The 288358-nt window shown below is 41.5% G+C and overlaps 13 protein-coding genes across 26 annotated transcripts; 4 read left to right on the forward strand and 9 right to left on the reverse strand.

The window, feature by feature from the left end:
* Positions 1 to 34379: 34379 nt before the first annotated feature.
* Positions 34380 to 38046, reverse strand: nsun3 (NOP2/Sun RNA methyltransferase 3). The gene is made up of 6 exons (XM_028981574.1): positions 37821 to 38046; positions 37372 to 37454; positions 36928 to 37268; positions 36686 to 36840; positions 35297 to 35421; positions 34380 to 34653 (listed from the first exon to the last, which is right to left on the reverse strand). The coding sequence occupies exons 1-6, from the start codon at positions 37914 to 37916 to the stop codon at positions 34386 to 34388; spliced, it is 1068 nt and encodes a 355-aa protein (XP_028837407.1). The 5' UTR covers positions 37917 to 38046; the 3' UTR covers positions 34380 to 34385.
* Positions 38047 to 38813: 767 nt separating this feature from the next.
* On the reverse strand, positions 38814 to 44172 carry arl13b (ADP-ribosylation factor-like 13b). Of its 7 annotated transcripts, XM_028981571.1 has the most exons (11): positions 43179 to 43452; positions 42936 to 43063; positions 42691 to 42761; positions 42071 to 42320; positions 41864 to 41969; positions 41444 to 41646; positions 41122 to 41236; positions 40866 to 41031; positions 40645 to 40764; positions 40245 to 40313; positions 38814 to 39686 (listed from the first exon to the last, which is right to left on the reverse strand). In XM_028981571.1, the coding sequence occupies exons 3-11, from the start codon at positions 42743 to 42745 to the stop codon at positions 39610 to 39612; spliced, it is 1161 nt and encodes a 386-aa protein (XP_028837404.1). In that variant the 5' UTR covers positions 42746 to 42761; positions 42936 to 43063; positions 43179 to 43452; the 3' UTR covers positions 38814 to 39609. The 7 variants fall into 7 exon arrangements, with proteins under 7 accessions (XP_028837404.1, XP_028837400.1, XP_028837399.1 ...); XM_028981567.1 differs by lacking the exons at positions 42936 to 43063; positions 43179 to 43452 and adding an exon at positions 43569 to 44172; XM_028981566.1 differs by lacking the exon at positions 42936 to 43063 and having other exon boundaries at positions 43203 to 43456.
* A 616-nt stretch (positions 44173 to 44788) lies between these two features.
* On the reverse strand, positions 44789 to 52976 carry znf654 (zinc finger protein 654). 3 transcript variants are annotated; one of them, XM_028982066.1, is made up of 9 exons: positions 52892 to 52976; positions 51850 to 51995; positions 51611 to 51692; positions 51382 to 51517; positions 50869 to 51071; positions 50624 to 50760; positions 49630 to 49771; positions 46000 to 49519; positions 44789 to 45913 (listed from the first exon to the last, which is right to left on the reverse strand). In XM_028982066.1, the coding sequence occupies exons 5-9, from the start codon at positions 51010 to 51012 to the stop codon at positions 45903 to 45905; spliced, it is 3954 nt and encodes a 1317-aa protein (XP_028837899.1). In that variant the 5' UTR covers positions 51013 to 51071; positions 51382 to 51517; positions 51611 to 51692; positions 51850 to 51995; positions 52892 to 52976; the 3' UTR covers positions 44789 to 45902. The 3 variants fall into 3 exon arrangements, with proteins under 3 accessions (XP_028837899.1, XP_028837898.1, XP_028837897.1); XM_028982065.1 differs by having other exon boundaries at positions 50869 to 51068; positions 52801 to 52951; XM_028982064.1 differs by having other exon boundaries at positions 52801 to 52951.
* A 651-nt stretch (positions 52977 to 53627) lies between these two features.
* Positions 53628 to 54444, forward strand: cldng (claudin g). Its single transcript, XM_028979376.1, has one exon. The coding sequence runs from the start codon at positions 53812 to 53814 to the stop codon at positions 54442 to 54444; it is 633 nt and encodes a 210-aa protein (XP_028835209.1). The 5' UTR covers positions 53628 to 53811.
* Positions 54445 to 55557: 1113 nt separating this feature from the next.
* On the reverse strand, positions 55558 to 62851 carry htr1fb (5-hydroxytryptamine (serotonin) receptor 1Fb). Its single transcript, XM_028980566.1, has 2 exons — positions 62750 to 62851; positions 55558 to 57067 (listed from the first exon to the last, which is right to left on the reverse strand). Exons 1-2 carry the CDS (start codon positions 62835 to 62837, stop codon positions 55938 to 55940), a joined length of 1218 nt encoding a protein of 405 aa, XP_028836399.1. The 5' UTR covers positions 62838 to 62851; the 3' UTR covers positions 55558 to 55937.
* Positions 62852 to 64539: 1688 nt separating this feature from the next.
* chmp2bb (charged multivesicular body protein 2Bb) lies at positions 64540 to 67424 on the reverse strand. Its single transcript, XM_028980870.1, has 6 exons — positions 67247 to 67424; positions 66953 to 67044; positions 66576 to 66770; positions 66376 to 66478; positions 65917 to 66023; positions 64540 to 65513 (listed from the first exon to the last, which is right to left on the reverse strand). Exons 1-6 carry the CDS (start codon positions 67278 to 67280, stop codon positions 65400 to 65402), a joined length of 645 nt encoding a protein of 214 aa, XP_028836703.1. The 5' UTR covers positions 67281 to 67424; the 3' UTR covers positions 64540 to 65399.
* Positions 67425 to 67802: 378 nt separating this feature from the next.
* Positions 67803 to 73628, forward strand: creb1a (cAMP responsive element binding protein 1a). Of its 2 annotated transcripts, none has more exons than XM_028979582.1 (8): positions 67803 to 67945; positions 69840 to 69938; positions 70197 to 70343; positions 71024 to 71124; positions 71212 to 71351; positions 71452 to 71634; positions 71780 to 71933; positions 72047 to 73628. In XM_028979582.1, the coding sequence occupies exons 2-8, from the start codon at positions 69849 to 69851 to the stop codon at positions 72189 to 72191; spliced, it is 960 nt and encodes a 319-aa protein (XP_028835415.1). In that variant the 5' UTR covers positions 67803 to 67945; positions 69840 to 69848; the 3' UTR covers positions 72192 to 73628. The 2 variants fall into 2 exon arrangements, with proteins under 2 accessions (XP_028835415.1, XP_028835414.1); XM_028979581.1 differs by having other exon boundaries at positions 67826 to 67945; positions 69797 to 69938; positions 72047 to 72191.
* A 9784-nt stretch (positions 73629 to 83412) lies between these two features.
* Positions 83413 to 106926, reverse strand: dhrsx (dehydrogenase/reductase (SDR family) X-linked). Of its 2 annotated transcripts, XM_028980489.1 has the most exons (8): positions 106267 to 106926; positions 106122 to 106131; positions 97484 to 97591; positions 96699 to 96767; positions 90728 to 90829; positions 87750 to 87957; positions 86052 to 86259; positions 83413 to 84959 (listed from the first exon to the last, which is right to left on the reverse strand). In XM_028980489.1, the coding sequence occupies exons 3-8, from the start codon at positions 97536 to 97538 to the stop codon at positions 84786 to 84788; spliced, it is 816 nt and encodes a 271-aa protein (XP_028836322.1). In that variant the 5' UTR covers positions 97539 to 97591; positions 106122 to 106131; positions 106267 to 106926; the 3' UTR covers positions 83413 to 84785. The 2 variants fall into 2 exon arrangements, with proteins under 2 accessions (XP_028836322.1, XP_028836321.1); XM_028980488.1 differs by lacking the exons at positions 106122 to 106131; positions 106267 to 106926 and adding an exon at positions 103169 to 103396.
* On the reverse strand, positions 98418 to 103304 carry LOC114790424 (zinc finger BED domain-containing protein 1-like). Of its 2 annotated transcripts, none has more exons than XM_028980486.1 (2): positions 103169 to 103304; positions 98418 to 101458 (listed from the first exon to the last, which is right to left on the reverse strand). In XM_028980486.1, exon 2 carries the CDS (start codon positions 101386 to 101388, stop codon positions 99331 to 99333), a length of 2058 nt encoding a protein of 685 aa, XP_028836319.1. In that variant the 5' UTR covers positions 101389 to 101458; positions 103169 to 103304; the 3' UTR covers positions 98418 to 99330. The 2 variants fall into 2 exon arrangements, with proteins under 2 accessions (XP_028836319.1, XP_028836320.1); XM_028980487.1 differs by having other exon boundaries at positions 98418 to 101440; positions 103169 to 103300.
* A 2151-nt stretch (positions 106927 to 109077) lies between the features above and the next one.
* cd99 (CD99 molecule) lies at positions 109078 to 118680 on the forward strand. 2 transcript variants are annotated; one of them, XM_028981899.1, is made up of 13 exons: positions 109084 to 109308; positions 110647 to 110688; positions 110823 to 110873; positions 111184 to 111225; positions 112476 to 112499; positions 112611 to 112643; positions 112758 to 112808; positions 113334 to 113408; positions 115178 to 115210; positions 115334 to 115360; positions 117468 to 117578; positions 117670 to 117723; positions 117960 to 118680. In XM_028981899.1, exons 1-13 carry the CDS (start codon positions 109251 to 109253, stop codon positions 117986 to 117988), a joined length of 630 nt encoding a protein of 209 aa, XP_028837732.1. In that variant the 5' UTR covers positions 109084 to 109250; the 3' UTR covers positions 117989 to 118680. The 2 variants fall into 2 exon arrangements, with proteins under 2 accessions (XP_028837733.1, XP_028837732.1); XM_028981900.1 differs by lacking the exons at positions 117468 to 117578; positions 117670 to 117723; positions 117960 to 118680 and adding an exon at positions 116077 to 117041 and having other exon boundaries at positions 109078 to 109308.
* Positions 118681 to 119271: 591 nt separating this feature from the next.
* gyg2 (glycogenin 2) lies at positions 119272 to 123834 on the forward strand. Its single transcript, XM_028980567.1, has 8 exons — positions 119272 to 119754; positions 120148 to 120322; positions 120599 to 120761; positions 121195 to 121321; positions 121496 to 121685; positions 122199 to 122336; positions 122768 to 122878; positions 123159 to 123834. Exons 1-8 carry the CDS (start codon positions 119660 to 119662, stop codon positions 123282 to 123284), a joined length of 1125 nt encoding a protein of 374 aa, XP_028836400.1. The 5' UTR covers positions 119272 to 119659; the 3' UTR covers positions 123285 to 123834.
* A 2149-nt stretch (positions 123835 to 125983) lies between these two features.
* mxra5a (matrix-remodelling associated 5a) lies at positions 125984 to 135077 on the reverse strand. The gene is made up of 7 exons (XM_028981944.1): positions 134924 to 135077; positions 134594 to 134801; positions 134366 to 134495; positions 133854 to 134244; positions 129804 to 133745; positions 128754 to 129675; positions 125984 to 128238 (listed from the first exon to the last, which is right to left on the reverse strand). Exons 2-7 carry the CDS (start codon positions 134776 to 134778, stop codon positions 126330 to 126332), a joined length of 7479 nt encoding a protein of 2492 aa, XP_028837777.1. The 5' UTR covers positions 134779 to 134801; positions 134924 to 135077; the 3' UTR covers positions 125984 to 126329.
* Positions 135078 to 149049: 13972 nt separating this feature from the next.
* prkx (protein kinase X-linked) lies at positions 149050 to 172419 on the reverse strand. Of its 2 annotated transcripts, XM_028979512.1 has the most exons (8): positions 171749 to 172419; positions 161365 to 161533; positions 160589 to 160852; positions 158206 to 158325; positions 155155 to 155250; positions 153675 to 153732; positions 150704 to 150781; positions 149050 to 150586 (listed from the first exon to the last, which is right to left on the reverse strand). In XM_028979512.1, the coding sequence occupies exons 1-8, from the start codon at positions 171921 to 171923 to the stop codon at positions 150461 to 150463; spliced, it is 1086 nt and encodes a 361-aa protein (XP_028835345.1). In that variant the 5' UTR covers positions 171924 to 172419; the 3' UTR covers positions 149050 to 150460. The 2 variants fall into 2 exon arrangements, with proteins under 2 accessions (XP_028835345.1, XP_028835346.1); XM_028979513.1 differs by lacking the exons at positions 149050 to 150586; positions 150704 to 150781; positions 153675 to 153732 and adding an exon at positions 153851 to 154341.
* Between the last annotated feature and the right edge of the window lie 115939 nt (positions 172420 to 288358).

A 288358-nucleotide genomic window follows, 5' to 3' on the forward strand; every position in this document is an offset into this window, starting at 1 on the left:
CATTTTGCTAGAGAATGTCACATTATTATATAGGCAATTCTTGTTTTTTTCCATAAGGCATCCAGCTATAACCCTGATCCCTGTAAAAGGTACAGAATGACATACATAAAAAAAACATGTGTTTTTTATTTTGATTTACTTGTAGAAATTATTTATGACATTTTGAGGTCAAATGAAATCCATCCCAAATTATCAAAATATTTTAAAGTATTCATAGAAATCTGTTACAGTACAGACATGGCTGTATAAAAATGCACCTTTAAAAGAAAATCAAAGACCAGCCCCGTTTGATCCGAGGATCTGGCAACTTAACAGGCAAGTCGATGATGAGATAAAAACTGCAGGAGTACAACGACATATTGATCCAATCTGTGCTGCTCTCTCCCTCTCTCTCTCTCTCTCTCTCTCTCTCTCTCTATGCGTGTTTCAATAGGTTCCCCTCCGCCTCATAAATACGGTGTTGTTCTAACATAACTTTGCCCATTGATGACTCCCCCACCCCATAATTTCCTGTCTCCATACATCCCTCCTGCTCTCCCACTGAGCAGGGTCGTGGAAAGGACGCTTCAGTAACATTGCTGTCTGAACTCCGTCACGCCTCTTATCCTGCCCTGCTCAGCATTATCCTGTTGCAGATAGTGTGGAGCTGCCCCCAGGACTGCCAACTCACTCCACACAGAACACACACACACACACACACACCCGTCTCCCACACTGGGTTCAGAAATCTTCTCTGCAGCAAATAGATTCTGCTTGTTGTACTTTCACACCACTCGCATGAATAAAAAAATGTTACATAACAGCTCATGAAAAGTTAAACACCCTTTGTCACCAGCAGTGAGCTTTGATGCTTCGTTTCATAATAATTTCAAATGACCCCTAAAAGCCGATCTGATGGAACGATGATGTGATAAAATACTACTACAAAGAGGACATATAATTAGCTGTATTGTTTAGGTGTAAATTGCTAATACAGACATATATTTATGCTAAAAACTGTATTTATGTCAAACAACAAGGACTACATTTTCTTTCACATGAAGACATTTGATTATATTACAGAATTTCCTAGAAGTCTGTCTCAAATCAGCATCACAGAAAATCAGTTTTTCTGGTCTAGGCTGATGTAGATGTTTTTATACAAGTTTTAATGTCATCTGCATAACAATATAATTTGTGCCATGGTGCTTAGTTCTGCTGCCAACAAGGGGTCCTGGCCTAGATGTTCTCTGATGGAGCTTCCAGGTTTGCTTACTCAGCTCCAAGATTAACTTTCAAAGCGAAATTGGTTTTGGTTTGTGAATGTGTTCACCATGTGAAGAACTGGGGTCCTGTCTGGAGGTTGTTGGGATTTACTTCACTGTCATTGCAACCCTGATATGTTGTCAGGATCCGGTCCGAAATGGGGGTTACTCCGGTCCGGATCAGGATCATGATCCGGACCGGAGTTTAATTGTTGTCCTGTGTAATGTTCCCTAATCGTTTTCACCTGTGTTAATTGTATAAAGCTGCCCTGTTTGTTTCTGTTCGCTGTCAGGTCTTTGACGTTATGTTCCGTGGTCACCAGTGTTTACGTCTCGGATGTCTCCCCTGTCTCCCCTGTCCTGTGATTCACCATTAAACCCCGGTTTCGTGATGTCAGGTGAAAGCGTCCTTCATTCCACGTCTTCTCGTCACTCCTCGTCATCCTCTCCGTTCACCCGCCGCGTCATGCCCGCATGGACGTGACATATGTATATTTGGATCATCCTCTAACATAAGCCCCCCACTCAGAGATCTGTGCTCAATTGCAGTTGTTAAATATGGTTCACTGTAAAAGCATCTCTTATCAGCCTTTATTATGTTCAGCTACATTATGGTAATGCTTTAACCCTAACCCTCGAGATAGTAAAAGGTTGTAATTAATAACACTTAATATGAAATAAATAACAACTAACCAAGAAAACTATATTACAGTACTGTGTGACTGTGAAATGCACGAATGTTTTAATATATCCTGCAAGGCTATACAAACCCAGAGTATAAAAAGGTTGAGAGACATGAATGCAGAGCAGGTTGTAAATAGAGTAAAAAAAGAAAGATCTAGACCAAAACCTCATCTTAAAACAGGGAATAGACAGGCAGTGCTGTGCAGTTAGATTTTTTTTTGTGCACCAAATGCCTAAGCAGTGCATTTCACATTGATCTGGGTGTGTACCCCACGACAGGAAATGACCTGGAAAAATCACGCAGTGTATGCCCAGCTTAAGAGGGAAGAGAAAAATGAACTGTCTTTAAAATCTTAGCAACTGGTGAGATAATCAACTACTAAAATATATTTCTATTTGTACACTTGTGGCCAAACATTTTGAGAAAGCCACAAATACTGGTTTTCACAAAGTTTGCTGCTTCTTGTTTTTAGATCTTTTTGCCAAATGTTTCTGTGGTGTACTGAAGTATAATTACAAGCATTTTAGAAGTTTCAAAGGATTTATTGAGAATTACATCAAGTTTATGCAAAGAGTCAATATTTGCACTGTTGACCCATTTTTTCAAGACCGCAATTCGCCCTGGCAAATTGTCAATCAACTTCTGGGCCAAATCCTGACTGATGGCATCCCATTTTTCTTGGAGAGAAGTGGCTTCTCTATTGCCCTTTGTGACATTAGGCCATCCTCCAAAAGTCTTTGGCTCACTTTGCATGCAGATACACTCACACCTGCCTGGTGCCATTCCTGAGCAAGCTCTGCACTGCTCAGGAATCTTTCGGAGACGGTCCTGGCACTGAATCTTGAGGTGAAGTCTCAGTAGCAACAATATCCTTGTCTGTGAATCCCTTTATGAAAGTGAAAAGTGAAGTGAAGAGTGAAGTGATTGTGACACTTTGCCGCCCAGCACACGGTGACACAACAAAATTAGTCCTCTGCATATAACCCATCACCCTTGGTGAGCAGTGGGCAGCCATGACAGGCACCCAGGACGCATCGTGTGGGGACGATTACAGGAACGCTTCTTTACCCACTAGGCCACCACTGCCCTGCATCCAGTCTGCTATTCTAACTTAATCAATATGACCGAAAGATCTCCAGTCTTGTGCTCCTCAACACTCTCACTTGTCCTCTCACTTGTGCGAGGATCTCAGCAGGTCCTTTTGTGGCAATGCTGAAATGCATGTTGGAAATGGGGTTTTTGGGATTAAGTTCATTTTCGTGGCAAAGAGGGAATTTGTAATTCATCTGATCACTCTTCATAAGATTCTGGATTCTATGCAAATTGCCATAATGAAAACGGAAGCAGCAAACTTTTTTAAAACCAGTATTTGTGTCATCCTCAAAAATTTTTGCCACGACTGTACAGTCAGTGGGGGACTAGTCCATTGTTCTTCTCACAGTTTCAGTCTCATAGAGAAGTGTATCTTTTCTCGATCCCACAAGCACCGCTGTCTGTTGCATAGAACCGGAGAACATAGACACAAAGTAATTCTTATTCACTTTCCACCCCACCAGCTCACAAAGGGAAAGCCAATTCTGTGAGATGTATCCTTTTTTCAACTGTGCCCAGTTTTGCTCATATTGGAAAACGTGAGAAGTGTCATTGTTCAGTTTGAATATATTTCATATGGGCCATCCAATTAAGGGAATTTTTTTTGTTTTTAGTTTAAAATCTGATGAGGAATACACAGTACAGGCAAACAAAAATTTGGACACACCTTCTCAATCAATGTGTTTTCTTTATTTTCATGACCATTTACATTGTTAGATTCTCACTGAAGGCATCAAAACTATGAATGAACACATGTGGAGTTATGTACTTAACAAAAAAAGGTGAAATAACTGAAAACAAAATAGCCACCCTTTGCTCTGATTACTGCTTTGCACACTTTTGGCATTCTCTTGATGAGCTTCAAGAGGTCGTCACCTAAAATGGTTTTCCAACAGTCTTGAAGAAGTTCCCAGAGGTGTTTAGTCACTAGTGATTAATATATATATATGCAATCCTGTTACATGACAAAAACAGTTATACAGAGCACCCCACCTCACCCATTTCCCACCTCCGTTGCCACCATGTGCCCCCTTCACATTTCTGTCTGCCCCCTCATACATGCCAGTCTAGAACTGTCTAGAGTGCTGACAAGGTTTGAAAAGGTGGAGGCACTGAATGTGACATCAAATCATACTTCTGGTTCCTTTCACCACCCGTTTTAATTTGTCATGGGGAAAAACTCAAGCAAAACTTCCAAACTGATTCCAATTAAAACACTCCTTCAGACTGACCTTTTTAAAATGACGCAGTAATTATATGTGTTGTGCTCTCACGGTTTATTTTCTTGCTCATTAAGATGGAGAAAAACAGCACAAAATGGAAGGTTTCAAATGAAAGTGAAAAAATATTGTGTATAAATAGACATATAAAATACTGCAGACAGCCTGGGCTTCGTAAGAGGGAGAGTGGAAGAGAGAGTGAAAAAAATGAAATGAAAAGAGTGAAATTGAAATGATATGCCTACTGAAAGCACTGTCCCTCATTCCAGGATTCAGCATACTGTAAATATGCCGAGTTGGATTAGATGATAGTTTTCATCCGAAGCCTAATTAACACTGGGTTGGAATTGATAACCCAGTGGGCTTGAAAAGTGTTCAAAAGCATTTTGACAAGAGTCATAATTATTTAAATAGGTCAATTTGGAAATATTCTGTCTCAGCTTCTGGCACACATTTACCTTTTGATTTGCCACTTTACAAATTGAACTTATTTTAGAATGGCAGTAATTAAAATAAATTGCATGTTGCAGTATATCTATGCACAGTACCCAGATACGATGCCATGGACTAGTTTTAAATATATTTGTAAGAGTTTGGGCTAATGTTACGGTACGTGGTATCTGTAAGTGTTACCTTGTAGCCTGTACAAGCCCTAATTGGTATGTTGGTATGTTCATGCTTTCTGCTCATTTCTTTTCCTCTCCATTTCTTCCGTCCAGCTCCATCATATTCACCAGATTGGCATGGGAACCCTTCATTTGAGGTACTGGCCTTTGCTCCTCTGCCTTATCTTTGGTGAATATTGAACGTCCCCAAATTCACACTGACATTCATAGCACCCTGGAGGACCTGGAGGATAAAACAGGAAAATTGAAGCAGAATTCAAAGCAAAACATCTCTTTGAAAACAGTGACATCCTGTCACAATCCATCAGGCAATGTTGCAGGGGTGAAGACTGCAAAACATCTGAACACCCGCTAACCTCTTCATTAACAAAGTGTAATAAAGTCTATAAAGCCCCGGCCTGACCTTTCATTTAAACAAGGAAGGGGGAAGGTTGAGCTTAATATTGCTAGACTGAAGCTTGGCCAGACAGCAAGAAGAAGAAGAAGAAGGAGCAAGGACACGTCAAGTTCATCCAGCGTGTGAGAAATCTCTGACTGCACTTAATTAGACGCATGAACACTAATTATTTATTTATTTACTTACTTTCTTCAAAGTCTCTTTTGTGAGAAATATCCCAGGGTTTTGGCGTGTTTTGATCTCAATGTCTCACGCTCTCATAACCTTGTGCTTAATTAAGACACAATTAATGAGGCAGGGAAGCACTGAGGCTTCACCTGCATCAGCCACTGCTTTTTTAATGGCTGCTTTTCATCGATCGAGATTTGGGAGTTAAAACCCATCAGTTTATCATTGCAAAGCTCACTGTAATTGAGGCAAAAATGCCTCTCTATTCACTGTTTTACCAGACTTGACCACAGTAATGTTGAGTTGCTTTTTCTTTACACAACGAAACAAAGGATTACATCACCATTTGGGCTAAGCGATAAGTACTGCTGCTTCAAAGCCAAGAAGCCTGGGTTCAAACTCATGTCTGGATGCACCCTGCGTGGACATTCTTGTGTGTGTATTCTCAACATAGCAATGTTCATAGATTACAACTTTGTTGTTTGTGTTTAGAATTCATGCTATAGCCATTTTTATGCACATCTGTAGTATTAGTTAACATAACTTTGGTACTGAATATCACTGAGAAACTGTCTATAGAGGTTAAAACCTCTCTGCAAGTACTAAGCCTTGAGTGTTTTATTATCAAAGAAGAAGTGGAACAGTAGATCACCAACACTGCTTTTCGGTATTCTGAGAGTGCGAGAGAGGATTTCCAGAGAGCCATTCTGAGTCTTGAGTGCTGGAGAGTGATAATCCAGGGGTGTTAAAAGCTTACAATCAATGGAGAGCTCAAAAATTCAATGTTTCTTATCATAAGTTCTACATTATGACGCACAAATCAATGTCACATGGCAAGAGTGGAGGTCCGATTTGTAACCACAGATCCATAAAGGCAGAACACATTGTATTTGCTCAGATATGCTACTCAGTGTGTTTATGTGAACTCTGTATGCCTACTGCCTGTCTCTAAAGCAACTCTTTTAAAGGCATTTTATTTTCACTTAGTAATAAAGAGCCTCCCATCATTACCAGACTACCATGGAAGCCACATTTGGCTTTCCGTAAGCTGGGCAGTTGGTGAAGTGCCATCCAGAAACGCGTGCCACGCCGCAAAATAGCATCCTGGCCAGTTGGAATGCATTAGACTAACCTTATTTCACTTCAGATCTTATTTAAGGACCTCATAAAATTTAAACGGCCTCTCGTTTCCTCACTCTCTCGGCCATTATGGGGTGCAGGATTTACTATTCCTCAGCTCCTCGCACATCCTCTCCCTGCCCCTCTTACACTTTTCCTCTCACCTATTCCCTCATTCCACTCCTCACACATGGCTGGCCATTATTTAACTTTGAATGCGCAATTTGTTTTGTACTCAGCTGTCAGTTAGTAAAAATTGATCTCAATTTGCTGTAGAGTTGCACAATGCCCCTGTTCACTTTGGCACGGCTTAAACAGCGTAACCCGTTCAGAGTGCTAATAGAGAGGATCACCAAACCAGCGACTGCACAGGTCACCCAAGGTGCATTCTACTTGTCTGCTGAGTCCACATTCTACAGACATTACGTTACAGTGGATCATCATCTCAGATAGCTGCTCTCTCTTTGGTGGATTGCTTCTGCAGAGTTGTCTATGCATTGCTGTCATTGTGATAGACATTTATCGCAGGAAAGGAAAGTTGGGATCAGCCCAACCATGTGTCTTTCAGATATTCGTAGAGTAAACATAGGCATCATTGTTGATCATTGATTGTGACGATCAGCTTCCCCTGGACGCCACAGGGGGTGCAGGCGCACCGGAGAAGCAAGTCCTAATCGCAGCTAGCTGATGCTGATTCCAACTGCATGACTGGGACATGGGTATAACCAGGTAGCACCGGAGATTGGCTGTGACTGACACACACCTTAGAGGACTTGACTCAGCACGAGTCCCGACAGTTCAGTTTCCCATTATTTTATGTGTGCCGAATAATGTCATGGGGTGGTAGCCTAGTGGGTGACACACTCGCCTATGAACCAGAAGATCCAGGTTCAAATCCCACTTACTACCATTGTGTCCCTGAGCAAGACACTAAATTGCTTCAGGGGGGGACTGTCCCTGTAACTACTGAGTGTAAGTCGCTCTGGATAAGGCTGTCTGATAAATGCTGTAAATGTAAATAATGTGTACTAAACACACACACACACCTCGGTCATGACATAGATGTATAAACATGTATACATGCACAAAGGGGCTTTATTCAAAAATTACTTCAAAAATTCTTCAAAAATTACTTAACATTGTTTTAGAAAAAAAATCAGGGTTATGCTACTGTGTATTGCAGTAGTGTAGAATAAAATGTTGCTGCAGGGGTCTGTGCTGCTTGGTTTCTGCCCCCTGGGTGCTCTTTGCACAGACTTTGCATGTTCACCATGTGTCCATGAGGGATTCTTCCAGATGGATTGATTTGCAGGTAAAATGCATGTCAAAGAAGGCTCCACGTTTATGAATTATTATATTTGGATAATTTACAGAACAGGACAATGTTTCTCTGTTTTTAATTTAAAAACATTTCTTTGACACAAACTTATCAGATACCAAAATAAAATGAATACTTTATTGTATTTGGGAATTTTGTGCTGATAGATTCCACAAGCAGCAGCTTCAAATGCCACAGACAAACAAATACCCAAGCAATTATAATGATGTTCATAATGAACATTTATGGAAAAGAATGTTGTCAGGGGGTAAAGCAGTGACACAATATTTTAAAAAGATGCAGGAGGAAGTTAAACAAATTCGAATGAAAAGAGCTTTTGGCAGAGTTTAATGTCAAAGCGCACACCGATTCTGTACACAAATAATTCTCGGCTGGTTCGCCCAGCTCAAATCGAGTTAGGTTTGATTTTTTTCCCATGCAGAGTGTAATAAATGTCCTAATGATGAAAAGAGACGTGAGTATTATATTACATCAGTGCCAAAGTTCATCGGGAATGGATCCAATATTTTTGCGTTCATCTCACGATATTTGATTAGAGCGATGCTTTCTGTGCCTCCTTGTTTTTTTATAAAGACACTTTTTGGAGTATTGCAATTGAATTGAAATTGGATTGAAACTTTTAATCTTTCTTGGCGTGTTCTCTCTGCAGCCCCCTTGTGTGTCCCTGTTTCGTGATGTCTGCTCTGTGTGTGTGTGTGTGTGTGTGTGTGTGTGTTTGGGATTGTTTTGTCTGCCTGTACTGTGTATGTCTGGTTTGTTTGCTGCTGTTTTGATCGCTCGGTGCACTCTGCTGGGGAGGACAAGTGAAAGGATGGGGGTGTAAAGAGGTGATTGCGTGCATGTGTCTGTGTGTGCAGAAGGGAGAAAGTGCACAGTCCACTGTGTATGTGTGCAAAGGGCTGTGTTTGCATGCACACATGGGTGTGCGTGCTGACGGGGCACATGCATGGATTTGTTTGTTTGTGTGTGTGTGTGTGTGTGTGTCTGTCTGTCTGTAGGAGCAAACAGGAGGGAAGTTAAGGCCACTAGCGTGCCAAGTGCTCCCTCCAGGCCTTCTGCCTACTGCTGGCAACCTGACGTTCACTCCCCACTTAGTGCACAGAGCGTGAAGAGAGGGAGGGAGTGAGAGGGAAGGAGGGCGAAAGAGAGCGGAAGACAGGGAAAGATGTCTGTTTTTCCTCCATTTTCCAGTTGTGCAAAATATTCCTCCTCCTGTCCAGTCGCTTTGTGTGCATCATCCCCTCTGTTTACATTTCTCTGCAGTGCTCTCTGTCTCCCTCATCTCTCTACCTGATGGTCATATTTCCTCTCAAAACACTAGTAGTATCATCACAGCGAGGGGTCTTCTCACCTCTTGCCTGTAAGTACAGATCAGCCATGCACAGCTGTGAGGGTCTTCAGATCGGCATTCATCTCCAGCTCATTTTCCCCAAGGTTAACAGTGGTGTCCACACTCATTTACAGAAGCTCATCACCAGGGGTGGTGTGTTAAAGACCAAGGACTCGTAGGTTTATCTCTGATCTGACCTGTACAGGGTGGGAAAAAAATCCACAGGCTGCTCTCTTCAATTAGATTACATGGATCGGGTTATGGCACCTTGCTGTACATCATCGAGAGTGAAACCCAGCAATTTCACACCTGATCGTTTCCTCTATTAAAATGTATTTGTTGCGGTTTCTTGGCTATGATGAATTGATTACCCTGTCTTGTTCGTGAGCGAGAAAAATAAACTTACATCAGATGAAATGCTGTCACATTTTTCTGTTTTACCACTTTTTTACAGTAAGCCTATTTTTACTTTAATAAGACACATAGACCTTCATACTGAACCCCGGAACATATAAATTGCATGAAAAATAAATATTTGCCTTCATGCTATGTTTGCAGGGTTACTGTTTCATTGTGTTGGTCTCAACAAGTTGTTCTCTGTCTTGCACTCGTGCTATTGCTGTGAGCAGCACATTTCAGGGATATCATACATAATTTAGAGGCACCAGCTGCTATCAATATGCAGGAGACTCTCAGAACTTCCAGGAGAGGTGGGATGTCTGCATAACCACAGCTAGTAATCAAGCTTCTTACATTTAGTGTCCCTGCTGAAAACGTCAGCAGTAGCCAGTTGAAGTGCGACTGCAGATGTCTGTTCATGTTCAGCATGTGAGGTAGGGTAATGGATCTGCATGAGATTTTGTAGATTTGTCACAAAATCGCAATTTTTCACAATTCCCAATTTTTCAGATTTTACAGATCATTTAGTCCCGATTATTAGACTCTTCTTTCTCATTTTTCTTAAAATGAAAGTTTCAGCTTTGCAACAATACTACCCATCATGCTCCAGTCAGACAGCTAGAAGAATTAGTAAAATTGGCACACATTGTACAGTTGGAAACATTTAAAACTATGAATTTTTGTTTAAAAATCCACCATTCTAAAAATGATGCAAAAAAAAAAACACTGTCAGATTGAAAAACCTTAATCCGTGGATTATGCAACAATTGATGCAGGACTAGTAATGTTTTGATAATGAATAAAAAAAAACCTCAGTATCTGTGCAGACCAATTTCCTACCAGCTTGCACAAATCATGGCCAATCAGTCTTTGTCATGATCCGTTCCAGAGGGGCACCTCTGGGTCTGGGATTCGGACCGGAGTTTCATGCTTGTCATGTGCTGCTAAGTTTTGTGATCGTGTTCATCTGTGTCTGATTGTATTAAGCTGCCCTGTTCGTGTCTGTTGACATCTCCCCAGTCCTGTTCACCATGTAATAAACCCCTGTTTCGTGACGTCGTGTGTATGCGGCCTTCTTCCTCGCCATGTCCAGCCATCGTTCCAGATCTACTGCCTCTCCATGTCACAGTCTTCATCTCATTGGTCTTCCTAGGCATTGCCCTTCCAGATGCTCCAGACTACACTTGTTGAAATGTAAAAGAAGCCACCAACCAGGAAGCTGAACATCAAAGCATCAACTAAATTACAGACGTTTTGCAGGAATGTGGTTTAGCAAGAAGAGGCTGGTGTGTAACATGCTCAAATTGAGGTGGCAAGCATCGGCACGCAAGAAGGCACTCACACACAACACAAAGGAGAAGCTGAACTGTCTGTGCTTGTCATAAAAAAATCAATTGCCCAAGAAAATTGCACATCTTATACTTGTGTGTAATGTTGTACTTGGGTGGAACTGAGGTGGAAGCTGAAAAAGTCTCCCTTCCATGTCTTCATCCTCCCCTGAGATGTGGGTGTTATACATATCTGTCACTGTATGCTAGGCTCTTTAATAGATTTGTGCTCTCCTGCCCTGCGCTTGACGGGAGAAGAAATAATCCCTATGAGTGGCTAGAGTAATTAATTGTAACAGAGCTGTCTTGGAGTGAGATTAGGTTAAACTCTTTAGCCAAAGGCTAATTACAATTTTTCCAGCTCCTATGCATTCTCTTCGGACGTAATCACTCTGGTCTACACAATACAGAGTCAAACCCTGGTGACCCTCACCAGGCTGGAATAAAAATGCTGGACGAAGTATAAAGGAGCACTGGCCAGAAAACACTGCTTAAGGCTCCTTTTATTTCATTACATTTTATTTATTAGATTTAAGGAGTTGGGTTTTTCCATTCAAGGATACTCAGACGTACCCCAGAGTATATCAAAGAGCCTTGCTGAATATCGAATTTTATTTAGTTTAAGGTAACAGCACACCTTGCACACCCCTGAAGATTTCAACTTCTGCAAAACACAGCTGTTGTACATATAATGCTGCCAGAACTCTATAAACACAATCACTATATACTATAGGATAAATAACATATTGTTTTTGACATTATATTGAGCATATTGTTTTTGACATTATGAAAATAAATGTATGTATCTGTGCTTCTTCACCAATCCACCATAAACGATTGAAAAATTGCAAAATACCATCCAAAAAGCATAATGTTCAGCAGCCAGGGCAGAAATGCTGTTTCATAGCGTGACTGGGCTCTCCAGCTACCTCTTTGGTGCCATCAATAATGTATGGGAGCAATTTGACTAGTTCTGTAAAACATTTCTTACTATTGCATTATTCATTAAAAAGGGTCAGTGCATAATGAATGTGGCTCAACATACAAACCACACTGATGCAGTATTCATACAGGAGCTGCTCTGTGATTAACTTCATTTTACTCCCCATGCTCATTCTGATAACTGATTTAACCAAAAGCAGTTATTCGGGCCAGCTGAGTGGCTTCTGACCATCATGGCATGTCAGCAACAGATTCTGCATGTCAGACCTCGAACTTGCACCATAAGCCCTGGATTCATATTTCCATGCTTAGATGTTTTACATGTTTCTACCTCTAAATTATATGCTCTGTTATTGCATTGGGAAAGAAATGCGTTCTTCCATCTGCTCTGTGAATGTTCAGCTCTTAGCCTTCCTAAGGCGCTCAGGTTTGTTGACAGGGTCTGCAATGTCAGAACAATATTAACTATGGTGACTCTGGAAAAGTGAGACCAATCACCTGATGTAAGTGCTCAGAGTTGATTTTGAAGCAACAAACAGCCAAGGCTATTTTCTCTTCCTCTTTTCCTGGCCTACACCTAAAGGAGCAAAGAATTACATGTCTGAAGTCGGTAATGAAGAAATCTGTGAACAGCTGCCCTCAAGAAACAGTAGACGAACTTTTTCTTGAGCCACCTTTGTTTCGAAATAAGTTTTAAACCTTGTGGAACTGAACAGGACCTTCCTCACACCCAGCCTCAAGAGAAGCTCGGTTTAGCATGGACCTTTTGTAAAATAGGTGGCATTTTTGTAACAAAAGCATAATGCGATTGTACTGCCTTGAGCCAACGACCTCTGTTACTCTTCAAGAGCAATCTACTTGATCTTCACCTGTCAAGCTTCAAACAAGTACACTGCAGGCTACACTCTCACGCTTCACCTAGATGGCAGAAAGAGCCATCAACAGCTATCTGATCTTCAGACCCGCGGCCACTCTAAAGATACAACCAAGACCCAATTTCAAAGCAACCTGACCACATAAAGTTAGAGTTCCTTATCGCTCTGCAGCATGTCCTATATTGTTCCCTTAAAATTAGGGCCTAGAGAATGTACAAATTCGGAACAATTAAGGGAAAACTACTGTTTTTGTCAGTTCATTTTTTGTTGAATTCCAATCCCAGCACAATTTATTTAAAATAAGCAGCTACTGGTTAGATAATCCACACACACAAAAAAAAAAGGATTTGTGATTCAGTAATCCTCCCAAGTTTGATTCTTACATTAAGCATTATTATTAAATAATGGTTTAAGCATGTTTAGTTTACTGTGACAATTTGTTTGACATTAGCTTCATTTTGAATCTGTGTAATTAAGAAATTAGTGAAAAGGTGGACTAATTTTCTCCCTAGTGCTATATATTTTCTAGCATTTCTGTTTCATGGTTCTTTTTGGTTGTTTTTCACTATAACCCAGTGTTAGCTGTATATGCTGCATGGAGAGTGACTACAGCTATTATTATAAGTTATTATTATTCAAAATTAAATAAGAGCATTGGGAATAACTTCAAGGTTCACGGTCAGTGGCTTTCTTAATTTAAACCATGTTACTCCATATTAGGCTTAGCAATTACAATTACAGCCCTGGTTATTTGAAAGAGTATGGTGCATGAAATATGAAACGAAGAAGGCAAATTTATTCCAATTATTCATGATCTGGCAGTATGCACCCATGGCATTTCACAGCATAAAACACAATGCCTTTTTTTCCAAAGCACTTTAAATATCCTGTACCTGATGGAATATTTCATCCTAAAGGTTAATGGACCTTTAAGAATATAGCATCCCATGCATAAGATCTTCACCCCAGCATGCATAATAATCTGTAAACATTAATGGTCATCCTTAAACTTCACTTTTATTGAGGTCCTTTAAATGTTAATTTCATCTGAAGAAACATGCTGTATTTTAATATGCACAGACAGAGACAAACATGGCATGAACTTCAGCCAAATAAAGTCTGCAATTTAAAACTCTCTAAACTACAGCATAAACGCAACAATATATTTCATCCAAGGGCTTGGTAGGCCAAATTGAGGTATGATAGTGGGGTTGCATTCATGGTATGTCCTTCACCTTTTCTCCACTTGCATAATTGTGCAATGCACCTTAGCTTGCAAGTGCTGATTTGTGCAAGTGGCAGACAGGAGAACCCACAGTGTCACCATTTTTGACTCACACACTCAGCCGTAATGAACTACTGTTTCCCTTCTCCGTGGCTCCTCTCGATTCTGTCTAGAAAGAATTGTTATTTTCCTGGTTCAAAAGAGGCACAAGTTGCTCACGTAGACAATTACCATCATCAAAACACCCAGGCGTGGTGAGCTACCTCGACCCTGGAGTCACAGACACAGAAGTGTTTGATGTCTGGGATTATACTCCAGAGGTAGTGACAGTCTGTATTGTTGTTGTCTCATTAACTAACACCTCCCATGGACACGATGCACCGATGAAAACACACACGAGAACACACAGGGAAAATGACAGCCAAGCTAACGAACTCTGACAACATTTGCGATGGTTGTTTGCTCTGCTGTCAAACCACCAACCTGTAATGAATTGTGGGTGAGCAAGATGCAGGCTACATAGTAATGAAGGGACCCTCTTCATCATGAAAACGCATGTCATTTGATTTAGCTGCAGATTTATTCATATTAGAGAGTAATAATAACTATGGGGATAATTGAGTCATTTGCAGTTTCTAGATATGAAGAAATGAATTCCATTACCCATCAATTTATCTATATATCTATACATACATATACATTTAAGTAGATTGATAGATAGATAGATAGATAGATAGATAGATAGATAGATAGATAGATAGATAGATAGATAGATAGCTATTAATCAATATATTTTTTATCAATCAATCAATATGTGTGTGTGTGTGTGTGTGTGTGTGTGTGTGTGTGGCTGCAGGAGGAGCAGCAGCAGGCTTGTTTATATCACCCATAAGCCCCCTCAGTGACATCAGGTCACACTCCAGACCTTATGGAGAGAAGTCAGCTGGACAGAGCGAGGGGCTAACGACTCTGGTTGCCTACTCCGCCTGTCTCCTGCGGCAGCACAGAGCTGACACCAACTTCTGAGGACGCGCAGAACGTGTGGGGAATCGACTGTGACATGAAATAGCAAAGACTCCTCCCACCAGCGGTGGCATCTGGGAGAGCACCGCGTTTCAGGCGACTGGTGGAATGGTGAAGTAGGTCTCCTGCAAAAATTGCCACCGCGTTTGCTGAAAACATCCGGCGGTGGCAAGTGCGTTAGGGGTGGCGGGATCTATAAATAACAGTAATTACGAGCGACACACTCGGCAGCAGGTGACCTCGAGAGTCGCCGGGCGCGCTCGGTGATGCGCACGTGAGCGATGTGGGTGATTGAGTGGAAGGCGGCGGAGATGAGGAGAGGGGGTGGGAGACGCGGGATGGATGAGGGCAGGCTAATGTGTGTTATGGCTGCCGAGCTCTAAGTGCAGTTCTGCGCTGCTCAGGAACATCAAAACACAATTGAGCAACAGAGGCCTGAAAGCAGGATGGCGGATGTGAGAAAGTGAGACAGTGAGAGAGGGGGATGGATGAAAGACACAGGACCCTGAGAGCTTTTTACTCTTTACTAACTCGCGGGATGGACATGGCCACCGAAGCCACTTTAGAGAAATAAATGATCCTCTGCCTTTGAAGATCATATCAAATCTTCTGTGGTCCTCGTCTTCATTTTTCTTTTGCATGCATGATTAATAAATACATGTGCATTTACATAAAATAATGGAGATTGCATCATTAGCCGGACTGACCCTCAGGTGAAATTAAGAAATTGTTGAGTGGCAGTGTGGCGTGCCGATTGAAGATCAAGGTGAACTTTAGGGCTCTCCCTGTGTTGTGCGATTTTCCTTCCTACATTCCTCCTCTTTTTTTTACTCTGTGTGTTCATTCTGGATGCACATGATAGAGCGATCAATTCGTCTTTCCACCCCATATTTTTTCCCATGTCCCCCCACTGTTACAGCGGCAGATGCCTGTCATGATGCACAGCCGTTTGCTGTCACGGCACTTGATGGCACTTGATAGATTGTAGTACTTTGCAGGTAATTAGCAAATATTCCACTGAATCAATCTAAGTTGTTATGCTAATAAACTAAAGACTTTCACGTTCACAAACTAAAGAAAAATATAGAAAAACGGAATAAAGCCATGTGGGGTACGCTATCCACCTTCAATGTATATAGAATACAAGAAGCTGCTTTTTCTAATGTGGGCATATGGCCTGTAAAACTGGTTCCATGATGTCAGTGTGTGTCAGATAAACCAAGGACCACTCTCCAAGGGTCAGAGGGACACATTTGATTCATCTGAAGGTGTCATGGATAGGCCTGGTCTGTCAGGAGCTTCTGGCCTAATAATCCTGTGAGATTGTTGGCATGCTAGACTAGATCACTCTCCACTATCACAGAGTATTCATGCATCCAAACAAACCCTCTGCAAGTCTTGTATGATCTTGGTCAATTATTAATTAAGCATTTATCTTTTCTCAAATCTCTTGTTTTCTATCCTTGCGGGAACACTACTACAAAATAGAAGCCACAAACGCATGGTGTCTTGTTAAAATCCAGCGTATTCTGGTAGCAGGCAAGTTCTTATAAGGTCCATGGCAGGTTCAAATGTTATATTTATGAAATTTATCAGGCACCTTTTTCCAGTGTGACTTACAATCAGAAGTTACAGAGACCGTCCCCCAGGAGCAACCTGTGACTTTGTGGTCTTCTGGTGGTTCTGGTGTGTAACACATTAGTCTACTACCACCCCATGATTCAGTAAATGTTACTCAGCCAATACCGTGCTGTAAACCTCTTTTTTTTTTGTCAGTGTCAGTGGGGCAGTGGTGGCCTATTGGGTAAGGAAGCGGGCCTGTAATCGGAAGGTTGCCAGTTTGAACCACCAAGGCGCCACTGAGGTGCCACTGAGCAAAATGCCACACTGCTCCCCGGGCACCCACTGCTTACCAAGGGTGATTGGTTAAAAGCAGAGGACACATTTGGTTTTGCTCTGCTGCAGTGTTTCACAATGACAATCACTTGGCATCTATTAGAACTGCAAAGATAGAAACTTGACTGAAAATCGTGTGGCAGTTCAGTTTAAAAGCCTAATAAGGCCATGTAACAAGTCCTTTAGGTTTATGTAACAAGCGCTTTAGGTTTATGTAACAAGCCCTTTAGGTTCTGGGAAAAGCGGTTCAGAAGGCAGAGCTCACTGACTGAATTAAGGCCCGTTTTTGTGAGTACACCTCCTGTAGCTGTACAGATTAGCGAGTGAGCCTTCATTCTCAGGGGAGGGAAAGGGATGATAGTTCCACTCCCTTTGCAGTCTTCTGCAGGTGCTTGCTGCAAGCTCTAATGTACTCCTGATGTCATCAGCATTTATCCTATGAAAGCGCACAAACCAGTGGGCTTTTCTCTTCATTGGAATTGTGCTGCTGGCTCTGCACTCGGTGTCTGAGCAGCTTTATGTGAGGAAGGTGTTCAGTTTTGTCAACACTCCTAATCCTGTTTTGCTGATCTGCCCACAGCACCCGTCCCAGGGCTCATAGTGTACATTAAGGTTAATGACAGCCACAATCAATGCAATAACTAATAATGTGTAAAACGATGCTAACTAGTGCTGTCAGTCGATAAAAACAAATTGCAAGGAATTAATCATGATTAATCAAAATTAATTCTTGAGAGTAAATCCTGCCATAAGGCATCTAAAGTATAACAGAAACAAGAGTGGGATTTTTTTCTGGCTACAAGATGAGATGTCTTGCGTGTCATAGGTCAGACCCCACACAGAAGATATACAAAAAGCAGCTGAGTTAATTGCATTATTTTATATTAATGCATAAAATCGTTTCAAAATCAATCCCAGCAGTTAACAAGATAATAATTTCTGCGATTGCTGTTTGCAGCAGTGGTTATCATTTTAAGTCATAAAAGAGATTCACTGAAGAGTTTTTGAAGATTTTTTTTGTACTGACAGCTGCAGCATGGTGGATGACTAACACAAATGTGGCAATTAGATCCTCTCTCATTCCTATCTTTCCATATAAGACCCTCGTTTTATAACAGCATCTTCACAAAAACAGTAAGAGTGCCAGAATTTTTAATATTACAGCTCAGAGCTTTATAAGGATATCAAGTGCAGTTGGTGCTGCCGCTCTTAAGCTGAGAGGAACAGCCAGGAGGGACTACTGTCTCTGCACTCTGAGACGGCAAGCGGAGATCAAAGGGAAGGAGAGAAAGTTGGAGAGGGCTGAGGAGAAGGAAGAGAGATAGAATTGGGGAGAACGGGAGGGGGGAGAAGTTGCTCTGCCTCTTGCCTCAGAGCTGAAGCATCTTTGATCCTCCATGGCTGTGCCCTCGATTTGAACCCATGCTCTTCTCCCATGAAGACACAGCCAATATGGCATGGCTTTGACTAATAAATAACTCATTTTGCTTAATGATTGGTGTTTGATCAGGAACGCATCACCATGCAGAGCATCTTCTAGATCACGGTGTTAAAAATTTTAACCCACTTTAATCTTCTTGGAATATATAGTCTGTTATGAAGAACGTTATAGATGTCCCAGTTTTACAAACACTGATTCAAGAGGCCAGTTTCTAAAGCATTTAAACAGGCACTGAAGAGCAAAAATTACAGATATGCAACCTGATTTTTATCCCCAAATCAATATGGATGTCGGAGCTACTGATTTGAAACAGTAGAGAATTCCCTCCCATTGAATTACCACAGCAGACCCCACAATTTGTCATCGCAAGGCATCAAACCACTCAAAACTGGCTTGGGAACGCCATTGCCGTACATTCCTTTTAACTTGGATGTAAGAAGAAATTTGAAAGAGACAGCATCAACCTATAGAGAGAATTATAAATCGTTCTTATTCAGAAAGCAACAGAGGCTGCTTCACCCTGTCCTTCCTCTCCTCATCTTTTCTTTTTCTCTTTTTTTCCCTCCCCTGTGGGTTTTTCATTGAATATTTATGGTCTCTTCTCTCTCTATACGTGTCACTTAAACTTTAACAAGATTTGAAGCCACAGAGTTTGACACCACAGAATGTTGTAATCCTGAAATAAAATGTGTCAGCCTGTCCGTCCCTTTCCTCAGTCATCTGACACTGGGTTGAGTGAAAACATCCGTGTTGCTGGCGCCGACCGCGTTCAGACACCATTCATTGTTATGGCTGCTTCTCATCAGTCAAGTTGAACAAATGAGATAGATGCCAGACAATAATGCATGGTGTCCTGTGTTTGTTGCAAGAATTTTATGGAACAAGGGCTTTGATTATTGGCACATCCCTCCTAACACATCTAACGTATTCCCCATAACACATCTGATTTATTCATTTGAAACCTGACACTGTATTATGTGAAATTACAGACGGACCTCTGCATGACTGCATTTTTTGTGTCTAGGGCCCCATGCCGGAATATTTTCATTACACTTTCACCTTAATCTGGCTAAGATCATGCTTAATAGGCTAATAATGAATGTGTCTGTTTGCAGGGTATGCTGGAATGAAAACTTTGTGGCTGAAGGAAAACAGGGCTGAGAATGCAATGATGTATTCATGTTCATATTAAGCAATGGCAAAAGCGTACAACTATTTGATTGTGGCAAAGCTCTTTATATTCATACATGATGTGTAATACAAACAGTTTAATTTTGCATGTATGTGGGAATCATTCAATACAAAATGTTGCTGATTTCCTGAATACATATTTTATATTAAAAGGCACATGAATTTGTGCATGTCTGTCAGAAATCAAATCTAGACCTATGAGGAAATGGTCAAGAGTTTTTGGGGTCCTATGAATGGTTCTCCTTTTGTGAAAGTGAAGTGATTGTCATTGTGAAACACTGCAGCTGCAGTGACACCATGGCAGTTCAGGATTCGAACCAGCAATCTTCCAATTATGGGTCAATTTTCTTACCTGCTATGCCATCTGCATTTTTGTCCTCTGTAAGGGCTGCAAGGGAGAGGATTCTGAGACCACAAGTAGTTTTTTCAGATGAAGCTAAATATGCCACAGTCATGTTATTAATTGTAAAATGTTATGTTCATTATTGTCACTGTAGAAACATTATTAACAAAATCCCTTTTAATTACATTTATAAACATACTGCACCCCCAACAAGTATCAATCTGGTAATCCAAGGAAAACGACAACTGATGAGGAATAATGTTAAGAGCAAGAAAACAGGGGTATACTTAAGTGAAAGTACTCACAATTATTTAAACATAGAAAAGTAGTAATATCCAGTCAACTTAACCAGTGTTAGTTATGTTAATTTAATGTTTCATAATCTTGCAATTGGAGTACAACCTCTGAGAAAGTTTTAAGTCAAACTCACACTGCTTACAACCTACCACCATCACTATTAGGTCATTAAGAAACACTGGAGGCTAATTAACCTCAGAATGGACTCAAAACGTTGTGGTACTATGTGGTACTCCGAAGGCAGGTTGAGAAAAACTGATATAAAAGCACCGCTTCCTGAATAAATAGAGCACATTGTGCCCAGGGCTCCAGCATTATCAGACTTAGCACTGGTTCCCCTAATTGGTTACTGCTGAGAGTTAGAAATGTAATTAGAATGATTACAGAGCACATAAGGTTTTCTTCTGAAGAATCGGTGACGAGTCTTGAAATTCATTGACAATAAGTAAAGATTGTTGAGGGTTGTGAAGCATCATGAAAGGCTCTGGTTCTTGAAACCCAACTCTTTTTGCCTGCTGACCAGCACATCTTTCATCAATCTCATTTCATATCCCACAATTCTCTCATTCATCAATCGTAGAATTGTCTGTTTGGCCACTGTCAGTATTTCCTGTGTTTCACTCACTCATCGTCCATAACATATAGTCCATATCAGTGTTGCAGTTTTTAGAGCCCATTCTGGTGTGTAGGGTGCGGGGTGGTGACTTACTTACCGTACCTTTGGCTAATTTAGAGTCGCCAATCCACTTAGTGTGCATGTCAGTGGGCAACAGGACTGAAAACTGAGATTCTGGAGCAAACCCCACAGTCTGAGAACAGACTACTGTAGTTGCACTTTTTGAATGAATGTGACTGTTTTTTACTGGATAGTGGGAACGTGAGAGCTTGGAAGAAAAACAAAAGAAAGGCAACATTTGTTATGGTGACAATGCAAACAAATGCTGCACTCTTGCTATGTAGTTGTAGATGCGAGATCTTCTAATCACGTGCTAATTTGATGTTTTTTCATTACCAAAGTGTTTAAACCAAAGTGATTTTGTGGTACTTTGATATTCACTAGATTGTGTTGATGTAAAAAGTAGGTGGTAGCAGAAGCAAGGTAGGAAAGAAAGAACAGAAATCGGACATTTGTACTCAAATTACTAAAAGGGAAACCACAAAAAGCAACCTTAGTAATACATATGGTCAAAAGGTGTCCTATTCTCAAATGAAAAAATAATCTGAAACAGTGTAATCCTCTTTCTTTGTCTCTTTTTGTCTTACTGTACCTCTGTAATAAACGTCCTGCCTGAATGAAAATCATTTTTTCTCCTGCCAGGTGCTCAATAGACAAAGAAATCTAATGAAACCTGGACATTTTTAAACAGCGACAGACTGTCTCACAAGAACAAAAGGCCCCAAAATGAATTCAGCCTTTAAAAACGTCAAAACAGTGAAGTAACAACTGATAAGGAAGAGATGATGAATGAACTGAACTGAATGGAATGGAGCAGAAATTGGGTGCAGACGTTCAACAAAGCATGTCCATGTATCAAAACTATTAAGAAAAAAAAATGAACAAAATGTATGCACAGTTGGTGAAGAAGAGAAAGAAGGTGTCAGGAATTAAAGGAATGCTTTTGAGAAGAATGGATGGATGCCTGAAAAGGGAGTGTCGAGCAGGACAACTTACTTCCAGGAAACTTTGGGCTTTGTGAAAAACACAGGCACAGAATCCAACTTGGCGATGAAGGGTGGACATCAGAGATTGCATTAATCTTGTAAATCTGACTCCATTAATTATTAGCAATATATTTAAACGCATCTGATATTATCTGGACATACAGAGGCATCGCACAGTCCACAACCTGAAGAGATAAAGTTGTGGTATTCAATAACACATGAAAAGTCATGGACCTTGAATCTCTGATCTTACAGCTTTGTCATTCATGTTTACGCATCTTCATGACAAAACATATTCCTTGATGACAAATTCAAATTAAAATTTTATTTGTCACGTACGCAGTCACACACTGTATAATATGCAGTGAAATGCTTGTGTGACTGCTATTGACCTCAATATTGCAAATATTGCAAGTATTCAAGTGTTGCAAATATGCAAATATTACAAATGTATGTTTTGGAGTCCAGAAGTTGTTGAACGTGCTGGAGTGTATTAGTGTTCTGTCCTATGTAGTGTTGTGGTTGTTGAGAGCTCGTATAGTGGGAACAAGCTCCTCCCCATTCTCTCTGTGTTGGCCTTCTGGGAGTGGAAGCGCTTCCCTGATCGCAGCAGAGAGAACAGTCCATTGTTGGGTTGGCTGAGGTCCTTCACTATCTTCCTGGCCCTGCTCCAGCTTGCTGTAGATTGATTGAAGGTCAGGGAGTTTTGTACAGATGATGCGTTCAGCTGATTGAACACCCTCTGTAGGGCTCGCCTGTCCCGCATGGTGCAACAATGGCCAGTCCTACAACAATGCTTTGTGTGCAATTTGCATCAAAAGAAAGTCACTGTTGATGATAAAAGGATGGCATTGCGAGACAAAAAGATGGTCAGTTTCAGGACAGTGTGTCTTTCGAAAGGCCTGATTTTTGATGTTACTGAGTGGAAAGACCAGTAGACAGTTTCTTTGTTGAATAGCTGGACATCTTGTAAAGTGTAGAGAATGAAGAGAAAATCGAATTTCAGGAAGAAATGGTGGTGAAGGTCAGTTGGATATGCCTGAGAGTCAAGTATATAATGCTCCAGGTCCAGTAGAACAAGAACCAAGGACCGGGATTGAGCTCTCACTTTTGTTAGAGCTTAGGTTAAAGACAGCATAGGTTTCATTGGGTGACCACTTCTAAAGACAAAATTATAAGACCAAGAACATTATTCTGCAGTAGAGAGACCTGCTTGAAACCTGCCCTATCAGACTTGGATTAGAATTGAGGGGACAAGACAGGACACTCACACTCCACTCTCATTGTATTTAAAAAAGTGCGATGCCCAGGGGCCACTGGACTCACACAGCTTAATCAGCATCAGATGAGACTGATCAGGACCTTCAGGTTTATTTAGTGTTTTATTAAAATCCCTTTCCTTACCATGTCATGCTCCTTGCCCTTCCAACCCCGAACTGTGACAAAAGGTGACCCAAAGGCAGGATGTCAGTGGAAACCTGGATTTTTTGTCATTGAACAATGCTCATTTTCAGGCTCTAGATTCACTCCTGTTCATATGCAATAATGAACCAAAATGCAGTCATGATTTAATTGGCTCTGTGTCTTCTATTTGCATCACAGTCTGGGTTTTTTCTTTTTGGCTACGAAGAAATTAAGCTTCAGCCATCACTTCCTTCCAAGAAATGAACAGACAAAACAAGGTCACTTGCATTTTCTTCAGGGTGTAAATAGTTTTTTAGGTGATGCATATAAATGAAATTGAAATTATTAATTTATAATTCTGCCTTTGGCATTCTTTCTTTCATCCATTCCTGTTGTTCACAGAGAAATGCCAGGCTTGCTAATAATAATTTAGATTTGAGTTAAATGAATTTAGATTATTGAGCAAAGCACCATCCCCACACACTGCTCCCCAGACACCTTTCATGGTTGACCACTGCTCAATAAGGATGATGGTTAAAAGTAGAGGTGTCACAGTGTGCTGTGCTTTACAATGACAATCACTTCACTTTCAATGAAAGAGTTAATCCCTAGGAAATGCTCAGCTCTACTGGGACCATTAGTGAGGAGGTTAGATATGGTTTGGATCATCTTTTATTTTTCCAAAAAGAAACCTAGGATTCTGCTATAACATGTTCCATATCCATAAGATCTTGTTGAACATTATTAAGACCCAGATTAGATTAAAGGTCTGTAGGAAAAGAATGTAGAAGTAAAATTACATATAATCTCTGAACAGTAGTTTTTTGTTAGATTGCTTAGGCCTCAGTTATAGCGAACAAATCCACCTTCACCACTAAGCAGCATGGTTTCAGCACACTGGACAGTGCCACGCGACCATATGGCCTTCTGCAGCAAGTCATGGTGGGCAGTGTAATGAAGCGCAGCAGGACTTTTCTGAGGGAGACAGCTGGAACCAGTAACTCACAGACCACACCACAGCAGACCAGGGTGGAGAAAAAGAGACAGCACTGTCTAAACAAGCCCCAGCTGCCTGCAGGTGCCTCTCCAGGTCCCTCCACCAGCACATGAGAATGCTGGAGCTTTTTTTCACTCAGCGTTGTTACACATACTGGTTTCATTGGTGCACCACAGTCATCAAATGCATTCACGCACATACCGTAAACTATTAAATAATCTTTTTACAAGAAAAAAAAAGGATTTTTATTTTCTGTTAATTTTACAGATTGTGAACCTGTAATCTAGTTGTCAGGTGAGCATGCAAACATGGCACACAAGAGCTATAAATCTGACACTGTCCCTATATGTGGTCTCTGAAGGCTAATATGAATTGAATGAATAGGAAAAAAAACGCACAGTATATGCTACATGCTGACCATGTGATGGGCATTCATTGCTGCTCTAGAAATTTATGACATATGCTGGAAACTCATGACTTTGACAGTGAAAAATATTTTCAAGACAATGGTTTTTAGACAAGAAGAGAAGAAATGAACAGAAAAAAAGATTTCTCTAAAGTGAAAAAAAAACTTAAAGGTCTGAAACCCAATAGCCCTCTACTGGGAGCACAATCACAAATGTCCTGAAAAATAACAGATTGAAAGAAAAGAAAAATATGGGTTCAGAGATGGACAACCCATGACTGCAGTCACAGGGAGATGGATTCATTTTTAAGAGCTAAATTGAATGGGGGAAGATGGACACTGCAGTGAGAAAGAGAAAGAGAAAAAGAAGGGGTTTTGATTGCCTGGGAGGAGACGCTGTTGCCTCTCTCCCTCTTTCCCTCTCTTGCTCCCACTTCAGGTGAAGATCAAGAGCCAACTGTGTTCCAAGCAGGAGTAAAACTTTGGTGAAGATTAGAAAGACAGCACTTTGCCTATCTCCCGGCGGCCTTTATCTCAGTCATTTAACCTACAGTGACCCACAGCAGAGGCGCAGAGGTTCTTCCTGATTCCCTGGCTTACCGCCGTTCATCCCGGTCTAAGCCACCAGAAGAGGGGGCCTGCAGAGGCCTGGAGCCAAGGTCTCTGATACAGAACAGGAATGCGTACACATGTTCCATACACATCTAAGCATGTTAGTGAATACCAAGGTCCTTCTGGAAACAGCGTTTGGCTTTGTGAAGTCTTTTATGAAAGCTTAAACATAGTCTGCACGCTTAGCTGATCTCCTCTGAAATCTTGTATTTACCTCATCAGAGGAGAGCCTGGGTTTTAGTGACACAAGGTCCATGTTGTGCCCTTCAGAGCAGAGACTGTTCAGTCTGGTGAACGGAGTGACAAGAACAAATACAGACAGGACACTATTGTCAGGTGGCCTTAAAAGCGCGGCACCACCCATCAATCTCACCATCCACAAGAATTTTTTTTTTAAATGCCAATGAATATCAAAAGGAGTTCTGGGTGATTCTCTAAATATAGGTGGCACCTGTTGTTGGTATAATATTTCAGTTAAATGCATTCTGACAGCGGTGTTGCCTTCAGCCAAGTTTCTGTGTTTGACCTTAGCGCTTTCCTTACATCATTGCGGCCCTGCATTTGTCTCATGGCAAGTGTGGGCAACTCCTTTGGCTGGAGATACTTAATTAATCAGCATTTTCTAGATATCATTCTGCCGGGCCAAGGTCGTTCTGATGACGCATGTGAAATGATTCAACAAACCTATTACTTCCCCCGAGCGCAGGACGGGAGGACACTCTGGGATTTATGGACTGGAATGGAAGAGACAACCTCAGAGCTCCTTGTCTATAAAATAATAATAACAAAGGCAGAGGCACACATTCCCAAAAATACACCGCAGCTTTGGTTCTTTAACCTGACCTCTACGCTCGGGCACTGAGAGGGGATGTTCCATAGGTGTTTTATTTATCAAGAGGTTGTGGAGGAATCCGAACACTTGAAGTTGCAGGTTTTGCAATAGGCTTTTTTTATTTGATATGTAATATGCGTAAATATATATTTACTTACCTCTGGGGAAAGAAGTGCAAAAACACAACTTAATCTTACGTTAACCCATGTGTTCATTGAGTTTGGTTGTTTAAATGCTGTTTAATTTTATTATTTCATTACATTTCATTTATTTAAATATTTTTCATACAATTGATCTTTCTTCTGTATATAATTTAACACCGTAAAAGTACTATTCTAAAGAACTATTTTATTCTACAGCTGCTCTAAGTCCTCTCAATATGGATGTAATTTCCCCCCATCTTTTTATCTTGATGTTACAGCTTATTACAGGTACATTTTCTTCTGCAGAGGCATGGTCTACAATGTGAAATTGTTAACTTGTTATCTTGAGGAAAAAAGGGGGTGATCTCATTACATTTACATTTGCATATGCATTTATGGCAGACTGACTTACAATCAGTAGTTTCAGTCACAGTCCCCCTGGAGCAACTCAGGGTTAAGTGTCTTGCTCAGGAACACTGTAGTAAGTGGGGTTTGAATCTGTGACTTTGTGGTCTTCTGGTTCATGGGCGACTGTCTTACCCAGTAGGCTATACTACCACCATTTTATTCAAAATTAAAATTTGATGTCCTTTACAGACTTTTTAAGGGTGGATTGGGATTCACAAAAACACACTCCATAAATTAGTTTGGTGTGGAGCCATCTTGGACAAAATGTGAGGTAACACCTTTAAAGACATGTACCCCACTGGAAAATGAATGAAACATGAGAACACCTGTCTACACATAGGGACACACACACATACACCACCCAGGGGCGACTGAATCAGAATCGTGATCAGCTGTCGAGTGGACGCTGCACTATGAAACGCTTTATTTACCTGCCATTGTCTCGAGGGCGCCGTCACAACTAATCCCATTTCGAGCCCCTGCTTCTAATTTGGCCAGACAGTGAATACAGATGAGCCTTCTGTCTCTCCTCACACACAAACAGCTCCAAGACGCACAATCATGGCACAATCATCCATGACTTACAAGAGAGACCTGTGAGTAGGGGCACGCTCAGCAGAAGCTGCGCAGCCAACAACTGCTGCAGAGAAGCAACTCCGAGGCAAACAGTGGGCATTAAGTCATTAAATGGAAAAGAAAATTGCGGCGCAGTTTGGGGAAACCGCGGGACGCCTGCGGATGAGCACACAAACAGGCACCGAATTACCATCAGGGTGCAAAGAGAGGCTTCAGCCCTCGGGGGGAAGAGGGGCGGGCGGTGGGTTACACTGATGATCCGATAAGCAAGCAAACACTCCGCTGTAGATTCACCGCCCGGGCTTGCTCCCTTCCCATCAGCCCCTGCGGAGGCGAAACGCGGGGAGCTGTAAACGCCGGCTGCGCAGCTGGCGAGGTGGGGGGACGTGAGGGTGCAGCGGTAGGGACATCCTTGCCAACCTGAGCTCAAAGCTGTTCTCCCATGGGGGCCACAAGCTGGCAAGACGTAGCACAGCATGCTGGCTGCTTCAAACGTCTGCATACTGTTGTGTCTGCGTGCTGGTTTTCTTTTTTCGTTCTTCCGGCTTGATCAGCCACTTGGTGATGATAATTGCAGGATGCTAAGTGATTGTGAAGCGCCTGGTTTCTCCAGTCTGCACAGGTTGTGTGGCCTGTGATGGGCTATTCTTGGCAGGGTGGTGCTAATAGCATGTGGAGTGGGTCAGAGTTAAACGAGGCATTTTTATAGCGGGGTGTTTTTTTTTTCTGCCAGTCTTCATGGGGGTTAGAAATGGTTCAGTTGCTGAGGTGAAGTATTCACGAGAAAAACACTGTGAAGTCAAACTTGCATACATTCCCTCTGACTCTTTAGAACTGAAATAACAACAGACAACAGAACTCACGTTTTGGGCATCAACATTGGGGCAGTGGTGGCCTAGCGGTTAAGGAAGCGGCCCCATAATCGGAAGGTTGCCGGTTCGAATCGCAAACCACCAAGGTGCCACTGAGCAAAGCACCATCCCCACACACTGCTCCCCATGCGCCTGTCATGGCTGCCAACTGCTCACAAAGGGTGATGGTTAAAAGCAGAGGACACATTTTGTTGCATCAACTGTTTGCTGTGTCACTTTCACTTTCAACATGCAATGTACACAAAGGCCCTGAACTTGGATCAACATTACAAATGTTATCTTACCTGTTCAGTGCTTCGCAGGATCAGTTGATTTTCACCACATGTACATCTCAGAACAGATCAGAAGAAAAATCATCCACAACATCAACATTAAAGAACCCACTCTGCTAATTATCTTTCCGTGCAGTTTTTGCCTTGCATCAGATAAAGTGTGAAAACTGTGGAGTTAAACCATGTTCCTTTGAAAAATGATAAATAAAAAGTGAAGAAGCACTCATTAAATGGAAATTAATTTGAGGTGATTGGCACCCATATCCTTGCTAACTTTCTGCCCCACACAGAAAGGGCATAGCAACAGTAAAATGCCTTTTTTATGGCAGCAGGGCTTCGGAGACAGTGGTATTACACAGACTCCACCGTCTCCTGGGTGTGGTTTAATGTCCACCCCAGGGTCTTAAGCCCCATGCTGCTTCTGTTCGGCATTTTGAATCAGTGTGTCTAAGGTCAGCTGCTGTAAGTCCATGCGTCTGACAGTCCAACCAGCAGTCTTTGTTGTGGTTGCTTCTCAGTGGGCTAGATAACTTGGGTCAAATGTATGTAATATTAGTGTAGTTCATGTAAATTTTTCAGCAGGATGATCTTTGACTTAAGTTGCCCACCCTCTGAGATATACTGATTCATTATAAAACAATGAGATGATAGTGATGGCTATGTGTTTTGGGTGAAAATGTCCCCATGGCCTGTTGTATTTAAAATAGTCTCTCTGTGATGAGGACAGCAGTCATGGCTCTTCCAGTCCCTGGCTTCTGCAAACATGCTACCATGCACCTTGTTTGATTTTATCACCATATACTTTGGTTTCTTTTTTTATTGCAATCATACCTATTATTACGGCAGTTGAGGCTTTATGTTATTATGTTATATTATATTATGTTAGCAGTTTATGTTATTCACTCAGTAAAAGCCTCCTTTATTTGACTTTAGTGCCCTGTTCCCACCCCGAAAAGCATCAACGCGACTCCATCCATGTCAGCCAAAGCTGTGTTATCGCAGCCTGACTAGCGGAAAATGATTATGTTGTGTGAGTGTGATTAATGGCCGTTGAGTACCTGGGGTTTGTTTACATATTCAAATTCAATTTTAGCCACTGTAATATATTATGTCAGTTGGAAATGTGACAATTAAAAAGCCAGCACTGTGACAAATGGAAACCAAAATCTGCAAAGGCAAATCTCTCACTCCCTCTCTCTTAAACACACACACACGAAAAACATCTCAGCTCTCGTTGCTGAGTCTCAATGTGCCGTGGCATCAATTTAGTTTAATGGTGGGCTGGTCGGCGGGCTAATACAGTCTGCTTTATTAACAATCACATTTAATGACCCACATAAAGCAGGGGCATTATGGCAGCCGGGGCCACAATGCAATGCCCTCCATCTTCATAACATCTGAACGGCGTGTCTAAGTGATGGCCATTAAACTCCTTAGCTGGACTGTGACTGACCTCCTCAGTGTCTCGGGGAGAAAGAACAGGAGTCATACCAGAACCAGGACTTCCCTTTGCCCCATCCCCCATGGGAGCGAGAGTATTGGAGGCTTAATTTAAAGTGAAATGCTAATTAGCGCAATTTGCAGGGTTTCTCACAGATCTGAAGGTCCAGTTTTGGTTCACCACTGTAAGGGATTGACTCATTTTCGCTTTTTGATCACTGCATTGCAGTTGTCACTCTTTCAGCCGGCTGCACTGTTTGGCCTGTGTGGACGTTGTCTTGGACGGGCGCTGTGCATTAATTTTTGCTCTAATGTGTCTCTCATTTCATATCTCCCCACCTGATTATGCAAAGCAGGCCTATATTCTGCCTTTGAAGTTGGGCAGATGCTGCGCAGCCGCGCACCCACAGGACATCTGACTCTTTAAAAAAATAAGCAGGGTTCGATCAGAGGTCAGCAACATGGCAGCCTCCCCCACTGTGTTGCCCCCCCCCCCAATTTTGTTTTTGAGACAAATGAAATGGCTACTTTGCCTGATGATATTGTTGTGATAGTTCCAAACGTGACGTTCCAAAGACCCCACTTGAACGTGAGTATGAAATAACAGCACTTAGCCGGTAGTCAGGGTCCGTAAATACGATGAGCTGACGAATAGCATGTTGGAGACACGCATTCCAAAGCGTCATTGTCACAGCATAGCCAGTAATCCCCCAGCAGTTTTACTTTTGTTTCAGCATTTTTGGTGAGATGGCGTCTATCAGAACTGTTTTGCTGAAATTCTTATTACTGCCTTCTTTAGCACATGGCTAAATAGTAAATAAATCATATAAATAAAACACACTGTGAAAAAAACACTGGAAATTAGTTACTGGCTTCTTTTTAAAGATTTATTTCATGTCCCAACTGATGGGTTTTTAATTCCCTGTGGCTGGGCACAGCTCAGACTGACATTTACAGAGGTAAATCTGAATTTTACATTATATTTCTATTATAATTACCATATACATTTCACCTTGAGCATTATGTCAGGTATGGATAATTAACACCCCCTTTTATGACAGATCACCCTAACAAAGTCAGAAATGTAAAGCGAATGTTTTCTATTTTAATTCAGGATAACAGTGAACAGGCCATAATGGAAACTGATTCTTTAGCTTTAGACAGGCACCATTTTCCTCCCTCACTTTCAGCCTTGAGAGGTGTGATTGAATCAGCCTGGGACTGCATGCAGACGCTATAGGAAAAACGCATTTAAACTGTGTAACGATCTGGGTGCTGAGAGTGCATTGTCAAAGCTCTAAACAGCTCTCAGCAGCAGGAAAACAGACGGTAGACCAGCTCACATGGATCACAGTTTTACTATATGTGGTGCGAATTAGGGGTATGATCAAGCATGGTGGGATATAAGAAAGAACTTTGCTGTAAAAGAAGCAAATACATAAAAAATGTATCCGTAGTCTTCACAACAAATGCAGGTGCAGCAGGATTACTCTAAAAAGCACAACTGTCCTAACAGCTAAAGGGAGAAGATGCATCACTGCACTATGGGTCACTGACAGGACAAAGATATAAAAAGTGCATTGCTTTGTGACAAGCTATTGTCACAAATTATTGGTATCAAAATGACTTTAACGGCAAGAAGTGCAACTGGCAGTAGTCTATCCTGAATAGTGACATTCACTTCGTAAATAAATGTGTCTTTTGGTGGATAAACATAACTTTTTGTGTTCATTAAATTAATTTGACTGATGTAAGATTAATGAGATTTTTTTAGATAGTTCTCGTTCTACATTCTTTCAAATATAGAGTTTTACAGGTGCTGAAAAATTCCTGGACCCATTGTTTTAATAATGATGGACACTCTAGGGCATGTTTAACAGTAATTTCAGTTATTGAATTAATGTAACCCATTACACCTATTCAATCAAGCCAAGTACTTTGGTTAAAATTTACATTTGTTAAGCATAACTTTACTTGCATATGCACATATGTTTTCAGTAATGGACATCGAGATTAGAGTTTTGCATTGTACACATAAATAAATATTATAATTATGATTAAAGTTTTTAGATTGGGGCGTGATGCCATCAAAAAATCCAGTTGATGAATTACAGATAATACTAACTCCTGTCTCTGCAATCGCCACCACCGTACATCTGATCCTCACCCACCTAGAAAACAAAGACACATTCGCATACATGCTGTTCATAGACGTCAATACAGCATTCAACACAACATTCAGCATTCATTGGTGGCCCCTGGTCGAGAAGCTGAGCCATAATGAGCCATACACATAACGTGGTGGGACCAGCAATAACGACGAGTCAGCATGCAGAGAGGAGGTGCAACGACTGACAGACTGGTGTAAGGTCAACAATCTGTTCATGAACGTGGACAAAACGAAGGAGATGATTGTTGAAGACAATGGAGGGACCACTCTCCACTGAATATCGACGGTTCTTGTGTGGAGATCGTCATGAACACAAAGTTCCTTGGTGTTCATCTAGAGGAGCACCTCTCCTGGAATCTCAATAACCAGCCAAGAAAACCCAGAACTGCACCGCATTGGACCACAAGACCCTACATATAGTCTCTTCACCGTCTATCTTCCCTCCATAATGGACATTTACAACACACGCTGCATCAGGAAAGCCACCAGCATTGTGACGGACTCTACACATCCTTCACATGCACTCTTCACCCTTGTACCATCCGGAAAAAAGGTACCAAAGCATACCAAAGGTACCTTAATCGTTCAAATGTTGTACATGTACAAATGTTACACCAGGTTCTGAACGTTATTTCGTTTCACGATGTACTGTCTAGCACGTATGTAGCTAAAATGACAATAAAGCTCAACTTCAACTTCAAATGTTGCTACCCCCATTTAAACTTAAACTGGACTGGACTCAAGCTATAACTCCAAAATGTTTCTTTATAGCTCATTCTATAAATGGACATTTCTGTAAAACTACAAGCAACCCACCTCAGTTCTGTGGGCTGTAATATTTTCTCACTCAATCTAAAACCTAGTAGACACGAGGTCTAAGTACCCAGTAGGATTCATTAACATTTTTGAATCTTGAAACTTTGAAACTTGAAAGATCTGATCACATCACAGATCAATCACACTCAAGTGTTTAATTGGCTTGTGTTGTTTACAGGTATTGTTTAACATGTCATTTTAAGTGCAACATAATTACTGTAATAATTTAATTCCCTTTGGTTCTGAAAGCCTTTCAAGTACCAGGGTACATTATGAATAATTTCATTGATAGATTACCCTTTTCCATTATTCTGTAATTTATCTGGTAAAACTTCACATTCTATGTGATTTTTGAAAGTGTCCTATTTATGGTTTTCTATGCTTGGGCTTATGTAAGATACAAGTGGAGAATCTTAAGAGAATTAGTTGAAAGTATTATAGAAAAATCTATCAAAATAAATAATAATCATATGTTTTGTGAATTGTTTGTTTAGCAAAAAAAGCCAATTAGTGCTAATTAGTAGATAATCATCCACAGAGCTATTCAGGAGAAGCGATCAGTAAAGTGCTGACACCTCTCTTCAAGATGCCATCCAGTGCTCAAACCCCTCTCCAATTCTCTCTCTCTCTCTCTCTCTCTCTCTCTCTGACACACACACACACATACTCATCAACCCAACCTTTTATGGCGACACTGGGCTATAACACTTCAGAAGGGTGCACATACTCAACTCTCTCACATCTCTCAGTGTAGAGAGTTTCGAAAATTCCCTTATTCATAAATCACACACACCCACATTTGCAGGCGTATGTTCACAATCAGGACTGATTAGTCAAATTCAACCTGATTAATAAATCAATACTTACAACAATATAGATGCAATGTGCATATACTGCACTTGTTTTTTCTGATTATCTGTGAGCGTTCCCTTATGCTGTTCAATTTTTTTTATGAATATATATTTTTGTTATGCATAATGGTCTTAGGTGACCTGGGCACCAATGCCCTGGGATGGGCTCTGGCAGCCATGACCCTTGTTACAATTGAGTGAGAGTGAGTGAATGCTTACTGTTATCTAATCCCAGTTAACATTTATCTAAAGCATAACCACACCGTCTGGCTCTTTAAATGCTTGAATTTGTGTCTTTAAATTATACAGATACTATGGCGATATGAATTACTTTGAATAATACTTTTGTTTTGACATTTGAGCTCAAAATTGCTCATACTGTAGACGTCTCGTTCTGTTGCTCCCAAGTGAGGGAACACACAGCAGATCATAAACACAAGTAACTGAATTTAAACCTTTCCAAGTCTGATAAATTCTCTGTATTTCATTCTTCTTGTAATTTATATCCTGCATTAAGGAACCATATAAATGGCATCCAAAATCAATCTCTGCAAATAGCAGAAAATCAAAGGTTTGATGTTCCTACAGAGGTCTCTTAAGAGGATTTTGAACCTCCCTCGCCACTCACACACAATCACAAACAAATGTACTGTATTACAAACGGGTTTTTAAAAGTAGTTTATTTAAAACATTATTTAATAAAGCAATATAGTAACTGAACCAACAGCGACTGCACAAGTGATTTCAATGGGTTCTCTTGAGTTGGGCCACGAACATAGGTCCCCACGTTCGCCCATGGTCTGGGACCACCAGTAGCCCAGTGCTGGTGATGGGGGAGGCAAATGTAAAGTGTTCTGAGAGCGGCATGGCAATATCCTCTTCCAGGCTCCGAGGTTCCACTCCTGGGCAGGAATTTAAGATTGCCTCCACCACAGCATGGTTTTCAGCATGGGACAGAGTACAGGTGGAATAGACCACTGTCCCTCCCGGGCGAACTGCAGTCAGGGCCGAACTGTCAAAAAAAAAAAAAAAAAGAAAGAGTAATATATCCAGGGACTGATTTTTGCCTCAGTTGCATGTAGTTAATGTTTTCTAACGTTTTATGTAAAACATACATAAAACATACTTGCTAGCACGCTTGCTTGTTAGATATGCATACATGCTTGTTAACTTTCTGTATACTGGAGAGAAACTACCATCCCAATCCTTATTGTTAATGTGGAATCATTTGAGCTTTAGATGGGTTTTAAAGGGGGGGTGCCCAAGGTAGTGACTGACAGTTCTCATGCACCCTACTTGCTCATTTAAGGTGATAGAAAGCAGCTCTTGTCAATACATCATCACACGCACGTGTAGTGCAAGGTCTTTGCTCATAATACACCTTGTTCACAGGCAATCAGCAGACATCACAAACACAATCTCACATTCCCTACCACACCAAATGTAAGATTACGCTCAGCCAAACGTACAGCACCGCAGAGGGCAGGCTGACTGCCCAATGAACTCGTCAACTTGAGCTGACAGGCGAACCCTGAGAATTTTACACCCATACATCTCTCTTCGGTAGCCATGGATCACGGAGGCGTTTGATAAATTATTGATAACGATCAAACTTGTCCAAGGAAGACTTGTCTGTGTGAGCGTCACTCACATACCTGAGCAGCTCCATCTGCAGCTGGGGCAGTCGCCCCTCCCTTTCCTTCAGCCATACCGCCCCCTGCTGGGTATTAGGGGCGTACAGCCAGCTCCGGTCATTGGAACAGGGGGCGTCCACCAGCACCTGAGGGAGGAGGTAAAAAGGAGAACGGAGCGAATTAACACTAAACCAAACTATGTCTCACAAATCCCACCTTAGACAGAAATCAGACAGTGATTACTCAAAGGGAGTAGAAGTACCTAGATTATCACACACAGAGATTCTCTCCCACTGAGCCTCTCCTGAGGCACAGAGTGAAAGTTTTATTTCTGGCCATGCAATCAGAAAGACAATGTTAAAGATGATCACGAAAAAAAAAAAAAAACAGAACAAGAGTGTCTGCGGACGGTTAATCCCATCAATTAATATTCAAAATCCATCTAATCGCAAATTAACAAGCCCCAATTTCCATAATCATATGATTAAATGAATGTGGTTATGAAAATCTTGTGCAGGGCGGAGGCAGATGAGTTTTTAATCTCAGAGTAAATGGCCATGATGCTGAAGGACTGCCTATTCGGCAGAACCAGGGAGCTGTGGGAGTCAGCACAGTTTAGGGACAAAGGGGTCATCTATCACTGAACGCTGAAAGCCTTCACAGATAAAGTTAAAAGACTGACACCTGGTGGACAACATCTCACATGACAAGGAAACGGACAAGTTTCCAGTTTTTTTAGGTTTATGGTTATTTTCAAAAAACCTATATCCTGTCATCATGCACAACAGGGGTCTCTATTATGTATGGACCAAAATGAAAAGTTTGGGCAAAAACAAAGAACCCTGGAAATGCTTGGTCAAAAGTTGAGACCAAAACTCTATGCTATTGTTCGCACCATTATGGCTGGGACTGTATGTACTTATCTCAATATTGTAAATGCATTGCAATTGCGCTCATTAATATTCATACTTCAAAACTATGAAATATTTATTGAGCAATGAATTCCAACAGAAACATTCAAACAATGCACAATTTAAAATAAAATTCCAAGTAAAATACTTGGCCCCATCTTGAATAGCCCACGGGTCTTTAACAGACTGCTGGATCTAAATATGCTGAAAGACTGTAAATCTAAATATCTACCCTTTACTTATAGAAAACATCCAGCAAGGCGGCGATCCAACAGCTTCTGCGCACAACGCGGCCAACGTAGAATTCTGTGGCATTTTGTGCGTTAACCCTAGTCTCTAGTCTGGGAGCTTCATCCCATCTTTCCAAGCCTTTCTATTGATGGGATAATTAATTAAATAGAATAAGACAAAAATCCATGGTCAGTAAACTATGCAGCAAATTAACATTAAGTCAGTGTAATCACTGCCTCGCGATTAAGAAGTGCAAGGCCGCCCTTACCTTGTCATACTGTCCCTTTTGAGAGTGACCAATGACTCTCCCATCCAGATTGGTCACCTTCAGTCGGTCAGCCTGAGTAGGGGGGACAAACGACTCCAGGGTTTTTTGCAGCCAAATAAACCGGCGATTATCCAGCTCATTACAATGCAGCAGACCTAAACGCAAATAAAGCAACTGAATAATTGCTGGAACACTGTGAGTCCCGACAGCATTTTACAGCAAAATAAATCCAGTGCACACACCAGGACTGGCACTCTGCAGGACGGCCACAGCCTTCCCTCCCGGAGCTGAACACAGATCCAGAACCTTATCTCCATCTCTCACACCCAGGGCCAACACAGGGAGCAAAGAGGCTGCATTCATGAGAAAATAATCCTTCAGGCAACCTGCATTGTGAGCCTGAGTGGAGAGACGCACAGGGCCTTCATGGACAAGACACTGCAGAGAGCCTGTGCCGACGGCAGAGCAGGGCAGAAGGCTGGAGTATCCCAGCTCCAGGAGAGTCTGCCGAAGGTCGGGCAGATCCGCGAAACGGTTTAGCATCACCCCATACTGCCAGCAGCCTGGGTTCATCAGCACAGACCTGTCACAAGGGAGGGAGTCTCCGTCTAAGCAATACACCAATACGAAGATCTTCTGAGGGATTCAGCTCATGAATATTATTCATGAGGCTGCACTGGACTCACCTTGCGTTGGACCACAAGCTGCCAAGCTCCTTTCCATACTGAGCGTCGAAATGGTCCAATACGGCTTGACAAACCTGCCTCTTCTTTATATATAGATTTAAAAAAACATTAGCAAGATCGTATATTATCAGTCATGTCGGCACCATCTTAATGAAAGAGCACTGCCTTATGAAAACCAACTATACATTACAACCAATCACAGAATCCATGAGCTAAAGCCAGGAACAGGGCCGTGGACAGTTTCAGTAAATATGTAATATTTCCCAGCTTTAAAAAGCAGCATGCAATACAAATCATACTGTGAGTGAGTCAGGACTTCATCCCGATATTGTCCTCAATTTTGAATACCCCACATGCACGGTCTTGGGGTACAGTTCTGGGTACGACAGCAGTGTTAAATCTGATCATAAATGTGCGCCAGATCGGCCTCGGACTGCCACTAAACTTACTTTCCTCGGCAGAACAAGCTGAGGGAGCGCAGCTCCGCGGCAGAACCCGCTCCCACGGCCTCCCCAGAGCAGCGGGCACCGGGCCGCGCACACCATCACAAACCCCCGGTCGCCCGGGAGACACGGTCCGTCTCCAACATCTGTCCGTGCACCGCAGCGAGCGCGCAACGACAGTTCCTAGCTGCCGTGGGAGCAGTAGCGGGACGTGAACCCAACTGATGACCAATTACACTGTGAAAGTGGGGTGAGCGTCATTATGACACCTCTGCATTAAACCCAGCACCATTAGCGAGCAGGGGGCAGACGTAGAAGGCGTGGGGACCCCGCGGACCTTGGCGGTTCGGGGTTTGAACCCGCAACCATTCGATTATGAATCCGCTTGCTTACCCGCTAGGCGACCACTGGCCCGCACCCTAAATCCCACAAGAACGCAACAGGAAAATCTTGCAAAGACCTTTACTGCCACGATTCCCCAAAAGATAAACTATCACATAGATATCGAGAATTTTTTACATTTTCAAGCTGAAATTAATACTACCTCCGCAGTTACGTCAAAATATCTTTAATGTGACAGGTGTTTTAAAAAAAAAAAAAAAAAATCTACAAGAAATGAGCCTATACGGACAGTAGCATGACAGTAGCAATGTACCAATTGCTTAGTTAAAAAAGATAATAATTAGGTACAAATGTGACGTTACAATAATCATTTTAAAAAAAAAAGTCTTATTAAACATAGTGTACTGAAAACGTGGTTCAAGACCTAAATCCTTATGAATTACATTGATTTGAGGCACATCATCTTCTGTCACCACCATCAAACTATCTGAAGTTTAAAATAATATTGATATTATAAAGCCATATGCAGGAAGATTTAACTGTCCGTTTTAACTATAAATTTCTTGACAAAGTTGGCTTAAAACTCTTTTATAATAATAAAAGGCCCCTCCTGACATGTAATGTGAAGGCAGCAGAAATTTCAGACACAGAGCATAATTAAAACATACATGCACATCTTATTCAAAATAGAATCAGATCAGAATAATAAAAAAAAATTAATGTGATAAACATAGGAAGACGTGGAAAGGTATGTACCACATGAACATTCTTTTAGCCCCCAAATAAACATGTACAATTTTTTTAAAATATGAAAAGCATTCTCAGTAAGCTTTGCATGTTTTGCCACATTTGCTATATTCTAATTGAGCAACATCATATAGATAAATTGATCATTAAAAAAACATTATGGAGTGTAGCAGGTGGCTGTAGAGAAAATGTGCAAATAAAACCAAGTTTATTTGCAGATTTGCATAATCACAGTTTTATGTTGAGTGTTGTAGTAGTGTGATAAGTAACCTGTCCTGTCACTGGTGTTTAATACTGTCTGGAGAATAGTTCAATCCAAGGGAAGAGCAACGTCATAAAGGAAGGAGCACTTCCCCCCCCACACACACACACAATTCACAGAAAAATATACGTTTTATAAGCTTTTCATTCCCAAAGTACTGTGAGTACAGTATATTACATATATCGAGCCGCATCTGAACATCTCCCACGGGAAAATTTGAGCCCTGTGACAGGTCCTCCTTCAGTCATTGGCTATTTGGTTTCCAGGAAAATACATCTCTGCATTGCTGATTGGCTGCAAGTTACGGTGTCCATGCAGTCTGGTGTGATGGGAACTTCTTTTCTGTGCCCCTCTAGACAGCTCGCACTTGGGAAAAAGAAAAGGGGGAAAAATAAAAATGTAAAATTCATGGAAATGAAAGAGTGAAATGGTGAGAGGGTTCAGTTAGGAAATGACATCATGTGTGTCGCTGTTAGGCCTCTGTCTGATTGCTACAGGAGGGAGGGGCTTCCCATAAAAATCTGCCAATAGGAGAGAGAGGAGGAAGAGAAGGTGAAACACATTTATAACATCAGCTGTTGAATTACTGTTGAATCTAAAAATGTATTGATGAAAACACATTTATGAACATACTTAAACGAATTAACAGCTTCAGTTACCCACCCCAGACATACACTTACACTGTTAGATAACAGGAAGCACAAAGTCATGCATGTATTACAGGAATCACGTGAGCAATATTAATGAAAAAAACTGCACATGCGACTCCAGCTAGATTAGAAAAAGGAAATGGGATTTCATGCCGTTAGTGACTTTTCACAAGTGTTGCAGGCCATTGGGTATTCAAGGAGACAGATGGGAAAATTTGTTTTTGTGGAGAACCCAGACATTCCAAGACAAATGCTGTAGGTGCAAACACAATTAAGACAAGACATAAAAAACACACACACACACACACACACACACAATGAGTTGGCTGATAAAGCAAAAAAAGGGGAAAAACAACGGATAAAGCCGAAGACACGACCATGTTAGTGGTGAACATGCTGACACATGGCAGATTAAGTGATCCTGTTTACCAGAATGTCTTGTATCGCTGAGTGGTTCAAGTTTGGGAAGTCTAGAAACTTTGGGAGTAGCCCATCCAACTACAAACAAAAAAGTAAAAAAAAAAAAAAAAAAAAAAGTGACATGAAGGATTAAAAAAAACTAAATAATAAAATACAGATTTCAGTGATAAATAGTTTGATGTTCGATAGAGAATTTTGATAAAGGACATGTTTATTTAGTTTTGAGATTATCCGGGGCTCTGTTCTGATATGTCACTTATGCTATTTTCTATTAGTTGCTATTTTAGCTCCTCAGATGGTTTAAAAGGAGAACAAGAGGGATTCTTTTCAAAGCACACAACATGCATCAAGCATTCTGTACCAATTCAACCTTTTTTATTAAATACAAATGGTATTTTATTGAATTTACCTGGAGGTGGAGGAGGCGTGGGGCTCTCTGCTGGGACCTCCTCAGTTTTAAGGGGGTCTATCCTGTGTTTTCGTTTCAACCTCAGTTTTATGACTTTCTTTTTTGTCTGGTCCACTTGACCTAAGGAGAAACATCTTTTTAAAACTGTTGGCTACACAACAAGTAAGCCAATTTCATTCAGTTGGAAATATTGCAATAACGGTTCGGAGCAGAATACTTACCTGACTCTATGCTTTCCGGAGTCTGTCTCTGACTCTCCTGCTCTTCCTCTTCATCTTCCTCATCTACAGCTTCTTCTTGTTGAGATGGCTGGGCTCTTCTCTCCTCATTACTAACCACATGACAGTCTTCCCTTTTCTTCACCTCCTTTTTAAGTTTATCCTCATTCTGCAGACACAAGGTGAATCAACAACACAGAATAACATTCAGCATGTCCACAAAAGAGTGTAAAGAGCATAATTATTCTGCTTCGCTCACCTCAGTAATAACCGTAGAAATTGGTTGGAATGGGTTGGACATATTGATATTTTCGGCATCCTCCTCTTGTATTGGCCTTCCTTCTCGCTCTGCCTCCTCTCGCTCCAGCCTGTCTCTGTTGGGAAGAAAGGAATGCATGGAAATGAAACAATTCATTTGAATGGACAACTTCACTCAAAATAAGAAAAATTAAAACAAAAGAAAAAGTACATTTTAAAATTGCAATTGCTTTGATATTGAAGATGAAGCTTTAAAAATATATATAATAATATATAAAGCATTGACTCTAAAAAGTCAAATTTTCTGCTGCTGGTTTCCTGACCTTTCCTCCCGGATACGTCGAACCCTTTCTGCCCTTTCCTTCTTGTCCTGTTCCTCCTGAGCTCTCTGTTCTGCCGTGTCCTTCTGAACCCGTTCAGTTATCGCCTCATAGTCCTTGGCGATACTGTTAAGGAGCCAGTTCAATCCATTCTTGATTGACTTGTCGACCTTTTTTCCGTACCCAATAACAGCCGAGCAAGGTTCCTGAAAAGACACAAAAAGGCATGTCCAACCCACAATTTATTTTAATTTACTGACTGCTGACACAAACATAAAGTTTACTAGGCAAGATACACGAACATGGCTAATTTCAATTTCAAACGAAAAAACCATGCTTTTACATTACACATGAACATCTTAAAAAGCTGAATTTACCAATTAAAAAAAGTCATGTTTAGTATACAGATTAATATAAACTCACAATCTGACATAGACACTTGTTCTCGTTGACAAGCTTCTCCAACGAAAGGCTCTCAATGATGTCGGCCTCAGCCAGTGCTCCATCCTGATCCTGCTTATTGGCCAAGCTGGGGGCAGGACAAAACAGGCAAGAGAATGTCTACCGCTCACCGAACACAACGCAGCAAGAAGTGTGTGGCTCATTGGTGTACATCGGTGTACATCTTACACAAGAACGGGCTTCCCGGCAATCCGTGGATGCCGTAAGACCTCGGCCATCGTGTCTCTTGTCTCCTGGATGCGCTGGACATCACTGGAGTCCACCACAAACACAACACCATAGGACTCGGAGTAGTAGTTCTTCCAGATGCCACGGATCCTTTTTCCTCCTCCCAGGTCAAATATGGTGACCTCAAACTTGCCCTGTTTCAGGTCCACCTTGGAAAAGCCCACTGTGGGGGCCACGTCCACTGGGCTTTCTGAGAGCCACGAAGATACCCACATCAGACATATATAATTACAGGTATTTTTCCACTTCAGACCATATTCTGGATATAGGAGTGATATGAAGATATGAAAGAATAATAGGACCTTGCACAGTTTTTGTAAATACCGTTACAATATAAAGTTGTCAGTGTACAGCTTGTATAACTGAGATACTATTATTCTTATATGTGCTACTGTTTTTTTGCTGGTCATATCTTGAACTGTCCACATCCTGCCGTGACAATGTAAATTTCCCATTTGTGGGACGAATAAAGGATCATCTTAGTGTACATTTAGTGTTCCCTCAAAAAAAAAGTACACACACAGCCATTAATGGGGAGTCGATCCCAAAGACACACTTACCTCCTTGAATGCCTCTGACTGTAGCGGTCTTCCCAGCGTTGTCCAACCCAACCATAACAAGTGTCACTTTTCTGCATTCGCAAAAAGAAAATCAAAAATAAGAGACAAGATTTCCCCCCACCCCATTTTCCATAATTGATGCAGACAGTGAGACGCCATAACAACACCGTGGCCTAAGACCCATGACCCTAAAATCCACACATCTAGAGAATGCTAAGAAGGGCTTAGATGGCAGACTAGCACACAGGGATATGAAGAGATTTGGTGAGTCAGCAGGAGTCCGAGCTGGTGGTGTTAGGGCGCCTGCCTGGACGCGCCACACATGACTGTTTAGGTTAGGTGGTCCTGTGATAACCTGAAACGGCAGCCATGCCTAAAGCAGACAGACAGCAGATAAACAAATAAAAACTCGGAAAAGAAAAAAAAAAAAAAAAATGCACGAGAACTCCACCCTCTAAAGAAATTGCCCTGGGTACCCTCTCACTCACTCAACACACGGCCTGGATACTTAACTACGGCATTTCCGCCGCAAGGACATCAAGCGCACTATCCAGGTGACGGTCCTCTGCAGCCAGGACGCCTTCATGAAGAGAGACGCTGCGGCCGGACCGCCAGCGCACAGACACCTCAGCCCTGGTGCCACGGGCTGGGATTAGCGAGGGATTTCCACTCACCTCCAGCAAATCAGTGACCCGGGACCGAGAGGGTGCCAGCCAATGGCACCCCGGGGTGGCAGTTCAGACTTTACTCAATGCTGCCACCGAGAGTTAGACTAATGGGACATCTTCATGATATTAAATATATATATATATAGAGAGAAATTATATTGATATTAAATGACAGAACTTTTGCCAAAGTTACGGAAGCCACACGCTCACCTGGCGGGCTCACGCCAGCGTTTCAGCCAGCTGCAGCAGTTCGCCATCAGACTGAACATCGCAGTCCCGTCTCAAAGCCGCTCATCAAGTCGGTCCAATGAGGCCACTCTCGCCGCGTCGCCCATACGTCTGGTGTGGAGGTTCGAGCGGACCGAATCCCGTGAAGAACCCGCCGCGACGTCGCGCCCAGCTGTCTTCGCCCCTTCTTCAAGGTCTTGTCCACTTGTGGCGCGGCTGGCGGTGCATTTTCCGTCCGCGGTTCCGCGTCAAACCAGAACCGCCGCTCCGGCGCACCTTACTCTGCCCGTGTAGCTGGTTTATGGCGCGGGCTTCGGTTCCACTTTAGGTCGCTTGTTCTTGCGAGTGCGCCGCGCGGCTAAAGGGCTAACGCTACTAGTAGACGCCGCTAAAGTCTCGACATAATAAAACGAGAACAGACGGACGGCGGCCGAGAACGAGGCACGTCGGGAGCGCTCCGTGGCTCCGTCCAGACGGGCCGCTTTCCGTTCTCTACGCGCCTCTGCGAACCGGCTCGCCGCAACTCGGCTCCCATCTACAGATAGCGGGGTCGCTAAATCCCTGTTTGTTTACGCTGCTATGGCTGCGTATGAGGAGCTCTTTTCGGCGGGGAAACAGCGACACCCCACGGGCTCCTGCGGAATAAGCGATGGTCAAGAAGATGGGGTTTACTTTACTTTGCAGACGCTTTTATCCAAAGCGACTTACAAGGAGAAGACAGCAGCAATTCTCATTCGGTTTCCATATAGTGTGAGTTACAAAGCAAAGAGCCCTGATAAGGCCTAATTTGTTCTCTGCATTTAACCCATCACCCTGAGTGAGCAGTGGGCAGCCATGACAGGCGGTGTTTTGCTCAGTGGATCGGGATTCGAACCAGGAACCTTCTGATTACAGGGCCGCTTCCTTAACTGCTAGGCCACCAGTGCCCCAAATTCTCATTTGGTTTCCATTGATTGTGAGTTACAAAGCTAAGGCCTAACTTGTCAAGAATAGAACATTCTAGGGAATTGTTAGGTGCTAGAGGAGTGTGCATGTGTGTGCGTTAAGACTCGTTTAAAATACTTTTTAAACAAGTGAGTTTTCAAAAGCATGTTTAAATAGCACACACATTCATTTCAAATCACTATTTTTTTATTCAGAACAAAAAGAAAATCTTATATATAAACCCCACCCAATTATATGCAATTCAAACTCTTCAAACATTTATATTTACAATGTTGTTTTTTTTTTTTTTTAATTGAATAAATAAATTTATCGCTGTTGCTTGACAAACAGCTAAATGAGTTGTCATTTTTTTCCTTTATTTACAGACATTACTTGAAAAGGTATTAACTGACAAATGTTTTATAAAAATTATTCACAAACCATTCAATGTAACCGAACCCGAGCTTCAGCACGTCAAAACCAAAATGTACTGCAGATAATAGCTCCTCATACATCTCCATGGTTGCCAGACAAGGACTTTCCTCAGCGCACACATATAATACAAGAACGATGTTGGGAACCAGTAATTTAAAAAAGTTAAATATATAAATGTATATTCATAGAATAACTTTTTATCCTAGACTTTTATGAAGAGTAGATCATTTTGTAGAGCATGGCCCTAACAACACTAAAGACAAAGGATTTAAAAAAAAAAAAAAAAAAAACATTTAAAAAAAATTCCACTGAGGGCACATTTACACTGAAAACTTATGCACACATTGTACTGCAACTGACCATCTTGAATAAATGAAACAAAAAGCAAATGACTTAAATGAGCGCTCAGGCCATATGCGGAAGCACTCTGCCCTATACAGAAAGGACATAATAAACTTTGGCACTGTGGACAGGTCCAAATACACTTCCATTAGGGCGTACATTAATCACATGCTGGCAAATGTCACCAGTCAGAAAAAAAACTGGAGGTCATGAGAGCATGCCAGGGATGTTTCAGAATGGTGCACATATGTACAGTGATGGCATTTTAATAAATAACTGTCCATCAAGACAATTTGATAAAAGGCATTATTAAGAATGATTAAGGGACATACCTGACAATGTGAGTGATTCACACACTGAAGAATATATTAGTGTCTTAAGACAAATAGAATTTTTAACAAAATAGAAAAATACAAATCAGTGTTGAGCAGGGGGTAACAAAAAAAAAATCAATAATATGCAACTATGTTTTTTTGTTTTTTATTTCTAGGTTTACTCCAAACCCAATGTTTTTGTCTTCTTTCTTTAGCGAAGATCACGTTATCCCCAAATGGAGTGCAAATGTCTTGAAGGCTCCTCACCGCAGTTTTATCTCCTTCCTCTCAGACAAAATGCCTAAAAGCCACCTGGTCAAGGAGAATTTTTTTTTTTTATCAAAAGAAGCACAGGAGCAAATGTCAAGCCAAGAAATGAAACATCCACCTTCACCTACCTTCGTCATCTGAATCAAACCCAAAAAAAGATGTGCACTTCTTCAGCGTGAGATGTGCCTGCAGCTCCTCATCACTGGCAAATGTGATGAAACACTTAGGGCAGTGGCGCCTCTGAGAAGCACCAGAACTTTCTGAGGTCTGCGCAGCAGAAGGGAAGTGACTGTTACTGTTACTGTTACTGTTATGGCTCTTCCTTCGTTTTGGCATACTGATGAACCTTTCGTCAAGGTACGCGCAAGGGGAAGGTCGCACAAATGGCTTCGAGCCCTTAGCCCCCTGGGATGGGTCATCCTGTTCCTTAACCAATTTAGTGGGCGTTCCGTCCTTACTTCCACTGTGTCCATTAACAACGTTCTTCTGTACTTTGCTACTAGCTTCGGAGCCAGTCACCATCCCCAAACTACTTTTTTCTTTTGCCCCAGTGTGATTGGAAGAGTCTTCATCAGCACAATTTGCTGTAATTGGTTCGGGAAGCCTTGCAACCAGAGCAGGCTGTTGTAAATGCTCTGGGGGTGTCTGTAAGGCTCCTGTTTTTTTCTTCACCTCTCCATTAGTTGCCAGGATGGCCATACCATTGCAACTGTAATGTCGCCGCTCGTGCCTCTGCAGGTCCATCATCTGTCCAAATGTCTGAGAGCACCCAGTGAAGCAACAGTGCAATACGAGATTTGGGTGAACCTTCATGTGGTCGCGAAGCTGTACCAGAGTCCGGAACCTTTCAGTACAACGATGATGGGGACAGTGGTGCCGGAGAAGGTCTTTGTGCCGGTCCATATGATCCAAGTAATGCCGAAAGCTATTGAACTTTCTTAAGCAAAATGCACATTTGCCCTCTCCATAGCGGAAAGCAAGTTTAAAGCATTTCAAATCATTTGGGTGCTCTTGAAGCAGGTGGTCGAGAATCGAAACGCCTCTTGAAAATAAGGGTCTCTCGCATCCCTCAAATGGACAGGGCACAGTTTCTCCTCCTACAGAGCTCCTCTTCTCTTCTAGTGATGTCTGTACTACAGTCTTCACCTTTTCTAGTGCCTTCAGTGAGTCCGTATTTCCTGCAGCTTGTGACTCTTCATCCTTTTCGGGGGTATCTTTGGGATCTAAAGGCATCTGGTCCACAATGCCCTCCTTCTCGAAAACGTGTTCTTTGTGCTCAGATTTCTCCTGCAACTCTGATTTCACTTCACTTGAAGGCCCATGTTCCGCCGGTGGTGTAATTTTTTGCTTTTTCTTTAGTTGACCATTCACCTTTTGTACATGCCTCCTAATTGCCTGTAACAAAGGTTCTACTTTTGGTTTCTTGGACTCTTTTGCCGGCTTCTTAGTATTGCTGTCTCTAACTTGTGGAGTCATTTCTTTTCGTTCCAGTCCTGAACTGGAACTAGGAATTTGTACTTCATCCACTGGTTTGTTTTTCTTCAGTTGCTGTATGTGCACATTAAAATGTTTAACAGCAGCGGCTAAATTCGTTGGTGGCTTGTCACAAAACATGCACTTGTCGGAGCGGAAATGAGCCAATGCATGCCGCCTAACATTGCCACCTTTAAACACCTTGTCACACAACCTGCAGCGGTGTGTAAAGATAGTCACTTCCTGAGATGTTTTTGGAGACATTATCTCAGGAGGTTCAAGAGAGTTCTTGGGTACCTCCTCTAGAACATGGGATGTTTCCTCTGGTTTATGAATGGTTTCTGGTGTCTGAGCAGGTACCTGAACTGCATCTTCAACTGGTACATCATCTGTAATTTGAGATGGGGCCTGAACTTCAGTCGCAAGTGGCTCCTGAACTAAGGCCTGTACTTCTTCAGTAGCTGGAGCAATGGATTCATCTTGCAGTGAAACTTGATTTGAACTAAGACAACCTTCAGCCTCCTTTACATTGACTTCTGTGTTTTCAGCGCTCACATTGGTTTCATCAGGTAGAGCATCAATATGTGGAGAAGCTTCAGAATCCTCAGCAACACCAATGTTATCATCATTAACATCAAGATCATCTTTTTCGTTTTGATCAGAGTTCTCAAGCATAGGCCTAATCTCCAAAGTTTCAATGCCTTCAAACTTTGATTCCTCATTCTGATCACATGCGCCAACCTCTGGTTTGCAGACTTCCATTAATGATTCTTCTGTGATTAAGGTAGATGTAGTCACTTCCAGGTCCATCTCCACCACACTGGTGATTTCAGACTTTTCAACTGGTTTGTCTGTTGTCTCTGACGACCTGTCATTTTCAGCATCCTTTTCAAGGACAGTATTGTCTGCTGATTCACAATCTTTCACAATTTCCAACACTTCACAGCTCTTACAATAATTATGAAACTGTCTGATGATGGAAAGCACATCTTGATCATGAATGAATCCCTGTACATCACTCTCCATCCACATGTGAAAATCACTGTCTGACACTTGTGGTAGGAGTGAGGGTTTGGATGGTTTCTGAATGAGCATCAGGTTGGAATCAGAACTGTCCTCTGAAGCAGGCGGCGAGTTTTCATCAGTGATATAAATCACCTCATTGTCGGGATGAGATATTTCCAACATTGCATCAGGTACCTGTGAGACCACCGGTTTCCCATCAGAAACGTGATCCACCGGAGCATTCAGACTATCTGTATTTTTGAGCAAGACATTATTCTTTGCTGCTCTATCGGCAGAGACTCGTTCGTATGTCTTCATCTCTGAGGGACGTTGCTGGGGCTTCCTTTCTGGTTTCGAGTCATGCCGTGGGGCACTGTTTTCTGCCTGGGACTCCTCCAACAACATCCAGCGTGGTTTCCTGCCCCTGCGTTTCATGGTCGACTTGTCAATCTTCCGAGTGAGCATCCTCTGATGCCGGTTAGTAAGCCGCCTGGCAATATTCTCCTGAGCTATGTCCAGTTGTCTGAATGAGCGACGAACAGGGTGGCCAACTGGTGCCTTGATCAATTTTGACCCTGGTTTCCGTCCTCTCCTTTTTACAGGAGGCTGAGCAGAGGACGAGTCCTCATTCTTGTCTTGATTAATCACAGTTGATGCCACCTTGACCTCAGTGTCACAGATCACAGTGACCTCATTTATGAGGTCATCAGGCAGGTCAAAGTGGCATTTGCAAGGATCTTTCACACAGTAGTTGGGCACCCACTTCTCATCCATTATTTCTGTGAGGGCAGAGTTCTCTAGTTGGCCACTCATCAGCTGGAGGCAGTTGGTCCTTAGGTTAATCATGTTCCAGAACTCGGGGTCAAAGTAGAGATCCTTCTTAAGAATCTGAAGAACATCAAAGCGGATGCTATTGCCAACAGGGCTTGCTTCAACGTGATACTCCTGGTCAGGATGGTTATACAGCAAATATACAGTCTTGTAGGACTCAACTGTGCGTTCTAAAAAGAAAACCAAGAGGGCACATGCTCGACATATTTCGAGGTCTTTAGGAAGCAGATAGGCAATGAACTTGTATATGAGAGACTTGTTGGCTGGGTCATTTTGGTGGTCAGTTTGCAGTGCTCTGATACACAGCTCCACACAAAACTTTAGACCATTCTCTCCCAACTGTGAATAATAAAAGAAGATATACGTCAAGAGTGTACAACACTGAAAGATTAATTAAGTATACATACACATTAAAGTTCTACACAGAAATTATACAGAACTAGTCTTACCTCTGATAAAATCACCTTCATGAAAGGAAATATTGACTTCACATTAGTTGCTGTGATGATCAACTGATGGCATTCTTCTAGGAAGTCCTGCTTTGATGGCTTTAATCTCAGGTGAAGTTTGCTCCATATGAAGACCAAATCCCTGTGAATGACATACACATAGCTTGGATGATCTCTGTGGCAAATCATTTTACGTAAACAACATAACTCATTTTCATAAGAATTACATATTTATTTTTTTAAAAACTATATACTGCGGCATAATTCTATAAATATGGAGTTTATGGCTATTAACTATTGCAGATTAAATTAGTTTTAGGTGGAGTTCACTAAATGTAAAAAATTGTACAAAAAAAAACAAAAAAAAAAAACAAGTCCCTTACAAAGCCTTATTTCCCAGATGTGACTGGCTGAAGTGATCTGTATTTTGCTTTCTAACCATTATTAAAATAGGCTATTTTTACCATTACAGGTTTCTTACACATTTTCACAAAAGAATTTCCATGACTTCTCAATTATATCTTGATCTTGAGCAATGATCACAATAAAAATTCTCCATGATAAGCTTTAGGCATTTTTCACCACAGACCAATTAATTGTGGCGGTGGAGGCCGGCCAACCTAACTATACCAGCATGCATTGAGAGCTACGAGTGTTAGACTAAGAGGGAAAGGAAATGAGTGGGTCAGGTGTATTTTCATGTTGTTGAATCTACAAGGTGAAGATGTAAACATCTACACCTTACAGGAACTATGTACTTCCTTATACATTCATTTGTCAATCCCATTTCAATGACTTTTCCATAACCTTATATGTTAAGTTTAGAATATGACATTTTTCAAGACCTGTAATTTATTCTTTTCCATTAAATTCCATGACTTTTCCAGGATTTTTATGACCATAAGGACCCTACCATTAACAATTACATTGTATCTACATTCAGATATATCTAGGCTTTCTTGATCCATAGCTTCCTGGATGTAGTCAAACTTACCACATGTAGTACATGTCTCCATTAGCCAGCTGCTGGGAGACAAAACCTCGACTGAGCGCCAGAAGCATCTCATCCTTTTCGTCATTTTCCAAGTTACAAATAAGCTCCACAGCTTCCTTCCCGTCAATTTCTGCAATCTAAGAGTCAATTTTAGAAAATTAGCCTGGTGTAAAAGAAAAGCAGCAACCACCAGCAGCATGCATCATGAAACCAACTGAAAAGCATAATTGAAATAAGTTCCTTACCTCTTCAAAGAGTTGATTATAGTGAGAGGCTTTCCAGAGGCAGGTCAGATAGGCCTGCTGGAAGAAGGTATGTCTGCCAATAGATGGGTGCTGACTGCAACCTTTTGAGAGTGCCATCGCCTCTGGTATCCTCTCATATGCCATAAGATAACGCACCCGCAGCTCGAAGAACTGAGCTACTTCGGAGCTCAGGTATCGGTCTACTGTACACGGAAAGTAGCAATAAGCAGCAAGTTGTAATTTTGCCATTCACATCCAGAGATAAAGATTTTCTTTGTTCTAAGTAAGCATACAGTGTGACGTGACTGAGCCCTGTCATCTAACGTCAGCGTTGTTAACACTTTTTCTCTCATACCTAGGTATGTAAAGAACCCACTTTGTTAATGAGATTTTCTTTTCAGTTTGAAAGATATTTTTGGACCTTTGTCAAAATAACATTGATACACCAACACTAGTACAGATGGAAGACTTTGTAAACAAAATGTATCAGACTCTATCACAACTTGGCCTTACCCTCTTCTCCTGGTTGCTCTGATTCTTTAAGAATGCCTTGAAGCACAGGATTAGCCCAGGGTCCACCTTCTTTGATGATCTGTCTAACCTGAAGCAGGTACACATTCTGGTATCTAACCAGATAAGAGTGGCAGTCCTAAAAAGAAGGACGAAGAAAGGGATGTACAAAATAAATAAATAAAAATCAAACTAAACAAGATCACCGGTGGGACACAGTTATATCGCTTACCTGAATACAATCAAGAATGTCTTTTAGGGGATTTTCTGGGAATTCATCCTTTCCAAAAAACAGCAAGAGTTCATACACACTCCTAGAGAGGAATGACAAACATGAAACTTAAACAAAACGAAAAAAAATAAAAGCCAGTGCCAAATAAACCGTAAAATCAACATGCAAATAGGTACAATGTCATTGACAGAAACCTGACATGAGCATATTCTAAAAAAGCAGGTAACAGTGGTACATACAGCGCAAGGCTACTCAAGGTGTACTGGACATGCTCGCAGTCGGATGGGAAGTACGCCGCTCCGTGGGCAAACGAACAGAGGGCTCTGCGAAGCACCTGTAGCTGGGGCAGAGGAAGCTGCCACTTGGACGTATGCGCTTCCACTAGCTGAAAAGGAGGAGAAGGTTTCGTTAGGACCCAGTCAGCCCTTTGACAGAAGAAGAAAAAAAACGAACAGGTACTGCTGACGATTGCAGACGGGTGAAAACACCGCAGAGGCGTAGCTGAGGAGTAGAATCAGACGTTATATATGAGGGAGGGAGAAGTGTACCGTACGTAGAGTTACTGAAAGCGTATGGAAATGAAATATTGGACACACCGGCGGAGCAATAATTGGTAGAACCTTTGCTGAAAGTCATAATTCACATAAGCTGCTAAATTGGGTAGCCCCACGCGGACAAGAATTAAAATAGTACGGCCAGGATAAGCTCTAACGTGACTAAGTAACCGATTGGATGTCACACCGTAACTTTAATTGCAATTAGAGTCACACACAAACAGAAAAAAAGTCACGACTGCGGACCACGACACTGTGAGGTGTTAAGAAGGCCAACGGGAGTTTAGCGCGCCCACGAGACGAAAACAATTCCTCGCACCACGAAGCTAGGAAACTACCCGTCTAGCCCGACACGCATTAGCACGAAAGCTAAAGTGCTCCACAGCAAGGCCGTCTGTTTTGGAATGCGTAGCGCTGAACTAAGCAGTTGCCGTTCGGCTCGGGTCGATCTCGGGAAAAATCGGGGTCGGAGCGGCTCGTCGGAAAACGAGCGACGTGTCCGCAGCTGCGTGTGCTGAGGCCAGGAGAAACAGTTTGTGATCGCCGTCTACGGGGGGGAGGGGAGCTAGCTAACTTAGCTCTTTTGGACAGAACGCATCGCGGAAAGCGGCGCGTAACAAGCCGCGGGCGCCTCACCTCGCAAAACTTCGCACAGTAAGACTTGCTCTGGTGCGCGGGCACGTCGCCGGCGCTGCTAATGAACAAATTCTGGATTTCCTCTTCAAACCTGTTTAACTCCAATTCGCTCTCTTCTTCCGCCATACTGCTTGTCCAGGCTAGCGCGTACAACGGCAGCCCCAGCCTCACCGCGAAGCGTCCCTCCTCTTTGCCTTGACGTGATTGGCGGAGCAGGGGACGGTCGGGGTTGACTGACAAGTCAAGTCGGCTCGCAATTGGCCACTCTTGCCGTTTGGTCACGCCCCCACATCCATGCGCCTATTTTCAGGTCTTCTAATTGGTGTAAATACAGCGTTGTAGCTGCCGAAAAATGATGCCCCCCTAAACAAACTTCAACTAACGACCAAGCCGGCGAACTTAGTAAAAACACGCGATGTCCCGACGTAACAGTTCTTCTTTTTTTAACATGGACATTTATTGTAAGCATGATTAAACGGATCATTTGTAACATTAATAACAGTACTGGTTCGTGCATCCAGGTACAGCATGTGCCTCCTCATCAAGCTTCGTCCTTAATTGCCCCGCCAGCTGAATCCCTAATTGCTTCAGGTGCGAGGGCGACCCGTCACCCGTCAATGTAAATGTAAATGTAAATGTCACCCCTTCATTTCCGGGGGTGCTGGTTAAATACCAGGCGCGACGCCCAGCCCGACGGCTGCGGTCTTGTCTCCCTGTTGTGCAACGCCAGTCGTCTGCAGACGGTACGTCCCTGTGTGTTTGTGCAGAAGACCTGAACGTTGCGCTTCTGTCGAGCTCTGGTCCTGTCGAGCTCTGGTCCTGTCGAGCTCTGGTCCTGTCGAGCTCTGGTCCTGTCGAGCTCTGGTCCTGTCGAGCTCTGGTCCTGTCGAGCTCTGGTCCACGTGATTGCTGGAGTACACTGTGTTAATTTCTGAATCCACGTATTATTGCTTGTAATTTGTGTTTTGCGGCCATCTCCTTACTGTTTCACTCTGTCTCTGTGTGCAGGTCATGACTATGGGGTTGCAGATCCTGGGTATGGTTTTGGGTGTCCTGGGAGGGATTGGTGCAATTCTGTCCTGCGCCTTGCCCCAGTGGACAGTCACTGCCTTCATCGGGAACAACATTGTAACGGCACAGGTTTCCTGGGAAGGCCTGTGGATGAGCTGTGTGGTGCAGAGCACAGGACAGATGCAATGCAAGGTGTACGACTCCATGCTGGCGCTGCCCCAGGAGCTCCAGGCGTCACGTGCGATCCTCGTCATCGCCATCCTTGTTACGGTGGTGGCCGTGCTTGCTGGGTTTGCTGGGGGGAAGTGCACCAACTGCTTGGCAAACGGTTCGGGAAAGTCCCGCGTTGTGCTAGTCGGAGGTGCGTTATTTATCGTTGCAGGTCTCTTGTGCCTGGTGCCCCCGAGCTGGATTGCCAACAGGGTTATTTCAGACTTCTACAACCCTCTGGTGTCCCAGTCCCAAAAGAAGGAGCTTGGTGCTGCTTTGTTCATCAGCTGGGCCTCTGCTGTGCTCCTGTTGCTTGGTGGTGGCCTCATCTGTGGTTCCGTTCCAAAAAGCAGCCCCAATAGTAACGTGGGACAATACAAGTTTTCGTCTGAGTCCTCAAAAGTTCGCACTTCGTATGCATGATTTTGGACTTTTTCTCATTTGACTTATTTTAATAAATTGCTTTTTATGTGTATATAATAAATGTGATATTTTTAAAGAAATCTTTGTATTGCTTTAATCCAACAGATGGTGCTGTTGTAGCAGTCTTTGCTTTCACTACATCTTCAATGGCATGTAGCTAGTCAAAGCACTTCCTGCCCTCTGGTTAAACCAGGTTCTCTTGCAGGCATGAACCTTGTACTCCTGATTTAACCAAGTAACGGTCCTGCATTCAGTCACTGAAACCTTTTTTTTTTTTTTTTTTTTTTTAAAAAGTGCATCTGTTACCCTGCTTAAACTGATACTATAGCACGTTACGGTTATTTTATTCAATGTGAGCTGAAGACTATATTTTTTTGTATCTGGTAAATGTTTGTTACAATCTAACTCTCTTTGATTGCAATGAGGTAGCATTAACTAAAACTTTTGAATGGGGGGAAAAAAGGGGAGAATCATTTTGTTTCCTAATGGTGTAAAGAACAAGAGTTGCCACAACTGTATGATTAGGGTAAACCTAATCATACAGGGGTGGAAAAGAAACTTATTGTAGAAAATTAGTCATTTCTGTTTGCTTCATTACTTTTGGAAAACACAACACATAATCTTCATAATTTTAGAATTTTATAGTAATAGCTGTTGCAATACATGTTGACACATCAAGGATTCTGGCTGTGAAAAATATCATGAAAGTGAAAAGTATACAGTAAAAAGGTGGACAATTACTTGGGCACACAGTAAAAGAAGGGCATTGCACAAAATAATCAGTTTCACATATTTCTGTATGACTAGAGGCAGGATGTGCCTATAAAACATACTAAATACTTTGATTTCAGATCTTGTGGAAGTCTCATGGTAAAACCTAATTGTGTAGGACACAAATATTGCAAACATTCATACAATCTCAGTTTTACTCAAAGAAGAGCAAAATATTTAATTTAATCACATTATCTGACTAAATTTCAAGGAAACATGAGTATGCAAATATTCAGGATCGAAATGTCATTGTATAATACTTATAACCACTTATATCAAGTGTAAGTAGAATGCTGTTCTTTATTTGCAGAAGTTGAACTTGAGATCACTAAGAATGAGGAGGTAGGAGTTCTGTTTTGTAAAAGAAAATATCTTGGTGAATATATACATTTTGATGGCACATTTCAGTTCTAATGAGGAGTGTTCTGTTTCAATGCTAGACTTTTCATCTCTGTAATGCTTTATTATTACTTCCAGATGTCACACTGTGTTCCTGGAAGAACAGCATTTATCAGCTGCTTTTCAGAGCCTTTTACCTCTCCAGCATTGGATGGCAGAAGAATCTGTTCATTCAGTTTATGGTGATTGTAGAAGCTGCAATTCCACTGAATTCAAGTGTCCAAGTGGCACATTACTGACAGATTTCAGTGAACCTGTAATTTCCTTTGTCGTAGTTATAGGTTCAATTTAAATATGTGTTTGCTTCCAGCAACACTATTGCATCAAGTATTTGCCTTGTGATGACTGCAGTGAAATGGCAAAAGTTTTAGGAAGGCTTTTTTGAAGTCTTCATTGAAGATGGTGTAAATTAGTGGGTTGATGAGAGAGTTCAGGTAACCTAACCAAGTTAGCCCATCAGCCAAACCGACAGAGGTGCTGCAAGTGGGGCAGGCATTAACAATCACCTCCTTTAAGAAGAAAGGCAGCCAGCAGATCACAAAAGCACCCAAGATGAGTCCTAGTGTCAATGCTGCCCTCCTCTCCCGAGTTGCATAGGTCCGGCGGCCCTTTTGGGACCTCGTGTTCTGGTTGGCAATCTGGACACGGTCACACTCGAGGGATAAGTCAGAGAAAGACTTCTCAGTAGGGCTTAGGGTGCAAGGACTGAGTGGGCCGTCCTTGTCTGAGCCCTCACCATGGAGCATGATGCTGCTCACCGTGTCTCCCATCACCCGGCTGCTCCCCCGCCGGTTACGCAGGGTCTGAGCAGCCTTGTAGATCTTGTAGTATAGCACGAGTATGAGGGTGAGGGGGATGTAGAAAGCTCCTAAAGTGGAGTAGACTGTGAAAGCAACATGATCATGCTCAATCCAGCAATCCATGACCCCTTCCTCCGTCGGTTCTGGCTGCCGTCTCCAAATCAGCAGTGGCAGTGACACCAGGACGGAGAGCACCCAGACAGCGGTGATGGTTACAGCTGCACGCCGAGCTGTCCGTTTCTGGGAATACTCCACAGCATTCGTGATGGCGCAGTAACGGTCCAAAGCAATGGCTGCAAGGTGCATGATGGAACATGTGCAACAGATGACATCTATGCCCAACCACATGTGGCAAAGGACCGGCCCCAGGAGCCAAACTTCCTCTATAATGTAAACAATACTGATGGGCATTACCAGAACAGCCACCAGGAGGTCTGTCACGGCCAAGGAGCAGATGAGGTAGTTGGCTGGCTGGTGGAGCTTACGGGTAATCAAGATGGCAGTGATGACCAGGGAGTTGATGGCAGTGGTAGAGACTGCCAGGACGGAAAGAATCAAGGACAGCATGATTTTGCTTGGGCTGCCCCTGCCTGCCAGTAACTTTGGAACATCTTCAGCAGAGCGGTTAAGCAGATCCATAATTTGTCTCTGTCCTTTGAAGGAGAAAAGATAACAGAGATCAATGCACGTTTCAGCTTTTCATTGCAGAATGTCAGTTGACTGATTACCCTACGAGAAACATTTTAATATCCTATCATGGATCACTGCACTATCAAAGGCTAAACTTCAGTGATACCCCAGTGACTGTAACCTAATTTTGTCATTTTAAGCCAACTTCATCACACTTTTTCAGCGTGACTCATACTAAACACTTGTTTGGTGAGAAACGTGCGTCAATCCTGGATATTTCTTGAAACTCATTGTGACTCACATACCATGTGTGCTCCCAACTCTAATCCCCCTGTGCTGTTAGATAATGGTACACAGTAAAACCAATTTAAGTGTTCAGATCAATATTTCATCTATTTTCTTTTCATAATAAGTATCCATGCCCTTCCAGCAACAGCCTTTTAGGTGATTCTAGAAAACGTAACCATTTCATGTCAACATCTGTGTATCAAGTAAGTCTCTTTTTCTTCTAAAAGCAAACATCAAGAAAAAGGATGTCAACAATCTTAAAAAATGATTTGGTATCTGATTGCATACACACTTTTCAGTATAGGTTCAGGTCCAGGGTGGTAGAAGCTAAGTGGGTAGCACACTCACCACTGAATACAATGTTGCAGGTTAAAACCCCACTTAGTACACTTGCGCATTTATCAGATGCCCAGAGTGACTTACATGTTTGCTTTTGAAATGTCCATCATAGAAATTCTTCATTGGTTTCACCTGGGACCGATCTGTAAATACTTTGGTAATTGTAAGTGAATTAGCTATTCTAACATCTAGTGGAAAGTCATTCCACCACCTAGGACAGAAAAGATGCTAGATGAATGAATTTCCTAGTACCTTGAGAGAGCAGTGATGGAGATTAGGTGAGATTGAGTTGCAGAATAGGAGCGATGAGAGATCTGAGGTAGGAGGGTGCTGACCCCTCCTTGGCATTGTAGGCAAGCATCAGGTAATTTATTTGCACATTTTGCTAATAAGTAACAAGTGTATGAAAGAAGCTGAGTCTGTAATGGTACATGCTTGAATTGCTTTGGAATTGAACGAATATATTGAACTTTCAAATCCATTTATTGTCATAAGCAGCACAACATTTTTCCTGCATGGCACATATGCCCAGACACAAGGTTAATTTGTTTTAATTAGATTCATTTCATCACAGATACAAAGTATTTTAAATGTATCACATCTAATTTAAATATATCATATATATGGCATTATGTTTATAATAGAAGCAGTCACATTGAAACTGGAACCAGGATGTATTATGTCATGTTGATAAGTGACAGAGTTTCTGTAGCTTCCTGTCAATCTTGCATACACCACAGGAGTTGAATGAATCACTCACACCATGAGAAATGTACCTTCAAACCAACAGGAAGAAAGCCTGCTAACACTGACATTCTTATCTCAAAGTAGCATTACAGTCAGCATGCACCTTCCCATTGTGAAGTCAGTGAAGTCTAAACCTTTAGGACAATAAAAAAAATTTAAAAAAAAACACTGGGACACATATTCCAAATGTATATTAAAGTGACTTCTCATTAGCTCCAAAATGCATTGCATTGTTGATCAGTCCCTTAGATTCTTAGGTATATGCTTACTTCGAAAGAGCTCTCATTGTTCAGTTGAAAATACTAAGAAAAGGGCATGCAATTAATCATAGATGTGTTTGGATCTTCAGATCTTTAGAGGGTCCTAGGTCCAAAACCTTGAGAAAACCCACAATGACAAATTTGTCTTCACTAGAACTCCATAATTAGATTAAAAATATGAAAATGTATTCTCTGAAAAATAGTCTCTCCAGGGTTTGGTCAGATGGTCTAAAGGTGGCGTTTTAATGAACATGGACATTTATTCAAAAGGCTACCATGAGCCAACCAACTTTCACATTCCTTCCAACATATCCTAGTACCCAAAATATGCATTTTTATAATTTATTAGGTCAGATAATGGATGAGATTCTGTGCCAGAAATTTGCTCTCATTAAATGATCAACATCAAAGGGATGGTTAAAAAAGGAACAAAAAAAGAACAGAAATTTATGCATTTATCTGTGGAGGGTCATTATCAGTGTCCAGCAGCCAGTGAATAGCCTTTGCACAATACTTGGCCTTAGTATATGTCTAGAATAAATAGTAAGTACAGTTGCCTTAATATACTGAAGCTGTTCAATATCTGACCAAAGCGGAGACTTCATTGTAAGGATGGGAAATGAAAGTGACTTTTTATAGTGCACGAGCGCCACAAACAGAATGAGGGTAAGATTTATCTGAAATTAAATCAAACATTGGCAAATTAAATTGGTGTTCTTTGAATGATCTTTTTTCAGATGAAACAGACTGGTGCTAATATCCACTCATCTGAAGAGAGTCGTGAAAGGAGAAATAAAAAAAATTGCCACCCAGTTCTGTGCAGGTGCTTTAATAAATAAACCCATTCAGTTTTTGCTCAGTTGACACAACATTGAAATCCTTTGGGCAATAATACTATGACATCATGCATGGCAAAATCCACATTGTACAGTAGATAATTCATTACTTAGTCAAATAAATATACGGACTAATTTAGGTATATATTCTTTTATTATTGGGGAATAAATTAAATGCTGAATATTTCCACCTGGCTATGCTGTGTGGATCTATTTGATGATCATCAGGAGATCACATTTTGTTAGCCAGTCAATGACAATTTTATATTTTTCACTAACCACTATTTCAATCAGATGTGCAAATTATGCGATTTACATTTACATTTATGGCATTATCAGACGCCCTTATCCAGAACAACTTATAATCAGTAGTTACAGGGACAGTCCACCTGGAGCAAAGTGGAGTTTGTAAGTGGGGATAGTAACTGGGTCTTCTGGTTCATAGATGGGAATGTTACCTACTAGGCTACTACCATAAATGTTTTTTTAATGACCAGAAATGACCATGTCACCAATATTTTAGGTAAATACATTCCTTAAGGTGATACTGACATGAAATTCTCACCAAATGTCCATAAATGTATGTTATGTGAATGGAAAAAAATAATGTTCTTTTCCCACAGACAGAATAGGCTGAATTTCATTTGTGGCAATCAGGTATGCTGCAGAGAAAGCAACTGGTAATTAGGGTGGGAAATTGGGTTCGCTGCTGGAGGAGTGCATTAAGAATGGTGTTAAAACCCTAGATTAAGAAGCAATAGCTGTCAACACAAAGATGCATCAGTTTGTCCTTGGCCACAGTCAATCTTAAACATATTTGTCTCAACAAAATCATCTGAGCGACATTCAGCTTTGGTGTTGCAGTGTTAAATTGTTGGAAGTTCATGGCCAATGCAGTGCCTTTCAAATGAATTATCTCTGGCTGTTTATTGGCTGTTGCCAATAAAATCTTTGCTCTTCTAATTTTTCATTACTATAAGGTGTAAAGACAAAAGTTTCAACATGTATTATATCATCAGCCAATTTAAACTCTGGATCACATGGTACTACAGTCGCACCTTCATTTCCACTCTCTGCCCACATGATGCAGGCACAGTTGAGCTAATTAATGTCATATTTTTTACACATTAATTTTACATTTTACATTTACATTTACAGCATTTTTCAGACGCCCTTATCCAGAGCGACTTACAATCAGTAGTTACAGGGACAGTCTCCCTGGAGCAATTTAGGGTTAAGTGTCTTGCTCAGGGACACAATGGTAGTAAGTGGGATTCGAACCCGGGTCTTCTGGTTCATAGGCGAGTGTGTTACCCACTAGGCTACTACCACCCTTGCAGTGATTAGCATATTTTGACAGTCCTGTATCATAAATTTTTGGTCCTCTTGCTGCTTCAACTGTCTGTCTTTTTCTGTTTTTGTCTTTTTATTTAATATAAATTGTCACAGAATCTGTGAATTCAGCACATATTGTCATAAAAAAAACTGTACTTTTTTGGCACAAGAAGGCAGTCAGAAAAAAGTAACACTCACATTTAAGGTATTCCAGGTATTCCACCTAAACAAAGCAACCTAGAGGAACCTTCTATGATTATTTAACATGCATACAGCTTCCACCGCATAAATTAAATTAAAATACAGTGTTACAAATCAAGGTTTGGTATGTTCTGGCGTGGAAGCTGGATGAAGAGGCATCAGTGCCAGCATAATATATAAAAATCACTCATGAGCCATCACGATAAATAAAGTAGTCCTCACTGACTGTGCTGGCCTATAGGACCTCATTCACTATTTCTATTAATAAAATAACATAGTCCCTGTCTCACCCTATACACCTTATGCAGACGGTATAAGCAAACAGGGTTGATGCAGGATGCAGGTGTTTTGGGCAGACAATGAGGGACCTCACCAACACACTCCAAAAGACCCACCTCACGTCTATCAGTCAGAGCCCATGGGCACAGCGAGACTAGGATGCTAACACTAGTAAGTGTGGAGGTGCTCCTCAGGCTGGCTCTGTCAGGCACTCAGTCCAGTCCATTTGTCTGGATCAGAAAGGGACAACAGATGGAGCGTCACACATACACTTCATCCTTTGCAGACTGGAGAGACGAGGACGGCCATCACGACTGTTTGCCTGAATAACCACCAAACAAAAGCCCGCCATCACATCCAATTTTTCAGAAATTTGTCCTTGTCACAATCAATTATAATATTTGAATGTTGGAGATCTGAAATGTAATTTTCTGATCTTTGATAAAGCACAGAACGTACACAGCACATGTAATATGAGTAAAACAGATTCAAGCCAAGTCCCAAATTTGAGCTCATGAATACAGTTTAAGCATTCATATATAAATAAAGATAAAATTGTACATGTTGCTTGAAATGTGTCTCCAAGAAAGAGAGCATCTTAATGTTTTTTTTGCCCCATCTATATCAAGCTTATTCAAGCAAACAACTGGATTTATGATCAAATCATATCTTTTCCTGTCATTTTCATGAAATGTGTTTTTTTTCCATGATTCAGACGTGGTTTTAGTTTGAATTGTCAACTGACTCATCCTCTCTAGATGATCCAGCAATGTATGCGACTACACCAACCCACCCTCGCAAAGGAAATCTGAAGTCATACAGAATGTCAAGAACATCCTTTGTACCACAGGACTATCAACAAACCTGCATTTTCCAGTGACCTTGCTGAGTAAATCCTTTATGCCTCGTTAGAAAAGGGATGTTTTCAGCGCCGGTTATGTTACGAAGGCTTGCCAGACATGACAAGAGGAGAGGCAAGAGCAGCTTATCTTTTGCCAGCACCGGATCTGACAGGGAGACGTGGTCAGCATGCAAGCTGATAACTCCTGTAAATGTTAAGTGCGTTTTCACATCCCCACACCTGTTGTCACCTGACTAGGAAAAAAAAGCACTCCAAATATGACAACTTGATATCAACTTAAAATCAAAGAAGGTCTCTTGCTTTCCAAAACCATGAATATGGTTTATTATAATTTGTATGTATGTGTATATTATATGTATGTATGTGTATGCATGTATGTGTGTGTGTGTATACACACACACACACAAGCCTAATGATTTTATCATAATGCAATTATGTACAATTATGTTTCATTATCAAACAGATGCGCTCGTGCGGTAAAACTATTGATAATAATAGCAAGTACTCCAGTACTTCACTGCCCACTTGTAGTAGCGGTGGCGGAGGTCACCCACTCACCGCACTCCGGGGTTGACGGCCCTTCCTCTTCTTCTTTCGTCTGTTTCGTGCCTTGTCGCGGAGGCTCGGTGGAGATGATGGTGTTCATTGAGGGTCTGATGCTCGCCCACTCTCTCGAAGTGAGAACAGGCAAGGTGGCGCGCACGGCGACGGGCACGCGGAGAGCGGTGTTGCCAAGTTCGCTTATTATCAGCGCATTCGGCCTCGTTCGCCTGCGGGTTGCGGCATTTCAATTTCTGGGATGAGGCTGGTTAATTACGCAATTACCTTTTTAATCATTCAACGATTCTATCTTCCTTTCTATTTTTTATCCAAAATAAAAAGAATAATCCATTGGATTCATAAACCTCTTTCACTGAATATGGGATAATTAAATAACTTTTAATACACAGCCTTCCGGATGTTTGTTTTCTTATAACCATTGAATGATGGATGAGATTTGGAAGTCATGGCAGAGATCTGCATTTCACCCTCTAATTACATCTGAGCAGAAAAGGCTACACCCAAAAAATGTCCTGATTGTTCTAGTGCTTTCTTACTATACTACTGTGTAAATTATAGGTGTAGTAAGAAAAAGAAAAATTGTACCAGAAGTCATTACCACATTACCAGAAGTCAAACGACATTACCAGAAGTAATGTAGTTTGAAAATACTTCTTACTTTGTTTGCACAGTCAAAAAGCGCATAAAAGTCAGCACAGCTTCTTCTTCAGACCAGTAATTCTTGGGCTTTTATTAGCCCAGCTCAATCATATGAGTCACAGCAGGTGAATCTTTCAACAGTGCCATGCTTATGTAACCATGAGGACTGTCAGACATTTCACACTATCCCTATAGCGGAGACGGTCCTCATCCTCTGCATGCCAAAGAAGTGCGCAGCAACACAACCCAATCGGTGATAAATTCAGGGAGGACGGGAATGCTGTGTGTATTCCGGGCATGCTGTCACGATCCGCAGCAATCTCTGTACACAAGTGAAGGGTAACATGGCAAAAAGCGGGATATAAACAGTGGCTGCAATCCAGATGCCAGAGCATTGGTCAGTATGATGGCTTTCAGGACACTTGAGATTTGTGATAAGGCCGCGATAAAGAAGAAGGGCGGGTTTGGAATTCTGGGCACTGACAGAATAAAATGTCACTCCTAGATAGGATTTTCTATTGTTCCATATGTAACAGCACATAATGAATCATATATATATTTTCATCCAATCAATAACGGAGGCAAGACAACTGTAGGTAAATTTAATAAAATGGCCACGACACAACACAGTCATTATTAGTCACGCAAGTGGGATTTACCAATGCCGATCTTATTTCAGATATTTTATTGCTGAGTAAATCTACCTGAGATAGATTCAGCATGGCCAGAGAGTGAATGACTGTGAGCCAAGAGGTCAGATGACCCTAAAACATCATTGTGTCCCTGGATGTACAAATACAGATTGTAGGGTACAGTGGTTGGCCTAGCGGGTAAAAGGTTAAATGCAGAGGGCACATTTTGTGGTGTCACCATGTGTCACTTCACTTTCTTCAAACATTTCAGTATATTAAGGCATGTGACTTCTCCACCATCATAGGGCCTGTTTTGACTGGCTGGTGTATTTTAAATTTCGAATTAACTCATACATAATTGTAGACCCAAAAGTCTAACTTACGCACTGATTGTAGACAGTTGTTGGGATGTTTCATGTTGTTAGTCGCCTGAACAGTAAAACACTGCAACCTAGTGTCGAAAGGCAGGAAGTAATTATCAGCATTATATTACACATAACCGTGACCAGTAAGTGGTTTGATCTGAAAATGCATTTTATTTATGGGGGGGAAAAAAAATAAACAAAATCATCTGTAACTCTGAACAAACAGAGCCCCCGTTTCTGTATACAGAGACAACAAAAGTAGCAGCTATTTACCCCAAATTATTTACACCCCTGTTAACGTATCATATTTTAAAAGCAATGAGCTAAAGTACACCACTCAACTTTAATGGTAAGGTTAGGGGCGCTTGTTTCATAAATTTACAGATCTGTTATATTTTCTTTAATAGTTTAAAAAATAAATAAAGACGCATTTTGTGGTGCCTGTGAATTTGATTGTTCTTATCTCCCAGAGGACAAGTAGAACGGCATTCAAGGCAGAGCCTTGTGAAAAGGTTTTTGCTGTAGTGCCAGATGAAAAGGGAGTTCAGGAACAGGGTTGATCGATAAATACAAAGAGGCTTGCTATGCCCAATGATGCAATGCACCATTTTTCGGTCATAGAGGTAGAATGGCACTAGAGACAGTGCGACATATGAGATTAGCACAAATCTAGTGTGCAACAGTCAGTAACCGATATGCAGTGCACTCACTTTATTAACGGAGTTACAGTCGTTCATACAATCTGACGCATTCCCAATATATGATGTATAACTACCCTGAGCCAGAGAAAATCTAAACTGTTACTCCAGAAATAAGCCTATCTTAGACAAAATATCTTACAAAATATTTAACAATAATAAAATGCAACTGCCTTCTGTGGCACTTTTTCCCCCCCAGATTAGGCAAGTTTGGAGTGTAAATGTTTGTGTTTATATGATAAGTACATGCATCTGGGCTTTGGCGGTCACGGTGAATGCAAGAAATGTAGTGTGAATGTGGGTGGGTGTGATGTCAGTCCACTCCCAGCGCTTTGAGCTGCCGCTCAATTTCTTCATCTGAGATTCCACTTGCTTTGGAGGTGGAGGCCGTGGGGTTGTGCCGGCTGGCCGATGGGGCATTAGCCATCTATATGTGATATACTCAGTGTTAAAAATAGAGCCTTATAGATCACTACAGTTATTTCAAGTTGATGAAAAGAAACTATCATTGAACAAAAACAAGGAAATAAAGAACACTTCTCAGAAGTGGCAAAATGATGCTTATTGAAAAGCCCAAGGGGATCAAATGGAAATAAAACTTTTTGGAAACGTCTAGTTAAACTATAACTTATATATATAATTTTAAATGTTCAGAGAAATCCTAAATTATACAATGGGAAAGGGATGCAATAAAAGGGATGCAATAAAAAGAAATTGATCCTTAACTTTGTTTTTATATAACTCACATTTATCAACTAATCAATCAATAATTTATTATGCTACATGCAGACACCTACTTTTGTGTGTATCTGTGGTTAGTTCTCACTCACCTTTCCTGAGATCTCAATGCCAATCTCATCCAACACCTGATTCACAATGTCCTGAGATTCTTCCTCATCACCAGAGTCCTCAAAAAGGTCATCAAGGGTGTCATTCACTGAAAGGTAATCAGGGAACATATGAGCTTAAAGTATCCATTTCATTTCTAAAACGTTTTTAATGATTAAAAAAAAAAAAAAAAGAATGTGAATAAGCATTTAGAAATTATGTTTTGTGTTGCAGAGATAAATTGTTAATGATGTCGTGATCATGGTCACCAGCTAGCAGCAGTCCATTTTGTTTCATAACACCAGCATGTCTATGAAGAAGCAATAAGGTGGAATATTTTGCCACATGGAGAATTGTTAGTTAGCATTGTTAGTTAACATAATTTCAAATCCATCTAAATTATTGAGTTTAAATTACTAATGCACACATGCTCAATAATAATAAATGTTATAAGATCTTACTCATCTCCTCCGTCATTTCCATCTTGGTAGTTTCTTTCTGGAAGTTCTGCATTGTCTGCATGGTCTTCTGGGGATCCATCTTCTTATTGACCGCCTGCATTGTCTAAAATTGAATTACACAGCAAGAATGCATTCAGGGGTCTAAAGTGCCTGCAATACGAACAAGCACATTAAAGCCCCATGAAATTTTAATGTCTTACTTTGGTAGTTTTAGCCATGGCCCCAGCCATCTTCATCTGGGAGTTCATGAGCTTTGTTTGTGTTGACATGGATGTGACCTTTGAACTGACCGCGTAGGTGCGATTCTTCTGTTTTCTTAGCTGCACTAGCTGCTTAGCTAGAATCGTACAGGCCTCCTTGTTGCCAGTTTTCGCCATTTTCTTGATTTCCAACTCCTACACCGTGTGAAATTGCATGTTGAAATTAATTTCTTAAAAGTCTGACGAGAGAGAGAGGAGACTACAGAACACGCCCTGATACCTCATCAAGTCTCTGGTTCTCTACTTATGTCCTACACAATGCCACAAAGTGTAAACTACACTGAGCCAGCCATCCAGGGGGATGTGGAGGAGCTCACCAGCTGTTTCTCCTGCTTCTCCAGAGCTGTTCGGTCTCTGGTGATCTGCCTCTGCGTTCCTCTGAGCTCTTTGGTTTGCTCTTTGATGACATCTGAAAGCAACAACGCCAGAAGGCTTAAGGAACGTGTAAACATCCACTGTACCTGCCCTGGCGAAATTTTGAAATCTGCGAGACACTTTCCTAAACGAGGCCACGGGTACAGGCTGAAACTGGAAAGTCTAGTTTGCGGTGCGAGGTGAAACGGCAGGGCCATCACCCGGCAGTCAAGTTATCAAGGCAAAGGACAACTCACCATCTACGGTCTTCTTCTTGAATAACGACGCCATTGTAACGTTTAACCTAGAGCGATAATGCTACTGCTATGTACAAAAAGCAATGTGCGGACTACAAATGGTGGAGCGAACTTCAGCGCTCGTGTTTCATTTCTGTACTTCCTGGTCGGTTTGCGAACAGGAAGAAATGCTCCGTTTTCGTCTGCGTGGGGCCGCTTCCTCATTGGTCTGAAACGGAGTCGCAGTTCCGCCTGGCCAATCAGAATGGGTGAAAGGGGGCGGCGCTTCGGCTTCCTGACATTTACCGAGATATAGAGTTTTTTTGAGTGATGAATGTACAAGTCACACGTACAATTCAGATGTGGCAACTTATCAGTCTGTTAAACCCCGATTGAACATTAACATTTTATTTCTCCGACAGCAGCCAATTGCGTCTAGACAAGAGGCTTTCATGCGCTTGCGCGTGGAGACCCAGCCTTCGTGTATTTCCGCCACAGTTCGTAGGCACCTCGAGGCCGTTCGTGGCCCGTTCGTCCATTTCCGTGAGCGAATCGGATCGCCTCGCCCGTGAATTAGGGCTGATTTTCGTCCCCTTCGTTCTCCGTGTTGTTGTCCTCGGTGACGCGACGGAGGTGTAGCCTGACGCGGTCTCTTACGTGTCGGACTGAATAAAAGTGGAGCTCCGAGGGCCCGGGAGTGACGAGCGGAGTCTGTGTCGGGTAAGAAGAGGCGCGTTGGTGGGGGAGAGCGATAACGCGCACTCCGTATCGGTTCATATACCGCAGCGTTGGGGCTGTTTCTAACAAAGAGATCATGGCGGCGGTGGGCATGTTTCTGCTCAAGCCAGGCAGCAACCTAGCCCACTGGCTTTTAGACTATGACTCAGAAGCTGTAGTTTTTGCCGGACACCGATCAGATGTGTACGATGATTAATTAGACACATCTGGCGTCTTCATGCATAGCCGTGCTACGAGCCGCGGATCCTTTTTTTTTCCTGGGCGAGCCCAGCATGTTGTCCTGCTTGTAATATGGTGCTGTTGGCCAGCATCTTGAAATTGTACAGAAGCGTGAGAACATGCAGCCGAGCTGTTAGCTAGCGGGGTTAGCTTCCCCGCTGCTTGCATAGCACAGCCCGTTTCTATACAGATCGCAAGCAGATTTTTTGCTAAAGGACAAAATATAACCCGACAAGGTCTGGAGGAGTATCCGGAACCTCGGAGCGATTTTTTTTTTTATTTTGCAGCGAAAGCAGAGACTCAATTGTACAAGACTGAAAATGTGAATTCGGGACCGGAGGGAAATCAGAACAGCACGTCTACATTTTTCTTGGTTTTACAGCCTCTTTTAAACAAGATCTACTCTTTAATGTATTTTCCACTTTTTTTTTTTTTTTTTTTTTTTTTTTTTTTTTTTGCAAATTCAAGTAAAATGCCACAGTTCAACAGAGAAAAAAATCATTTACACATGCAGCGCAATAGGTCATGACTGCGTTGATTATTCGCAATGATCTGTTTTATTATTTTTTGTGGATAAACCAATATATTAAAGTCAATGTGTCCATATTCTCTGTTGACATTTTTGTTTGAATGCTTCCATTGATCAGTCGACGTGAACATCAGTTATAATTTCACTACTTAAAAAAACACCAAATATTAATGTAAGCTTCACCAGTTCTTTTTTTGTACAAATCTCCTGTATTTCATTGCATTTTCTTCAACACACTCTGCCTTGACACACTCTACAAACTGCAGATGTAAAAACCGACTGTTGTGTAAGAAACGAATCCGGAAGTAAAAAGGCGGTAAATTGCTGGCGGCCTGGGCTGCGTCCCCGTGCGCGTTCCCGTGCGCGCGTGACCGCTCTGCCCTGACCCTCACCCCCAGAGCGCCTTCTTGACCCCTGACCCGCTCCCGTTTCCAAACGCGCCTGATTTCATTGTTTTTCACACCAGAAGCAAATAACTGGTTTAATTTTTTGTGTTTGAAATTAAAACTGGTACATATATAGTGTTTGCGTGTGATATATATATATATACATACATACATACACCTTTAGTGACATATTGTGCAGTATAGCCCAGAAATCGACTGCATATGCACAAATAAATGCCAGTCACTCTGGTTATCACTTTATTTTGATTGCCTTACTTTTTATTCATATTAACAATTCTCATTAATTTTACAAATACTTATACAGTTGAGCTTATTGACTCTTGGTTTGCAAAGTATAAATTATTATGTGTTTGTGTTGCATAGAGTTGGAAATGCTTTGCCTATTCCATTTCCTTGGAATGTATATATTGCAAAATTACCATTATATTCTTAAGTAATGTGATAAACCTTTCTTCTTTTGTATCGCTGACCCCACTGTTACCTGGACAATGAATCAACTCCATTATATACATGTGCACAGTGCCTTTTTGCTGTGCATGTTCTTTTCAGCCTAGGTGCCAAGTAGCAAACTGTAATAAAAGGACAAATATAAATGTTTAAAATAGATAGGATCACTGTAAAGTAATAATTTTCTGCTTCAAAAAGTTCCAGAGGTTTCCATGTTCTCACATCCAGAAGTTTTCTTTCTCACTCTTGCAACCCCAACCCCACCCCTCTCCAGGCTATCTAAATGACTATGGAGACTGGAGCAGAGGTCCAGCCGGGTGGGGACACTGCTGTCTCTGAGACAGACTCTCAGCAGATTGCTACCTTGGCCCAGGTAAATGGATTGCTGATCTCTGCCTCAGGGCTGTCAGAATAAACGTCCCCATCATCCAGGCTGAGCCAAGAGCATCACATTGATGTGAATACAAATGTTATAAGGCAGGCTCATTATTCAAGTGAAATATAATTTACTCGTCCAGTAAGCAGTTCTATATTTGCATTAATCCTACAGCATATCCAGTGTTGAACAATATCTTCTGCCTGCAATGGTCTGGAATTGTCTGGATCCCTAACACTTTCTTTTGGCTTTTAGGTTTCCATGGCAGCAGGTCAGGGCAGCGCTAGCGGCCCTACGGTCACTCTGGTCCAACTGCCCAATGGACAGACAGTGCAGGTGCATGGGGTGATTCAGGCTGCGCAGCCCTCAGTCATCCAGTCTCCCCAGGTGCAGACAGTCCAGGTGAGCTTGTCTCGGACAATGTCCAATTTTCTGTGGTGTGTTTATTATCGCAGTTGCGATGTCAGATCGTGATTGATATTAAAACCAGTGTATTTATTACTGCAGGGGGCTTATTACTTTTTACAGGGTTTTATACAAACACCACACCTCAGTTCTCACTAGGGGTGTTGAAATCAAAGCTTCTACACGGGTAAACGAGACCTTTATGCTTGTCTTTGTGTGAATGTAGAAAATTTATGGGACTGATAATTGTAATCGAATCAGACCAGGGATGCCACACCCACCCCATACAACAGAATTTATATCCAGCATTTCCTTTTCAAAACTTACTAAAATTACTATTATTTAAACTTGGGATAATTAACATTTGCAGTGACGTAAAGAGAACTGTTAATTTAATGGTTTGTGGTTAATTTCTGTGTGACTTTGATATGCAAACAAATGCCATTTGAGTAATTGCAATATGACTTTTCCAAAATCATGCATCCATAATATTTATTTACATACAGATTTGTGCTATTTGTGCTAAGTCCATGCTGAAAAAAAGAGGAACAATTTTCCACCAATCATTTGTCATAATTTAGCTTTTGTTGTTGTTATTAAAGGCCTGTGTTTTAAACTCACTGAATGTGTAGAAGAGATCTGCCATATATGTATGTTCGCATTTTATTTCTTGACAGATCTCCACTATAGCTGAGAGCGAGGACTCACAGGAATCAGTGGACAGTGTTACGGACTCCCAGAAGCGGAGGGAGATATTGTCACGGCGCCCTTCCTACAGGTAACATGCTGTCTGATCGCATCAGGTCTGTTTCCAGGTAAGTCCAATCGTAATGAACCGCTCTTTTTCTTCTTCTTTTACATGTAGGAAAATTCTGAATGACTTGTCTTCGGACGTACCGGCGGTTCCACGGATAGAGGAGGAGAAGTCAGAGGAGGACTCCGCCCCTGCCATCACCACAGTCACTGTCCCAACACCCATTTATCAGACCAGCAGTGGCCAATACAGTATGTCTACACTTAATCTTTTTTTTTTTGTATTTTGTATTTTGCTTCGGAGTGATGTGTTTATTTATCTTTGACCGTGTACATCACTTTCTTGTATCAGTCGCCATCACTCAGGGTGGAGCCATTCAGCTGGCCAATAATGGGACGGATGGGATGCAAGGGCTGCAGACACTTACCATGACTAATGCAGCTGGAGCGCAGCCGGGCACCACCATCCTGCAATATGCCCAGACCAGTGACGGCCAGCAGATACTGGTGCCCAGCAACCAGGTGGTTGTACAAGGTGAGAGGGTATTTACAGTGCTCTGTGGTACCGTGCCTCATTCTTGGTCAGAATTATAAAAGCTACACCTATTAACGTTGACAGATGTCAGTATAGTTATCTTGATACTCATCGTTTTCATTTTCTCTTTACCTTTCTTCCTCAGCGGCTTCAGGTGATGTTCAGGCCTATCAGATTCGCACAGCCAACACCGGCGCCATTGCCCCCAGCGTTGTCATGGCCTCGTCCCCAGGTCTACCCAGCCAGGGGGGTACAGAGGAAGCCACACGCAAGAGAGAAGTCCGCTTGATGAAGAACAGGTAAGAGAGAGCGTCTCTTTCTTAGTCTGTTCTTGTTCTTGTAGATGTTCAGAATGTTGGCTTTGTGTGTGAATGTGGCTTCTCACTGCCTGGTATTTCACAACTCACCACAGGGAGGCAGCAAGGGAATGTCGCAGGAAGAAGAAAGAGTACGTCAAGTGTCTGGAGAACCGGGTGGCTGTGCTGGAGAACCAGAACAAGACCCTTATTGAGGAACTGAAAGCACTTAAAGACCTGTACTGCCATAAGTCCGAATAGTCTGGGGAGCTCGAGGAGGTTCAGCTTAGAGCATCCAGAGACAGAGACTCTACTGCAGAGATGTGTCTGGCCACTAACTCCTCTTTTTCTAATTCTCTCACTTTCTTTTATTTCTGTTTCTTGTTTTCCTTTTTATTTCCAGATTTTAAAAAACAGCACCACGGGAATTCAATAGGAAATAGAAGAGAGCAAGAGAGATCGAACCCAGATATTTTTTCCCCCATGTTAAAGGTGAAAGAAAACTTCTGGGTATCTAATTAACAGGCGAGCAAGTTCTCTCCTGTGCAGTAGAGTTTTTTTATTGGAGAAGGAGGAAACCAGGCATGGACTTACTAAGGAGGTGGAACCTTTCTGGACTGATGTGCACACAGCGTTTTAAATAAACTCACAGCGTTGTGTGATTTTCAAAGGTAATGCAACTAGAGAAAGATAATCAAATGCATTTCATTGTATCAGGGGCGGTGACAGACTTTTTTTTTTTCCCTTTACAAGTTATGATCAATAGATGAAACCAATACTTTGATTTGACATATTGATCTACATTTATTGAACGTAACCTGGGTTATGTCTTTAAAAAGGCATTTTAAAAGGCATCTGTCTAGTTCCTTTCTTAAGCACTGATGTAAGGAGACAGTATGGGCCGATGGCCAGATGTGTGTGTTTCTGGGACCCGTTTAGCTGTTTTTCAGTGCTCAACAAAGTCATGAGACGGAAATAATATTCTGGTGAAGAAATTTCCATACCCCTTCTTTTACTGTTACTAACATCTTTTTGGTCTGTTTAACAGCTACGCACATGTATTCCTCTGTTTTGAGTTGTTTGTTATGATGTATGCTTTTTGGCTTGTATTGTATGCTTTTTGAGGGGATTAAAATGCAACGTGGCTTTTGTTACCAATATAACCATAAAATGTGACTAAGAGGGGAATGGAAAATTAGTTGCCATTGTGAATATGAGCCGATTTTTGGGCAGGGGTTCACCTCTTGGCAGGGAATTCATTTTTTCCCCCATCACAGACAGATTAACATTTTTACTGTCACAGTACAGAAACAGATTTGTGGGGTGATATAAAGGCAAATTGGCAGTTAACTTTCACACAACTTTTTAAGAATGTTCTACATCAGATTTGAAGACGTGGTTTCAGACTCGTTCTCCCCTGACGTGTCTGTAATTGCCCTGCTGGGTTAATATATCTTGTCATTTCTAATTGGATAATAGAACTCCATGCTGTATTACCTTTTTGTCCTTTGCCATTACATGTAGCCATATGTTATGTTGTATATGCATCTTATTTTTAAAAAGAAATGTTTGCATTTTTCCATTTCTTTGGAGTATATGTTGTATTTTTAAACATTTATCTGTATGTGAAACAGAACCACAGAATCTGTACTGGAGCATTTTATTCAGCAATTACATTTTGGCAGCTGTTGATACCCATGGCATCCTCTTAAGTGCATTTGTTTGCGCAGTCAGATTATTGGGGACGTGTCTAAAGCTTTATTTAGCTAAATGTAATACAAGGTAAACATAGCCATAATGAAGTGATAATAATGTGCTTTTTGAGGTTTTGCACAATCATGTCAGGTTTTAACATGAAAGTCTTTTTGTCAAATTTGTGCGTTTGTCATAAACGTTGCGTGGGGGCCTCAGCCCTTTTTAACAGTTAGTGGTTCTATGAAATTGTTTCTGTGAAAATGCTTCTTGCTGCAGAGCTGGTATTTGGTAACAGATCATCTCACAGTTGAGATCACCTGCCTTTGCAATCCCAGCCACATGATTGGTTGAGCCAGCCTTTTGTAGGCATGAGCTACCAGGAACAAAAAGACAATCATTTTGTATCATTATCAGCCAAGGTTTACATATGAATACTTATGTATCATTATGAGAGTATTCAATACTCTCATAATGATTTATGAAGTTCATTTGAAATCATGTAAATGCTCGTTGCTCCCAATGCAAAAGTGTGCCATGTTGTTTGTTCCTGTTATAAGCTTGGTTTCCTTAAATAGTTAAATCGGTATTTTGATTTAATATACAATCCATTTAATGGAAACATTGCCACATAGCCCAGCGATACAAGGATTAATCACTACCATTAATAATGATGGAATGTACTGTGACTGCAATTCTTTGTGTTACTATTGTCCAAGTCCCAGTGAAATATTAACAACAACAAAAAAGTGAAGTGATTGTCATTGTGAAACAGTGCAGCGCATCACACGCTGACACAACAAAATGTGTCCTCTGCTTTTAACCATCACCCTTGGTGGGCAGCCATGAAAGTCGCCCAGGGATCAGTCTGTGGGGTTGGAGCTCTGCTCATTGGCACCTTGGCGTTTCGGGATTCAAATGATGATGTTAACTGAAAGTGTGTGTGTGTGTTTTTTTTTTTTGTTGTTTTTTTTTTTTAAACTAAGAATGACTTTCACACTGCATTTACTCACCTGGTGTTTTTTTTCTCTAAAAACCTGTCAAAGAATGATGAACAATTGAAGCTACTAGATGCCATTTACAGCATTGTGTAGTTGCGTGGGAGTGTGAGAACTTCATATTGCTGTTCAGATCAGATTAAAGTTGAAAGAAAAAAAAATCCATCAATGCATAATACAGCATGAAATGCATTATAGCCCTCTCAATTTTAATGCAAAATTGGATCAGTGTACTTTTCAATCACTGTCCTGTTTAAGTGCAACTATTGACAGGAGGGATAATGACTGATGCTAGTTACTTCATTTGAGAATTTGCTATAGACCCACAGGGAGTATTAACTTTATTAAGTTGCAAATTAAATGCAGAAAATGCACACAAGTTTAAAACGATAACATTTCTACTGGTGATACCTGAAAGTTTCCTTTAACAAAGGGATGTCCTGTATGTTGTTGACAATAAGAGTGCTGTCAAGGCTGCTGAATCTACTGGGCTGGACCACTGAAATCAAAGAAATATGTAAAAGTAAGTATCCAAATAGGGAGGAGGCCTATTTATTGTGTAAAATTATACTGTCATCTTGGAGACCTGCTATGGTGATTTCTTGTTCAGGCTGTACCACAAACATTTTAATAATTCATTGTATTTTTGTATTGTTTCATTTAATTTTCTTGTTCCTGTTCACTTTTTTTAACCTTTTGCCCCAGAGCGTAGAGGATGGAAGAACCTTGTGGCCCATTCACCATTGAATTCATTCAGAATCCAATAGAAGAGACTTATTTTGACAGAATGAAAGATTTAAAAATTTCACCAAAACAGCTTCTGTTACAGGGCTGTGGAAATGAGGACAATGTGCTTGAATTTAGGACTTCATTCCTTTGGGCTTCTTTGTCAGACAATTTGACTTCTTTCAGTAGCAGCAGCCGAGGGACAATGCACACCGGGTATTATTCACACAGGACAGCCAGTCCTCACAGAAACAGCTGAAAACATATTTATTTGATCAATTTGTTTCATTACAGGATATTGGATGACTGCAGAAGAAGAAAATACATTTTCAGTCACCTGTTTATGAGGTAGATATCCTGGCTGTTGCATAGCCTGGGTTACCTTTATGCCTTTGAGCTCTGCTGTGTCCGAACAGAAACATGGCCACAGCCGACAGCTGCAGATGATATGTGTAGATGCATCCCTCTGATGGCTACAAATCTCATTTTCACCTTGCAGAGGCACGGCTTCTAAAATCTGTCCATTTTCTCTCAATAAGGCAGCACAATGCAGGGATATAGGTCATTTCTGAGGATCATCTCACGAATCATGCCGACTATAACAAAAGGACACAAAAGAGGCTGCTGCCTGTTACCATATGGTGATTGGACATTTACAAATGCAAATCTCATTGTCACACACAACTGACCCATTAAAATTTTAATAGAATTATAATTGCATACATAGCTGAAAAGGTTATTTGGACTTAATTGGACTTACACCCATCATCTATAACATTGAGACCACATGGTGGAATGCCAGTCAGCATCATTGGGTCATGGGTTCCCTGGTTTGCATGATATCCACAGATAATAAAAAAAATACAAGGTTAATTCCACTTGTGAGTGTGTGTGTGTGTGTGTGTGTGTGTGTGTGTTAGACTCTTTCAAAATACCTTTTAAACAAGTGAGTTTTCAAATGTTTCTTAAAGGTGGTAGTAGTCTTGGCTTGTCGAATGGAGCAGGGCAAGTCGTTCCACCAGCCAAGGACAACAAAGGAGAATAGATTTGATTGGGATCGGAAGAGGGAATTTTTAGTCTAATTTCGTTTACAGATCTGAGAGGGTGTGCAGGAGTGTAGCTAGCTAGTAATGTATTGATATAAGAGGGTGCATGTCCATTTACAGCCCTGTAGGCGAACATCAAGGATTTGAACTCAATGTGAGCAGCTACCGGGAGCCAGTGGAGAGAGGTGAGAAGAAGCATGACATGGGTGTGTTTCGGCTGGTTGAAAATGTGGCGGGCTGAGTGGCCATGTATCTAGCTCAGGTGAAATTGACACCGAACAACAATAGCAAAACTAATACATTTACATTTACAGCATTTATCAGACACCCTTATCCAGGGCGACTTACAATCAGTAGTTACAATCAGACAGTCTCCCTGGAGCAACTTCGGGTTAAGTGTCTTGCTCAGGGACACAATGGTAGGGATTTGAACCTGGGTCTTCTGGTTCGTAGGCGAGTGTGTTACCCACTATGCTGCCACCGCCTCCTCCAGTGATCCTAGTCACAAAACAACAAAACACAAGCACTCTTACTATCTAAACAAGCTAATCCAAGACAGAGTCAAAGTTAATTCACTCACCTCTACAGAGAACCACACGAGAATGATTACCGCTGTTTCTCAGACACCTGTCTGTCAGAACCAGGATCAACATTTTCAACTGTTGGAAGTATAGTAGGTCTTCTTTTGGATTGAAGGCCAGCCTATGGAACAAAAGCCAGCTTTCACTCCCCAGATGCTACCTTGGCAACCCATGACACAGCTGTTCAATGGTTTTCTTTCTTTGGACCACTTTTAATTCTTGACCAACTCAGCCCAGGAACATCATGTTACCTTCTTTTAACACATCAACTTCAACAAGTTTCACTTTCTGCCTAATATATCCAATTCACTGCCAGTTGCCTTTGTTACATTTGACATTTGTTATTTTATGGAGTATTTTATCAGTCTATGAGTCTAATATTTGTCTGCAGTTTCAGCTTCAGTAAAACATCCTCTTTTCAATCCGAGCACATTTTTATTGACAGCTACACAGGGTACAGGGTAAATATTTCAACCTTTTGACCATTTGACAAAAATTATGGTTTTTCAATCACATATGGCCTATTACACTGTTGGACACAATTTTAGAAGAGCATACAGTAATAATGTGAAAAAACAAGTCATAGGCAGTGAGTCAGGAAGAGCCATACAGGAGAGAACTAGAAAGTCGTATTTCTGTTCTATACCCAGAAAGCTGTGCAGCTGACCAATTAAGATGATTCAGTGCAGTAATAAGGAATCTTCTTTTAATTCCTATTTTAAATACATGGAATGGGCACGTGAACAACAATAATGAAAAGCAGAGTTGAGAAGCTTAACTCTTTTCTTTGCAGACCTCAGAATGGAATGTGAAATTACAGTCACAGAACAAGCGAATGAAAGGGTTTCTTTCACATCAGAGATGTGACACGACTCTTCAGAAGCTAAGAAAAGAAAGAGAGACAGGGAAATGATCTGATAAAGAGGAGGGAGGGATGGAGGGAAAAGATTAAAGAGGAGGGTTTGAATGATAAAACCAGATATAATGGAATGAATTAAACCAAAGAAAATAAAGTGAATAAACAAAATCCTCAGCCTCCTTGCACTCAGTGCTGCGCACACACACACACACACACACACACACACACACACACACACACACAGCAGATAAGTGCACATTATGACATACATTCCTTACAGGATACCACTGAAGAAAATAAAATTCAGCCAACCATTAAAAAAAACTACATGGTCAGCTCTCCCATGAGGAGGAAATGACACTTCCTCCAGAAAATATCAAGACAAGCTACATTTGAGCGGGTGGGGTCGCCATCCAGAAGATCCAGATCCAAAGGTTACATGCAATTTGTTGTAACTGGGGCATGAGTGAAATAGTTAACAGTGAGCTGGACAACGCTGGAGACCTGGCTTTCAGTGTTCTATACAACTATTTTCCCTGCACATATATTTAGAAGTGACAAGATAAGTGCATTTTAATATGTACTGAACATCCACGTGATTTCAGGAAATTAAACTTGTACAGAAGAACAGTGTTGTGAATGCTTATCCGAATAGCTGATTTCAGTAGAACAAAAGGCCTTTGCGTTGGTGCTCTGTCCCCATGAATCACCCAGTTTCCTTTGGGCTCCGTTTTGACACAACAGATCCATGGCGAATGCAAGTTCACAGTTCATGGATAACATAACTGCAGGCATCACTGCGTCTGGGCAACACATGCAGTGCGATTCTCTCTTTATTGCGCTTTACCTTTGTGCCAATAACACCAGAGCGATTCAGGCAGCATGTACTGTACATGCTAAAATATGACAGGCTCACATTTTATTAAACAAATACAATAATAAAAAGTATATAGGATGTATAGGGCTTTATATTGATTCTTCCTGGTACGAATCTAATTTCTTTACACATATCAAGTCTCTGCTGCTCAGCAGGTCAGGGAAGTGATCACCATCATTTCACGCTTAAAAGGTAAAACAACAGCACCGGCACAAAGAAAATTGAGAAAAACATCTCCAGAATTTCACACTGCCTCAGCGTCGTAATCAAAGCAGCCTGTCTCATCAGTTTCGCCTCATCTCTCGGGTAGGTGCCATTATATAAGCGGTGAGAGCAAAATACTGCATATGTGTTATGAAAAGAAAATGCTTTTTTTCTGTGTGTGTATGTATGTGTATGTGTGTGTGTTTGTTTCTATTATTATCATCAAGGAAATAGGAAATGTCAATTTAAAATGACCAAAAGCAATTTCCAACCAAATTACAGAGTGCTAACATAAATCCAATTAGATCCTTTTAGAGCGTGTTCAGCTGGTGCTCTCAGGGCAAGAAGGGGTAAAAAAAAATCTGTTTTGTAGCAGACTGTTCTGCAGACAGATATCATAGCATGTGGCTTCCTTTCACAGCAAAATATATATTTCAGGGGCTCAGTGATCACCGAGTGCCATCAAAGAACAGAAACAGCTTTACTCAACTTACATTTACAGCATTTATCAGACGCCCTCATCCAGAGCGACTTACAATCAGTATTACAGGGATAGTCTCCCTGGAGCAACTTAGGGTTAAGTGTCTTGCTCAGGGACACAATGGTAGTAAGTGGGATTCGAACCCGGGTCTTCTGGTTCATAGGCGAGTGTGTTACCCACTAGGCTACTACCACCCTCTGACTTTTTCAAGGTCAAACCAACAATTCACATGTGCAGACCTTCAAATCCTAGTTTGATGTCATATTTTTCACATGAAGTGAAACTCGCTTAAAGAGATCTCTACAGTATTTAAGTTTTAGTTTTAGTTAGTATAGTTTAGTGTGTGTGTGTGTGTGTGTGTGTGTGTATATATATATATATATTTCTTTTATGATATGATATGGGGGGGTCTGTATTTCAATATACTGTTGTACTGACAATAAACCAAATCTTAAATCTTGAATCTTGCTTTTGTGTGTGTGTGTGGAACCGGGTGCCCCACATCTCAACCCCACCCCCATCCAATCACTAGTCCTGTGGCATGGGGACTTGTTTGGTCTCTTGTGTCCTTGCATGGGTGTTTATTTGGTGGAGCGCTCTGTTGAGAGCGTCTGTAGCCTCCTCAGCTGGGACAGGAGGGATGAGTCATCAGCGCTGGGCTGCAGGGACAATCCTGTTTACTGCAGGCCTTCTGTCCGACTCTCAGCCATGACGCAGGCAATAAAATCACTTGGAACAGATCAAAACTGCAGAATGCTGATATAAATTCACAACCTTATTACATTATCGTTATGTACATTCATCAGGTTTAAACATGCTGGGTTGTGTTGGGTGAAGAGGATGGAACACGTTACCAACACCACCCCAGGTTATTGTGCCAAATAGGGTAAATGTTTGGGGTATGTGATGAGCACACATTGACTACAGGGATTTATATTTTTGGTAATTATAGAACTTTCCCACAATTTCATCAGAATGCGCTTTAGTTCACTGTGATGACAAAATCTTTGATCCAGTGTCCAAGTGTCCTCTGTAGGGCCTTTTAAAAAACATGAGCTTCTTTTGAAAAGTCAAACAGTGAAAAATGCAGCGTAATTTCATCTTGCCAAGTGCATGACACTTCATAATTTTAGTCTTTGGGGTATGGACTAACAGTGTCCAACAAACAGATATGACATCTGCAGGCACCAGCTGCTGCCCTTGCCTGAGTGACCGCAGTGGGCCACAGACAAACATGCATACAACTAAACTCTTTTGCTTCAAGCTTGCAAAACAAAGATAACGGAGAATATATTGGACAGGCTAGGCTCATAATGGACATTTACCAAACATGCTGCATCCAGAAAGTGCATCCACCAGCATTGTGAAGAACTCTTCACCCTTTTACCATCCAAGAAAAAGGACAGAGGGGTTCGTGCCTTCACTGCCAGGCTGTGCAATCATTCCAGCTTCAACAGCTTCATTTAGAATTTATTATCTATTATTGCAGTGTTCCATTTGCACTTTTTAGCACTCTCTGTCTGTCTTTGTTGTCTACATGTCTTATGAGATGTTACTCTTGTTACTATTGCATTGCTTGTCTTGCACTGCCTGTGTCCCATGTTTTTGCTCTTTATGTAGCCCAGTTTGTCTGTGTTGCACAAGTGCACAGTATGTAACTTTATTGAATTGTTTAAATGTTACATGTATCACCAGGTCTCGGAGAAACCCTGTTGCTTTTCACTATGTACTGTCAAACATGTATGTAGCTGAAATGACAATAAAGCTCACTTGTTCTTGATTGTGCCTGGGAGCAATTACATGTCATCATTTTAAAGTGTCTACTCCATCTAATTTGTGCATTTAAACAGACTGAACTCAGAGCAAAGCACCATTTAATTAAATCAACCAATTTGCTTCAGGCTTGTTAAGTAGCACTAACCAGGCATGAGCCTGTTTTGAGTTTTTATCTGTACTTTAACATGCCTGTGAGACATTGCCATTTCACTAGAACACTACAGACAACTGTCAAATTTACTACATATCATGCAAGCTCATTTGAATAAATTAGAACATTAGGAAAACTTCAATAAAGTTTTAAACAGCTTGAAGCTCGATTTGCCTTTATAAAATTTCCTATGGCTAGAATTACGGTCAAATGTCAATAACACCCATGATTTGCATATAGTACAAGGAACACTGAAATCTATGCAATGTGCACCAAATTACTGTATGACAGTGGGCTGTAGAAGGGGACTGAGGACATCACTGCTCTTCTTCTGCTGTTCTGTGTTGAGTGCCTGACAGGCAGCATGCAGAGATTGGATGTGTGGAACTCCAGTCACTGAGGGAGGCCTGACAGGCAGCATCTATTAGGCCCTGCAAGCTGCATTTGGAATGTTCCTTATCAGTGGACAACAGCAGGACCACTCACAAGATGGCAGGCATGCGGAGATAAGTGCTAAAAAGCAAGGCCCCGCCCCCCTCTTCAACGCACCCACTTAAAAAAAATCACAAGCTCTGCAGAGGCGCTCCCCATTTAACATGTGATTAGGATCACCCTTCAGACGGCAAGGGCACAGATACAGGACGTCTTGAGAAATTCTCTCTTTAAAAAGGAATCAGAGAAGATGAGCATGGTGGCAGAAGGTGCGGTGTGGGTAGTTTGGTAAAATAAAACTCATGACACTCACATCACATAAGAGAGTGTAAATGTTCATTTGGCATTGGACTCCCCAGGCTGATGGCACAGCTGGTGCATGGCATCGCATGCCAACTGCTTAGACAAGATTTGGATTCCATAAGTGACATCCTCCAAAGTGTTGCGAGGGTATGGGTGAGACCGGAAGAATGGCAGTTCCTCAGAGGGATTTCCTTTCCACACGTCAAACCCCCTCTCAAGACTTTATTATGCTATAAACTTTATCTTGCCCAGGAGATTTCTCAAATAGCATGCATTAATGAAACGATAGTTAATTGTGAGTACTAATATGTCCAAGAAAAGACAAAACTATATTGTGAAGATGTTACTTGTGCTCATAATTTCAACCTTTCAGTTCCAAGCACCGTGTACTGTAAATTACTATAACTTTGAGAAGGTGGACATTTCTGTACTGACAATGTATTTTGATTGATCATAGGTAGCCAGTCCTTTCCAAACAAAACAGTGATTCACGCTTTTATTACATGACTTCTGTAATTCATTGCTTTTTGGGATAAGCCAGACATCTCTAGCTCGCCTACAATTAGTACAAAATGCAACTGCACAATTTCTCACTGGTACAAACAGGCGAGATCACATAACCCCGATCTTAGCCTCACTACACTGGCTCCCTGTCTGTTTTAGAGTCCGGTTTAAATTTCTTTTATTTGCTGTTAAATCACTGAATGGCTCGGCTCCAGCCTATCTGCCAGAACTACTCCACCCCGTTCTCTCAGGTCCTCAGACCAGATACTATGGTCTGTTCCTCGGTCACATTACAAGCACAGAGGCGACAGGGATTTTGCAGTGGCCACCCATGTCTATTAAACAGGATCCGTGTTTAATCACTGTGTTTAAATCTCATTTAAAAACTCACTTTTACACCCTGGCTTTTAACCCAGTGTGACGTGGTTCTTGTAAGGTGTTCTTATATCGTGTTTTATGTGGCTTCTTATGCAGTCCTTTAACTCTTTTAATATGTTGTCTTAAATATACTGTTTTATTCAAACACTTGTTTAATTCAAATTGTTGCATGTTTAATTTCATTGTGTTTTTCTTTTGTTCTTATTTTTTAATGAACTTTTTGTCCATGTCTGTTTTGTTCCTGGTAATTTAACTGATTTTTTATTTTAATGTACAGCACTTTTGTCAGCTCTTACGTGCTTTATAAATAAATATGGTCTGTATGGTATAGGTAATATTGTAATGATTTCAAACACTGGATCTCTGAGTATCATGAGATCATCATCATCAGTAAATATTGTCAAATGATCACTTGTTAAATAAACAAAGCAGATATGAATGTTTAGCTGTAAAAACGTAGGCAGGACACCGCTGCAAAGACTCTGATCAGTGGCTTTATTTCATTTCAGTGCAAACCAATGTGGCTGCACAGAACTGCAGTCTTACTGTGACTCAGATCTCTCCAGGATCACCCAGCAGAAATCATTTGGCAGCCCCTCCATTCTGGGGCTGAGCCAAAAAAGAAGAAGTGCATTTTCACAGTGATCAATCACAATCGGGTTTGTGTATATGTGCGCACATGGACCCAGAACACAGTGCAGATTCATTCATACATTCACTCATTCCTTTGTTGTCTCTCATACAAAGACACATGCTACTCAACAGAACAGCATGGGCTAATATTGGCACAGGGACAAACTGAATTACATTAGGCAGGGGCATGTGTCTGCTTCACTTGGGTGCAGAGACAGAGGACACAGACTCACAAAACCTGCACAAGGAAATAAGGACACCAAGACACAAAAAAAAAAAAAGACCACTTTCAGCAGGAAGAGGAAAAAAAAGTGAGCGTTTCAAGGAGGTGGCCTCCTCCCCACACGTGTGGAAACATGAGGACTATTTTCGGTGATTTGTGGCGGGTGCAATAAACACAGGTCATGGAATGTAAGCAAACAGAACACACAGCAGTTAGATTGGTCAGTACAATGCACACTGAGGAACACCACATGGAACATTAACACAACATCAACTAAAGGTCAGGCACCCCCCCCCCCCCCCTTCAAAAATGAAGCAAAATGCCTCTTATGCTAGAACAATTGACACATTTTGAAGATATTGGGAGGCTGGGGTACAGTATAGGGTTTAAAGATTTCTTTCAGTACATCACCCACCTTTAGCCCTTGGCCAAAAATGTTTTAATGTGTCGAGTTCATACTATGTATCAGGCAGGACAGGTGGGGATTCCAAATGCAGGGGGAAAGTGACAGAAGAGAGAAATCAGAAGTCAGTAGATGATCCGGTGGAGGAGAGAATACAGTTCTGTGGCTGATTTTGTGGAAGAGAAAGCTACTGATCTGTGTCCTGCGAGCTCCTTGAAGCTGCCCGGTCACAGGCCAAATGGCCAGCGGGGACAGAAAAAGACAAGGAGGCGTGGAGAGAGGCTGGTGCTTCAGATGGTTACTCAAGGGAAGCCGTCCTAGTGGGCTTGTTTGTTTTATTCAGAACGCCAATGAGTGGAAAAAGAGAACGCCACTACCCTAGCCCCAACTTATTTGGGTGGTGACAGGGAGAGCATCTAAAACAAAACTGTTGGTGTCCATGCCTTCAAGGGAGGGGAAGAGTACCATCCAGCACTCTTGGATTTTCATGGTGCAACTTGCTGCTGGATCAGGCTGGTGCAGAGGCAGATTGGAGTTGATTGGACACTCTGGGTATACTGTAGTAGAACTGGTCACCTTTACAGTGCACTAGAGGCCGACAAGTGCACAGCTCTTCTTCCAGAGTTCGGCCTGGAGCTCGGTGTCGTAAGAGCTCTCGGAGGATGCGGTTTTGCAACCGTTGAACAGGTAGCAGCCACCTACTTCCTCCATCTCAGACGCAGTGGCAGCATAGATGGCAGTGGAGGCTCCCTGTGCAGGCGTCTGAGGAAAAACAAAAAACTAAATTAGATTTCAGAAGCATCAGTAAGGCTTATTTTATGCTATAATTGACTGGTTTGCCTGCCGTTGGGGGAAGACAATGCAAATTCATTACACATTCAGAACATTTTGACATGTAAATTTCCCACTTGTGGGGCAAATTAAGGATCGTCTTATCTTGTAAAAATCTGAAACAACAGTAGTTCCCTTCCAAAAATCTGAAAAACCCTTTGGGAGCCACACCGAGGCCTTTATTTCTCCCTAGAGAGACTGTTATTGTATAAAAGCTCGACAATTTAATAAAGTGAATGAGATCCAACCAAACCAGAGGGCAGAGAGACTCAACAAGGCAGTCTGCAGACTAGACAGCATAGACTGATATGCAGGTAGCTATTACAAGAGGGGCGAGGTACTTGCTAGGATTTCATTACAGAGGGCATTCATAAAAAGGATTATATTACTGACACAAAGTATCTCTTTTAATCTGTTTAAAGAAATTGCAACAACTTAACATTGACTATTTATTCTGAATCGTTTGATCAAATGGATCATGGCTGCAATAACTGGCTGATAAAGCTCTCTGATGCTCCAAATCTTGCAGAGCACTCACCAGCTCTGGCAACTAAAAAGGATATTACAGCAATGATAAGTATCAGGGGGAGCGAATGTCAACATTTATCATCTGAACAGGATACTGCGAAGTGAGGAAATTACATTCTGATTTAGGGGATAATCTTCATTAGTGTGACTCTTAGTGTCGACACATGACAAAGGTCCACATCTATGGGTTTTCTGTGTTGGGACAAGAAAAGTCACATGAAAACTATTTATAATTGAGTTGAGAATGACAGTCCTGTTTCTAAGACTAAATATTTTTGAACCATTTAAATGTATTTAACACAGTGATGAAAGTGATTAAAAGCATTGGCCATGCATAAACAGTGAACCACCAGTGTGCTGATTTTGAGCTTGTTGAGTCAAGAATTCACTCATGAAAGCACAATCATCTCTTGATGATTTCCCAATGAGAAGACAATGACCACGGCCAATAGAAACAATATGCAGAGTATACTGACACCCATGGAAAACACGTACCCTGAAAAGCAGTTTAGCCACTGGAGCCTTGGCCAGTTGGGCCGGGCCACACAAGTTTTCATAGAGATTGGTGTCCACCATGCCAGGGTCCACAGCATTGCTAGTCACATGGTAGCCCCCAACTGTGAGCATGTCCTGCAGGTGGTATGTGAAGAGGACCAGTGCCAACTTGCTTTGAGAGTACGACCCATGGGCAGAGTAGCAAGATCTGAAAGACACACAGGCAATAAGAATTAGGATGAGGTGGGTGGTGTAAGAGTGCTAACTATCATGTACCATCATGATTATACATATTGGCCCTACTGGCCAGAAAATAATACAGACCTCCCTAATTCAAAAAAGAACATAAACACTTGTTACAAAAAGCAGAGACATTTGGGGCAGAGGTGGCCTAGCGGTTGAGGAAGCAGCCCCATAATCAGAAGGTTGCCGGTTTGAATCCCAAATCGCCACTGAGAAAAGCACCGTCCCCACACACTGCTCCCTGGGCACCTGTCATGGCTACCCACTGCTCACCAAGGCTGATGGTTAAAAGCAGAGGACAATCTGCTTTGACAATCACTTCACTTTCACTTTTTCCCAGTAAATGAATGTAAAACACAACCACATATTAGCCAATTTTCATTAAAAAGCCACCATTCCATAACATTTATTCAATTAGCAGACACTTTTCTCCAAAGCTAACTTCAAAAGTTAAAGCTCTTCTTCATAAGAGCAAAATATTTGCATAATCTTTTATACCCTAAGGTCACAGCTCTCTGTTTGCTACACAGCTCCACATGTCTCAAGTCAATATCCAATTACCAAACCACAAAGCAATTATCAGGCATAACCTTATGAGGAAATGGTCAGAGAATTCAGGGCTCAGGGGCGACACGCAGTAATGCTATTTGTTCAACCTATTCCTATTTTCTCAGTACGCCATGCCTTGAAGGACAAGTTACAGAACCCGGAATACCATGGAATCAAAGTGATTCCTGTGGCCGGCAGCATTCTTTCATTTCTTTCTTTTTTCTCTCCATCTTCATTATCTTCCCCACTTGTCTGTGTTTACCGTGGCAGTCATATCCAAATCCACTCATCTCTCAAGAGGTGCCAAAGCCGTCAGTCAATCAATAGATATCCTTTGCAATTCCCAAAGCCCAGGTGGTAGCCACAGCTGTCAAGTCCTTGAGGAGAAAGTGGCACAATCATTTTCTGCTGGAGAAGCAGGTAAAGTGCAAAGCTCAGTGGCAGACTACATGAATCCATCACCGGATGCAGGTGCATGTTTGGCCCAAAATGGTCCTTTATGCATATTAACTATAGTAAACAATGTTCTAAAAAGTTTAAGTGGGGTTAATTTTCCTCATTTCATTATACTTGTGCTCCCAGTACACAGTGTAGGTCCATTGTTCCCTTGGTTCTCCCCAGTTCATAGGGAATCTTTGAATAATTAGGCACTGAATAAATCAAACGGAACTGGAATGAATTGTTTCAATGAACCTAGCGTGTGATGGTGATTAGCATAATCCATAAAACAACAAATACTAAGAGGCAATTAGTTTAATTCAGAAATCAATAAAACAACTTGTCTGACTGGTGAAGAGGTTCTTGTTGAAGCAGCCTCTCAGCATTTAGCGCACAGTGAATCAGTAGGGGTCCTAACCACTGGCATTCCATTAAAAGCCTGAGAACCAGTAGCTCTGAGACCCTTGCCTCCCGTTAAGGTCGTCCATGATCATCCTCCCGCCGTAGTGAGTGGCCGAGGACATGTTGACAATCCGGGAACAGGTGCCGTGTTTCCCTGACCTCTTCAGGGCGTCCAGCAGTAAGTTGGTCAAAAGGAAGTGACCTAGGTAGTTCAGACCGAAGTGGACCTCAAAACCTTCCTCTGTTTGTCCCTGTGGTAGAAGCATGACACCAGCTACACAGACACAGACACAAACACACAAAAAAAGAATTTTAAAGCTAGCTATTCATGTTCCATTCATTTCAGTCAATGCTGTTGGAACAAAGTCCAGCTTTATGCAGTGACGTGATAAAATAAGACATGCAAACACCACTTTGTGCGGAATACTGCCACGCTTGTACAGAAAGCATGTTTTCAACATGGCATATTTGGGTGCTAAAGCGGTGCTTTATGTGTTCGGATTTCATGGTAGGAATCATGTGTTTGTCGTGACAAAATACATTAGCATGTATTCAGATGAAAAACATTGATATGCTTCTTTAACATATTAAAACCTAATGGCATTTAAAAATGTAGAAAAAGAGGGAAAATGTGACAACGAGTCTTCATCTCACTACACTGGCAGCAAGAAGCAGTGCAATCACCAGCACCGCCGTTCTGGTCTCCTTCAAGATGCTAGTGCAGACATACAGAGCAATCACCGCGGTGCACCTCTTACCTGCCACCCCATCCACTCAGAACCATCTTCAAAAGAACTACCTTGGACAAACGTCCTAAAACTAGTTCTTAATTTGATTTTGAGAAAAAAGAAAAAAAATCCGCTAAACAGTTATCCAGGTTTCAACACTCATCTTTCACCAATGTAAAAATGTAAAAATGTAAATGTAAAAATGTATATATTCAAAATCACATGGTGACGTCTAAAGACCTGAGGTCCTTTGTTGGGGGCAGGATGCAGAGGGATAACCAAGAAACAGCTCTCGTAATTCTGCTTCTTCCTACCATCAGAATATAAATGAAGCTCTCAGCAAGATGACCGCCTGCACACCATGCATGAAGCATGTGGGGACGTTTCTCTTGAATCGATTCAGTGGTGGGCCTGACACACATATACACAAAAGCATGTTTTGCTCAGCGTGTAGCAAGAGATAAGATTCTTTGTGATGTGGACGAGCTTGTCTGGCCTAATTTTGCCCACCGACGGGAAGAAGCATTGTAGCCTGCATTGCACAGTCATACCGTTTTCAAATACTGCAATGTTATTTGCACAGTGTTTTCTATACAGTATTAAGTTTGCTCATTATGCAAAGAAAATGTTATGTTACAAATTGATGTAATTATGCCATACCTCCCATTTTGTGTCAGTCACATATACATTAATATGTTAAAGGCATTAATTCCTCAAATTTGTTGTATGCTACATCTTTAAAATATTATGAATGGCTGTTATGCATTTAACTAATTTTTAAGTGAGATTGAAAAGTGGACAGTTTGGTTGCTATATTTCTTTTTCAAGATGACTATGTAGTTTAGAAACTGTGTCTTGATAAACTGACATGAACTGCTGTGTAGATCTTCAACATTGAATGTGAGCAGTCAAGCAAGTGTCTGTTATAACATTTTGAGAAAGCATGCTGATGTTTAATGTGCTCACGACAGTACTTGCTATAGATTTACCCTGGGTGTTCGCAGTTGGGTATCCAACCCGTTTTCTTGTCACTGATCACTCTTAGCCACTGATATGCATGCCAACAAGTTCGAAAATACTATATTTCATTCAGAAATAATAATTAGAAAAAATGTGCTTGAATAACATATGACTAAAATAAATATATGTTCATGTGATTCAGCATCTCAGTAACTCAAAATTCTCATGCTAGAATTGAGTCCTCAGTGCCACATATCCCCTCCTGTCTTCTAAATGTAATGAGTGTATCAAGTGAGCAGAGGGATTTGAATGTTTAATAGCCCTAATGCCCCAAATCCTTGCTGGAATTCATCAGAGCTATTGTCTGAAAGAGCAAATTATTCTCACTCAGGAATAACCTTACGCTCCTGTGGAATATGTTTAACTTGAATATTACCAACATGTCCCCATATCAGGATTACCTTTTCCATCAATGTATTAAATGAAGTGAAATATAATTAATTCTGGAAAAAGATTGTTCCCATGTAATTAAAACAAACAATCTAATGGTGATAAACGGAGGCCTTTCAAATCTATGCCAAAGACAGCATAGATAAGCCTTTGTGAGCCTTCATAGAGAAGGATTTTGGTATGTCTGTAAGTCAGCCAGTCCTAGCAACACATTTAGGGAATACTTGGGGGGTCAATTGATGACCCTTCTACATCATTAGACTCCCAATGGAGTGGAACAAATGTCTTTGTCCTTCACCGTCCATCAGTGAAAAACGTGATGTGTTTATGGCGTAGAGGCGCCCCCGGAGCAGTGGATTATAAATTCATGTGGTAGAGAGACGGGATCGAGAGGGAACAGACCCACTGAGAATCCTGCAGAGATCAGACCTGCCACCCCCCACAATCAAAACCCAGCATACGTCAAATGGCAGACCCTCCCTGGCTTTGACCTTTATATCCATGGCTTTAGGTCTGGGAGAGATCTGATACGGTGATCTGTAATTTTTATTTTGCTGTTAATCTTAATTATAGTTATAAAATAATTACAAAATACAATGGCTGTGAATCAATTAATTATGTTTGATTTAGCAGAGATTAAAGATTGTTTGAGTGCAGCATCTCCATTGATCAAAAAATGCCTCATCTGAATCGACCCTAAATCTTTAAGTAGGGATTGTTTCTTGCTAGGATGGATTTTGCATCCGTGTCTTAGGTCAGACACCACACAGGAAGTAAAAAAAAAAAATGTATGCAATTTGTGTTATCTCGTTAAACTAATCAGATCGATTAACACATTAATGCAGACAACCCTAGAAAATGTCTGTGTACAGTATAGAACTGGCTTACCACATAGAGACAACTTACCATTGTTGACCAGGACGTGAAGGGGCAGACCTGTGCTCTTGAATCTCTGCACAAACTGACGGACAGACTTCAGCGATGCTAAATTGAGGTACAGGAACTCCACTGTGGAGAAAGCGAACACCTTTTACCCCCACATGTTCAGCACACAAATGAGTAGAGAGCCTCATGTCCTGTGTTCACGCTGACATCAGAATGCCTCATTTTCTAAAGTGAGCCATCAGCCTTGCCCCCGTGACATTGTTTGCATTACTTTTGGTCTATAATCCAAAAACCCACTCTGCGCTGGTTATCAACATCAAAGCACACAGCCAATTAATCTCATTTTAAAACTTGGCTCAGACACAAATTAATTCATCTTTCAAAGTGCTGCTTCGATCACAGGAACATATTTGCAAATGCAATGCTGTTTCTCAACTTGATAAAATCCCTTATTAAAATAAATCATTTTGGAAAGATAATATTAGTCATTTCCCAAACTGGTTTTTAATTGCTGACTATGTGTGAGGCAACGAAAGCTAAAATGGAGCTCACCCTAAAACGAGCCAATTTCCCAGGATATGAAGACAGCCATGTAGAAAAAAATGCATTTTCATGTCTGATGCAGGCTGTTCTCTAATTGGTGACATTCTTCATTCAGATTGGCAAGTTAATTAGCCTTTTAGTTGGGCTAATTGCCAGTCATTGAGAATTCATCTTCATGGGGGTCAGGAATCCTGCTCTGTACCCTCTACTGAGCCAGTTGTGTTGGTTGTACATGTACGACTCCTCACTGCAGGTCACTCCTGGCTCTAATCGGCGCCATTGTTTATTCGGCTTGGCAGGAGTGACCTTCATGCTAATGGATATTTGAGGAGGAAGCGTGCAGAGGCACAGGTCCGGATGAGTTTGACCCCGATGAACTGGCAACACGGGGCAGCTCAGACCGTCAGAGTTTGGAGCAAGGGTCAAGTGCCTCGCATGATTGAACATGCCGACAGCCCTCATGCAATTTTTAAGCCTCATGAGACGATGAGAACCGCCTGCAACTCCTCAGTCTTTCTGCCTTTCTGACAGTTCAAATGTAGTTTTTTTTCCACCTTCTTTCCTATAAAATCTTTTATCTTTTTTTCTCCTCCCAGTCAAGAGCGGAATGCCATAAATCTACTTCAGCTTTTCCTCTGAATTGGGAATGAGATGCAACATTTAAGCCTCTCATGTCATACTCTCATCGTAGTTCTGGCCACTTCAAAAATTCATGTTGTGCAAATCCTAATTGCTCATTTTCTTTAACCGTATAAAAGTGCAAAGAGGCCATCTCGTATGTCTGCTCACTAGATATTTAACCATGACTCGCTGTTCTTCGTGTAGCTCTGTCAATTCAAACACAATAAATCAAGAGTAGGTGTGAATTATTTTAACCAAGGATCTATTATTCTGGCTTCTGGATTTACAGTAACTGGCTTTGTTAGACCTTGTGTTTTATTCTGTGTTAGTAAGTGTATATCTGTTATTGGGTGGTAGTAGCCTAGTGGATAACACACTCGCCTATGAACCAGAAGACCCAGGTTCAAACCCCACTTCCTACCATTGTGTCCCTGAGCAAGACACTTAACCCTAAGTTGCTCTGTCCCTGTAGCTTCTGATTGTAAGTCACTCTGGATAAGGACGTCTGATAAATGCTATAAATGTTATTCTGTGCTGTGCTTCTGTGCTTTAGATGGGGCAGTGGTGGCCTGGTGGCCTAGTGGGTTAAAGAAGTGACCCCATAATCAGAAGGTTGTTGGTTCGAATCCCAGTCACTGAGGTGCTACAGAGCAAAGCACCGTCCCCACACACTGCTCCTCTGTCATGGCTGCCCACTTCTCACTAAGGGTGATGGGTTAAATGCAGAGGACACATTTAGTTGTGTGCACTGTGTGCGGTGTTGTGCATTTTATAGTTAAAGCTCAGTCTAGTTAGAGCTCAATGCCTAAACAAAACGATACCAACAAAGTATTCTGGTATACAACAGAGTTAATCGTACATTCTGAATATGTCTTTTGTAGTAAAGTAAATCTGCAAATAAATAAATATTTCCTTTGAGATTAGGTAATATGTCCTCCTTGGGTAATTTGTCAATGTGATATGCAGCTGAATGGGGGTGCAATAAATGGTTATATATGGGTGCAATGAGGCAACCTACAAACCTGGAAGGGAACAGATGGGTAAACGGGGTGGGGGAAAGGTCCATATTGATGCTATCATCGCGCTTTCATTACATAGTGGCACAGATAAATGGCGACTATGTCTAAATGACAGATAAACAATATTACCCTATCAGTTCTGTTTGGCCCTGCTGGGTCACTGGGCAGTCGCCCAAAATTGGAGGTGAGCCTGAAAATTAAAAGCGTGCAGAGAGCCATGCTCTCGTTCAGCGTTGGTCTGACAGGACGGGTGCCCTTCCTCTCTGAGGCAAACTACTCAGGCACATAATTCAACAAATTACATCTCTATAATTACGCTAATTTCCCAATAAATTGTACCAGTTATGCCACGTTTAAGGAGAGCAGCCATATTTTGAGCACAACTACATGTCACAAGAGGTGTGTGAAGAACGCATGGAACTGTGCTTTATGTTATTCAATTCCTACACTGAAGGGTTCGCTGGAGTGCCACGTTAGCATTTTCATGCAGATGATTTGCACTTTCAGCTTTGAGTGTAGGGGCAATGGCATGGAGTGTATTGGCAGTAGGGGTGTGTGTGTGTGTTTGTGTGTCGAATGAGAATAGGCAGCACACACTCTAAGGATGGATGTGACCCCCCTCTACCACAGCTCTGCCCCGCTGTTTTGTACATTTGAAGTTTTTCATCTGCAGCGAAGACGTTGAAAGGCAATGGAGGAGATTAGGTAACACTCAACCATTCGTTCCCCACGGCATATATCTCCAGTGGGAACATTTCTGCTCCCATTTTTATTCAACTCCACAGCGCTCAGCCCACCCCCCAACACACACACACCCCATTAAAGCATTGACATATCCATGGAAACATTATCAAATCAATGCCTATTAGCAGTAAAACTAAATAGATTTATCCATAAAACAGAGGTTGAGGTTTTCTTCCTATCTGTGCACCTCACTGAGTATTACTTTAACAGTCTTTTTTACTTTAACAAAGTCTTCTAAAGACTTTGCATCCAATCTCTCATATTCAAACTCTACCTATAAGTCAGATGGGTCTTAAAAATGCAATGAGTAAAAATTGTTGTAAGGGACAGGATAGTGATGCATTGTGGCAGTATACATAAACATTTTTATCAAGATCAAAAAAGGAGGACATCAGCCACCAATGGAGCGCGATTAACTTGCCATCTATGCTGATAATGAGAGAAGATGGTGCACGGTGCCACAGCAGTTCAATCTATTTTATTTTTAGGATCCCCCCCAAACAGTTTTTTTTTTATTTGAGGTTCTAGGTTTTACAGGTTCTAGGTCACATTAAAGGTCTTATTTTTGACATCACAAAACATCATTAACATAATTATAAATGTACAATTAAATATAAAATATATATGCAAATGGACATTATTTGCCATATGTCATCTAGAATGTCATCTAGAATTATGTCATCTAGAAATTTCTCAATGAGAAATTTTTCATACCAAATCGTTTTTTTTTTTTTTTTCATTTCAGTCCTTTGAACTGTTTTTTTTTTTTTTTTTTTTAATCCCTGTCCAAAAGCAAACTGAGGGCATCTGGCCACCAATAAAGAGTCAGAGTTCAGTGTGGTCGCCAGCTAGGCTGATAATTAGGGAAGACTGACCACAGTGCCAAGATGGCTGCTGGAGGGCATACAGCATCAGTGGGCAGAGCAGCAGATGCCCAGCCATTTGAGTCATGAACAGAGATATCACCGTCACGGTGCCCAGAATAGTGGCATGCCCTTGAATAATATCTCTTTAGCAAATGGCCACTGTAGGGCTGTCAGGCCGCTGACAGAGGAGAGGCAGCCAGCAAGAAGCCATGCTCCACAGTGAGCGACAGATTGATGCTTCCCAAAACCAGAGGAAAGAGGCAGATGGGCAGTAACTCGGCGGGAAGGCGGCTCGGATGTGATTTATAGCTCTCTCTTCCTGTCTGGTAGAAATAGCTGGAAATCAACTGGAAAGGAATGGAGGCCGGTCTGACACTCTGTCCTAACAAGGTCATTTCTAGGGTAGGATCCCGGTCCAAAATGATCTACAGGCTGTTCCTCAGCATATGTTCTGGTGAAAATTAGCTCATCTATTTAGATTTTAAACCTCCATTTCTGTGGAGGAACACGGGATGAACCCAGAATGAATGAAGGCATATGGCAAAAAGAATATTTCAACATATTTTCAAGGCACGTTTGAATGTCTGTATGATCTCCTCTCACGTAGGGGGCCAGATGCCATGAGCAGACAGCCCTGCGGATGAAGCCTCTTTTTCCAGGCCACATACTTCATCAGCCTAAACACACCCCTGCTGAAGCTTTGCAGAGCCCGAAGGCGAAACTGCAAGGCTCTGCGCCGTCCTGAAGCATTCAGCCGGCAATTAAGCAAACCCTTTCTGACAAACACCAAAGGATGTTTACGGTTGCCAAAAGGTAGGCTCAAAATAATAACCATAAAAAAAAACCCGACCGCTATCACAGACATGTCATATCAGTCCCACGGGGTGCAGTATGTTGTGACACATTTAACATTGCGACCAAGGGGAAAATCGCAGCGGGCGGAACGAATGAGCAGGTGGGGCACGCCAGAAATCAAGAGCTGAGACAGTCCCGGGGACGCAGGAGAAGACAGAGACAGAGACGGCCGGCAGAGAGACGTGTCAGGCCAGGTCCCGTCAACAGGCTCGGTGACGGCGCGTAAAGTCGCGCGTCACCCTCACACCTCGGACGTTCCCCTCATTGTGTCACGAATTTTTGCCGAACGCGAGGTGGCGTGTCCCACCAGAACCCTGCCCCGATTCAGTCACTCACCCCTCTGCTCCTCACTCCTCCCATTCACATAATGCACTCGATTGCCACTGATGCATCTTAATACAAACAGAAGTAGCGCATCTGCCTGTGACAGTAAATTTGTTTGTTCCTTGTAACAAATGCATATAAATATAAATGTGTATTTCAAATCTGTTGTAAATAGGTGAAGACCAGTAAAACCTCTTCTTACTGAAATGTCCTGTCCTTGGGAGGATATTTGGTCAGTAGCCTGCCTGATGAGTAAAATAAAATGCACATTAATGACATCGAGCCTGGCTTCAGCTTTCAAGGTACATTAACATCCAGACAACTGCTGACAAACTCTCACTCTGTGAGTCTTTTAGTCCTACAAGAGGACAGAGAGTGAACCAGGACGGCCAGGGGGGACCAAGGTAACAGTGAGGTACTGGAGAGAGGGTCTCCTGAACAGAACCCTGGCAAGCTGAATTCCCCTTGCTGTCTCGTTGAAACGGTGCCATTCCACATAATGAAGCCAGCGCTGGGCTCTCTTTTACCTCGAGCACCTTAAGCAGCTGCAACGCAGGTCTCCCAACTCATGAGGGAGGAGAACAAAAGGAAAGAACGGCTAGAAACATCCTCTACATAATGCATATGCATGACAATAAGCCTGCATGGCAGGCGGACAGCTTTCGCTGCTGACTTCTCTCATCTCTGCCTGAACGCTGAGGAGATGTGGCAACTCGGTCTTAACAGGAGGCGAGGAAAGATGCTTTCACTTGACAAAGGAACAAAAATGTCTGGAATATGTTGACAGTGCTCATTCAAAATTGACTAGAATATATGAATGCACGCACCATACATCAGTGTAATACAGAGGAGGGCGTTGTTTACTGGCTGGTCATTGCTGGGATTGGTTCTGGGCACCCGCAACTGGTGAAGTAGGTGTAGAAAATGAACAGGCGGACGCAACAAAGATGCTTTTTCACATTATATGCTGAAAGGATCAGCAGAAACCACATACATGCTGGACAGAGTGGCCTTATTTACCTCTCCCCTCCCCCGCCTCCTCTTGAATCTTCTTCACAGCATCAAGGCCCTCCTCCTCAACATTTCCAGCTGTAGGGTGGAAGCAGAGATGGTGGGTTGACACTCTGAATCCATCGGAAGGACGGTTAGCATCATGCCGACGTCACGGTCATCATTACTCTCGTCACCTGCTGCTTGTGAGATACATGGGGGTTGACGCATTTCAGCTCAGATTTCACTGCCTTCGGATCATGCCGGAATGATTATAACAGAAGTAAAGGCGCTAATGAATTAATAAACACTTATTCTGTATTTCTAAGGTCCATGTGAAAAATAAGTAATGACTATTGTCCACCCTTGTGGTGTCTGCAGGGTCTCGCTCCAGGTTGTGTGCATTAAAAAAGTGACAAAAGTCGGCACCGCAGCCACATTAATTTTCTTAGCGACTACAAAAATGCTCTCGCTGACTTGCCTCACCAGGAAGAAGACGGAAAAAAAAAAAAACTAATCTGCTCAGGCAGGAGATTCCTCGTCTACTTTCATCAGAGACAACCGTAGGAAAGCAGGAAAGAGCGCCACTTCCCTCTTCCATTTACTTCAAGGTCACGTTGTTGTGCTGCAGATCAAACCCTGGAAACGTGGCGGAATGTGATCTGAAAGGTGCTCATTAACAATTAAGAGCTAAACGAGGAGACGCTACGAGTGTTAATCAGTTCAGAGTGGGAGAGATTTAGCAGCCCCACGTGGCACAAGCTGCACGTCTGAGAGAATTGAAGTTGTGGTGGTATTGGGGTGTGATGTCGTACCGATTACCACATGCATGCCAAGGCTTGCCAGGTGTCTCGAGATCTCATATCCCATTCCTCTGGCACCTCCCGTCACTATGGCAACCCTTCCATTTTGATTTGGCAAAACTGTGTAAAGGTAAAAAAAAAAAAAAAAAGGAAACAAAAACAGGACCTGGATGTTCAGATAATAATAATAATAATTGCCATTTCTTACATTCATATCTCTGGGGAATTTAATATAATTTTTCTAGTGCTTTTCCCCTAAAAGATGGCACTTCAATTATGCAAATGTGTCCATCAAAAGGACTTTGTTATTTGCCGGGGCGCTTTAATTTCAGGGGAGGCTCAGCGTAAGCTCTGACCGGGACACACTCCTCATCTCCACCGGCCTCAGAGGTTCCACCGAGCGTCGCCACTGCATCGCATCCACGCAGCTCCTCCTTAAGAGCTCCACTGCATGATAAGATGACCTTGGGAGATATGAATAAACAGCAGCCCAGCGCCACGCTCCTCCGAGTGCACAGACGAGCGGAGCGATTTTCTCAGAAGTGCCTTTCAACGGTTATTTACCCAGCTCCTGTTTTTCTCCCCCTTAGCGCTTAACATAAATAAATCCGTATGTGTTATGATTCCATAACACGTGTACATTTGATATTTTTTACTGTATAAAGGAGGACATTGTTTCCAGAGCAAAATCCTCTGGACAAGGCTGCACTCACAGACACACAAAAAGGAACAGGAACAGAATGGACTTGTTGTGCTTGACATCATAGTCAAGTGAGGAGTGAGTATGACTACTGGGGTGGGCGAAATGGCCCAAAGACGGTAAGATTTCCGCACCAACAAAAATGATCGCAACATGTATTATGCTGTGAAATGTATCTGAAGAGGCAGCAGAAAATGACATACATTCATAGAACACGCTTAGAATATTCATACAGACACTGGAAAATTACATTAACACTTATCAATTTATTTAATCACGATGCACATAGCATGAATGACATTGTGTTTGTCTGCATCTTGATGTAATTTTATACTGCCCAGGCTTTTCCTGACCAGCACACGTATACTTAGGCCTTCCCTTATCGCACCATAAAATGAACAATACATACATTGATATGTAATTACTGATTTAAGTATGACGTATGTTTTACATTGTATTTCACTAATGAATTAAATATTATTTTTGTTACTTCACAATAAAACCCTTAACAGGTAAAATCTGTTTGTGTACAATGTTCAACTGACATGCAAGAACACATAATTCATACAATCTGTACTAGGAACCGCCGATTTAGGAAGGTAGAGTGGAAACGTGTATGGTCACATACAAATATCGGACTAGGACTCAGCGGATTACAGATTCTTAAAAGGATTAAGATTAGGATTGTTGAGGTATTGCGCGTGCTGGTGATTATTGTCTGCCTTTTTGCAAAGCCTCTGCATTTTCTGTCGTATTGTCCAAACCAGGGTTAGTCACAGTTTCTTTGTGCCCTGTTTGCATAATAAAGCGCCTTCTGTTCTTGTTAATAATGTATAAAATAACTCTACACATACATACTACAAACAGCCCGACTGAAGGAAGCGATGAAAAAGTAGTCATAATGTCTGGTGCAAATAATTTCAACAGATTAGAATACTCATTAGAAAAAAAATTCCTTCCTTACAATGATTCATTATAATTATAATACATGAAAGAAAATTTGGCGAATCATCTATACAGTCAAAATTTGCACAATATGATGATTGGCAGGCTATATGAATATGTGATGAGATCCTTTCAAAAGGTAGTTACATACATTCCAACGTAGAACACTCCATGACCAAACGATCACATTTGATTAGGGTCAGTTCCGTTCATTTTACGAAGTAGGAACAGGTTGCATCATCAGTACATCAACAGCTTGCTGTCCTGCTTCCTGAACAATTCCCCACTCTCCCTCATCATCCTCCAAAGGCTCTGCTTCATAGTAGCTCCTCAAATTCTCGTAAAGGAACACTTGCTGGTCAACATGTGCAGGAGCGAGCCGGTTTCTCTTTCCGCACAAAACGTTCCCAGAGGAAGTAAAAAGTCTGTGGCACGGGACACTGGTCGCTGGGACACACCAATATTTCTGAAGCACTTTGGGTAGGGTTGGGAAGAGGGCTATTCGATCAGACCACCAGCGAAGAGGATCCTCATTAAGGCCCAAGACCTTCTGTGACTTGAAGTTACTGAGCTCCTCCACAACCTGAGCGTGGAGCTCCTCCTGGTTTTCATCGGCGCCTGACTGGCAGAAGATCACTGCCAGTGGATTACCAGCATTACTGGTTGATGGAGGTGGAGAGATTAGGGCTTGCTTTTTACTAGGTGGCTCTTCCACAAACTGTGAGGACTCATCCGAAACACAGCATTCCTCCTTCCGCTTCTCGAGAACCAGTTTGGCCTCCTCCAACACTTTGGCTTCAACCTGTGTGCGCTCAAAAGGCGACAGAAAAGGAAGCTTCTTATAGCGAGGGTCCAGGAACATGGCCACTTTCAGAAACATGTCTATTTCCGCTGTCTGTTGGTAAGATGCCGTCAAAGCTTGTGCGATTGTCTCCTTAGCCATACTGATCTCCTTAATGTCTCCGTCTTTGGGCTTGAGTGTTGTACTCAAAAGCATGTGAAGAACTGGCTTTACCATGCTGATTGTTGGATATCTGCAGGCCGTGATCATATCTGCAACCTGCTTGAAAGACTGCAAGAGCTCAGTGAAGCCCTCAACTACATTCCACTCAGAAGCATTTAACAGCAGGTGGTGATTGTTGCTATCTTCCAGAAGGACTGAGGTGATGACAGCCTGGTGCTCCCTTAGACTGTGGAGCATGGCTAGCGTCCTGGTCCAGGAGCGGATCTTGTCGCTGATCAGCATGCTCTGAGACTGGCACTGTTGCTTCTGTCGTTCACGTAGCATGTACATGGCCACCAGGGACTGCTGGAAATATTCCACAAGTCTACGGCATCTCCCGAGAAAGCATTCAATTTTTGGCAAACGAAACGCTTGGTCCATTCCGTGATTAACAGTGTGTCCAAAACAAGGCATCTGGACGGACAGGTCCAGCAAAGTACAGGCTTTAATGACATCAACAGACGTGCCGTTGGTGGTAGCGCCATTAATTTTTTGAGTTATGCCCCATTCAACAAAAACTTCGTACAGTGCCCTGGTTATACCTTCTGCCGTATTGTCCTCTGGCACTTCGAAAGTCTTCAGACACCGGCTCACCATGGACAAGGCGGATCCAAACGGCATGCTTAAAAAGTGAATAGAGAGCGTGAGGTAGGTCCTGTTCTGTGTCCTGCTCTGCCATAGGTCTGTTGAGATGCCACAGCAGGCGATTTCGGAGAGCTCTCCAGACACAGCCTCTCGCACCTGATAGTACCGCTGGGGAAGAGACTTGGTCACAAGCTCTCTCCGGCTTGGTGGGGAGTATCTGGGGTCCGCGGTCTTCATGAGTGCCTTGAAAGTGGCTTCCTCTACCACGGACAAGGGATGCATGCCTTCACAGATAAAATTGAGGACCGCACTGGTCAGTTCATAATGCTTCCTACTTTCAAAACCAGTGCACTGCTTTGGATCTATGGAGGTGTGGTGTGAGGCATCAGGCTTTATCTTGGAGTAAGCCGTGGCATAGGCCTCCCTCATCTGCTCCGTGTTGCTCTTCACAAACTCACAGAACTCATTCGGGTGGTTTTTCTCAAGGTGGTAAGACAAGTTGGAGGTGTTGCCAGAATACGCAATCTGGGCCATGCATATGCGACAATATATTCTCTTCCAGTGCAAAATGCATCCGTCTGCATCCGTGTCAAATCCGAAATACCTCCACACCTTGCTTTTGGCTCTTGGATGGGCAACCAGGTGAAGGTCGGGTGAAGCTGCTTCTGCACCCTTACCCTCCATGGCCTCTAATCACCCAACAGATCCTTTCAATGAACTTCACTCATTAGAGTACCTGCCAAATAGGGAAGACCTGCCAGTGAAATAAAGGTGCAAAGAACTGTCAGGAACTGGCCTAAGAGCCAACATCCAAATATGATTCACATACCGTCAGAAATCCGGCTATTAAGACTTGTCTAGACCAGTTAAAGTATTGCACACCGCCAGTCTAGTGATCATACTAGATTCGGACATAATCTGACCCTAGCACTCCATTATGTGTGGAAAAAATGCTTGCTCTCAACATTTCTGGGACTTTAATGATAATGATAACTAGACAATATTTTAAAACAATAGTCAACATTTTTAGCTCACTGCAAATCTGTGATTCTGCTGAAGATAAAATACCAGTTCACGTGCTGAAGACACCAGTTCACGTGGTCACCAGCTGGCAACGGAATTCCACTATGGTCTGCAGAATGACGAGTGAGGATGATCCAGCTCTGGCAATTCAATCTAGCCAGGCTGTTTTATCCCCTGGTGCCGTTTGCCGACTCACTAAACTAGGTAAAACTAGTTTACTATTGTGGTGGGTTGACCGTGAACACCTACGGACTTGAATTACACGTGTGTTGTAGTCCGTCCTGTTAGGTGACGTGTCAGTGAATGCCTGCACTATAAACGCATGAATAGTGCACATTGTAAAGACAATGATTAAAATATAATCAAGACCACACGCCTACTGTAATAACATGCACACAAACTTAATGTCTCTGCACTATTATAAAGCAAATCAGTGGTAGCGCAGTGCAAAAATACATACAAAAAAAGCACACACACAAAAATATATGATGATAATACAGAAAGTCTTAGATGGGTTAGAGTGATTGATTGAATGCAATAAATAAATCCTATTACATTTTATTACATTCTAACTAGTTTTTCTCAGATAAAATATTCCTGAATACATTACTTCTTTCCATTAAGAATGTTTCAGCATGTTACATAAAAAATGAGAGAAGCGAGTGTAGCTAATCAGAGCGAATCAGAAAACAGAGGAAACCTTGTAAAGAGATTTTAATCGATTAAGGATGTGGGACTTTCTCCTCTGTAGGGATGTAAACGGCATACGAACTGTGATCACACACCAAAATTTAATATAAACATTTATAACGTTACATACTTATAAATATATCAAAAGTTGGCCTTACACGAGTATATAACCACCATCAACCATGGTTTAAATAAGGAGGACAGAGGAACCAGCCTGCAGTTAATTCATGATTAATATAATATGCCTATTAATATAATATGCAAATTACTATAAAGCGATCGCAATTAATTGACTGCAGTGCAGAAGTGTAACTCTATACATAGCAGACATTTTTTTTACTATTTTAATCGCACTCCCCTATCATGATTTAGGAACATCGATATATATGTCGGAATAGCGAATTCGGCAATGTTCAACATTAATCAGTGATACAACCTAGGAACAGCACAGAATTTTAACGAATTAAACAATTTTTTTCATATATCTCTGTCAGTGTCTCTGACTTTCAACCCTACAGATTACGTTAGTACACACGCGCGGGCGATATTATACCTTATACATGGTTATTACATATAATAAGTATTATTTAGCACACAACCACCAACACGCGAGTCTTGCAGGATAAGTTCCGCGCTTTTGTCTATGTGACAGTTTCTCGGACGTGTATCCGCCGACGCGTTCCTTCCTGCCACGTTAGTCTCTCGGCGGGCCAAACACCGACATGGCGGGAGTAAGGAGCGTTCCTCTAACCTGACAGGGCGAAGGACCGGTGGAACAGCTGATACAGAAGGACTTTCATCCCCACTAGATACATTCGGAGGAACGGCAGGAGGTGGCGGTTGACGTACGACCAGAGTCCCATGTCCCCCCCGCTCTCCGGCGCGTCCGCTGCGCTGACGGTGTCACGCCGCTTTCCTTCCGTACTGGTACAGGCGCGGCGTGACGACAGTTCCGCCTGCCGGAGCGCGCCACGCTCAACCCCTTCCGCCGCACGCCGTTTCCTTTCTACCGAACACGGCCTTTATCCGCAAAGTTTCCAAAGGTCATTCATGTCTGGATGATTACTAGTTCGTCACACTTCTGTGATTAAGGCGCTTAGGCCGTGCAAAGAATTTTGCATTTGGTTCAGCCATGAGGGCCATTGTGTCACCAGACCATGAAGTTCTGCAGAAAAACCCCCGAATCTCTGAAAACCTTTTCACATCTGTACAATTACACTTAAAAGTTGGGGCAGTGGTGGCCTAGCGGTTAAAGAGGTTGCCGGTTCGAATCCCGAACCCACACGCTGCTCCCGGGGCGCCTGTCATGGCTGCCCACTGCTCGCCAAGGGTGGTGGTTAAAAGCAGAGGACACGTTTCCTTGTGGCACTGTGTGCTGTGATGCAGTGTTTCACAATGAAAATCACCTCATTTTACTTCATGGACATTTAATCCTTTCATTAAGATCATCATACTGTGTCATGAACATTGACAGTTCCAAATTCTCTGCAGTGTCTCCTCCAACTGCCCTGTAACTGTTTAAGTTGGATAGATGTTCAAAGCCTTCCTCTCTGGATTGAGAACATTTAGCTTCTTTTGGTAATTTTGTGAACCGAACTTCTGAAATTTATTTTTCAGCCGCTGCCCCTCTGGCATCCACCATTTAGTTGGTAAGACAGACCTTTAATTAAACCCATCAACAGTAGGTATCTTGATATAGATCTGAAGACAATGTCTTCAGTGAAAGTAATGGGACTGTTCATCCTGCAAAGAGGAGAGACACTTCGCATGAATTCCCCCCCAAGAGACAAGAGGTGAGAAGGGGACATAAAAGCTGTTGACGAATGGTCTGGCGTAATTAGCAAGATGTTACAGTCACCTCCTCCTCATAATGATGAGCTACTCAGAAGAATGGACAGGGACGGTCGGGTTCTCAGAAGGAGACTCTGTGTTACATTAATTGAAATTAAAAATGTGATGCGGAGAAGAAAATGGAGGTAAAGGAGGTGAAAGGCACGGAGGAGGACATGAAGTGGGAGAGAAAAACACGTCGATATCAAGCTGCACGATGGATTCATATGGATTTTGTCCACAGTACAAGGTGACCTCGCACGTTCTGCTGTGACCCGTTGCCTCGTATCCCTTGTGTGCCGGTGTTGACCCGGGTGAGCTAACTATGTACCTCCGTGCATCAGAAAATCCACTTCGCGAAAAAATAATATTTCTATGATTGTGAGATGCATGGATATTTTCAGAAAGAAAATCCCCCCCACGCAACCTGCACTTCCACGGCTGAACTGTGGGAGTTCGATTCAATCAGGACGAACCACTTTCTGTAGAATTAAAAAAACCCACCAACTCTGGAGGTGCTAAAGATTTTCTAGTCAGTGTACCTCCGTGTCCCCACCAGCCACGTGCACCAACAGGCTGTTCATGGAACCGCTCTGGGGGGGACACTAGATTTTTATTCCCACCAACAGCAGGGGAACTGTACAGGCACCCCGGGGGGACAAACTGCATCTCGGCTCTGGTGGAATTGAAGTGCCTTAGAGAGTGAGAGAACAGGTGTGTGTGTGTGTGTGTGTGTTTAAGGAGCATTATTAAAACCGACTCATCTCTGAGGGCATTCTCAGTAGAAATAAAATGTACAACATAAATCTATTTCAACGGATAAAGTTCAGCATACGTCACTGGCATCAGCAGCAAAGTATTCATCATCCGTACTGTCTGCACACGCGTGTGAAATGTGTGTAACCATGACACACACACACACACACACACACACACACAGAGAGACAGACATGCAGTAGAAGTCAGATTGAGCGAGGACAGAGCCCGGAACTGTCGCCGTGTCTCAGACCGCCGTCCCGGGTCCCACAGCGGCCGGCAGGTCTTTCCTCACCAGCACGCTGAAGCGTCCTGAAAGGTCACAGAGGTCAAGCTGCACCAAAGACAGCCAGTCCCTCGTGCAATTCGATTTCAGGGCTAACTCGAGGGAGGAACCTTGGACAACAGTCCACTTTCCTCTTCGATCATTACTTTAGAGCTGCATATCTGGGTCACCCGCTAATCCTTCAAGCAGTGGGCCAATTCATAGTACTGAGGTGAACACGTCCACGCCTTCTTCAAAAGAGCAGGAGTAAAAACAGCTCGTCCTTTCTCTGTCCTTGAGCGCTCGGATCTGGCCTCGTCGGTGTCAGTTTGGGGGAAGGGTGCGCGGAGTTGGGGTCTGAAACGCGGCCGCTCGCCATGCTCTCCACGTTGCGCGGCGTGCGTCACGGCGCGAAACGTCCCCGAATTTTATAGCAGGAGACGCCGATCGTGCTCGGCAACAAATGGCTTTTTTTTAGCGCTTATAAACGCTCTTCTGCGCGTCACATTGTCGTGCAGGTATGACGGTCTAAATGTTCACGTCTCCTACACTGTTGATGCTTTTTTTTTTTTTTTTTTTTAGGATATCAATTTACAAGAAATTCAGCGCCATCGTGTTGATTTTTTGGGGGGTTAAAGCCCATGTTATTTTATGAACAGGTAAAAATCCAGATGTTCAGAGACCTTCTGAATGACAGCCTTCCATCAGTTCGCACAGAAACGCAGCAGCGCCGGAGCGCAACACGTTCGCGGTAAAAAAAAAAAAAATCACGAAAAGATCTTTGTATTTTTTTTGCACTTGAACGTCACCACGCACAATCGGTTGCCCACGGACGCCACGGGGACGGACTTACCGGGGTCACCCTGGCGTTCCCGTGATGACCGGTGCGGGGAATCCGTTTTATTCCAGATTGGAGGGAATGGGGGAAAAAACACGTCCCTGATCAAATGCCGTGATCACAGTCCACGTCTCGACATATATACCACAGTATTACATACAGGATCAGTAAAATCGCGAAAATGAACAACGCCACTAGGATCGCTTTGGTCACTGGAGATATTAGGGACTGCATGTCACCAGGCAGCGGTTAGGACCGGGAGCCGCTTCCCGAACGCCCCTGGAGTGCGGTGGTGGTGGTGGACAGCTTCAGCTTCAGCTCCTGCGTCTGCCACAAGCCGACCATGTCCGTGGGATCTGCACTGACGCGTGCCAACTTGTGGATCTGGCGAGGCGCGGACGTGGGCTTCTCCAAAATTCCACAGAGCGATGCGCGTCCATCTGGAGGAGAGACAGTAGAGAGAGAGAAAAAAACGCGCCGTGCACCAATTGGAAAGACGGGACCGGGGGGAGATCCACGTGGGAAGTTGGTGCTGGAAACACGGCGACCCCCCGATCTCACACGACGCGCTCCAGGTCGACTTGGAAAGTGGTTCGGATCGAAAGTCTCGCCTGAACATGGGTTTCCGAACCCGGTTTACTGATCTGAAAGCGGGTGGTTTTTATTTGGAAGATCTGGAAGTACGGGAGTCTGGAATGAGGCGGACCAGACCGGGATCCGGAAGCTCATTTTGGCATCTTTTCTGGTTCTTTTTTCAGTATGAACGGTGCACGGCTGGGAGCGACCGGCTTTCTCGGTTTTGCCGAAGGAACACGGATAACACATCTGGACTCCTAATGCGCTGCCGGCGTGCGGGAGCAGAATCTGGTGCGCGGAGGGCGCCTCCCTGTGGCAGGAGATGGATCTGCACGCGTCCTGTGCAGAAACGACACGCTCGTACGAATATATATAAATATAATAACGCCGTATTAAAAGAAAAAAATCAGAACAACAAAATTGTTGTAGCCGGACCGGTTGGATCAGTGTTGGGTTTTTGTTTTTTTTTCTACCACGCTTAAAATGACAGCCCTTCTGACTGGAACTTATTAAAATACCCCTTCTACTAAATACTTTGTAGGAGTGCACAGATAGGGATATTGAGGTTCAATGGATGGTGAAGGTGACAGGACTGTGGCTATATGGCGTGTCCCGGTGCCGCTGTGGTTGGAACCTGCGCCCTGGGCCCAGTGTGCAGAGATTTTTATTCCGCAACTGTGGAAAGAGCGTGTGGCTGTATAACGTGAGCCAGCAACAAGACGCCAGGAGGGCGTGGTAAAATGATGGGGAAATAGCACTGGAAACACGAACACAGGAAATGGACACTAGTGGTCTATTGGGAACGCTGGGGCTCCACCCAACTGTGGCCTTCTTGCTCATGCTTCAAACTCGGTCACAATGTCTAAAGTGAATTCCAGGTTAACAACACAATCTCTGTGATAAAATTACTCTCCCTTCCCATGTACCATAACTGCATGAGATTTCAACAGCAATGCATTTGGAAACATAAAGGCGCACCATAATCTAAGCCTAGAAACTCAAGGTATGAAAAAAAACAAGCATTGTTAGGTAGGCTTTCATGGATTAACCAGTTTGACACACAAAAAAACACACAAAACACCCCAAACAGAGCATGGCAGAAGAAATGACAACCAACAGCGGGACTTTTCCACCTAGGAAGCATGGACTCTCCTGTGTGGAAACATTTAAAGCCTTGCGCTGCGTGCCATGACGCATGGTCACGATCAGTACAATCAGTGCCCAGAAACCTACAGCATGACATTATCGTCTAACTGGAGTTTAGAAAATATTTTTTTGCGTTTTGAGTGCAACTTGCTGTTTTTTGTTAAGTGGCACTTTTTCTAAAACAAAACGTGGCGTAAAATACACATTTTTACATTAAAACATTGTAAAAGGATTGTGCAGTGTTCAGCAGTAGTGGCAATATTCTCTCACCTTATTGTCCAAGGCTGAGCTCAGAAGCGTAGACAGGTTTAACATTATTTACTTGTTTTTTTTTTTATTGTCACTGCATTTAAGTTAAGGATTTTGGCAGCAGCAAATGAGCTGTGCTCCCTGTGTACAGAGATTTATTTTATTTAATTTACACATTTAATTTTTCTATCTGCCTGAAAAGCTGCAATAAATAGCTTCTAAACCTTATATGGTGTGGTTTACATATGTTAATACAGTTGTATTAACATATGTTAATGTCAAATAATTGTGAAATCGAGATATTTCTATGACAATAATCATATCACTAAAATGTCTAATCGTCTGATTCCTGCTCCTCACAGCCTGCTTGCATTCCAAATTTAGGCTGAAAATGATGGTTCTAACAAATCATTAAGTGAATGGGATTTCAGGAACATGTTGCAGAAATGTAAAATCAGGAGCAGAAGACATACCCTTTATGATGTAGACACAGATGACAGACTGTTATTCAGCCATTGTTTCAAATGGTCTGTAACCAAGGACCGAGGAGTTTTTAGACCAGTTTACACCACAGACATTGAAGCATACATTTCATTTGTCCATTTTACACCGGTGAGTTGGCCTTGTTTATTTCCCTAACCATTTTAAACTAAGTAAATTCCTGGACAGTCCTACAAAAACATGGACGGCTGGCAAACCTCGTTGCATGTGTCTGATGTGTCATATTACACTGCAAATACTGATGTACAAAGTGGTAACTAACAAGGTTTACGTATGCTCCTTGGCATGGTTTTGTAAATCTAGCACATAAATGTTAGCGGACTACAGAGAACTACTAATAATATACACATAGCATACTGAGAATCCTGGACCCTCATTTTTTCCACGCTACTTGTCATCTTCCTCCTCATTGGTCTGTTCAGAGGCCGGTGTGGACGCAACGTTTGTGATTGGTCCGCGCCCCCGTCAGTCGGCTCTGCGGGGCGGGACTTGGTGGAGTCGCTGCGACACACCCATGACTTTCCGTCCCCCTTCGGCGAACATCAGAAGTCCGCGGTGCTGCTTTTCTTTTACTGCTGTTTTGTCTGACAGCAGTTGCTTTTGTTGAAGATATCCGTGCCAACTCGAGCTTTTTTTTAAACGCATTAATATTTTTGCCCTCAAACAGCAGTAATGCGGTCGTATTTTTGGCTTGTCTTTCTGGCGTGTGTTGTTTCAACGAGAGCGCAAGGTATGTCGTACTAACACCAAAACTAGTTCTATTACTAGTTCTTGCCGTTACAAACGACACTAGACGAGCTCGTTACAGAGTTGCTCCGGTTTGGTCTCAGCAGCAGAGAGTTACTCGCCACGAGTCACTTTTTTCCCCGGAGCGTTTTTCGAGTCGTGTTTTCCTCCACAGCGTCGCCGGCCAGTTTAATTCCCCGCGGTACCGCGTTCCGGTGCGGGCCGCCTCTGTTGTCCACCCCCAGCGGGCCTGTTCAGGTGGAGGAAAATAGCTCCCGTTGTTCACAAGTGAGTTCACTTGTTCACAAGTGAGCGAGGACACGTAACGCGGCTCCCTGTTGGCCTTTGTGCGTTAGACTGGCACTCAGCGCACATACTTGACGTCGAACTGTGCCATGTCTGTCTGGCGACTCTGTTTATCTGCATTATTTAGATAGATAATTTGACAGCCTAACAAGAGGCAGAAAGTGAGAAAAGAAGGCGATTGTGTGTGTGACACACACAGACACGCAGGCTTATTCATGTCTGTTTTTGCCATCGGCGTGCATTTGTACTGCCTTGCATTGTATTGCGTGAGTCACCAGGACATCCCATTCAGGAACTCTCTACAGCAGAATCTCACCTTAATTCAGTTTCTGTACTTTTCACTTCCTTTTATTCCCCTATCGCTTCCTACGAAAGTTCTCGTCTGCTAAACTTAGTCTTGTTCCTTTTCACTTTGAGTTGTATCGGATGAATGAGAGCTGCGGTTGAACGGGGGCTGTATCGAATCTAGCCTACAACGCTCAAAGCGCCATCTTTGCGGCCTGCAGACACGCCATGGCATGTTAACAGTGGAGAGGGAGAGCAACTAATGGCACTTGAAAGACCAATGAAAGCTCATTAGGAAGAAATTGATCACACAACTCTCTTCATAGAATCTTTAAGGGAACTATTCATTTAATTCATAAAAGAACAGTCTGTACTTCCCCACAACGTTTGCCTTCAGTTAAGATGTTGCTGCATTTTGTATCGATTCATTGCAGATTAGTATCCATTTTACACAGACCATTTTCAACAGCTCGTGAATTCGATTCTTTAGGATTAATTTACACAGGGTTACTGAAGGACACAGCATTTGACTCCATAATTTCTAGGTAGTATCATCATTATTACCGCACTCTTGAATACATACAAGTGGGGAAAAATTGGTCCAGAATCATTTTTAAACCTACAGATAAATCTGCTTCCGTTGGTTATTTTTAAAAATAATGCACATTAAAGTGTCCCATATTTTTGTGTGCAGTCTTTTGTTTACAGACATATATAGGGAAATTATTATTGCAATTTCCTCCTTGCACAGGCTTTGATCTTGGCGATGCTTTAGAAGACCTGGATGACCCCAGTAAGTTCGTCTTGTTCTTTTCACTCTTGTTTGTCCCTGCATTTTGAAATTATATGTTTGACATATAATACGCATTATATCAATGGTTTTAGATTTTGAGGACATTGTAAAATGCTCTCCATGTTCTTATCTAGAACCAAAAGCAACTACAAAGGCCCCAGAGGTACCAAAGAAATCTGGCACAGGTAAAATTTTCTTGGTATTTACATGACACCCTTATCCAGAAGGCTAATAATTACATTTTTGTTAGTAATAATAATAACAATAATAATAATAATAATAATGTTTGGTAGTATAATAATAATAATGGTTCTCTCATAACAATACCTGACATGAAGCAGGCTGGGAGTTGTTTGATGTCATTTTGTCATATACCTGCAAAGCCTGCCCTTTGATGCATTAGACCTTAATGCAAAATGACTAAATGCACAGTTTTGCTGCATGTCACTATAAGGCTATGGAGCCTATACATTATACTTAAATTGTATGTTTTAGGTGACTTTGACATCCTAGATGCCCTTGGTGATGACGGCAAAGGTAAGTTGCGTGTTTGGATCCACATTAATATCTCCTGTTATGTACAAATCATGCAATTGCACAGAGTGACCACATTATTTTTCCCGAAATGAAGTGTCTTCGGGTGTGTATGTAATGCATGCTGACACAGTTAAGACGTTCAGTGGTTCTTCCAAATAGAAACCCCTCTGGGGAGTGTTATGAGAGCTCATATCATGATGATGTGCAGATATGAAGAATTACATAAGGGTCTAATAGGGCTGCAACTAACGATTATTTTAACAATCGATTAATCTGTCAGATGGTGTTGATGTGGCAGGGATGCAGAGGTAAGAAGCGAAGTGATAGTCATTGTGAAACGCTGCAGCACACAGTGACAGAACAAAATGTGTCCTCTGCTTTTAACCCATCACCATAGTGAGCAGTGTGCAGCCATGAAAGGCACCCAGGGAGCATGGCCAACATGGGATATCTTTCATTGTTAGCCTTCCACAACAGTAATGGGTTTTCTTCCTTGGCAAGGCTCCTTTCTCCAAAGTATGTCAGGACTTTGTTCCTCACTTGGCTGTGGACATCAGTGAGAGTGATATAAATAATTCAAGAATGTCACAGCTTTAACTGGACCATTAACATGCAAATTAATCCACTTTCAAACATCATGCGCTGCCAAATAATTTTGAGACATATACGAAATACGAACTACAGGCACCTCACCTCACCTCCCCAGTCCTCTCCAGCTCGCCATACTGTTTTGTCCTGGGAGGAGAAATTTCCAGACAGACCACGCGTGACGCCTGGACAGGACAGGCGCTGCGGACCATGCGTCACGCACGGTTTGTTTAAGCGCATACCAAAAATGCAGACGTAACGCTTGGTTGTGTTGAGCACGTGCACAGACCAGCCGTTTACTTAACGCAACGCCGTTCAATGCGGCGCGGTAAAATGCAAGCAAATTATGGCGCATATGGCTTTGTATCTTTCAGCAGCCTAGTCTAATGTGTCATTTCACCAAGTACACATTAGGAATATGTTCGCTGTACCGGTTTGGAATAGAAGTACACAAGTTGTGGTTAGCCTTTTAGGTGGCAGTTATGGGCAAAATTTCAAGAGGGACACATTCAGTACGCTGTTGAATCCATTCTGTGACCACTGCTGTCTGTTTTAAAGAATTGGGTTCTGCAGCAAATACAGAATAAAGTGGCCAATGGCTTCAGCACTCTGTAATTAGTGATCTCTGTTTCTGATGTTGCTCTTCTTTGATCCCACTCCAGCTCCTCCAAAAAAACCATCTGGAGGTAAGACACATCTGAAAAATTGCTAAATGTAATCATTTTAATATATATTGCTACGTTATCATTGGAAAAAGGGTGTACAACATATATAAACGTTGATTTTTGTCATTTTAGGTGGACTGGATCTTGAGGATGCTCTTCTCCCAGGTAAATTATGATGTATGGAGAGATTTTAGTTGGCTTGTACACTGAATCATGTCAGTAGCAGTCATGACATACCTGTTGCTCTTGGCATGAATATATATTTCATACTTCTGTTAGGTCCTGAGCCCAAAAAACCTGTGATACCTCCTAAGGTAGACGGTGGAAAAGGTGAGTTTTTGAATTTGCTTATGTAAATTGTAGAAGAAGGACATACTGATAGACATTCCTCCTATTTGGGCTTAAACTTTGCAGACAACCAGTTGTAGTTGATTAGCATAGCATATTCTCTTTTCACTGACTTGATGCGGCATGGAAATACACAGCATTTCTGTTAATTTCACATTTGAATACTTTTAATAACTTAACATAGAAATATGGTGTAATGACTGTACAGCCAATGTAGCATGGAATGACCATGCTACAGCAGGGTGAAAGCCAGAACTAGTTTTTGAAGGGAACAGATTGTACTGTGTATATTAGTAAAGGTTTGCCTGCTCCCATGCAGTTTAGTGTTTGGCCATGTTATATATGCACTATACTCACTACAGTCTAGTCATCCACAGCACATATATTACAAGCATGCAAGTTTAAACTTTATTCATACAGCATCACGCCATGTATCTGTGGTCGCTTTGTGTTAACCACAGACTTAAGCCAACAGTGCAGTGTCATTTTGCTTGCATTACTTTACAGGTGGCAACTTTGATGACAGTGACTTGGATGACGTTGTTAATGGTGACAGCGGCTACAAACCTGAGGGAGGAAAAGGTGAGGGTTTGACCTGATTGTGTGCGTTTTCTCATTATCACATACATGTAATTTTTGGAGATAACTGATTAATTTAGACCTTCACTATCGGAGAGCTGTGAAAGCAAACCTTTTTCTGACATTATTGACTCTAATTCCCACAATCCTTATGTACTGTTTAAAACTGTAAATTCTGTTCTTAATGCTCCACATTCAGCCGACATGGGAAATTCAACTGAATTGTGTGAGAACTTCTTGTCGAGCACCAGAGCCCTCATGTGTCCACCTACCTATGACCCCACCATCTGTGTCACATGCTCAGCTGTCTTCGACCTGTTTGAGCCTGTCAGCTTATCATATCTGGAAGAAATTATTGGTCATATGAAGCCTTCTGGTTCTCCTAGGGACCCTATCCCTCCCCATCTTTTTACTTTTGCACCTTATGTGCTAAACATTATTAATGGCAGTATAACCAATGGGATTATGCCTGTGAGTTTTAAGCATGCTGTGGTTACACCACTCATTAAGAATCCCTTTCTTGACTCTTCTGTAGTTTCAAAATTTAAGCCAATCTCTAAGATCAAAAGTGTGGGAGAAAATAGTTAACAACCAGTTGAAATAATATTTGGATGAACAATATTCTTGAAGTGTTTCAGTCTGGGTTTAAAAGCTGTCATGGCACTGAATCGGCATCATAAGATTCTCCTGTCTTGTTTGAACAACTGGGTGGGCATTCAGGGTGGTGTCCTAGAATGGTTTAGGTCCTACCTAAATGAGAAAAGTTTTTGTGTCCTTATTGGCCCCACTGAGTCTTCTCCAGCGCCTCTCACATGTGGAGTGCCTCAAGGTTTGATTCTTGGACTTCTTCTCTTTTCTTTGTACAAGAAATGCTTATTCTGCAAATTCGTTACTGGAGAAATTAAAGCATGGATGTCACTGAATTTTTTACATTTTAATGAAAGAAAGACTGAGGTCATGTTGTTTGGAGCAAGTGAGAGAGTTAAAATTACTTAGGTTCTTTAAGTCAACACTTGACAAATGCAGCGAATAATTTGGGTGTTAAACTAGACAGCGAATTGACATTTGATGCACAGATCAGCTCAGTGGTCAAAGCCAGCTTTTTTCAATTGAGACAATTGTTGAAGGTCAAACCACTTCTCTCTCGGCATCACTTTGAGATTTTAATCCATGCTTTTATTACAAATCATCTGGACTACTGCAATGCACTTAATGTTGGGCTTAACTAGAGGTCACTTGATCAACTTGCTGCTGCGCGGCTTTTAACTGGTACAACTGCTCTCAGGTCAGCGGAACATTCATTGTCTCTAAGACAAGGAGGACATTTAGGGGTGACCGAGCTTTTTCAGTCGCTGTTCCAAGACTTTGGAACGCAATGCCCTTGAACAAAAACTAAATTTGATTGCAAAGTCAAACTTAAAAGTGCGTGCTCTGCTATTGCTGCTGGCGGGGTGGGTAAATAGTCCCTTTCCATGACATTCGGAATGATGCACTGTGCTGGATGGATGTTGAACTGAAGTAACCTTTCAGCAGAGCCAGTTGGAATGAGGCAGATATGCCACACCCTTTAAAATATCTACAGTGCATTGCATTTTCATAACGGCCATGCTCGATCATGAAGCATAAATCCAATGCAAAGAATTGAAAATTTTAGACCGAGCAATGATCTGATGACCCTGACTGGTGGTAGTTAAGGCCTGAGTCACTGAGTTCCTTGCTGTATGTGGAAAGCGGAAGTGCTGCAAATTTTTCTGGTTTTGTTTTGGCCCTAGGAAAAGCTGGTGGCACCGCCTACGATCACGCTGGTATGTGTGCTGCCACTGTTCAGTTAAAAGATAATGGATGGAAAATATAAAGATTGCAGTTATTGTTATTATAATGTCATACAGCGCTGTATTCCTCATTGTTGTCTTTTCTTTACCCTCCAGGTGGGTCTAGTGAAGGTACATCTCAAGGTAAAAAAAAATGCTGTTTTTATTATCCCTTTGTGCTTTTTAGTATGAATGAAATTCATACTTACGAAAACTTTGCATACATTTGAATGTCGATAGACCTACTTGTGCACATTCTACAGATGCACCTTAAAGCAGTGCTGGGAGAATTTACTTTGTGCCCGGGGAAAGTAACGCCTTCTTGTCATTTAAAGCATTTCCATGCAGGCATCTACAGAAACCTGACCTGGCATGCCATTGTTCAGCGTTAGTTTCCTGCCCTTTTGATATCTGACCTTGTTTTTTTGTGCCCCCCCCCCGCTCCAACAAGATGCTGTTTGATGTAGGCCCAGCTTGTGCAGGCATTTCATGAGGAGGGGCATTTTGTTGTCTTGTGACCCGGTACACGAGTTTAGCCATGGAAACTGAAGCTCTCATGAGTCATCCGTTGGGCCGAAGAACTAGGCGTGCCTGTGAACGACTCCAGCGGTTTACACAGCCGGTCCTAGTTTGCTGTGCTGGCGCAAAAGCGCCTGGCCTTGGTGCATGTCCTTGTGGTCGGAGCATTTCACATTTTGCATTTGTTTCTTAGAGAGCGCCATCTGAACTGTGCAGAGTGGGCACGGCCATTTTGGGTTTCTTTTGTCCGGTTTTATATATTTCACAACATAAAAAAAGACAAGACCCTTGGTAATGTTTGCAGTGTTCTAAATCTCTGCTTCGGTTGCCTGTCGTTGCAGATTTAGCGCTCCCATGGACGCAGATCCTAAAGATGCTAGGTGATAACGTGCCAGAGGGTCTTCACGTTTGGATTGACAACTTTAAGAGTGTATTTGAGCCATTGTTAGAGAGGCTGCTGGAAGTTCTGGACGTAGCTCAGGGAGCTCGTGAGGAATGAAGGAAGATAAAAACTTCTGTTTCCTGTGTGCATCTGTTTTTGGGATTCTTGGGTGCTTTGGTGGCAGTGATTTTTTCAGACGGTTACGTTTTGTTGCTTTTTTGAACATTTACAGTAGAAATCCTAATCCTCTCAGAGTATCATGTCTCTTTGTCATGGGATTTCCCCTCTTTTCTATTCTGAGCTTTCTCCCTGTCTCTGTTGCTAGAATGGCACCAAGACTCAATTTTTTTTTTAAAGTAAATCAGTCACTTTTCTGACATTTTTCAATGCATTTTTTTATTGCATCACTTTCTGTGGATTGCTATTGTTTAACGGAACACACTCCATCTGCAAAGCATGCAGTACAGGTTTGCTATGCAGTGCCTTGTGGCCACTGGAAGTAAAATGCAGTATGCTTTCTAATATTGACTGTTAATATTTTGTCGAGGTAGGCGTATCTCTGCAGCTTGAACTTCCACTCTGTTGCAAAAGTGGCAGCACCAGACATTCGGGAGAGCTCTAGTCACCACACAGTCCTAGCATTGTCTTAATTAAGTACCATTGTTGTTCTTTTGTTGTGTTGTTTCCAGAGTGACAACTTCAGTTTTTTATATTGAATGATTCATGGTTTTAAAAATGTTTTTTTTAATCTTGGTGCTGATGTTCTGTCTCACTACTTATTGTTTAATACGGGTCAAAGACTTTCTCATGTGTGTCTATTGTGGTATTGAGTGTTGGTTCCCATTTGAAGTGTGTGATGGTGGATAAGGTTATTTTTGTGTATACACTGCATTTTATCAGTGTCAAATAAAATCTGGACAGGAACATTTGGCTCAAGTTTGTTTTAATGCCATGGGAATATTGTGTGTGCTCCTTCGGAATGTGAACTGGTCCTGCAGAATTTACTGAGCACGCGAGGGAGGGGTCAGGTCGGCAGGAGTAGCTCGCAGCATTCCCCTGCACTCAGTCATCGACACATGGGTGGGTGTGAATCAGTAAATCAATGCCAAGACCCGGGTACACACTTTCTTTTCAGGTGAGAGTTGTTCACTGAATCTGAGTTTGCTTTGCTTCTAGTGAAATGCAGGCAGCGTTAAACATCCTTAACCTGTTTACACATCACGTTTAACTTTTGCCAGCCATGTTATGGGAGTTATATCTACATTTGGCAGTATTGAAAAATGAACAGAGCAGAAGAGATGTACTTTGCTGCCATCTAGTGACGTTTGCTTGTTTTTTTGTTCACCGCAGGATCTGGTCCAATAGCTGGCATTGTGAGCGCAGTGGGCGTTGCACTTATTGGTGCAGCATCAAGCTACTTTGCTTACCAGAAAAAGAGACTGTGTTTCAAGTTTCAGGGGGGTGAGTGCTGCTTTAATGTCACTCACATGACTGTCATCAGGAAAGTCACTTCTGTTCTTTACATCATTTGTGGGTTTACCTTGGTTCTTAGGTGCTGATCCAGAGAGTGGAAAGGGCCAGCCTGGCACCCGGTCCGACCAACAAGGTGAGATAGTTATTCAAATTATGCGCATATAACTGAACTGGTAGTAGTAACTTTTTATTTGAAGTTAACATGCTCCATGGCTAAAACTCTAATCAACAAGATAGATATTTTAGATATTAATAATGATGGTTACAGAACCATAAAATGAAATGTTTCCTACAAGGCAATAAACATATTTATTTTTACGCAGGTATTTTTTGGTTCTGATGGTAGTAATATTTATTTGTTCTCTACAGTTCTCAGCAACCTTCTCAGGAATGCATAATGCATAATGGTGAGGAGATTCTGGGACATGAAACTGACTGGGGATAAATTATAAAATGCTATAAATGTGTGTGTGTGTGTGTGTTTTTAACTACTTTTGTGTTATGTTGTATGCCTTATAAATCAAGTTGAGTCTGTATGATTTTAGTTAACATTTTCAGTTTACAAATATTGAAATGCACAAGACTTATCTTTCTGTTACATTCATTTTTGGAAAGACAATCTATATTGATATACAATAGGTATTGTATTTTTTGTTGAAAACAGAAAGCTTTCATTTAGTATAACTAGCTTTCTGATGTTGATGATATATATTGTAAATAAAACTGACAGGGACAGTCAGGGTAACGTGGCATGTTAAATTCCACAATGTGGTGCATCGGTAAATTGCAATGCTTTATAGGGTTATAATGCCTTCATATTTCTCATTATCAACATTTTTCCGGCCCATCTTATGATGAAAGATGAATTCTTCAGGCATATATACATACATACATTACAATAAGCCAATTTGTGGACTGTAAGCTGAGCTGTAAATGTGGATCGTGTTGATGAATGAAATGTTTTTTTTTTTTTTTTATGTAATCTTAACTCATAAACAAGCAACTACATTATACACTGCGGATTTTTTATTGTCTGGAGGAAAGAGACATCATTTCCCACTGTTCTTTTCAAATAAATGTGTAGACAATTCTGACGTCTCCTCATTTTAATTCCATGTCAGCCATGTTTATGAGTTATACTCTTGCTTTTAAAGAGAAATTGACCACTGAGGAGGGTTTCCAAGCTTTTACTATCGTTTGTGTGTTTGTGTGTGGTTGAATGACCTGTGACACATGGCCACTATCTCAAATACCCAGCGGTTGCTTTACTTTGGCCCCATTGTACGGGAGATATGTGAACCTGTCAGAGGTTGAAAAGAGGCAGCGCATGCGCAGCACAGCACAGCACAGCACAGCACAGCACAGCACAGCAGGGCTTTCATTAATGACGGCAAAAGTACCGTGAACGCTTCTGACCGAAGAATCCCGTCTTATCCAGAGGTCAGGCAGCAGATTCTGCACAGGATCATGCTCCTAAAAATGGCAGGTGAGCAACAGTGTCTACTGTGATAATGGTGACCACAATCAATATTGTCCGTTCTGTCCTTGAGACTGAGTAGTTTGCACCCCGTCTTTTAACTGCATTTAATTAGATGCAGATGGGAAGAGAAGTACTTAATTAAACGTAACATTTCAGATGATCGTTGCCTCAGCTTTTGGATCAGATATGTAGATAATTAGAGAGATAGAAAGTGAAGGAAATTTCCAGAATAATATCTGATTATAATACAGTTGGTAAAAAAGACAAGTAACATACAATGAAATGGTTTTCTGAAAAGAAAGATGCCATGAAAAAGAAAGGAAGGACTTTCCAGTCCTTTCATTTGGCAGACATTTAAGGTCAAATTTGTCAACTGTGACGCAAGCAGTCCGCATTTGACAAATGTAAACCAACCTCTAGGATTTGTTACTATTATTAGCGCGTCTGTGATCTGTAGTGCTCCTGGCGTTACTTCTGCTGCGTTCAGCGTATAGGAACTGTCTCTTCTACCAGCCAAATCCTCCCACTTTCATTTCTCTCAGCAGCTGACCAAGCCTTTGTCACGCTGGCCACCACAGAGGACTACTGCATGGGGGCTCTCGTTATGGGGAAGAGCTTACGGCGCCACGGGACCACCAGAAAAATAGTGGTACTTATTTCCTCAAGTGTGTCTCCTGAGGCACGGTAAGAAGTCTCTATCAAAACCAAGGGGGATGAAGTTGCTTTAGCAGTTCTAGGTCAAGGGTGGTGGTTGCCTGTTGGTCATCAACCCCAGATGTAAACCGAAGCCCACCTTTACACAATCTCTGTTCCCCTGAGCAAATACACGTGCTGTACAGGAAAATGCAAACTCATTGGAACTTAAAGGCGTGTAGAGCAACTGAATTCCCTTCATAAAGTTCCAGGGTCATGACTGGCAAGTCAGAATCTTATTTAGCCATTCAAACACAGGAAGGACATTAGACTGTAATGAACCTCACCTTCTGCTGTGGTGGAAATTGAATTTTTCAGACCTCAGGCTCTGCGAGTAAGACACTGTTGGACCAGGCTGGTGAAATATTTCTTTCCTCTTCGCAGGCATTCCCTGGAGAGGGTGTTTGATGAAGTTGTGCAGGTAGACGTGATGGACAGCATGGATCGAACGCACTTGTCCTGGCTGGGCCGACCTGAGCTGGGCGTCACTTTGACAAAATTGCAGTGCTGGATGCTCATTAAGTATAAGAAGTGTGTGTTTCTGGATGCAGATACGCTTGTAAGTGCATAGAGTTAAAAAAGAAAGTTCAAATATTATACATTTAGTATATTTAATGATAATTGTTTATATTACCACTTCCTTTGTACATGAGATATAAAGTTATTTATTCCCCGGCAAAAGCCCAAATGCTACATTTTTGAAAAAGTTAGACCCTTGCTTGGCCTAATATAAAATGCAGTGTGTACGTAATAAGGTGCATGTGCGTGTATGGACATTGTGTTGCACACATTTGAATCCAAAGCTAAAGGAATTGGCCACTTGTTCGATTTGCAGGTCTTGCAAAATGTGGATGACCTGTTTGAGCGTGAGGAGCTCTCTGCAGCTCCAGATGCCGGCTGGCCAGACTGTTTCAACTCAGGGGTGTTCGTGTTCCGACCGTCCCTGCACACGCACAGCAGGCTGCTGGCCCACGCAGCACACTATGGCTGCTTTGATGGTATGATTCTGGGAAAAATTCCTTCTGCCAGGATCTTACAATGATCATTTTTTTCCAGATGCAAAACATCAAATTAAATTCTTAACCAGTTGGAACATAGCACCATGCATAACGGCCCTTTATTTTCCCGTCATTAAATGGTGAAAACGCAGCAACTGCATGGAAAAAAGGAAGCTGTCGGTGGGTTCTAGGAGTCTAGGAGGGGACATCAGAAGGAAATCTGATAGGTGTCACCTTGTCTCATCCTCCAGCGTCTTGACTCCTTCACCTCAGATCCTTCCCCTTTTCATTTCCTCCTTATTGTGTGGCTTGTGGTATTTCCTGGAAATTGTCTCTTTATTTATTCAGAGGCAGAGACAGGGAGACAAAATTGATGGCGTACAAATACGAGGGCCTTCGGTTGTGACTGACCCTGCTTGGATTTTTTTGGCAGGTGGTGACCAGGGACTTTTAAACTCTTTCTTTAAAGACTGGGCTGTAAAAGACATCAGTAAACACCTTCCCTTTGTTTACAACCTCAGTTCTAGTGCCATCTATACATATCTACCTGCGTTCCAGACGTGAGTACAGAGCAAGCATGGCTTTCATGGCAGCTTTGACAATCAGTTGTGACAATCAGAGATTTGAACTGAAAGATGTGTGTTTGCAGAGTTAATTTGTGCAGTTTAATCCAACTAACCGAATGTCAGACGCTCTGTTTGATTGTAACATAACACATATTTCTCTGCACTCAGATTTGGCCACCAAGCAAAGATTGTCCACTTTCTGGGTGCGGTCAAGCCCTGGCATCTTCGCTACGACCAGAGTAATAAGGACTCATATCTGGATCAGTTTTTGAACATGTGGTGGGCAGAGTACCGTTCTCAGATGCCACCGATTTCAGGAGAAGTGGACGGAAATCAGGACTCAGGGGACATGCTGCATGTAAGTATGAAGCCTAGCAGACATCTGAATGCCCAGATGAGATGGGTGAGGTCTTGGCTGGAGTGTATAAGCTGCAGATATTGGTGTATAAAAAGTTTATATCCATTTCCACATCCCCAATGCCATCAGACTTCTTATGAGGAGTATGACCAACGGACATCACCTAACTCATATTCTCATTCTTTCACATTATGCTATTTTGCACTTCATTCTGTGGTCCAGCTCACCCCAAACCATCTCGATTGGGTTCAGGTCCTATGACTGTGGAGGTCAGGTCTCCACTTTTTGTTAAGTACATAACCCCACATGTGTTCATTCATAGTTTTGATGGCTTCAGTGAGAATCTACCAATGTAAATGGTCATGAAAATAAAGAAAACACATTGAATGAAAAGGTGTGTCCAAACACAGAATAAACTTAATTGTATACTCTGATTGGAGTATACAATCAAGTTTACACATATATGTACACTTATCCACTCTGTTGATTCATTTCACAAATATTAACTCTCAGCCATCACCAGTACCAGCCAGTCCCACACCTCTTCAAATACAAGCCAGAGGAACAGAGGTCCTGCCACCAGAGGTCCGGACTCCCCGGCCACTACATCCACCTCCACCTCCACCACCAATAGATTTAACCATTCATGTGGTGAGTGCTGCAGCATCCAATAACCCGGTGAAACCACGGCTTGGTTTTAATTTACTTATTGTGTTTCATATGTGTTGGTTCAAATGGCGGCTATGTTTCCAGTTACTACAGTTGGAGAATGATGACTGTGCTGAATTAAATTTTCCTAAACTACTGCAGATTTGAACATCTCTGAATAAGGATTCAGATGTTTGGCTCATTTAAAAAAACTCTTATTAGTATGCATACACAAACCAGGATTCAGTGACACCGTTGTTCAAGAAAATGTGGTGGCCAAGAGTTTATACATCAAGTACAGGACAGCAATTTGCCTCTACTGAATACATTTGAATTTTAATTTTTCGCCTTTGCAGTGCAGCAATTGATTTGTGTTGCAGAACTCTGCAGCACCTTTTTGTTTTAGTTCTCATTGTTTTTTGTGGCTATTCCAGCCTACACAACCTGAGGCCACATTTGCTGTAGGGGAAGTGAAGGACTGCTGGACTCCTGCATCCGAGCTGGAGGATGGCAGCATGAGCTCCGCGGGAGCTTGTGCCGACCCTGTATGCCTAAAACAGCACTGCACACGAACCTTCTTTAACTTGCAGTTTTAAAACGTTAAAAAAATAGAAATACATCAAAATCTTTGTAATTCAGACAGTGTTTTAAATTAATTTTCTGATTCCAATTTTTTGTAATAGTCTGTTCAATTAGTCAGAAAACATGACAATGCTGCCCTCTGCTGGCTATGGTACTTTAGTCAAATTTGTGATTTTTTTATTTTATTTGAGAAGTATAATAAAACAACATTTTATTTATATGTTTGTTTTCACTTTATCACAGATAAACACTGAGACAGCAGAAGAGAGTCTGCACCATCGGAGGATGTGGGAAAAAGGACACGTAGATTACATGGGGAAAGACTCTTTTGAGAACATAAAAAAAAAACTAGACATATTCCTGGACTAATGTGCAAATTGGCATAATTTAAAACTGTTGCCTTAATATGTCTAAATGTATGTCATTTCCAAATCTGCCTTTTGTGCAGACGCACACGAAAGGTTTACAGTATGTTGACATGATGGTTCCAGCAAACCAGTAAAAACAGGAAAGACTGTCGAACTGTTCACTTACTTTGTGAATGTATGGTTTTAAATGATTTTATTTGTTTTTCTGTTTATTTGAGATCCATCTAAAAAAGAAAAGGTATCATCACTCATATGCTATGTACTCTTTAGATTAGTGCTTTTGTTAGTTTTTTAAACTGCAAGCAGCAGAAATGCCTCCTGGTCATTTTGTTTCTTAAGCATGGAGGTGAGCCAGGTGACCTCAGAAGGTCAGTGGAAAATGAGACAAGTCTAACCTTCAGTCTGAGAGACTCTCCAAACCACCGGAGCTCACAGGTTGCATTGCTGCCACCAGTTTATTGTAATAGGGACATCATCTAAATGCTGTAAATTCTCTGCTGCCAGAAAAACTTGTTTTTCAACCCAAGTGTAATAAACACTTCCATAAGTTCTATGCTGAGCCAAATTTAAGATAAATAGTCAATTTGCAGTTCTAACGTGTTTCCCTGTGAGACTTTGCTCACTGATATTAGACCAAGGAACTCCTTCTAACTGATGTTATTCTGTGTGACAGTTTCACGTTTAAGTGAAGAATATGTTACAAACATTGTTTAACTATGTACGAGTAATTAACCTTGAAATGAACAATATGCACTGCTTTTACAAAATTTGCCTAGCCTATATAAACCAGAAACTACATGCTAATGCTGTATGTACATTTATCCAAAACCCTAAACCTGTCACAAGCCCAAGTTCCTCTTCTACGTTTTCCTTCAATTCACCAGCGCAGCCACCTGGAAGAGTTTCATCATGCCGCCGCATGTGGTTTTTATTTTTATTTTCAATCCAAAGCCCATTTATTTTGAAGTGCTTGATAAAAACTACAGAGACATTATCAGCCCTCGCAGATCGACCACAGGCTGAGAGATCCCAGCAGGATGCTGCAGGAGGGAGACGCTCTGCAATGCCTCAGTAATATCACTTTAATTAGAAACGGCTTGTTTGGTTTGAGCAATTATCAAAGTCATGGAATCTTTTCTACTTAGAGGACACACACATCAGTCACACACAGGACACAGTCATACACAAGGTTCAGAGCATCCAAATTCTAGATCCTTTAAAGGGACTTATTACGTCTGAGAGAGGATGGTTAATCCCCAGCTTTCATCGCTTCACAACACATGGGTTCAATAGCCAAACTCTCAACCTCGTCTTCCACGACCCCATTCAGTTTAGAAGAGTGAAAGAAACCCAGCTAGACCAAATGCACAACATGCTTCAAACTTGGGTGTTTTCCTTGGGTCTATTGTTTTACTTGAATTAAAAACAGATCCCAGCAGCTTCTTCTTTATACTGAAGCTGTGATATTGATGTGCGTCTCTTTGCTTGGTCTGTATTGGACACATCTGTGCACTTCTCTTTGTGTCATTTGATTTGGATGTCTTAGGCTTTGAATGTTTAACTTGCTGTGAAAGAAAGTATGGAAACATTTAAGGACTCCACTTTCCCTTGCAGAAATAACACTAGGTGTAATCCACAGGCGCCTTTAAATCAGTGCAAATCCATAACCTGTCCTACTTTTATCACCACAAAAAAAGTAATAGGTAAATGCAACGCCAGTTCTCGTGAGAAAGGTCTGCAAGCCCTGTTCCTGAACATCTTCTTTCAATTTCCTGTTGCTGAAGGAGGTGAATGAGAGACAATTTAAGTCCAGACCCCTAATAATCAGACTGTTAGTCTAAAGTAATGAAGGGTAAATACAATCCACCAGGGACCACCTCGTCTTCAAGCTGGTATGATGCTAAAAGCAGGTGAGTCCAACATGTGCGTTTGTTCTGTGGTCCACATTTGACCAGAGTCTGGGTCCTAAAAGAGCCCTAAGCACCTCTACTTAGAGTAAAATAACACACACCTCCAAAAGCCAGATGGGATGCACAGTCCATGTTAAAGGGCATAAATCTTCAAGATGCATTTAATATCTGAAGGGTATTTACATTCCGGGCTTCAATTACCGAGCTCTCTTCACAGTGGCCCACAAGCCCCAGAGGGATTTGTGCGTTTCACACAGACTTTAGGTCTGATGATTTTCATCAGGTGACTGGAAACTCCTGCAGACTCCATCTGCACATTGTATGGAGAGTGAGGCGGCCTGTGCTGATTACCTCTAACCTCAGGTTAACTACACTGGAACAGATTACGTCACGGAACACTGCTGGCATGCCACAATTCCTCAGGCCCATTTCTAAAGGGACTTCCAGATATCCAGACTCCTTGTGTCGCAACGACTCACAGACTGAAAGCGGGACTTCCTGATTTTTATGGTTTACAAAGCGTGAAAAGTTTTCATTAGCAACTTCTCTAAGTATATAATTTAACATAGTTTGAAATTGGGACAAAATGCTGGATCTGAAAATGCAGGGCCTCACGGACAGTAACTACACATTGGAAGTAATTTACAATATATGCGTACTGTGTAAATACATAAATGAAACAAACTACCTGTTTGACTGTGTCATTTATTTATTTCAGATTTTTGTTATGTTCAGCAAAATGTTTCTTCTGACTCAGCAATAAAAAAAAAAAAAAAACATTTCTGCCCAGTCCAGTTCCTTTAAAAGGGTCTCTAAGATGCTTGTTAAATACAAACACAAGTAAAAACTGGTCTGTTTCAGTTTGGTCACGTTTACGCTATAAAACTTTACTCAAAAAAATAAAATTTAGACTACATCCCTGATGATCCCAGTTCATATTTAATACAGTGAACAAATATAGTGTTTGGCTGCTAAGCAAACACACGTATATACAACTCTTGTCTATACATTTGACAACAACTGTCATTGTCAAAACAAAAAGATCCTCAAAAGCATCCAATGATTATGTTATTTACATGTATCCTGTATAACTGTGTTAAGATAGCATTTGACTCAGTAGATAATGAGTAGGGTCCTCAGATGATGTGAAGGAATGTGCGCTTGAAGTCCACCCCGACCACATTTCGGGCAGTGCATTTGTAGAAACCAGCATCTCTTGCTGAGGGGTTCTGGATGATGAGAGAGCCCTTAGGGTGGATATACTTGTTGCCAAAGAGCCAAGGCTGGGGTCTGACCACGAGCCGAGTCCTGTCTGGCATCTCCCATGCCACCTCTGCCGGTGGAATGCCCATAGTCACACAGTTCAGCTGGATGGCCGCCCCACGCTTGGCATAAGTGTTGGGACCAGGCCCATTAGTGATGCGAGGTGGATATGCTACAACAGTGACTGGTACTGTGATCAAGGCGCTGCCATACTCATTCGTGGCCTGGCAGATGTATGAACCCCTGTCATAAACTGAAGCTTGCTGGATACTGAGCGTACCGTTTGGCAGGACAGCATAGCGGCCCACGCGCTGGGGGCGGTTGAGCACCACTCCGCTCGGCAGGGTCCACATGAGACGAGCCGGATCACCACTGGACATGCAGTGCAGGTAGAGGTTCTCCCCGTTGATTACACTTAATGGGGTATTGTAAAAATTTCTTATCTCTGGTTTTCTCCCTGGATTCAGGGTCACCGACCTCTCAGTTAGCCCTACTACATTTTGCCCTAAACAACGATAAGTCCCTGCTTCAGACAGCGACGGGTTGCTGATCAACAGCGCACCATCCCCTCTGTGGAAAAATTTAGATAGTCGAGCTCCAGTCATAAGTGCAGAGCCATTGGGAAGGATCCAGGTGACTTGTGGTGGAGGAGAACCTTTGAAGGAGCAGTTGAGGACAATAGCACTGCCCACAGTCAATGGGATGCTGTCTGTTTTAGGCTCCCTGAGCTGGGGCTTCTCGGCGGCCTCTAGAACCTCCAACTGTACAGCAAGCCTGGCCTCCCCACCCTCATTGCGGGCAATGCAGGTCAGATGGGCTGAGTCGCTTTTTTTCAGGGATTTGATCTCCAGAGAGCCATTGCGGTGAACTGTTATTCTGCTGCCATAGTAAGGTGCCGGGAGCACCACATTTTGAGGCAGAACCCATGTCACACGGGGAACTGGAATGCCTGAGGCATTGCAGTCTACAAGCTTCCGTTGATCCTTCATTCCAATTACTCTGATAGTGTTTGCTACACCCGTAAAACCACTGATGGCAGGAGGGGAAACTAGAATCTCCACTCTGGTGACCTTACGATCCTGGCCGGCACTGTTTCTGGCTAAACAGGTGTAATTTCCTCCATCAAATCGCTGCGCTTTCTGGATGACCAGTGTGCCATCGTTATGCAACTGGTACTTGTCTGACGTGGAGGATATAGCACGATTACTTGGGGAGAACCAAAGAATGACGGGAGTCGGGTCACCTTTAGCACTACACTTCAGAGAAACTGACTCACCGTACAGTACTTGGACCACCCCATATGTCCTGTTCCGGATAACTGGCATATGTGCCACCACCTTAACATGCACTTTCATTTCGTCCTTTCCAATCTGGTTCTCGGCATAGCAAGTGTAGTCTCCTTCCTCATGCATCCCAATGTCATTTAAGTAGAGGGTGCCATTGTCAAATACTACATATCGTCGAGAACGTCTGCTGCTACTGCCGGTGTGGGTCATAACACTATTTATCATGGTTCCATCAGGCAGGGCCCATTGAATTTGGGGATAAGGTAACCCCGAAGACACACAGTCAATCTTAAGGCTGCTACCATGCATTATGTTTTGATCTGCCAGGGTCTTTTGTTCAATCTTTGCTGGTTTGGCTAGAATATTGACCCTGAGTGGTACATAGTCATCACCTATTTTATTTCGGGCAATGCACAGGTAGTCGCCTTCGTCCTTTTCTGTCAGAGTGTGAACAACGAGTGTTCCATTGGTAAACACCTTAAATCTTGGATCAAAGCTGGAAATGAAAAACATAGGAAAAGAACATAAGTTCCAGGTATCTACAACACATAAAGATAAATAATCAAGAAACACAAATCAAGTTTATTGGAAATAAATGCCAAATTTATGGCATGATTCTTTTTTACACCCTAATCCAGACTTAGAATCAACAGTTTCAGGGACAGTCCCCATGGATCAACTCAGGGTTACGTGTCTTCCCCAGGGAAACAATGGTAGTAAGTGGGGTTTGAACCTGTGTCTTTTCATAGGTGAATGAGTTACCTACTATGCTACTACCACCCCTATTATGTCGACACTATTATCCAAATTGTGTAGTCATTAACTAAAGATTGTAAAATTAATATTATTCCCTACTGTTTTAACAGCTTATGACACTATTAAGTTGATAAACTGAATTATCACAGATTTTTGTGAAACCCACATTGATCTGAGACTGTAGTTTATTTAGTTTCCATATGTCGAACCTTTAACCCTGTGTCTTACATATGTAAAAATGTAAAATCTTTGTACCTGTAGTGTGCATCAACAAGCTTCTTGGATGGTGTTCTCCAAATAATCCTGGGCTGGGGATCTCCAGAGGCAATGCAGTCCAGGCGCAGATGACCTCCATAGCTCACAGTTGTTTTCTTGGGTGAGGATGTGCTGATTTTAGCTCTTCTTGATGAGATGGTCTTAACAACAGTCAAGACAATAGTTCTCCAGGACATTCCCACTGCATTGCTGGCAGTGCACTCATATTTGCCACTGTCTGCAGGTCCGGTGTCTTGCATATGCAGAGTCCCATTGGGAAAGACAAACATGTTGCGTCCATTCATGTACTGAGAGGCCCGGAGGCTCATGCCATCAGGGACGGTCCAGCGGACGGTGGGTGGGGGGATTCCATGGGCGGAGCAGTGTAAGTAAGCAGATGTACCCTCTGGGAGAGACATGTTCTCATATCGAGCCTGCTTAATAGTTGGTGAAGCAGTGGCAACACGAAGGTTCACAGTAACAGTGTCTGCTCCAGCGGCATTGCTGGCGATGCATTTGTAAATCCCTCTGTCTAAAAAGTTAGCAAGGCTGATCCGCAGAGTGCCATTTGCATAGAGTGCCACCCGCTGCTCAGTGACACTGCTCGGCAGAGCACCCGTGTGAACAATTGCTCTATTTGGAAGCACCCAAGTGATCCTTGGTGTAGGTTCCCCCTGGGATTGGCAGTCAAGATTGATACTTTTGCCCATGTGGACAGTGGCATCAAGGTATCGTGGACTAAGGACTTTGGGGTGCTGAGAAAGAACAATAAGGGTGACCAGTGCCTTCTCCACACCATACTGGTTTTGAACACTGCAGAGGTACTGGCCACGGTCTGTGGGTTGGGTGTTGTGAATGACCAGAGAGCCATTTGAGTGGACCTCAAATCTTTGAATCCTTGTGTTCTGAGCCACACTTGCTCCTGAAAAAAAGATACAATAAAATTTTATACAGAGGAAAATATATGAACAAGTCATAGTGTCAACTGAAACAGTTGAAAGTAAATTTCTCTATAAAACACTTTTTCACATTTTTTTTTTTCTACAGTACCTGTAGAAACTTTAGTCCAGGAAAGGAAGGGCGTGGGTTCCCCGGTAAACATACACGGCAAATAGGCATCTGTTTCAGCAGGCACAGTGATGGTAGTGATGTTAGTTGAGATAATTTTTGGCCTTCCTCTCAAAGCTGGACCTGCTGGCCACGTTATCTCCAGTGGTGCTTCTGGTTTAGGTTGTGTAGGGATGGTGGGGGGAGAAACTGTGGCATGTTGAACAGATGGGATTTCTAAAAGAGTCCATTTAGGTTTAGTTTCCCCGGGTCTTCTTTCACTGGCAGGTTTTGTTTGTTCAGATGCCCTGTTGATGTTGTCATCTGACCGATGGGACTTTCTTTGTTCTGAATGAATTTCAGGAATTAGATTTGTGCCATCTTGTGTGCCATCCCAATTTTGAGTGTCTAGGTAAGTAAAATTCACCTTGACATTAGGATGACCTTTGGGCTGAGATGTAGTACTAATGGCTCCAGATAAGGGCGCTGTTGCTACAGAAGCTACCGCTGTAGGCTGTGGTGTCACTGGATAAGAGACTCCTTTACTTTCCTCTGACAGTTCAGGTTTCAGGGGAGCGGAGAATCTTTCTAGCTCAGAATAATTTCCTGGTGAGGCTGTGCTAGGATTACTTTCAGAAACATTACTTTTGGAAGGTTCCAGAAAGATTCTAGGTGATGTGAGGAATTTTCTAACTTGACTCCTGTGATGAGACTTCCCATGAATTTTTGCGTCATTTGAACCACTGGGAATTTGTGAGTTGTGGCCTGTAGCAACGTCAGGATGGGTTCTAGGGTCAGATGAGGAGAATGACTGCTGTTGGGACTTGTTCATGGCCTCCTCAGTAGGTCGCATTTCCAACTCTATTATTTGTTTCTGGTCAGCTGCTATGGTGAGATTTGCACCCGATACGACTTTCTCATTTGAGTAAGACATTTCAGTGGACTTGTTGGAGCTTGTCTTTAACCTGAAGCCTCCTGTTTCAGCCTCCCTTTGTGTCTCTTCGTTGGGTTTAACAGCCACGGGGCGGAAGCTTGTAAACCTCTGCTCGCTGGTTGTCTTATGAGAGCTGTCTGGTGAAGTGGAAAATACCTTCCTGCCCCTCTCCGTCCAAGTCAGAGTGGTGCCTGCTGGCGCTGGTGCTGTTGTGGTGCCTTTTGAATTATTAGGTGGCTGGGCATTGATTAATCGAGTGTCATTTTTTTCGAAGACAGAGGACGTGGGCGAAGGGGCTGCCCTGCTGTTATACAAAGAGACTGTGTTCTCCTGGTGACTCATTCTGTCTGATGATGTCACTTTTGTGTCAGTAAGTGGAACACTGTTATCCACCTTGGCTGATGTGCCATTGGCCTGAGTGAGCAGGTCTATTTCAGGCAAAGGGTTTGCCTTGGCCCTGTTGACAGACATGGAAATGAATGTTGGTGTGTCAGCTGTAGATGATTTGGAGCCCTTATGCTTGTTCTTCACTCGGTTGGGCCTTTTCCTTTTGTCCCCTAGCCTCTTTCTTGAGGGTTTTGTACGAGAGGGCTTGTCGAGGAAGGATTTGGTTTGCTTTCCCCTTCTCCCTCCTGAACCGGGTTTGATTGCTGGGACATCAGTGCTCATCTCCACAGAGGAATGGGAAAGTTCTGACTGGCTCTGCTGCTCCTGAGTCGTTGCCTTTTGTTTGTCTTGCGTTGCCAGTACAGTCATTGCTGCTGTTGTCTCAGGATGCGCATCAGCATATTTATCTTGTGTGTATGGTTTGGACCGAGGCTCTGCAGTTGTTAAAAAATGGCTGAGGTCAGCTATTCCATTCTGAGACTCACTCCAGGCCTCCAAGCTCTTCAATGTATTGCTCTCATTATGATCCACAGCACTCTGGATGGCTACAGTACTACCATTTGCTGTGTGACTCTGGCTTTCCTGTAAAGTGAAGCCATATGAGGGAACACTTTCTTTGCTCTCACTCTGAAGCTCGGATCCTGGGAAGCCGCGACTGGAAGTCTGTGGAGCTTCTGTTGACTGTGGGATGTATGCAATGTATGTTATTGCTTCTGTGTCTGCATCAGTCTCTGGAGCAGATATTTGATAGGTCACATGTGTCTGATCTTTGGAATAAAAGGCCTTTATGTCTAGAAAGCTTGTTGTGGGCAGGGCAGAAGTAGGGGGGATGGTGACTGTTGATGACACGTCTGTCTGTGGAAGATACTCATCTGGGGTTGATCCTTCTGAGCTATCAGATGTCCTTGTCATCTTTGTGGTGACTGTGTCAGCCTCACGTGGCTGCTCTGTTGGGGCTGGAACTTCAGTGAGCATTGTGGGTTTTGTTCTGTCACGGACCTTTGCCAGAATATTAGCCCAGCGTTCTGGATCTATTTGGATGTTTGACATGCCACCTCTTCTCTTGGTCTGGGTTGTAGTGTTATGTTTTCCATCAGAGCCAAGCTGGACTGGTTTTCTTTGAATAACTGGACGCCTCCGAAAAGGATGTCCCCGCTGTATGCCAACATGTGGGCCTCTCCTTCGATTCATGCCATCTACCTGCCTTAGGTTCACCTTCTGCTGTACCTCCTCCACCCCAGATGACTCCCCCTCTTCCTCTTGGGGGGCTTTTATTTTGGTGGAGATACCTGCTGCTGGCTGGGGCCTGCTGGGAAATTGCCGGAGAGGCCGCCCTCCTGGCGGCCTTGAGAGGGTCACTTTGGTGGCAAGAGAGTCCACACCATACTGACTGACAGCAACACATTTATAATATCCGTTATCTGAAATCTGTCCGTGGGGAATTGTCAGAGTGCCGCTTGCAGACACAAGAGCCCCAGAGGAGTTGGCTCTAAAGCTCACCACATGGCTGTCTGGCAGAATCCAGTGCAGCTCGGCATCGGGTGATCCAGAAGCAGCACAAGGTAGATTCACTGGATGAGCTACAAGGCCACTCAAGGGGTCAGTAACTCCCTCTCCTCCTGCTGGCGGACTCGACGATTCCTCCACCGAAAGACGAAAAGGGAGGACACTCACATCACCGTCCAGTCGTGCAATACAGTAGTATATCCCAGAGTCCGAGTGCTCCACAGACCTAATAGCCAGCACCCCAGAGCTGGATACAGACACCCTGTTATCTGGGCTGCTGTACGGTGCTTCCACCTTCGAGCCATCTGGAAACCGCCAGCTGAGAGATGGGTCCCCTGAGCTTTGCACATTACACTCCATCTGAGCTGGGCTGCCGACCACAGACACAAACACGGTCCTGGTGGTGTTTTTAAGCTCGACCAAAACCCACCCCCTGCTCTGGCTTCTGACGACTTCAGTGTCCAACATTTCAGACACCTTGGAGCTGAAAATCAGCTTGACATTCTTTCCTGTGGACTCAGGCCGGTTCAGCTGCAAGTCTACAGTTGACTGCATGAGCCAGTCAAGACTGGCACGGACGTTAGCTTTCACTCCAGTGTAGTAGAGGGCGTCCCGCTCCACGTCCTGCTGATACCTGTAGCTGATGGCAGGATCTTTGCTCAGCATGATCTCCCTTTTCAGATGGGCAGGCGTATCACTGTAATACGCAATCAGCCTCCAAAGCCTCTCATAGTCTCCTCTGTCAATGGGGCACTCCAGGTCAACAAGGAAACTGATATTGGTCGCAATCTGGAACGTGCTGATGATTTCCCAACCAACCTTGGTAGACCCACTGCGATCTTTGACGATGCACTCCAGATCCACTTTGTTTCCATGCTCATCTGTCAAGCCCAGAGAGATGTTTCCCAGAGCTGAGTGAAAGTCCTCGTCTGATAAAACCTCGCTCTCCTGCACGTCCTCTAGTGATGTTGCTCTATGGGCAGAGCTGATCACCGGGCTGGAGCAGGAAAGGTTCTCCAAATCGAGAACGGCCTTCCTCTTCCGATGGTTTGGAGAGAAACACATGGGACACAGCTGACCACCTTCATAAGCTTTATCTTTCTTACATTTCAGGACGCCTGGAACAAGAAATACACAAACTTCAAATGGAACATTTACGAACAGACATCAAGCCACAGGAGACATTTTGAAGGTTTACTATGAATATAACTAGTGCTCATAATAACCTGGAAACTGTCTGTTCCATTCTTTGAACCACTTCATCCTGCAGTCACAAGTCCAAGGGTTTCCGTGGAGAAACAGGTTCTCCAGGTGTGGCATGCCTTCCAGCATCTTCCGGGGCAGTGTGTTGAGTCCATTCTCTGACAAATACAGGTGTCTGAGGGTGGAGATATGAAAGTTGCCCAGCATAGAGAAGGTGGCGAAAGTAAGAGGATGGAGCTGCTGCAGCTGGTTGCCTTCCAGGTGTATCAGGCGCAGGTTGGTCATGCCCTGGAAGGTGTCTGGGTGAATGAACTCCAGCCGGTTGTGGTCCAGGTGCAGCCTGGCAAGACCCAAGAGCCCGTACAGGGAATGTCTACTGATCACCCTCAGTTTGTTGTAGCTCAGTTTCAGCATCTGAAAGAAATGGTGGACATATTTCAGCACCACTGAAGCTAAGAAGCTGATATTAATGTTTTGCTAAATATAGACTTATTGATGAATTACACCTTATAAAAAAATAGTATTTCAGTACTACCTGGAGAGATTTCAGGTCTTTAAAGGCTCCATTGGGTATGTTGTGGATGTCATTTCCATGCATCATGAGAAGCTCTAGTTTCCGTAAGCCAGCAAAAGATCTGTCAGTGATCCTGCCAATGCTGTTAAACCTGAAGTGGGAAACCCACAGTATACATGATCGTGGCTTTAAAAAACGTTTTTTCTTGTCGTACGTGACCTCATCATCAGTACGAGGAGAGCGTCGTACCCGAGGTTCATGCGCTCCACCTGTCCGGGTATCCCGGCGGGGACGCTCGGCAGGGACCGGAACGTGCAGTGCACCTCCGCGGGCTGGTGACAGGCGCACGGCCGCGGGCAGCAGGATCCGGGCCGGAGAAGCAGCGCGGCCGTGAGGAGCAGCAGCGCCGCCACTCGGCCGGGCAGGCGGGCCATGTTCGAACCCCGACAGCGGCTCACTGCGGTAGTAGCAGCTCCCATTCATTTAACCGGCAAATTATTATTATCAGTGCAGTGCAAACGAATGTGAATGCGAAGCCACCACAGGACAGTGTCGTTGGGAGAAATGCACAAATCTTACCATGCAGCCGGTAAACGAGTCCAGTCGAGGCGCGTCACAAAGTGTCATAATTCCGACCTCCAACGAAAAAAATGAATAACGATGCAATAATCAGTGGCGCGTGATGTGGCAGCTCAGACTTTTTTTTTCGGGAATTATCTGCTGTACGCGGTTATTCCGGCCGCACGATAAAAAAAAAAAAAGTTTTTCATGAAAAAAATGTGACGCGCGAAATCCGCGCTGCGCGGGTCCTGGTGAGCCTCCGTGGGACTGGAAGTTGGAGCGGGATGCGTCTCGGGATACGTCGCGCCGGGAAGCGGAGGCTGACGTGAAGGGCGGGGCGCTCCGTGGCACCCCATCATAACGTCCCGTGCTCATCAGTAATCACACCACCCATTTACAGATCTATTACAGAGTACTGTAACACTGTAAAAAAAAATTAACCCCAAAGACTCAAAACTATCAAACAACACAATACGTAATAAATACAAATGCACAACTTAGGCTCTGCATACTTTAGGCAATGAAAACATTTGCAGCGTTCCACACCCTTGTACCATGAAGGATATAACTGTCCTGAGCAAGGCTGCTAGAAAAAAATTATTTTCTGGGTTTGTTTTCTCAGAATAGCCCCCACGCGCATAGTTTTTGACTGTTAATGTAAATGCCTTTCGGGGTACCATGGGGTGCTCTACATAATGGCTCCATTTCAAATGCAAGTGCTTCCGAAAGGGACCACAGGCTTAGATTATTTGAAGTGAGCATGCTAGTCTAGAAGCAGGAATATGGAGACAATATGATTATGATTAATCATAATCACACCAGAATATCTTCGAATGCCTTCAAAGTTGACATATATTTTTTGTCTCATCTGATAATGAAAGGTAATGGAATAAATTCAAATAGACATGACAACGATCTGGCAGTGACACACACACACACACACACACACACAAACCAATACATCAAGATTTCTGTGACAGCTTTGACACTGACAGCCTCAGCTCGGAGATGCCTACCTGCATGTTACATGCCTCACATAGTCTGGAGTCTTGAGGTCAAAGGTGATGTGATCAAGCAGATCACTTGTCCTTTTTTCACCACGTTGCTAAAGGTGCCATCAATCAAGATGTCACTTCAAGGCAAGACATATAAGCATGAACAATATTAACCATACTATAATTTATGATATTTTAAAAACAATAAACACTGGTTTAGATCTGGTTTAAGATAAAATGACAGGAGCCCCAGGGCCCAGAGAGACTTTCATTCACTGCCATGCGTGCTCAATCTTTAATTACTTTTTGTTGATGCAGTATCATTGTCACCAGGGAGATTGTGTGTGTTTGTGATGCTGATTGAAATCACCAGTGAGATGAGAGCAGTGTGTGAATGAATATCAGTTAAAGTTATTAGAGTAGAGGCTTCTCTTAAATGAAACTTTTTGTGTTTTTCCTCCGTGTTCTCCTGAAGCCTTCACCACAGGCATCCTGTTAACAACAAAGGCCCGAGACAACAGCTATAAAGAAGGTCACTACAGGAAACTAACACTGACATCCAATTATCAGGCAGTTTCCATTTTCAACGCTCAGGCTTATGCTAACAATTGACTGATTCCTGGTGGGATAATCGACTCGGAAACATTAACAAGAGATGGCAAGTTATAAAAGAGGGGACCCATGCATGGCAGCTTGGTGCAATGGTACTACGCAACCTGTAGCCATCCTGGTGTGTACAAGTCAGCATTTTGACCTCATGGCTGCGTTCCAACACCATATTCACATATTAAATGTACTTTAAACATAATTCAGACTGCAGGGTGCACAGTATATCGGTGGGACACAAAATTCTTTTGAGGTGTGTGGAGGCCGTGGGCATTCTCCTGAAAGAGCAGGCCTACTGTGCAGAGGCAGGCAGCGTGACACTCACAAAAATAAACCCGGACAGACGGGCGTGGGGGGGTGGGGGACATATGGTCTTCGTATGTGTCCCACTTCCAGCATCCCCAACCGCTGAATGGTCATCTTGCTCCTGGTGTGTACAGGAAAACTCCTTCCAGGTTTCTTTCATTGCTGGACGTTACATAAACATCAAGGGAAGGTGGATTGGAACGATGAGCAAATCTGAACATCTGCAGATATTGCATGTCCAGAACGCCGAGACTGACAAGGGAACATGCAAAACGAGCTTGACTTACTGTGTCCAAAGCCTTGCTGGAAATGCAGAAAAAAAAACAGAAGTGTATTTTGACTGTGTGATTCATTTCATAAACCTGCACATCCAGATCCATTCAAATATCCGGAGCATAATGCGATTTCCACCTGGCTGGCACCTGTCCTGCTCACTTAGCTCACATCTGTCACTGCAAGATTAGTGTCATGTTTATCATATTTGGCGCAGTTACTGCCTATCATCCATACTCCATTGGCCTGCCTGTTTAAGGGTGATGACCTTGTGCAAATCTGAACCATAAAAAGTTAAATTACACACACTTTTTTCTAGAAAATTCTACTGGCCTTCAATCTGACAGTCAATCTGATTCACTCTTAAACGTGGTTTATTAGACAATCTGACTTTTTATGGCTTTTTTTCTTAAACCAGTAATGAACACCCATGGCACTAGTGTTCCTAATCTAATGGAAGCCTTCTTATTTAACATTATTAATGTAAAAACATACTCATAAGACATATTCACATTGAGAAAAGATTGATTGTCTAATGAAAATGCTATGTCACATATTGGCCCATGTTGTGTCTCCCTAGAAAAAAATCCTTTAAGGGTTTAACCCACATTACGAAAAATCTATCAAAATGCATAAGAAATGGGGTGCGTGTCCGTCCACATGGTCATTTTCTGAGTCCATTTAATACAGTAATGTGCATGGAACATCTGATTTTCAGTTCTGGTTTACTGCACTGCTTCATTCAGCACATCCACATTACTACCATACATTTCCACTGGGCATTCGCTTCTGTGAGCACATGATCCTTTTCGCTTAACCTGGATTTTGCAGAGTAAATTTATAATAACTGTACATATTCAAGAGTATCAAAAGAGTATTGGAACAATTTTTGTTCTTTGTGTGACACACTATACTATAGATAAGAGAATGTGCTTTTTGTTGAGGTTGTTAGCAGTAAAATAATGCTGCTGTTGTTTGCCCTTCATGGTTGCCTGGGTGGAAGAGAAAACTCCATTTTGATGAATGCTAGACCCATTTTCTTCTTGTGTAGTAACTAATGAAAATGCCCCATCCTCCCTTTATAGTTATTCTTGTAATTGTTCCTCGCCGCTGGTGTCTCGTGGTGATCGTTTGCCTGAGCTTTTCTACATTATCTTACTGTGCCGGTTTATAGTCCCTTGGTAACATTTCCCTCGCCTGATTGTTCTGGAGGGTGGCCCTGCTGTGCTGTGCTTGTAAGGGCCAGGTCACCATGCTAATAGGCTTCCTGCCCGCTGGGCTGCAGCTGGAAAAGAGACGCCAGGCGGAAAACCGTGGGCCTGTTAGGATGTACATTCCACCTGAGACTGGGATCCCTTCAACCTGGTGTGTGCCAGCTGCGTGTAAGACATATGAAAGTTACATTATAGCCGACTGGGCCCTAAGTCATATGCTCATATGGGCAATGGCTGTATTCTAAAGATAGCCGATCATTATGAAACTGAACATTTTTGCTGTGAAACTGCACTGGTACATTACTGCAAAAACTGGGCCATGTGGGTTGTAACTGTTGAGTAAATCAGGTGCTTTAATAGCTACACCTAACAGAAAGGTACAAAACTGGGTAGAAAGCATCCCAATTATAAAAAAAATGCATTAAACATTTATTACACTTAATTCTTATTCGTCAAAAGGATTTCTCATACCCAGGTTGCCATTTGCACATGACACTTACACTATAACAAGAGGCATTTTGCATTAAGAGGCTTTTCAGTAAGTGGACAGGCTCCTGTTGCGGCGCCTCTGAGGTTATTTTTCATGACTAACGAATTAATGGAGCCTGCTAAAGGTTAGACCTTGATCTGGAAAATATAAAAAAGAAATGAGTTCCATCTGTGGAAATAAGGCTTTAATGAGCACACCTCACTCCTGCAGGCTGGATTTAAATAGAGGTAGCACCATTAAGCCTACCAGTAAGCCCATTAATAACAACCTGACACAAGAGAGCATTGGCAAATAACAAAATATTAACTTTCTAAAATAAACAAGGCCACAGAGAGTATAAAGAAGGGGAATAATCCTATCTCAGTGAAGTAATTTATTTGATTTGACCTGATGATCCTTTATGATTACTCACAGTTGGAACAAAGATAGAAACAGCAGTGTGAACTGGGGCAACAATCCCCAGATCAACAGAGAACTTCCTGTCCACTTGAACCATGTGCAGGCCATATATCAGTTTCACAAAGATAAATCAGGACACTGCATGTGTGAGATCATTATGCATTATAAGTGTTTCTTATGATGACTAAAATACGAGCGCACTGCAACAGTCAGCAGAAAAACAAGAGGCCAGCTGTCTGGGATACACACATCCTGACAACTGTCTTGAGAGCACACACTGCACTGTACAGGGGTATGATGTTTCGAGAAGAGTATCTGAAGCAGTCACATCAACCAGGGACCAAAAACAGCTCGTCCGAGTCGCAGGTTTCAGGTGGTTCTTCATAAATTCCTCAACACTATAACCACAAATTGTACCTGAAGGAAGATTTTTGAACAATGGTTTCACATTAAAAGTATATTTCTTGCATTTAGCAGTTGTCCTTATCCAGAGCAATTTACAATTAGTAGTTAGAAAGACATCCCCCATTGAGCAACTCAGGCAGGGATGCACCAAGATACAATGATAGTAAGTGGGATTTGAACCTGAGCCTTTTTGGTCTAATGTGCTATGACCAACGGTGTAGGGTCACACGGTTGCCTCACAACTCCAAGGTTGTGAGTTTGAAACTTGGCTATAGCTTTGTGTGTAGAGTTTGCCTGCTCTTCCCGTGTTGGTGCAGGTTTCCTCCAGTTACACCTGAGTGTTTCTGCTTAATGCTTGTCATTTACTACCTAATACATTTTAAAATTTCATATTTATTAGTGGTTCTGATGCACCAGTTTCTACTCTTCTCCAGTCTTCTTCTTTTGTAAGGCCCAGTGACCATAATTTCCCTGTGCATCTGCCTCTGTGAAGACCACAGGCCACCAACTGCATAGTTCAACACTAATTTTAAAGCAGTAATTGTAAAGGAAGAGGGGATTTTGTGTAAAAAAAACAAAAAAAAAAACAGGTGAGAGTCATAGTTTACAGTAAAGAGTTGTGTGGCATTACAGACTGGCTACTGATGGGCTTTAGGCAAAAGCATAAGAAAAGGTATTTACAGGAAATGAACCACTGATACATTCTCACTGCAAATCTGCAATAGAAAAAAGGCAAGGGAGATGACAGACACAGATGAATGGTTGCCATGAGATTTGGAAGATTCGTGGATGCATTTTTTAAATTGAACCACATGTCTACCTTTGGAGGCATGTACTGAAGTGTTTACATATGGAAAGATGACCAGAAGACCACCTCCCAAGAGGGTATTTGTGTTCCTAGCTCCAGTGAGGAAAGGAATCCCTTTATTATGAATCTGAAAAACCATTGCATAAGATTTTCTGTTGAAATATTAAAGGGCTCCTGAAGTGGATTCACAGGTCCTGGGCTAGATGCTGCTTCTCGTTTGGTGTGTAAACCCTTTAAAAGTTAGTTTCTCCCACACATCATGTCCGGCATTGCTGTGGTTCTACATGCTCAACGATGTTTTATGCTTCAATATTTGTGTGTTTCTGGCCCTCATGCTGTTTTCTTTTCATTTATTAAAACTGCATAGATGGCAAAGACCGGGGAGGATTATCCCCCGATCGTAGTGGGAGCAGCAAGCCTGCACCCTTCCAGGGCCCCACCAGACTTGGCACTGAGCCCCGCCTTCAGGCTCTCTGGTTCTAGAGGGGCTGTGGCCACGCCCAATGACCATGGTACTTAGCAGGTGAACAGCGGACAGTCAGTTCTGCTGGAGCCCCAGCTCTTAGCCGACTGGCTCCCATCCCAGCACCCATGCGTCACGCCCCGACTGTAAAGGGGACACCCCTTCTTCTCATCTAGTAGGATGAGAAGTTGTCATGCTGACAACTTTGGCCCTGTGTCAGGAGACCCTGGTCCTGCTGCACCAGCTCAAAGACAAGATGGATGCAGCGAGGAGGCTGGAGCACCACCTTGCTGTTTGGCAGGGCAAGGCAGGCACTACATGGGCTCCCAACATGAATCCAGGCCAGCTGAGTGCCGGGTCCTGCCTCCCTGTAGAGAACGTGCGGAGAGACTGCCTGAGTGTGCCACCCATGCCTTGGCTGTGTGAGGAAGACCGGGATGACTCCAAGGCTGGAAACACAGGGGCTTACGTGCTAGGTCAACACTGCCTAGTGTTGTTGCACTGTTACTGCCTTTCCTGATAAAGGGGATATTAATTATCACTAATCCCCGCTGCTACTGTTCAGTCAGTATACAACATGAATGAATAAAAATGTGCATGGATCCCTCCATTTCAATATGTTTATTGCCTATCTTGTCAATTGTCTAGAATGTTTGAGCATGTTGATGTCTTGTCTGGTCTGAGCTATGTTGCTTAATGCCGTGGCTCCCAACCTTTTTGACCTGAAGCCCTCCTGCCTGCGTACAACACAAGCCAGGACCCCCCAACCCCAAAACCTTCTCGCATTGACAAATTAAAAGAACGAAATGATTAACTACAAACCATTATTTGGAAAAAAAAGTTTTTTGTTATTTTGTTCTTATAGGTTGTATAGATTAGAGCTAAAACCATACAAGTTATGACCGACCCGGCATGAGTCTGACAGAATTCAGCTTGAGCATGAGCCTGACCGTTATGCTGTGTGATGCATTTAAATAAATGAGAGGCACACAGTGTTTTAACAATAAACACTATAACGGGAAATTAAATGTCAAGGTTTAAAATACAATCATCAGCTGCTTGCCTTCGTTTCTCCTTGTCAGCATCCATTTTAGCATCTCTCTCTTGATAATATGCACAACCTGGTTACGGTGGCCGAGAATTGCAAATCAAATGAACATTTATTAAAAAAAAAAAAATTTAATAAACCTAAATTACAACATGCAAAACTCTTCTACCATCACCAAAACAAATTTACAAGCAGAAAACTATACAGAAAAGACAGGTACTATACCGCCCCCTGCGCTCCCAGGCTCAGAACCGCTGGATTAATGTACATAGATGAAAATGAGAAGTTCATTTGACTTGGACACTGAGTAGAAACAGGGAGTGGTGTGCAGATACGTCCAGCCATAACGGTGATAAGTCAAGAATGTCCCTGTATGATGATACAATGTTGGGACAAAAACCCTGCCATCCAATGAAGACACCAGCCAATCACTTGTCAGACTGTTTACATGTAATGCTGGGCCCGAAGCAACAACTGAAGGATCACACTGAGTGCTTTCTACAAGGAAGACACTTTGCTTACACAGGCTCTTCAGACCTCTTGTGTTGTTTCTAAAACATGAAGATCAAGTCAGATGCTAATTTCTCAGGAGGTTTTCACATCTTGTGGACTCAGTGACCTTAATTTTTTCTGGAAGGAGAAAGACACTACTGACAAACCTCTCCTGTGTCCTGCTTTAAGCTGCTTATATGGGTCAGCCAAGATTCTCTGTCTAACGAACACACTGACATATTCGGATAAAAATGTCAGACGCCTATGAATGGTGCTCATAAACCTGCTGAAACAGCTTTGTCTCTTTACGCACAACACACATCAAGGAGCAGAGAAACCCAACATCAACAGGTAAAGAAACTCAACCCATAATAACCCGGTGTTGACAGGGAAATTTCGATTAGCTGCGACTGTGACAACACGATGAACTCATTTGCCTGGAACCATGGAGCACTGGAGACTGAGGCTTTGGCAGAAGTCTGTACCTCGTCGTGATTGCTACCAGCAGTGCGTGCAGCTCACCACACAACCACACGGCACGCTGCTTACTGAGCGAAAAAATCACCACCACACCACTGTACAACATTCAGACCTGCAAATGGAAGTTTCCAGCTTAATTCTTTAATTCTGGTTGCGGTTGCTTTCTCAATGGAGCTTCGCAGTTGACTCATCCTTCAAGCTTTTTAACCATTTCTGGAAATAAACACCAAGATGCTGTTATGAAAAAACGTGTCAGTACAGTTTTCACCTGTGTTTCATTTCTCAATTACAGAATTAGTATTTTTTTAAACCCTGTATTTGGTAGGTCCATGGATTCTAGGGGCCCGAAGAACATTGAAGAAGAAAATGCGCTCTGAATCCAAATGTTGAGATGAAAGATGAGGTAAGGACCATTATTAGTGGAGAAATCTCAGTTTCTGGCAATCATGCCTTGTGGAAGACCCCCAGGCATACTAGTGGCCTGGTATACTTATCTTAATGGTTCATGCTACAGACTTGTAACTGCTTTCCCCTCATGCCATTAAAATCCTAATGCTAACATTTACCTGACCATTATCTAACCATTTGAACAATGATTCCAGTGTATTTTGACTCAATCTGCAAACCAGACATATTTGGCTCATGTATTTCCCTACTGTACAATATAAAAACATTGCATAATGGGAAATGCTCAAGGAAATGGCCATTTGTGAACCTCTGGTGGTAAGTGAACGTGTCAGTGAAGCAGGCCATGTTCAGGCCTGTTAACCCCCCCCCCAGTCTGCCCTAAACTCCCAACCCCCAACTCCCCTTTCCTGACAAGCAGGCATCAGCCTGGTTTTTAAGTGTGTGAATCTGGTGCCAGAAAGATGTCATTTCGAAGTGATTCCAGATCAAGACCCACATCTGCCAACATGTCCAATCCCCATCCATCTGTCATTACAGCATGTCAAGATATCTGAATGATTTCATCTGTATTTCAGTGTAAAAAATGCACTCGAAATGCACTCAAATGTAATTTTTTGTTACAGCATTTAGTTCATTGTCTTAGCCAGAGTATCTTACCTAATAGCTTTTAGTCTTTTATCAGTGAGTACATTCAGATGCTGGTTTACTATCTGACTGGATATATCATGTAACTTATTGGGGAAGGGGTTTAAGCTGAATACAACCTAACAGTGTTTGATATAAACCAAAAAACAGCATGACACTCGCAGCATGGAAGCGAGGAATATCAAGACCACTGTTGACCAAAGAAAATCACTCCAAGAGCAAGCTGGATAGTAGTGCCACAAAGGTACCCAGGACAGGGCCTAAGCAAGGCCTCATTATTAATGTTCTAATGTTAATGTTCTCGACTTCACCATCAGAAAAACACAGAATAAGAATCATGTGCTAGTAGTGTGACAGAGTTGCATGTTAAAAACACTACTCAACAAAATATGACTATTGCTTCCTGTCTACAGATAAAACATCTAAAAGGTGTTTTCATGCAACGCTGTACAAATTGAACAAATGCCTTGAAAGGCAAAATATTCGATGACTACTGTGACAATACAGCCAATATATAACAATTTAAGTTGAAGGTAAAAAAAAAAACATGATTATAAACATTTTGGACCTATGCTTGGACTCAGGTTGCATTTGTTATACACATATTTCCAGGGAGTTTTAGTATGGTGCACCTGTTACAATGGCCAAAACATTAAATTGCATGTTGACTTTATTAACATGTTAGCCGATGACCAACCAGTGTCCATAAACACATACATTGTTTTTGTGCTCCTCTTCTTCAGAACAGATGCCCCCCTGTAAATAAAACAATTAGAGGTGACTGGATGGTTCCTTGTTAACTAGGCATGTATTCAAATACAACAGTCTGCCCAGACACTGATCTGGAGAACAGAATTCCCTCATGCTTGTCCACCTTGCAGTCACAGGGATTTAAAAATTGTACTATTTCTTTTTAATATTGCAAAAAGTTAAGACATAGATGCACATCTAAAAAGTCTTTGTTAACCCTTGCAGTTGTTTTAACTTTAAAGTTCCGCGAGTGATCAAAAGTGATTCTGGGATTTTGGAAAGGAGCTCCTAAGGACTAGATAAACCAACATACACCCAAACAAGGTGGTCCGGCCTGAGGTTATAGCCCTCATTTGTGGATCTAATTGTCTTTGCTGGTGTCCCTCTACAATATGCTTATTTGTCAAGAGGTTTGTGTCCAAAAGCACTGAACAACTATATTCATGCTGAGAAAGAGAAAGAAAAAAGTCTGAGATCAGAGCGTTTGAAAATTACTGGTATGAACATTGTTAGCTTCTTTTCAGGAAGGGTGTGTTGAATGCGGAGGATGTGCTTTTGAAGGTATTATCATCTAAAGCCCTCCAGAGGCTTTAATAAAAATGTGGGCTTGTCATTAAAGGGTGACTTGTCATTTGGCTTGCGCTTAAGTACCTTTACTCAGAGTTTACACAGACAGTGCGTTTAGCTTTAGGATAAGGTACAAGCATCAATGAGAGGGTGGACAAGCAACTTCAGAGAATGCAATGAGACCAGTGCTAATGCCTTGTTTAAAAGAAGAGTAATCCCTCATGCCAGGTCTGAAGAATAAAGAGTTTTCTGCTTTATGCATTACACTGGACCACAATGGACACCAAAGAAGATTTTTTTTCTGCTTTTAACATTAGCCTAATGAAAAAAACTAGACAGATAATAAATATCTAAAAAGATTATTATAATTTCTGGTCTGAAACCCAACCATATTACAACGGACAGAAAAGGTTAAGGAAGTTTACTTTACTGAAGGTATTACTGCAAGGTTACTAATGCAAACAGACAAAAGGTGCCAGATCTCCAGAAGTGGTGCAAATGAATATATAACGTGCTTATATTTCTTTTCTGCCTTCTAGATTATATACTTTATTTGTTTGTACTTTTTTTGTGTATACATGTCAAGGCCGTAGGACATACCTCAGGTATTGACATCTCCCATGGACACTGAGAAGATGGCAGGAAACACAGACTGTCCCTTAGAACACTGACTTGTACCAGCGTTGTATCTTTTAAATGTAATAGTATGCACTGTATTACTGCACTTACACTTATCCAGAGCGATTTACAGTAGTAACATCCTCAGTGGCAGTGTATGAAACAGTTATAGGGACAGTCCCCCCTGGAGCAACTCAGGGTTAAGTGTCTTGCTCAGGGACACAATGGCAGTAAGTCAGGCAGTTTTCCCTTACCTCCTCTTATCCAAAATCCACACACATTCTGCTATCTCTTATATCTAATGTTTCCATTCAGCCTCAAATACCTATGCGAAACTAAGCCAGGTGTTGCAGGTCAAATGTCTGGGTGAGGAGAGTCACACTTCCAGCATCTGCTTCAGGGAGACATGCTTCCTGCAGATCATGCATGAAACTCACACAAAGGCAAGAAAAAAAATACACCGTAGGAAGAAGGCAGCTGAAGTCACATTGGCGTGCTGGTGCATGCATATTGAAACAAAGCATTGTAAAAATTTGCCATTAAATGGGTGGTAGTAGCCTAGTGGGTAACTCGCCTATGAACCAGAAGACCCAGGTTCGAACACCACCTACTACCATTGTGTCCCTGAGAAAGACATTTCACCCTGAGTTGCTCCAGGGGGACTGTCCCTGTAACTACCGATTGTAAGTCACTCTGGATAAGGTCGTCTGATAAATGCTGTAAATGTAAATGTCATAACTTTACCTCTAATCAGCGTAGACACACACAAAAAAGTCAGACCACCAAAGACATGCACAAAGCTCACAATACTCCATTAATGCTGAGATTGTCCAGCAGGAAACAGAAAAAAACGCACATGTATACACTTTGAAATGTTACTGAGACGTCTAATGAGACGCATTAGGGGGGAGCAGGGCTTGAAAAACTTCCTTTGATTCCTGTCCCACCGGCTGCCATTGATCAGACTTCCTTCTAAAAGTATTGTGACTACATTTTACTGAAAAGCATCTACAAATATTTATCTCTGAGATAAATGTTTACCATTAAGTCTGAGCGGAAGTGATGGCAAGAGCGTCTTAAACTTAAATGTCCTGCATTTCCCACTCACTCACTAAAACCAATTTACAAGAAGTCTTAATTCCACTAAAATCCTAAAAGACGTCTTATAATTAGCGCAACAACAGTGGCATGATGTCCGCAGACTCCACAAAGTGTAGAGTGTAAACATCCTACAGTCATGGCCTAAAGTTTTGAGAATGACACAAATACTGGTTTTCGGAAAGTTTGCTGCTTCAGTGTTTTTAGATCATTTTGTCAGTTGATTCTGTGGTGTACTGAAGTATAATTACAAGCATTTTAGAAGTTTCAGAAGCCTTTTATTGACAATTACATTACATGTATGCTGGCCCTTTTTTTCCAAGACATAGCGGTCACGTCTTTCTTGGCGCTCAAGGGGGAAGGAGATACAGAAGCGGGACATTTCAGAAAAGGGAACTTGTTACAAATGAAACAAAAACAGGTGTAATGGACATACAGGAAACACAAAAAGAACATTAACAAACCCTAAGGTGTGTGTGGTACAAAGACCAGGCGCAATGCAAAGGTAAGGTATCGTCCACATTAACGCAGCAGCACCCGCTGGGCGCCGTTGACCTGCTTTTAAAGAGGTCCTGAGCAATGCTGACTAAGCAGCTTCAGCTGTGATTATTCAGGACTCCTTAATCAGGTGCCTTTAGTACTTGCCGTTTGTCAGAATTTGAGGGTTCTTGTTTGTCCACCCGCCTCTTGAGGATTGACCACTTTTGGATTAAGGTCCAGGGAGTTTCCTGGCCATAGACCAAAAACTTCAATGTTTTGTTCCTTGAGCCACTTTGGTCTTATGACACGGTGCTCCATCATGCTGAAAAATGCAGTGTTCTTCACTGTTCTTGGATGGTTGAGAGAAGTTGCAGTCGGAGGATGTTTTGGTACCATTATTTATACATGGCTGTGTTCTTAGGCAAAATTGTGAGTGAGCCCACTCCCTTGGATGAAAAGCTGCCCCACACATGAATGGTCTCAGTTTGCTTTACTGTTGGCACGAGACAGAACTGATGGTAGCACTCACCTTTTCTTCTTCGTACAATCATTTTTCCAAATAACCAAAACAATTGGAAAGGGGCTTCATCAGAGAAAATTACTTTACCCCAGACCTCAGCAGTCCAACCATTTTATATTTGGCAGAATACTAGTCTGTCCTTGGAAGTTTTTCTTGGAGAGAAGTGGCTTCTTTGCTGACCTTCTTGACACCAGGCCATCCTCCAAGTTTTCACCTCACTGTGCATGCAGATGCACTCAAACCTACCTGCTGCCATTCCTGAGTAAGCTCTGCACTGGTGGCACCCCGATCCGGCAGCTGAATCATTAGAAGATGGTCCTGGCGCTTGCTGGACTATCTTGGGCACCTTGATGCCTTCTTCGCAACACTTGAACTTCTCATCTTGAAGTTTTTCATTTGATACCGCAAAGCACCGTCCCCACACACTGCCTGTCATGGCTGCCCACTGCTCACCAAGGGTGATGGTTAAAAGCAGAGGACACATTTTGTTGTGTCACTGTGTGCTTTGCTGTGTATCACAATGACAATCACTTCACTTTCAAGAACAATGATTTCAAGCATCACCCTCCTTTTAAAGCATCCAGTCTGCTACTCTAACTCAATTATCATGACAGAATGACCTGCAGCCTTGTGCTCCTCAACACTCTCACTTGTGTTAATGAGAGAAACACTGAAATGATCTCAGTAGGTCTTTTAGCTACAGGACTGAAATGCAGTGAAAATGTTTTTTTGAAATTGCCATAATAAAAACAGAAGCAGCAAATTTAGTGAAAACCAGTATTTGCGTCATTATCAAAACTTTTGGCCACGACTGTACTGACACTTTCATTTCATTTGCATACATATGGATGCTGGACCCACATGATGAAATGTTAAGGTTGTGTTAATTCATTATCTTAAAAAAGATTAGAGATTTGACATGGGAAAAGTAAGATTTTTAATCTTACAGGGTTGTGTAATTGTTTAACAGCTCTAAGCAAACACATTCAATACATCAATTTTCACAATCCAAAAGACAGATCCAAAGTTGTCTGGAGAAGACATTGAATTAAATTACAGCAACAAGAACAAAAAAGGCGTTAGTAAAATGCTCATATTAGATAACTACGAAGTTCATAGAACCTGCTCTCTTTTTGGCTAATACATAAATAAAACAGACTTTCACATAAAAAGATGTGGAATCGTTCCAACCCATAAAAAAGTTATTTCAACCCATTAAAATGATTCACCCTGAATGGAATAACATTAAAAGGTGAAACAAAAGTTTGAAAAAAAATATGCTACAGTAAAAAAGTATCCTTTCTTCCAAACTCAAGGAACACCCAGAAACAGTTTTCATGAATATTATAGGAGCAGACAGTGATAACAGAGACGTTTAGTTCAAAAGGCCAGTGAAAACAGTCCCTCCTTATCTACGATCTGGAAGGTGAGTCCTTCCAGGAGGACCAAGTGTTCACTTACAGAGTAAAGACGAGACAGGTACTTTGAGGTAAATACTCTCCAAGCTAAGTAACCATATGAAAGAACAGGGAAGCACTTTGATTTGTAGGTATGACTCTTCAGCAGAGTAATGTTATTACACATATTACACATGCAACAACACAGAAGTTCACAAAAAATGCACCAATTGTTTTTTACACACGGACTGAAGAAAAAAAACAACAGTACAAGATTTGTCCATTGGATTTGCTGAGACCAAAATAAAAACAGAGATATGACAATAGGTTGAACGACACTCAGGTAAGGCCAGCTAATACAAGAGTTGAGATTAACTTTGAAAACACAAACTCAGGACATGACAGGATAATACAGTACTGAATGTCAAGGCTTCAACCAGCAGCTTTAACAGAGGCCAGCGAACACATTAAAACATCTGTATGCCCTTGTCATTGAAGTGTGGATGCAGTGCACTGCCGTACCGTGGCCGGAATCGGTCGTTCAGAATGCTGTTAACTCAGTAAACCGTGACTGGCTTGGAGGTAAACTAATGAGACCTTCTTCCGTGCTGCAAGCCACTCTGACCATCGGATTATTGCAAATGTACTCAATATACATGGAGTCCTTTGGTGTCAGGACTTTGCATAAGTAAAAACAGGCTCAAGTGACAAGTATACCAGGTATATAAAGCCAAGAGATCCTCCATTAAGCTTTTGGGTTTGATCTCTCATGATGCAGCAACTTCTCTCCGTTTCACACGCCCTGCTGAAGAGCAGGTTGTAAAGATTTCTAGTATAGGGATGGGCGTATTTCAACATTCAAACAACCGTATCCTAAACAAAGTCCTCCAGATTTTTCAATTCTGAAAAAAATTATTTATAACTTATTTTATATATTACTGCGCATTAAAACATTTAAAATATCCATCTACAACACTGCGATTCCACCTTTTCTTTTCCAATACGAAACCAAATTCCTCACTCTGTCTGGATATTCAAAAGACCATGCCCATCCCCAACTCCACTGGTCATCCCAAAACAGAACACATTTGCCTCAGAAGTTCTTAAAAATTTCCAAGTCCTTCGGAGGTACAGGCGTCTCCTTCTTCCACTCGTCATCCGGGTAGGCGTCGAAGTTTGATGTGTCTCCTTCATGAGAAACCTTTGGAATGATGGGAGGCTACGAGGGAGAGGGGCATAGAATTTAAAAAACAAAAAAACGCCACACCATGAAAAATCGTTCCAATACACAATACACTGAAAATAGGCCAGTCTTTTCCCAAAACAATGCACCAACCTTCAACTTCCTCTGGGGCACAGCCTCCCAATCTATAGGCTTAAACCATCTGTGCTTCTTAACGTCATCGGCCCCATTCTGAAATTGAACACATCAGTTTAGGTTAGACATGCATATCTGAAACATATTTGTTTAGAGTCTACATCTCTAAACCTCTCCTTCAAACAAAAGACAATGCCTGCTTGACTTGGCCAGTAGGCAAGTGTGGGCTGGATGTCAGAGAGGCAGATAGACTCCACACTGGCAAATCGATAGCACTCACTTCACTTTACCCTCCCCCGCACACCTCTTCGTTAGAGTAAAGTGTGAGCAGACTCTTCTCCCTCTTCATTAATGAAAGACTCGTCCTACTCATACAAATGCACTGGTTTATACAATTGATTGCACACTGGTACTCGGTGGGGTTCATATGCTTCACACATTCACCAACACATTACCCACTACATCCTCTGGAAATCCAACGACCTGGCATTGTGATGCCTTGTGCAAGGGTACCTTAGATGTCCCCTATTATAAATGTATTTTTTAGTTCCATCACGCGAGACTAAACCAGTGTGTTCATTTAATTTCTTTCTAGGAAAACTCCAAAACGACAACATTTCCACAAATGCCCGTTCAGATTTATAAGCTGCTCTCCTCCTCGTCCCGCCTCTCTGGGCCAGTGGTGGCCTAGAAGTTAAGAAAGAGGCCACGTAATCAGAAAGTTGCCGGTTCGAACCCCAACCCGCCAAGATGCCATTGAGGTGCAACTGAGCAAAGCACCGTCCCCACACACACTGCTCCCCGGATGCCTGTCATGGCTGCCCACTTTCTCACCAAGGGTGAAGGTTAAAAGCAGAGGACACGTTTCATTGTGTCACCGTGTGTTGTGCTGCAGTGTTTCACAATGACAATCACTTCACTTTCCTCCTCATTAGCATTTAAAGCTACACACACTGAAATGGCACGTCCTGGGGAAATCTCATTGTGTGACTTGCTAAAAGTGCCTATAATCCTTCATCACGACAGAATTTCAGAGAGAGACTTTTGTGCTTCAGAGAAAGCATAAAAAAAAAAATCATAATAGGGACCTTTAAGAATGTATAATTGTTTATTTGAATTGTTAAAATTATGAATATATCATCGAATGTCTTTGACTAAATTATGCCAATGAGTGATTCATTGTCGTCTGAGGGCTGAGGGCCTGAAAACCATGGGCATCCAATAAAGGTCTTCGGCCTTGTCCCTCATGCACAGAGACTCCAGTTTCTTGGAATCTTTTGTAGATGTTCTGCACTATATCCTTTGCAATTTGACATTGAGAAACATTGTTTTTAAAGTAAAGTATTCTCCATTCTTATAAGCAATCTAAGAGACTCTGCTTCTGTGAGGCATCCCTTTTATAGCCAGCCTGATATGAAAGTTGCTAGATGTTCTCCACAGTCCACCAAAAACTATTTTTTTAAAAATGCGGTCGAAGAGCGATCCGCATGGACAAAGTAAAACACACACAAGACACCCCAAACAGATCATGGCACAAGGACAACAAGAGACAACCATCAATGGGACTACTCCTGTTGCAGCGCTTGATGTCTCCTGTGTGTGAATATTTTGGATAAAAAAAATGCTAAAGGAGAAATCCAGGACCACAGGTCACCCATTTGCAGAGCTTGCAGAAAAGACGTTGTGGCCAAAGGGGGTGCAATAAATAGCTTATAAAATAAAGTTCAAAACCTTTATATAATGGGTCTGAGTGATTTACATATCTTAATAAAGTTGTGCGATCAATTCACATACAATAATCTAGATAATCATGAGATAAACAGTGATTATTTCTCTTACTATAATAGTGCAACCAAAAAGTCTAATTGTTGCCACCCTAGGTTGAAAATGTTGTTATCTATTTTCTGTTGTGAATAAAATATTGGCTCATGAGATTTGAAAGTCTTTTACTTTTACGGATTTCAGTTTTCATTTTATCCAAATGTAAGGAAGGTCCTGACTTTCCTGGAATTGGGGTTGTATTGCAATATATTGTGGTTTACTGAATATGAAGTATTGTGTAAACATAGATATAGTGGCCAACATACAAGTTGTTAAAATACAACTGACTGTGTATAAATGGACAACCAACTGTTTGTAATTTACCATCAGATCGCCATCTAAAGACCAAGAATGAAATGAAAACCTGAGAGGAATTAAACATGGGCTTCATAGCAAAGTAATACTGTACACACATTTCATACCAAACTTCCAACTGTTTGCATGCTATTTACTTATGTAATATGCGTAATATGCACACCTATTAAAAAAATTCTGCTCCCTAAATCCCTACCGATGTGGTCCGTGACCTAACTGGCCACAGGAATGTAAAAACACACATTTACTCAAGTGGAATAACAGATTATTCTGTGGTACTCACAGAGGGGGAACAGCACAGCTGTAATGGATGCATTCAGACCAGCTAGTGCAGACACACACACACACACACACACACATTCACACATTTATATACACACAAAAAGCCTCTCACACACTTGGAGAAGACAGCGGAGCAGATTATCATCAGCTCTAATGCGGCCGAGTCCCCACGGCACTAAATAACCCAGGGAAAGGCCATGGCCCGAGCCAACACTGACATCGTCTCACAGCCGACGCCGCTTCTTTTTCTGCTTTACAGTCAGCAGCTGGACAGGGAGCTGTTTTCTAATGAGGAATAAAATGCCTTGTTTGGTTGTTGGTACCCAAGGGTGGTTGAAGTCTTGGAAAAATGTATATGACAGTTCGCCTGACTCTTGTCTGTGGACAGAAGGCCGTCTGGCGCAGCTTTTTAGTGTAACCAATAAATATGATATCACAGCCAAAGAATCTTACACAACACAGTTGCTCTCCCATAAAACCGAAACAAAGCATGAATGGATGATGGAAATCAAACAGCAGTCCAGTTCTTCTTCTAAAAGGCAAAAAAAAAAGAATATATATTTTTAATTACCTTCATGTTGCCAAGCCTTCTTGCTCGATCAATCACAAGGAACCTCTTGATAAGATCTCTGTCAGTAAAATACATAAAAAAATGGTTCAGTGCTACAAAAAAAACAAAAAAAAAACAAAAAAAAACAATATTTTGCCAATTCCAAGATGACAAATGCTCCATTAGAATGCATTTAAGGCGAGAGACAAAACTAAAAGGTCACTATTTACAAAAAAGAAAACGAAGATGAACTTCTTGGTAGTTAGATGTATTATGCTGCCCTTTGTTGACGTGTAATTAAAACCGTCTCAACTTATCTTGGAGGCTGTGTTAGAATAAACATGCACTGTTACTGGGAGCTACTTCACTAAAGGGTAGGTGTCACAGAAAAGATTAATAATGAGGAACAACTGAAAATGTACACCCTAAAAGCAGTGTCCTTTTCAGTACAGTGTATCTCCTAAAGACACATGTTTGGTATTCTGAGCACTCAGAACATCAGTAAATCCCCCCGGCTCAGATAAGCGTTGTCTGCTCTGCTGTAGCGGCCGTCTGATAAGTTGTGAGGTTTGCATTCAGGCAGCAGCTGTTTACGTTCTTGGGGCAACTTTATTCTTTTGAAGTTCTTGTCATTGGGTTCCTGTTGGTTGTAGTCTGGTGGATGTTCTTATGAGCCGGCTTCTGGCCTCTGTGGGAGAGTGAGACATTTCTGTTGTAGGTGTCAGCGGAGGGTTTGGTTTTCTCACTGCTCACCATCAGAGCCTTTAATCTTGTGAGTTCCATATGGAGTGGGCAAACAGCGCTTTGAGTCTGAGAGCTAGTGCACTTCACTGAGACAGTTTATCTCTCCACTCTCATTTTTTATTAAAAAAATATTTGTAATGAAGAAAAAAAAAAACAAAAAAACACCTTCCTCTGAATCTGGATCCAGGGCTGGGTAAAATGCCTCAAATACCATCATTCAGAGCACAGAGCAGTTCAACTTCATCATCACATATGTGGATGACAGAACAGTGGTACAACTCCTGAGTAACTATGATGAGTCTACATTCCGAACAGAGGTCAGACATCCCTGTTCTTTTGCCAGCACTTCATAGGCCTTGACTCCTGTCTCATGCTTCCCTGATCATGTTTGTTTTCTAACCAAGTTTTGTATGTAAAGATGCCACAATTTTGTGCCCAGTCTTTGTCCTCAATCACTGTCACTCTATGCATATCCTGAGATGATTTCGTTATGGCTGTAAAGGTTAAGGCTGTAAAGGTTAAGGCTCATCTCAACAATGAGATGATTTCATTATGGCTGTTAAAGGTTCTGCCTCAGGTTTCTTAAAATCTTGGTTTTTAAGGGTACAAACCAAGTTTCATGTAATAAACACTATCCAGCAATATTTATTTTCTTTGTGTGCAAATATAAGAATGACTGGAATCAAGGTAAAAAAATTAAGGGACAAAGGACATGGACAAAGACCGCAAGTATTAGAAATCCCAACTCCACACCTACTTCACATAAAAATCCAGATGGCGTGGGAATTCCAGCTTTCCGGCCAAAATCTTCTGATAGATGCCAAAAGGGTTGTCATCAAAAAATGGTGGATACCTATTGGGGAAGACATAAAAAGACAGAAAATATAATCATTCTGCCTGAGTTCTGCTCACTTCCTGCAGACAAAGGAATAAAGAAGCAGATCAAAGATGCTTGTCAGCTATCATCAGACCATCAACCATGAATCACAGAGGAATTTTACTGGCACTTCTACAAAATCGTATAAACCTAAATCAGACAGTGGAATAAATGCCCAGAGGACTTCCCAGTTTCGGACGATTCAGCTAAAATAATATTTCACATATTTTGTCTTTGCTGTCTGAATACATCTCACCGAAGGTACTTCCTTCACTCATCCCTGACAATAACTGTCAAAACACATGCATCTCTGGGTCCCTTACATGCTCGAGGATATGATTTAATATCAATTAATGCCAATCTCAAAACCAAAAATATTTTTTTTATTCACATCTTCCAGAGACTGCCTGTCACCGGCAGGACAGACGAAAGAGCTGGGAGAATATTTTACAGTCAGAATGTTCTTGGACAACCTTGTAGATGATGTACCATTGCACTCTGAACAAAGCCTGAATCGGAAGTGTCTGTGGGAGATCAGCATGAATCGAAAATGGATCTCAGGCCCACAGTCTGGTGCAAAGCACCTGCTGCTACGAAGGTGATTTCTTCACCGCTTCCATGCAAGCCAGTCTCTACGGTCTCCCCATCATCTGCACATAGTGTGAGAGTGTGAGAATGGGACAGGGGGACTTTCAGAGCTCGCATGCATGTCGTTGGACAGGCTCCAGGCCTGGGGACAGCAGCTGTTGTCTGCTGATTGTAATCTCTCGTCTCCTCTCTCTCCTCCTCTGCTGAGTGAGTCTGCGGAGCAGCTGCCGGGACGAGCCATTACACTTCCCCAACATAACCCAACAAACACAGCCCACCTCAGCAGAGGTCAGCAGAGTTCAAACCAGTCCAGCTCAACACAACACAACACAACACAACACAACACAACACAACACAACGCATGGCCATTATCACCATTAAACTGTCCAGCTGAGCTCATCTCAACACAGATGTTCAGTATATTTCAATATAGTTGAATATAGTGCCAGCTAACACACAATAGCACAGCAGAGAATGCAACACACCCACCCACACACACACAATCTCTGCTCAGCAGTGTTCTGTTGGCCCTCTGAAACAGAAACACCAGCCTCCAAGGGTCGGATGTTTACAGCACACTCCACACAGCAGTCCTGGTGAGGGAGCCTGTCTCTAACACTTGAAAGAGCTGCTCTCTCCTTCTGTGCCAGTGAGGGGTGTGGAAGTCATTCTCGCATTCTCAACACTCCGTGTCAAGTACGGCAGAGGATCGGAGCTGGAAATTCATCCAGAGGGGCCAGAGCCCGGTGCTGTTCCTCTGCGAAAAAGACAGCGCCGTCGCCAGGGCCAGCCCCAGCAGCGCGCTGGCAGGCTAAAGGAGGTGGCGTGAGTGGATGTTATGGGCGGGCTGAGTAGCACATTAAACAAAGTCAGGCAACGCTGGGAAAAAGAAGGAAATGACATCTGAGGTTGATTCTCTGATGGTTACACATAATGTCTTTAGCAGGGCAGGATCTGGAGAAAAAGAAGAGAGGCGTCCTCACTAAAAGACACGCTGGAATGTATCAGAAAGGAAACTCTATTGGATGAAGATCAGATCTGATACTAAAGATGCTAAATGTTTTAATTTAATGTTTAAAGAGTGATTAAGAATAAAACATCTGGTAGCTTCAAAGACTTCTCCAAAAAGCCTTCCCCACTTCCCTAGCAATTCCAGTCTATAACGTGACAGTGGAGAACAGAACAATGACGCAGATAAAGCTTAACTGAGGTGAAGCAATTTCTGTATCCTCGCAATTATTTTGGAAACAAGCAAGTTTCCACAGTTCCAAAATCAGAGAGCAGGCCATCTCTGATAAGAATAAACCGAAGAACAAACTCCGATTGTGAAAGAAGACCTCCTCTTCTCCTTCAGGGCAACATCATCCTCAACGTGGCCTCACGTGAGGTCAGAAGTTCACAGCGCTGACCTCGTAAACAGATTCCCACATGGGGTCATGAGCTCTGGAGCATCCATTTCCATTAGGTTTGAGAAGAGGCTTTCTCGAAAGTACTGCATGAGAGGCGCCTGCTGTCAGAAGTCGGGGACCTATGACTGAGGCAGGCATTTGACAGACGAGGGTGACGCAGCCATGGCAGTGTGAAGGAGGCTCTGTGAGGTGTCTGTGTGATGTTCAGATCTGATGGATTGGAACAAAAATGTGCAGGGCAAAGAGCCCAGGTGAAGGAGAGAGATTTAGCACTTCAAAGGGCTCTGGCATGAATGGGATGGGGAGGTCACATCTGTGAGGAGCCTCTCACAACAGAGCACCCTAATGTTCAGGAAGTCACAAATAACTCCTGGGTGAAGAGTTAAAATGTGTGTCTGTGAGAGATTACACAGGAAATGTTTAAACACTAATTTTAATTTCTCTCAGTGATAAAATGATTGGCCTTTAATAAACTTTCCATTAGACTCAAAACTTTTCCTGTTCATATTTGCACAAAAGCAAAGTGAATTCCAAAAACATCACAAAACTGCATTATCAAATGACTTTATTAAAAAAAATTAAGCCTGTGTTCCATCTACTGGTCCATTTACTAGTAGTTAAAATCTAACTGGATATTCATCAGTTCAGAAATTGACTTTATGACATACAGCTCAAAAAAAGGTGAGATATTAAAATGTTAAAGTAACTTCCTAAATTTCCAAGAAAACAAAATGCATTGTTGTTGTTATGTTTTGTCGCTGAAATATTAAAATGTTCACACCAATAATGAGCTGTAGGAGGCTACCCTCTGCTGGCCAGTGCATCACAGCACCAATGAAAGGGTGCTCGAACTTACAGCATTCATTCTTTCTGCCAGCTACACTTCACAATGCTTGTGCATGGTGATTAATGTGTGGATGTGTGTGGGCCTTACCCTGCCAGCATCTCAAAGATAAGGACCCCCAGAGCCCACCAGTCCACTGGGCGTCCATGCCCTTTACTCTGAATGACCTCAGGAGCCAAATATTCTGGAGTCCCACACAGAGTCCAGGTCCTATAGAGTCAATGAAGAAGTCTGAAGTGAGAAAAAGCATTCATTTCACAATGAAAACCGAAAAGAAGAATCATGGAAATAAATAGCTCAACTACATAAATGCAATAAACAAAATTAGTAACCAATTAGACAGTAACTGCTCTGAAGTGATGGAATGATGAAGTAACAGCAGAACAAACACAAGCCCAAAGTTTATTTTGGCTGTCGCCATTGGTAATGCAGAAGACGAACGGCTCTACCTTGTATACGAGTAACTTTATCTGTAAGCCTAATTGTCCAGCAAAATCCACATAGTACCAACTAATGGAAATGACTGTTTCTCTCAACATCTCCCTTTCTACTCTCTTTTCAGCTATATGATATCTCTGTGTCTGTATCTATCTTAAGCCTTTGAATTCAAGCCTTTGCAAAAAGTCTGACAAAGATGTCTGCAGACCAGCTAAACACTCATAGTCATAGTTGTGGACTATAGTAGAGGACAGAGTGGAAGTCCCTCAATCAAACAAATGCACAGAATAGAATAAAAAAAAAAAAATCAAGTCTCCAGTACCTTGGTGGAATCTTAGATGTTCCCAAGACTGCAAAGCAGTTATAAAGACCCCATACTCATTGGCGGGATTCCAATCTGGACAGTTGCCTTGGTGACAGTGATATGGATTGAAAAAGGCCTGCTGTGTGGTGGATGCGGCTCCTTGTTAAATTCAGTGCTGAGTCTATCTGACTGAAAATCTAATTGGGGAAGCGCTAATAATACCATCTGTTGTAATGATGACCCAGATCTGGCGATCAATTATTAATCAAGATTCCAAAAATTACCTATTTAATTACGCTTGAGAACATGTTGTATCACTATATCAGCATAGTGATCTGTATCAGCCAGTTTAGTGCTGTTCTACTGTCACTTGACACCAGCACTTTCAGTCCAGATGGGGAGACAATAAGGAGCTGGCAATTCATCAAAACGCGCTGACAGAATAACGAGCGTCCCTCTCAAAAACACACAACTTCAGACGACACCAGTCGCAAAAAAAAGATGCTGCACAACAAATCTTCCCTGGCACGACGACACCAGCAGGTGGCGCTGTGGACCTGCTGCCGGGCCAGCTGCTGCCGAAGACCTCCCCTCGGAACACCGGCCCATGAGCACACAGCCAAGTGCTGCTGGAAGAGTAGTTGTCTTTCCTCTCTGCATCCGAGGCAATTTTATTGCTTTTCCATTTCTGTAAGTGGGTCACTTGCACATCAGACAGATACCCAGTCCAAAGCTATTTCTCTCCCACGTTTTCCCTGTGCGGGGAAAATGTAATCTTAGCCCATTATGTTCACATGTCGGGAGGTGGGAGGTAGGGGGCTGGGGGGAGGTCAGGTAGTGTTCTGCGAGTTTCCTAAGCAACACTGCAGCGCACCGCACTGCAGATAGAGATTTTTTCCTCCTCCCTCTTCTCTCTTTCACGCCAATGGTTCCACAGAGGTTCCGCTGGCTTTTTCAATTTTCTACTGAGGTTACTGCTAAATTGGTTGCTGTCATTCCCATTCAAACTAAATTACATTCACCTGACTGATGTGTTGCTGCCTAAGGTGCTGATTGTGGTCCATGGAGTTTCATTCTAACGCTGGAAGAGCCATTAGGAACAACTGGCCCGAGCACAGAGGGTCTCTTTAAAAACCATAAACAGTACCAGTGAAGCATCCCTCCCCCTGCAAAGCCATGAAAATCTTTTGTAAAACAATTCCACTACTTTCTGCATTGGAGGAGCTGGAATTTTATGTGGCGTTACATTGCTTAATCTCACCAGGAAGCTGAATGGATAGCTATATTTCTTAAAACGACAGCAATTTGCATCACGGCACTTCAAATGAGTTTAAATTAAAACAAAATTACTACTGCTATGGTGGTATATGGTATGGTGCTATGCTTCTCCAAAAGGAAAAAAAAAAAAAGTGAAAACAGTCCAATCATTTATTCACAACTGAACCTACCCATGACAATAAGGAAGCAACATGGATACAGAGTGAATAAGTCACATGTGCCAAAGTTCACGTGACTCGCGCTATATTTCTCTGGTGTTGATGGAAATTGCTGAGTAGACAAGAAGACTGGTCTTTCATTAGTGTTGCACTGGTGAACATATTTTACGTTAAGATTAAGTTAAGTGCTACACAGACGTTCGAGGGGATTTTTCACAATTAATGGAACAGAAGAGTTAAAAAAATGTTTGACAGCAATTCAGCGGAAAATGTTATTCTGAATAAAATACTCCACCTATCAGACAACTTCTTGGCAAAGCCGAAGTCGGTGAGGCGAATGTGACCTTCACTGTCCAGCAGGATGTTTTCAGGTTTTAGATCTCGGTAAACAATGTCTTTGGAGTGCAGATACTCGATGGCACACACTATTTCCGCCGAGTAGAAGAGTCCTGTGCTGTTGCTGAAGCGTCCACGGCTGCGCAGGTAACTAAAGAGCTCTCCGCCGGGTACATAGTCCATAAGCATGTAAAGGAAACGGTCATCATGGTGTGTCCAAAACCTGTGGGCCAGAGAGAAGAAGGAAAGGCTAGATTGACAGACAAAACCAAAGGCATCTGTTTTTACACAAAAACAGATTCCAAGATCATCGGTTCAAGGTATTGCTCTTTGCCATGATCTGGAAGAAGACCCAAACTTTTGAGAAATTGTATAAGACATTCAGTAACAACCCAAGCCTGCCATGAACTGGAAACTGGAATAACCCAAGGTTCACTTGACCTGTTAAAATGCTAAAATGTATTGGTTTCAACGCTCTATACAAAAACTGACACTTTACAATGTCTCCTTTTTTGAATGATTTGGTGTGATTATTATGTTGAACAAAGCAGTCCTTGATTCAAATCCTTCCTGGTTTTCTGTTCTCCCTTGCAGTTTACAAACTCTTACTGCTATTAACTGGCTGAAGTGCCTTGTACCTCATGGTTAATGGAGGGTGGAAAATCAGCAGGATCAGCCATGGTGTAAAGTGAGTATTGAGCTAGGGAGTCAAGAGTCAGTGAGGAAGAAACTCACAGTCTGATGAGGAACGGGTGGTTGACCTCAGTCAGGACTTCCTTTTCATTGTGAACGTGCTGCTCCTGCTTGAGTCGTATGACATCGGGGATCTTCATTGCCTTGAGGGCAAAGAATTCCCTTGTCTTCTTATCCTTGACCAGAAACACGCGACCAAACGTTCCTGTTCCTGAGAAACAGATGGTAAAAAAAAAAAGAAAATCAACCACTGACTGACAATAATTGATCTGGGTAATCACTGGCTGTGAAAGGTTTCTCTTGTGTGAAGCTTCTTCAGTATTAAAAAAAAAAAAAGTGGTGTCTCCTGCATGATTAAGTTTCAAAACTACAAGGTGGATATTCATTTCATAGAAAGCCTATAGGACGATTCTGTATGTGATGCACAGGACTTTTTGATAAATACAAGTTACTTTATCCTCATAACTAGTGGTCAGAACTATGAACAAGTGTGACATGTATGAAGTACTGGATAGTTCAATATAAAGTTACAACAGAAGGCATACAAGCAGTTTGAAATCTTGCCATGTGATGCACAGGACAGAAAAATAGTCCCACTGGATAAAACCACCTTCCACAATAAAATTCTGAGAACTCTATAAGCGTTCAGACAAAACTATTGTACCAAATATTTAAACGTAAAATAGGTGTCAAAAATTGCGCAACACAGAAATAATGTTTATGCAATACCAATATATGCAGCTAAAATGACCAAGATGGTGTGATGCATGGGACAACAATGTCACTGGAGAAAAGCTACATGAGTGCAGCTTTTAAAACATATAAATTGAATAAAAACATATAAATTTAACTTTGAATGTCTGGGTTATGATAATAATTTGCTTTGAATTTCATTGAAATTAGTAAAAATTGTACATTGTGAGAGGTAACCATGTTATCTGCAAAATCTTAAACGAAGTTCCACATTATCTGAGTACACATCTTAAATATTAGGACAAGTAAAAGTGCAAATATTACAGGAAATTGTATATATATTTTTTTGCATTTTGGTTTCAAATTTTCAGAGAATCGCCCTGTAGAATATTTCTTACATTAGAAAAAGAGACAATGTCTCCTCTTCAGCAACTGGTAAAATAAAACGGCTCATAATAATCACACTGTGCTGACAAGTCATTGTGTCTAATCTACAGAGCTTGAATTTCACAAAGCCTGTAGCTGATATCTGATTGTTCTTAACTCAACTGGCCAACATATGACAATAAACTTCAACCTCATAACTAAAAAAAAATATATATATAAATATATATATAAAGATTGGGCATATATATATATGTGTGTGTGTGCGCCCAATCTTTCTTTCAGCCCAATGCTGCATAATTATTCTTGATGTTCCTGTTTTAGCATTGTTGGCAATTGCTGGTATGAAGAGCAAGCAGTGATGTTCCCAATGCACTGGGACCTGCGATTGATTCTGTCCATCCTGTGATACCTATAGGCAGCACTCTGTCTCCTGTTTCCTCTTGTTGCTGTGTCTATGCCCTGTGCTAAGATCTGTTCATAGTGTGGGTGGAGCATCTGCCCCCTCTAAGAACAGCAAAGTCCAAAAAGAGATCCAGCACACACTATTGATGGAGCCGAGGGATGGCTGTCTGTGAACCAAATTACACCCTGAGTCAGCGCAACAACCTTGTGAGCTCTCTGCCAGGACTGGCTGGGCTTTATTTTTTCCTAAATTCCGTTAAATTTTTTTCCATTTGAAGTCTTCTGAATTCCATGTTTTCCATTATAAATGTGTTATTCACCTACAAACTGTGTGATTATATAGTGGATGGGGGAAAATAACATGCAATATGACAAACCACATTTAAATCACTGTTCAACAAAGTGCTTGGGCATTTACTCTTTGCTTTTGTGAACCATTTACATGTAAATAAATTATATGTGCATTTCATGCAGAGACATATAAGACCTATCGCAATAATACACAGTCTTCCTTTTCAAATTCAAATTTTATTTGTCACATACACAGTCATACACGGTATGATGTGCAGTGAAATGCTTTCTTACAAAAGAGTTTGTACAAGTGCTTCACATTTAAAAGGACATCGAAAAAAAAACGTTTCAACTAAATAAATATTGTGGAGACCTGGAATACAAAAAAAGGGAGCTGGAAAAATGACAATAAAATCTGTTCTTACAAAAGAGTTGGTCAAGCGAGCCAAGCCTAAATGTTACATATGCACGTGCATGCAACATGCCAAAGCCATATGGTATGGCCTAAACCTAACCCTACTCCTAAACCTAACCATAACCAAAATTGGGAAGCAGCAAGCCTCTTCCTGCCGCAACAGGTAACACATGTAGTGGGCTGCAGCAGGTGAATTATATTCAATTTAGAGTTTAACAATGGATTCCACGATTCTGTCCATGTTTTCTAACTATGGACGTGTAGATGGTAGAGACTGTTAATTACAGGTAATTACTCTCAGATGAAAACATAAACCTTTGCGCTCCAGCTATGACTGTTGTAATGATAAAATTATAAATGTACATGATAATTAATAAAAAAGCCCAGTTCATATTATTTAATTGGTTATTTGTTTAAATTATGGTGCTGATTGTAATGGAAAATGTTCTACTGGGTATTTGTAGAATTACTTAAGCAAATAAGTTGTCTATGTCTGCACATTCACCTCTGCACATGCAATAAATGCAAATTCAGCCAACCCGTTTATGAGTGCATGCGCATGGTAGTGTGCTGGAGGATACCAAGGTATCCTAGAGCATCTGTTCCCAAGGAACAGCCAGTCCTGTTCCTACACAGAAAAGGATCAGAAGCCCTACAACCATGTAGAAGTAGTTAAAGAAAGCACTTGAGGGAATTTTACATTGTTACAACTATAGCTGCAATCATACATTTTTGGTAACTATTTAAATATTTGCACGATGTAAACAGAAAAATCCATGAATGCATGATGTATGCAAGACTGAAAAAAGTGAAAATTACGAAATCACACTACAGAAACAGTCTTTTAGCACTGGAATGCTGGCTTTTTACTCAATCACCTAGCTGACACAAGAGCTCTTTGTCGTACTTCATGGTGTCACCATGGTTACACAGCAGAGGTTGTAAACAGATCCAAAAGTGTCTTAGCCATGGGGATCCTTATCGCTGCTCAAACTGGAAAGTTGAAGCCCCTCAGGTATGCGCTCTCAGGGCCACACAAAACAAAACAACGTCAAGTGCACTGCCACTTCTGTGAATGTGTCCTTGGTGCAGAGCAATTCCGACAATTCCTCTTAGTTACGTACACGGTAGAGTTGTGCAGATTCACGACTGTCAGGAGGACCCATGATTTCTAGTTAAAAATGTACACCTATAAGCAATAAAGCTTCGCAATATAAATCTCTGGATAAATGAATCTGCACTAGAGCTATGCTAAGCGCTCATAAGGCCACCAGGGGCCAGCTTTACAACCCAGATTCAAAAGTGGTACTTCAAATCAGAAAAATATCAATTAGTGACACTGAAGGTGTATTTTTTTTGTTGCAGATTTCTGCCATTTCCTGCCAGCTGAAAAACTCTGAGAAACTGAGAAATCCTGCCTACTCAGCATAGATCCTATGCTTCAGCACTTGATTTCTTCTGTACACTCACAGCCACGTTCACTTTTCATCGGCCTGATAAAATCGGCCACATCCATTATGGGAAGAATAAGCTCCCACTCGGTAAAGTGCAGATTACAGGATTACATATACATCAGAAAAATGGTTTTCTTCAACAGGAACATTTTTAAACTACCCTTGTGGCTATAAAAAAGGATTCACCACCAGCCCCTTCAAAAAGAAAAGGGTTTTCTCTCTTTACTAAGCCCATACTGTAAACACACAAATGGGACATAAAAAGATTAGACCAAGGAATGACCCTAACACTGCACTAAATGGCTCATTCTGTGGTGTGGCGGTGTTCACACTGCCACATGCAGTATCAAGGCTCTGCAGCACAATAAAAACACACTGGCTACACTAAAAATAATGTTTTAACGTGCTTTTGGTTTTGTCATAGGAAAAAATAGAAAGGCCCGTTAATTAGATGGCAGAGAAAACCATAAAAATACATCACTACACAAAGACAGTGTTGGGAAGATTACTTTACAACTGCAATCGGAATCAATTGTTTAATTTTTTTTAGAGTATCCTGACAAGATTTACCTTATATAGCAGCACTAAACACTGTCTACTGAAGTGAAAGAGAAAAAATAAGTGATTGTCATTGTGATACACAGCAGCACAGCACACGGTGCACACAGTGAAATGTGACAGGCGCCCGCGGTGCAGTGTGTGGGGACGGCGCTTTGCTCAGTGGCACCTTGGCAGGTCAGAATTTGAACCAGCAACCTTCTGATTACGGGCCCACCTCCTTAACCGCTAGGCCTACACTGCCTGTCACAATGCACAGTGCATTTCTTGGTACCGGTCCCAAGTCCAGGGAAATAGGGAAGGGCATCGTGCATTCCATTTCTATGTCAATTATGTGGATAACCAGACCCGCCGAATGAGAAATATGTTAATTGATCCATATATTAATAGATATACTAACCAGAAAGTCAGAACATAAAGTTACAAAATCATAATTTTTTTTTGAAAATCAACAACACTGCTAAATCAAATACTTAACAATCAAGAGCATTGAATAAGGAATGTGAGGAACTTCATGGTTAGTTTGTGGTCCCACTAGGCTACTACCACCACAATGCACCACATCAAACAAAGATCAAAGTTCAAATTCAACTTTCACTGCTGTGTGGCACAGAGGGTCACGCCACTTTTTCAAAACCACTTTCCAGGATCTGGAGGGTGGTGCATGCCAGTGATGGCATTAACCACAGCTACGTTCTGCAGTGAAAAACGTGTCCAGCATACAAGTAAAGGCACTCAAGACACTACCAGAAACTTATAAGCAGTTTTTTTTTTTCACTTTTTTTCACACGCTTTGAGAACTGCGGCTTTTACAATGATGTGGCTATTTATGGTTTTTTTATAGGTTAAATAGCTTCCTGCCGCCAACACATTTAACTTGTCATATCAGACCAATGAAATTCTTTTGGCAAACTTAATTCTTCAGATCAGCCATTTAACACTTCGTGCACAGATCCTCATCATGGAAGAGACACATAGAAAAGCATATGATGCATCAAGTTAAAGGTGATAAGTCTGGCTGTTGAAGAAGGTAGTAGAGCTGCTGCGCGTAAGCTCGGCATCAATGACTTTTGCTGGCATGTTTCTGTATTTTTGCAAAGAAAGTTCATGACTAATGAATTGCATACCTTCAATTCTGATACTGAAAAAGACAACTTTAGTACTGTTAAAGTTCTGAAAGAAAGAAAAAAACATTTGCGGTATATGTATGTAGTTGTGTATATTACCTGCATTTATTTAATTAAAAGTTTTTAAAATCGCTCCTGTAAAATCTTGCTCCATTAATATCTCATGTTTCAATGGGGACACCTGTGGCTTATTGATGTACAATTAAATTTTGTCCTTTTAAAAATTAATAGGTGCGGCCTATATATAGGTGCGCTCTATAGTCTGAAATTTACGGTGAGTCGTAATATTATCCTGTGACCCTTTACTTTATAATGATGGATGCTGAATAGAAAAAGGAAGGAAGGAAACAAAGATGTTGCTCATGTTAACCCTTTATTAATGGATTTTGGTGGGAGGAAACAGCATGTGGACATTCTGGCTCCAACATTTGAACAGACAGGTTCCATGTCCGGACCAGTGACTAGTCACATCCACTTCACAACATCCACTTCACAGAGAGTTTAATTATGTAATGCAATTTACATGTAACCCGTTACTCCCCAACACTATAAAACAGTCATTTACCTCAAAACTGTCTTTACTATCACAGTAGTTATGAGATGTCTATTTTTGGTATTTTTAACCAGACATAAATAAAAAGTAATACATTCAATACTTTTGAAGACATACATTTTAATGTATTCAAGCAGTAACTCAATATTAAATAAAAAAAAAAACAGAACTAAAGTTCATGCAAAAAGTATTAAGATTAAATCTGATGACCTATAAAATATGGCCTATGAGATGACATCTAATGGCCTGAGAGAATGTGTTGTTTTCTGATTATTTTAATGGCAATTTAACGATTACACTTGAGATTGGATAGATAGAAGCTTAACTGATTTGTGACTGAGTTAATCCCTCTGGGCCGACAATATTTTTTTAATAACCCTGGACCAGTTGTGCCAGATGCTGCACAAACTGGAATCTATTTCAATGGCAGCTGGAAAGCTTAATGTAAGTACAAGACAGGAACTTAGTGTGAGGAAGCTAACATGTTTATTCTCACACTGCTATATCTTTACGATGACTTGTCTCAGTGAGAATGAGGAACCAGTAGCACACTTTTTGAAAGTCACGTGCTAACTTGTTTTGCCAAAGGCATATTTCTTTGGACGGGCGTAGCCTTCTTTAGCACAGTAAGTATATTTCAGGAAGGCCATGAGTGTGCATCCCTTCACTTAGTGGCCACTTAGGAATAAGCAGCTTGTGAGATCCATCTTTCAATGTTTAAGTCAGACAAAGAGTCTCTCCTGGTCAAAAATCTGAATAAAAATTGGGATTATGGGGGTCACTGGGAATCACACATCACTCGTTATATGTTTCAATTATGAAAGGCTAGATTAGAACCTAAATTTAGGAGTGAGATACAGCCCATAATGTTTCGTTTTATATTAGTGTTTACGAGAAGCAAACATAGCAACCCTCTAAAAATAATGACACAATACAGTTTACCACTTTACTGATGAGCAATATGTTTGTTCCTCCTTAGACTGACTCACATGTACCCATGATGTCAAACGGAGTCAGAAACAAGCCCAAGCAAAAATTCATCTGACACCATGGCTAGTACGGAGAGCGGATGAGGACTGACATTTTGCACATGTCGGTACGTGTTAGGACCTACATTAAAAGCTACTTGGTGAAAGTCCACTCCAGGACTGACCTTGTGTTGTCATTATAATTAGCTTTCGTTCACAGTGCATGTTCATTTCTGCAGAGCAGAGGTCTGTAAGGCTGGCTGGAATCATTGGTCATTCACAGTAATAACTATAATAACTGTAACTCTAACACGACAGAGACCTTTTTCTTAGGCCTGTGTGCTGTGTTTTTGACACACCCTTAGTGTAATAAACATATTCAATACACACCCTAAACAAAACACACACACTTTTTGAGCCCCATAATAAACAACTTGATACACAGTGAGCCTTCAATGTCTTCAGATTTTTTTCTTAAAATATCAGCTTCGCACCTTTCCTCCCAAAATAAACTAGACTCACACACTGAGAGAGAAATGAAGATGTGTGTGATTACTAATTAAAGGGTGTTAAAAGAATCAAGTGCCTGTGTTCAAGCAAAGGCCTTCGGAGAATCAAAACTGTATTAAGACTTTAGTGTTGATTGGAAAAGTCTGTACAATTCATTGCTGACATATTTGGTCTAAAGACAAACTTTACTAAAAGGTAAAGGACATTGCTTACACTGCTGACCAACAAAAAAATAAAAAATAAAATCCTGCTAAAAATAACCAAAAGCAGTGCGAAAGAAGTGATGAGAACAATTTGCAGGAAACAAATCGAATCCAGTACAGAGTCTTAATCCTCATTATAATCAATTCATTCTCAACAAATGGCCCATGCCATACTATCACTGAGACTCTTCTGTTCTACTGGCTTTTTTGTTCGCCACTGGGCCAATGTAAAAAACCCCAAATTTCTCCGACCTAAGCCTGTTTAATTTAATTAATGTGATATTCCTCACAGCATGACAGGCAGAACTTAGACAGAGACAGCTAGCGAAACCTCAAGTGCAACTCAGCATCGCATGAGACATTCAGAAGTTTATCCTGGACCACAGGTGGTAATCTTCTCCTATAATGTTTCACAAGATGGGAGAATACAGAAAGAGGGATCTTCAACCATTCCTCTTTTTTTCCTCTCTTTCTCTAAATCATCCAGCAGCCTGGGTACTCTCCTCTGCACTCTCCTCTTCAGCTCACTCCACAGTTTTTCAGTGGGGTTGAGGTCTGGGGACTGAGATTGTCATGGGAGGAGCTTGATTCTGTCTCTGGTAGATTTCTGTGTAGATTTAGGGTCATTAACTTGCTGAAAGACCCAGTGATGACCCGTCTTCAGATTCAGGGCAGAGGCCACCAGGCTTAGCTTTAAAATGTCTGGGTATATCAAAGCATTCATGATGCCATGCACCCTACTAAAGTTCCCAGGGCCTCTGGAAGAGAAACAGGCCCACAGCATCACCTACCCCATACTTCACAGTGGGCATGAGGTGATTTTCTGCATGCTCATTTGTGTTCCGCGAGATACTCTTATAGTGTTTGTTGCCAAAAAGCTCTATCTTGGTCTCATCTGAGCAAAGCACACGGTCTCAGTTAAAGTCCCAGTAGTGCTTAGTGAACTCAAGGCTTTTACATTTAGGACTATGAGTGAGAAAAGAAAAAAAATTGCCTCCCAAACAGCTTATTGGCATGTAGAAAGCACCTGATGGTTGTTTTGAAGACTTTTTTGGACCCCAAGATGCTACCATTTGTTACAGTTCTTTAACAGTGAACTTTGTAGAACTTTTATGTCTCTTACCATCCTCAATGTGTGTGGAGGCAAAATAAACTTGAATCTTCTTCCAGGCTTGTTCTGTTCCTTTGTCTTTCCAACGTTGAAGAGTGGATAAAAGAAATTGCCTCTGTGTCACGTCATATTAATACCACAAGGAAGGAGGAAGTGATGAAATACTAATTAAATGTTCCTAGATACTCTGATCAACTGTGTAAACTACTGTAGAAATGACAGAAATCCTTCAATTACAGTAATTTTCTAGAAATTGATAGGGGTGCCAGTAATGGTGGAACAGGTGATTTTATGAAAAATTATTATTTCTGAGTCAGGGAGTTGAAGGTTATATTTTTCTACAAATTGCAGTGTGAGAGTATGCTTCTGCAATAACAATAAAATTTAATTCAAGGCTTTTAACACACCTAACCAGGGGTGGCAATAATTCTAGAATATCTTTAGAATTTAAGGGTAAAATAAATTTATGAAATTTCATAATTTCGAGTAACTGCTTTTTTGCCTCTGACTCATCCTGTAGGTCGACATAATTTGATGGGCGCTTCCAAAAGAAAGAATCCGGACGTGCTTGCTTTGAACCCGCCATGATTTATTAACCGCTCTCGTAATGTGTGTGTGTGAAAGATTTGGAGTGGCACTGGTGTGCCGCCCACAGTTTAAGAAACGCTGCACTACAGGTCACAAATCATCAGAAATGTCCATATGGGTGGTCCTGCTATAGGGCCAAAATCTCAAGCAGTATCAAAAATATTCTTTCATAGTGTCATTTGAAAGTTCTAGTTTTACAACATTTCACTGAGCTTCAAACTGTCAAGGTTTTAAGTTCCCAGAAATGACCCTCAGCATGACCCATGACAGAGACCACTCAGTACTGTCCTTGTTGCTACATAATGTGATATTTTTTTTACTACATTTATGCAGAAGAAAATACACATGTAACTGCTATTGATATTGTAATTATACAGGGACATATAAATAGTGATATTAATCCAAAATAAATAGTAATATTTTTAATACAAAATTGGTCTGTGTGGTGCAGTTGAGAATTTTCTTTAGTGAGGTCAGTGTGCACTACAACCTCCACTCCTGTAGATGGCGCTGTACAACTGAGTACTTTGAACTACCTCTTGGAATTTCAGGCAGAATGAAATCACTAAATAACACAGATCAATCACAGCATCTTATACTTCAGCTGTTTTTACATTTTCAGTGAACTGTAGAACATCGCAATATGTACAGTATCACAATGTATATCGTGATGTAATCATATCGTGACCCACGTGTCTTGATACATATCATCTCGTGAGATCCTTGCCAATACACACCCCTAATGAACACTAATTTGTCTTTAATTATTTCTACTTGTTTCAACATATAGTAACTTCAAAGAATTTCACAAAGCTACATGTAAAATGTTCTTCGTGCCATTAAATTGAAAGTGTAAAATTAAAAGTGTATCTAAGGCCTCCATGAGCCAATGGCATGAAGTTATTTAGAACAATCTGTGATGCACACCATGCCTGTCTTACATGGAGGACTCAAGTGGCTGGTTGTGAAACTTAATACAAACTGAAAGTGTAATGACAAAGTCTAAACGTCCATCTGTCAAACTGTTCCCAGACCTTATATCAATAACCCTTTTAAAAAACAAAGTAAATATCAGTTGATACTTAGTGAATTCTACTATACAAATATATCCAGCTGGAAGAAAAAAAGAAGCAATACACAGCCATCTTCGCGTTTCAGAGACTCACCCACAGTGGAGATGGTGTCAAAGTCGTCCAGGCAGTAGGTCCTACCGCTGGTCGCCGACTGGGATGCTGCAGCAGCAGCAGCTTCCGAAGGGGGGCTACTGCCTCCGGTCCTGGCCCCCTCCCGGTAGGGGTTGCCTTCATTGTTCACCCCAGCCTTGGTTTTTGTTGCTGCCATCCTCCCCCGACGCTCCTCCCAGGACGCGGAGACCCTTTTATGCGGCTTAAACCCCCTCGTCTAGCAACACGAAACCAAGCAGTCCGTCCTTGTTGTCGATTTCAGGCACATTGATGCTCCTTGGCTAAATTCACATCTCCTTTGTCCGCATGAACTCGAGTTTTGTCAGTTTAGCTGCACGTCGCACCGAAACACATCCCCGGGAGTGCCGGCGGACGTCCGCGGTTTATAAAGCCTACAATAAGGCTGTAACAAACGTCTGAAACCTAGTGTCATGAACCATGACAGCAACTGAGCTAGCAGCTCTGCTAATTCAGCAACAAAAGGCAGCTGAAAAGGAGCCCAAACTTCCCGGCGTATCCAGACAGGGTACTTTCCAGCTGGTTTCCCACTTGCAAGGGTGCGGCAAACGCGCCGGTCCCCCGCGTCCAGCGGCTATCCCGGTTATTTCAATTATTTACCTCCCTCTTCCGCCCCTGCTGCGAAACCCAAGCCCCGTGGCCCCTCAAACCTAAATTACACACGCACACAGCGGTAACAGTTGAATTCTGAGCGACAGAGCCACTGGCCAATTACACGAGGCACGCCTTGTCCACAGCCAATAGGAAGAGGGGGTGGGACTAAAACCAGGCAGCAAGTGGGTCTTGTTTTTCCTGTTTTTTGGGGGGAGCACATGTAGACCGAACCTTGCTGAACCTTGCTGGTATTTTATCACTCGTTATGTCATCTAAAACCGGAAATTATATAACCAGATTAATTTAGGGGGATCGTGACACATGAATAAGCAAGTAAATGACTTGCTACTTTCTTATAGAAAAATGGAAAGGTGAAAGAACTGAGATTTAGCTAAAAATATTATGCATTTAATGCATAGAGCAATATTAGATTTGATTAGATGCCTTAATATTCACTTTACAAGATAACGTTTGAAGAAAACCAGCAGATGCAAAAGTGAATAAAAATATAAGTGATATTAAATGAAGATATTAGTAAGCAGTGAGTGAAAGTGCAGGTAACATATGTACACGATGGTACTGGTTACATATACAGGACAGCAGAGTGTGTAATATTGCAGTTATTGTACTACAAGACATGTAGAATCAATTGAATAGAGTGCATGAGTATGCACAACAATTATAATTGTAAATTGTCATAGTGGCAAGGCACAGCAAGTCAAAAATGGACACACACGTGTGAATAAACCCAAAGGCATGATGACCAGACACATACAAAACATCAAGAACAAAGACGGGAAAACAGCCAATGACCAGGCGAAGAAATGACACGAGGCTTATACACACAAACAGCTGTGCACCGACAGAAAATTCAGGGAGACAAACAACAAAGACAACGTAATGCTCAGGAACTTGGAGCCTGGGCACCCCTCCAAGTCAGGCCTCAGACACATATATGCAGTTGGTTTCTTAAACTTAATGAATAGCTTTCAGTCAAAATGCAACATGAATTTTCTTCTTCACCGAATTAAATCTTGCCTGGTTAGATATTAAAAGCAAGACATCGTGTCAGGATCACCCATTTCAGTGTTAATCAAAAGACAAATTATGCCAATTATTATTATTTATGCCTGATTCTTTGACATTCGCACAGCTTCTGTGACTTCACACTTTTGAATGTGTCTTAAATGTTTTTTCTCATAAGTTTTTGGAGACTTTTTCTTTGTTTTCAAGGTTAGGGGTGTCATATATAAGGTCTATTTTGAAACCTATTGAGTACTGTTTCTGATTTGGGGCAATATAAGATATGTATGAAAGTGTATTTCGCATTGTATGTATTTGTATTTAGCATTTCATGTTCAGTTGCTCAGCATGCTTTGGCTATCAAGATGAGGATGGCATTTTTGTCTGGTATTCCCCAAGGGACGGCTGGAGGGGTTGAGTCTGGAATGTGAGATGTACAGTGAGAAAGCCTTGGGAAGGGGATATCCTATCTGTACAGAAGGAAACCCAAGCCTCAGGCCTGCAGCCCAAGGACTAAAATACTCATGTGGTCCAGCTGCTCATGGACCTCAGATGACTAGTTAGTGGCATACTGTAGAGCCAGGGCCACTACCTCAGTTCGAGGTACTGCCTGGAGGCACTGCAGGCAGACCAGGACCCAAGCATGGGAGAGTACTTGAGCAATAGTGAGGTTTGGGGGTCTGGAAGCAGGGCAGGATCGGTGGCACTGTTGAGACTCGCAATTTCTAGGTTTTTCTTTCAGGATTTACTTTACAATTTCATACTGTGTACTGTGTGACACAGTGACAACGTACTTGATATAAAGGGACATCTTTCCAAATAAACAAGCACAACAGACATGGACAGAGACATTACTGTTATGTAATAGTCACTGTGCGAGCACTCAGAATGTCTGAACATTTGACCTGACAACCCCAACTGTACTGTTGTCCCATTTTCTACTCCCTGGCCAAAACATCTCTCCTTTCAATGCCTCAGTCCATTCCAGAGCCTTCTGCTTATAACATAAAATTAAGAATTAAAAGTAAAGTTTTTTTTTGTCAGGTTGAAGAAGTGTGAGCATTCAATGGTCTCACGATTCGATTTGATCACGATTATCAATTCCTCGATATTGATGCATACCATAAACATGTTACATTGTCATGTGATGTATTCAAATACAAGAGTTAAGGTCTTGTACTCCTGTGTGGACACTTTGATTTGCTACAATGACCGCGCTCACCTACAAGTCCGCAGGCTTTGGACTTGATTCACTACATGAATCAAGCCCATTACAACCTGAAGCCACAAACGGCAGAAAAAATGCCTGGTTCAGATGTCCATGGTGTCAGGTGAGCGCGGACTGAACACAAACTACTTGTTTGCTCATTGGCAAAAATCAAAAGCTCCTTTCAGACCGAATCCGGCACTTGCCACGGGGCTCAGCACAGGAAAATATGTGTTGTTTTTTAAACTCTTGGTAAAACGACAATGTCATGTTGAAGATCTTTGGACACGCAGAGACTGTTAGGATCAGCTTTTCCTCCATTGTCGCTTTGTGTGTGTTTTGAAGTGGCAGAAAGAAAACATGTTGCGGGAAAATACGTCACAGCATGCAGCGGTCAAAGTTCAACAAATGTCAATATTGACCGCGATGCAAGAACAAGGCCGCCTAGTAGTGAGCTGCGCAGCATGAAACTTCTACCCGGAGCTGCACTGTACTCAGATCAGGCCGCAACAGTCACTGCGATTACTTTAATTAAGTTATACAATTAACACCCCTAGTAGGTGGTAATCACTTAACCTTTGATAGGTTGTAACTCTAGACATCCTAGATATGAAAGAAATATTCTTATTAAATACTTTGTTCTTTACATAGCACATGCATGTGCTGACAACAGAATCACACAAAAATTAACAATGGAAATCAAATTTATCAACCTGTTGACGTCTGGATTTGGAGTCACACACAAAATTGTGAAAAAACACACTACAGGCTGAAACCACTTTGAAGTAATGTCCTTAAAACAAGTAAAAATCAAGCTCAGTTGATTTAGTTTGTCTCTACGTGCCTGTATGACCTCCCTACAATGCTTGGGCATGCTCCAGATGAGGTCCTCTCAGACCTGGACTAAAGCTTCTGACAACTCCTGGACAGGCTGTGGTTCAACATGGCATTGGTGGAGGGAGCCCAGATGTGAGCAATTGGATTCAGGTCTGGGGAACGGGCGGGCCAGTCCATACCATCAATGCCTTCATCTTTCAGGAACTGCTGACACACTCCAGCTGTCACGCTGGATGGACATGGCGAGGAAGAAGGATGCATATGCACAGTCTCCGGCAGGCCCCGCTGAATGGCCGCTTCTCACCTTGAACACCACCAAACATGGGAATACGGTGTCTTCAACCATCCAGAAAACCCATCAGGCGCGTCGGGACTCTGCAAAACTTGAAGCAAACACTGGCCAGGGACATGGTGAGGAAGAAGGACGCATACACATGACGTCACGAAACAGGGCGCCTCATGGAGTCTGTTTTTGACCGCTTGAGGAGACACATGCACATATGTGAATTGCTCGAGGTCATTTCACAGGGTTCTGGCAGAGCTCCCCCTTTTTCTCTTTGCACAAAGACAGAGGTAGCCGCCCTGCTGCTGGGTGACTGCCCTCCTGAGGCCTCCTCCCCGTCTCCTGATGTTCTGGCCTGCCTTCTGGTAACGCCTCCATGCTCTGGACACTATGCTGACAGACACAGTAAACTACCTGAGCTTGTGTGGGTTGTAGACTCCGTCTCATGATACCACTAGAGTGAATGCACGTCCAGCATTCAAAAGTGACCAAAATATCAGCCAGAATGCATAGGAACTGAGAAGTGGTCTGTGGTCACCACCTGCAGGACCACGCCTTTATTGGGGATGCCTTGCTAATCGCCTCTAATTTCCACCTGTTGTCTAGATCCATTTGCACAACTGCATGTGAAATTGATTTTCAAATAAAAGTGTTGCTTCCTAAGTAGACAGTTTGATTTCGTAGAAGTGATTTCGCTTTATTTTTGAGCAGTGTATGTTCATACTTTTGCAATGAATATTTATGTACATTTTTTTAAAGAATCAGAACGGTTAAGACTCCAAAATGATGATAGTCTATGATTTTTAATAGCAGTTATGGCTGGTAACTGTGGCACAAATGGCAGGAGGGGAAGAACTGTCAAAAGGAATAAAACAGCTTTTTAACAACGTAATAAATAATGTGAAGCAGTGTTTTTAATGTGACTCTAAGGTCATTTTAAACTTTATTTGTTTCATTCTGCACAACCCAGATTGAACACAGACAGACTATAATGCAACACTAGTCCATTAGAGTCAAGTAGTCCCGATACAACCAGGCGGGGAGGACATGAAAACTCAATCTTTTTTGCTGGATTTGAGACTTGAGCTACCCTCCAGCCAATATGGCACCAGGGAAGATCTTGACTTCTGCTCTATATAAAAAAAAACCTGCATGATTTTGACTGCTGTTAACGGCTAGATTTTTTGTGATATGTGCAGCACACAGATGACTGAAGGCCTTCTGCACTTGGTAATATAATGTCAGGTCTGTTAAGCATCAGCAGGCTGAGAAGGAAAAGACTGAGTGGTTCACTCACAGGGCCCCATTAAATCCTTCAGGAGCTGTCAATTCAAATACACATCATAGTCTGTGGCAGGAAAGCGTGATCTGCTGATTCAGATGGTGAAAGGTGTTGCCACCTAGGACTATTTTTCTCTGAAAGCGGCCTTGCTTTACAATGGCACTGAATTAGTTATATATTTGCACATTTCTGACAATTTCCTGTCACCAGGGGGATTGCTTGTTCTAATTCTAGGCTGTTATTTTTGCTTTATTCTTAAAAATAACATTTAAAATTTTACATTTCTGCCTAGATTTCATGGCCATAAAATGTTGCATAATGTTGTGTGAAAGTGGCAAAAAATGATGTTTTAATTGGGCAGTCAGCATCTGTTGTGCCAGACGCACATTGAGAAATATGTCTAAATTATTCTAAATGTGTTTTAAAATAAATTGAAAAATCTTTTGAAGAGCATCAGTTTGTGTTCAGGTAGGACAAAGGTTGGGATGCTTAAAAGATCTGACATTTGGGCTAATCTCCCCATGCTGTGAGTTCACTTGGCAATAAGGAACATCTCTGCAGCAATGCCTCTCAGGCCATCTGTCGGCAAGCACAGACTAATGGACAAGACCGGATTCATTTTTCCTGCCATAATAAATATTATGCCAATGAAGATTATGCTTTTGATGCTGATGTTTCTTGATTAACACTAATATTTTTTTTGATGTATTACTGCATTAATATTCTGTCTGTATTAATACTATTGTCTAAATATAAGAAGTGTGAATTAATAATGATATGATTGTTGGGAGCTTTGTCTCACTAAGATGCATTTAGTAAGAGAAGGAAAGAGGAATCTTGGAATAAGTTAGAGGAATCAGGAAGTCATGTTTACTGGGAAAAATAAGGAAATTGTGAAAATAGGAAAACCTGAGAATTATTGCATGACAATTTTAAATAAAAATGTATATTAAATTCATGGTTTGCACATATCCACAAGTGCACTTGTTGCACAAGTGCTTTAAGGATGGCACAGATATTGGATCTATAGAGACTTTATTAATCCCTAATTTAGGATACCTAATGCATTAAGATGTACTCCTGGATTTTGTTTCAAATATTCTGTAACATTCTTGCTTGAAATCAGAATTTTCTAATCTAAAGACAATCTATTGAACATCACAGACAGAGGAAAACGTACTTCCTTAGCTCTTCCCACCATTTTCCTGAAGTTTTAAAGAAATACAGACGGTTGACAGTTTGTCAGTCAGCAGCACAAAACCGCTTTGAAATGTTTTCCTCCTTCTGTTACGGAACAGGATTTAGTCGCTATTCAGTGATTAGTAGGCCTTTACTCAATATAGTCAGGGGTCTGATGTCGTTCAGATATACTCTGATGATTTGCCTCGGGCTACAGGCCACCCTGATAGCACAAGCTGCCGTGGGGCAAGCACAGTACAATTCTCACTGATTGAAGGCCCATGCATTGAAAATAGAGGACAAAGGCACTGGGCATCCCCAAACACACCGATCTTGCCAGCGCCAGACACTGTGAGTGATGAACAACCATCAGTGAGCATGCAATTAAACACTGTTGTACCAGCATGCAGACTGCCAAGTATGCACAAGAGTGTGGCTGCCCATCAGCCCAGAATCCAATTCCTCACCTGGTTAACTTTCTCTGCAGGTTTCTGTGAACAATGCTTAATGCTCACGATAAACTGCTGTTTCTAATGTGCAGGTTGTGTTACTGTGTTTTTCTTATCACTTGTAAGAAGTGTACTCTGTGTACACTAACATGGAAGGCTTTATTGTTTTCGTCTTTGGTTTTAATTTTTTACATGACTTATTTGATCTGTGATGGGGACCCAGAACTGGTGTTGCATATTAAGGGACACCCATCCATAGATGATACATTGTTTACTTTGGTTATATAACAAGGACAGCCCAGGAAAATGTGACTCAGCTTTTTGGGTTCCATTTTTTTATGGGGAGACACATGATGACGCACCTCAGCGCTGCACCAATTGTTGTCATAATCAGGGACTGGGAGATCTGGGCTCCCATAGTTATGCCCAGAGTTTGTTTTTAATCGTAACCCAATTTGCAACTGTAACAGCAAATTTAAATTAAAATATGAAAAGCGAGATATTGTCGGCCAGTGCTTTGTTTCCATGTCCAGGGCTACACCAGAAGCCATGAGCATAAAACAGATTGAACATTCTTTTCACTGGCACATGATAGGTGCCAATATGTTCTTGTTTAGCTGTACTTTGGGTCGTAACCAAATCACATAATGAAGCACATTAAACCATTTTTATTGCAGAAGATTAAGTAGCACATGTTAAGATAATTGGAATACTTCCATTTGTTATAGTCTTTGCAGTTAAGTGCGTAATTTATGACTTACTGCCTACATCATCCAGTCTGCTTGTTTTCTGGTGATGGCAGTTACTGCCCCCATGCTGGTGAACAAGGTAGCGCAGTGAAGTGCAACGAACAACTAGCCAGAGTGGATGAAACCGTATGAAACGCAAATGGTGCAATCAAATCAACAGTCTGACTGCACTGACCCTCAGTGTAGTTATAGATTCTGAATCAACCAACACGCCATATATATATTTATATATATAGTTAAAAATACATTTGTCTAAAGTGCAGTTTACATGTATTTGATTTGCATCCATTATTGATTCTGAAGCATAACTGTAGATTATAAATCTGATGCTTGGCATGGTTTGCCAGTATCTTCACATTAATTTCAGCATGCATTCCTGCGGCATAGACAGAATTATTAAATATGTCAAAGCTGTGTTGAAAACGTCTTTCGAAACACTTCCGGACTCTCTCTCCTCCTTGATGGATTATAGCTAGGTGACCTCTTTTTTATCTCTATAAGAGACACATTAGTTGGCATTGCAGAAAACAAGCTGCAGATCTAGGAACACTGATGGAAGGGAAAAGCAAGAGTCAGGGCCTTCGGCAGCAGCGATTTTGTTCCTGAGGGAGGAACCCCATCTGGTCCATAATGCATGTTTCATAAGGGCCTCACCTCGTGGGTTCTGCGCTGAGAACATTAAGAAGCCCCATGTGCTGCTTGCTGTACAAGCTCTGTTCGGATAATGGCTGCGACAGCAGCTTGGAGAGCTCAGGCCAGGCATGAAAGCCGTCCATCATCGGCCCATAAAAAAGCAGTGCACCAAGGTCAAAAGGCAAAATTAGCAACACAGACAAACAACAGTTAAACCCTGATGCCCTACCAGAATTTTTTTTATTTAGCCCTATCTGCCAGAAACCTGATGATTGTCATTTGTCCCCTTTCCTGCCTTTGTGTGTGCGTCGTTATGTGGGAGGTGCACTTGCGCCTGGTGTTATTCTACAGATAATCACAGGAATGACAGAACCTACTCCAGCTCTGACAGCCTCTGAGCTTGGAGAAGCTCATTTTACAGCCTGTAACACGGCCCTGCCCCTTGGGCCTGTCAGTCACATATTCTCTCCTTGACTCTGGTGGTGGCTGAACCCCGTCTTGTCGGAAGATTTTGGGGCTGTCTATGTGTGAGCATGGTGCATGGATAAGATGGTGCATGAAGATAAGATCTTCCAGGCGTTGCCAGTTTTCCAATGCATGACCAGATAATGTTTTTCTCTTATACATCTACTTACACAACTGTAGATTCATTTTCTGTTAAGCTGTGTGTAGTCATCAGTCTTGTATTTGAGAACGAATAAAAAACAAATCAGCACTTTTGATTGTTTAAATTGAACTTACGATGTCTGGTTTTATGATCCATACTATTAAAAGGTATAAACTTGTGTTTCAGTGAAAACCTACTTTTACCGCCCTCAAGGCAAAAAGACATTGTGCTGCTGAATCAAATAAAACATGGGACACTTTCAGCTTAGAAAGTAATTTCATTAAAGGCAACTGATGACTTTTTTCCATAATTGAAAAGCTGGGTGACTGCACAGAGAGGGGTTAGAGGAGCTAAGCTGGCCTCTGCAGCCCTGGAGACATGCCTGTTTTTCGGACCATGCAGAGGAAGACGGACACTTGACAGTGGCAGTGACGATAAGCCATGAGTGTGTGATGGGGGAGAGTTGCCTTCCTGGCTTTATCAATCTGGCACAGAGGGGTTTTTCTGCTCCATTATTTTTTGGGTCTCTCCGATAAGATGCCGAATCCAGGCACTGTGTAAAACATTCCACTGCTTGCGACCTCCCGTGACGCATCCACCCCCGTGTGCAGCCGGATGACCTCCAGTACAGGTGTGTTGGGATGGCCTTGGCAGTAGGAATGATGAGAAAGAGAGAAATCCATGCAGTAGTGGCCTAGTGGGTTAGACATTCTCCTATGAACCAGAAGGCCACAAAGTGACAGGTTCAAACCCCCCTTTCTTCCGTTGTGTCCCTGAGCGAGACACTTAACACTGAGTTGCTACATTGATATCCCAATTGGAAGCGGAAAGCATGAGTAAGACTGACTTTGCAGATGAAAATGCCATTCAAGTTTTTCTTCAGGTTTACAGGAACAATTGCACCAACGGAAAGGGAGAGTAGTTAGTTCCGTGCTGTGAAAGTACGGCCCCAGAATTCTCAATTGGCATGTGCGTGTGTGTGTGAGAGTGTTTCCACCTTACACCCCATGATGGATTGATGCCTGTTTCAGGGGTTGTTTTTATCTTGTTGGGATAAGCTTGAGTAAGCAGGTTCAGATAATTGAATGATTGATAGATGGATGAATGGACAGATGGACAGACAGGCAGATGACATGGAATGATTTTCTTCCCTCAGAGAATAGCATTGTTTCCCCCTGCCAACAAGCATTGCATATAATTATTGCTCAGCATTGCATAGCCTGCACTTATGATTCAAGGCCATGCTTCAAATCATGCACAACTTTAGAAAAAAAGATAACCCCCCATAATCTCATCCTTCATTCGTTTAGTGGTAATTACCCTAATTAAGCAGTTGCAATCAGGCTACACACACTGATGAACCTGACACCCATGTCCCTGGCAGAGGGAGGGAGGAAATGAAGGATAAAAAAAGCGAAATCTTCAGCAGTCCTACTCTAAATGAATCTCAATGTCTTTTTTCGCCGACTCTCCACTCACAGGATTCCTGAGTTTCTCCCCTCAAGGTCCTTCGTGACAACACATCAGCGCTTGCCTCTCTGGCGTGCGTGCCCACCATGTACCGCATTGGGTATCAATGTAAAATCAACAGCGGCTGTGGTAAGAAAGAAACCATTGGTGGTGTGTTTTTCATGTCACCCACGGCCCGGCCTGTCCTTTCACAGTCCCTCCAGGGGCCAGGTCACAGAGAGGCTTTTAAGAGCGTTAAAGAGGAGGAGAGAATGTACTTGATGCCTCTGATGCGACCCTTAGTGCTTTTTGCAGATAAAGCTGCCAAGGCTGCCTGTCTGCCTTTTCCTCCGCAGTGTGAGGACTGTGACGGCCTTTCCAAAAGAGAGCACTACTGAACAGGAAGAAGATCTTCCAGAGCCTGACAGACCTAATATGAAGATTCAGAGTATCATGCAATAACTGGCTGCTGTTGATGCATAATGTCCAGTTTACACGCTCACTTCCTGTTGCTCACGGACCATTATCCAATGGCAGAATGGCCCGATGCTGGCCAATGAAAAGCCACCGTGATGGATTACAGCGAAGGGAGAAGAAGTTGTCGCTATTTTTTTTTTTGGCAGGTTCTATTAGCATGTTATTACATTCTCCAGATCAGCATTTGCTAATGTGGCCCCACGGTGTCCATCAGTGGGACGTTATGAGACAGCAGGGGCTCTATTACTCTTCTCCTGGTTAACGGTTGGCTAAGAATTTCCATATTATTTGAGCCCAGCATTTTGAACACGTGTCAGTGTGAAACAGCCAAAAATCTGCAAGTCATTAATAATTCTTAATTTATACAAATCAGCCCAGTGTAATTACCTAAGGTCTTTGCAAAACCAACCAACCAACTGGAGCGTTTTGTATATTTAATGAAGGTTATTGATCCAGAAATACCCATTCCCTTGATGTATGTTTTTAGAATTATTCTGTATTTTCTATTATAGCAGCATTAAATATTTATGTACAGCAGAGTCTGTCATTTTATTAACGAAGAGAAGAGGAATGATGCTGATGACTTCTGACAATGGTTGATTTTTGCTCTTTATTGCCAGGCCAAATCCAAAATGGAGCCCTTGCTCTAGCTGTGTGTGAACTGTCCTTAGGTGCCCTCTTGGTAATGAGCCTGTGCTCTCCTGATTTTCTCTGATTTCACAAACTCACTGTGTGTTGTCCTGTTTGTGTGTTCAAAAGCATTAAATGACCCCATCGATTGCCCTCTAGAGGGTCAACGTTTTGTGAGATGAGGTGATTTTTTTCTCCCACCAACTCATTCACTCATGCCTCGGCATGAAAGCACAAAAAAGAAATGCCGGTTCTCAGAAAAGCAAGCGATAAAGATATCCTAAAAAAAAGCCCAGTAATCTGCCAGAACAGGGCTCAACACGGGAAGCTGTCAGAGACAGTCGGAGATGAGAAAGATATGAGTGTGAGTGTTGAGATATAGTCGCCCCTCACACACACACACACACACACACACCGCAAGACTATAACAAATTGATAAATGTCTTGCGCTGAGTCCGATTCCCATCAGCCACTGCTGCAGTCTCAATGCAGGGTGTTTCACACTGGACCCAGACGTCTCAGTGGCATAAAGAATGAGTTCCTGGCCCATTGGTGGCTGACATTGAGATTTGTTGCTTGTATTCCCTATGGGAAAGATGATCGCAGTCTTAGCCCATAGGCCCATTAAAGAAAATGTCCTCACCCCGTACTTCCACCACTTCCTCCCAGCTGTTTTCATGCTAGCTGTGCAACATGGAAGTAAAGCAAAAGGTGTGGGCATGCGTCATCAAGCCTTACATAATATTCATTATACCCTGGCTAAACATAGCAATCCCTTCCGGTCCAGTCTTCAGCGTCTTCTCCTGCCTGCAGCGATCAGCCGGACCAGGAGAGGGCACTGTGGGCCTATGCCAGCCGCCTGAAGCTTTCACTGTTGATTTTCACTCTGCAGTGATCACTTAAATTAAACATAGAGGAGAGGGAGGCATGTAGAGGGGAAGAGGGGTAATGGATAAATGGATGGACTCGGAGAGGGAAGCAGTGGGGGTGGGTGAAGTAACAACATCTATGTGAACATAGAATTTGCATGTGGTTATATTCCAGCAAAAGGCTGTTAAACTGATGTGCCTGGGCAGTGAACCGTCAGTGCACCCCAGTGCATAGAGAGGATTTGGAGGTCCTCCAGCATCATGGAGGTGGATGCTTCATGCTTAACCCTGTCTGACCTTTGCTTATTGTATGTGCAAAAGAATGTACATTTAGAAATGTTAATGTTATAAAAAAATGCTTACTGTTAAAAGCATTTTCTGGTAGAAATGAATAATTTCTTATTCTTACAAAGGGAACAAACAGTCCAGATGAGTTATGGCTGGGGAAATTGTCCAGGTCCATAAATCACAAGGCCAGTCCCCATAACTGATCTGAAGCACATTAGAGATGTTAAAAAAGAGCCTTTGATTGGCAGATGGGATATGATGGTACTTTAGCAGGAAATGTCAAAAGTGGGCCAGACAGAGTGGATTAATGTTGTGCTGTAAGGCACACTGTCCCCTTCACTATGGTGACCTAGTGGAGTGACTGCGGCTCCAAGGAATTTCAGTTTCCGTAGGCAGGTCTGCAGCGGAGTTCCACATCCAGAAGTTATTTGCTCTGGAGAAAAGCTGATTTTTCAAAGTAAGCAACAAAACTTAATGCAACTGAGCACTATATATGCAGAAAGAAATGAGTCTTCTGTTTCGAATTACGCAAGGTGAGTATTAAACTGTAGTACTTTGCAGTGTGTGTGTGTGTGTGTGGGGGGGGGCAATCTGTTCTTATCTGCAAGAATCATAATGACATTTTCAAGGCAAAATGGTAATTAAATAATTACAAGGCTGCCTGGCTTGCCTTTTTTATTCTCTGCCGTCTGAGCACCAGCCCACTTAGATAAAACCATTTCTTCAGCATAAGTATAGCTTTGAACTTACAGCAAACATTATGTAAAGAGCCCTCTTTCAAGCAACGCTAAACATGCTTGTTAAACAATTAGCAACGTTCTTCTGTCCATAATTATCAAGAGACCCGAACTGGCAAAAGTGTCAGGAACAGTGAGTGGCTGGAGTCTATAAACTGGCAGCAAACAGCGGATGAAATATTGATTTATGGCAAAAGGTAATCTCCGTGTAGTACTATTGGTGGTGTGATTAGTAGATGTTCCTAACAAAACAGAACTGGATTGTTCTGCTCCAAAAACAGTAGAATTGTTTCTTTTTGTAGTTATAATATGCTGCAATACAAGTAGAATTGACAATGTTATATAAGGGATGCATTTATTTGATCTGTAAATGCTGATACTATAAGCAGGGTGGGAAATGTGACCTACACTAGATGGTAACCTGGGATAAAAAGGCAGAATAGCTCATAAAGCTGAACAGCATAAATCAGAGGTTTTTCATTTCACACTGGAACATCCATGAATCTCCCCATAAGAAGCAGCATCGACTCATTAATGGGCGGGGGTGGGGGGGTGCAGGGAAAGATTCTGTATTATTCATTATATGTAGGTACTGCATTACTTTGAACTGATATAACGGGGAGCTGATTGTGGTGCTGACAGGTTTAAGGTTAAAGTTATTGTGGAGATCATTTCAAAAAGTGGAGCTAACCAATAATGTAACCAGTAGGTCTTTTTTTTTACAGCTCAATTCATTTTTGCCACAAGAACTCAATGGTCCACATTCACCCTGTTATCAACCCTACAGGAAGAAGGGAAGCACCAGGAAGTCATGGCGCTAGATATTTAAAAGGAGACCTTTTTGTGCAAGATCTGCATGACAGCGACCAGCATCACGATCATTTCTCTGAGGCACATTTGTTTACGCATTTCTATTTCTGTCCTGATGTCTCGTCATGCTGTCATTTAGGGGCACTTAATATTTCTCTCTGCGCTCCGGTGACCTGTGAGAACTTGGTTTCGTCTCCACTCCATAAAGTTTGATGCTGGTAAATGGTGAACCCATCACTCCTTATCCAGAGTAACTGAGATTAATTGAGAGAGCTCTTCTCGTCAACCTGCAGCTCCGCAGCGGCCGTAATGCATTAGCTCTGCCAAATATGGTGCAGTTGTGAGTGGGCATTAATCTTCACTGCCGCGCTCTCTCTCGGTATCTTTCTCTTCTTTTTTTGTGCTCCCTTTCTTTTCCTCCGTGCAAGGGAGAAAAACAGCCCAACAGCCCAGTTATCATGTTGTGTGTGCTTGTGTACTGGGAATCTAAGATGGCTAGATGTTCAGTTATTGATTGAGGCAATTACCAAACCTCAGCTGGTTATTTCTGAGCCGACACAGACAGAAGAGGCGCAGCTCCAGGAGGAGGTGCCGCTCTCCAGGCCGGATCCCGCTTCGCCTGTTGCTTTTTAAGGCATTAGCATTGCAGATGTGACCCCCAGCGGAAAGCCCAACACCTGTCTGGTGGTGCATTAACACCTTTTAATAACGTTTCTTCCCTCTGTAACTTCATTAGAGACGTTTCTGCCTGGCATCTGGCACCTGTACATTTGTCTCGGCCCTGGATGCTGTCAAATTATTGCATGTGTCGCTCACTCAGATGTAAGATGATGGGGTGGTCCACACCAACTCCTTTTCTCCTGTCAGTCTGTCTCTTTCAAATGCATTTGTATTGTCTTACTTAATTATAACGTTATGTATCTACTCATTTGAAAGCACAGAAGGCTCAATGTTCTCCTGACTGGGGGCTTGGAGGAAGGGGTGGAGAGAGAGAGAGGAAGAGAGAAATGTAGGGGTGTTATTACACCTCTGTAGCTCTGGTCAGACCTCCTCCATACAGGTTAATAGCCTAAAGAGGGGAACAGGCGTCTTTTGTAAGGGACTTGACTTCACCTGCGCTGAGCTGAGGCATTAAATGCCCTTGTTTTCAGGGCTGGAAGGGAGTGAGGGGAGAATGAAGGTCCCTTCTATGGGTCACTGCAGGGGTCAGGCTACCCTACAGACCGACTTTGAGACACAGGCCCAGTGAATCTGATATCCTATTTCTTATTCCTCCTCAGCTGGATTGATTTTCAGACATTTCCATGAGAAATCTGTCTCTGCCGGCAACACACAGACTGCTGCTTCATGCAAGTATAATGTTGAAAATGGGAAATAGCAGGGTCAAACTGGAATGCTTTGAATAATCATCATGGACTGGCATTGCAGGGTGCTCTGAATCGGCGTCCGGACAAGAGACTACTGTTGTGATGCCCAGGGGCCGTTGGGTGTACACATTTGGGAGCCCTTCACCTGATCAGGGAGTCCTGGTTGATCATAGCTGAGCACTATCCGGCCTGATCGACCAGGGCTCCATAAACAGAGAGAAGCAGCCGCTGGACAACGGAAATGGAAAAACTTATTATGTCTTTGTATTTTCAGTTCTGGCAATAACCACACTACTACGGGGTGGTTTGTGTTTGTTCCTGTTTTGTTTCCCCATTTTTTGGCCATCACGCTGGTTCTTTGTGTTTGTGAAAATAAACCTCTTGACCCAGATGTCCCATTTCAGCACTTCTTTCCTCCTTCAGCCCTTATACATGACAACTGTGGGCTGTATTTGCACTACTGTTATCTGTATAAATCAGTTTGTCATGTCATGTCCATGCGTGATTTGCTTCCTTATTTTTTTATAAAAATCACTTTATGTGTACAAGTCAAGCAATTGTGTCCTCCATTTTCATGGTGGCACCATGCAACTGTGACAGAATCCCAGCTACTCACCTTATGAAATCGCCAGTTTCCTGCCCAGGACCACACTATGTTTTCACTATTTCATCAGGTGCAACAGACTCTCGATGGCCTATGAAAGGTACTGTGAGGTTGAGGAACTCTGTCACAGTGTTCCCCTGGCGATTCCTGAGGCGCCGAGTACCATCAGAATTGTGCAGCCAGACTTCGATGACCTTCAAAAGCTACCATGGGGTACCTGGTTATCCTGTGCTCCTGGCGTTAACCGGGGAGAGGAGTGCGGCGGATCGTCCATCGGGGGATCATGAAAGTGACAGGAGTGCCGATCAGCTGCAAACCAGAGACATGCCCAGTCACGATTTGGCCTGGGATCAGAGCAATCCGGGATCAAGGTAGCAGCGCTCTTTTCTTGTAGAGGCATCATGGAGGAGAATTACGCATGGCGGGAGTCGTGACTTGAAGAGGGGGTGCGATCATGAGGAGAAGGTACTGTCACTGGACTATCATCCAGTGTTACCATGTATGCCTTGTTACCTTGTTTGTAATAAATCCACCCCTCATGCGTCCTTCATTTCAATGCCGCCAACTTGCAACCATGACAATCATATTTGATTAAGATCGGGCCTCTGCAGTCGCTTTTATTTTGCACAGCAGAAAGGCCTTACAGTCACCTCCTTAGAGGTGTGAAGTCCTAATGACTGTACTCAAATGCGCAGTTACTGTTGATGTTCTCATTGCTATGAAAGCAACATTTTTATGCTGTTTAAGATCTTGTTTTACACTGTTGATTAATGGTGTTAAAATTAGCAAATGAGACATTTTAGGTGTTTTTCTGTTTACTTTGTAGACTTATGAAAGTCATGTGGGTGTTGGCAAGAGCTCTTTATCCCTCTGATCCAGCTAATTAGTGCCCTCTTATCTCTGTCCTCAGCTGCTTCTTTTTGGAAATGGAAGTAAATTGGTGCTTTGTCTGGCCATTAATTTTTTGTCTTCAGACTTATGCAATAGGACAGAGATTAAGACATACAATAGTGTTCTCTGAGAGTGCCTGAAGTTTATCGTGTATTTATTCTGGTCTTGTTGTCTCATTTAAGTAATGTCACAGATGCTGAGCAAAAACTGAGTCAGCATCTAATATAATGGCGAACAGAAATCAAATAAAGATCATATAGCATGATCACTCATGTAAACAAGCTGTGATATTTTGAACAAACACCACGAAAAGGTGAGAATGAATGTTACCACAGCAATTTGAATGCTGTTTACTGGGATGAAACCTGAAAACACAGCATTATTATTATTTTTCTGGGGCAGTGGTGGCCTAGCGGTTAAGGAAGCGGCCCCGTAATCAGAAGGTTGCTGGTTCAAAGCCCGGTCCGCACACACTGCCCTCTGTCATGGCTGCCCACTGCTCACTAAGAGTGATGGGTTAAAAGCAGAGGACATATTTTGTTGTGTCACTGTGTGCTGTGCTGCAGTGTATTACAAAGACAATTGCTTCACCTTCACTTTCACCATTAACTGTTTATTATTTGCTTCTAGGCAGGTATTCTACATGCTATAATTTGACCCTGGATAGAGCAGAATTAAAACATCTTTAATCATTTGAACACTATTAGTGATAGCGTATGTGTAACCATAATAAATTTGTTAAATATGTATTTATGCAACAATCTTTTATTCCCTAAACGGAACCCAATGATGCTGAAGTGGCATCACGACATTCAAGTAGGCACTCATTCCTGCCTTGTTGTTGTTGTGGTGAAGTTGCATGTCTAGTATCCCATAGACAGGTACAGCATTGCAGGAGTAAAGTGAAATGGGCAAGGGGGGAAAACACAGTCCTGTCCCGAAGATAAGAGGGTATGGGGCAAGGTTATTGCCCGCAATCCTCAATGGCCTCTTCCACAGAGAGTTCCAAATCGAGTGGCATATGGGTCAATGGTCACAAGTGTGAGGATGAAGATAAAGGCAAAACTAAGGTCTAGAGAATGGTTGCCTGTGTAGGTGTTTGGTATGATGAAGTGTGGTTGAAGCATCCTCAGCAGAACAGGTGTCTGGGTAGGCCAACTGGTTAGTGTCTATCAGTGGAGGGTTCCAGAATTTCACAGAATGATTTGAATTATGTTTTTAAATGCTTGGCAGTCATAGCTATATAGCACAACTGGCCTGACACCATCAAGGGATATTTGAGGAACAGGAATGATGGTAGACAGTAGTGGAGATCATGTGTTAAATAAGATGGAAAACACTAGAACCTATTGAGCTGCACAGCAGGATTCATCCCATCTGGTCCTGCTCTTTTCCTGATGCACGTCTTCTTGAACGTAACTCTCACCTTTTTACTCCTGATAGAAAAGGAAAATAGAATAGAAAAGGAAAGCAAATATTAATCTGTTTAATATTACTGTGGAGGAAATGGCCGAATTTGCTCATAAGTTGGTCTTTGTCTGTCTTGTCCTACTCTATTTGATTTTCATTACAAGGACCTTATCAACCATGAAATTCTTCAAATCTCTTTATTAATAAAACTCAGAAACACAGGTTGAAAACTACATTTATTCACTCACATAACAATGTTTATTCAATGAGTAACCTACTAGTGTAAAACTATACAGTATTATCACTACAAAAAAATTGACTATTGTAATTGTTAGTGATATAGATTTGATCTAATTGAATAAAATAATCAACGACAAAACTTATAACCAATACAGCCTCTTAATTCTCCTGCCCTCTGGGAAGAGATACCAGAGCCTGAAGGCAAGGGCAGAAAGGCTCTAGCCTCAGGCTATAAGGTCACAAAAAATAAAATAAAATAAATCATTTATTTTACTCTCATACCCCTTTATAATTTTTCTTTCCCCAGCAAAACATGTAGAACCTGCACAGAACATTTCATTACGCAGCTATTTGTCAATCCATTTCACATTAAAGTATTTTGAGCAGGAAATAAGTTGCACCCCATGATTCAAGACTGTGCAATAAAATTCAACTATTTTGGTTGCTGTACCTCTCATTGTTATTTAGACACTGTATCTCTAAATCTCGCAAATGAGAAAAAGCATTTTTTAAATGAAGTGAAAGTGAAGTGATTGTACTTGTATTGTAGTAAATGTATTTTTGCATGCAGTATTTTCATATTTTTTGGTTTTCTGATGTACGTCAGTGCTGTAGACATGCTAATGAACTAATAATAAAACGCACTGCTGGCCCCTGCTTGGCTCTCTCAGGCCTCCACTGTGCTGGCCTCGGCACCCTGCTCTGTCAGCTGGGGACAAACAGCCCTGCAGCGCTCCATTAAAACTCTGTGGTGCCGGTGCACTATCCCGGAGAAGAAAAGGTCAAACCCGGCGCATGTCTTTAGCCGGAGGACTCCTCCCTCCCCACTTCTCTCACATTTTTGTGAATGATTGATAAGGCCCTAATCATGAAGAGGGACAGGGCCAGACGTCACCCATCTGGAAGACTGTTCTTGCCCCTCCCCTCACCCTTGATGGATGACCTGGGGTGGACAAAACCACATTAGGCAAAATTAAAAACTTCACAGCCACCCACCATGCTGTGATTTTTGCAAATCTAATCACTGCTTTGCATTCTTTTCCAAAGCTGTTTTGCAGTAAATGATGGTGGGGATCTAATTTGAAAATATTGGAAGCTTAGCTTAGCTTTCCTGTCCTCCTCAATAAAATCATTATTTTTGGAACGTGCTGTAGTGCTTTGATCTCCTTCAAAGATACCAAATATATCAAAATGGGAACTTGAGAGTGCCAGTGTGGTGACCTTGATGGGACCATGGTGGAAAAATTATCTTGCCGTTCAAAGAAGCTTTCAGCACTCGATCCTGTCACACTGTTTCAATTATAGTTTTTGGGACAGTGGGGGTTCTAAAGATAAACCAGTGACCTTGGGATACTTCTACAGTGCTGTAACTAAATCCTTGTCTTAGTTTGAGCAAATGACCTCTTTATTTTTGGGTGGTTAAGGGGTCAGGGCATCTTAAGATGGACAACATGACTGGTTGAGAAATCAGATGAATTGTATATGCCTTGTATAAGGATATGTACAGTATTTTTGCATCTGAAAATTTGTTTTTTTCTGCTGTGTTCTGCTAATGTTAATAAAAGGGTAAGCTAAAGATCTGGGGAAAGATCTGAAAGATCTGAACCCCCCCAATCCTTTTTCTTTTTGTGCAGTTGATGGTGTCCTCTCTGTGCCTCATGGAGTTGAAAGTAATTTCTCTGAGCCATTAACCTCCCTCTCTAGTGCTGGACAGAGGTGTGAGCCGGGGTGCTGCATTTAATCTGCCGGATGTGAGACATTAACTCACATGAGGAGCAGGTTGACTCCTGCCTCCATTCTCCCTATGAGAAAAAGAAACAATCCCACCCAAATTTTTAATGTGTTTTACTCACCCGGGTCTGTTTTTCAATATGTCAAGGTTATGGTTTAACTGTCATGTTGAGTTTATGTGTTTAGTACACTTACAACAGCCACACCATTGTGGTGTCCAGGGGAAGCTGAACAGATACGAAAAAAAAAAAAAAAAAGAATCTAGTGGGTTCACAATGAAACATTATTGTGTATGAGTACATTTGAAGTTGGAAGCCTCAATGAATTAAGTTTAAAGTCACAAAAATACGTTTTAACACTATACAGACGTAATTTTAGCAAAAACAATTTAATCAACCAAATTGGAATTATAATGGGTCAAATATTTACATATGTTACGGCCACAAATTATATGAATTAATATTTTTAACTCACTACAAAATCACTATCAGGGTTAGGAATACTGGACATAGAAACAGAAAGACAGACAACATGGCATTTTTTGTCCCTGTGTTTGACATATTTCTGCATTTTATCTGCCATTGTACTGCTGTGATTGTATTTGTGATTGGTTCTCTGCATAGCAGGCACATGGTGTGTTTATTTCTGTGCACCTTCATGGTGGTTGGCTTTGATTACCTATGCTCGCTCAGATTGTTCTGCTGTTGGCTCAGTGTTCACAACCAGTTGATGCCCCAAAACAGTCAGGGGCATGAGACCCACAAACACTGGCCAGAGCAGAGCCATGAGCCTACCAGGCTGACTCCAGGGTCAGGGGTTCACGTCTTTTTAATTACAGCAAACAAATCAAGACATGTCTCATCATGAATTTGTTGAGGTTAGTCCGTCTTCATCTAGAGTCAAATGGCTATATGAATAAATATTGCCCTTGATTTCAGTGATCAGGACAATATTCTTGTGCAGAACCAACATCCAACCAAACTGGATGAAGATTTATGGAGAAGTTATGGAGATAATAAGTCACAATAATGTCTCTGTAACTTCCTGTTGCATCAGCAAATGATGACATCTCAGTTTATCCAACACATGAGTCGATGTTGTGAAGCGCTAGTGGAAATGTTGGGTGTGGGAGTTATAAAAAGGCTTTAAGGGATGATTAAATTATTATGGGCAGAGTTTGCAAATACAAAGAGACAAGAAAGGCAAAATGAGCAAATTCCTTTAGGACGCTACAAAAAGATTACAGTTTTGATAAAAAAAAAAACAAAAAAACAACACAATTATTTTGTACTTTGTCCTTGTGATTTTTGTTTCTTTTTTTGGGCACACTTTGGAAACAGCAGTAAACCGTTCAGACTCTGACTGAGCATGAGTATTATTCTGGTTTACTTTGGCACACACATACTTTGGTTACACAGTGACTGTAAGTGTCTGATCGCGCTCACGCTCTTCTGAAAGCACTCTGCCATATTTCCATTTTGTGATGCATTCTGCCTCTCTGTGATCTGTTGGCCACTCAACCCTGTTGGCATATACTGCATGGACACTGTCTGCCTTTGCATGCATGTATGGTTGCATTTGTGTAAGCATATTTTGCCGATTGTCTGTTTGTGTGGAAACCGAATCTGGTTTTGTTACCAAACTAGCTCTGTCTGCATCCTGTCCTGGCTTTGCCAGGGAGGTCAACAAACATGGAATAATAGCTGGTTATCAGGTTTCCTCTGCTGCAAGGAAATCAAAATGTCATGAGAGACCATTACGGCAGTTGTCATCATTCACCCACCCCCCTCACCCCCTTTACACACACACACACACACACACACACACACACACACACACACATCCTCACTGCCGCAAATGACAATATGATGAGGTAATAAGAGCCAATGGCTTTTATATCACACCAGTGAACACCGTTCTTCCCTCACACCCACACCATCAGTCCACTTCCTAAGTTGGTCACAGAGACTCTGTGAACCGGGGAAAATCACGGCGTATAATGCATCTCACTTAAACCAGTGGTAATGTGAAGGTCTGGCACTTTTTGTTTTTTTAAATTAGCAACTTAAGACAGTGTCCCTCATCAACCCTGAATCTGCCTCATGTGATTTGGATCTTATTACGCATTAGACCACTTTTCCTTTCCATGCATACAGCAATGCCTGCATGATTGTTGAAATGCAGCCACGTTTCATCATCTGTTCATCTGTACTATAGATAGCTGCCATAATATCCTATAGAATAACATATACATGGCAGCTCAGACCCTCAAAACAGACTAGTAGACAGCAGCAGGAGGATGATATGCTGAAGCTGGACTCATGGTCTTATCTAAACTGCCAGGATGGGAGCCCAGGTTTCTCAATGTTTCTAGACATAAACAGTGTTTCTGAAATTAAATTAAATGATCATAAATTCCTTACAGAATTTCACAATGATGTGAACACTAACTCTAGAACCACTTAGTTCATGGCTGCCAAAGCCCATTCTGGGACACAGGGCTTGGGGTACCCACCAACCACAGGACGAAAAGACAGTGTACTTCGTTTCAGAGAGAGAGAGAAAAAGATGACTGAGAGAGAAAGAGATATACTGAGCGGAAAACTTTTCACTCAAATATAGCCGAGGTTGTTAGATGCTAAATTTACAGCCCTTTTATAGAAAAATACTCTGTTTCAGGAGTTGATAAATTCTGTTACGGTCGCTGAAGTCATTTTTTATATTATTTGGATTCTATATTTCATTCTGTGGCTCTTTCCCGTAGGTTATCAGGGTGATGTATCAGGATTTCAATAGAGCATTTGCTGTGGGTGTGTTCTGAACAGCCAAAGTAAAAATGGCAAAGTTGGGCTGCACTAGAAATTCAGCATGCCATTTTATAGATACAATAATTTTGGATTTAAGAGGTATGCATATCTCAATGTCACCAAGATGGAAATCAGAACCATAAATCGCATAGACGATCCCTTTTATCAATGCAACAAATCTTATTCCAGTGAATTTAGTCTGAATGAAATACACTTCAGCATATTTTCTTGCAGTGGTTAAAATGTGTAGTTAAATATGCAAATGTATCTGAGCCTAAAATTATGTAACATGAGTGAATGGAGAAATCCACGTGGAAACAACCGTTGGGTGATTTGCCTGCGAAGGTGACTTTGGCAAACGTGATCTGGGAGTCTACCCAGAATATGACCACGTCCCCAGGGAATGCAAAATCACATCACCCTCCCCCCAAAGTGAGTACTTAGTCACATGACCTCAGGCTGTGAAACAGTGTGCTCAGCTGTGGTCCAGACTGGAGCATAAAAGTGGGTATGGTCACTCTGGCAGAAGTGTGACATCTCATTGCTGTGGCTGTCGATCAGTGCTGAAGGGTAGATGACAACCTGGTTTATGGCCTGGCAAAATGGCTCAAGCTCCCCAGAACATTTTCTTGTGCATGGATTTTTACTTTGCATTGACTCAAATAAGAAATTAAAAATAATTTTTCTATTTTCTTCTGAAGTTCAGCGATATTGTCACGTCAGCTCGCTGAGGGGGGAAGCAAGCACAGAGGTGGGACATACTGGGGACAAGGATTTATTAATAACAATAAAGGAACTCAAATAAACAAGGCGTGATGGGGATCAACATAAACTTTTAAAATCTGTCCGGATAGGCTACAGTTGGAAACAGCACCTGGAGCCAATCCTGACAGATATATTGGACTATTTTAAAGGAGAAGTGCTATATGCTAACTGAGCTTTTTCACCAGTGAAAGTTTAAAACAAATAACAAAAAAAACAAAACACTTTGCCATTACATTAGAATAGAAAACTAACTACACTTGATGTGAATGTGTAATTCTTTCTGTCACCCAAAACACCATTTTTGATTATGTTTTCATTAACAGTGTTTAAAACTGAAACATTCAGATGAGTGACAGCTCTCACACACGCAAATTCCTCATCTGGATGATTTAAACCCATGCCTGTCAATATGTCATATGCTCATGCATCATTCAAGATCCTGAGGATGCCTTTGACCTTACACTAATGGATGGCTTATCTTCTTTTCAACATCATTACAAAATACCCAAACCAAAATTCTGTTCATACCATCAACAAGCTGTACAATTAAAATGTATATAATTGTATGTATATAATTAAATGTATATAATTAAAATGTAACTATATAAAATATATATATTTAAAAAGTGTATATATATATATATATTTAAAAAGTGTAATCCTCTGAATACACTTTTCTTCCATATAAATGTACAAAAATGTCCTATATTTTAAATTTTATTAATATTTTAACACATTTCCATTTGAAACTTTCACTTGAGAAATTGCTGAAAAATTCAGGCATAATATCTGGCTAGAGAATGAGACGATGATGACAAATAGTCTGTCATGTATAATAAAGTCATTTCGCTCTGCACCAGAGAGAAGACAACTTAGCAGTCACAGCATCTCTTCGCAAAGCAGGCAGGAGTAATCAGTACAAGATAAGGCAGAAGTAATCTATCATCAGACTCATGGGTGCAGAGAGCTTCAGCAAGGGGAACGCAGAGTCCTCTGGAAAGACCATCCATCATTTAGCATGCTAACTATGCAAACATGCAGATAATACAGGTTTATCAAATGGTTTTCTGAGACCTCTGTGTAAAACTGGGGGCGCTCCTCTTCTGCAGCAGGGACTGACCTTGTGGCAGGAGGAAGCAGAAACTTTGATGTTAAAACTTATAGCAGACGACTCAATGGGAGCTGCCCGGGGTCCTGAAGCCAAGAAAGCTAATCCCTGCTCATGTTTGTTTTGTATATTAAATGGAATTCAGTATTCTTAGATCTAAAGAGGCACATCATCAGCAACAGTTCTTCTTGACCTTCATTGGAATGGTTTGTTTACTAATGCAAGTCTGTCACTGATCAAAGTAAAATTTACGTTAAATTAAATAAATACTTCTAAAACGTCTATGACTATTTCTAAATGACCATGAACACAAATGAGGACTGTCAAGTGTGTCAAGTAGATGTCAGGACCAAGAGGGACAAAAGGTAAAATGAAAAAAGGTTTATTCAAAGTTTATTCAATACAATAATGAAAACCACCCTGCACTGAACCCATAATTGAACCCACAACCCATAATTGAGCGAATGCTTACTACCAAGTGCACACTAGAGGAGGGGGACTTACCAGGAAGCCAGCGGCAACATTCGACATGACACGCAGACACACAAACCATAATAATTAGGGGAGACGGGGGCAAATAAAAAGATGTGACAGTAGATTCCAGTTGTTTTATATTCCATAAAGTCACTTTATGAAATCTTCAGACTGCTACAGAGCTATTTTGGTCCACTTCCTAATGTGGTCTCACATTTTTGCAATGGTTATCTCTGCCTGAACAAATCAAATCATAATATATGTAGCTTTATGTCACTCTCAATTGACAGGTGTCACAATTCAGAGCTGGCTGGACGTGTTGGTGTGCTGGCATCTGACTGTGAGAGACAGAGCTAAAGGACATCCTTAAATTCACATTAACGTCTCGTTCCAACCACTAATGGGTTTGACTCCACACAGAACCAGCAGCCATAGCTCCACAAAAAGCCGAAGTTAAAACTTTTGTTTCACAAAGTTACCAACTCCAGCTCAAAACGTTTGCTGGCACAGAAACCATCAATGCTGATTAAATATATATTACAGCGTGGAATCTTTAAATCTCACGTAGTGTGTAACTAATATTTAATCAACTAAGGAGAGAAAAAGTTCAATGCATCTCTATTCACAAATCGTCCCACACCTTAATCCCGCTTTAGTTCCCATTCAGACACATTACTGCTCTTCACCAGCATAGTTTCCTCTTGAACAGACGGAGCCATGCACTTGCGCCATTTTCCTGCACTCTTGAGTGATTATCCTCACCGCGGTCCTTATTAATTCCAGGCAGTTGTGTTTGGAGTTGTCACGTCCTCGCTCGTGATAGGAGTACAATTCCCAAAAGCCTGGCAAAGACACCGCCCTCCATGTCACTCCCTCTCAAGGACAGAGCAGTGCAGCTAACGTTTCACAGCAACCTGATCTGTATTCTGGCCAGCACCTGTGCTATATAAAGAGAGCGCCAAGATTAGGCTTTGTAAGTCTACCTGCCCCATTTTCCTCCAGAATCAAGATAAGAAGGTTACAGACTATTCATGCTATTTAGATTCAGAGTGCCATTAAAACACATTCTGAGATTCTCCAGATGTGTTCACTTCTGTGTAGCATTGTGATAAGTCTGACACTTTCTTTCCAAGGTTTTCTAAACACTTTGGCAATCCCTGCAAAATAATGCAAAGAGGAAGATGGAATCTCTGCAAAAGTACCCATGCCATGGTGCTAACAACCACCTCAAACACTTCCTCAACATCCAGCAGATCAGGCCAGTCAACCCTCAAGCTATGATGAGATGTAGGCAGGCATTATCAATTACCAAGAGTTCACTCTTCTTCGTTGGAGGCTCATTTAACTTCAGATCCGCAGTTCAAACTGAAAAGCAAAGATGATAAAGCACACCAGAGTAGGCAGTGAGAATGGGGTCGCATCAATTAGCAGCTGATGCTCCTCACACTTTCTCCAGCAGCAGTTATGGCAAACGTGTTGAAAAATTACAATGTGTCAACCTTATCTATTATTTTAAAACCATCTAAGTTGCTACTTAAATTTTCCATTGACAACAGAATAACAAAAATGTCAAATTGGTCATAAAAGAAACATAAATAGAATTCAAAGAGTAAATCGTGTATTGGGGTTGGCCTAAATTGAGTTAAAATGTTAAAAGCTATAGCACAGTCGGACGATAAGTGTCTGCCTGATGTCCTGTTGTCTGCAGCAGAGACCTAACCAGGACTGTATTGCCTGTCTCCACTGAAGAACAGAGCTATTGGCTCCTAATGAAGGACGGTCAGGAAGCAATCAGGCCAGAAAGTCTGTAGCACTGTCCTGCAGCAAGCTTCAATTTGCAGCACTTTTATCTTAATGCAGCATTCTGCCTCTCCCAGATTAGAGCTAAACTGTTTCACCAAAGGCCCTGGCAATGTGACGGAGGCAAACCTGATTGATTGAGCACAGTCAGCACTGGTGCAAAAGGAAGATCTGGTTAAGTGGCAGTCTGACTTCCATGCTGTCTCACTTCTGGACACTTAGCAGAAGTTCCAGGGGCCTTTTAGCGGTACAAGGAAGTTTGTAGAAGTGCCCTTCTTGTTGCAGCTCCACCACTTTTACTTTGTGAAAGTCACCTGTGTGCAGTGTGGAGGGCTGGGAGGGGCTTCTGGCCTCCACTGAGCGTAAGACTGCTGTTCTCTTTCTGATGAGATGACCCAGGGTGCATCATTACGATTCAGGGTCGTCACAGTGAATGAGCACTGCCATGCCATCTAGCTACACCCTGTTGCCTAGGCGACGGGGATCATGGCAGTCTGGATGAGATAATGCAAACTCCCTCTTTATCTGGTCCCAGTGGTTTCACTCTGACTGGGAACTCAGGATCACTCCTATTCTTCGGATGGAAATTCCAGCCTGGCAAAACATATAGCATACCTTAAAGCAGGAATGTGGCCATTACCATGATTTATCTGCCATGTGGCTAATCCTTTCCAATTCCAACTCCTCCAGGGTGGAACTTAAAAGCCCGAATGACACTGTGCTGACAGCTCTTTATATCAATCTGATCTGCATGGGGAATTTATCTGTTTTGAACTTCAGCCTGTCCAGGGTGAAACATTTCTTCAAACAAGAGATGTTCAAGGAATTTTCAGAGGTGATCATGTAATAATATTAATCTAAAATATTTTAAGGATGTGTTTTAAATGCTGTCACTTTTTCAGTAAATGATGCTGTATGGTGCTACATCACATGCATATTGACTTTGATGTTCTTGTCTGATGTTTTTAAAGGTCGGTCCCTTGATCGTGAGGAGATGCAGTACAGAGATTTGTCTGAGTATGTGTTTCTGTGCAAACGATGCATGAAAAGAAAAGTGAATGGGAGAGGGCAGGAGCAAGAAGCAGTCCATCCCCCCAAAAAACATGCACAAACAAGCATAAAAGACCAATCTTTGCTTTAGTTTAATTGCATCCTTCTCTTTGTTGGCTTCAAAAGATCTGCTTTGGTGGTGCTCCTTTGAACTCTTTGCCTTTTTCCTCATGATTTGCGTTAAGCTCAGGTGAGCAGACTTGACATCGGATGCCTGACAGGACGGGAGGTAAATAAATAAATAAAAAAATCACCTTTGCCGATTTAAGTTTTAGAACCTCTGTGCCTTTGACCTTTGTTTGTATTTGGACGTTCCCTGCATCCCAAGCATTATATGCCCTTGTAAGCACTTCTCAACCTGCCATGGAAACAGTGTATTACTTTGGGGTCGATTTTAAACGACTGTTTCCTTGCTGTGGGATTCTACTAATGTCATACCCTGTTGAGACTCCCACAGACATGGGTTGCAAGATTGTTTGAAGCAGATACCCAGATGTCTCATTGCAATGGTCCAGGAGGTTCATCAACATGTAATGGATGTAAGAAATAATTAAAACCAGTTCTGTGAAGCACATAATGCACCCACAGACGAAGCCACCTGAGCAGTTTCGGTGCTTGCATTTAATGCCACTTAAGATGCAATTAACTGGCGCAACAGGCAGATAGACAACGCAGCTCGATATTTACAGTGGTGGTGACACGCAGGGAGGAAAAGATAAATGCCAGCTATGCATTTTAATTATCACGTTTTTATACCATTCATTTAAACTGCATTCTGATAAGCTTATTGTCACATATTGTAAAGTGTTTGGTAATGGCCTTATTGTTTATTTGATAAATCCCATTAATAAGACTTGTTAAATGGCACTTAATGTCTTTTGTTGTTGCAAAAAAAAATTTTTTCTTTGAAAAGTGATGGCTTTAATTAACAAAAAGCCTAATTCACTGCAAAGCTTATTGGTGGAGAGGAAGTAGAGACTCAGTGAGTTATGGATGAGGGAAGCAGGCTGATTGGCTCACAGAGTAATGGGATGGGTAATAGGTGATGACAAGGCCTTGGATAATGATGAAAGTCTGATGCTGTTTATACAAACCTACAACCAAGGCCAGGCCTGTGAAACAAATAAAAAAAGAGTCTGTTTGCTGTCCAGACATGCTAATCCACAGCGGGCAAGTTTCCACAAAGCAGAATGTCTTGCTGGCTCAAAACCTGGAGGTGTTACACCAACAAGCCTCAGGCATGTGGAGGCCCTGTCATTTTGTTGGTTGAATGGAGTGGGGGTGAGGGGCCATGCCAAACAAAGTTGTGTACTCTAATATTTGGTAGGAATAACTTTAGCTTAGTTTACATTCACGTTCAGGCCAGATTTCAATTTCTTTTTCTTTTTTTGTTCACTATTTCACTAACTATTCTTTCACAATTAGAGCCAAATTGATTCTCTCATTTTAAAATGTTCCTGTATAAAACACTGTATTTAAACTCATCTGATGTTACCTGGACATTCAGAGGCATGGCACAATAGTAGGAAGATTACTAATGCAGTTACATGTAAAATATTGTATGAAAATTGGTACTAACATTACTGAAAAACCCAAATTAAAGCAAAGGAGGAAGAGATAGAGGAAAGAGAGGGAGAGAGAAAAAAAAACAGGGAGACAATCTCCAGAGAGGGAACTTGCAGAAAATAGAGAGGGAGAGAGAAAGGCCCAGAAAGCTGGGGGAGAAGAACCCCCGATAGAGGAGGAAAAGAAGAGACAACAGCCTTCAAGAGAACCTCTTTTATACTTGCCATTTGACTCCCAAAAAGGTTGCCACAGACCAATCAGCTTGTCCTTTGAGGTTTCTGCCGTGTCCAAACAGATACAAGAAGATCCACCCCCAACAAGACTTTCCCCTCATTGCACCTCAGGCCAACTGATGGCCCGTTGGCACCCTGGTGACACCTTTTGCTTGCTTGGCTGGAGGCTGCAGCTTGATAAAGAAAGAAGCTGGAGGACTTCATTAAAGATAAAGAACATAAAATGCCATCCCATCTTACATCCCCATTTCATCAAATAAAGAAAACACTGAACACTGATCAGTTGAAGCAACCGCAGATCATACATGACACTGCCTCCATAGGATTGTACAGAACCAACTATGCATGATAGGTGCATCAATTCATGCACCACAATTATCACAATTGATCTGGACCAATCATCCAACAACTTTACCATTTTCGTAGGAAAACAAAGCATTTTATTGATGATTAGCTGATGATGGTTTTCTTATGGCCACACAAATAGTCTGTTTCAATCATGTAATATCCTGTCTTTTATTTTTAAAACCCGAAATCAACAACAATAGTCCCAAGTCACTTCAAGTTCGCAGAGTTGGTGAATAATCAAAACCAGCAAAGAATTGAAATCCATCATTTCGACCAATCCCAAACCAATTTGAAAAGCAAATTTCACCTATATTCATTATGCATGTTGCCATCACACCTGCTCATCAAAGCACCACCATTCCTTGACGTACAACTTTATTAACATGGAAATGGGCGGATTAGGACTGCTGCCTCCTGCGCTGCAGATATCATTGGTTTCCAGCCCGCTCTCCAGCACGTTCCTCACAGTGCCTCCTGCCTCGCATCAAATGGATAAAGACTGGAGAGTCGGCAGCGCGTCGGGGTGGCCAAGATCTCGCTACTTCAAGGGACAGTCACACGCCAGCCTCAAAGGCGGAATACGCTGGGAGCCTTTTCATTCCCTAACCAAACCACATCTGAGAAATGGCCACAGGCTCTTTGGGAGCACACACACAAAAAACCCTGTGCCTTACATCAAAACTGAGATGTTAGGGCGAGACATGCAGTACAACAAAGGAGGCATATGTAAGGGATTAATGAATTAATCTTATTATCTTGGATTTCTTTCATGATAGTAATTATTTATTTTTGTGCATTGTTGCGATAAGTGTATGCCCTTAAGTTATGCTTAATTGCCATTCCTGGTCCTTTGTGTGTTTATGATCTCTTATGTTCAGAGACTGTGCAGCCACTTAAAGCACTAGATCTAGAAAGGCCAGGAAAATATAGCTGAAGAAGAAACTAAGACAAAAGGCAAATATATCAGTGGGTGTGCTTCAAATAAAAATGATGTGCTGTTCTAGTGAAATATATAGTGGCTACATTACTTCCATGCAAATGTGGGTGATGCCAGAGGAGCTGCTCATGGTCCTGAAGCACAATGGGATGTGAACAGATAGTTCCCCAGTAAATGCATTTCACTACATATAAGTAAATGTAATAGCTTCTGTGAACTGAACTCTGTGCAGAGCTGTGCAGTGAAAGAGGCCGGCTGCTTCAACACAAGGCCTATTGAGTTCAATTTCCTCCACTACACTCAAAAAAGGGTGGTGATTACAGCAGAATTTCCCAATCCTGTTCCTGGAAGCTCACCGACCAAAATGGTTTCAATCCAACCGCACATTAACCACGCTCAGGTGTCTAGTGACAGCTTCAGAATAAATGTGACAAAGCATTGTGGTTTGGATTAAAACTTGTGTATCTTTTTTATGAGTGTCACGGCTCACACACAGGAAACAGAATTAGTATTCATGAATATGAATATGTGAGGAGAGATTATTAATGCAAACTCCTTTGTCATTCTAGATTATTTACATCCACACGCACACTGTTGCCAGGTACTGATTTTGGCTCACAATTATTCAAAAATGTGCCAAAAGACATGGAACTGTTGACATTATCTGATGATTATTTAACCACCTCAACTAATGTAGGGCCACACAGTAGCGGTGTGGGCTCTGGCTCCAGTATTGTCTGTGCAAATGTCCTTGATTAGGATTCAGAGGTTGTGGATAGTGAGTGAGTGAACTAATTAACATGCTTAAACAATAATTGAGTTTGTCAGTAACTACACTCAAAAAGCCATTTTTCCCAAAACACCAATTTCAAATCTGCCCAATTTGGCAGCACTGAGCGAAAGCATCGCTAATAAATCAGATGCATAATATTATTGCTTTTGTTCATGAATTCTGATTGGTGAAGGAATAAATCTTGCATTTGTCAAAGGGGTGCTCCTAGTAGGAAACCCTGTTTACTTCAAAATCACAGATTTCAAACCCAAATCACCATGATTCTGTCCCTCAGTAAGACACTTAACAATGGGCTGGTTCCAGGAGGACTATACCTTGTGTGCCACTGGTGATTCTAAGTGATTCTTGATGGGCTGTATGTATGTAATAATATATTTTATGGTTTGAGATTGCAGGGATTGGCCCCAGACCCATGTGTACAAAGTGGGTAGCTCTTTGATCTTCTAAGAGGTACTTTAAGGGTATTTTTTTCGGTACTGTGCAATCCACTCAACAGGACACCCACCCAGCAAGTTGTTCACCAAAGAAATCCCCTCAAAGTCTGAATGTTGTTAAACTGTTTTGCTGCCAAGAGGCTATCTACCACTGGCATTTAGCAATTTAATAGTGAGCCTTTATTGTTTGCATTATGTGTGTGGCTCAAATAAATCCAGAGTGGATGTCTTCAAGCGCACACTAGAGAAGAAAGGCTGATGTTGACAGAGACCCCATCCACAACATTACAAAGCCATCACACAACATTACAGACCCATCACGCCTGGTCCATGGCTCATTAAACTTGCACACTGCTCTCCTGCACTCGTATATTTACCTCATGCATACAGCATTTTACCTCTGTCTCTGCTTCTTCTCTACCCTGCTCGCAATGGCACCTCTTATATTAATGTTTACCCAATTCTAAAGCTCAGACTATGGGCATCAGCTGAATTTAAGACACAGACAAAATGTGATGAAGCGAAATCCTGACAAATTGCTTGCCTACTATACAAAGTCTCAGCGTGACAATGAGTCCTGGGGGATTTTCCACATGTGCCATAGGAATGAGCTCTATAGTTTTCTTGCTGAAAGGTTTGATGAGGTGCCTTTCATGGCAGTAGACTCTAACTGAGCTGATATAACCTTTGGGCATACATTTCTAAAAAAAAATATTGACTACAGCAATATATCCTTGAGATGTTGTGTTTTAGAATAATATTCTGTCAAATTAACATTTCCTCATTCATTTGACAAGCCTAACCATAGCAGCTTCAGTTTGCTAATTACAGGCCTGGGGGGTTAAGCATGTTGCACTGTGAAAACACTGGATTTATAAGAGTGTTTCTCAGTTTCATATTGATGATGTGCTAATGATATTTAATACCAATTTGAATGAAAAAAAGTGTTGCTGGAAATATGGAAATAATAATATTATTATTATTATGATGGAAAGTTGTACATTTACATTTCTGCAATGTGACCCCAAAACCAGTCAAATGCCAGATACTAAGCAATGGGACAAACCCAACAAATTGGTTGTAAGTTGTTTTCTGGTTGCTGCCCTCCATAAAAGCAGAAACCTCATGGCAGTGGAGATGGATTGGCATAGACAGCAAATGTGTCAATGCTGTAATGATGATTTATTCTGACATTCAGTCTGATCTTGTATGATCTGATAATAAGGAATGTTTAGTATGTTCAGACCAGAGAGCTCTATGACACTCTGTCATAGAGTCTGAAATGTATGTGTCTTCTACATGCATACTTCATGTGTCACAGATGGCTGATGTTAGGCTGATGTTATCTTGGCTGGGCAACCTAGTTACAGATGAAAGTCAGAGAGTCTCCAGTGCTGTTAGCAAAGAACAAAGAAAACCTGAACAGCACAATCATTCCTGTTTATTAATGCTCCATGCTAACATGATCATTACATCGTTACAGGCAGAGTTATAAAAGATATATCTAAAAATGTAATTTATAAGTGCAGACCTACATCAAACAGCTTAGAACATTGCATCCAAGACAGAGAGACATGCTGTATTCCATTTGAGTGGCAGCCAGGTAAAATGTCAGCTGGGGGTTGAAAATGGTGTGTGTGTGTGTGTGTGTGTGTGTGTGTGTGTTAGTGTGCCACAAGTGTAATCCCATTACAGGGGAAAAAGCAGACGAGTTGTCTCCCCAGCGCGTGCATATTTTCTCTGGCTGGGCGGGGTGCTGCTTCGCCTGTTCTTTTGCTGCTGGATTTCTAATTGATCTTGTTTTCCATTGCAAATGAGTTATACATATTAGTGCTGGCCCCCACTCAACAAGGAGGAGCGCATTGGTCTTATCCCAGAGCTGCAGGAGCCCATTAGCATTGAACAGAGAGTGTGTCCTGGCATTGGCCACTGCTGCTATGCTAATGTGAATGAATAGCTAATGCATCTTGCAAGAGGAGTGTTTTTTTTTTCAGACGTGTTTCTTCAGGACGCTGACAGTGATGCGACGCCGATGCATTCCTGCCGTTGTTCGTGTTTTACACTCTCAGTAGATGACGGAGCTTCTACAGGCATGTTGGGTTACATAAATGTGCAAGAAAAAAAAAACGAAAGAAGCTTTTTTTACCATTAAGATGCGTGGGATGATGCAAGGGGAAAAAATACTATAATCCATGATGACAGGAAGTATTCAGTCAAGTTTAACTAAGTTCAGCATGCGTGTTTCTTTTTCACCAAAAGTAAAAGTGCAATTAAATAATAAATGAACTCCAAAACTAGAACATAGTCCCATAACTGAGCAGCAGCTGTAGAACATCACTTTTTTCCAGAGACGATCAGCAGTAAAGGTACAGTTGCCGCAGGCTCAGATCACCGTGGGGGATTATGGGTAAAAAGTGTTTGGAACAGCTTAGCGGCTCCCCACCGCACATGCTCAGAAGGGAGCTGATAAATAGGTTGGAACCACAGGCTGGGTTGGTGGGTGCACTTTGAACAGTGAACTGACTGACAACTTTTTTCTTTTGAAAGTGTAGGCATGGCTAACAGATTAGTGAAGCATTGTGTCTGGATTTTAACATGTTGGAGACAAAAGACTGTAGTGTTTATTTGCTTGGTAGCATGAGGGCTTTTATCAAACATGCCTGATTGCGTACATTCGCACATTGCTGCACAATGTCCTGCACATAACACAAAGAAGGTCGTAGGTTGTCTTTTGTCAGACTTTTACTGTGGTTTTCTCACCACAGGACCACAGACAAACCAGAATTTCATTTTCAGACACACTTTAATGCATTCCTCCATTTAATATAACAGACATGGTCTGGGTTACATTAATGTTAACAGGGTAATACTTTCCCAATGATGAAGTGTGTGCCTTGAGTCGGTGTTCTTGCCTCTTATACGTCTTGGATATTTCTAATCACAAAAGCTTGTCTGGCTGCTTGCGTTGATCATTTTATAATAAGACCGCTGAAGAATAATATAATTGTCAGGATCTGGTCCAAAATGGGATACACAAGTTTCGAGTTTGTCCTGTGTCACTATGATTCCTGATTGTTTTCACCTGTGTATGCCTGTATAAAGCTGTCCTGTTTGTGTTGGTTCGCTGTCAGGTGATGTTACTTTTTTTGTGTAATAAATCCCCTTTTCTCATGACATTGGACTTGCTTATTCCAGATGGGAAGACTCACTTACGCATTAACAGGATGTGCTTGTGAAGAATAAGCATTAACAAATGACTCTGGACACCCCTCTTGGACAGAATTACACCGACGCCCATACAATTATACTGCTCCATCACTCCACAGGCAATGAAGTCTCACCCTCTTCAAAGCAATTGTTTATGTGTGTGTGTGTGTGTGTGTGTGTGTGTGTGAAGCCGTTCTGTCCTGGTGTCACTGCACAGTGCAGCATGGTAGGTCTGAAAAGGCATGTGGAAAGCAGGGTAATGACTTTGGGGCTTGTGGACCCCACTTTGATAAGTGAATTTGGACAGAGAGGCTCTTTCTGGTTGCGTGTTTGGAACACCTCTCAACTGAGGGTGCTATTGAGCTGAAATCCCATTATGGTATGCTGTAAACTTCCCTGCACAGATGTAAAATCACGACCCTCTCTTCAGGCCCCTTTGAACCATGGAGCTACTGCAAGCAGTGTTAGAAAAATACTATTTAAACACTAAATTAATTTACAGCAAATAACAGGGGTTAACTGTCATCTTGCATTTTTATAAATGGATCATTTATATGGATCAAATCAAAAGGATAACTTTTTTTATTTGAGTCATTGTGCATTGAAAATCACCTTTAAAAAGATACTTCTTCTGTTATGTATGGTGTAGTGTGGAGAGGTCTTAATTTGGTACTTGTTCAAATAAAATGTACAATACCACCAGGACTGGTCTTTTTATTAGAACATTTATTTATTCACTATTTTTGGGGGTATTTTTTCACAACATTTTTCAAATTCTTATACCTATAACACCACATTTTTAAAATGAAAACCAGTGGACGATATTGTACTTTACTGTATATTTCTGTATATTTCAAGGTACATTTCTTTGTGTGGAGTGACACAGACAAGTCTAGCATTCTGAAAAATAACAGTCACTTTGTATTAACCGCAGCAGAGAGGCAACAAGTTACAACATAGTGGACCTCTGGCGAAACAGTTAATTAAGTCGTTTGACGTGTGACTTTTGGCCAGGCGGCCCTCAGATGCATCCATTTACCCAGTGCATTCTCATTTGTTTGACCCCAAGAGGTTGAAGCATTATAACGCATGGCCAGCCACTGTCTAAAAGGCGCCAGTTTATTGCATTGAGCAGAGAGCAAATAAAAGAGAGAAATCAAAAGTATAGAGCCAGGAAAAAAGGTCGTATTCCTTGCTGTGAATCAGCCAAAACAGAAATGACGTGGCAGGATGAAACTGCATCTCCAATTGAGCAATGATGCAGCATACTGTACATGTGAAGATCAACCACACAATTGATCATTACAGACTTTGTGATGTTTTTTCTGCAGGTTATTTGCACAGTGAGAGTGATTTCTGTAATAACGTAAGTAGGTCAGTAAATACTGCTCAGTTTTAAAGGGTATGAGGAAGGTGAACAAAATGATCCTGCAGAATTTCCATTGCTTGGCAAAAAATGTTATGGGGAAATAAATTATATTTTTTACTCTGTAAGTCAGAGTCTTTGCTCAAAATTATAGAAAACTCTGAAAAGCTTTACAGAGTATAGAGTAAATGCATAAGGTCCTAGGGAAGAGACCTTGTGAGATTAAATTGGAGCCTCTGGGGAGGAATTGGTCTTCCAAAGCTAAATTTCAAATGATTGTGAACGTTAGCCAGAACATTATTTTGACCATAAAGAATAAAATACAGAAACATTCAGCTAATTAGAGTAAAAAAAAAATAAAAAATTATATATGATGTTTATCATGCTTTTGCAAAATTCTGCATCTTTTTTTTAATCCCATTGAGCAAAGGATCTCTAAAAGTGTCAGAAAAGACCTACCTTCTTGGAATGGACCTATAACCATAGTTTAACATCAACACAAAATGAATTATTTATTTAGAAATTTTGTTTTTGACATTTGTATTATTATTATTTATTGTTTTTGTTCTTAAGCATTAATTTTATATAGCATTATAGCATTATATATAGCCGACTGCTCACCAAGGTGATGGGTTAAATGCAGAAGAAAGATTGTGAGCAATTCGAAGTGTATTTCAGGTATTTTCCTTGGTAAAATCACACACACAAAAAAATACACACACACACTAAAAGGCTTTTCCCACTGCCTTTCTATTAAGCATTTCCATTAAACTGTCCACATTGAAATGCCCCAAGCAGCAACTATTTCCAAATAAATAGAGTATACACATGTTTACATGCACACACACACCCTACAGCACCATGTAATGGTTGTGTGACTTTTGTTTGCTGAAATGTTGAATTGTTGAATGTTGAATTCTGATCTTTGAGGATAAGAAAAGAATAACCTGGAACGTTCAGAAATTATCCCATCTTCCTATGGTTTCTTCGGTTTAAATGATGGGCTCCTTTCATCCTCCTTTCCTGTGAGACTCACTTCATATTACTGTACCACACTCATTTTTATACAATACATGAGGGGTTAAATGTCCTGTGGTGAGCCATAGTGATAAGGTTATCTACAGGCCCATAGTTGTGGTACCCCGTCCTAACGCCCAATGTACAGAGTTGTGCTCTGGCTGCCTTGACCCTGATTAAGAATAAGTGCCGATATGTGTGAGCATGAGTGAGAGATGTATGAAACACCAAAAAAAAACTTTACTTTAAAGTGTAACAAATTACAGATGAACTGGAAAATTGGTGTTTAAAAGTAAAAATACAAAAATGCCTGAAGGTTGTGCATATGAATCAAAATGAAAGTGGTTCATTTCATTTTCAGAACAAAGGTAAAAAAATGGTATTTATCCCTCACAGTATATTTCATGCTGGAATGACAAAGTGCATGCATTCAGAACACATAGCATTATATTTAGGGCAATAAACATCTACTAAACATTTTGTTCAAACAAATATGGCAAAATTATGTACTTTCCTGGCATTTGTAACCATGATTATATTAATACATAGTGAGTCCTAAATCATTATAATCAATATGAAGCACCTACAGTAAAAATCGTAACTCCACAAAAAAAGCTACCAAATAGTGCAGAAACAGCACCCAGACAGGAGGATATTCTTAATATTTTTTATTTTTAAAAGGTAAACCGTGCCAGGCAAAGCTTACGTATATGTGAAATTGAAGTGATTGTCACACGTGATACACAGCAGCACAGCACACAGTGCACACAGTGAAATTTGTCCTCTGCATTTAACCCATCACCCTGAGTGAGCAGTGGGCAGCCCGGGGAGCAGTGTGTGGGGACGGTGCTTTGCTCAGTGGCACCTCAGTGGTACCTTGGCAGATCGGGATTCGAACCAGCAACCTTCTGATTACAGGGTCGCTTCCTTAACCACTAGGCCACCACTGCCCCACTGCTTCAGTTCAGATCTCCAGATCTTCAGTACTTTTATAAATTACGCCTCCCACAATCCCTTACTCACCTCACAGACAATGCATGGCAGCTACATGTTCTGAAAAGGCCACAGGGGGTAGCAACACAGCAGTTCTGTAGATTTCTTTGAGCACTTCCATGCCCTGGAGAATTCTTGATGAGCCCTCTGTAGCCTGTATCAACATGTCTGGACTTTGTGTTCCAGCAACAATCTCAGTGTACATGTACCTCAGCGTCATCCTTTTCTGTAGAATTTTCTCATACTTCTGTCATGATCGTCAGCTGAGCAAGCCCAATCTTTCTTAAAGCTTTCACAATTTCCATACAGTCCAATGCACATCAGTCCAATACAGGTGCAATCCTTGGAATGTCTCCACATGCCTCAAAATTTACGCTTAAAATATTCTCGTTTAATGGATCACATCCATCTTTCTCCTGGAGGTCTTTCTACTTCTTGGCTTCTTGAATCTGATGTCAGATTGTACTAGCATGACAAGTGTTACACTACTAACAGCAGGAAAAAAATCTTATTCCTTCCTATTGCATTAGTTTGTTAATTCAGATGGTTGACTTGTATAACATGCATGAGACGCATTATTGCGTTTCCTCAGAAGGCTGCAATGTAAATGAGCAATAAATGGGTAGATTAAGTACTCTGATAGTCACCCATCTGTAATCCTTGTGCATATTTAGAAAGAGCCACCTCTTTTACATGGACCCGTGTTAGTGTTGTCACACCACTGGGACTCAGCAAAGCTCTGAGGGGTTTAGAGTGCCATATGTAAACCATTAGCATAGTTACTACTATGAATCAATGCAATGAAGAACTGTCTGCGTCTCCAGCAGCAACAGCTGTGTGCATTGCAACACACCTAGAACCTAGAAATGTGTACATTAACAAGCCCATTTACTTTGAAGCAACATCCATCAAACTCCCCTACCTGTGCTAGTTCAATCTGAACAAATGTTTGAGACAAATGGGAAAATAAAAAATCCAGAGAGATACCAAGCTATAATGGATCTGCCCTGTGGCAATATTGTGATCTGAGATTTTATCAGCAGTACCATTAAAATCTGAAAGATGCTTGCCTCATAAAGAACTTGAACACAAATAAAACACCTTATTCAAGTTTCAATGCTGAAAAATATATCAAACCACCTAGGTGATTCTAATAAAGGAACAGCAGAAAAGGAAGATTGTTAAAAGAGAGTTTTAATAAATAAGTAAATAAGTACGCAATTTCAAAGCATACCTGTGTGTTTATTTTCTTAAAAGTGTTATTTGTCAAGGCCTTTTGTTCTGGAATAAAGATGCAAGGTTGAGATATTGAACAAAACTGGAGGGCGCAGAGCAGTCCGTGTCAGTCATGTGAAACTTTGATCACCTAATGCTTTTAAATACTTTTGTTTATATCTTGTTTCCAACAGAAATGATTATCGTCTCCCTTCGGCTGTCTCTACAGTGGATCAACTGTATTTGGTTGTTTGCATAAATGATATGGCAAATTATTATTACTTTTTTCCTGAAGCAGCCCTCCCTATTTACCCAGACTTAGGACTGACACAAAGAAACACACGACACCAAGAAACACCAAGAAACACAGTGGCAGGGTCTTAAAAGTGCACTACACACAAATAATAATTATTAAAAAATTGGAAATGCCAATATTTTTCTCTGATTTCAGAAACACTGTTATCAACCTGATCTCTAGAGATCTGCTACAAGAACTGGGGGTTGGTCTCTCCCAACTCAGTCAACAAATGAATAATCTACAAGTAAAAAGTTTACAAATGGAAAACAATATTGTATTGCTGCTCAGAAAACAATAGAATAACAGTATTTTATTCTAGACACTTAATTTCATTGTTTAAGTCAACTAAATGGTTAAATGCAATAAATGGTTTAGGTAAATCATTATTTGATCAATGTTGCTTGCACATTAGATAAACAGTGGTTTTGTTTTCACTGGTTTTAATGACTTTTGCACAGTACTGTGTATGTTAGAATATTAGAACTAGTTGCATATTTTGTGTCAAGTACATTATGCATTATCCATGTTTGCACACATCCTTGTGCCTCATTGATGACAGGATGTCAACTCAAACTAACCTTTGTGTCATGTCACGAATACACCATTTTGGTACATTGCAAATTTTGGAATAAAAATGTGTCTTTAAAAATGGAAAACCTGCATGCTGATGCTCAGAATCATATTTTTGTATATTATTTTATTCCATCCTTTTTTTTACGGCCCGTTTTTTATCAGCCTGACATTAAAACAGGGCTGTATGGCATGAAATGATTGATGAGACTGAGTCATTTGCTCAGATGGCAGACTAGAGAATATACTTTTTATGTGGCATACTTTATTCTAACAGGCCATTGCCAAACCTGTAATCTCTGGAAGTAAACAGCACTTGCTGTGCTCTGGTCCCGGCTGCATTCTGATCACTTTCTGCTGGCAGGGAACACCTGTGGATGACTGCAGGAGATAAGGGCTGTCAGGCAAGTCAGAAGCCAGCCGCCCTTGAATACCAATGCGTCAGAACAAATTGCAGCTTGTGGTAATGCTATTCCAAGGTCCTAGGCCAACCTGTGATAAAAAGTGATAAATTGTAATTAGTTACAATCAATTTGTCAATCAAATCAAAGAGAGACAAAGCAATCTCTGTACCACAAAGCCTGCGAAGAGTCAGTTTTACACCATGTCTACTGATCTAGTGATTCCTGAGTTATTTGTATAGCCCAATGGTTCTATATTTTTAACTTCCTTACCACTGATCACCTCTGGTTCTGTTCAGGCGTTCCATTTTTCTTGCAGACTTTTGTTTCCAGACTTGATGGAACTTATTTTCTCTGTGTTGTCGGACATGTTGGTCTAAACCACTACTGTGACAAGTTTCATTTTGCTTTGGTGCTTGGTTCATTTAGACGGATGCAGGCTTCTGTGTATTAATGACCTTGCACCATGTTTGTCATGAAGTAGCAGTAATGGATGTGAATGACCCATATCTCACCAAATTTTCACCAAAGATGTGCCCAATCTTTCACCCACCAGCAATTCAAAGCTTGTTCCTTGGCTATACTTTCAAATAAACAAATCACTGGTTGACAGTTTGCTGTGTGTAAGCACTGAGTAAGTTGTGTGAACTAATCTCACTTTTACGGCCAGTCACCTCGCTAACAAAATAGTCCAGTCAAAAAGCATTAAGCTTTATAAATGCCATTAAATGCTTTGGGACCTTGACGCTTCAATACTTTTTCATTAGATTTTGGTCTACTCTTACAGTGTGCATTTTTTTTAAGTTTATGGTTCTACGGAGTTAAACGATTTTCAGTGCTTGTGCTTTACAGAATTTGTTTCATACAGTAAAATGAAGAATTGAAGTAAATTAGCAGTGTTTAGAGCTGATTTTTATTCGAAAGATGTCTTTTGTGAAACTCTCCTTCAACCTCTCATTACTGAGAGGTAATGAGAAACAGGGAAGCAACTTGTCAATGGGGGCTGGACTGTGTTGATAAATTGTCCCAATTAGAAGTAACCTTCACAGACTGACCCTTTGTTTTCCGAGAACACACCTCACTTGCATGGATCACTCCTGCATGCCCATGAGAGACAAAACTATATCGACATGCATTTTACACAAGTCTGCAGAACCTAATATGGCTCAAACCGTCATCATGCCTTATATAAGTACAACATGTATTAGAAATGTTACCTGATCTGGTCCATCAGACTGTGCAAAGGCTGAAGTTGATCAACAATGATGTCTGGGGGCACTGCTGCTGCTGGAGTAAAGCACATTCATTTTATTTAAAATATTATTCAAACAACTATTACGTCATTGTATTAACCCCAGTTATACCGCACTTAGTATCTAGTTGTCCATTTATGACACAATGGCCGGAAGGAGCAGCAAAACCCAGACCATGTCTCGAGCACAAGTGAGACCTAGGCAGGCATATATGAGGGGGCAGAAATTTGATGATTTTGTCATCAGCCTTTATGTGTCCCACCTGAAGGCTGATCTTAAATTCACTTAGGAACACAACCCCCCTGAGCACGATAAGTTGGCAATCCCTCAGAGGAAAAAACAAAAAATAACATATTCCTCATCAGATTATATCTAAAAACATAACATTTATCTTAATTGGAAGGCCTTTATCAAATATATACAAAACCCAACAATAACACTTCTCACTATTGCCAATATTAACAAACCAAAAAAAAAAGTGTTGGCATAGTTGAAAAAGGATGCATCTCACAGCATTAACTTTCCCTTTGTGAGGGTGGGAAGTGAATAAGATTTATTTTATGTCTGGGTCCTCCAGCCAGCTCTGGGCAAAGACAGGCTGACAGCGGTGCTTGTGGGATCAGGAAAGAAACACTTCCCTATGAGACTGAAACTGTGAGAAGAACAATAACCTAGTCCTCTGTACAACATACAGATATATATTTTAGTTGTTAATTTTCTCACCAGTCGCTAAGATATTGAACACAGAGATTTGTTGCTTCCTCTAATCCTTTCCTCATTTAAACCGTGCAAATTTGTTGTTTCTTTTCATGGGGTGAACATCCAATTGAATGCGGAAAAATGATTTATGTGGCCATACTGTACGGTCCGATTCTCGGCTGCAACCTGACTGCTGCTTACACTACACAAGAAATATTTTGTAATGTCGAAATGCCCAGAAAAAATCCAAAAAGAGTGCACACTTCAGAAAGAGGGATCAAAAATGATTTGATTTACAACTATAAACAACTTTTCTCCCTGTGGTTCCAATCATAATAAGAAAGTGAGACCACTGCTACTTGAACTTCAGGTTCTGTGTAACCTCACGAAGATGAGATTTGATATAACAGGTGTGATATTGTCACGACCAGCCTATTGTGGGTCATGGCCTGGTTGTGAGAAGTGAATCAGTGATGTTACATCATGTAGACTGTACTATGCAGAACGCATGATGTGGCTAATCTGTTATTGCCCCTTCTTGCCCCAGCGTGGCGCCAGCCAACTTGTTGCAACCACACTAGTGAATAGTGGGATTTCCCTCCGGCTGCTCCTACGTCTCCCAGCAGCGACTTGGCAGGTGATATCGCTGCGCTGAAGCTAGAGATTTGAGCTTCAGTGAATAAAGAGATTGCGGACTTCAGAAGTCACTCACCAAGGCTGTCACAGCTATTATTTCTGACCTGTAGACATTGAGATCTGAACGGTCCACAAACAATTGTTTCTTATTGTTTCTGGTGTCAATATAGAGTCAATATTGTCAATATTGGTAAATGTATATTTATTAATCACTACCTATTAAACAACCTTCCTTCTTTGAATCCACATTTGTTGATCCTGGGAGGTGATCTATAGTTCCCCTCATCCGTAACTTGACCGCTCTTCTCCTCCGGCTCTCTCTCAATCAGCCATGCCTAAGTGGTTTTCTGAATTTATGGCAGTTTGGTGTTATTGAGCTTTGGCGTGTAAGAAATCCTACTTCTAATAAAAATGCCCCCCCCCAGTATATCATTCATTGTTATTTACATTATTTCTTAATTGACCATGTGCTGAATTTATATGTCACTGATTACCTGAACATTGTCGTTTCTAATCATACTCCAGTAACAATGGATATTCATCTAGCACCTCCCTAGAGGTTCGGTTTCTGTCAATTTATCTCCAGGGCCATAAATGATTTTCTTCTATTTAATCAAAATGATGACACCACCAGTTTGTTACTTTGAGAAACTCTCATGTATTCTAATTATTTCTTTTCCTGCCTACTCTAATAAAAAAATGCACTTCAAATTTAAAACTCTTTCCTCTGCAATTGACATACTGGACCAAAAAATCCATTGTCTCCTTCCCCAGACCTGTTTAAAAAGCGTCATTATCTTCAGGCTGTCCGCCTTTCGCTTGATCTATATGAATATGAATTCTTTACAGATAACAAAATCTAAATAATCATGTTGTTCCTCCTGCTCCTGAGTTAGCTGTAAAATGGGATGCTTCTATTTCTCTTCATTAAATAACTCCATCCATTTTGCAGTGCAGACTAATAAGGCACCGGGCACAAGATGCATCCCCTTTTCAGGTTTACACGGAGTTCAGCAGTAAACTTCACTCTATGTTTGAGGAATTACTGAAACGAGGAACACAATCACCAACCCTGACCCAGGCCACAACAGATTGCTCTTTAAGAAGGACAAAGACCAACAGTCCTGTGATCCTAATGTCCTGACCGTACAAATTAGTATAGTAACACTTTATTTGCTATTTAAATCAAACCAGTTAAAAATTAATATTGGGTGCATATCAGAATAAAACACCAGTACTGCTGATTCGGCACCGCCCTCTCCAATACATACACTGCAAATAGTGACAAAGTTCAGAGTAAACTTAAAAAAAACCCCACAATTCGTCAAAATAGAATCACACAAAACACACTTTATAAACCGCAAACTAAAACACCATTAATTCACACCCTAGGAGGGTTGGGTGGGTAACCAATCAGCATAAATACATAAATATTTTAATAATAAAAAATCCTAAAAACAGTCAGTTCTGGTCAGCTCCCACTAACCAGTACAAAACCCATCTACCCCAACCCACGAACCAAGTTGGTACCCAGATTGGTCTCCCAGCGCTCCAATCCAGCGGGTACGCCGGGTCGCACAGTCCACGCCCGAGTCGTCCTCCTGAGTGGGTGGCGGTGAGGCTCCGCCCAGTTTCCTTTCCTGTAACACCGGCCCGAATGAATGTTGCGCCCACGATCCCCAAACTTCCTCCCAACATCGACGTCAAACACGCCCCGCTGTTACACAAATACAGTCGGCTGATGGATGGAATAGTCCAAACCCACAGGGAATAACATGCAAGCCGGGAATTACAAGTTCGGCTAACATAAATGACCGTGGCACACTCCAGGCCTCAGGCCACGTCCCCGCTGCGGCACAGGTCCCAGTTCCGGGTCATAACAAGTCATGGTTAGGGTTCAATTCGTCCTAGACTCATTAATGAGTGCCAGTCAGTAGTATATTTCATATACTTGACACTTTCAGACCACTGTCAATAGTTTGTGCAGACGCAAAGGTGTGCGTAGTTTTAGAAGATTCCAATTTTCATATGCTGTTTGATATAATGTACTGTAAACAGTCCTATGTTCCCAGGATTCAAATAAGCTTTATAAAAAGACAGTGCTAACCTTTACCTAATTTTCAGTATTACTACTGGTTTTGGTTACTACTGCAAATGGAAGTTAGACATTCATCTCTACATTTTGATTTATGGCATTTATCAGAACATTTACATTTACATTTACAGCATTTATCAGACGCCCTTATCCAGAGCGACTTACAATCAGTAGTTACAGGGACAGTCTCCCTGGAGCAATTTAGGGTTAAGTGTCTTGCTCAGGGACACAATGGTAGTAAGTGGGATTCGAACCCGGGTCTTCTGGTTCATAGGCGAGTGTGTTACCCACTACGCTACTACCACGCTAGCCCTTGTCCAGAGCCCTTGTCCAGAGTGACTTACCATCAGATAAGTAATTAGTTGTGGTTCACTAGGACCTGTCAATTGTCAGGTGTCAGTTCAGAAGACATATTAAATCCTTCTCCATCCCATAAATAATCACCTCTTCCTTTCTGTCACTTCAGGATTCGACTTTTGGCATGCGATACAGTATAGGTATTTGTCACAGGATGAGTCAGGAGGCACATATGCGGACATGGCTGAAGTCATTGAATGTCTTTGAAGAACCGGAGGCAATTCAGCGGGAGTGTTTGTGGAGGAGCGGCGTGAGCACCAGCGGGGAGAAGGGGGAATGAAGTAATCGTATGGGCATGCGCGGAGCACATGAGAAAAGATGCCTTTACCATGGCGGATGGATCGCACAAGGTTTGAGTTGTTAAGTTGATATGTTTGTCCTCTTCTCACGATGAACAAATATCTCATTTGTTTTGTTTCTTCCAAATCGAGTTTTCCTCTCCTTTGCCCAAAACAGCCTTTGGAGGACACATCCTCCCTTAATCCTAATAGTAAAGGAGCAATCTCAAAGACATTTTTATTTCCTTGAGCACCCAGTCACTCTCTAAAGTTAAATTAGTATAGCAAAGTGAGATATGTATTCAATTTGCTGAGAAAATATATAGTATGCAGTTATTGATTTAATTAGATCTACCATTATATCTGTGTGTGTCTTGGACTGTTCCAATTCAAAGTTTTACATAGGAATCACCCATCAAATCACAACTCTCATGCCGACGGCTCCTTCTTTTATGGTTACAAGGTGACGTTCAGACATCTATTCATGGGAGCAACATTAAGGACATGTGGGGCAGTGGTGGCCTTGCGGGTAAGGAAGTGGACTGATGTACCACTTTGTTACCATTTAAAATGTAAAGCATTTGATGGCCAATGATTATTATATTGACAATGAATATTTGCCCAGAACTTTACACATCCTCCTGCCATCTCCACTCCAGATCAACAATGCATACTGTCTACATGATCTAACAGTTCTATCTTTCTTTTCAGAACACTTTCTTCTGTTGTTATAATGTTTAGACCCTAGTGGACAGGTTTAGCAAGATCACTCTGAATAGTCTGCAATGCACTGTTGTTCTGACACATTTATATCATAAGTAGCATAAAGTAATGTGATTTCACATAAGACACCACAGAGGTTAAGTCTTAGCTACACTTCACATGCACATCAGTAATCCAGGGGTATGTTGTTTTTTTCGTATGTAGCAGAAATCACATATTTAACTTGGACCACACCTGTCTGTTGTTTCAATGGTGGCTTTAATATCAGATGATTTTTTTCTTTTGGTAAGAGCTGGTACATCTGTTCACTGATTTCCCAAACAATGGCTGTGAGAACAGCTGTTGAGAAAACTCAAAAATCTTCAGGTGGCTCTGTCAGGATTTGCAGCACATGACCAGAAAGCTGCTATTCTGTATGTTATATCTCTCTTATATCTATATATATGTATATATAGTACCAGGCGAATACCAGTTTTACCTATATTGTATAAAAATGTCATAAACTGTAATAATAATAATAAAAATAATAATAGTAATGATCATGATCATCATCATGCTGAGGCTCACCTTGCGCACTGTGACTTCTACACAATATAGCAACAAGGCCTTATTTGTCATCAGAGCCTGTTCATCAGTCTTAGGGTCACATTTGCATTTATATTGATTCATTTTGTGGATGTGTTTTTAAAGCAACACATCCTTCCAATGACATGTCTGTGCAGATATTTCAGACACAGAATTTTACTGTTGATGGCCATTTTTCACTAACTGCATATTCATGTAGATAATAAATAATAATGAAAGTGTAGTATATGTGTAAATCTTCAAAAAATGGTGTGATGAGCAACTAAAGCTATTTCATAACTGTGTGTGGTACAAGAACACTAAATACATCATTGCATGGCTGATAAACACATGCTTTTTTATATTTTTGTGTGTGTGTTGGGGGGTCCAAGGATGTAAATTCACTTGCATTTTACGTTTCATCCCTCTGGTAATTGGATTCAAAAATACAGGTAGGCAGTAGGAAACTTGAATGTGAAAAGAATGGCAGCTTCAGGCAATAAAATTTAATCTAGACATTCAGCCATGAATATTGCGACTGAGGCCATATTGCATGTGCACAGAAGGCTGAACCGTAAGTGAGTGATAAATGAGGACATTAAGAACTCTGACAATCACCCAGCTGTAATTCCTGAGCTGCCTGTTTAATCCACATGGACCCACGTCAGCACCTCTTCACATGCCTGACAAACTCACTTGATTATTAATTAGAAACACCAGAAGCACAGTACAGGCCAAAAGTTTGGACACACCTTCTCATTCAATGTGTTTTCTTTATTTTCATGACCATTTACATAGATTCTCACTGAAGGCATCAAAACTATGAATGAACACATGTGGAGTTAAGCGAAGACCTGACCTCCACAGTCACCGGACCTGAACCCAATCAAGATGGTTTGGGGTGAGCTGGAGTGCACAGTGAAGGCAAAGCGGCCAACAAGTTCTAAACACCTCTGGGAACTCCTTCAAGACTGTTGGAAAACCTTGAAAATCATCGAGTGTGTCACATGATTCCATCCATGTGACTGGGAGCAACACAGAAACAAGGTAACGTGACTCCTATAAATTGGCAAGATGGCCACTGCCAGCCGCTCAGTCATTGTTTGACGCCAATGAGACTTGCCTCCACTCCATCATCTAAAAGTAAGACTGTTCCTGACCTTCTCATATCCTCTCTCCTGAACTCCTTCCTTTCATCCTGTCCCATACTAAATTGTACTGTAACGCGAACGACAACATCTGTGTGGTGTTGCAGCTTATGCCGGTTTGCATTCACATAGAAAATAAAGAAAACACTGAATGAGAAGGTGTGTCCAAAATTTTGCCCTGTACTGTTTATGATTTCCAAAGCACCATATACTGTATTGACAAAATTAGAAGCTGAAAAAAAACAACTGTAGTTCGAGTTAGTTTGAGTTTTGTTGGAAGTAAAAAGTTTCACATTCCATTCACATGCTCACACCTACATCAAATCATTTAAAGTGCATGCCTTTGGGTTGTGGTATGAAACCTGAAAACGTAGAGAAAAACAAACTCCGCACACACATGGTCTGAACCGGAATTTGAACTTACAACCTTGGACATGTGAGGCCACGTTGCTAACCGCAGCACCACCGTGTGGCCCTGTTTACACTCTTAAGTAATTTATGGATTGTGCATTTCAGTCTTTCATGATCTTTAAGTGTCTCATGTCCTTGTTGGGGCCTGGAATGTTATCTTTTCTTGGTGTGTGCACATGTCAATTGAATCAAGCCCCCTGTTTGTTCAAAGTCTCGTAAATGCATCTTTCCTGCACTGCACTAGACATTATTCAAATTTTTACACCTGAATTTAGATTTTTATCTTGCTGTTAACCTCCCATTTGTATTGAACCAACAAATTAGCCTTCACTTCATAGGGTGTTCACATCCTGAGAAAGGATGACATTTTTAATCACATTTTAATTTTCTCTGGTTATCTGAAATTAGTATAATTTAGAGCAAATTATGCTAATTCAAGTTCTGACATGTTCTTACAAAGCAGATGAGTGAGCAAATAAGAAATAATTATAAAATTATGACAGGACTGTTTATGAATCGCTGTGGGTGTAATTGTGGGTTTGTCTCTGGTTATCATATTATTTGTTTCTGTATGGGGGCTTTCATCTGGGATGGGACGTGAGCCATTAGGGGAAGGGGGTAAGGACTAAAGCAGATTTCAGGTCCACTGATCACAGCGGTATGACTGGAACTCATATTTAACTCCTGCTGTTAGTCACAGTTCTCTATATCAGCACCCTGGATGCCAATGACCTACTTTGTAAATAAGAAAAAACATCTACTCTAACTGAAATTTCCTAATAAAATGTTGTTGTTGTTATTATTATTAGTTTTGTTCAGTGCAGGTGTGGAAATGGTGTAATCATGATGTGATGTCCAGATGGGCAGACTCAGTGAAAGCACATGGTTCTCTGGTTCTTCCCCAGCTAGGGAGCAGCTATGGCCAATTCAAACTCAGCACACAGACATGGCAGCACACAGACATAAAGGGAAGCCCAGAACCCAGCATGATTCCATACCAGATGGACATCCTCTCCTCAGTATTAATGAAAAATCTGAAGTAACGGAGGCCACTGGTTTGTACATGAACAGATACACTGCTGGGACAGCCGAAGGCATTTGTATTACATATGAAGCACTCAAGATCACACAATAGATCAATGTGTTTAAAGTCAACATTCAGTTCAACTGAACAGTATTTTCTAACAAGGAACAACATTTGGACACATGACAATGAAGTTATTGAACACCTCTTGAATAATTCTCTCTTGAACCAAGTTGTCAAAGATTAAAAACTACATCACTGGACTTTTACTTCAGGACTGGGTTTAAATCATGACTCAGAAACTGAATTAGAAATCAACGGGAGGTAGTAGTCTAGTGGTAGACCCAGGTTCAAATCCCACTTACTATCATTGTGTCCATGAGCAAGACACTTAACCCTAAGTTGCTCCAGGGGGACTGTCGCTGTAACTACTGATTGTAAATCACTCTGGATAAATGCTGTAAATGTAAATCACAAACGAATGCAAGAAAAAAATGAATAAATGTTGTTTGTAAAAAGCACGCCCATCGGCCCCAAACCAGAATTCAACTCAGTAGCGAATTGTGGACATCAGAAATTGTGTTGATCTTGTTAATCTGACTTCATTATTTATTAGCAATGTTTTGATTGGTCTGTGGTAACTTCCTGTGGGTCAAAAGTTTAAAGGAATGTTCACTTGTGGTCTCGGGGAACTGGGCCTTCCAGCTCCTGAACCTTTTTCTTCTATCTCTGTTTCTCCTGGCTTTTTCTCCTTTCTCCTTTCTCTTATTTTTGATTTTCTCTATACCATTGGTACATTTTTTACATACAATATTTACATGTTACTGCAATAATAATTTACTGGTGTTAATAAAATAGAAACTGTTCATCCTTTTAACCTCTATTGGGTCCATGCCTTTTTCTGCCAGGAAACATCAAGTTGGAGTGGTTTGAATACAGTGCTTTTGTGTGTAGAAAGAGAGTTTTATTGTATTCTCCACAGTTTTACAACTTCATAGAGCACCAGATATGTTTGATGCAGGGTCTCTCTGTCTTTTATCTCTCTGATATGAGTAGTGTTTTTTCTCACTACACTACAGTCCTTTAGGTGTTTTTTTTTTTTTTTTTTTTTTTTTTTTAGCAAACTCCATGTTAGGAGAGTCTTCTGTCATTCTGCTGTAAAGCCCCGACTGGTGGAGGGCTGCAATGTTGGTTGACATTCTACAACTTTCTCCCATCTCCCGACTGCATCTCTGGAGCTCAGCCACAGTGATCTTTGGGTTCTTCTTTACTTTTCTCACGAAGGCTCTTCTCCACCGATAGCTCAGTTTGGCCGGACGGCCAGCTCTAGGAAGCTCTTCCATTTAAGGATTATGGTGGCCATTGTGCTCTTAGGAACCTTAAGTGCAACTTTGGCCAGGTATGTGCCTTGACAATTTCTTTCACCTCATGAATTCTCATTTGCTCTGACATGCATTATGAGTTGTAAGGTCTTTTGTAGACAGGGGTGTGGCTTTCCTCCAATCAGTAGAATCAAACATCTGATGGATGGTCAGAAGAAATGGACAGAACCTGAATTAAATATATGAGTGTCATAGCAAAGGGTCTGAATACTTAGGACCATGTGATATTTCAGTTTTTCTTTGTTAATAAATCTGCAAAAATGTCAACAGTTCTGTGTTTTTCCTTTCAATATGGGGTACTGTGTGTACATTTAATGAAGATCAAAATGAATGATTTTAGCAAATGGCAGCATTATAACGAAGAGTCAAAAATTTAAGGGGAACTGAATTCTTTCCATATGCACTGAACATTCAAAAAAAAAAACTCGAGTAGTGAGAGAAATTATTGTGGTATCACTCTATAAGCAGAGGTTAAGAGTGTCTTGAGGCGCTGGTGAGAGGTGATGCTGACATTTAGCCGATAGAGCTGAGCCAAGCCCACCCTGAGCACCTAGGCCCAAATGATTGACAGATTGCCCTCAAAGAATTAAGATAAGGAAGAGGGGGACTGTCAAAATGTCAGCACTTGGGCATTTTCCCCTCATGAAAAATTATTGTCTCTGTGAGCTACAGTATGAAATCGTGGATACACAAAAATTTACAAGAGGAAACATTTCTCATAGTATAATTGTTTTTTCCTCACAAAAGCATTTTACATTTACATTTACATTTACGGCATTTATCAGACGCCCTTATCCAGAGCGACTTACAATCTGTAGTTACAGGGACAGTCCCCCTGGAGCAACTTATGGTTAAGTGTCTTGCTCAGGGACACAATGGTAGTAAGTGGGATTCGAACCCGGGTCTTCTGGTTCATAGGCAAGTGTGTTACCCACTAGGCTACTACCACCCATTTTGTCAGTTTCATGACAGAAGCCCTTTTTTAGTTGACCCTAATCTAAAAATGATAATATCTTAATACCCCAATTTTGACTAATCTGTTTATTATTGATTATCCTTCTCATTGCTTAAGTTAGTCTTATAACATGCTTATTCAGTAGTCATGAAATTGCAAGTATGAGATTAAGAAGACAATGGAAGACTGTTTCATAAAATTAACAATTTTTCAGTATAATTTCTTTTTAATATAATTTATGTATAGCAATGATTATACAAGCTGAAGTGCCAAAATAATGCGGGAGCCAAAGCATTTGATGGGACATTGATCCCCCTTCCTGAGGATCACACTTTTTTTTTCTTGTAAATTGAACCAATTCCCATGGCAATACATTCAAGAGAGGCCTTCCAAGTATTCTCATTTTATATAGTCTTATAATGCTAATTATAAGAAAAACATTTAGAATTTAGACACGAAAGCATGTCTCTAAAACCACCTGTCACTATGTCACTAAGACCAAGGAGCTGCTGGTGGACTTCCACAGGAGACCACAATGGGACTACACACCCTTCAACATCAGTGGGACTCCACTGGAGAGGGTGAGCAGCTTGAGTGAAAGTGAAGCAATTGTCATTGTGAAACTCTGCGGCACAGCACATGATGCACACACCACTGCCCCAGTGCGTGGGTGTCTTTACTTTACTTTACTTTACTTTATTTGGCAGACACTTTTATCCAAAGCGACTTACAATGGGAAGACACCAGCAATTCTCGTTCGATTTCTATAGAATATCGAGTATACAAACTAAGAGCCCTGATAAGGCTTAGACTTGTCATTGAAGAGCATGCTCGGAGAGTGTTGGGTGCTAGACTAAGAAAAATTATAATGTATTTATACATTTTGTATTTGTTTGTTCAATGTGTATGCATGTGTATGTGTTAAATTTGTCTGTAATATTTTTGGAATAAGAGGGTTTTCACCTTCTTCTTAAAAGTGGTGATAGTCTCGGCTAGTCGTGTGGAGGAGGGCAGGTTGTTCCTCCAGCCAGGTACAACAACGGAGAACAGACATGATTGGAATCGGAGACCCCGTGAAGAAGGAATTTTTAGTCTCCTTTCGTTTGCCGATCTGAGAGAGCGTGCAGGAGTGTATCTAGGTAGTAGTGTGTTGATGTAGGAGGGCGCAGTTCCATTTACGTGGATGTCCAAGGGTGTCCCTTGGTGTCCACATTTTAGAGGACCTAACATGGTCTGAGCACATGTAGATCAACTGCGACAGCTAAGATAATTCAGGGGGTCTGCAGACATCATAAACTATTTCTACCCTAGTTCTGTGGTGAACCTCACATCATGGTTTGGCTACAGCTGGGTTCACCCTATAGAGGGTGATCCGTGCAGCAAAATGCTGCTGCAGGTCACCTCTTCTATTTACACCAAGAGATGTAGGACCAGGGCCATCAAAGTTATTAAGCGAAAAACACACCCTGTGTGTTTCACTGTGTTTTGTACTGCTATAACTATCTTGAACCTGCTTTCCAGTCCACAGTGAGTTTATACTGATTCGGTCAATCCTTTGAGGGCTGTATATGTCATGGGATACAAATACACATATATGTCACATTTCTATAATCAGTTGTCACAGTTTCTTTGACGTTTTTGCAGCTTCCAATATGACACAATCATCAACGTACATTGAACAAACCATCAAATAAAACATAAAATCTGTTACATGGACTTCCACAGCTTTATTGTTTGTCCCTCATATTTACTGCGGGGAGCCATCTTGGCCACGCAGATGGTTCATCATAGCCAAGGCCAGCTTGATTTTATACAACTCTCTTTTATGAGACAGTGGATCCTGACAGTAGCTTTACTATAAAATGCATCAACTGGGAGCATGCACCGAGGCTGGATGGCAAGGTTCAGCATGACCTTGGTTTTTTTTTTCTACATTTTTCACCACAGCAGACTTAGTCATTTGGTCACTTTGCAAGGCTGTGTGTCAAATGTCTCAATGAATTTGATGGTAGCCAAATGACATTTACTGGGGCCATGATGGAATGGGTTACATAGTCAAACAACAGTTATGCTTCTGGGGTTTGAAAAAAAGGCTGGATGATGAAATTCAAAAGTAACTAGATTTCAAGATAATGTAAGATGATGTTCAGGGACATTCACCACAGACCAAATTGTACTGTACATATCAACAGTTTAATTTATAGAAACCTCAAAGTCATTTATTTTATTTAAATGGAGAATGCTTTATTAAGATCCATTCTTTCAGACCATCCATGAACCACAATAACATTCACATATTAAGTAATAATCGTTTGATGCCACAGGAGTGCCTTTAATTTGAAATGCTATTTTCTTTTAATTCATTGCTGACTTTGTAGAGCCTTGGGGGTGCTTCATTATGGATCCTTTAGTTATTAAAGTTGGGTTTCTTCACACAACAGCAGCACACAATGGCAAGAAATTCGTCTCACCCGGTCTTAAACTGCAGCTACAGCACATACACTGTACCCTTACGAGATGTCAAAAGCAAGAACAAAGTACAAGCTCATTTAATGAGAGGACCAACTTAAGGTTTTTTTCAAGTGGCCGTGCAGGCCATGCAGTCCACAAACATCTTCAGTGTTACGGTGAAGCACTACTGGTTTCCTTGCCACATTCCACTCAGACATCAAACGTGTCGGGTGAGGATGATCAATGACTCCTCTTTTCTTCCATATAAAAAAGAAGAAAAAAGAAGACTTAAAAGTGCATCGTAGCTGCAGCCTGGGTCTCTGCTTTGTCTCATGTTTTTCAGAGAGAAATTGAATTCATGCTAGTTTCTGCTCGTTTACACTGGAGTCACTTTCAAGTCAGACCACTCAGCCCTCTGACAGGTCAGTGTAGCTCAAATGCTGACACTTCTTTACCTGACCCTCTCTTAACCAGACTTTTTAAAACCTGTATCCTTTCTCCCTCCTCTGGCCACTTACTTCTTAAGCTTAGCTCTGTCCTCTGTTCTTCAAGTGGACGCATGCACCTCACTCTTCCACACACTCTTTTAAATTACTTTTTGTTGGTATAGAATGATGTATATTGCACACTCATTGACCTGTCCTCTGCTAAGTCAATGTAAACATTTAACCACAAATGCAGTTATATTTGGTGGCTGTAAGATGGGACATTTTGGACTTTTGTCTTGCGTAGTGGTTCATCACCTCCGTGTTCTTTGTCAAATGGCCTCCCCCGAGCAAGAGAATGAGGAAACAACAAATTCTGATTGGTCTGTGGCAACTTCCTGGGAGAAAATGGATGAAAGAAATTCCTCTTGTGGTTTCTTTTTCCTCTCCATCGGGAACTGGGTTGTGTTTGGGAGTGTTGAGAACTGAAAATGAGAACTTAGAGTGTTTTAATACAGTGCTTTGTGCAGAGTTTATCTCTTTTATCATCTTTACAAATGTAAATACTAAGTACGGATGCCTTTAACACTAGCAAACAAGCACCCTTCTTCACTATTTAAATATTGCCTTTAATATCATTAAGTAAATCTCCTGTAGCACATGTGTGATTATGAATGGAGATATCTGCTGGAGATATTTAAAGAATGAGGAATGAGGGAGATGGTTTCAAACTTTAACATGATTAACATGACATTGCTGTTTCACCCCAGTAGAGCCACTTTTACCTGGCAGAACACCATGGCCGAATATCCACTCGCACTCATGAGGCTAGTTAGAGAAAACGTATTGTCAAACTGAGATCTCATATCAGCAACTCTATCATTAAGAATACTACTGTTGTGCTATTAGGGTGGGAAACTGGGAAACTGCTGCTCAGTTACTTTATTGTTGCTGAAATTGGCTGCCAATAAGCTCATCCAGCAGCAACAAAACTAAACTTGCCTCAATGCTTTTAGCAATGTGGACATCCTCAGAACATCGGTTTTCTGAAAACTGGTCTGCTTTTCTACTATAAGTGCTACTACAATACATTTACTATTGTCATTGTTTTTAAAGTTGTTCATGCATATTTTGCATATTTCATATTTACAAGAATTGCAGCATTAGATCATTTTGAGTAATGGATGTTATCTTGTTCCCCCTAACCTTGAAGCACCCAATTCTGTGCAATTCTATTCTGTGCAAAATAGAATCTCAGTAGAATTAGTTGTATTTCTATGAGAATCAGTTCAACTGTGCAAACTAATTATACAGATTTTAGAGTCTATTGAAGAATGAAAAAAGAAGAGACACCTTTAAGTGCTCTTCAGAATTGGGTAAATGGTGTGTTTCTGTGGTTAGAAAGTGAAACATCTTTTGACGTTTGAAAGCACCTGTTTACCGCTTAGTGCTAATATATACACATTAGGCAGTAATGGGGCATAGGAAGTCTGCAGAAGTCTGCAGACTGTGCAGTTGTCTGAGGTTCTTGCTGAATGCAATGTAGAAATGCATTCACTTATAAGCAGAGGGGGAACTGCAGCATGTCTTTTGCTCACAGTCAGCGCCCTCCACTCGATTCAAAGGAATCACGGTTCTCGGCCAACAGACAGCACAGGTTCGGCTTGCTTACTTGCTTTAGATTTCACCACACATCTTTAGTGTTTTTTAGTTGGCTCAATTAAGGGGCAGCAGGGAGATATGAAAAATGTAACTCCTGCAATCCTGTCTTCTTATCTTTAGTGATGGATGGCATTACTGTTTATCTGGGCCTAAAGAAGAAGAAGAAGAAAAAGATAATGAAAACAGAAGGCCATTTTCCTGGAGATGGAGCAATTTGAATGCACAGTAATTGGCCTTTGTGTCTGCGCAGGCACTACTTCAAGCAAACATGAGCAATTCTCATGGTCTTCCAACACATATCTGTCATCACTTAGCAACAAGTGATGTTCAAAGGCACATACAGACTCACTGTCTTTTTCACACACACACACACACACACACACACACACAAACACATACTTCAGTCCGGATTTTTTTACATATTCAGTCCAACTTTTTATTATTTTTTTAAACAAGACAAATGACAAAAGCAGGAGAGTGGCCATCTGGGGGGTTGGGAGGGGAGCACCCTAAACGAATGGATTTGTTGGTACAAGACCTAAGCAAGGAAGTAAGTGAAAGTGATTGTCACTGTGAAACATTTACATTTACAGCATTTATCCAGAACGACTTACAATCAGTAGTTACAGGGACAGTCCCCCCCGGAGCAACTTAGGGTTAAGTAGCTTGCTCAGGGAGACAATGGTTGTAAGTGGCATTTGAATCTGGGTCTTTTGCAGCACCTCTGCATTTAACCCATCACCCTTGAGCAGTGGGCAGCCATGAAAGGCATCCACTAGGCCACCACTGCCCCACTGTAATGATGATGAGAGCAACCTGTTCGTACAAAAAGACCTGTAAGAACTTGAGAGCTCTGAAGATTCACCAGACCAAGATAGGCTGCAGAAGGTAAAAGCAAGCAGAGCAACGCACAAAGCCAGTACCTAGTGCTGTCCCTGGTGAGACAGAAGAGTTGCAGGTCCTGGAAACACCCCACAGCGGCAGGAACATCCAAGCTCTGCATGGGATCCCTAGCAGACCATCTGAACATCCCAGAGTCTTATGGCCTGCTGCAAATAAGGAGATGATGTGGTACCAATTTAATGAGGATACCATCTAAGAAGATGGTCTTGATAAGCAGCTTCAGCTGATGTACTCGTGGATCCTCAGTACTGGTGCTGAGAGGTTTGGCATTAAGCATCTAAAGGCCAAGAGCACCACCAGGCCAAGCTGCCATGAGTCAAGGTGAAACGGTGAAGTGATTGTCATTGTGAAACAATAGCATACAATGAAATGCTTGGTGAGCACCTCACCTTGTTGCTTGGTGAGCAGTGAGCAGCCATGAACGGTGCCCAGGGAGCAGTGTGTGGGGATGGTGCTTTGTGTGGGGATGGTTCTCAGTGGCACCTCAGTGGCACCTTGGCCGCTTGGGATTCAAACCAGCAACCTTCTGATTCCTTACTTGCTAGGCCAACCACTACCACACTTGGGAGTCCAATATCTCACTAGGCAGGAAAGAACTGAGGGTCCAAAAAGAGCAGTTCAGGAAGAGGAAAAACCGGCCCTGACTGAGCTTCGGAACATCATAAGGAAGAAGCTAATCTCTGTCTGATGTACATAGGAGTGGAATAGGAAAAGGGGCAGGGACAAGGCATGCAAGCGGACTGCCTTTATAGCGAATCCATTTGGATTTACTAAACAGCTGCTAGGGCAGAAGCGAAGCTGAGGTTTAGTATGCCAAGAAGAGTTCATCAATCAGTAGGCTTAATGATACAGTAATGAGAGGAGGGAGGAAGAACTTTTCCCCTGCATGGAGTTGGTTAGACTACCAGATTCCTCCTTTCAGCCTCCACCAATGAACCCACTTTGGCAGAGGTGAAGAATACAATCAGAGCAACATGGACATGTGCTACCCCAGGGGCCAAGCAGAGAACCTTACAAAGTGTACAAACACTGCACGAGACTCTTGAGTGTGGAGACTTATCTGAGTAGTATAGCGGAGATGGTACCAAGATACTAAAACAGTTGAGGATTTTAGTAACATCATGCACTTTTGTACAATCTCCTTACTCAGTGTGAAAAGAAAGACATTTTTCAAGGTTCTGGCCAACCATTTGACTGGTTTCCTCCTGAGGAATTCTATATTGACACCACAGTGAAGAAGAGTGGAGTTCCAGGCATGCCTGGCTGCATGGAGCACACAGGAGTGGTTCCCCAGTTGATACGGGACACAAGAGAATACCAAGGAGACCTGGTGGTGATTTGGCTTGACCTTGCTAATGCCTCAGGCACAACAACATCTGCATGGCACTGCCTGGTAAAAGGCATACTGGTTGTACCATATCACTGGTGCTGTTTGCCTTAGCAATGAACATGCTTGTCAAGGCAGCTGAAGTGGGATGTAGGGGTCCCCTGTTCAGATCAGGCACACAGCAACCTTCAATCCAAGCATTCATGGATGATCTGACAGTTTCATCTGCATCAGGGGCAGGGTGCTGCTGGCTCCTCCAAGGACTGGAGAGTGTCATGACATGGACGACGATGCCATTCAAGCCAGCTAAATCAAGGTCCCTAGTCCTGAGGAAGAGGAGAGAGGAGGACAAGTAAAGTTTCTACTTGGACAGACTCCAAATTCCATCACTGACAGAGAAGCCAGTTAAGAGCTTGGTGAAGGTTTTTGATGCAACTCTGGAGGACAGGGCAGCAGTTCAAACAACTCAAAAGGAGCTGAAAATCTGGCTATCTGCAGTGAACAAGACAGGACTTTCAAGGGAAGTTCAAGGCATGGATTTGCCAGCACGATATCCTGCCTAGAGTCCTGTGGCCACTGTTGATGTATGAAGTTCCAGTCTCCACCATGGAGGGTTTTGAACGCAACATCACCCAGCTCCTGTGGAGATGGCTGGGTCTGTCTAAGAGTCTGAACAGTACACTCCAACAAGCTGCAACTGGGATCAGGCATCTACCCGGAAGATCGATTGGACAGAACTAATGAAGTGATAACCAGCTAGACTCAAGTGCTTGATCCAGTCTCTGAATGATGTTCAAGCCCATCTATTGTGCACTGTTGGTCTAGTAGGAATACCTGCATGTCCACTGTGTCCAGCAATAGGCACCCTTGAGCACATTCTGAGCTGTCTCCCTAAGGCTCTATGAGATTGGAGGTACACCTGGTGCCACGACCAGGTATTGAGAGTGATGGCAGACACCATCTGCACAGGAATCCAGCAGAGCAAATATAACCTTTATCAAGGCAGGAGGGAAACCTCATACAGTGCACACAACTTCATCTGGATTGATAGCCTCAGCTGCACCACACACTCAGGCTCCTTGGGATTAGACGGAAGAAGGTGATGAAAGCCACCAGAAATATCAGTGAGGCGGCAGAAAAAGCCTAATGTTGACTGTGGACAAAGAGGGCAGAGCCGTGGTGTAGCGCTGCTCAGACACAAGTCGATGACTTGTGTCATCGGCTGAGTTGTCCAAGAAAGGGTGTCTGATGATATTAGACCCGAAACACCTGATGATCCTGAGATCACTGAGGATGTATTCGAGCTGCACCATTTAGATCTGTGTATTAACTATTACAGAATTTCATATGACAAATGAAAAAATAAGTCAAATAAAAAGTTTTTAAATGATGTAGAATACACTGTAAATTTGTGTGTGTGTGTGTGTGTGTGTGTGTGTGTGTGTGTGTGTGTGTGAATACTATTATATTGGTTAGTGCTGAACATCTTATGTCTTTGCCTCTTCTGTTTTGGTGCAGTGATTTACAAGTTTCCTGGCAGATGCTGATGGTCCTGCCTGTGTTTACATGTGAGAGGGGCTTTTATCATGTACTTGCAAACTGGTTCTAGCTTCTTAAGAACAGCCACTCAGGCAGAGGGAAACATATGCAGCTGCCATATGTTTAAAGACAGGTGCTGGCCGGTGTGTCTCTGGTTGTTGCTGTAGGTAATATGGTAGTGGCCTGGCAGGTAACATGCTCGTCTACAAACTAGAAGAGCACAAAGCCACATGATTAAACCCCACTTACTACCATTGTGTCCCTGAGCATGACAGCCAAGCTGCTAGGCCTGAAGAAGATGATTATGATGATAGGAGGGTAGAGGAATACCCCTGGGAGTACTGCTGTAGGTGGGAGGAAGAGTGGGATCTGGAGGAGATCGCTGGACTGGATGGAAAAATGTCATGGGCTGACCATTCTGCCATCTCCACGATCAGACCCCACACTCTTAACCCGGATTTTGTCTAAACCAAAAAATGTAAGCAGTCATCACGTATTCTTTATTGTTTTTTTAAAAAGTTGTCACTGCTAAAAAATATTATTTGTTTGCACAATTTAGTCAAATAATTGACTACACTGATTAAGTTAAGAAGACATCACTCAGTATGTTACGTTTTTGAAAAGGGGGAGGGGCTTTTTGAAGCGGGTCGCTTGAGCAGAGAGCTGCAGCTGCCTCGAGAGATGGGTTGACGCTCCAACGGTTAATTTTTGAAAACAACGTGAATCGGTGAGTTTATAAAGAGTATTATCTGCAGATATCTTTCTGAAAAAAAGTGCTAACCCAAAATATGGACCGATGTTGAACTCTAAAAAGATGACAACGTGTTAATGTGCAGATAGACGCTTTTTTTTCTGTCGGTTCATGGTTTAGATATAAAGTTAACTTTTAATTCAGCTATTTTTGTCATTTCATATATCGTAACATTATCCAGTGTCTTTGTATGCTCACAGTTTAGCTGCAACGTGTTTATTTCGTCAACTTTGTTATTTTTTTCTTCTGGTTCGCACTTATGCATGTAACGTTAAGAGTCCATGCATGTAACTTACATGTGCTTTCCATGTGGCTAATGCTAGCGTGTGTATTTTTTTATTTTAAACTAATTGGAAAAAATGCTACTTTAAGTTTTGTATTAGTGATTTTTATATAGCTGTTAACTTATCGAAAATGATGATCATGTGTTCCAAGACCTTGACCTTGGAATCCTCCTTGTTGAGCGTGAAGGTGCTGTCTCCCCATCCTCTCTGCATCTCAATCCAGCCTCATTTAAGATTGTCATCGAGGGAGAAGTTGTGATGGAAAGCATTAAAGACTTGCCAAAGGCAATATGCCTTCTCTTTGGACTTACGTATGCACTTCATCTAAACTACCCCAAACCAATGAAGAACACATTCCAGTTCATCAAACAGATACTTCTAATGGTGGGCCACACTGACTTGAAGCCCAGGTTACAGACATTAAAGAACCAGCTTGCAATTTAATTTTGACAGGAGTGGCTGTTTACTGTTCTTGATGTGCACAATTAATCTCTGAGGTGATTCTCTTGTTTCAAATGTCCTTTCATTGCTGCAAGTTAAATTAAACCAGTTAAAAGAGAAAGAGGTTAAAAGAGAAAGAGGTTAAAAGAGAAAATAAAGAGTTAAATTGTACCAGTTTTCTGTGGTAAAAATGTTTAAAATTCACAGTGGTCATCTTTGTTTTAAAGAGTTGACTCAAGTTTTAATGCTTATCCAGTTTTAATGCATGTTTAGCCATTCAGAGGGATATGGCATATTGTTGAATACTATGTGTTCATGTTACTGTAAGCAATTTGCACAGTTGTTGACTAGCAAACAAGAATTGCATGTCAAAAAATGTTACTTGTCTTTTGTATGACAAGTTCATATATGGATGAATACACTGTATTGCCTGTTTTTATGAGCAATAAAAACATTGGAATGCGGTTAGTTTATTTCTTTAACTAGTATTTCTTAATTATAAGGCATTAAGTAATATAACATCAATACTTAGAATTAATATTCAATAAGACTTTTTTATATAAATTGTACACCAAAAAAATTGTGTGAACTAATGGTTTTCAGTAAAGACTACTAATGCAAACCTGATTTGTCTACTGCACCCACTAACATTTTAATGTTTATAAAGCTTAACACGTTTAGTTTTAGATTTGTAAAAACTAATCTTGATTAGTGCAACGGGTTTCCACGAAAATTTCTAGTAAAGTCAACTAATTTGGGTTAAGAGTGCAAAATGGAAGCTCCGCCTCCAGTTCACACACTGAGAGGTCAGTTACTGCCCCTCATCTCTTCTGACAACACTGGCATCTCACTGAAGTGACACCTGTGTTCCCATCATAAAACCTGGACCTACAGCTGGACCTCCGATACTTCTGTTGCAGATGCTGCGGGGTCATGCCTGGTACCGCCACCTCATTGCGTAGTCCCGCCTCCTCCCGTCCTTCCAGTTTCAATGGGAATGGATGATGCAATATCAGTTCTTTCTCCCTGGGTCTAGATGTTAGGATTGTTCAGAAACATCCATATTTAAGAGGTTCAAAACTATGGGCTTACTGATATTTTTGTAAAAACTGGGTCGCTGCTACTTCTTACTCATTTTACTTTACTTTACTTTATTTAGCAGACGCTTTTATCCAAAGCGACTTACAAGAGGAAGACACCAGCAATTCTTGTTCGCTTTCTATAGAATATTGAGTTTACAAACTAAGAGCCCTGATAAGGCTCAGACTTGTCAGTGAAGAGCATGCTCAGAGATTGTTAGGTGCTAGACGAAGAAAAATTATAATGTATTTATAGATTTTTGTATTGTATTTACACATTTTTGATGAAGTGCATCCAATTATATTAAGGCTGTGAATCCAATGTATTGGAGATATGGAATAGGTGTCTGGATCCACCCTGTTGAGAGAATGATCATGCTCATGGGTATGTGTAAGCTTCGGTTCATTGTGCACTGTCATGGGTATCCAGACTATGCTCAGTGTAGGTACTCTAATATAGCTGGCAGAAGCTTGACTCAGGAAGTGCTGTGCTGTGTTCATGCGCCAGCACAAAGTGTTGCCGTCTGGCCCCTCCGGTCTAAATTAGTACATCTGCACTTTTTCTGCTGTGGCCGGGATTGCTTTGTGTTCCGCACAATGGCTGTGTGCCCAAGCCCATGCCTGAGCTCACAATGAAACATTATAACATGAGAGGGTGTCACGCTTGCAGCCAATTCTCATTTCATCACAGGATTTCTGCCTATTGAAACGGGACTGATAATGAAGGAAAATTGAAGATACATCCTGCTTCTGTTTTCCACTAACACCTGGATTTTATTAATCCCTTTACCATACACATTTCATTATTCCCAGACCCATGAGATAAAGTAGCATCCGTCATGTTTTACAGCCACATACGGCACAATGAATCTGAATCAACTCGAAGTTGAAATTGTGATAACAAATGATGCCTAATAGAAATACATAATTTTGCAAAACTGCAATGGAATCTGCACATGACATGACATTGCAGAAATGCTTGGTGTGGTTGGTCTGGACTGTGGGGACATCTCGCACCATGTAATCAACATTTTGAAAATGCATTTTATCTGCATTGAGGAAATGACTTTAATTTTGCACAAATCTTTAAATGTGACATTTGTGGTGGGAAGCAGAAAACATTTCAAACCCAGCAAGGAAAAGTTGAGATTGTTCCAGTCAATAATTTTATGCTCTTCTTTTGAGAAAGGGTTAATCTGCTGACCGTAATGGGAATGAAAGGTCAATGGGCTAAAAGCGTTTTTTTTAAAGCAGAGTAATTCCAAGGCAAAAATGAAACAAAAACAACATTTATTTTTTTCAATTCAGTTCATTTATGTCAATAACTTTTTCTCATATCCATTGTATCAGTGGAATTAGGCTGCCACTCTGCTGCACAGGGTACACAACGTGCACTACAAACAACTAGGATAATCATATTAGAGGGTTAAACTTTGACCAAAAATGTTCAAGCACAATCACAGTATGGCAATGTTAGACACATTGCACCCTCTATTAAAACCTCATTGTTGTTTAAGCAGTTAAAATTAATGCATTCCATGTATTTTTAACAATTTTCTGTGATTGAGAGTTAATGAGAAAAAAGACAAAACATCCTAAATTGCTTGTCAAATTTTTTTTTTTATACTTTAACAAGACCTCAATGTCACTGAGAGAAATTTGTACTCTTGAGGTCTACAGAGATAGTCAAGGTAATGGAACAAGGAAAAATTTCCTGCCTGTTTATGATATGCATCTTCTGTCTCCATTCCTCACTGTCATCTTTTCCCCAAGTCTTTATTCTGCTATAGCCAGTGACCGGGCCACTCCACCACTAACCTCACCAGTCTTGATGGCGTAATTATCGACATCTATGACATCCTGATGATTTATTGGCATTTGTCTAGTTGGAGAGAAAATGCAAATCTGCAGAATTGCTGTCATTTTCAGGTTTGGGTAGCAGAAACTTAGTATGCAGATTGATTCTCTGCTGTCTGTCGCTGGGACTGGGGAAATGAAGTGGTGAGTCATGTGTGCAGTGTGCCGGAAGATTCCCTCAGACACTGAAGTGAAGGCTCATCATAAGCTTTCTCACTCTAATGCAGTTCCTCTCAAATCCATAATGGTGCCAATAGGAAGTCTCTAAACCCTGTTAGTATCACTTGTATGTGTTTCAGATTCAGATTTTACAATATTTAAAAATAAACACATTTTAACCACCCTGCTTCTCTCCTCAGACCTATGGCTAAATATGGCATGTAATAAAATTCATTTGTTACTTGGATCCTTTGATGCATCAAAATATTCCCTGGAGCTAATCCTGTTAATCTGTTTATCAATAAATGTGTATTCCATTTGAATATTTTACATTAAATACTGTTAGTTACAGTAAAATAGATGTGTAGGACAGCAAAACAAATTTCTTTGTCCTTTTCATATCTTGAGAGTGGATTTTGTTGAAATGCACTTTATAAAGCTGTTTGTGGATTCAGACAAAAAGTCATATTTATGCTACTGTAGCCATTTTCCAATGCAGTAGAAATAGGTCTGATAGTCATGGTAAGGGGTCAAATGTTGTAGACTTAATAATCTAAATGCAAAAAACATGTTAAAAATGTTTTCACAGTGTGATGCTGTTATTTACATAAAAAAAACATGTTAATAACTACATTGTATTACATGTTTCAATAATCTAAATAATCCTTCTTAAAATATAATAGGCGACTATTTTTTTAGTAATATTTTATTTTTCATCTGCATTATCATACTTATTTACTTGTCTAACTCATACTCAAGTCAGTATTTTTCAACTGGCACTAAGCCGGGGTCTATTCAGTAGTGTAAGGTCAAAAACCTCTTCAGGATTTACATAAAAAAACATAAAACAAGAAATAAACGTGATATTTAATGATGTATGTGCATGTGATGAATAGACGGGTACTAGTTGATACAATCCAGAATAAGGAAGTCAATTATTCGGCTCCTCCAGATTTAAACTCCTTGTTAAAGAGTGTGTTTTGGGTGACATACCAACAAAATGGGGTAAATAACCACCTTCTGTCTTGCTTTATCTATTTATGTAAATCATGAGGACACCTGGCCTTACACTAGCACACAAGCACCATACCTGCATGTAAATAAACAGCGATAATCTGTAATTCACTTAAGCAACGAATGCAATGCATTTTGCCAATGATACATGTTAATCAGTCTACAATCATTCCTCTTCAGAACTGTACTCATTCCTTTTCAGAAAAACCCACCAGAGAGGTGATATAATGTAAGATTAGACAATAGCAGTTGATGGCAGTGCTAGAACACTGTAATGCTCATATTCATGGACCATCACTTTTATATCAAAATTTGTGCTGTAGAGTTTGATTGCCTGCAATCAGTGTAATAAGGATTTTTTTTAGTTTATTTCTGGTATGCTGGCCTGCTTAATATAGAACAGTCTTTCCAGGTCATGGAAACTTTGTCAAAATAATACATTTCATACATTTGATGAATAAAGGAATATTCTTAAATAGGTATCAGTCACCCAGTCCTTCTGCAGTGTTTTGCTGTGCCATTGCACACATTTAACACAGAGATTAAAACACAGGGAGAAAAATACACAGCAGTGGGGTTTTAATACCCATTATGATTTGTGTGGCCATATATTGCCGGTAGTTGCCCTTTTCACGACTTCCTGCTGTACGAAATTCATCTTTGTGGAACTGAGCAATTTAGTACCATAATATCCATGCACATTTTTCATTTCAATTTCCACTACCCCCCCTCATTTAATGATAAAAAACAAATAGTGTTTTATTTCCCCGGCTAAATTGACTGTTACATTCGCAGTTCTCTCTCCCAGCTCATCTGTTGGCAAATGATAATGCGCCTATGAAAATGTGCCATCTCCTATTTATAGAAAATGGCTGCCTGCCAGGCTAATAACTTCTCTCTGACATTTCTGAGAGAGCCGAGATTGTCAATTTACTGCTCAGACAGCGCAACGCCCTCCTCTGCGTCTAATCTGGAATGCTTTAGGGTTACTTTAGCGTGCGCTTTCAGAGCAATGGCCACCACAGCAAACTCAGGCCTTCTTAAGGTGATGGCAGAGGACGCTGTGTCCTCCGCTAGAAAGCGTCTCTTTGGGAACATTTCTCCTAAAACAATCAGAGCAGTATCACTGACCACAGCCGTTACTTTCCCCCCGGTTGTCTTGTACTTTCATTCTGCTAATCTTATTCAAGTTCAATTGCTTAATTCTGGGAAGCTATAATGGTTCTGGCTCCAAGCATGTTCTAATTGGATAATGGAATGATTATGGTAGAATTAGCCATGCAACAGGAAATTTCTCAATATGCTGCAAACCTAAGGAGTCTTTGATGAAGTCCTTGGAGTTGGTTGAACTGGATCAGACTTGGAAGTATTTGGTGGCAGGAAAAAGCCCTTGCACAATGATTAAGCCGTGAGCTTGAGATGAAACAAACAAATCCTCATGTTCCTTTGAAGGTTTTTTTTTTTTTATTATCGGGGATTGCAATCAATATTGTTGTATTAGTGTCTCTTCTTCTATTTGTCCTGCAAAAACAATTGTGAGCAGATGTTCTCAGCATGGGTGAATCTGTTCAGGCAACATAATAGCTGAATGCGATGCCCGAGCATCAAAGAAAGGCCGGTCTTGAAGAACAAAATGTGCACATGAAATCTCATTTATTCAGATTCAACGGTTGACAGATCCATGGATTTTCCAGCGGCGCAAATAGGGAAATGTATGGCAGTTTTTGAAATTGCAAGGTCAATAGTGTCCTCGAAATCAACCCCACTTATGTCTGTTTAGTTACACTGAGAGGAGCAAATCAATGTTTGTGATTCAGTCTGGCATTGTGTAAACATGGGAATGTCACTCCCTTATTGCTTCACCCAGGTTATGGGTGGTGCTTATGTCAGCATATTGAGGTGTCTGGGGTTTCATGGCACAATTTCTGATAATGATTTGTCAGTATTTGAAACTATTTTATCCATGAAATGGATGGTCATGTATGCAGTTCTTACAGCATGTGTTCCAAAGGAAGATTTTTTTCTGTGTATTTAAAAAGAATGTCATTTGCCGTTCCTTATTACAGCATGTTTTTCCGATAAGCATTATGAGATTGGTAAGCTTCATAATAATGTACAAGAACAGACAACTCAATTCTCACCATATTTGTCAGACTCCCATTACCAACACAAGCTAACCAAAAACCTGACTCCGGACTGGTTAGTAACCCTAAGTAGAGATATAATGCACTGAAGATTATTCTTTTTGTGCAATTGCGATAAGAGTGATAATTTGTAATGCTTTATTACAACTGAATACTACTGCTACCGCCACCATTAATCCCAACATTACAACCACAGGAAAAACTGTGAGAAAAAACTAGAAAAAAATAGAGAAAACTAAAAATCAGACAGGAGGCCTGACAGTAAGTCAAAAGTAAATGAGGATTCTAAGAAATTAAATACTCACTCACTCAATCATAAGTGTGAACATTCAGTTTTAAACAATAATAAAAAAAAAACATTGAAAGTACACATCAACTCCTCCATTGAGGATGTATAAATGATGACAACTGGGTGTTTCATTACTGCAGCTCCAGCCATTTAGTTCTTGGTCTGGTGAAATGAGCTCATTTCATGGTCGGCTGAGCAGTCTGAATCCCAAAATGAGCAAGAATTGTCACTTGCCACTGTTTGGATGGACATATACTGGGTGCAAGATCGGAAAAATCCGGCGTGTGCACAGTTCAATTTGAATGCTGACATGGCTGTGCTAAGACAACCCTTACGAGAAATTTCCAGAAGTCATCCAAAAGTCCCTGTCCTGTCTGTCAGGAGGGTAGCAGAGTCAGAGTCACAAAACCCAGAATTTGCGCTCTTGCAGAACTAGACATTGCCTAACATACTTTTCTGAACTCTTCCTGTACGCCCGTGTGCCTGCTGAAGAAATGAGAACCAGTCTACCACCCGTTTGGGGGGAGGGGTGGGGGTTCTAATGGAAATGTAGGGCTGCTTTGACAGGACTTTCGCGTCACCCTGCTGGAGACAGCCACGGTTTAAAGAGCTGTCCTCAGACTGGCCCTGAGAAGCAGCCTTTATGTCACTGGAAGGCTGGTGCTTCAACTCCCAGTCAGAGCCTCCTGTCCTGTTCATCTGTCCTTGTCAGTGTTTTCCTCCTTTGGCATTCGTTGTGCTTGCATGTGTGTGTCTTGTGCTATGTGCGCGTCAGTAGTGGTGGAAGATGTGCGTCCGTGTTGGAGGGGTGGGAGCTGCGTATCACACAGTTGGTGGTGGGGCAAGTGGTGGAAGAGAGAGACGGTGGTGTGCGGAGAGTCCCCCACGGGGGACAGGACGCGAAGGCCGAGAGTGGAAGAGACAAGTCGCAGTGTAGGGTAGTCACTTTCAATAATATGCACCCTGCCGCCCGACCCGTCAGATAAATCGAGGCAGAGCCCCCAGTGGGGAAGAGCTGTAAACACCAGAGCACCAAATAAGAAGTGTGCCGCTGCACGGGAGATGCGCCCTTGGCTTTGTTGTGTCTGCAATGGCTGCGACTGTGAAGAAGCTTGCTGGGTTCTCACACCAACAAATTCACTTTAATTTGGTGAGATGTTCCTGGAGATGTTAGTTGAATGGAAAGTTCAGCAAACCATACAATGTGTATGAATATCTTTAACATTCTTTATTTGTTGATATGTTGGCTCCATATTTTACAGTAAGATTGTATTAATACCTTATAATAGTCTCCACAGTCTTTACTTTATAGTGATATAGTGACATATTTCCTTTAGTTTTATAAGATGAAAAATGGCCTAATGGGTCTGTGCCGTAAAAACACTTACCTGTGAAATTTTCTGTGGTTCAGTCAGACTATTCACATTTCTGTTCAAAACATGCAGGATAGTTTAATCCTAGACACTGTCTGATTCTGTTAGGTTTGGTAGAAAACTTTTAATGAATTCGAATTCCTGAGAAATAGGAAATTTTATGGTATAGTAAGAGATGGAGCATGACAGAGAGAGAAAACTGAGAGAAGCAAGAAGGAAAAAACATTTTAGGCATTGCCTACCTCCAGGGGCTGCTGTTGCACAGTCATTTCATCCTGTGAAATCCAGGCCCAATACGTTTTCAATGGCTGAATGATTATCTCCTAACACAGTAATTAAAACAAAAATGGAAACATTTCATATCTCTCACATATTTGAGGCATCACCTTGTGTGCACTGTGGCATGTGAATGTAGCCCATGCCCTGTATGTGCTTTATTCATTTACAAAATGTATCACAAAGCCAGACATCAGATTACACATCCAAATGCTGAACAATTGTCTGGTGATGACTGACTGTGGCCAGTGAATGAGCAACAGCACATCATACCTTCCAGCATCATTTGTATGGATCAGTTTAACCCAAGACATTCTTTACGGAATGAAACTCTGCAAGGCCATGATGTAAGATAAAGTGGATGAAGTTGTTATTAAATTAAGATGGAGGCAGACATTTGGTCTCATTGTTTCATTAAAAAATGGAGGAATTGTTGCTGGAGGGGAAGATGTTCCCTGGCCACACAGGACCCTTCAAGGACACGAGCACTGGAACCCCTCACGTAACAGGGAGCGCTCTGTGATATAAGTATCACCGGCGAAGGAGTAAATTGGTCTGCTGGCTGAAGACAGCGAGATTTGCACAGCCTTTTGTCCACCGAGTGGCATTTGGATTCATAAGCGCCACGGGCAGTGAATTGTAACTCATAAATGCAATGAATTAAAAACCTATCACTGCTGTGCAGCCCCAAGGGCCTGATTCCTTTGTGTTACATGGGTTTTAATTCAAGAGTTCAAGTGATCTGCGGCACGCTCTGGAGTAAAACCTACAAGGGCCGCCAAGTGAATGGTATTACATGAATATATTTTCAAAGATGCTGAAACTCAACTCGAGACAAAAAAAAGCTTCCCCCAGGCTAGTTTAATGAAGGCAGCACATGGGGGGGTTTCTACACTAATCTCCCCTTAACTGTATTTAAATCACTGAGACTTATTAATCGCAAGTGAATTTCCGCAGAAACAACTTCCGATGTAATGTATTTATTTAGCTTTTTTTTGTGGTAATCATCAGAGGGTCTCTGTAGCTTAGCAACATGTTAACAAACCAAAAGAAATAAAGAAATCGCGCGAGCATGCTTCCTTCCATTTTTCCCTGATGAGAAAAACCCACTTACCGACTCTTGAAACCAGAGCGACTTCATTTAGATGTTAACTTACCCTGTTTTTTCAAGGTAAGCGGTGCCTCCCTCCCACACCAGACTGCTTCATTCAGCATTCAGCACAAGCAGGCAAGAGTTAATTCGGAACAATCCACTAACTGCTGCTGTAATTAAGGACTTCTCAGCAATGCTAATTATTGTGCTTTCATAACTGCTGAGGCTGTGTAATTAGACATTTTTCATGTGTTTGCAAGAAAGCGCGTTGGGGGTTGGGGGATTGTGATGATGAGGTGATTTGCTAAGGGAAACACCTCTGAGATGCTGTGGGCTGGTATGAAAACTGGGGCTGGTGGTTGTGGGTTGGGCTGTTTGGCTGTTTGGTCACTTCTTGTTAGTTAATAAATTTGCAAATAATTAGCAAGCCACTTGGTTTGAAACAGAATCTGTGACAACCGCTAACGAACATTCTTCTCATACATTTGTACTATACATATGTATAATAGTCAGAGCATAGTCAGAGCAACCAGGAACACAACAATGGCAATACAAAACTCCGAACTGAACCGCGGAACCAGAGCCGCCTCACCCCCTCCCTGCTGTCAGATTGTGACATTATGGCATTTAGCAAATGTCCATATGTAGTACGACTAATAATAAGTATTTACAGGGACAGTCCCAGTGGAGCAACTCAGGGTTAAGTGCCTTTCTCAGGGTCACAATGTTAGTAAGTGGGGTTTGAGCCTATGTCTTCTAGTTCATAGGTGAGTATGTTGTGTCAAACATAATATGTGTTAAGTGATGCTTTGAAAATCGTTATTTATAGGACATTTCGTGATTATGATGGTCTGATTGTGGTGATATTATAACCACAACAGAACTGGAAGGACACATCATGCTCTAAGCCAGTGGTTCCCAACCCGGGGTCCACACCAGAAATTGCGGGGAGGGGGAGCAAACACGAAGTTCCGGTCTATAGTACCTTTCCATATGATTTGCTGTTTTAAACTTGTTTCGTTGATAGATGAAAGTGTTTTGCATGTTGCAATTCTTGGCCACCATCATCAGGTGATTTTAATTGATGCCAGAAAGATGCTAAAATGGATGCTGAGGAGGTGAAATGGAGGCAAACAGCTGCAATTACATTTTAAACCCACACATCTCCTTTCCCTCTTATAGCACATACTAAGAAAGCTGGGCTTTTAAAAAGCTGTATATTGCAAGAGCTCACAGGGTCATGGTGGCATGAAATACACTGACTGTGTGACTGTCACCTATTGCTTAATGCATAACACACCGTAGCAGTTGGGCACGAGCTGAATTCTATTGGGTTTGTGCCTGGTCAGGCCCAACGTTTGTGGGATGTTATATAACAGACGTTATATATCCTAGCAAGGTAAAACTAGTAGAATAAAAACAACAATGTACAAGTGCTGTACATTTTATTTGCAAATAAAAGTTTGTAAATAATCATTTTATTCTTGTTATGTGTGTATGTGGGAAGGAATTGAGGTTTCAGGGAAAAAAAGGTTGGGAACCACTGCTCTACCATTACAGACTCTCAGAAAATCCAGCTTCTGTCTTTGGTCTTCATTGCAATCGGTCACATCAGGATGACTGTCCCCAGCGTCTCCTCTCCCTTTCTCCTTCTGCCTCTCCCTCGCTTGTGTTTTAATGTAAGCCCTCTAATAAGATGTGCCTTGAGGGCCCCTCCCTGCTGTAGTGCTGATGTAGTAGCTGCCTCACCCACGCCTGCCCCACATAAGCCCTGCTGCGTCACAGCTGCTGTCTCTTGGCAGTAAGCCTCACCAGCACTGCAGCTCCTCAGCAGCCACACATTTCACACGTCTGTTGCTCCTTCTGAAGCACATGACTGTAATTAAACATTCGGCACAGGTCTTCAAAATGTCACACAGTGAGAAACGAGCCATTCCATTCGACAATGTGCTACATAAATATGTATTATCAGTACAAGTGGGGAAAATAAATAAATAAATAAAAAACGCTCTAAAATTACGATTCTATATACAGTATGATTGTAAATCTACACTGCTAAAAAATAAAGAGAACACAAAAATACAAAAATTATTATTAATGGAAATCAAATTAATCGATCCATGGAGGGCTGGATTTAGAGCCACACTCAAAATTTAAGTGGAAAAAGAAACTACAGGTTGATCCAAACTTGATGTAATGTCCTTAAAATGAGTCAAAATGAGCCTAAATGAGTAGTGTGTGGCCTCCACATGCCTGTATGACCGGATGGTTTTCTGAGGGATCTCCTCCCAGACCTGGACTAAAGCATCTGCCAACTCCTGGACAGGTTGTGGTGCAACGTGGCATTGGTGAATGGAGGGAGAAATGATGCCCCAGATGTGCTCAATTTGATTCAGGTCTGGTGAATGGGTGGGTCAGTCCTTCGTCTTGCAGGAACTGCTGACACACTCCAGCCACATGAGCCAGGGCCAACCACACCAGCATATGGTCTCACAAGGGGTCTGAGCATCTCTTATTGGTACCAAATGGCAGTCAGGCTACCTGGCGAGTACATGAAGGGCTGTGGGGACCCCCCAAAAAAACGCCACCCCACACCACTGACCCACTGCCAAATCGGTCATGCTGGAGGATACTGTAGCAGAACATTCTCCACAGCTTCTCCAGTCTCTGTCACATCTGTAACATGTGTTCAGTGTGAACCTGCTTTGACAGACACAGCAAAACTTTTTGCTACAGCTCACATTGATGTGCCATCCCACATGAGCTGCACTACCTGAGCCACTTGTGTGGTTTGTAGACTCTGTCTCATGCTACCACTAGAGTGAAAGCACCACCAGCATTCAAAAGTGTAAAAAGCCACACATGAAGACCATGTGGTGTTGGGAAGAGAATAGAGTGTGTAGAAAAAACTCTTTCTCCCTCCACACAAAGCACTGTATTCAACCACTCCAATTTGATGTTACCTGGCAGAAAGAGGCATGGCACAATAGAGGTTAAAAATGAACAGTTTCTAATTTATTAACACCGGTAAATAATTATTGTGGTTACATGTGAATATTGAATGTAAAAAGGTACCAAGGTTACAGAGAAAGTAAAAATGAGAAGAAAGAGTAAAGAGGGAGAAGTGAAAAAGAGGAGGAGAGAAAGACTCAGAAACCTTCCGGTTTCCGATGGAAAAACCCCCCTGAGCAAGATAGCTCAGAGTCCCATTTTCCACATGTGCGCAGACTTTTATACCCCTGGCCTACAGGAAGTTGTCACTGGCCTACAGGAAGTTGTCACTGGCCTACAGGAAGTTGTCACTGACCAATCAGAACCTGTTGTTTCTGATGTCACGCCCCCGGTGCCTCCCATTTCGTGAAGACAAAGAGGGTGGGCGGTCCTGACGGCTGATACTTCGCACGTTGATGTCGGACAAAGGCATGTAAAAACCGGGGTGTCGAATCTTCACCCTCAACCATCGACACAGGAATGTCACACTTCCCCCTGCAGACATCTGTTATGCAATGCAAAAACAGGCTCCTGCGATGTCCATTCTTACAAAAGTGACCAAAACATCAGCCAGAACGCATAGGAACTGAGAAGTGTCTGTGGTCACCACCTGCAGGACCACGCCTTTATTAGGGATATCTTGCTAATTGATTATAATTTCCACCTGTTGTTTATGCCATTTGCACAACAGTATTTCAAAAAGATTGTCAATCAGTGTTGCTTCTTAAGTGAAAGTGAAGTGATCGTGAAACACTGCAGCACATGGTGACACAACAAAATGTGTCCTCTGCTTTTAACCATCACCCTTGGTGAGTGGGCAGCCATGACAGGCGCCCGGGGAGCAGTGTGAGGGGACGGTGCTTTGCTTAGTGGCACCTCAGTGGCACCTTGGTGGATTGGGATTCAAACCAGCAACCTTCTGATTATGTCACGACTACGGACTTACGGGGGAAGGAAGCGCTGACATGCTGGGAAGGGTTTTTTTTATTATTAAACAAACAGTAAACACAAATAAACAATGGCGCGGTGGCCAAGACGGGAAATAAAGGGCAATAAACTAACCCGTAGGCGTGTGGCGATTGCCAGGACTGAAAATACACCTTCACATACGATACGTGCACTAACGTCCACAAAAATGCCGGAGACCTGGAAGGGGCGGAAATATCCGGCATTTATGCGCCGTCAGGATTGGCCACCGGTATTGAGCACAGCTGCCGTCAATCCTGACAGATTAAGGGGCACTGCCCTGTGGACAGTTTGATTTCACAGAAGTGTGATTGACTTGGAGTTACATTGTGTTGTGTAAGTGTTCCGTTTTCTTTTTTTTTTTTTTTGAGCAGTGAATATATATTTAGAACTTTTGGAATATTTCTTGTCACTGACAAGTCTTCACCTAAGCCTCTTCGTAATCAAAAATCACTCAGAACCAAGTATAAAGCTGATGGATATTTTAAAGTCAAAATAGAGACTCCACTAGAGTTCTGAAGGTTTGCTGTGGTATCTGCAGTTAGCAGCAGATCCTTTAAGTCAAATTATGCATTCATGAATTGTCTTTGTTTATCTAATGTATCACACAGATGCTTGATTGGACTTTGTGATTAGTCAACACCTCAGTTGGTTTCTCATACCATTCCTGAACCAGTTTTACAGAGGGACAACGCACATTATCCTGCTGAAAGAGTGCCCTGCCAACAGGGTCCATGAAAGGGGTGTGCTTAGTCAGCATGTTTAGGTACTCTTTCTTCTAACTTCCGCATTAGTTAAAAACCCAATGTTTCTTTAGCAGAAGATTGGCCCAAATAGGTGTATTCACTGGCGTGATTCCTTCCCATAATGACCACCACGCACATGTGACGCAAAAGAAAGCATGACCAGGGTAGTGTAATGTTCAGGTGCACCTGGCCAAAATGGTGCTGCTTACCAGATATTGTGTACCCTAATTACCGCTATGTCCTATTTCTATGTAATTAGTCTTCCCTATGTCTACACCTATTTAGGCCTTACCTTACCTTACCTTCCCTCATGTCGTGCCTCATGCCTCCTTCTCCTTCTCCTTATTCGGCCAACTTGCAGCAGACTTCACAGAGCTACTGGACTGGTCGGACTCTGGCAACAATGACCACGACCATCCATGTGATGCGGATGTGAGCAAATTGCCAGGTGAATGTGTGCACTGGGTCGATTATCTCCCTGCCATTCTGGATTCTCTGCAGCCAGAACCTGCAGCCGAAACTCTGCCACCGGTGCCCATGCTGAGTCGTCTGCTGTCATCTCCATCCATCAACCCTAACAGCACCAGCACACCCCGAACGGCCTGCCCTGCTCACTATGAAGCTCCCGATGCCCCGGCCAACACCAACTTGTTAGTTTTAATGTAGTTTAATGTAGTAGTGACACCTTCGGCTACAGAAGCTCCAGGGTCGTGCCTGGTACCAGTACCTCGGTTCCTTGTCCTGGCTCGTTCTGGTTTCTACGGGACTGTATATTGCAACACTGGTTCTGTTGCCTTCAGTACCAGCCGCACCTCACCTGGCCCTGCCTCCTGCCGGTTCCAGATGGAATCCGATGACTCCTTTTGTCTGTCACCCTCTCTTTATGTTTCTGTGTCTCTCGTTTATTTTATGTCTTTCGACCTCTGTCCTTCCGCTCCATGTGTAGGGCAGGCTGATTGTAATTTGATTGTAAACATGCACAGCTCCACCGTTTTCCAATAAAGCCCCAATGACATTCTGACCAGGGGTGATCTTTCCCAAACAACGCTAAGGGATCCAAGGATTGTAAACCACCTCACCTGATAAGAAATAAACACAGCTGGCAGAAAGGCTACCACCAAGCCTTTGCATTTCTCTGTATTTCTTCACCCAAGACTCCTACAGAAGGCCTTTTTAATCAGATTCAGATGTTTGGTGCAAAATAACTGCATAGGAATTTTTACTGCTCATCTTAAGTATGGGGTTGACTCTGGTCTCCCTCCCCCATTTGGGCCCATACCCAAAAACATCTCTTTAACTACAAAAACATCTCACCATTGGTCCAGCACAAGCTTAAAGGCGCTGTCCAGTGCTGAAGATAACAAAGACTGACTGCCTAAAGTCCTTTGTCTTTTGTACGTCTTTTGTCTTTTGTCCCAACGTCCCAACGTGACCTGCCTCTGCTCGGACTTCGTAGCTCAGTAATCCGTGACTTAACTTCTGCTTGACTGGTTACACAGTGCATAGCCTATCCCCTACCACGTGCCGTGGTACTCCTGAACCAATGGTGAAGGAACCGAGCAGAAACAGACAGCCGAAACCCGCTGTTCAGCAACAAGGTGACGCTGATGACTGCCCTCACAGAAAGAGCCATCGGGCATCACGTTAAGTCTCTGGATAATCTGCCTATGTCTTATGTTCACCTCAAACACAAATATTTGTTTGCATTTTAGCTTTCTGACATTCTTTGGACATTCTTTGCTTGCCTTACTTCTCTTCTCTTCTGTTTTATTGTTCTCCTATTGTTCTATTTACTTTTATAACTTTATTCTTAACACACAGCATAAACATGGTTCAGGATACGTTTCACTGAGTGTTGTTGTCATGGTCGTGGGCTGACGGGGGAAGGAAGCGCAGAAACAGGACATCTGGGAAAATGGGATTTATTAAAAAATGCCACAAGGGCCAAAACTGGGGAAACGACCAAGGAACAAATAAAAACAAACCCGCAGGCATGTGCCGATTGCCAGGAGCTGAAAACAAACAGATTCCAGTGTAATGTCGCAGCCTTGGACTGCCAGCTGCACTTCAGCTTTATGGGAGTCCTGATCCATTAAGCAATGGTTCCATGTGCAATGGATTGGGACTCCCTAATCAGGTGCATGGGCACATGCTGTGACAGCCCATGGCCCGGGGCATCACAGTTGTAAAGCTATAATTATACATGTGACAAAAAATCTAGAATCTCTTGAATCGTGCTCGCCTCCACCTGCCCTGTAACCGCCTGGTGTGGTTCTTTGGTTGGGCTCTTGTCTGGAACTCTGGTGTTTGTGCCGGTGTTTGTGCCATTTTGGATCAGCCTCACATGACTTTTACAGGATCACCAGTTTTCTTTGTCCATTTTGAAAACAAAATGTTTATTGTATGTCTAACACATCACACTTAGTGTTATTCACTTAAGCTAGCAGTGGTCACAATGACTGTGTAAGAGAAACACAGAGAGAAAGAAACAAATAGACAGAAATAATGATATGGATTAGAAGAATTTCACGCCTCAGTTCAAAGTGCTTAATTTATTTTAAAAAAAAATCTAAATGTAAATGTAAAACGTTCTGACTAGCATGTACTGTACCTACTATTTAGTTAAGTAACTATATTGCATTAATGCAATAAAGATGTCAAAGTATCTGGTGGTGTCACAACACAAACTGAGATCCAGGCCCAGACGTAGGACATGGATTTTATGGAAAACAGACAGGGACAGCCCACCTGGAGCAATTTAGGGTTAAGTGTCTGGCTCATAGACACATCAGTGAGATTTGAACCTTGGTCTTCTGGCGAGAGTGTTACCCACTAGGCTAGAAATGGGGAAGACAGAAACACAGACAAGACAGACCTAGATAAAGGGAGAAGGCTGATTGGGTTAGACACAGACTGGGAACAAAGACACGGACCAGAAAAAGCACACAGACTGGGAACAAGACCATTTTACATAGACACATGCAGGAGGACTATGGAAGGAGGGGCATGGGGTCTAGAGCTGACATGAGTGGACGGGAGGAGAGAGAGCATGTGGGTGGAGGGACACTGGTACTGGGCAATGACCCAGGGGACTACGCACAGGGCACTAGTAATTGTAATTCCCTGATACTGTCCATGTCATTAGCATGAACTAGAGCTCTTCTTGCTCCCTTTTAATGCTTCAAGAGGTAATAGGTGTGAAGTGAGACCCATCCCTTCCTGCCAAGTTTGCATTCACTCCAATTCAGATATGAGCAACACAACACAAACACAACAAGCATGCAAACAACAAGTCAGGATTCAAACTCACAACCCGGGAGATGTGAGGCCACGTCACCAAGCCCTTATTAGAACTATTCAAATTCATTATGGCCATGTAAAATAGACTTCGGTGAATATATATTCATATGGATATGCAAAGCTGAATGTTTTTCTTTGTAATGAGTGTAGTCTTACTGACAGGAACATTCTGCCAAACAGGGTCACCTAAAAATACTGTCATCCTAATTAGTCTTGCCTTCAAACAAGACACACAACGTTGCACAGTACATGCTGTGACTGTGGAAATACATTTCCACAGCCACACAAGTTATGCCAAGAATAGCCATTTTGAAGTTTGAGACGCTGTTATATCAATGGAAGAGTGCATGGGAATGCTATATGCTGAATATATTTATACTTCATCTCCAGTGTGATTGAAAGAAAAACACAAATGAAGAAATGGAATGTTGACCGACAGTGCATCTGGGAGTAGGTGTCATTATGAAGTCTTTAAAATACGAAAGCACTTGACAGATGCCATTTACCATGTTCTATATGTGTGCTTTTTAGGCCTGTCATTTTACTTCATTGGTCCAGTCAGCACATTCAAGCAAAAATTAAAATTAATTCTAAATGAAATGGTGCAAGTCAGTGTAATGAAGCTAAAATGGGGGTAATGTATTCAAACCTTCAAGTGACAGATAAAAGACTAGCTGCAGCATTTTGCACCCTCTGGAGAAGAATGACTGACCCCTATATTAATGTGCATTGTAGCAATCTAGCTGTGTAGTGACAAAGGCGTCACTGTCTCTGTCATGGAGGAATGGAACAGAGATGAGAGTGCATGTGTTGCTGAGGACAAAAATCCCAGCACTAGGTAACGCGACAGAGGCAGTTGAGTCTTCACCGGTTTACTATGGTAACGTGAACCAGCTTGCGCTGCACACCCACGAATGTGGATGCTTGCGTTACCGGGTGTAGACAGACATATGGAGAAAAACTGGATTTAGACAGGAACAGGTAATTCGATGATGAGAAGAGCCGAGTTGTGTTTCAAAGGAGAACCAATGACTGAGCGGGATAATATTTGGGATGTGTCACCCGCTTCTGCATTCCCCAGGGCACGTGAGCAGTGTCACATGACAGTACTCTGAAGGTTGAAGGTTGTCGCTTGATATTGGCCCCAATATAAGGCACCAGTACAAAAAGGCCCAGCACGGGAGGGCGGCGAGAAGGTCGCGCCTCCCGAGATCCTTAAGTGTATAATAAAACCCCTTTCCCAGCATGTCCCGCCTCTGCTCGCCGTCGTGACAGTGTGTGTATATATATATCACACACAAAGATGAGTGTTATATTTTTGAAAATATTCATTCTAATAACACAGTTGTTAAGAATGTGTTAAAATCTTTTTGTCACTTGCCTAAAATGTCTCTTACAAACAAAAATGTTCAATGTTCCATGTGTCCACTTCAGTAAAAGAAACAAAGCAATCTTTCCAGAAACAAGCAGGTTGAGCTGCTGCTTAGCTGCATACAGCAGCTGCTGAAACCTCTAAAACCAGTTCCAGTGAAATACAGCTGTGCCGCTCCAGTCCATCCCTTAAGTGTGGGTCTGGCTCTGGTTTCTGTCTTCCCTGGATGCCAGACAAGTAGTTTGTGCTTCTGATTGGCCAGTGGGTACCAGCATGTAAATGACAGGTGAAAGAGATCTAAGCAGCCTGATGTGCATTTAGTGCAAACAACAAACAAGTAAATAAATAAACAGAGCGTATTAGTGTTGCCAGGTGCCATAACTGAGCCCCAGACAAAGAGAGAAAGGTGGAAGTTGATGTTAATTCTTTGACATATAGACATTGTTTAGACATTGAGGTTCGATTATGTAGGAGGCACAATCTGACTCATCTGATCTGTTGTCAGAAATGGAGAAAGGTGACAGGTCTTGTCCAGCAGGTTGGGAATTGCTCACTTCTCTCTCTTCATGTGCTCCCTGCCACTCACCAGAGATTAATGCTCTGCTCTTCTGATCATGGTAATTACCTCTGTCCTTATACTCTGGTGCATTATGCAGAACAGACCCAGAAAACATGAGGGGCAAGGGTGTGGCCAAGCTGCCGTCCTTCTTTTCTCTCTTGCTCATGCTGCCCACAATGGCATGTCCAGATTCATCACCATGGACAGCATCTCTCTCTCTCGCTCTCTCTCTCTCTCAGTAATTGCAGTGCTGGGCTGCTGCATATCATGTTTAGCCATTTTCAGTGTTTGTGTCTCCTCAGAGTTAATGGCCAGTGAGTGGAGAATGTTTCCTCCTATACAATCACGACAGCTTGTGATGACAACCAGGCCTCTGCCAAGTCTCCTACTGTGATAGCATCTACTGTTTACTGAGCCGTTTTCACATTGGCTTTGCTAACTGGTCTCAAGTATTGAGACACCGTGTCTCCAGGACCCCAAACCCCACCTGATTGCTCATGTTGCTTTTCACACCTTTTCACATTCTCTCCATCTGCCATTATCCTACAGGTTTTTGCATTTTGCTGCTTGCTGCTTTGTGATTTCACAAAAAATTAAAACAATTAATGTATGTATTCATCTTGAGGGCTTATTGTTTAAGTTCATTAATTACCATTTTCCAACTTGTGCTTCAGAGAAGGGAGAAAACTTGACTCGGCACATTTGGCTTTTGATTGAGCTTTATACTTCAGGGTTAGATGTATTTCCCTTGTCTAAGCTATTTTACATGAGAGGGGGCTGTCGAATACCAAAGGCCAAGTTAGCACACCAGTGGCCATAATTCACACCACAGCTTTGAGTGCAATATTGCAATTCTGCCCAGGTTTGCTGTTTTTACATGACTGTTGTGGCAAGAAAAGCTCAGTCTTGTGATGGTACAACAAAAAACAATGCAAATAGATAACTGTACCATATAATTATTCTGAGATAATTCCAATCTCTTGTGATTCATTCCAATCTGTTTCTCCCATTTATTTTGTTTTCCCCACCTTTAAAGTAAATTTTGTGAGGGGGAGATTAATATAAATTCAGTGTTTGACTGTTGCCTTAGCCTGTCTGAAGCATGCAGCAGTATGTAAAATATGTGTATGAGTGTATGACTGCTTTTCTACTAATTAAAAGCAAAATGTTATCATGTTCATAAACAGTTTTCACCAGAGAGCAAGTTATATTTTATCAAATAGCACAGTGCTGAGTGCCTTTTTTTAACATGAGTGAGCCAATTATATAGTGTGCTTTTAATTGGAGATGATTATACGGAAAAGGTCAAGCTGAAACCATGAGAGAAGTCAAGCAGCTCGGTGTGCAATCAGAACAAAGAGCCTTTAGCAACGGGTTAACTTGCGAACATAATGGAGAGAAAGACATCGAGGGGAATGGGCCACGTTAATGTCAGCACCTTTTCAGAGTTAAGCATTTGTAAAATCGACCTGGGGACAATTTTCTGCATTTTTTTATGTTCAATTAATTTTAAAAAGCCTCTAATTTGTACCCTGTTTTGACAATCTAGTATACATGTCATACACTGAGCACAGAGCAAGGATTCCAGTTTAGCTTTGTATATAAAAAATGGAACATCAAGAAGAAAATGTTTTGAATCAATATAATAATAATAATAAAAAAAAGTATTTTATAGCAAATGTTCCAGTATTTTAAATGCATTCTAAAAGAATCAGGAAAACAATGTTCTGGTTTCTTTGTCCAAATTTGAATATAATTGCCTGTGCTATACATGTATGAAGAAAAAGGCATGCAGTTGCCCTTTCAGATGATTAATTCATATTTAGGAGGAGTTGTTTAGGATTTTGTTTGGACTGTGCATCTTGAGCGATAATGAGGAAATAACAGCAGATATTTTTTCCCCAGATGGGCAGGTTGAATCTACCATCTGCCAGGGTTTTGCAGAGGGACAGTTTCTAGCTTTACATTTGCAAACATATATTAGTATTTTAGTCTTCTCTGAGCCTGCCTCTTGATAACACTTGAATGAAAATTAAACACCAGATAATAAAGAAAAAATAAAGAGAAAGACATAATTTAAATCTAAAGTAATTCAGGGTTTGACAGATTTTGCTTTTTAACCTCATCAAACCAATTCAGATGTAACCCAGTAGAGAAAGTGCCTTTTCTCTTCTTTATTTGTATTTATACATCTCCATTTACTTTGAAGGGACTCTCAATTTGAAAGGAGGATTCCTAACTTTATTATCACAGTTTGGCAATATGATCAAGAGCATCTGGCTGCAGCCACTGTGAGACATGGAGCTCCACAGTAAGGTAGAACGTAATCTCCACAGTACATGGAAACACATGACGAAACACATGAGCGAACTGAATGCATGGTTATGGATAGGGGTAAATTTGCTGCAGCCAGATGCTCTTCTAATTGGTTTAGGGCAACATTTGCCCCACCTCCCAGGTGGATTACTAGCGGTAAGTACACGAGGCAGGGAGTACATGAGACAGACTGCAGTGCTGAGCTATACGAGTCGTCTCGGTGAGTTTAATGCAGAAAAGTCTAGAAAATAGTAAGTAAGTCACTGCACTATCTGAAAGCTATTTGAGGAAAGTTGTGTTATTTGATGAAACCATTAGCTACAGTGGTGGTGTAGCTGTGCCGTTGCTGTGTTTGCATGGATACCTCATCTAAGTGAGTCAGCCCACATGTTAGCATTGTGATTTTTTTACATAACTGTATGCAAGAAGTTTTGTTTTTCTGTATGTTTCACAACCACAGGCTCAAAGGGGAATGAAGGGCATAGATGGGACACCTGGGCAAAAAGGATTTATTAAAAAATGCAAATGATAAAGACGCGAGGGCCAAATAAAAAGAAACAAACTAAATCAAATGCAAGCGTGAGTCGGGTTTGTCCTTGCTGGTGGTCCTACCTGACATCGGAGGACCTGGACCCTCTGGCTGGTCCCCAGGCATCATCTTGCATGGTGACATTGGCCCCTCCAACAACCTGCACACAATAACTAGGCCCTGTCGCTGAGCTCCTAACAAGGATAGCTCTCCCCCCAATAAAACTATGGGAGAAGGCCCTTCCTGGCTGGAGTCAGTTTGATCATAAATTGCCTAAACATGGGCATACAATATAAATTTTGAAATTAGATTGTTTAGAACAGGATCTAGAAATACTTTAGTGTTCAAGGTGCATGGTTTGCCATTTGCAATATTGTGGAGTAATGAATTGCAGTGCAAATGGAAAGTGTTCACAGCAAATCACTTTTATTAAAAATAAAAAACAAAACTGAAAAAAAAATCACATGTACATAAGTATTCACATTCATGCACCTTTGGTGGCAATTAAAGCCTCAGGTCTTTTTAAATATGAAGCCACAAGCTTGGCACACCTTTCCTTGTCCAGTTTGACCCATTCTTTTTTGCAGCACCTCTCAAGCTCCGTCAGGTTGGTCGGGAAGTGTTGGTGTACAGCCATTTTAAGATCTCTCCAGAGATGTTCAATCAGATTCAAGTCAGGGCTCTGACTGGGCCACTCAAGGACATTCACAGAGTTGTCCTGAAGCCATTCCTTTGATATCTTGGCTCAATGTTTAATGTTGTTTTCCTGCTGAAAGTTGAACCGTCTCCCCAGTCTGAGTTCAAGAGCGCTATGGAGCACATTTTCACTTTCTTTTATCTTTTTTTCTTATTTTTATCCAGAATGTCTCTGTTCATTGCTTCTTTCTATCTTGACTAGTCTTTTAATAAGTTTGCCAATCCCTTAAGTAAATCTTGTTCACGTTGTCATTATGGGGGGTTTTGTGTAGAATTCTGAGAAAAAAAAAATGTATTTAATCCATTTTGGAATAAGGCTGTAACATAAGAAGATGTGGAAAATATTGTACGGAAAATATTAAGCAAACAGGAAGTTGTGTCTGAGTTTAAAAAAAAACAAAAAACAAATGAACCCTCTGGTTCTTCAGAGTGAAACATTCCAGTCCCGACTGTCTGAACTGCGGCTCTCTGAACCGTGAAGCAGATTTTGCAACCATTGATTACATATTGTTGTGCCAAACCAACCATATATAGTAATTTAAATAGGAATAGTACTATTATATTGTAAATATGTTACTTTCTAATTGTAACAAATTATATTTCTAAAGTAATCTTTCAAACACTGACACTTATTCCTAGAATTTATAGAACAGAGTACAGGGACCTAGTAAGTAAGTGTGGGACCAATTTACAAGCATCTTGAGGTCATACTTTAAGTTTACTGTTAAAAGTACAGTTGTACAGAAAGAAAAAAAATCTACTTCCAATTCAGACCAAAGAACAAAATCACAAGAACACACAGCAGTTAAATAAAAAATAAATGTTCATTACGTTTCTTTCTCACTCAAAGCTCAGTGTGCTTTGAACAGAATCTATTCTAGGGGAGAATCCTCAGCTCTGATGAAGTCTACGTGAAAAAAAAGCCCGGACTGTGGGGATGTTGCTCTTTTTCCACTGAGCAGAAATTTCCCTGCAAGACTCAGCTTTCATCAACAGATGAAAAATATCTCACCCAATCATGACTAGACCAATGAATCTCAAACTTATATGAACAAGCTGCTTTCTTGGTCTCAGTCTCCACGGCAACAGCCTTTGTTGCCTTGTGAACCAATTTATGATTTTGTCAAGCAAAGGCTCTGTAACCAGAATGTCCATGAAGCGTTTATGGGCACACCATAAATATGGCATGCTGCTGAGCGCGGCTGCTGGGAAATGACTAAAGCCACCCCAGGAGTCCCAGCAATATTCTGCTGAGACAAAGACTATAACTTCACTGTTCACTTCTGTTTTTTTGTTTGTTTTTTTTTTACACATACACACACACACACACACACACACACACACACACACAGTACCTATCAGTTTGTCAGTCTACAGGAATACTTTGTAAATATTCAAATGTATAGCTTCATCTCACACTGAAAAATGTAAAAAGAGCAATCCAACCTTTAACTAAAATTAATCATAAACAGGAGGACAGCAGGAACCATGGTGATGGCAGCCTAATGGGAAATGAACACAACAATCAGAGGCAGATGAAGACTTTAAATAGTGATTTATAATGATACGACAGGCTACATTACTGCACTAAACTGTTTATTTTGAAAGACCATCACTTTACATGGTTATTTTTTTAAATCTGCTTTAATCTCAGCTCATAATTACAAAATAGCAGAAAACGAATGAGTGAAGGCTACTGCAAAGCCGGATCACTGTGCAGGTGATGTCCAGACTTATTCCTCCACTAATTATACAGGCCCATTTGCCAACAGGGGAGCAGAAAAAGTGGATGATCAGTCTAGGAATCTAATCCGGATTTACACCACGACATTATATCCTCAATTAAAAAGGAAGATTAATGGCATGTTTAAAACTGATCTACACAGGGTAAGTAGGCTGAGAGCTGCTTCGTAAACACGGATGCCAAAGTTACAGTCTATTTGGCACATAATAATTGCAGGCAATTTAATTAACATTGGACACACATCCTACAAGTGACCTTACCCTGGTTGAGTATTTATCACCAGCATTAAATTGCAGAATGGGGCAAATATGTAGAATAAACTTTCTCACAGAAGTAAACCTTTGGTCAACTCTACATTTACGTGGATTACTGTTTTACAATATTCTCATTCTAAAATATAATTCATTTATACTATAAAGTGAAGAGTACAATATTTAATGGTGCATTACTTTAATAATTTGAATTTTTGTGGCATATAAACCCACAATGCCCTGAAGGTTTCCTTCAAGCACACCACTTGTAGTATATACCAAGCAGGGATAACGCCAAAGTAGCACAACAATTCAGCCCAGGGACAACCTGTAGGACTATCGGTGTGTTCATTCATAGCTTTGATGCCTTCACTGAGAATCTACCAATGTAAATGGTAATGAAAATAAAGAAAACAAATTGAATGAGAAGGTGTGTCCAAACTTTTGGCCTGGACTGTACAAATATTATGGTAACTGTACAAGAAGATTACTGTTATATTCTGTGATTATTTCCATTTTTAACTGTAAAATGTAGGAAATGTACAGTACTTTTGCATAATCTACAAACATTTCTCACTCTATATTTAATGATAAGGTTCTGTATACTAGAGCTACCATTTTTTACAATAAATTCAATAGATTGGTTTTACAGTGTAGAGATAAAAAACCGCTGTTTAGATAACACATTAATTATTAATAAATTATTATTTTTCCACAGATAAATTAATAAATAACATTCACATGTAGAAACAGGAAAAAAAACATAAATCCCAATATTAAATCACACAAATCTGAAAAAAGGCAGGTGGGGAGGAAACATGACTTTTGCTCATATGTCTTTCTGGATCCGAATAGCTGATGAGTGTCTGGAGTCTTGCTATGACCGCTTAAGCTCATTCTGAACCGGGGTGTAAATATCACACCACAGCACTGAAGGATTGGAGCCAAGGGTTTGAAATACTGATCCCTGCTTGCAGCGAACGTCTTTACCCAACCCCTGATGTAAATCTATCAGCCAAAATGCTGAGCTGCTTGCTCCAAGGAAGAAGTCTCACACTTAATATTCAAGGCAGTAAATATCTCTATATTCCCTGCATTGGCTCCATATGTGGCCTCTGGGGTGAAGGGGCTGTAAGGCTGGGCACGAGGTGAGGCTAATGTACTGCTGATTCCACAGAACACTTTCAGAAAGAGTAAGAAGAAAAAAAAAAGACCTCAAAGGCTACTTTTGTAATTAAAGAAGAACTCAGCACAGATAAAAGTTGCTGTGTCTGTAATGTCTATAGCTAGAATATTGCCGTAAAGCAATAAAGGGATTTTATTTAGCCTCAGTTTGATCATTCCTGAAGTAGGAAGCTTGCTTTCTTGTCAAAAGTAATGGAAGGCACGTGCTTCCCATCACTGCTACTGTGATAACTTAAAAAAGAACAAAACATTTAATCCCTGTTACTCCAGTGACCTGTTGCAGTGGATCAGTGATGACATGTAATTGTTTTGCACCCTATTTCATTTCATTCTCAAGCTATTTAAGAGGTTATTCTCTTAATAGCTCTATTTTAAACCAAGTCTTGTACTGTCCACCAAGTTTCTGGTGATTCATTAATCTTTAAAATAATTATTGGAGAATAGAGCAATTTTGCTCCTTTTAACATCTAAAAATTACATCTAAAGTCAATGGTGCATTATTAAACAATATAATTAACCCACCCATCCGTCCAACAAGGGAATCCAGCTCAGTGTTGAAGGGTGGACAGCAGAGATTGAGTACACCTTCTTAATCTGACTCTATTACATTTTAGCATTGTATTTTAATGCTTCTGATATAGCTGATTTAGCTTTAGCATTAACATCTTTAGATTTTATCAGAACAAACTTATTTGTCAGTATAGTCAAGTCAACAAGGTTCAAACCGCACTTACTACCATTGTGTCCCTGAGCAGGACACTTAATCCTAAATCCTACACATTATTGCACGTACATATGAATCCCCATGGCTTTTAGTTTGTTCAAACATTGGTGGCTAAAAAATTATTCTGATGTTTACTATGGCACTCGATATGTCAGCAGGACAAAGGCACTGCAGGTGTCCAAAATATTTGCATCTGTCTGACCGCTGAATTTGTGAGTTTCAATAACAGATTCATCTGGTAATCAATAATCAATCAATTAATCAGAGCAATTTAAAAATCCCTCTAAATCAATTTGTATTGTACATCCCTATATTTTTGAGCAACAACCTACCCAGTCCAAGCAAAAAAAATAATTTTCTTTAGAAAAAAGGGCACAAAAACACTGAAGCTAAGGTTCCACTCAGAATTTCTATCCAAATCCACAAAGTTTATGATCCTTCTAGTTCTCCAGATTACTTACAAATCTACAGTCAGCATGTCTGTTTGGCCTGTTCCCACAAAATCCAAAAATTCTGGAGGGCAGCATAACTTTTAGCTATTTGTCCCTGGCATTCTGATTTGTGTTAATTAAAAAGAAAAATGCATAAATGTTATTGTAAATGTTAAAAAAAAAACAACAACAGCTACACCATTGTGAGGAATGAACAGTTACAGATGCTAATTCCTTAGCTGTCTTCTCTGGAGAAAGGATGTCCTCGCTGTTGTGAATGCTGAACGCTGCCAATATCCTTTTTTTCTGTGCTGTGGTGTTATTATTCAAGTGACAGCACACAATTCAGCCATTATCTGCACTCTAAAAAGGGACTTCTTCAGCGCAAAACTAAAAGGGAAGCAACCAAAGCAGTCAAGAAACCATATGAACAGCCGTATGAGAAAAGACAAATACACTTTTAAAATTCCGCTTATGCAAAACAAAACATTAGGTGACTATACGGTGTTGGGAGAAAAACCTGTAAATAAAAAATCGTGTTAGGGCACTCTGCACCAAGTTGCAGACACTCCAAGGAGGAGTGTCCTCTATTTCAAGGCATAAAAAGCATGTGACTGGATTTGGTCCCAACACAATTATCACTGCTAGCTGAGGCTCCCCCCGTCAAGAGCTCTTGTGAGCGGCCCATGCGCCTGTTGACCCATGCTATATTAGCCTGATTATGTTTTATTTCTCCTGACTAACGGTTGTAACGTTTTCTTAGTCACCACCCACTGTGTCGAAAATGATCCCCTTTCCTAAAGAGAGTATTTGTGTGAAGGTTTTATTACATTCTGCCTCCTAAAAAAGATTTTCACTTATTATAAGCATTATCCTTAATAACAGGTTGGTACAATGGGTAAAACATCACCCTTATGCACGTCTTTGCCTTAAACTTCAGACTCAAGGAGGAAGCATTGCTTTGTCCATTTCAGTTGTTAACATGTAAGGAGAGGTGCAGCATGGTTTAATTATAGTTCACCCCCTCATGATGATATGATTATAATCATATTATTATCAATTTATCATGTATTTACACTGTTATTATTATATGATTATTACTACTATTATCAATATTGGTCGCTGCAGCAGTTGTTGTAGCAAAAGAAGCATCCATTGTTGTTGAAGCAGCAGAAACAGCAGCCGTTGTTACAGCCACAGTATTGCAGCCATTATCTGCAGCAGAAGAAGCAGCAGTTGTTGTTGTAGAAGCAGTAGTTGATGTTGCAGAAACAGCAGCAGTAGTTCAAGTTGAGCTTTATTGCCGTTTCAGCGATATACATGTTAAACAGTACATTGTGAAACGAAACGTTTCTCCAGAACCTGGTGCTACTTGTAGCATTTAAGCAAAGTTACCTACTGACATAAAGTTCATGTGTGTCATCGACAAACAGGCTACATAAAGTGCAAACATGGGACACAGGCAGTGCAAGACATAGTACTTAGCCTAATACGGACCCCGATCGTTTCCTGCGTTTCCAGTTTATCGTGCAACGCTTGCAGTGGCATTTCTCTCTGGCACCTGCATCAGGTAACGCCGGGGCCAGGGGGCTCACTGACTGCAGCAGTCCAAGAGCATCCAGTTGTCATCCTGAGTCATCCTGAATGTTTAATCCTGATTTAGTAGTTTTTTAATTGTAGACATGGACATCAATTAAATCATTGATCAATCAAAGATTGATTTTTATAATCAAAGATTGATCAATCACTGATCAATCAACTATAAACGAATTAATAAAATGATTGTATTCATGGTTCGAGTCCTACTGAAACAGAACTGATAACTTCATTGATGGTAACATGTAAGCACATTGTAAGTCACTCTGGATAAGGGCATGTGGCAAACGCCATTACAAATGATATTGCAGAAGCAGCCGCAGTAGCTGCAACCCTTTTTTAGGATCTTGGAAATGTGTAGTCCTCAGTTATTTTAGCTGCATTTTTTCTAACTCACCCTTCTCTTTCCTCTATTCCTCACCTTCCACTCCAGTGTGTATGGTTAATCTTTCCTAGAGGACATCCTTTTGCAGAGTGACTTGGTGGCATTGCTGATCCATCCATGGATTTCCCTGTTGGATTTTCCCTTTCTGCTTGGCCTACTTATTCCACCTGATAGTCATCTGCTAATATACTACCTCAGTGCTACACCGTAGTACACATCTGGACTGCAAAAAGCTCTCCATGCCATCATCCCTTGATTGAATCAAATTGAATGCCCCAGGGTAATCGAGTGATGACCAGAGGCAGATGGGATCCCGGTCAAAGTTTTTCCTTGCCACTGTTTCCTTTTGCTTGCTCGGTAGGGGCCTTGAGCACTGTTCTAGCGCTAGTAGCTTTGTGACAACATACATTGTAAAAATTTAATTGAAATTGAGTTGATTGAATGTTGCGATATCAATAGTGAAATAACACAAAGTGAGGAGGTGAATCTCACCTTTGGAAAACACCCTCCAGTTGTTTGAATTCACAACACCTCTCAGTAGGGAGGTGGTGAATGATTTTGATAGGTAGCAACGGCTAGAAGACAGTCTCACAGTGGAGAAGAATTTAGAAGACAGGTTGGTAGGTGGGTTGAGTAGGAGTAGGATTCTGAGGTAAGAGATGAGCCGAGTTGACGTTCTCTGTGGGAACTCAATAAATGTGCGCGGCTGGTTGTTTGTGACAAAAATTTATGAATATTTTAATGTGTTCCCATGACCGCTCTCATAACATGAATAAATCCATGTTCCCTTTAGTTAGTGGTTTTGTCATGTTTCAGCCACCTGCATTCTGGTTACAAAACTTTTTTTTTTGCTGTTTTTGCCTCAAAAGACAAAACAATGCATATTTTCTCTTCTAAATCTTTCCAATCATTTTGGATTGTCATTAATGCCTCACAGATAATATTTATGGCAGATTAAATCTTTTGCATTAATGATGAGGAGCATGTGAGATCCAAGAGTGTGATGTGAAATGATTCCAGCATGTCTAATGAGGGCAAATGAGTAATTTTGCTGAGCCTGGTGCTTAGACTGGATCACTGAGGTCAGCATAGTCATTAGAGCATTGCAATACTATACTGTACATCTAATTTATTGGTGACTATATTAGTAAATTGAAAGACCTTTCTATTGCCTCTAGGTATTAAGTAATTTGCACAAATTGGGTCTAGACGTGACCAGTATACTTGTGCCATGAGTATGATGCATGTTACATTTCGCACAGTTTATGCTTTTAAAATTAACACAAAGAGACTGTGTTGTGCTGGGCACTTGCCATGCTGCTCAACTACATAAAGTGATAACAGATAATACATTCAATTTTACAATGAGAAAAGGGCATGTTATTTTGTATAACTTTATTACAAATATTACTGAGGTGGTAGAACATTTAGTACTTTAATAGGACATTTTTGCATTCTAGTCTCTGTAATCTGAGAAACTGAGGCAACAGCTCAAGCAGTTGTTTTTGAAGTGTTTTCTAACGATTCTCTGAAGTCATTTTGAAACAGACTTTGATGTAGGAGCAAGGATATTGGAAATGTCCCCGTGTTTTTTACAGATTTCTCCTTCACAGTATTCCTTTAGTCTGTTGCTGAGGGTCGGGAACCCACATTTCAGAACATTTCTTAACCCCTTAATCTACTGCACCACAGCATTAGGAATTAATGCTTTCTCTGGGAGGCTAGATCCTATATCTCGAGTTGTTGAACCACCATAAAAAGTATTTTTGTATATATTGTGCATTTTGCAGCTACAAAGAGTGTTCTGTAAAGATATCTTTTGACCTGTTTTTGTCTGTGAGCCATTGCTGAGCGTCGGCACTGTTTTGTAAAATGGTCCCTCTGAGATGGGCTCCCCTCAGTGAAACATTCACAGAGCTGTGCCGCCGAATGTAGTGGAGGAGGAGATAAAAGCCATTCAGGTGATTGCATCTCAATGGACACTCAGTCATGAACACACACACCTCTCTCCATTTTTTTAACACCTGAACATATACATAGCATCATTTCTGAATAGGTTCAATAGATTCTCCAAATTCTTTATCCAGTGTATATTCTTTTCTGTTTAGGTTCTATTCTGTATATTATTAGTAACTTGCATATTTTGTGTGAGTGAGGTTAGAGATAAAGGACACTATTTTTGTCCAGTTGCAGTTATCCAGCACTGAGGTCCTCCCATTAAAAAAAAAAAGAAAAATTTAAGACCATGTTCTGGGTGACAGAAATAACAACAGGGGAAGTTGGTTTCTGTCACGATCTGGTCCGAAAGGGACGCGAATGCGTCATTCTTTCTCGTCAACTCCATTCACCTGCCTCACAGTGCCAGATTCCTTTCTTTTTTGTGAGACAGATAAGTACCAAGCAGATCATTTTAGTTTTATCTGTGTGTACCTTTGACAAGCCCCATGCTTTATGTATACTGCTGTGTTTAACGCAAGTTGAAAAGTAGTGCCCTCGGATGTTGCCATGTGTGTAGATACTTTTTTTTTTATACATATATAAAGCATGTACACAAAGCAGGTAAAGCTGGATGAGATAAAGCTGCAGAGGATATGTTGCTATGGCAGGAGATGAGTCAGAATGTGACCATGACACTGTGCCACCTACTAGAGGGTTTTCAAAGTGCCTCAACTATGTTTATCAAAAGGCACACAATTTCTAAAAAAAAAAAAAATATTTCCAATGCATAGCTGGCCTGCAACATGTGTTAGGTAGTTGGTATGTTCTTAATTCTGCTAACTGCTGCTCTACTGGATGTTACATTTTTGTAGCAATCTTTTTTCTTGATGACAACAAAGCCAAAATAAAGGGACAAATGAATGTAAGACAAGGAATTAACTGAAGAAGATTAAAGAACCCCCAAGGCTCCATCCAAATGGCAAAAGAGCCATTATTGACAGCCATTTTCATGTATGTAGTAGTTTGAAGCAATGCTATCAACAGTCCTATCAGCACCCACCCATTTTTCCCAGCAGCATCAGTCCCTTATAAAAGATTGCAGAAAAGGCCATTCTTCAGACACCACTAGCAATCAAACAGGAACATTAATGGCTGCCAATCCTACCATTCTGGAGACTATTAACAAGGAATGACTGATTAAGTTTAGAAATAAAAGTCTAGAAATAAAATGTCTTCGTTTAATAAGACAAAACATTTTCAATTCTATTAATCCTCAAACCAGTCCCACACCCTCAGGTCACACATTTTATTCCACCTGCTCTTTATTCCATCAGTGTAGTTAGAAGACAAGAAAACACAAGCAGCAAATGTGAACACAAAATAAGCGTGTGATGCCCAGCAGTGTCCACACAACACACACACAAATCTGCACCCAATCACCTGCAATAATGGACTGAGCACCTCATTGGAGGACACACCCACTTCATTCATCACACAAGTCCACCGTCTGATTGTAAGTTACTCTTGGTTTTTGAAAATAAAGTCTGTTTTTGAAGTCTGTACCTGGGTATTTTGCCTTTGCTCTCACCCATGGCATTACAATGAGTGAGATTCTTGAAATATCTGCATATAAATACGTAAAGCCAAAAAGATACCCAAAGCTTTCTAAATGTGCATGTCACTTTACTGTTAGACCTTATATTTATTTCATAACCAAACTGGTTGGTAGTAGCCTAGCGGGTAACACACTCGCCTGTGAACCAGAAATCCCACTTACCACCATTGTGTCCCTGAGCAAGACCCTTAACCCTAAGTTGCTCCAGGGTGGGGCTGTCCCTGTATCTACTGATTGTAAGTCGATCTGGATAAGGGCATCTGATAAATGCTGTAAATGTAAATGGCAATTACTTATTTTTTAATATATAACAATACATTTATTCAGTGCATCTTTGAAGAGCATGTACTTTATTATTGACTTATTTATTTTTCTTTTGCAATGTTTTGTATCTTCCTTTTACATGTATTCTGTTACAGGTCAATCCTGGTCATGATTTTCCAGAAATGTACAGTTTACTTTGGAAGTAGCAATGATGAACACTCACAAGTTGTATGTATCAATTTCATACAATGTAATATAATATAATATATAGAGAGATTTTTTACTAATTTAATTCTTATGACATTAAGAATTAGACAGATTCTGAAATGTAATAGAGCAGGTTCTGTTTATTTATTTAGAGGATTTTAAAAAATCCTCAGTTTTCCCTCTCTCTCTCTCTCGCTCTCTCTCTCTCTCTCTCACACACACACACACACACACACACACACACACAGTTGTAAAACATTCTGGTCGATCAGATACAACAGAGCATAATAATTTTAAGAAACAACTGAATCAGGCATAGAAGAACCACCACTGTTATGTGCTGACAGCCTTGACAAAGACACAGCGTAGTTACTACAGATTATGTTGTTTGAAAAACAAGACTAAATGATGTTGTGCCTAAATGACAGCAGCAAGAAAGACACAATTGTTTTAGCCAGAAAAAGGGAAAGGAAAAAAATCCTAATTAACTAAACATGCAACAAAATGTGTCCTCTGCATTTAACACATCATCGTTAGTGAGCAGCGGGCAGCCATGAAATGCGCCTGGGGAGCAGTGTGTGGGGACTGTGCTTTGCTCAGGGGATTTGAACCGGCAACCTTCTGATTACGGGTCTGCTTCCTTACCCGCTAGGCCACCACTGCCCCCTAAACAGCCCTTTATTATATTTGACACCCAAAAGACAAATGTTATCTATGCATTTCAGAGTTTAAAATGGAATGAAGTATGGCCATGATTGACAGTTTACGTCCTCATTCAGGATGATATAAAACCGTGTCCCTCCATTTTCTTAGCCATGGGGTCATCAAGCAGATTAAGTGGATTTAATAAACCTCCTCACAGCCACAATTTTAAGATTCTTTAATTGGATCACTGGATTCATTACTAAAACATTTTCACAGCATAAACAGGAAAAGTGGGTGACAGATTTTTACAAAAGATGTTAAAGTGTTGCCATTTAAATGAGAAAAAAAATCATCTTTGTTTACAACTCATCATGAACCCATCCTCATTTTGTTATAGACAATTTTGACAGTGTTTCTCACATGGTTATTATTGCACATTAGCACATTAGTATATTGCACATTAGTGAGAGCTTTTTTTCTCCTGATGTTTTTAAGAATTAATTAATTTGCACATCCTGGAGTCATCCACACATTGGGTGCCACAAGTGTTACAGAAATTGTCATTTGTAACTGGAGAATCTAATATGTGGATAATGATTCAACAATGTTATTGTCTAGGAAAAAAATAATAAATAAATGTAAATATGTCATGAAGGGGAAGGTGGCGCAGAAGTAGGACATTTTCATGAACAAAGGGATTCATTATAAACACAAGGAAACACAAACCTGGCTTGAGGGCCAAAAAGGAGACACAAACTGACATGTGACTATTGTCAGGAACTGAAACAAGACTCAATGTAAGGTGTCAGTCCACTTTAATGCAGCAGCAGCTCCTGGCAGCTGCATGCACTCTTTTCACAAGTCCTGATCACTTTGTCTTAATTGGCGTCAATTTGGAGTGACCATGACCTGTTAATCAGGTACATAAGAGCCTGCTGTGTGATCTCAGCAGCCCCTGTGAATGATAAAATAAGATATGCACCAACAGAGCAACCTCAGCACCCACAAAACCATTACAAACATTTATATTTAAAATCCGTTAAAAAAAAAATCTAATTAGCAGTTTTAAAGCTGAAAAAATATTGATGAAGCCTTTACACTGGTCTCAAACTGTTCTGTTCTAGTTGTGGTACTAAACCACAAAATAGAATGTTGTTCAGTTCATCGAATACAAATGAAAAGGTTAAGCTGGGTGGCTGCAGTTTAATTTTTAACAGCACTCGTTAGCATGTATCAATCACAAATGACAAAATCTTGTCCCTCGTAATCCCCATAAAAGGACTGGTTACAGAAACGATGTTGCTGTCATTGATATGGAATAAGTTTAGAAACAAAATTCAAAAACTAAGGTAAAAGTATTGATTCAATCTTACAGAGAGCAACTGCATGGTATCATTACCTGTTCTCCTCAAATAATGACAGCATGATGTTCCAGCAAAATAAAATCTTTTCTTGCTGGTGTGGTTCTCTTTTTATGAAAAAGTAGTAAACAGTAATAAAAGTTAAAGTGTGGCAGGTTGAAGCCCTAATTAAAGACCTAAAGGTGACCTAAAAACCTGCTGGGTGCTCAATTAGAGCAAACTGAGGCTTTAATTAAAGGTCTAAAAATTCCATCCCAGTGTGATCACATCTTTCAAAAATGGTAATGCCATCTCCCTCCAACCCCAGTTTAATAACAGAAAACAGGGTTGAAAAACATAACCTTTGTATGAATATATTCACTGGCAGGAATTAATCACAACCCAAACACAGTAGACAGGCATTGCTGCCACGTTCTCTGATTGGTCTGCGGATATGATAGGTGATATGCGAAGCTTTTGTTCCCTCCCCGCACACATGAGTCGGTGGAGATATGGAAGAGTCTGGCAGTCGGACAGCCGTGATGATGATAGTCAGCCATTATCATCTCTGTGTCAAATGCCTGCCTGCCTGCCTGCCTGCCTGCTCCTGCAGCTCTGGCTCTGACATTGTCTTCTGAGAGCCGCTTTCCTTTTCTGAAGAGGAAGGACAGCTTATGAGAAACACGCTGTCAAGATGCATTCCTTTCGTCTGTGATAAAAATAATAGGGTCTACTATACATAGGTCTGCAAGGCATGCTGCATGTCTGTGTGTGGGAGGGCGAGACTGATTATGAGATGTGTTGCTGGTGACAGCAACTTCTTTCATTATACCTTTAATATGTTAGATGGCCAAAATATTGGACATCCACCTTGCCCAGTGTCTTTTTTTTTTGTTTTTTTTAACTGAATACATTCTAGTGGAAACCTAATCTGTACTCACTCTGCAACAATCGGTTTTTATGCATCACTTTCACAACAGCTGTGTGCCCAGATGTAGTAAGAGGGAATAAGTGCACCCTTTAACCTTCCCTTTATCTTTTTAAACCCTTCAGCCCATTCTACAATCAACAAAAAAGAGAAACAAATGCACTTCTACAGATCAGCATCTTTTACCCACTTTGTGTTATTCAAAAAGTAAATTAAGTGAAACAATAATGATGGTCCCAGGGCTTTCATTAGCAGTGTTGAACCTTGTGAAGGTGGACTTCAGCACATGAATGATGCAGGCATCATACATTCATCCTGCACTGAGCCAGTCCCTGTTGAGATGGTGTGTAATTAAGCGAAGACCTTGCATGAAGGTTTTGCACAGAAGAGTTCTCTCCTAAATTATGTATGTAAGGGACGCAGGGATGAAAAAAACCAAACGCCTACAAATGAAACCAGGAAAAGGACATGGTGGCTTTGCTGACCGAAGCACTTTGACTTTACACAGAAACCTTTGGGCAACCTCCAACCTACCCCCACTGCTGAATGCTTGCATATTTCATGATCATACAGCCTGGAGGGGCATGTGCCCCTGTGGTGTTTACAGTGCTGTCCTCAGGTATTGACTTGTCAAATGCAATGTCTTGATCCAGCACAGGCCACCAAATCGAGTTGTCATCGGTCTCGAGGCCTTTAAACAAGACTGATCCTTCACAGCATCAATAATTAATGCATCTGGCTCAACAGATTGAGAACACGGTGTATTGGTAAGCAGGTCTTGTGGGTTACACCAAATGCCTAATGAATTGTTCATGTGATGGATGTGGTTTCGATATTCTAGCGGTGTGCGTTGAGACCAAAGGTGTGCTCTTTCCTTTTAGGTCCAACACTAAAAAAAGGGTGGTGGTAGCCTAGTGGTTAACACACTCGCCTATGAACCAGAAGGCCCAAGTCGCTCTGGATAAGGGTGTCTGATAAATGCTGTAAATGTAAATGTAAACCATAACCATATCATGATGGTCAGAAATTGGTCTATTTAACAAATAATGCAGACCATAATACCAATTTGCTGTATGCCTCGGCCACAAATTAGACTGTGTTTTGCTTGTTCTTTTAACCTGCATAATCATTAAATATGTGTGCCTCAATTCTGTGACAATGTTGTTACTTTATTGTTGTTATTGCCATGTTTCATGACAGGTCTCATAATCTATTAGCCATTAACCAATAACCATAAAAACTGGACACGGTTGCTCTGCTATTATCCGTGCTTTAGAAATAAAGTGAAACACCAAGTTGTCAAATTTGAAGCAACAGTCTGTTCAGTAGAGATGTTAGTCAATGTCAGGAACACCTACGTATTTGATGGCCCTGTCCCTTGATGCAGGTGCTGTCTTCCAGCTGTCAATCATGGTACGTCACTATAACCACAACAACTCAAAAACATATTTATTAGCTAACTTGTGAGGTTAATGGATAAATTAACATTACGTTTTTTCACTGTAAATAAAAAGTATAATGAATGTTGTCAGAATGGGCATTCAACAGGGTTTTTTTGAACATGCGATCCATGTAACATGTAAATGCACACTGACTAATTCTGTGAAAAAACAAGACAAATAAAAATAAATAAATACTCAAAACCTTCACCACAATTTCTTGTAGATTCAATATTGTCATGCAGACACATTCTTCCTCTCTCGTCTTCTTCTTTCCCGCCACTCCCGAGACATGGATGACAGCATCCTGTCACTGTACCTGCCGCTCTGTTTGTATACGGGTGGACATACAATACCCTTGGGATCTATGTGCAAACACCACATGGCAGATAGAAGTTTGAAACAACATCTTAATTTGTCCCTCTTCAATATCTTATTTGCTGAGGAGAGACCCAGGAGAGGCCCTGGCACAAAAGAGCTCTCCATGATATTGAACCAGCCTTAGTTTGCAACAAAGGGCTTAATATTGATGCTGGAATAATGTCAGAGGCAGAAAGAGAGAGAACAGTCAGAAGTGAATGATAGTACCATATTCACACAGACCTATTATGAAAAAATGTAAACTTAATTTTAATCAATTAATGGCTTCATATCTGCATGTGCAACTGTGCATCAGGTATTGATGCATTAATGTATTAATAATAGTAAATCACATTGAACAAATATGTTGTGTGAGCTGTTTTTAAATACTTTGCAGGATTTTCATGTATTAAGTGAAATAATGGAAATAGGGGGTCTTTGAATTTGCATAAATGAATTTAGTAAAGGTAACAATTAACATGTTTTATTGTAAACACGACTTAATGTTTAATTAACGTTTAAATGTATTAAGTACATTTCAGCTGTTTATCAAAAATATTGAATATACTATATTCTCTCACATTGACTGAAAATGACTGAATTGAAAACCTCAAATCCATTTAAACATGTTTGACCCCCACTGGGGATTGAAAAAGGCAAATTTCATTGGATCTGAATAGGGATGAATAATTTGCATGTGCATACTGGGAAGGTTACTGTGGAAATTCACAGTTTGGGGGATTGCTAGTTCAGTTGATGGGTTGGTGACTACTGTGTGTGCTGGTTAAATAAGTAGAGTGTAGGGATTGTTACGATCTTTTTGAATGGTCCCTCCTATTAAACTGCTAAATGGCTAATTAATGCTTAGAGTCACTAATAAGAATGGAAGGTTTGCTCAGTATTCTTTACATTTGAGTTGATGTCTCATGTCCATATTGGACTTTGAATGCTGTAACATTGCTTTTGGTTTCCTTTCCTACACTCAACACCCCAATACTGACAACATGAAAAATGGTTACTTGAGATTTGGGTAAATGTATTAAAAATAAGTATTAACAGCCTTTGCATGAAGCTCAAAATTGAGCTGGGTCAGCTGCTGCTGAGGCGAGGCTGTCCTGTACTGGAACTGTCGTTGCGCTTGCAGATGGCCCATTCTTATTGTTATGGGAAGGGTTGGGGGACGCATCTGCAGACAAATTGAAAGTGCTGGAGAGTCCGGTGGACTGGAGCAGGTGGAGAGTTGGTGGTGCTTGGGATGGTGTAAGGAGAGGGGAGACAGGCATCACATGGCGAAGTGAGAAAGTCTGTCTTTACAGTGTCCTTATGGCTCAGTATCAGCGAGGTCCAGCAGGCAAGAGGAGTGCAGGCAGATTTGGCATCATTAAGCAGGGGTATGGTCGGAAACATCAGCATCCAAAAGAAGAATCAGATGTGGGCAAATCCAATGAGAACAGTCATGTTTTTTTTTGTAAAAGAATGTCATTCATCAATCCAAAGCACAGTTCTTCCAATGCTGGTTCTTTCAGTGCCTCCACTCACTCTCCATGCCTCAGGATACCTGTCTTCCCTATCTTACGTCTCTGCTTAATTTGCTTGCTTCTGCACTTCTGGATTGGGCAGCTGCATTCTTTGACGACTTGAGAAGGAGAAATGAGGTATAGAAGCAGGACATAATAAGGACAAGGGATTTATTTATAACAAAGGAAAAGGCGTGATTGCCAGAAAAGGCAGGGGCTGCACATGCCCAGGTGGATCCACTCTGATTTCCGTAGCCGCTACCGCGCATACAGAAGGCAGAGGGTCCGGGTCCTCCAGAGCCAGGGAGAACCAGCAATTGCTGCAGTGCCGGAGCGCTGTGGTTGCACTGATGTCCCCCCACCACTGGTGATGGAGCTTGGGTGCCTCAGAACTGCGCCCTTGGGTGGGGGTTACTGTGACGCCCAGGCCCAGCTGGCTGCACACAACTGCTGTCATGGGACCTGATTAATCCAAGCTGAAACAGGACTGCTCAGGTCTCCATACCAACAGTCAGTCTGTGCCTTCGGGTCACTTTGTGTTCTTTATGTGTTTCCTTTTTGGCCATCGTGCCACGTTGATTTCTGTTAAATAAACATCCCTACCATTCAAAATGTCCTGCTTCTGTGCTTACGTTCCCCTGCAACCCCGAGATGTGACAATTAATTTGTCTTCATCACAGTCAACGAAGTGAAGCTGACAAGGTGTGGAAAAGATTTAAAGAGGATTTGTCTCAACAATCATATTAATTTTTGTGCCTTATTAAGTGGTGGCCTAGCGGTTAAGGAAGCGACCCCGTAATCAGGAGGTTGCCGGTTCGAATCACAATTCGCCAAGGTGCCACTGAGGTGCCAGTGAGCAAAGCACCGTCCCCACGCATTGCTCCCCGGGTGCCTGTCATGGCTGCCTGTTACGACCCTGGACGTATGCTCCCACGTGTTCTGTGTTTCTGGCTGTGTTTTTGCGTCCTGTCTCTTTTAGGTTTACTTTGTGGGAGGAGCTGAGGCCTACCAGCTCCATCTACCATTGGTCACCTCCACCTATTTAAAGAAACTTCAGATGGTGTTCAGGAGGTCCCAGGGTCTGCTAGGCCCTTACTCTTTCGGGAGGTCCCCAGGGTCCACGTAGATCTGCAAGGAGCTCTGTTGGGGATCTCATTCGTGTGTCTTGTTGCTTTGTGTGATAGATCCCTTTGTTGTTAGCCTGTTAGCTTTTAGCCTGTTATGTGCCCTTTTTGTTGACTTGTGTGTGTTTTGAGATCCCTGTTGTTATCCCAGCCTTTCCTTTAGGCTGTTTTGATCTTGGTTAGCTGTCCTGAGTCTGCTGTCTTATTGAACCTGTTAGCACACTGTAAATAAAAGCACTGTTTGTACACTTTGTTTGCTGGTGAGTGTGTAACAGTGGAACTCCTCCTCTCCACACCCTTGTTGCGTTTCTGAGACCCCTAGACATAGGAACGTGACACTGCCCACTGCTCACACAGGGTGATGGGATAAATGCAGAGGACAAATATCACTGTGTGCACATTGTGCTGTGCTGCTGTGTATCACATGTGACAATCACTTCACTTTAAACTTTCAAAACCTTTTTTTCCTGGAATGGATCAATAAGTACTTACCTTATAGAACTTACTTACTTAGAGAAAAAAAAGAGCCCTTATTCAGAAAGCATTGCATTGAGAGCTTCTCCCTTCATCATTATTGTTTACTTTCTTATGTTCATTATGAACTGTTCTCATGTTCTTTGAGAACCCATTGGCATAGCAGAGGGTGGACGACTGCAAAGGGTCGGTGCAGCTCTCAGAGGACGCGTGGCCTCGGCAAAAATCTCTGACATCGGCCTTTTTTCCTCCCCCGGCCTCTCAATCTTGGGCCCAATTAACCAGAGCCAGTGCTTTGTCATGGCAAGCCCTCTGCCATTGCTATCGGGTCTGGCACTCCAATAAAACACGCACAACAAACTCTGCTGAGGGTTCCAGCCAGACAAAAACAAGGACAGCCCCATCAATTATTTAAGAAAGGTGAATATTTCACATGGGGTGGCAGGGTCTTGCTTCTATGGATGTCTGTAGAGTAAATATTTAAAGATCAATACTTTATATGTTGGGGGGTGGGGGCACCTCCACAGGGCCAGACCAGACAAGAGCATTTTTAAAAAACATCTAGGAAGGTTTTCAGAGCAAATTTGCAAAAACTTTCAATAAGATGCTGAGAAAAGCATCTTTGGGTGACTAGTTAAAATAAGGGTTAGCCTTCTAACACTACAAGACGTAACAGAAGTTTGATGGCACTTTGAAGTGCTGTTGGAGATGCAGCATTTCCACATCAAGGGAAATACGTTTAAATACGTTGCCTCTGTTGGAACCACAGTGTTCAACATGCTGGTTGTCAAATTGTCTGAAGTAAGCAATAATAAATTAAAAGAATAAAAAAATCAGTCATACTTGATTGGAAAAGATGTTGTAAGATGGGAGATTCCAGGTCAGGTCCTGTATCAGGAGTTCTTGTGTTGACCTTTCTGGGTTACCATTGTTCTTTCTGGACAAAGCAAAAACATCAAATGACAATCTGTTTGATCTGTGGCAACCTTTTTGGGATCCAAATGTCCAGTATGGGGCAGTGGTGGCCTAGCGGTTAAGGAAGCAGCCCCGTAATCAGAAGGTTGCCGGTTTGAATCCCGATCCGCCAAGGTGCCACTGAGGTGCCATTGAGCAAAGCACCGTCCCCACACACTGCTCCCCGGGCGCCTGTCATGGCTGCCCACTGCTCACCAAAGGTGATGGGTTAAATGCAGAGGACAAATTTCACTGTGTGCACCGTGTGCTGTGCTGCTGTGTATCACAATGACAATCGTTTCACTTTCACTTAAGCATAAAGGAGGTGTTCAGGTCACCAGTGCCCCACTAGGCTATTCTCTTCTGCTTCCCCAGGTTCAGGGCTTAATTTCTGGAGTTCTATTAATTCCTGTAACTTATATTGTATCGTGCCTCTGTAACTTCAGATGACTTCAAATACATTGCTAATAATAAAAAGAATCAGATTAATAAGGTTAGGGCAATCTCAGTAGTCCACCCTTGGATTCTATTTCTGTGCCGAAAGGCTTACTTTTTACAATGTAAGTTTTTCAATATCTCAATACCAATAAGTCTGAATTATTTGATGTATTTTGTCTCTACATACATATTTCCTCTCAGCTACATCATATTAACCTTGTATGCATTTTCAAAGCACCATTATTCTCCCTTAGACATTATACACTTCACCAGCTGCATGAATAGGGAAGTGAATAATGTCTGTGTGCATAATATTATTGTCACATGCACACATGCAAATAAAGAATTCCTGCATTTATTTGAACATGTTTATTCGGCTCTGCCCTCAGCTATATAGAATTTAAGGAGTCAAAGTAAAGTATCAAAAGTTGGTTTAGATAACTGCATCAGTAATATGAGTTTTTTTTATTTGTTTTGTTGTGTGAAAAATGGATCAGACAGAAGTCATCTCCTAATCCTAACCTAACACTCAATTGAAATATGAAACTGTGCAAGATTCTCTGTCTTCTACTCTTCTCTCGACTGTAATGTAACACAAACTTTAAAAGTGAAGTGATTGTCATATGTGATACACAGCAGCACAGCACACGGTGAAATTTGTCCTCTGCATTTAACCCATCACCCAGAGTGAGCAGTGGGCAGGCATGACAGGCATGACAGGCGCCCAGGGAGCAGTGTGTGGGGACTGCATTGTGTGAGGACGATGCATTACTCAGTGGCACCTCTGTGGCACCTTGGCGGATTGGGATTCGAACCGGCAAACTTCTGATTATGGGGGCGCTTCCTTAATTGCTAGGCCACCACTGCCTTTAGTTGTGAAACCTCTCCTTTGTTAATTTAGCTGTGTGCTTAGGGTCATTGTCTTGTTGGAAGAAAAAAACATTTGGCCCAGTCTGAGGTCCTGAGCAAGCAAAGGTTTTCTTTCCCTTTATTGCAGTGCCTGGTTATCTCAACACATAGAACTTTTTGGTCTTAATTCTAAGAGGTATCTTGGTCTCATCAGACCAGAGAATCTTATGTGCAGGAAAACAGGATTGTTTGTTAACAAAGAAAACTGAAAAATCACATTGTCCTAAGTATTCAAAACCTTTGCTGTGACACTCATACATTTAACACCATACACTGTTTGATTATTGTGTTTGGACTTGATTATGAAAGCCACACCTCTGTCTATATAAAACCTTACAATGCATGTCAGAGCAAACTGGGTGGTAGTAGCCCAGTGGTTAACACGCTCACCTATAAACCAGAAGACCCAGGCTCAAATCCCACTTACTCCCACCGTGGCCCTGAGCAAGACACTTAACCCTGTAACTACTGAGTCACTCTGGCGTCTGATAAATGCTGTAAATGTAAATGAGAATCATGAGGTCAAAGAAACTCCTGTCAATATGCTGTGTATTATTTGTTTTATGGGGAAAAAAGGAACTTAAATGATTCTAGCAAATGGCTGCAATCTAACAAAGAGCGTAATGCTTCTGTATGTCTCATGTCAGTTCAAATTCCATATTCCCAATGCATTAAAACATCTTCTATGTTTGTCAAACAATTTTTGAAAGATGCACAGTGTACTGTTAAAAAATATGCAGGTGTAGATAGCTAATTTTTTATTTCCAGAAACATAAAATACATGTGTGCAATAATGCAGATATGAGAGAAAAGGATCGACAGTGTTTGTTCGTGGGGACTGGTGTGAAATAAAAAGTGATTATTTATTTCACTCGTTTTGTCTTTGGAAAAGTGGGAGCCTCATTTGCATGTCACAAGGTGATCCAGAGCTTTCTATTGACCTGTTCGGGCAAACAACTGATGTGTATAAATTGGATCTGTAACAAATATGGACGTTTGGTTTCAGGCCTGGTTACAGGCCTGAATTTGTGAGCGTTAATGTGCCGCCGGTCGATCGCAGATTCATTTTGCCATTTAGCCGGGGTCTCTTCCTATTACACTGTTGAAATGAGAGTGCCTTTTCATTCTGTCAGCTTAGTTTAAAGTTCACTAAATATGGGCGAAAGTGAGAATTTTAAAAGTGAATGCTCAAGAGAAGCAGAAAAATAAAGACAGATTACAAAGACGAAAGCAGTGATAACGCCATATGCCTCTGTACATTCCAAAAAGGTTCTTATTTCCACACAATGTCCAAGTTCTACAAGTGCAAACTGTTAAATTAGCAACTGTCCACTAAGAACATGCAAACTGCTGAATATAGTTTCTTCGTAGATTTGTAGATTATGGAGTTATGTACTTAGCAAAAAACTGAAAACATGTTTTATATTCAAGTTTCTTCAAAATAGCCGCCCTTTGCTCTGATTACTGCTTTGCACACCCTTGGCATTCTCTTGATGAGCTTCAAGAGGTCGTCACCTGAAATGGTTTTCCCAGAGTTTAGCACTTGTTTGCCCCTTTGTCTGCGGTCTAGCTCACCCCAAACAATCTCAATTGGGTTTAGGTCTGGTGACTGTGGAGGCCAGGTCTGTTAAGTACATAACTTGAAATGTGTTCATTCATAGTTTTGATGGTCATGAACATAAAGAAAATAAATAAATAAACAAACAAACAAAAAAAAGTGCTGCATTGCCTTATAAGAGGAAAGGTGTGTATGACTGTTGTTGCCTGAACTGTCCTAATGGTTTTATTGGAGGAAAACCAGTATCAACCCATAACATCAACAGGATTAACACTCATTAACTTGTACACAATATCTAAACTTTCCCAGACAAGTATGTTTGATGGAGGACAGGTATTGCTGACATTTTAATCATGTCTGCCCATTTGTACTGTAAGCGCTGTATGACAAAAACTTTGTTGCATGGAGAATTGAGATGACTGTCATGGCATTGTGTGCTACGTGTGTGCAAGATTCAATAATAGCGGTGTTCAGAAGCTTAAAGAAGCTCTCACTCTCAATGCTTCAATTGCGTGTTAAAAATATTCCATGGTAATTGTTTTGAAACAAAAAGACCAACTTACTAAATAGGGCTTTGTTTCAGCTACAGATGACAATTAAATGAAAGGTACATTTTTCCATGAAGGCATTCAAATGAGTGTCGGCCTAAATTAGCATTTATTATAATTAAACTACATATGATTTTTATTTGCTGCTTAGCCTATGTTCATGCTTTTCTCAGCGGCACAAACCCTAAGAGCTAAGTGCACAACCAGCATTCACTGTCTTCTAGCAGTGGCAAAAGAATCTGATTCAAACTCATAACCAATTAAATTAAATTCAATGCAATGATTATTTAATGGACCCAGATGTCCTGTGGTTATGTTTTGTATGGTGAAACTGTTGAGTATACATATTTCTCCAGGTCTGCACAAAAAGTCTAGCGTGAACACTTTTGCCTGGTTTATACATGAAGAAAAATAGCAGTGTACTTTTATCCAACTGCACAGAGTGATGGAAAGCCTAGATAAGGGTAACTCTCAGTGGATTCTTTTTTTCCCCACAACACAGCAAAAAGTAAAGAGAAAATAAAGAGAAGAAGTGAGAGTCAGAGTAATTCCTTCACAGCGACAGGCCTCTGTAGCAGATGACCCCAGGAGTATTGGTCCTGGCAGCCTACTACAATTATCATTCAGCACAAGTGAAGTACCCTGTTTGATATCTGCCAAGGTAATTTACTGGGAGAGATTGGACTGCATCTTTTGCTTTCCCCCCACCTCCTTCCCAGGAAGGCACCAGAAACCCTTTGCATATGGAGTAAAGATTTTTTTTTCCAGCAGAATCGTGTGCAATCTGCCGTTTGAAAGTCACTGGCTGGTGTTTGCTTCAGCCTACATGACAGTAACTGAAATTAAGTGACACGAGCAGAATTGTTTTCCTATGGAGTTGTGCTCTTAAGGCCCCATCCTGATTGCAGCCACCTAAGGGAAGTCTAGACAGGGGTTATGTCATCCGACCTCTACAACTTATTCGGAATGCAGAAGCACAACAGGTTTTCAACCTTCCCAAATTCTGCCTCACCACCCCACTGCTACACTCCCTCCACTGGCTCCCAGTAACTGCACCTTTTCTCTTGAATGAGTAAATGGCATGAGCTTCCACTCGAGGTCAGAACAGCACAGTCGCTCTTTAGACAAAAAACTTTATACTTAAGACAAATTTATCTTTTCTTATAGTCTGACTTATGTAAGAAAAAAATATAAATATAATAATAATAATAATAATATAATAAAATTATTTGTATTTGTAGTTGGGGTCCTGGTAAACCAGAACTAATTATGTCATCAATGGTAACACAAAACACATTGTGATTAGTTCTGGAAAAGGGCGTGTGTTAAATGCCATAAATGTAAATGGGTTAGAGTTCTCAGGCAGCAACAGCGTACTAAAATAAAATGATCTCTATTTATGCAGATCTCTACTATCAGCAATTACAATAATATTGTCAATAAATATGGTATATATTAAACACCTTATGAGTCTTTTATGAGTCTTTTCCCATTTGTGAAATAAACATGCACTTTATATACACTATGGTTAATTCCAGGTTAATTTTTATTGTGGGGCAGTGATGGCCTAGCAGTTAAGAAACCGGCCCCAGAATCAGAAGGTTGCTGGTTCAAATCCCGATCCGCCAAGGTGCCACTGTGGTGCCCCTGAGCAAAGCCAAGGGTGACTGTTAAAAGCAGAGGACACATTTCATTCGCAATGACAATCACTTTTTCACTTTCAGCACTGTATGTGCATTGTAATTTGTAATTGGGAAAGGTTGCAAGCCCAGGTAACTGATCCTTTGTGCGTTCTGCTGATCTTTGTTTACGGCTGCCTGGATTATCCTCATCTTTTTCCCCAAATGTTGATGAATCAGCGGCAGAGCACTCTTCTTCCAAGTCCTGCGCCACTGCATGCTCCGCCTCAGCGACCCACGCTGCCTTACTTGCTGTAGCTCTAATCAATGCCTCTCATTCTCCCCTTCTACATGAGCACCACAGCCTCATTCACCACCAACTGCACATCAGCTCCCTGAAAAGGCAGGTTTATAGAGAGAAATAAGGTGGATAAAACCATATTATCACTAACAAACACACAAGGTGCAGGTGATCCTTGAGGGTCAGAAGTTCATGGGATGGAAGCCAAGTGATCAACTTTAGGGAAATCATTTTAAGTTGAGCTTAATTGTAGATTTATACAATCCAGCGTTGTCATGAATAGCCAGAAAGAAAAAAAAACTGTGACATCAATTCATTACAATACTGATGCACCTTGAAAACATATAAACGCTCCTGATGATTCGCTACTAACTGGAAATGTAATGAAGCAGGAATAACTCAGCTTTGAAATATCCAATGACTTGATCAGGCCAGAGGGCAATACTTCAATCAGCTCATTAAGTGTCTGATAATTAACACAGCTGATGAGATGAATTAGATGCTCTGTTCTCCTGAGCCAAGGTCCTCAGACGACCATTCTGACCTGCTACTTTTAAGACTCTGATTAAGTAAACTTCCTTTTAATTGAGCATTCCTGCCAGGCATCTTGCCAACCTCTCACATATTGATTAATCCTCCGTTTTAATTACAATGGTCAGTATGAAAAACATTCATATGAACAATTTCCAAATTTGATGCTGCACAGAAAGTGCAGAATTGTCATTACTCATAAGCAAGAGTGCCCAAAAAAATTATCTGTCAGAACCTATAAGTAGATTGCTATACCTTTACTTTGTTACCAGATTCGAATAAATATAAAGCTAGTCTTATATATTACTTTTCAAATCCCAAAATGACATACTTGATATCACATTGTGTGCCCTGTTCATGCTCATGCTGGCATAGCATGATTAAATTATGCCTTTTTGATGCTTGCTTTTTTTTTTAGAACAAACTGTCTAACAAACTGATAGAGATTATACATTTAATATTAAGTAATTTAGTCTTATAACTCAACTCAACTAACTTATTCATTAGGAAGAAACCTTGGGAAGGAGGGATAGAGTGAGCCTGCAAATAACTAAAGGTTCACTCAGACACTGCGGGGTGAGACCATTAACTGCTTTCTAGGTAAAAAATAGGAATTTCTAGTCAATCCAAAATTTGACGGGTAGCTAGTGCAGTGATTGTAAGACCAGGGTGATGTGGTTGAATTTTCTGGTTCTAATTAGAACTCTGGCTGCAGCATTCTGAACTAGCTGGAGTTTACTCATGTACCTACTAGACCAGCCAGACAGTAATGCATTGCAGTAATCTAACCATGATGTAAGGGATGGACCAATATTTTTGCATTGTGCATTTAGATCCTATTTCTTATCTTTGCAATATTTCTAAGGTGAAAGAATGCTGTCTTATTGATATTATCTACATGCAAATAGAATGAAAGACTTGCACCAACTAGATGAAATAGTGCCTCTATATTGGCAATAGGTGTGAGTGTGCCAGCTAATACCCTGCATAAGTTTATGTGGTTATGGACAGTGAGTGAGACAGGCAGTGAGTGAAAACTGCATCAATGTTTAATTTTCTTCATATGTACATGCTGAGCAATATGTCAGCTCAGTGATGTAACTGAAGACAAGTACACTGAGAAGTACACAGAAAACAATTGTTTAGCATGATGCAAACTTTCATTCATTTTGTCAGTTGTCATCTCACTGAGTGAGATGCATGGGCACCTGTGCCCAATCCGGACAGCGACTGCATTTTCGTGAACTCTTTGGTGAACTTGTGTGTGATTTTGTACCTGGCAACCCTTTTGAGTTTTGGCAACCCCCACACACCTGTGGGAGCTAGTTTATGTTCTCCCCTTTGTTCCCCTGCTTTCAGCCATTGTGCTGCTTTTGTTTATTTGTATTTATTAATAAATCATTGTTTACCTTATGTCCTGCCTCTGCGCTTCCTTCTCCCTTCTGCTCGCCGACGTGACACTCACCTATGGTAAAATTATCTATTGAGGGCTGAGGGGCCATTAATCTTAACAATCCAAACAAGGAATGAACATGCTTTGGTGAGGCTGTAAATGCTCACTGTTCAACAGGCTTTGACCACCTCAAACATATATATTACTTTATATATATACATATATATATATATTAAAGCAATTTTTGTCAATTTCAATTTGATGTTAATTGTTTCAGTGTATTTTGTAATATTTTCAGTGTTGCCAGATTATAAATGTTGAAGTGTGGTACCAGCATCTTAAAATTATTTTATCTTGAGAAGTCATCGTAAACAATTTCCATTCTGATGGTGCTCAGAAAATCTGCTTCAACAACACAGATTACTATAGACATTGCATATTTTAGTATGTAATGCAACTGCATTACGAGACCTGAAGTTTGTGTGTTATCAGTGCTCCATATTACTGGTCCATAATATCAGATCTATATTAAATTATCTTGCTGGCCGAATATAATTATATGCTGGGGAAGATGTGGTCCGTGGGTCGTGAGTTTGACACCTTTGTGTTGCATCGTGCATTGATTGGCTATAAACAACTGTGCATAAACAAGTTAGTATGTCTACGCAGACATATGGAAACAGAGATCTGTCACCTATCGTACATCTGGGAACAGCGATAAACATGATAAAACTACTAACTACAAAAGTGATTCAAAGTGATCAACGTGATTTTAACTTTTCAAGCTGAAAAATATAGCTATTATCATGCACAGTATGTTGCAATTCGAGTGGAGTTGTTGTTGTTCCCAGCAACATTCCCAGATTATTAAGACCTATCCCACGTTATTTGGTACTCAGCCACACTGAAACATGCCCGGTGTGGAGAAAACATGCATTTTCAACAAGTTTTAAGATTTAACCAGTATATTACAGTTTTTTACAATCACTTTTGCACTAATAACAGAACCTTCATGTCATTTTTCAAAATTCTAGACACAAAACTCTAAACAGTCATTATTCTTAACACAGGCTGTCCAGTGTTCAAAACTTTGCATATTGCATTCATATCTTTAGAGAAGCCTTGCTTTTGCAGAAGCATTGTTTCTAAAAATCTAATTTATTATGAAATATCATAGGAACATTACTTTAGATCACCCATACACAAGATACCCATAACTTCATTTGTTAGTACAATCATTAAATATAGGTGTACAAAATATGTGATTCAGGTTTCAGACTAGAGAGAATAGTACAGACACAGTGGCATTATTGAAATCCTGCAATGTGGAATTTACTGATCAAATCAAATCACAACATAAGATTTGTAGATTACTTAAAAAACAAAAATAACAGAAAACAATACTGCATACTGTAAACGGAAGTGTTCTTCACTGCACTATGGATCTATGTTTCCATCAGCCCGGTCTAGTGCATTTGGCCACAGGTTCTCATCTACATCACAATGGATGTTTTCATTCACCAAACATCTGGGAAAGAATCTTCTGGCATGGCGAATCCAGGCCTGACACTGATCTGCTGTGATGTCATTGCAAGCATCATCCATGGCCTGGAGAAGAGTGACTTGTTCGTGAGGGTGCCTATCATAGACCTTCTACCTCCATGTGGAGAAAAACTCCTCAATTGGTTAAGGAAAGTATAGAGGTAAATGCAGGGCGAGAAACTGTGGATGGGCCTGAAACCATGCTTGGACCATTCGAGAACGATGAAACTGGACATTATCCCACACTATTACATACCTGATTTAGCTCATCAAGGAAGGCTATGAGGAAAGCTGCATTATATGACCCAACACAAGGCCTGCGTCCAACCACTCCATCTTCTGATATAGCTGCACACATGGTTATATTGGCTCCACGTTGTCCAGGAACTTCATCGGTTGCCCGCTGGCCAATGAAATTCCAACCTCTCCTCCTTGTCATAGCTAGGTTGAAGCCTGCCTCATCCAAAAACAAGAATTTATGATGGTTTTCATCAGCGTCAAGCTCCATCACCCTCTAAAATACAAAAACAATTACTGATTACAATGACAGAATGTTTGGAGATTTTTTCTCCCCATAAAACAAAAACAGGCAAATTGATACCTGAACATACTCAGACCTCAGTTGCTTCACTCAATCTGTATTTCTTTGAAAAGGCACATGATATAGTTGTTTTAAAGACACCTGATGTCATTTCAGCACCTGTGCAATACTGGGCAAACTTATGGCATTCACATTGCTGAATAAGTCATCATTGTCCAAGATGTCCTGCTGGATTTCGCATGTAATCATGTAAAAAAGTGTAAAAATCTTGCATACAGTAATGTTGAATATGAAAATGTGTTCTGTAAAAGTGGTACATGGGACCATAGACACTATATCTGGTAAAGAAAGAAAGTCCACCTGGGGTCATAATCTAAACATATACTATTATTAATAAATGTTCATAAAAGCTATGCTTCAAGAGTAATGCAACATCTGAAAGCTTCAGATTCAAAAAAGGTGCTTTGAAGCAGCAAAGCTGAAGCATTTTGAATCCTGAACTACATTTATACATAAAGCCATTACATCATTTTGTTTGCTGGAACAGCATAATGCATGAAATAATGAAATGGACATTGGGCATTTCAAGGATGCAAACTCCTCTGTTTATGTAAAGGAGAACGGAAAGAAGCATTTGAAATCCAGGTCACTTGTCTTTGGCTGTAGCTCTTCTTCAAATGTCTCCAAGAAGAAACTACCCTTTAGAATACTCTTTTTCTATTATGGGATACCAGTGTGTTGATCAATGGATCTTCAAGGCTGAACTTGCTATTCAGGTTGTAATTCACTTTTATCCCAAATAACACTGGATTATAATATTACTTTCTAAAACTATCAAGCGCTTAATTATGAAGGCTGGATGATTGCGTCACGGTCCTGACATGGTCAGGAATTGCTAAGGCTGATTTTATGCATGTGTTTCATATGTAAATGGAACTGGGAGGGGTACATCATGGAAGCTATGTACAGTATTTTGCTGTTGAACCAAAATGGTGGCCTGTCTGATGGATGAATTACGCACTGCTCCCCCAAATGTAATGAAGATGTAGGCTCCTTCTTGTAGCAACATTTGGCAGCCTAAAAATTGATGTTAAGATTGAAAGGCAGTGAAAGGCTGCTTCTGTGGAGACCATTTAGGTGTTGCAGGCCCCATGCAGTTGCTATGAGTGAAAATGGCCCCATTTTTATTATTTTTTTCTCAGTCCCCTTATCCAATAAAAAAAATGGCTTTGCTGAAAACATCAACAAAGGCAAAGTTGCAGTGTAGATTCTAACCTAATAAAATATACAATAATGTCACGTTGACTGGACATGGTGAGGAAGGAGGAAGCAGGACGCATACGCACAACGTCACAGGACAGGGATTTTAACAGGACAGGGGAACATCACCACACAATGACCTAACGGTGAACAGACACAAACAGGATAGTTTTATACATGTAGACACAGGTGATAACAATCAGGAAACATAATCATACTAACATGAAACTCCGGTCTGAACTCCGGACCCGGAGTAACCCCTGCCGGACCGGATCATGACATTACCCCCCCTCAAAGGCATGACCTCTGGGCGTGCCAAAAACGTTCCATGAAAGGGGGGAGGAAGTCCATAAGGACGAGTGGCGGCTGTCCTGGACCCACGGCTTCAGGCCCGGACCAAAACACCGCTCGTCCGTGGGGGACCAGCATCCTGTCCGCCGTCTGCAGGCGCACGTCACTCCGTCAGACTCCAGAACACCCCGCTGGGAAGTCCACCACTCTCCTAATCTAGGTTAACCGCGGGGGCACCTGAACTGCGCGACCGGTCTCCTCGATCCCACGGTAGCTTTAGTAGGCCATCGAGATCTTTATACTCACCATTGACCTCTGCCCTTCCCTCTTCTGGGTTGGGGAACTCTCGAGTGGTCACGTGCACCCTGGGGGCTTGGTGGAGCGCTGGTGGAAGATTTCAAAACTTTAAATCTTTGTCATTAACAAAACCTATATATACTTAAAATTTATAAAAAAAAAAAATAGCCAACAATTATATAGATCACCTTTCATTATTCAGAAATTAAGAAAAATCACTACATGATTTGCCTAACCAATCAGAATGCAGAACTTCACACGGATTATTATTTTGTAATAAACAGCAAATAAACATGTCATGATTTGCTGTCAGCAAAATTATGTAGGATGCATTTGCATGATTTACATGATTTACAAAAATTGATAACAGGAAACAGAGGAAGCATCAAATAGGACAGGACATAAAACACAATGTCCCGACGAAGACAGT

The sequence above is a fragment of the Denticeps clupeoides genome, chromosome 5 (assembly GCF_900700375.1).
Source record: "Denticeps clupeoides chromosome 5, fDenClu1.1, whole genome shotgun sequence".
NCBI lineage: Eukaryota > Metazoa > Chordata > Actinopteri > Clupeiformes > Denticipitidae > Denticeps > Denticeps clupeoides.

What these genes read in the sequence shown, in the direction of transcription:
- nsun3 (XM_028981574.1), bottom strand. Translation starts at nt 37,916, where the DNA reads ATGGTGTGCGCGGCCCGGTGCCCGCTGCTCTGGGGAGGCCGTGGGAGC. An exon ending in AGCTTGTGGTCCAACGCAAG is followed by an intron (nt 37,269 to 37,371) that starts GTGAGTCCAGTG and finishes CCCTTGTGACAG; the next exon opens with GTCTGTGCTGATGAACCCAG. An exon ending in AAAAGGGACAGTATGACAAG is followed by an intron (nt 35,422 to 36,685) that starts GTAAGGGCGGCC and finishes CTCCTCCCTCAG; the next exon opens with GTGCTGGTGGACGCCCCCTG.
- arl13b (XM_028981566.1), bottom strand. Translation starts at nt 43,276, where the DNA reads ATGAAGGCGTCCTGGCTGCAGAGGACCGTCACCTGGATAGTGCGCTTG. An exon ending in TTTCTACGGTTATTACTGAG is followed by an intron (nt 41,032 to 41,121) that starts GTGAGCGAAGCA and finishes TTGTGTCTGCAG; the next exon opens with AATGAGGATAAACTTAAAAA. An exon ending in TCCGGAAAGCATAGAGTCAG is followed by an intron (nt 40,765 to 40,865) that starts GTAAGTATTCTG and finishes GTTTCTCCTTAG; the next exon opens with GTCAAGTGGACCAGACAAAA.
- znf654 (XM_028982064.1), bottom strand. Translation starts at nt 52,926, where the DNA reads ATGGCGGAAGAAGAGAGCGAATTGGAGTTAAACAGGTTTGAAGAGGAA. An exon ending in GGAGACATGTACTACATGTG is followed by an intron (nt 49,772 to 50,623) that starts GTAAGTTTGACT and finishes TGTCATTCACAG; the next exon opens with GGATTTGGTCTTCATATGGA. An exon ending in TGAAGGTGATTTTATCAGAG is followed by an intron (nt 49,520 to 49,629) that starts GTAAGACTAGTT and finishes TATTATTCACAG; the next exon opens with TTGGGAGAGAATGGTCTAAA.
- cldng (XM_028979376.1), top strand. Translation starts at nt 53,812, where the DNA reads ATGACTATGGGGTTGCAGATCCTGGGTATGGTTTTGGGTGTCCTGGGA.
- htr1fb (XM_028980566.1), bottom strand. Translation starts at nt 62,837, where the DNA reads ATGAACACCATCATCTCCACCGAGCCTCCGCGACAAGGCACGAAACAG. An exon ending in GCCGTCAACCCCGGAGTGCG is followed by an intron (nt 57,068 to 62,749) that starts GTGAGTGGGTGA and finishes TCTCCTTCAAAG; the next exon opens with GACAGAGACAAATTATGGAT.
- chmp2bb (XM_028980870.1), bottom strand. Translation starts at nt 67,280, where the DNA reads ATGGCGTCGTTATTCAAGAAGAAGACCGTAGATG. An exon ending in CAAGAAGAAGACCGTAGATG is followed by an intron (nt 67,045 to 67,246) that starts GTGAGTTGTCCT and finishes TGTTGCTTTCAG; the next exon opens with ATGTCATCAAAGAGCAAACC. An exon ending in GCATTGAGATCTCAGGAAAG is followed by an intron (nt 65,514 to 65,916) that starts GTGAGTGAGAAC and finishes TATCACATATAG; the next exon opens with ATGGCTAATGCCCCATCGGC.
- creb1a (XM_028979582.1), top strand. Translation starts at nt 69,849, where the DNA reads ATGACTATGGAGACTGGAGCAGAGGTCCAGCCGGGTGGGGACACTGCT. An exon ending in AGATTGCTACCTTGGCCCAG is followed by an intron (nt 69,939 to 70,196) that starts GTAAATGGATTG and finishes TTTGGCTTTTAG; the next exon opens with GTTTCCATGGCAGCAGGTCA. An exon ending in TCACGGCGCCCTTCCTACAG is followed by an intron (nt 71,125 to 71,211) that starts GTAACATGCTGT and finishes TTTTACATGTAG; the next exon opens with GAAAATTCTGAATGACTTGT.
- LOC114790424 (XM_028980486.1), bottom strand. Translation starts at nt 101,388, where the DNA reads ATGGAGGGTAAGGGTGCAGAAGCAGCTTCACCCGACCTTCACCTGGTT.
- dhrsx (XM_028980488.1), bottom strand. Translation starts at nt 103,280, where the DNA reads ATGGGACTCTGGTCGTACGTCAACCGCCACCTCCTGCCGTTCCTCCGA. An exon ending in CCGGTCCTTCGCCCTGTCAG is followed by an intron (nt 97,592 to 103,168) that starts GTTAGAGGAACG and finishes ACCTTTACACAG; the next exon opens with TTTTGCCAAATCAAAATGGA. An exon ending in TGGCATGCATGTGGTAATCG is followed by an intron (nt 96,768 to 97,483) that starts GTACGACATCAC and finishes TCCACCCTACAG; the next exon opens with CTGGAAATGTTGAGGAGGAG.
- cd99 (XM_028981899.1), top strand. Translation starts at nt 109,251, where the DNA reads ATGCGGTCGTATTTTTGGCTTGTCTTTCTGGCGTGTGTTGTTTCAACG. An exon ending in ACCAAAGAAATCTGGCACAG is followed by an intron (nt 110,874 to 111,183) that starts GTAAAATTTTCT and finishes TGTATGTTTTAG; the next exon opens with GTGACTTTGACATCCTAGAT. An exon ending in CCTTGGTGATGACGGCAAAG is followed by an intron (nt 111,226 to 112,475) that starts GTAAGTTGCGTG and finishes ATCCCACTCCAG; the next exon opens with CTCCTCCAAAAAAACCATCT.
- gyg2 (XM_028980567.1), top strand. Translation starts at nt 119,660, where the DNA reads ATGGGGGCTCTCGTTATGGGGAAGAGCTTACGGCGCCACGGGACCACC. An exon ending in TATCTACCTGCGTTCCAGAC is followed by an intron (nt 121,322 to 121,495) that starts GTGAGTACAGAG and finishes CTCTGCACTCAG; the next exon opens with ATTTGGCCACCAAGCAAAGA. An exon ending in ACTCAGGGGACATGCTGCAT is followed by an intron (nt 121,686 to 122,198) that starts GTAAGTATGAAG and finishes ATTAACTCTCAG; the next exon opens with CCATCACCAGTACCAGCCAG.
- mxra5a (XM_028981944.1), bottom strand. Translation starts at nt 134,778, where the DNA reads ATGGCCCGCCTGCCCGGCCGAGTGGCGGCGCTGCTGCTCCTCACGGCC. An exon ending in AAGACCTGAAATCTCTCCAG is followed by an intron (nt 134,245 to 134,365) that starts GTAGTACTGAAA and finishes CATTTCTTTCAG; the next exon opens with ATGCTGAAACTGAGCTACAA. An exon ending in ATGGAACAGACAGTTTCCAG is followed by an intron (nt 133,746 to 133,853) that starts GTTATTATGAGC and finishes TTCTTGTTCCAG; the next exon opens with GCGTCCTGAAATGTAAGAAA.
- prkx (XM_028979512.1), bottom strand. Translation starts at nt 171,923, where the DNA reads ATGGCAGCAACAAAAACCAAGGCTGGGGTGAACAATGAAGGCAACCCC. An exon ending in CATCTGGATTTTTATGTGAA is followed by an intron (nt 153,733 to 155,154) that starts GTAGGTGTGGAG and finishes TTTTACTGACAG; the next exon opens with AGATCTTATCAAGAGGTTCC. An exon ending in TGCCCCAGAGGAAGTTGAAG is followed by an intron (nt 150,587 to 150,703) that starts GTTGGTGCATTG and finishes TCTCCCTCGTAG; the next exon opens with CCTCCCATCATTCCAAAGGT.